This window comes from the organism of the source record quoted next, unplaced genomic scaffold (genome assembly GCF_019419815.1).
Source record: "Pyrus x bretschneideri cultivar Hongxiangsu unplaced genomic scaffold, Pyrus_bretschneideri_v1 Contig93, whole genome shotgun sequence".
Taxonomy (NCBI): domain Eukaryota; kingdom Viridiplantae; phylum Streptophyta; class Magnoliopsida; order Rosales; family Rosaceae; genus Pyrus; species Pyrus x bretschneideri.
Window position 1 is genome coordinate 686,115 of NW_025999835.1, and position 288,358 is coordinate 974,472.

The following is a 288,358-nucleotide window of genomic DNA, read 5'->3' on the forward strand; positions in this document are numbered from 1 at the left end:
ATTAATGACTTTTGTTCATTGAGACATTTTTAATAGAAAGTTCTCTTTCTTTTTTAGTACTGATAATGACAAATTCAATAAAAAATTTATCTTATTTATTAAAACGAAAGGCATTTATCTTATCTTATTTGTATGGCTTAAATGTCAAAACGGTCCCTATTTATAGCCATATAGCCAATTTAATCTTCGTGTTTTCGATGTGGATAATTTAGTCCTCGTGTTTGTTTATGTTAGCCAATTAAGGACATTTCATTCAATATCTTTCAAAAAATTCATAAGAAAAATTATATAAGATATAATTACCCTTTCTCTTTATTGAAAAATGAAAATCAATGAGAAATAACACATATAAGAAATAAAACTTCCAATCTGAAAAATGATTAAGGTTGTGACATAGAAAAGAGAGGGGGTAATGTTAGGGAGGAGGTCGCGGAGTTGGGAGAGAATAATTTTTCTTTTAATTTTTAATTTTATTTCATTTTTAAATATTTTACATCAAATAAATAATTCTATAAATAAGTTAATAGTTATTTATAATTTTTTTTTTACAGAAATTAGATGTAAATGTCCTTAATTGGTTAATAGAGATAAACACAATGACCAAATTGACCAAATTGAAAACACAGGGACTAAATTGATACAATAACTAAAACACAGGGATCATTTTAACATTTAAACATTCTTATACGGTCCCTATGTTATAGCTATATAGCCAATTGAATCCTCATGCTTTTGATTTGGCTAATTTAGTCCTTGTGTTTGTCTACATTTCATTCAATATCTTTTAAAAATTTCATAAGAAAAATTATATAAGCTATAATTACCCTTTCTCTTTATATAAAAATGAAAATCAATAAGAAGTAACACATATAAGAGATAAAACTTTCAATCTAAAAAATGATTAAGGTTATGACATAACAGGAGTAATGTTTGGGAGGAGGTCGGGGAGTTCGGAGAAGAATAAATTTTCTTTTAATTTTTAATTTTATTTCATTTTCAAATATTTTACATCAAATAAATATTTTTATAAATAAGTTAATGGTTATTTATAAATTTTTTTTACAGAAATTAGATGTAAATGTCCTTAATTGGCTAATGAAGATAAACATAAGAACCATTGGCAAAAGTGAAAACACAGAGACTAAATTGACACAATGGCTAAAACACAAGGACCATTTTAACATTTAAACCTTCTTATATCGTAGGCAATTAGTTGCTAAGCTATGCCTCTATATAAATGCATTTCAGTTAATGACATGGAAATTAAAGAAATAGAAAGTTATTGAGGTGACAATTGGTTAAAGCACCTTAATGAAATCTTTAAAAGGGATAAATATCACTCAAAACTACGGTCTGGTGGTACTTATCAGAGCTAGACTCACCGTTGGTTCGGATGTGCCAACGAGGACATTGGTTTCCCTAAGGGGGGTGGATTCTAATATCCCACATTGGCGGGGTGAGGGTTGGTCCCTAGCCTTATATGTACATGCCCCTCTCTTCCTAGCATGACGCGTTTTGGGTAGTGAAGTTCTCTTGCCCAGGAAGAAATCTATGAGGGCGTGGCCCAAAGCGGACAATATCGTGCTACGGCGGAGTTAAGATGTGACAATTGCAAATTCAACGGGCGGTCAACGTTTTATTTTATGAACTTACAAATCCAAGTTAGGAAGATCCGACCATTGGATCGTAATGAAACTTTAGTATGATGTTCTAGAATCATAATGTGGATCTTTGGAAGTTACGGATCAGAAATCCGAGGTACGGATCTTTCGATTGAGTTACGTAGAGTTATGGAGCCTACCATCGACCTTTGACCAACGGTTGACTTTTGGTCAATGGGTTTCAAATCGTTCTAGAACGTCCTCGGGGATGTGTTTTATGTAAGTTACATGTTCTATCGATAAGGATTATGAGACATGATTTGATAATTGTTCTAGGTGCTGATCGTTCGTGACGCCTCGATGTTCGTGCTAGGGAGTAGTAGCGCGGTCCTCAGGTGAGTGGGTTTTTTCCTTTTTATAGTGTGTGTGTGTGTGTGTGTGTGTGTGTGTGTGTGTGTGTGATTGAGAGTTTCCAAGAATGCTTTTAAATTGATTTATGCATATTATGCCGTGATTTGCCTAATTTTAAAAGTGTTGTGGTAGTTGAGATTTATATTTGATAATGGCATTTTCATATGCATTTTATGTGCTCATAAATATTGTATTGTTGTGAAAAGAAAAAGTAATCCTACGGGACATGCAGGTAAGTTTGTGGTATTGGTTGAAATGATCGAATTGTATGACATGCTTATATGCATATAGTTGGCTCATCATTGCTACACCCAGGTGTTAATGCTCAGCCTAGGGCCAGGCTAGTCCTTCACGTGATGTTCACATCAGCACCGCACGCTCACCTTGGATCCAAGTTAGGTGCTAGCCCTATTGTACATATTGCAATAGGCAATTCCAACTCGTATGTGACAGCGAATAGTGCTAGCCTTCACGTGATCGTAGCACTAGAGCATATATTATTACACCTAGCCCTGTCGTACAAGTCACATTAGGTGACTCCGACTTGCGTGGCTAGTATAGATTGTTGAGCACATGCCTATATTTATATTTCTATCAAGTTACAGTGTTGTGGCGTACTTCTTGATTTACTATTGGCATGCATTTGATTTCATACTTATATGTAGTATGATTTTTCTAGAAACTATACTTGTTTTACGGCAAGGGGTTATATCGTTTTCAAAGGTTTTTATTAAAACTTTATTTTCCAGGCCCACTCACCCATGCTTTTTGCCCCTCCAGGTTCTAGTAGCAGAGTTTCATACTGACGAGGATTATCAGAAAATCTTGGTGTAGACGATTACCATCAATGGTCTAATTCTCACCCTATTTACTATACTGTACTTATACTCTGTCATCACGTGTGAAATGGGTTCATTCCCGCTCACCGCACACTCTTGTATTTAGGCACTTTTAGGTTTAAATTTATTCACATTTTTTCCACATCACTACACTTTATGGCTTCGTCGCCTTCCAGGTGTGGATAGCACAGCTTGATTCGGAGTCCTAGTGGACATTCCAGGTCGGGGTGTGTCAGTACTCCTCTTTACTTGTTACTTGTAAGTGAGAGGTCTTAGGTTTGAATTTTGTAGATAGCGAATTCGATACCAATTTAGGTTGCCCATTGTGTGGCTTAGCCGAACACCCTCTCCCCCCCAAAAGTGTAAAATATGTCTTTGTACTAAAAAAAAAAAACTATAGAAAAATTGTAGGCATTCTAATTCTTTAAGTTAGAAAGGTTGAATTTGTAGACTTGCAAATTTCTTACAAGAACCATTAAAATGACACGAAAATATCAGGTCATATTGGAGCTTTCTTACACGGCCCATTAAAAAGACACGAAAATATTAGGCTTCGAGTCAATACGATAACTAATTGGATTGTTATCGAGTCACTCGTTAAGTAACCGTTAATAATGAGTCCTTAACGGGTTTACACGCAGGTAACCCATTTCGACCCATTAAAAAAAAATTATTTTGATGGTTTAAAGTTAAACTACTAAAAAAATTTACTATAAAATACATATCAAAGTAATTTAAAAATACCAAACACATTAAAAAATATATTATAATAATTAATTTACAGGTGTGAAAAATGTGAAAAATATGCAAACGCTCATGATCGCATCCTCTACGCTTTGAGATGGGTACATTGTCGTTTGCCTTTTTAAAACCCTATAAACCCCCTTGTGAATAGTATTTTTAGGGGAGTTCAAAATAAATAAAAAATCATAATTATATATGTACAAGTGTGAGAAATGTCAAAGTATATATAAACGATCATGATTGCAGCATCCATGTGCAGACGATGGTTACATCGTCGTTGAGATTTTTAAAACCATCCAAACCCTCATGAATATTGTTTTTTTTTTATTTGAGTGCAAAATTAATAAAGTTAATAATAATTATTGTAGAAGTGTGAAAATTGTAAAACACACACACACACACACACACACAATCACTTTTAATGACAAGTTTTACAACTTTCGTAAAAGGGTCAACCCCAAAATCCGACACCATAATCCATAAACCTTAGATTTATATTTAACCGTAAATTGTCATTTACTATTTATTCTACTCATTGAATTTCATTTTTTTAGATTTTCATTTTTGAAAACATGTTCTTTTAGCAGATGTAGAAAATGAACGGTTCAGATCGTTCATATCACGTTTGGATATTTACAAATTAACTGAAATAGTAGTTGATAGGTTCAAGAGACTTTATAAATTCCGAACAATATTTTCACTAATGATAAAACTCTGAACGTAATATCAACGGTCAGAAATGTTCAGCTTCCTGCATCCTCTAAACGATCATGTTTTCACAAAAAAAAATAAAAAATAAAAATAAAAAAATAAAAAATAAATAAAAAATCTGAAAAAAAAAAAAAATTTGGTAAGAAGAATGGAGCGTAAATATAAACGACAATCAACGGTTAAATTTCTATCTATAGTTTATGTGATTATAGTGATGAATTTTGAAGTTAAGCTTTTCATGAAAATTGTAAATCTTGTCAGTACGAGCAATTATATATTTTTCAATACTTTCCATACTTCTACACTAAATATTTATGTGACACATGAAAGACAAATGTGTTTTTATGTTTTGAAGTAATATTAATCTGACAATGTGGTGTATATATATATACTAATTTAGTATTATGTTTTTCATTTGATTATTTATTGGTTTAAAATATAATTTCTTTAACGAGTAACGGGTCGGGTCATATTACCTGTTAATATTAACAGGTCGAGTTTGTGTTGGGTCATAATACTTGTTTATTTTAACAGATATTACATGAAACAACCCATTAAGATATCGGGTATGACACAAAAACGACATGAATACGAAAAACACGACACAAATGTTATGTCTACACGATAGTGTATTTAGTGAAAACCTAAAAATTATATATTTTCACAATAAATTTTTCACCGACTTTCAATTTTTTCTATGCCTATTTTACCCTTTACGATTTTATATTTTGTCAACCATTATATACTAATTTAAGGAGAATACTTTAGTGTTGACCAATCAGCACACTAATTTTACTCAACCCTTACGTGGATGAATTGAATACAGACAGACAAATGTCATTTGAAACATCTCCCAACATTTGCTATCGGAATACCCCAAACACGCATCCTTCATCTTATGTTCCTAACCAAACAACATCTTCTTCCTCTCATTTTTTCCGTGGCAAATATTACCCACCAATTCATCTATCCTCCGTTGACCCCACCACCATCCCCCTCCTATCCTCCAAGTTCTCTTCCATCCTCCACAACCACAACAAGTCCGCGACCACGGCTACTTTGCTGACTTTGCCATCATCTACAAAATCCAAGCTCTAGGCTTTAGCAATCGCGGGGCAATACACTCTGGAATGACGACGTCGATTCATCCTAGGTAGCTGTCCTCAGTAATCATTGTTGTCCTCAACGAAGGATGACAAGTCACAGTTAATATAGAAGAGAGGGATTAGAGGTGGGTCATCGGAGAAGAAAAGAATTGGTGATGGGGTTGGCCTGTTAGGGTGACCGGAGAAAGGAAACATGCTGAGGCCCAAAATTTCATACAATTCCCTAGAAGATCCAAGAGGATTGAAGGCCCAAACGTTCTAGGTCCGTCTTACAATTTCATGATAATCATATTTATATTATGCTTATTTATATAAAAGTTAGTAGTTAAGCAAGGTTTTACACAAGTTGATTAATTATCATATCAAGCCAAACAAGGAAATATATCACGTCGTGTCGAACTCATTCGTTTAAACCCAGCACCTACCAAGCTCACATGATCCAAGACATGTGGTTTCACAGGACTTGTTTGACGGGTTGATGTGTGGAAAGCTAGGAAGGTCCACAAGGCCCATGAAACTATTCGATAATGGAGACTTTGGTTTACTTTGGACACCAAAGTCTAAGCTCAACATAGAGTAATCTTGTGCTGGCTAAGTAAATGAGATATTTTCTTACACTTTATTTTACTCGTGCATTGTCATTGGCCCAACTCTACAAGAACTTATCCTCCCAAGAAACCTATTCTTGCACCAAGCTATTTCACCTCATTCCTTCACCAAGTCATATGTTACCCCGAACATATTCCTATTAGACCTGACAATTTCTTACACGACCCTTGACACACGACATGAAAATAACAGATTTCGAGTCAACACGGTAACTAATCGGGTCGTTAATTGTCGAGTCAGACGATAAGAACCTGTTAATAACAGGTCCTTAACAGGTTTACATGAATGTGACACATGGGTAACCTGTTTCGATACGTTGAGAAAAAAGTTATTTTGATGATTTAAATTTTTTAAATTACTATAAAATACAATAGTCATAGTGTATGTATATATTGTATATCAAATATGTATTATTGTATTATTATTCTAAATAATTTTTAAAAATTTAAGTTTTATTTATTTATTTTTATGGTATACTATAGACAAAGAGTGAGATTAAAAAATTATAAAACACATTAAAAATAAGGGTATCAAGTAATTAAAAAGTAACAAACACATTAGAAAAATTATAATAATTAATTTACAAGTACGAAAAATGTGAAAATATGTGCAAAGGCTCGTGGTCGAATCCTCTATGTTTTGAGTGTAGGAGGGAAAAATTTGACAAAATCAACAATCTGAGAGGTCAAAGTCGGCAAATCAAATATGACTGCATGCAAACATGTAGTTCAGAGTCAAATGCAATCAATCGGCATAAATGGCAATGGTTTAAGCAATCAGATCTGAACAACATGAAAGTTACAACTTATTCTAGGTGCAACCAGCATTTGGCTCTAACGGACAACATTGGGTTTGAGATCTGACTCGAGACATTCCTAAACCAGTATTGAGGAAACAGTGGGAACAATTTGTTACAGTATAACAAAATAACAAAATAGCCATAAAACAAGTCCTGGTAATTTCTCATCAATCAGATAGGAGTAAGGACATTCATTAATATCAATCTCTGTTCATTTTCATCTGAGAGTTATATCAAACAGTCAATTTTACTAGTAGGTATGGCTTGTCACTCGATCACTACGTATCAAAAGTCAAGTTCAATCGCATCGCAAACCATTTACTAACAAAGATTCAGTAACAATTTTGTTTGAAAAACCTCCTACAGTAACATGGCAGTGAAGAAAGTTGATGTTCCACCATAAAACCAATTGACAATATGCAGAGTAGTCCAACTTACTTATAAACACATGCAAAGTCTCTCATTTATCAAAGTGAGATTCATTCTCATTTAAGTCCAACATATGGACAACACAACAGGGTGACGTGGTAGTGAAGAAGTTGATGTTTCACCATAAAACCAATTGACAATATGAGGAGTAGCCCAACTTACTTATAAACCCATGCAAGATCCCTCTTTCTACCAATGTGGTATTTATTCTGAACACGCCCCCTCATGTCTGGCGAATTTTCAAGTCTAATACGTGAACAACACACCAAAGTGATGTGGAGTGCATGTGATCATTTGACACGTGCAACAACATGCTCTGATACCATGAAAAAAGTTGAGCTTCCACCATAAACCAATTGCAAATATGGGGAGTAACCCAATTTACTTATAAATCCATGCAAGGTCCCTCCTATCAATGTAGGATTCACTCTCAACGGGTGGCTAAAAGCTTAAGAGTCAAGATGACTTCAATAGAACTTGAAGCATTAGTTAGTGGATTTCCAATACAATCTAAAAGACATAATTAGCAATAAACATTCACAATAGGCAACTCTTAAGCAAACCTTCACTGATGAACTTGCAGATCTGAGGGGTTTCATCCTATCAATTGTCCTTGAGGATGCAATGGAAGGTTCAATCGTCTTCGAACTACGGCTGGATCACCATAAGGAAAAACATTTAGTTCAAAATGGAGAGAGAAATCATTGAGTAAGTTACACAGTCATTAAACTAACTTGAAAGAATGCAGAGTCACAGCCGCTTTGTCTTCCCCTTGCTTTTCTTTCATTCTTTTAACACGCTTCACCCTTGCAATATAATAAGTCTCCTGGAATATGGAAGCAGTTAAGTTGGTACTACGATAACAAATACACACACACACTAGCGGAGCCAATGCGGGAGCATTGGCATCCCTTGACCCCAATGACATTGTATACTTATCCTTACTTCAAAAATTTTTGAACCCTATAGCAGGACTGCATCAGCTTGTAAACTTATCCCCCAATAACAGCACTGTAACACTGCAACACTGCAGCAGTGGCAGCGCGCACGCTGCTTCTGTAAACTTATCCCCAATAACCTTGTTAACTTATCCTTAAGAAAATAAAAAATGATTTTTGATTAACATTTTTTAAATTTAACCAAGCTACATTGTTTTTCCTTTTAACTTTAAAAAGGAAACATGAACTTACACCCTGCTTCTCTACCATAGCATACGCACGTCTTTTGAGTTTCATCTACGCGCGACTCCACCACAGCACAAACGTCATATCCAAAAGGCAGTTCGTCTCAATTTTATCGTAAAGATTTTTCTTATATGGAGCTCACATTTTTGAAAAATAAACTTAAGAATTATATATTTTACATGTGTTTGTATAATGAATTTTCTGTGTTGAAAAGAATTAGTAGCCTAGCAAAAAAGTTGATGGAGACAAAGAGAGATAGATAGTATCCCTTGGTGTACTTGCTAGTGAAATTAGTATTGATTTTACCGGTTGCGATTGCTTCAGTTGAAAGAATTTTTTTGGTGATGAAAATTGTGAAGAATCAACATCATAATAGGATGGGTGATTAATGTTGAAGGATAGTTTGGTACATTGAGAAAGATGTATTTGATTCTATTAATAATGATATTGTGATACGACGTTTCCAAAATATGAGCATACATCATGGACAATTATAAATGAAGACTGTAATGCAACGACTTCTACATTGCAAGATCCTTTCTACCCAACGTCACCAGGGTACTTACAAATAATTTCTCATTTCACACTCATTCTCTTATAAACTTCCCTTTGGCGGCATATTATCCTTAAAACTAGATAGTTCTTTTCGTTCAAATTTTACCATCTCTTACGCCCAATTCTAGTTCCGAAATCTCGAATGCAGAGTGCGTCTCTACATTTCGTTCTCTAAAACCTTGGTTATGTTCTCAATCTCTATTGACCCTATCTTTCCCCTTAGTTTTTTGTTTAGTATCTACTTTATGGTGCTTTTCTTAGTTTTGTTCGACCACAGTAATTTTGAGGGATTTTAGTTAATGAATTTGGTTGAGAATCTCATATAGGTTTGTAGTTTCTTCTGGGTTCCCTGGGTTTGAGGATGATTAATCCACTTTCTAAATTTTATTTACTTTTAACTTTGATTTTTGGGAAACTGCAATCAAAATGCAGTTATGGTTATATAGTTAGAATCGATTATGAGTGCTTGCATCACATCAATCAATACCTCTGTGTAACCAATGCAGTTATGGTTATATAGTTAGAATCGATTATCAGTGTTTGCATCACATCAATCAATACCTCTGTGTAACCAATTGAATTTAGGGTAAGCTTTAACTAAAAGCTTGTTTTATATTCTATACGAGTAATAGTTTTGAGAAGATCAGCTTAAACGCTTCCCCCTATTTATAACAGTAGACCAATTTTTTTAGGCATTACTGCAAGAAGAGTTCATCTTCTCCTGATTTACTTTCGTTTTGAAATGTTACTTTATGGTGCCTATATAACTTATTTTTGGATTGTTGGAATAACATTTGAGCTCGGTAAATGTTGCAATTCTGCATATGTAGCTGCTTTTGCTTCATTAATCGGTACTTGGTAATTATTGCACTTGTGGTTAACTTCTGTAATTTCCATTTTCCAGTAATATGTATGTTAGTTAGTAGGAAAAGTTTTATCCATACTAGGTGTTTTTGAATGGAAACATAAATATATCTGTTATTAGGCCATAACTTGTTGATACTAGCTGGGGTGTTTTGACTGATATGATTTAGAAGTTTTATGCTATTCGATATTATGTTAAATAGTTAAGGTGTACTTTCAGAATTCTGGTTAAAGGTTTTGTACTAGATTGAAGACATCATGCTGGTTTTCAAGTTGTCTTGTATGGCTACTCAGCAATTGACAGGTGAATTTTTCACTCGAGCCACTTGTAGGACTTTAATTAGTGAAATTTAGATGTTGTACTACAGGTGTACTGATTCTAGTGGTAATCATGATTTAAATTATTGGTTGTGAATCATGTGATTCAAGTGAAGTACTCTTGGTTGTTGAATTCTTTCTTATTGGTATGGCTCCAACAAATATCTTTGCATCAATTTCTAGATATACAGGAGATGAGAACTTCTGCATGCCGTTTTTCTGGCCAGGATCTAAGACCGTTTTGGCATGTGTTCGTATGCTATAGTTTTAGGTGCTGTTGGATCATTCAAAGTGTTGTTTGCAAAATCTATGTAAGTTAGTTTTGCAAGATAGTTTTCTTTGTGTAACGCAAGTGGTGCAATCATACAATTCCCTTATTGTGGAGTCTAAAATAATCCCAAAAATTATAGAGGCGATATGTGGACTTTTATTCAAGAAAGACAAGATTACCCTCAATAAATGGGCAAGCTTCTAAGATACTCCTACGAGTAGCTCACATCCCTAAAAGTCTCAGTAGCTGAATACGACTGCCCACAGCTCACCTGCCCATGACAAGAAATTAAAGATAAGGATTAATTACCCAAATCATATCTTTAATACATTCCCAATTGAAGATTGGCTCCAATCAAGTAAGTAATCTCAATTTAAATAAATTAGAGATAATTACTACATTAGCTCAAGATATTATTTCCTATTTAATAGCTTGAGAATATTTCTCCATAAACACATTGGCCAATAGGAGGCCACCATGTGTAGGGTAAAACCCTAACACTATGGCCGACCCTATCCCTATAAACACCCCATATTCTACCAAATTTTTAGAGCTTTTGCTACCCCTAAAAAAGCCCTAAACACTTTACTCTCTCAGAGAAATTGACTTAGGCATCAGAGATCCATTAGCCTAACCCCCCCCCCCCCAACTTCGTGGGCGTATGAGACTTACGTCTTTGATCAAGGGTATTGATTGTTTTGTAGGTGCATTTTTGTCAAGACTGAAGATGGGAAAAATTCACATTGATAAATTGGTGCTTTCATTGAGAGCTGATTCAAATACTCGAAGAAGCCTCTTGCATTTGTTTCTTGAATTTTCTGTTACATTGAATTTTTCACACGACATATCAATTAATTTTTCTTGGAAAAGTTTCTTGATCAATCCTTGGAGAAAATATACGATGGTAAGAAATTCGACAACTATGACGAACGAGGACATAGCCCCACGATGGCGATCCTTAAGGCTCAATGCGTTGGCAAGAGAAGCCCCACTGCTATTGGGTTGTACCACCACGATTGTCGTCACCCAGCAGTCACAGCAAGGCCACCAGGCCATGTCACCACTTCCACCGTCATTGCCCTTATAGTGCCGTACCCAACCAAAACCTAGGCAGGAGGCCCAGGTTTACTTCGAAACCCATGGGCAGGAGGCCTAAAACTTGGCAGCTGCCACAGTAGGCCCAGGGTAGGAGGCCCAGCCTATTGTAACAATAGGCCTCACTGCACAGCAGGCCCAAACTTGAGCTCAGAATACTGCAGCTACTGCCTGCCAGGCAGCTCATTGGGCTTAAGCCCAAGCCATCCAGCCAGTAGGCCACGACGTGGCAGCCCAATGGCTAGGAGGGCCTAAGGCGAGTAGGCGCTGGTCTAACGCGCTTCGTGACCCGCTCCGGTAATCCAGCTCACTACCTAGTCCAATCCAAGGCCACCTCCGATGATCCAGATTCTGACCGTGGGTTTCGCGATCGATTCAGGGTCACCTTCACCCCACTTTTCTACAGGAATGCCCATTTTGGGCTCAAGTTTTGTACCTGCAGTCCACTATACTTCCACCACACAAGGAGACGCTCATTATCCAGACTATTCAAATCCAAATGGTGAGCAGCACTTGCCCCAGCAGGTCGTCAACTTAATAAGCGCCCTCGCGCAGCAGACCACTTTGGTGAACCAGCTCTTCGAGTGCATCGAGATACAGCGTGCCCCATACGAGGTGTCCCAAAACAGGACAAGGGGTGGAAGAACATGACTCATTCCTGCGGCGTCCTGGCAAAAAGTCGATTATCCTGCCACGAACCGTGCGTTCAGGTAGTGTGCCTCTCGCTTGGGCCCTCAAGAAAATGTTTTCTCTCGCCAAGATCCGTAGAGAAGCATTCATTCCCGACTAGGCTCATGAGTCAGTGTGTATTCGAGGTTCGGTCCACACTCCACCGAGCACTTAATATATTCCAAGAGAATCATCCACACGAGGCTAGGCCCACAAGGAGATCCTCCCGCAAAGCACCAGAGTAGGCAGCAGCATGATGGACTGAGGAGAGCACGAGAGCAGTCCAGCTTAAGTTTGATGCGAGAATTATGCGCACACAAATTAAACCCTCTTTTTGTCAATTGTAGTGAAGTGTATAAGTAGGGATCGTTCTGGACCGGGGATTAGGAGGGATTGTTAATCACTTGGATTTGACTTAAAAACGTAAAAACACAATATAAAACACTATTTAATGCTCGAAGAAAGCAAAACTAAAAATAAGAAAGATTAAGACTAAGACTTCAACGAAATAGGGGGGAATTGGATTTGGACGAATTTAAACTAAAATGGATACTTGGAAACAAAACAAATTGTAAATATGGATTTGACAGAAATGAATGGATGGGAAGCTAGCTAAGGGACGCTAGAATATAAGAAATGAATGAATGTGTGTTTGTGTTGTGTGTTGTGTTGTGAATGGAATTAGATGATCTTGAATGATGGGAATGCAAGGGTATTTATAGGAGGAGTGGAGGTGAATGTGGCTGCAATGCATGTGAATTAGCAGCTAGGAAAGTGGGTGGAAAGCTGGAATTGCACAAGGGGAGCAAAGGGAACCCACGGCAAAGGAAAGGATGGTGCATGTGTTGCTGATTTGTTTGTTGGGGAAGCATGTGTTTGGGAAGCTTTCTTGCTCATTTTCTGGATGCAATGATGAAGAGTTTAATAATTAATGCATGTAGGTGGCTGAAATGATGAAGAATGAGTGGTGGAAATGAAAGGGAAAGCTAGAAAGACATGTGAAGATGCTAGAATTGTGAGTAGGCCACGACAATGTGTTTTCAGGATGGTTCTTTGTGGTTGTGATGCATGTGGTTGCATGTGTTGATTGCTAAGGTGTGTGATGATGAGTGTAAGTGGAATAAAGAATGAATGAAGGCATGTGAATTAGGTGGAATGCTGGAAAGGCAATTAGAAATGCACAGGTTAGGCTTGCAGAAATGATTATGTATGCATGTGTTGAATGATTTCTTGTGCATGTTTGAAGGATTAAAGGGATGTGGGGTGTAATGCTAGGTTGGAAGTGCATGTGCAATTGCATGTATGTGTGCTGGAAATGGATGGTAGCCACGGCAATGAGTGAAATGTGTATGAATGGAGTTGAGTTGTGTATGGCAAGGCTTGTGGATTTGTGTTGTTGTGCATGTGAAAGCTGGAAAGCAAAGGTAGGCCACGGCATAGGGTTTTGTAGATGTGAAATGGGAGTGCATGTGTGTTAAAATGCAAAGGGAATGCAAAGTGAATGAATAATGAATGCATGTGCGTGAATGATTTGGAGAAAGGTGGATGAATGTGCATGTGAATTAGGTTGTGAAAGCATGTGGAATGTGGCTAATTTAAAAGGGACATGCAAAAGGGGAAATCTGCAAATGGGAGATGGAATGGGATGTACGTGAATTATGTTGGAAAGGCTATGAATGTGCATGGCACAAAGGTGTGGATGGTTTATGAGTGCATGTGGGTGAATGATTTGTGGTGCAATGATGAAGAGTTGCATGTGGAAAGGTTTAGAAAGAATGGAATGCACGGCATAGAAAGTGTTTGGAGAATGAATGCAATGATGAAGAGTGAATAAAGAATGCATGTAGGGTTAGCTAGGAAAGTGGGAATGTGGTTGAATGATTAAAGGGACATGCATGTGGCTTGTTTGATTGCTTGGTGAGAGGATGCACGGCACAAAGGGGTGAATGGTGTGTGTAATTGCATGTGTGTGCATGTGGGTTAGGTGGAAAGAGGTGGGTGTGCATGTGAGTTGAAATGCATATGTTTAAATGGTTGAAATGTGTAGATGATTATAAGTATGATAAGTGATAAGTGAATGATATGTTAAGTGATAAATGAATGATATGTGGTGAGTGATAAGTGAATGGTTTGATAAGTGATCTTCAATTTCGTCCATCTACTTGGCTCTATGGATAAGCTATCCAATCCATGCACAAAAATGCTCCAAATAGCCTCAAAATGCACTTTCTTGCTTCCTAAGCCCTTAGAACCTGAAAACACACAAAAGAAGCATAAAGGACTAAAATAACGAGAGAAACATAACGTAAATGCACGAGAACAAGCCATTTAAGTCGCATGAATATGCTCCTATCAAAGTTCCACTAGCAGCCCCAACCAAGAATGATGGCGAGCAGTGCAGAACGAGCCATGTGCACCGCAATCACGACACAGATAAGCAGGACATGCCAAAGAGTAACTTAGACTAGCTGGTTAACATTAAGGGCAGCTGGAAGCTCCGCTACCTCTCCAAGCGCAAATCTAGAAGGAAGTACAAAGGCTTATAGCCGAGCAGCTGTGCGGATTCCAACCCATTGACATTACCGACAATGCTCTTCGTAGAGACGTGGCCAACTTGAGTAGGTCATCTTTTACAGACGAGATCGAGCAGACAAAACCACCACGAAAGTTTACATTGCCATATTTCACCTTGTTCAAAGGAGATGAAGATCCAAACTAGCACCTAATACACTACCGAAAAGCCATGACCTCTACACCAACAACGACACTCTTATGTGCAAAATCTTTGCCACGATGCTCCAAGGCGAGACGCAAGATTGGTTCCACACCCTGCTGCCAAGCTCAATCCAAAACTTTAATGAGCTTTCCTTGGTTTTCACTAAGGAATATTCATCCAACAGCTCAATAAAAAAAAAGTCTGACCACCTCTTCAATATGAAGAAGGACCCAAAAGGAGTCATTCTGCACACACGTCAAGAGGTTCAAGGTAGAGAAGGCGAAGATCATCGGATGCGATGACAGCATCGCACACTCAGTTTTCCGAAATGGGCTCCCAGTAAATCACCCTATTTTCGAAGAATTAATCATGGGCAAGAACTTGACCCTGGCGAAGTCTTATGCTTTGGCAGAAAAGAACTCCCTTTGGGAAGAGGAAAATCACTCCAAGAAGCCGCCTTAGGAACCGTGCAAAGACGTAAAGTCGACTCAGAAGAAGGCGAGCGATAAACCGCTCAACTATAAAAACAAGCCAAGGAGCAGACTCAGGGATCGATCCCCGACGAAGGGAGGCATGGTACCTAAGATGTACACCAAGTTCTTAGTTAAGATCAACCAGATCCTTCGCAACCTCAAGGACAAGCCGTGGTTCAAGCTGCCGTCACCCATGAAGGGTGACATCTCCAAGATAGACCAGACATAATATTTTTATAGAGGTCCTAGGCACACAACCAACGACTGCATCATATGGAAAAGGTACCTTGAGCAGCTCGTGAAGGAAAGCAAATGCGATCAGTATGTCGACAAATTAGCTGCCAGGACAAGGCGAGAAGCAGATGCTAAGGTCGAAGCCCCAACTAAGACAATCTGAATAAACGGAATCTTTACCGAATTCGAGCATCTAGGGGCCACCAACAACTCCAAGAAGAGAAAGATCTAGCAAGCGAGATTGGTCTATCAGGTTTAAGCCATAGATGTTGTACTTGGACCAATTGTCGGCTTCATTGAGCAGGACGTTAAGGGAGTAGACTTTCCCCACGATGACACCTTGGTGATTTATGTCTAACTAGCCCACAACATCATTGATAGAATTATGGTGGACAATGGCAGCTCAGTCAACAGCCTACAACTTTCAACCATCCAGAAGATAAGCATGGAAATGACGATCCAACGCATAGCAGAAGTCATGACCAAATTCAACGGACTCACCCCAACTTCCTTTGGCATAATCACACTCGACGTAACCAGCCTACCGATAGTTTCATCGTAGACCGTTATCTTCGCCAGCGACCCATCTCTTTATAATGGGATATTAGGCTGACCTTGGCTAGTGAAGATATGAGCTGTGACCTTGATCGAGTACAAAAAAAATCTGATTTCGCATCTTGGGAGAAGTAGTCAGAAAGATCAAAGGCGACCAAGCTATGTCTCAGAGATGTACTGTACAATTTCTTAAGCAGTCGAAGAAGAAGTCTTTCACCCCAACAGTAGCAGTTGAAGTGTAGAAGGACGACTATACCTCTGCTAAATAACAATTACAGCAGACAGGTCAAGAAGATGACGTCAAGGTCGACAATGCACTGAAAGATGAATTAGGATAGAAACCCGATGAGGACACCAAAGACATCATTCTTGACCCCGACCAGTCATAAAAGACGACTAGAATTATCTCACATCTAAGCCTGATAGAGAAACAGGAACTCATGGTTTTCCTTAGGGAAAATCGTGACGTTTTCGCATGGTCACCCTCTGACATGCCCAGTGTTGATCCAACGATAGCCTGCCACAAGCTGCACGTCGATCCTGCTACCAAACCTGTGATTTAGAAAGGGTGACATTTTGCATCCGAGCGAGTAGCGATTAGTGAGGCAAAGATCAAAAAGTTACTGAAGGCCAAATTTATTGAGGAAGTGGCGAACTTAGCATGGCTGGCCATCTCATGCTAGTGATGAAAAAAGAGAAGAGCAAATAAAGAATGCAGGGATTACACTTACCTCAACAAGGCATGCCCTAAAGACAACTACCTAGTTCCTTGAATCGACTTGCTCGTTGACTCAACATCAGGGAACTAGCTACTCAACTTCTTGGACGCATACTCAGGCTACAATCAGATTACCATGCACAAGCTTAACAATATGAAGACCACATTCATGTTCGAGTGAGGCACATACTGTTACAAGATCAAGCCCTTTGGCCTCAAGAACGTAAAAGCAACCTATCAATGACTCGTAAACACGATGTTCAAGAAGCAGATTAGAGTCAACATGGAAGTTTACGTCGATGACATCATGGTGAAAAGCAAGTACGATCAAACTACATTTGCAACTTGGCAAAGACTTTTGACATCCTCACGAAGCTCAACCCAACCAGGTGCATTTTTGGTGTCTCCTCAGGTCGATTCCTAGGGTACCTTGTAACCTAATGAGGAATCGAGGCTCATTGAAGGCAGATCAAAGCAATCTTTTACATGAAATCGTCCACAACTTTGACGGAGATCCAAAGTCTGACCGGACAAACAGCTGTACTCAATCTTCCACTCTCGCGATCCACCGATTGATGCAAGCCTTTTATTCAAGGCAATAAAAAAGGCGCAGAAGGACAAACGAGACGAAGAATGCGAGAAACCATTTTAGGACCTGAAGCAATACCTGATATCACCTCCACTACTATCCAAGCTAGAAGCACCGGGGAACCTGTACATTTATCTGGCGGTATCAGAAGTAGCAGTAAGCTCTGCCCTCGTACGAGAAAAACTAGGGGCCAAACTACCTGTATTCTATACATCCAAAGCTCTTCTCGATACGAAAACCAGATACCCAAAGATTGAAAAGCTAATTTTGGCGTTAGTTGTTGTAGCTCGGAAACTTAAACTCTGCTTTCAAGGGTATCTGGTCATTGTTATGACTTAGTACCCACTGTGATCAGTTTTGCATTGTCTAGACGCTTCTTAACGAGTGATGAAGTGGGCGACTCGGAGGCAGCTGAGTACGTCGTAGCCGCACTAGCCCCACCTGCAAGAGATTTCTAGCGTTTGCACGTCGATAGATCATCCAACTACCACGGATCGGGGGAAAGCCTAGTTCTAACTAATCCAGATGGGTTGATGCTCGAACAGGCGATCATTGTAGCTTTAAGGCGTCAAACAACGAAGCAGAATATGAAGCCCTCCTAGCAGGCCTTCGATTGGCAAAAGACCTAACGGTTAAGAAGCTTACAATTTATTTCGATTCGTAGCTAATCACTAACCAAACTTCCGGGAAGTACACAGCAAAGCATCCAAGGATGGCCCGATCCCTTGAGAAGGTACTAGAGTAGCTAGTGAAGTTTCAAGCATACACACTCACTCAAGTTCCAGGAGCAGAAAATGCCCATGCAGATGCACTAGTAAGCCTAGGCTCCGCACTAAACCATCAGCTCAGGCGCTCAATCCCAGTCAAGTATTTGGAAAAGTCAAGCATAAATGAGGAACCAGCAGTCGAGGTGGCGTAGATCAGCACAACCCCGAGTTGGCAAGATCTCATCATTGACTGCATAGTCAATAGGACGCTCCTCGCATACAGACTGAAGTTTAGGAAGCTCCAGATGAAGGTAGCATGCTACTACATATGGAACGACATGCTCATTTGAAGATCCTTTCCAGGACCACAAGGCATCTGTGGAAACCACTCAGGAGACCGCTTCTTAGAGCGAAAAACTCTTAACACTGGCTATTACTGGCTAACCATGTATCAAGATGCCAAAGAGTATGTACAAAGGTGCGACAGCTGCCAGCGCTTCAAGCCCGTGCCTGCACTATCTGCTAGTGAACTCCACCAGCAAACAAGCCCTTGGCCATTCATGCAGTAGGAAATTGACTTGGTAGGACCAATACCACTTGTTACTAAAGGGTAGAGGCATGATGATCATGGCGACGGACTACTTCACAAAGTGGCCAGACAAGTTTCCTGGTGTTTTATGGGCATACTACACCACCAAAAGACGAGCAACTGGCGAAAGTCTATTCTCCTTGGCATATGGTTTTAAGGTAATCATTCCTCCTAACGTCGTGGTGTTAAGCATCAACATTGTACTACCAAATTTTGAGCAAACTGAAAAGAAGATGGCCACAAACTTTGACCTGGTAAAGGAAGAGTGCGAGTAGGTTATCACCCGCATTGCAGCTTATCAGCAGCAACTCTTCTCCAACTATAACAAGAGGGTGAAAATCTGACAATTCCAACCAGGAGACTTAGTCCTCAGAAAGGTCTTCATCATCGCCCGACCAGAAGGCTAAAAAAAGATGGCTTCCATCTAGGAAGGTCTGTACAAGATCAGCCAAGTATGCGGAAGTGGCAGCTACACCCTCACCACCATAAGTGACAAAGAAATCGACAAGCAATGGAATGCCTACAACCTAAGAAAATACTACGTATGACCTTCCACCATTCCTTAGACCCCGTTCAAGACGTAAAAAGTTTGAAGACTCAAGCAGCTCAACGAACAAGACCTCGCATCCCGATGATTATCAATTGTTATGATATTACTGCCTATGAGCAATGTTAATAAAAGCCTTCATTCTCAATGAAGATTGAAGGAATTATTCACAAACCCGAGCTAAATGCATAAACAAATCGACCAACCCTGTGACAAGCAGAAGACGCCCTATGCCCGGCAGACATGACGTGAGCTCTCTAACATGAGAGGGTAAACTAATCCGGAATATCTAGACGTGGATAAGTGGTGCGGCTGCTTAGTTCCTGCTGAATGCAGTGACTACCTGAGACGGAAGACTTCTAGAATTGGCCAAGATAGTAATTCCCTTGGAATAGACTTAGCCGACTGAAGGATTCAATCCCGGGGATCCTAGGTCTCTAACCGGAAGAGACGCTAAGTGCAGGACACCTGCCCAAGAAAGAGTTCACGTGACAATATGGTTCATCCTCAACGTGCAAGTCTTCATGAACGTAACTTGGTTTTAAAGTGTTACAATACTAGTTAAGCGACCTGCAAAATCAAGTTCCAACTCAGAAGGATGTGGCTTCTGAGGCGTGATTCCACCTACACTTCACGCTTAAAACACCTCTTAGAGCCAATAATGATGCTTAAAGTGGCCACGCAAATCATCTGCTTTTGTAAGTAAGATGTCCGGTCGACGACCTAATGGCCAGTAACCTATGGTAATCCGTAAGCCTAGACTTACACCTGCTATGACTACGCGGACTCGTCTACTTACTTAAAAGCAACGCTTCCGACCGACAATCTATAATTTAAGTTTTGTTGGGACAAAGTCGAGTGTCATGACTTTAGTAACTATGCGAACCTCTTCTGCTTTCTACGAGAAGCATGAGTCCGACCGATGGCTCCATAAGTTAAAAATCTCGCAACATACCCTAGGAGAGCCAAAACTCAAGAAGCCACTAAAGTCGAATGTCACGACTATAGCAGCTACGTGGACCTCATCTGCTTCTTATGAGAAGCATGAGTCCGGGCGACGGCTCTATAAGTTAAAAATCTCGCAACATGACCTAGTAGGGCTAAAGCTCAAGAAGCCACTAAATTTGAGTATCATAACTATAATAGCTACATGGACCTCCTTTGCTTTCTACGATAAGCATGAGTTCGGCCAACGGCTCTATAAGTTAAAAATCTCGCATTTTTCCTTTTGCAGGTAAAGCTCTAGAAGCCCCGAAGACAAAACTTAAACCTAAGTGGCGACATGGGATCGGCTGCTTCCTTGAGGCAGCTAACCCAATCGACCGTCCAAGAATAAAGTTTTGCAAAAAGCACGGCGAAATAGAAGGATGAACCAAAACAAGAAAAGTTGTTTATTAAATTTCTAGCAAATTGATAAACTGACTCAAAGGCCAACAAAGTTCAAATAAAGCATAACAAAAAAGGAAACGAAGAAAATTCCTAAGTCTAAGCAAAAAGGCAATTCCTTAGTAACCTGTGCAACCACTGGTTCCTTGACTGCCACACCTTCAGCAGCCGTATCGTTCCTAGTAGCTAAAGCTTCCATCAGCTCATCCTCAGCCATCCCTACCTGAACTAGCTGACCCTCAGCTGCTCCACCAAAGGCAGCTTCAAACGAGAAATTAAGCAGATCAACTGGAGAAATGGAGAAAGTCTTGAAGTCTTTCTAGGAAAACTCATAATCCGATGGCTTGCCTTAAAGATGATCTACATAGCCAAGCTTGTAGAAATTGGCCTGACAAGAAACAAGCGCCACTTCGTGACCAACTTTCTCATTCTTCAGCTGCACATTCTCTTCAACAAGCCTAGTGTAAGCACCATGCAGCTCATCCAGTTCTTTTTTCAGGTTCTCGTTAGCAGACAGCACATGTTGCTGATCCACTTCCTTGGACTCAAGCTTACTAGCAACCTCATTGCGACGAGACACTTCAGCATCCATGAAGATAAGCTCTTCGTCCTTGGCAAAACAAGCGGATCGTAGCACCGAATTGACACGCTCAAGGTCCTCGACCACTAGATAAACACGACTGACTTCATTCTCTGCATCCTCCAACAACACTTGAGTTGTACTAAGCCTAGTCTTCAAGTTGATGGCCTCTTGATGAGCGATCTCTAGCTACACAAAAATGGGGGCAAAGACATCAGACTTCTTCAAAGTGGCGAGTTCAGATTCGAGCTTCTCGATCTTTTCAGCAGCCGAGCGAAGTTGAACCACTAACGCCATTTCAGCCTCCTTGGCATACTTGACAACATCATGATCAACGTGCATAGACTCAGCTGCCAAGATCAAAATCTTATGCATTATGGCAATTAGGGAGAACTTCATCGAGTAAGCAAGACGCCTTGCAAAAAAGTCTGAGCGGATAACGACTTTCCCAACGTTGTTAACAAACTTGGCACATGCATCGACGTCCTCAAGCAGTTCAGCTTTCAGCAGCACACAAACCTCGGGAAACTTTCTAGCCTCAAACTCGATGGATTTCTCACAACTACCCGTGTGAACAGATTTCCCTTTCTTTACAAACGGGTCAGTCACGACAGAAGGAGCAACAGGCCCAGGCCCCACCTTAGCTGCCAACCTTTTCGTTCTTCATAGCGGCGAGCATCTCAGGCGTCGAACCATACTTAGCTCCCGACGGACGCTTCGATATAAACCTAAACACCAGGGGCGCTACTGAACCTTTTCGTTGGGCAAGTCTCTTAGCAATGGATATGGTTACCATTAAAATAGCAGGTTTTACAGGCTCAGGCTTAACGGTCTTCTTCACCCCCTTGGGGGAAGTTAGATCAATGACTAGTAAGTCATTGGCTTTTTCTTAGCCAAAGGCTCAAAACCAGGTGATGAAGATCTCTTCTTTCCACCCTCATTGGTAAGAGGCTCTACAATAGTGATTGGACGAGCCAACGTTTCATTTTTTATTTGCTTTATCTCTTCCTTCGAAGGCAAGCCACCTTTCTCCCAACAAAAAGGGCTGAGCAGCCAGTACCATTCCTGATACTCAGCAAGAATGCCCAAGGCGATGTGAACTTTCTTCATATTTGCTGAAGTCCTTGGAGTTGAGCCAATTTCTAAATCTATGCAAAGTAAGAAATACGATTAATAAATTGAAGTCATGGAGCAGCTCAACAAAAATTCAAGCAAGACAAGAATGAAGTAGCTCACTTACCACTGATAAAGGTAGTCGGGACAGCAGCTCAAGTGTCTCTCGCCACTCACCTTCAAGTTGTCTTTCGCCTACTCATGGTCACCTTTGCAAGAAGCATCAAGCAGCCTATGGTGAGGCCTCAACTGCCCCATAGCTTCCTTATGGCCAATCTCAAAAAAGTACCAGAATTCATTTGTGGTCAAGCCAAGATCAAAGAACCTACTCAAGTTTGAGAATTCCACCATCGCACGAACTACGTTTGGGGAACAGTGAGCAGGCACATATTTCATGGAGTGGATCACCTCCTGGAGAAGACGCAGGATGGGAAAAGTAAATCCCAACACGAACTAATACAGATGGAATTTGACGGCTTTTTCCTTAGCAATGGCACCCTTACCGCATGGTTCATAGCCGCTATCATCTTTCACCTGTTTGACGCGAACCCTCGAACGAATCACATGCTTGTATGCCTTAAGAAAATCCCAAAACAGCTCATCGGAATTGATCTTGACATACGCAGCCTTGAAATAGCCAACATTGCCGGAAGAACCTTTTTGATGGTACAAGGATTGAGGATATTCATCACTTTTGCGATCGAATGAAGACATATCAAAATCTTTGCAAAAAGTACGAGGAAAAATATTTAGAAAGCAGCTTGCAAAAACTAAAAATAAAAAAATAATAAAAAAAAAACATAGAAAGACTGCAAGCCTAGCGCCCTTGCGCTAGGCCCCACGACCCTCACCATTTCTCTCGACCAGGCCCGATGGCCCAGGACCTGGTCTCTCACTCTCTCCTTAGCACACTTAACAACATCATGATCAGCGCACTAACGAGAGAGATCTAGCATGTGCCGGTCTCTATCTCCCTCGCCATCTACCTACACAGGCCCTTGCCCAATAGCCCTGAAGGTCAGCCCAAGCCTACCTTACTGCGCCCCAGCATCGCCAGCACCTTGGCCAAGCCAAGCTGACCAGTGCCGCACCACAAAGCAGTTGTAAGACTCCCGAAAAATTCAAGAAGAAGAAATTCAAATTTTCTTACCTTGGTGTGGCAATGGAGAAGAACAACAACGAGGGACAACTATTTGCAAGGACAAGAGAAGGAGAACACTAAGGGAAGGGGAAGAAAAAATTCTTCAGGCTTCTTTTCCTTGTTGGAATAATGATTGCTCTCCAAATTTATTTAATCCCTTGCTTAAGGCAGAATTTAATAGGTATTGGGGCAATTGGTTTCCTTTTCCTAGAAGAAGTCTATCTCCAAATCAAGAACGAAGATTAAGTTCAAATTGGGAAACAATTCTACAAGCCTAAGTAGCTTGGGATTCTTACACCTACTATCATTTTCTACGTGCAGCCCAATAGGTGTGAGGGCATTTGTAGAGCCTAAAACAATCCCAAAAATTCTAGAGGCAACATGTGGACTTTTGTTCAAGAAAGACAAGATTGCCCTCAATAAATAGGCATGCTTCTCAAATACTCCCAACGCAGCTCACACCCCTGAAGGTCTCAACAGCTGAATACAACTTCCCACAGCTCACCTTCCCATAGCAAGGAATTAAAAATAAGAATTAATTACCTAAAACCTATCTTTAATACATTCCCAATTGAAGATTGACTCCAATCAAGTAAGTAATCCTAATTTAAATAAATTAGGGATAATTACTCCTTATCTCAAGATATTATTTCCTATTTAATATCTTGAGAATATTTTGAGAATATTTTTATTTCTCCATAAACACCTTGGCTAATAGGAGGCTTCCATGTGTAGGGTAAAACCTTAACACTATGGTCGGCTTATCCCTATAAATACCCCATATTCTACCCAATTCCAGAGCTTTTGCTACCCCTAAAAAAGCCCTATACACTTTATTCTCTCAAAGAAACTGATTTAGGCATCGGAGATCCATTGGGCTAATCCCTCGCCCCCCCCCCCACCCACCTCGTGGGCGCATGAGGCTTAGGTCTTTGACCAAAGGTGTTGATTGTTTTGTAGGTGCATTTTCGTCAAGATTAAGGATGGCAGAAATTTTGCATCGACACTTATGTTTCTAATTCCTTTGTTTTTCTTGGCAGATCTAACCTGCTATATTTGGCCATGTCTAGCAATTATGAGTAGCTCGTTTACATACTTGATGCTCCTTTTATTTCTATATACAGCTAGATTTTGGGTATCAGTTATTGCCAAATTAAGTTTAGATTGCTTGGTTTACAAATTGCTGCAATTGCATGCTATGGTGCTAGTTTTATTTAGTTTTTATATATTAATACTTTCTACTTCTACTTGTGCAAATGGCTCGATTGAATGAAAGGTTATCCTTTTTCGATGCAATTCTTATTTTTCCTATGTTTCAGATTGCTTGGACATTCTTTTCCATTTGTACAGGATTTGTATAGTTTTAAGAATTCCAGGATTTGTACATATTCACATTCAGCCTCTAGATGTACATTCGGAATTTATCAATCAATAAAGTATTATTTCTTAACAATTTTGTGTATTATATTTTGATATGCATATATAGTAGCTGAGCATTAAAGCATTTATTTTTTATTTTTTTATAAATTAAATGTCTTTCCCGACGAAACAAATTTTGTCGAGAGAGAGAAGATTATGCCGACGAAATATTCACGGTGGCAAACACATTTTGTTGGCTGAATAATATTATTTGTCAGCTTAAAACCCCTGTACCAATGAAAATATTTGTCGAGAACAATGAAAATGCTGACAAAAAAAAGTTTGTTAGGAAAAGTTGAACCTTAGCCGATGATGTATCAAAATTTGTCGGGAAAACTCTTACGCGACATGCTTTGCTCGACAAAATGGCAGACAAATTTTTTCATTAGGAAAGGATCCTTACCAAAAAATAAATTTTGTCAGCAAAGTCAAAATTTCTAGTAGTTATACTCCAATATCGCACACCAAAAATCACCAATATTAGGTAATGGGATGAAATTCTTCGGTGGTTAGAAACGAAAAATCACAATTAGCGGTTATTTTATCTCAGATTTGATTTTATAAAATTATTCTTCGACTTTAGAACAGTGAACAAATCCGATCATCAATTTAAAATATTTACACTAGTGTCTCGATTCAGTAATGTAATGTCATATAATTCTTCATTACAAATGAAGACCACGATGTCACTGACACGGTAACGGTGTTCCATGTAAGTCCTCTAAAGGAGAATAACTAACAATGAATTAATCAAGGTATTGTTTAAACTCAAGTTATTATATATACTTCCAAGGTTTAAGAAAATAACATGGCTAAATTACCATAGTATATCGATTTGGTACACACTTCCAAGCTTTGACATGCTTTATTATAAGCTGGCTGAGGCCACTTATTACTAAATGACGACATGATTAACAACTACTAACTGTGATTTAGGAATATGATATGATGATCATTTATGCAAGACATTGGAATCCAGAGGGAGGAGTCTTCCAACAATTAATGAGCCCCTGAAGAGCAATGGGGATGATGGGGTTAACATTGAGAAGCTTAGCCTTGATATGGTGGGGGTGGTGGGGGTGGTACTACCTTTGGTGGAGATGGTGGTGGTGGAGAAGGCTTCATTGGGACAACTAGGGTTGGAGATGGTGGTGGCGGTAAGCGTGGTACTACCTTTGGTGGATATGGTGGTGGTGGTAGTGGTGGCACTACCTTCGGTGGAGATGGTGGTGGTGGGGGTGGTACTACCTTTGGTGGAGATGATGGTGGTGGTGGTGGTGGAGGAGGCTTCACTGGGCAACTGGGGTTAGAGATGGTGGTAAGGATGGGGGTGGAGGAGGCTTCACTGGTGGTGGTGGTGATGGTGATGGGGATGAGGATGGTGATGGTGATGGAGGAGGTTTCACTGGTGAGGATGGGGATAGGGATGGTGGTGGTGGTGGGGATGGGATGAGGGTGAGGATGGTAATGGTGATGGAGGAAGCTTCACTGGTGGTGGTGGTGATGGGGATGGGGATGGGGATGGTGATGGTGATGAAGAAGGCTTCACTGGTGGAGATAGAGATGGGGATGGTGATGGTGGTAAGGATAGGGATGGGGGTACGGTTGGAGATGGTGGTAGGGATGAGGGTGGGAGTGGTACTACCTTTGGTGAAGATGATGGTGGTGGTGAAGGAGGCTTCACTGGGACAACTGGGGTTGGAGATGGTGGTAGGAATGGGGGTGAAGGAAGCTTCACTGGTGGTGGTGGTGATGGTGATGGGGATGGGGATGGTGATGGTGATAAAGGAGGCTTCACTAGTGGGGATGGGGATGGGGATGATGGTGGTGGTGGGGATGGTGATGGTGATGGAGGAGGCTTCACTGGTGGTGGTGGTGATGGTGATGGGGATGAGGATGGTGATGGTGATAGAGGAGGCTTCACTGGTGGTGATGGTGATGGGGATGAGGATGGTGATGGTGATGGAGAAGGCTTCACTGGTGGGGATGGGGATGGGGATGGAGATGGTGGTGGTGCTGAGGATGAGGATGGGGGTGGGGTTGGAGATAATGGTGGGGATGAGGGTGGGGGTGGTACTACCTTTGGTGAAGATGGTGGTGGTGGTAGAGGAGGCTTCACTGGGACAACTGGGGTTGGAGATGGTGGTAGGGATGGGGGTGGGGGTGGTGCTACCTTTGGTGGAGATGGTTGTGGTGGTAGAGGAGGCTTCACTGGGATAACTGGGGTTGGAGATGGTGGTAGAGATAGTGGTGGTGGTGGAAGAGGCTTCACTGGGACAACTGGGGTTGGAGATGGTGGTGGTGGTGAAGGAGGCTTCATTGGGATAACTGGGGTTGGAGATGGTGGTAGTGGTAGGGGTGGTACTACCTTTGGTGGAGATGGTGGTGGTGGTGGTAGTGGTGGAGGAGGCTTCATTGGGACAACTGGGATTGGAGATGGTGGTGGCAGTGGGGGTGGTACTACCTTTGGTGGACATGGTGGTGGTGGTAGGCGTGGTGGACATGGTGGTGGTGGTGGAGGAGGCTTCATTGGGACAACTGGGGTTGGAGATGGTGGTGGTGGTAGGGGTGGTACTACCTTTGGTGGAGATGGTGGTGGGAGGATGCTTCATTGGGACAACTGGGGTTGGAGATAGTGGTGGCGGTGGGGGTGGTACTACCTTTGATGGACATGGTGGTGGTGGTAGAGGTGGTGAAGATGGTGGTGGTGGTGGAGGAGGCTTCATTGGGACAACTGGGGTTAGAGATGGTGGTGGCGATGGCGGTGGTACTACCTTTGGTGGACATGATGGTGGTGGTAGGGGTGGTACCTCCTTCGGTGGAGATGGTGATGGTGGTAGGGGTGGTACTACCTTTGGTAGAGATGGTGGTGGTGGTGGAGGAGGCTTCATTGGGACAACTGGGGTTAGACTTGGTGGTGGTGGGGGTGGTACTACCTTTGGTGATGGAGTTGGAGGGCATGATGTTTCAGTAGGTGGAAGAGGCTTCACTGGGACAACTGGTTCTGGTGTTGATGGTGGGCTTGGCAATATAACAGGTGGTGTAGGTGGTGGTTTAGGGGTAGATGGTGGAGGCAGTATAATTGGGGGTTTGGGATAAGGAGGTGGTGGTTTGGCAACAGGAGGTTTTGGATAGGGAGGTGGCTTTATAATGGGCGGTTTAACATAAGGTGGTTTTGTGGGTACATGAGGAGGAGGTTGTGCATGAGGTGGCTTTGAGGGCGGTTTGGGAACATGGGGATGATGTTTTGGATGAGGTGGTTTCACATGTGGAGGTGGTTTGACATGCGATGGTGGCTTCTTTGGAGGTTTAGGGTAGGAGGGTGGCATTACGTAGGGACGATGTTTGGGTGGAAAGTAGGGAACTAGAGGGTGTGTTGGTGGTGGGTAATAGGAGTTAGCAAGAGAAGTGAGCAAACTACCCAAGTTGAGAATGAGGACTAAGAGCAAAGCCAGAGCATAATTGATCTCCATGTCAATACTATAACTCCACAACTCTCAAGAGAGTTTGGAACTGGATATTGAATCCCAATACCAAGCCAATGGCTTTATGGAGGCTTTGTGGGTAATGAGACAAACCTAAGTGTTAATCTACGTGCTAGACAATGAGAGAGAGAGAGAGAGACTGTTGCCCCTTTCTTTGGCGCAAGGATCCTTTCTAGATCTTGTTTGTGTATAGCCTCAGGATTAATTGATCATGTCCGTTCACTACAAATCAAATGGTTGCAATTCCACAACCTCTTGTTCACTGCCTTTTAACTTTTCGTCTTTCTCTATCTTCTCTTCTCCAGAATAAAATGAGTTCGCGACAGAAGAGGCATGTTGTCGTAAACAAGATTGGTGCATGGAACAAGTTCATGACAAAATAGAGGTTTCGATCTGCCTTCATCAGTAACATCGCGCTTCGATGCATGATGAGCACATAGGTCAGAGACTACGTTTGGTTAGGCAGAATCGTAGAGGCAAAGGATGGGACATGGCATCCATGGATTTGGAGATCCTTTGGTTACGTTGACACTCTCCGATAACGTGATTTGTTTTTACATCATTAGATATGTGGTGAACAGCCATAATCAATTGATCTAGAGGCTCCGAACAAACAGAATTCGAAGATAATCTTGTTCCCTTTCTTTGTGGTACCAACTGTATATATAAAATTATTAATTTATGTGTATAATTAATTCGTCAAGTTGTCATGATTCATTAACTTGAGGGTCATTCCAAAACCAAGTTAATGAGGATCACATAAAAGATGGAGGAATGAAGTGGCTTCCTTTACATTGAGGGCATGTTTACGTAAGGATAATCGGTATCAAGAAAGGGAATTGAATTTTGATTACGGAATACTCTGGTGTTTACCAAATCTGAGGGAATTAAAATTTAACGGGTCCTACACGAATTTTGGAATCCAATTCCAAAATTTGGAGGAATTGGACTCCTAACAATTGGATGGTATTTGGATTCCGAAGGATTGAGGGAGTGAGGAATCCATTTTTCTTACCCATTGGGCCCCCGCATAAAAGTTGAAATTCCAAAAAAACCCAAGCTCTCGTCCCCAGTGATCCCTCTCCTTCTCCCTCACCACTGTCGCACATCCCTTGCCTTTCCCAGGACACAGACCAGGCCACCATCATCTTCCACAACAATTAAACCACAAAAGTAGATCAAATGACAAACCAAGAAGAACCTTGCTGCAATTTTAGTAGTTATTTTATGAACAAAATGTCAAAAACCAAGCCGCCACACCAAACCAACAAGAAATCACAGCCCTGTAGACTAATCCTTCGACATCACCACCATTACCACTGCCCATCGACCACAAACCCACCTTCAATTTCAAACTATTGAAAGATGAAAGAGACGGAGAAGGAGAGGAACAATTAGGTTGGGGTTTGATAATTGGTTAGTTTGCTTTTTAATTTTATTTTATATCATTTCACTTTCTATTAATCAGCATATAAAAATAATTTAGTATAACAAGGGTATTTAGTTATCACATTAGTTTCTATTCCGATTGATGTGAACTAGTAAACAGTTTATATAGGTTAATGTTATTTTGGTAAACAGCTTTAATAAGAATCTGATTCTGTATTTTTTTTTTTTTTTTTTGGGAATAAGAATCTGATTCTGACTCCACCCATTATAATTCCTCCTCAATTCAATTCCCCTTATTTTGATTACGAATTAATAAACGAGCTATAGATTTCAAGATTCAAATAGGCTACTATAGATTTGAAATCATTATCTTAAGCCATGTTTGGAAGAGAAATTTGTAAGTACCAATAAATCTATGTTAAATTAGTTAGAAATGCATTGTAAAAGATTCGATGAATAAATTTGAAATGATAGATACATGAATTGATAGGGATTTGCAAAATGATTACTTGAAGTTGAATTAGTCAATACTAAATCCATTGGTTCGTATTTTTGTGCTTAAATTCATTTAAAAATTTTCAATCTAATATTTTTGTAAACTTGCAAATTTCTATTCCAATCATATATGAGGTTATGGGTAAAGGTAAGAAATCAAGAAAACTCGGAAGGATTTTGATATAAGCGAAAGTTTGAACATGAAGTTTGCTATTCGACACGTGATTTGGGCTCATGATGCCAGAACCACCACATGTGATGCTTTCACAAACAAAATTTTCTTGTATAAAAAAAAAAAAAAAAAGAAACTATGGGGACAAAAATGGGCCCAAGACCTTTTCAACTTAAAAAGGATATGGTTTTTTGGGTGTGGGGTGTTCATTTCCTTCCTTGGATAGGACTAGTGAACTAGTGTTACCTCTTCCTTAGGTTAAGTTTGGCCATTCCTATCGTATGAATAGACAGATGCAATCGCATTCGCGCGCACTTGGGTGTCGGTCATACACCTCATTATATATATTTGAAATTAAATTCTATTTTTTGAAATTTGGACTTAGGAACTTTCTTTTAGAGTAAATTACATTTTACCACCTCATTTTCGACCACATAACAAACTTATATCTCATCTTCTGATCATTTCAATGTTTACATCAATTAACTTACGACTTCGTTAAATGTCAGACTGAGTGTTAGTGTGGATAAATGGCTCACTTGACAGATTTTTTAACGGAAGTTTGATATGACAACGAATTCATAATTTAATGTATGACATTACAATGTTTAAAATATGATGTATGAGTTTGTTATGTGACATAAAATTGAGGTAGTAAAATGTAATTTACTCTTTATTTTAATTTACATAGGTGCTAACCCTAGCTGCATGAAATCACATTTCAGAAGGTACAGGTGGTCTAAGCCGGGTAAGGCGACGTTGGTCTATGCATTGTGCGTGTATATATAACCATCATGTACATATATAATGGAAAAGGATCCTTGCCGGATCCTTTTCCTAGGGATTCTAGTGATCCCGTGATCATGACCATTCATCATACATTGTGCGGTCAGAAATCATTTCAAAGTTTAAAATTTAAAATTAAATATAAATAGTACCTAACCAAAACAGATCTCATAATGTATGATGAACGGTCACAATCACGGGATCCTTAGGATCCCTAGGAAAAGAATCCGGCGATATCCTTTTCCATATATAATAGGTTGAATTTATTTTTTCGAGTTAAGGATACCTGCGGCCACAAAAAGATCATCGAACGACCTCAGTAAAGTCATTAGGGTTTGTATTTTTTTGTAATGTGAAAAGTCAAGTTCGCCAAAGGATTGAACAAGGATAGTGTTTTTTTTTGTTTTGTTTTGTTTTTTTTTTTTTTTTAATCTTTATCAATTCATTCTTTCCGACGATTGAAAATTGAGATAGTGTGTGAGAAGTAAAAATAGGTTTCTGAATAACACTACCTTGAATTGTATAAATATGGAGGAAATAATGAGCATGCATGTATTGTCATCGTCTTCCTATTGCAAACAAGTTTGTGTACTGGCGTTTAATGGTGAAAGTCCAACCTCTCGGTCACGCCATTTGAAGTATATCTAAAAACTTAAATGCAGCTGGCCTAGTTTGGGTGCAAGGTATCTTTGTTGACAAAAACATTGATCTAGCTAGATATTCTATCTCGACTCTTGAGAGGAAAAAAAAAAAAAAAGAGTATTAATGCTATTAGTTTTTATATTTTGTTTGAGATATGGGCAAAATGTGTTGAGGAGATTAGGGATGAAGAAAGGTCGAGGGAGTGACAGGATGAAACAAAGAAGAAGGAATGAAAGCAAAATCTCGAAAGTGAAAACAATTCAAAATATATAATTTTAAATTTTGGTTTTTAGATTTTGTTTTGTACACCTTTCTTTATACATTTTCTCTACATCTCTCCCAACATCAATGTGTGTGGTGGGTTGGTGCCGCAGTAACTCTATATAGACATGCTCTCTAAGAGGTATCAGACATGAGTGTTCACAATTGGAGCAATCGTCCTCAGTTGTCCACGAGGCATTCGTAGAAACAAATGATGTTCAATAAGAGTTGCCGAAGAAATGACTCGATGTGAACTGGATGTGCTTGAGCAATGTCAATGCAAATGCTGCTAGCACAAACATAACCCTCTCACTAGGCAAACACAAAACAAGGAGATGAAACCATGTCCAGAAAACTAGGATACCCATGATGTTCAATCCTTTCTTTGGGACATTCTGCCTCAAAAACAAGGGCAATATGTCTGGATAAACAAATTAAACCTCCCCACCATCTTAATCAGATAACAAGTTTTGTTTATCACACACAAATCAAACTGAGAAAATCCTTACTGTTTGAGTTTTTTTGGATCTGTATTCAAACACTTTCCTTATCTCTCAATTTCTATTTTAAGGGTATATTAGTATTTTTATATCAATTTTTTGTTATAATTATCATAAACTTAAAATTGTGGCTATAATTCTATAAGGGTTTATTGATCAAACACATCATTTTGGTCCCTCACTTTCAAAATCAATCAATGTCGTCCCTGACATTCCTTATCGCACATCAATTTGGTCATTCCATTAAGATTCCGTCAACTATTTTGTTAGTTTGTATGTGGGACCCACAAATCCAATGAAATGTTGACACGTGGATTCATAAAATAAGGGTTTTATCGCAAATGGTCTCTGACATTGATCCAACTTCTTATTTTGGTCCTTGAGTTTCAAAAATCGAAAAATTTGGTCCCTGACTTTCTATACCGCACATCAATTTAATCCTTCCATAAAAGTCTCGTCAATATTTTTTGTCGCACTAATCCAATCGTATGGTGCCACATGAATTAACTATAAGAACTATTTTTTTAAGATTTAAAACTAAAAGTAAAATAAGAAACTAAAAATCAAAACTAAAAGAAAAAAAAAAAGTCATCGTCAACTTCATCAAGGTATGCTCAAAAACAAAAGGAAGACACCATGACACCACTAAAGTACTTGGCCTCCTAAACTCCCTCCTCATTCTCTCTAGTTGGTCATAATCCTAAATCCTATCTAATTTAAAGTGAATTAGGATTCAATTTTATTGAATTTAGATTGATTTTTTTTTTTTCCAATTGGGGTGGTGGGATGCGAGAAAAATGTCAGTGCGGAATACTCTTCTTTTGGTTCACTCAAAAAAAAAAAAATTATTATAGTTAATCCACGTTGAGCCATATAATTGGACCACTTTAACGGAGAGAATAAATTGATGCATGGTAGTGAAAGTCAGAGACCAAATTGATCGATTTTTGAAACTCAGGGACCAAAATGATGAGTTGGATCAATGTCAGGGACCATTTGCGATAAAAACCCTTATTTTGTGTAATATACGTGTCAGCATGTGATTGGATTTGTGGGTCCCAAGTACAAACTAACAGAATAGTTGACGAAATCTTAACGGAAAGATCAAATTGATGTGAGGTAGTGAATGTCAAGGACTACATTGATTGATTTTGAAAGTAAGGGACCAAAATGATGAGTTTGGTCAATCTCAGGAACCATTTGTGATAAAAACCCTTCTACATGGATCTAAATTTTGGTTATTTTTCCAAATTTCCCTTTCTTATCGGCCACCTACCACCCTTCAATCATCTTCGTCAGAGTGGAGGTAAATAAATTGAGAAAAAAAAAACGAAGTAAATGAGGGAGAGGAGGGAAATTAATACGTAGACAGGAAGGTCATTCTATGAACGCAAGGTATTTTAGGGTTCTTAATTCTAAGAAGACAAAGGATTTAGATCTTTTTTATGTGCATGGGAATGAAATTCATGGTTGTAATCTCAAGCTTTGCCATCCTCTTTTATTCCCTCTGTTTGTATGAAATTCATTTGCTTGATAACAATAACAAGTTAATTAATGGATAGACTTCTTACAAAGTTTCAAAGTAATTCGACAAAAGTGACGAAGTATCCTTAGCCATTACTGAAGTATCTTGAGTTCCTTCTGTTTGCTAGATTCTGCAAGCATCCTGAAGGATCATGCTGACCAGCCTTCGGCATCAAATGTTCTGTCAAGCAGTAGATCATATCCCTCAGTTTGGAAAAGGTTTGTTGTCTAAGGACCAAGAAATCATGGTTCTGCAAACAATTCTACTATATCCTAAGAAAAGAGTGAACGAAAGCCTAACAAAACCTGAGTTTTGGATGCTTGCACTACCTCCCAGTTACCGGCGAAAGCAAAGTCTCTACATACATAGCTAATTGAAGAGACAAGGACTTTTTAGGCGTAATAGCACTCCTATATCTTTGTCCCTTTCCATCATATAATATTAAGTTACCGCTACTTGAGCCTACGTAAACATTATCATCCTCCAACACATATAAAAGATGTGGATTTATATAGGGTATAACGTTCAGCACTATCAGTTTGGTCCAAGATTCCTCGAATCCGTATTCTGCCATCACCCATATTTCCGTACTCCTGTTTCTGCAGCAGAAATGGGTAAGAAAACACAAAAGATGGGAACCTCTATAATCCCCAACGTCCGCCCAAATCATCGATTGTTCTTCAATAACAATGGGTAACCGCACTGGCTCCTGAAAGTTTTCCTCGGCCAAATCGAAAGATATTATTCTTAATTTTGAATCTATTTGGCTACCTTCACCGCGTTTCCTGTCTAGCCAATGTAGGGCCCGGTTCAACAACAAACCCCGTCCAATCAATTCAACATGATTGAGGCCTTCAACAGTCCTCCATGAACCCATCTTCAGTGTAAAAAGAAAAATTTCATATTGACGATTGGAAGTTAGATTTTCGCAAAAGGCCTTGTAATCATCAGTCGTAGAATCCATAAAATGATGGAAGAAGAACTGAAGAAGTAGGTTTTGGTAACTTGTTGGCATTTCCAGTACAAGGGTTCCACAAGACAACGTCCAAGCAGTTTATCTGTAGACATATCAAGCCATTGCTAGAACCCATAATCTGCACGAATCTTCTTTGAGGCTCTACTAGTGGTAATTTGTGCTTTCTGCAGAGTGGAACAACTACACGACTAGCATTTTCGTGCTTGTTCTTCGCTAATAATGTCAATAAAGATTCATAGTCTATGGACTTGAGATGGCTTGTACTTGTAAACGTTAGTAGCCTCAAGTTGTCGTTATTGTTGTTGTTGATGCGTCTAACTGCATGGCTGAGCTGCTTTCTGACAAAATAAGGATCTGAGATTAAGGTACGCCATGACTTGCATACACGCCGAAATCGTAGTATGGATTTCCCTGGAACCCATGACAGTATCTCGATGGTGATATCATTTGTGAAAATACAGGCACCATGATCCGATGGGACCAGTTGCGTCTGTCGCTCCGGCAGGCCACCTTCTGCCATGTTAATTAGATGATCAAATCTTTCTCCTGTAACTGCAAAAGATCCACGAAAAGTATTAGAATAAAAATTGAAAGAAAAGTAGAAAATCCCTAAAGCTTATACATACAATCAGCACGCCGCGAGAACTAGGGCTTCTTATACTACCATGCAAAAATTTCATAAAATCTGACAATCGGGATGAGGAAATAATAATCAGATAAATAATCATCAATCATCAATGATAGTACTCTAGCAACAAAAAAAAAGTGTAGAAACATCACCCCAAAAAAATATATATTGGTATAATTTATCTAAACAATCTAGAAAAGATGAAGAGAAAAATAATGGAATCAACAACATATATGTATAAAACAATCAATCCGTATACTTGTGGTTATCAGCAGGGCAGGCGAAGGGAGGAAAGGAGGAGGATAAAGAGATAATATGGGAGAAAGGAGGAGGCTAGTGCGTTTGCTGGGTTAAATGGGTAGGTATTTTGAGTTGTATCGGGCTAGGTGAGTTTTAATAGGCATCTCGTTTTTTAATTTCTTAAACTACTAATTTATGAAACCTTCTTTATCAATCAAAAAAGGGTGAAAAGATAATTTAGTCTTCTATCACACAAAAAAAAAACGATGGGTAATAATGTAATTCCAAATTTTACTGTTTTTCATTGAAGCCTCACATATAGATGATGTTAAAATAGCTCCAATATTAAAAAATTAAAAATAAAATAAAATAAAAACCAAAAACCAAAAAAGAAAACCTCCCACCCCCACCCCCCCCCCCCAATGTTCTCTCTCTCTCTCCCCTTCTCCTTTTCTAAACAAATGTGTTCATACACACAAGGTGTGTAGGCAAATACTAGGTGCGCACCTCATTTTTTAATTTCTTAAACTAAACATATGCTTCTTTTGAAAATTGGATTAAACATTTTCCTAATTTTTGGTGATTAATTTCCGTTTTTGACATTAGGCCATCTCCAACCGAAGGGTCCAAAGGGTCAGATGGCCGAAAATAACCCGAAAACAGTCTCCAACCAAGGGCTAGGCTAGAGGGCTCGTGGAATCTGAGAAGGCCCCACGGAATCTAAAAGGACCAAAGGACTTGAGGGCTGGCTGCATGCCTGGGGCTGGCCAGAAAAAACATTAATCATGTCGGTTATAACCGACAGAAATGCTTAAAAAGAAATTTGAATCCAACGGCTAGCTGACATCAGCTAGCCATTGCTAGCTGGCACTAGTTACCGTTGGATTCAATTTTTTTATTTTTTTATTTATTTTTTAAATTCTTAAAAATTCTAATTTTTTTCCTATAAACACCTAAACCATTCATTCACCATTCTGTTAGATTTATTCCGATGTAATTCACCCTTAAATGGTCTACAACATATAATAGGAATGTAATATTGGAGATTAATGTAGATATTGTGATTTGATTTCCTAAAGATATCAATCTTATATTAGGTGTCTTGTAATACAAGTAAGATTGATGGAGTCCTTGATTTTATGTGATTATGATAACTAAATGATAGGCTAAAAAAGTGAGACTTGGGATTCCTTTAGGGATGGAACCTTAATGCCTTAGCCAATATAAATACCAAGGTCCCTACAAACCCTAGATACACAACAAACGCTTCCCATAAAGTAGTTGTATCCGGCTAGGTGCTTTGTAGAAGACTTTGGTGTTGCCGCATCCCTCATCTTCTCCGTTTGATCTCCAATGGCTATCCTTTCATGACCAGGTCAGCTAACTCCTTGCTTTGTGTTTTAATTATATAACCACATAAAATTTACATGTGGTATCAGAGCCTCTGGTTATATAAATAAAACCTATTAGGTTTAATATTAGATTACATAATATTCTCATGAACTGCGTGTGTTTAATCCAATTTGTGATTGCATATGCTTGGCAACACCACCACGCCGGACCTCCTTGAAAACGGGATCAGTTTGTTCCGCATATAATTGCATATACTTGGCATATTAATATGATATGCACAGCACATATTTTTCACCAGTTCCTATTTGGTCTTAGAGACCGAAATTATCAGTTAAATAAAACGATTACATAATTGGATAATCTGTTTCTGCGAGTGGTGTCTCTTGAGTTCAAGTTTTGCTTCCACCATCACCATCCTTCAAACCCAAACGTGGGCCTTTATTTTAATTGAAGAGATTAATGATGATATTGAATTAATTATAATAAAGAAAGATTGAAATAGTTAGTTCATTATTTTATTGAATTAGTTTTAATTGGAAGGCCTGGTGCTTTAGGCTTCCTATTTCAATGTTCATGTTAATGTTTTGGTTCAATTGAAATAATCATGTGTTCTAACTTTGCACTGGAGAATTTTTGAGATGATCAGTGAGCCCAATGAGGAGGTTCATATATACATCGGCATATGAGATCCTGTATGATTTTTCCTTTTGATCTTATGATTAGAAAGGATTAGTTAAATATAAAAGAAAACAGAATAAGATGGAGGTCGGTTAAAGAGTGGATAAAGCCAACGAACCGTGTCGAGGCATAAAGACACTGTCGTCCAATGGAAGACAGGTCATGGACGTCACCTCCCAAGGCATGCGCAGCCTTGCGGAGAATCACATCTCCTTGGAATCATATATTCTGCTATCAGGTACATCACTCTTAAATTGGTACACTAATAATTGTTGAATGGCAGGTTTTCAAGAACTTCAAGCTTTCTTTCTCGCATTAAGTTTTCATAAAGAAGGATTGGAACAGTTTGTTCGTCTTTACTAAATTAATCATGACTGAAAGAATATGGCATGCTTTAAGTTTTCTATTTTGACTTTCACGCTAATGGTTTTGGTTGAATAAATTTAACGATCAGATACAACCACTTTCGGCTAATGTCGTTGTCAATTTTATAAGCATATGAAAATATATACTTTTGTTCTGACCTTGCCAAGGAATACTGATGAAGTGTCTCAACTCAGCAAAAGCTCGGTAAAGTACTCTATCAAAGCAAACGGTGTTGATCATTATATATGTCAAGTACGAATTAGTCGATCATACATATGGTTAGTTTTGATTATTAAGTTTTTGAACTTGATAATTATAACAAAGAGAAAATATATGCTTTAAACATGATAAATTCTTATATGCATATGAAAGGCATACCGAGAAGCATATACGTAAATATGCATAAATTATTTTACTTGTTTTGAGACTATTCTGTCAAAATAGTCTGGGTGTTTCGGAACTAGTACATGAGTAAGTCTATTGCTCTGTTTTTTCATGGGTAACTTTATATTCATGGAAATATTTTCAATCAGTTGTGTTACATGATAATGTGTAGGAAATATATATTGACCGAATGTAATAGCCATGTCATTGGTTGTTGGAAATAATCAATATGGATTAAATTTTAAGTTTTGCAAACATGTAGTAAAATGACATATGGCATATTTCCTTTTAAGGGGATTGGATTGTCCTATATTGCTTGAGATGATCCTATGCAAAGACACAAATATATGATAAATCTGGCAGATTAGCACTAATAATGCGGTAAAATTATTGTTATGTCCAGAATATATACACTATGTACTCGTACTTGAGTATGACTGGGGATTAATTCAAGTAATGTTTAAAGTCATATTAACTCCATAAGGAATCTGCATGACTAACCAAAATTAGTTTTGTCTACAATTTTGCTTTCTTATCTCAGTATGGTCATTTAATTGGACATGACTAGTTAAATTGATGCATAACTTGTGGATTGACTGAGAGTGACAGAAAGCATCCGGTGGCAAGAACAAGAACATTATACAAATGAATAAGGAGTCTTGTACTACAGAAAGAAAGGTACAAAAGAAGGAATCCGTTTGACTTAAGAGAGCATTTAGGTGATATCACAATTTGGCTTTTGAATTAAAGCGACTGTATTGTTTAAAGTGTTTCTATTTTGAATCTATTAGCTCCATCATGTTTTCTCATATGTGTTGATATCCTTGTGGTGGAAGATTGATATTATAGTTCTTATACAACTTTATCTATATGTGATTAATCTACTTTCAAGTATGTTGTCAGGTTTTTTTTGAGATTAATTATTGGATATCAAAGGGAGTCATGAAGGAGATTATTAAATTAAGGCCATTTGTTGGCAAAGACTTGAAGCTTGAATCAGGTTATCATAATTTTGTCACTTATAGCTAATTAATCCATGTGACATTTGTATTGTTTCAGGCTGGAGATGATCAATGTCTTGTCAACTAAGCAAGTTGTAGCGGCTTAGTTGATGTTGGGACATTGGTTTTAAGTTACTTCAATCAACATTGCATTTTAATTAGAATAAAAGGGATTATCTTCTTGCCCGTAGGTGTGGATCGTTTCTTTTGTTTTAATTAAGATGGCATAGTATGGGTTTCATTTCATAGGAGTTCGTGAAAGCTTCATCTTGCCCGTAGGTGTTGAAGTTTTTTATGAAGGTAACTCTTGTGACATATAATCCAGTACTAGAAACTAATTAATTTGCTTGCCCATAGGTGTAAATTAATCTAGTTTCATGAAGTTTATTGGGGATAAAATTCCATGCCATCAATTACAAAAGCCCACTATAAGCCCCATAATAGGTTGTGGTTTTAAGGATGGAATCATGACGTATATTGTGTCTCTTCATGAGACTTGTTGATGCAAAGTATTGGACCCATGAAGGTTAATCAATGATTGCTAAGGTACGCATTGTTTAAGTCTTATGCTTGTAAATCTTTTCAATTTGAACTATGATGTCAGTTTAGAGGATGAAATTTGATTAGTAGAGTTTCCTTTGGACATCGAAATTGAAATGATATGAAATTGAATTTGTTATGGATGTATAAATTCATGATAGATGCACATAATTGTTTCTGGCAGATTGCGTGTCTTGATTTAAATCGGGTGATTGACACGTCTAATGGTCGCCAAATGATCTGAATTTTTATATGTTCAACATATATATTTCTACTATGTGTCTGCAAATTTTCATAAATTTTTGCCATGCAGTGTAATTATGGTGAATTTACTAGTAACCCATGCTCGTACAGACAGTTTTGCTGGCAGATTGTTTTTGTTTTTTGAGATGTCACTTTAGACAATTATTGTGACCTAAAACGGCTCTATATTTTTATTTTATGAAGATTAGTATGTCTATTTTGATCTGTAAAATTTTGGTAGCAATTAAGCATGTAAATTAATTATGATAAATTCTAAAGTAAGTGTAACCCATTGCTGAAATTCTGTTTGATAACTTTATGTTGGTTGTGATGTCTATTTAATTATGTCTAAAATATGAAGCAAATTTGTTTAGGTACATCCTTGAAAGAACATATGAATGAATGTTTGCCCAAGTGGGAGAATTAGTGAAAGAAAATTGGGCTTCACACTCATTAACTTAATTACAGTATGTGTATAAACTCTAAAAGTTTAGTGGGAGTTGTTCTAAAGTTTTGAGCATTAAGTGAACTTGCAAAAAAAAAGTGTTATTCTATCTTCCATGAATATATGTTTTGGTTGATGGAATTAGAATTATGCCATGACTCGAATGACAATATAATATGTTTAAGTTGCAGAATGAGTACTTGGTGTATGTGTATATTTTTACTTGCAATCATTTGGATGCCTTGATTGATTATTTGTTAATCTTTGGAAAGAATTTTGAGGCTCATGGGGACTTAGCACAAATATGAAATTATTAATGCAAATAGGATGGTTGTGGGATGCATGGCTTTGTATAAACAGCGGTGAATGTCTTAGTTTTACCTTTCATTGAGATTATGCTATTTAAGGTGTTAAGGAAAGGTTAAAGAAAGTCAATTTTGTAGTGATATGCATTCACTGACTAAGTAAGGGTGTTCCCACAAGCATATTTCAAAAGTATGATTTAAATTGTGATTTGCAAATTAAGTGACGATGTTGCAAATCAGTGGCAGCTTGAGTTTCATGTAATTAATGCCTTACATTTGCAGATGACCTATAAGGCATGTATGGTTGATTGAATCCATTTATTTAGTTTAATCTCCGGTTGGATTCATGTAGTCACATGTTTATGTGTTGATCAATTATCAGATAACGATATATCTTATATCCAGTAAAGCAAATTGCATTTTAAGTCATAAAAGAATGATTAATTCTTTTGGTTCAACTTAAAATGGCATGACATGATTTATATGTTGTATTAGTTGTGAGGGTTTTTTCATCTTGCTCATAAGTGTTGAAAATTTTCTCATGAAAGTAACTGATATGGTATATGAACCAGTGTCAAAAACATATTAATTCATCTTGCTCGTAGGTGTTGAATTAATTATGTTTTATGAAGTTTTGTTTGCAACTGCAGTAGAAGTTTGCATTAAAGAGGACCTGAGATGATAAAAGTTGAGACACATTCAAGTAATTAAAGTTCATCTCTGCAATCATAATTTGACAGTGTTTCATGTGTATGAGGATTTTAGCATGTGTGATCATGAAGGTTTTGGGTTGTGTCAACCTTACAACCTTGTTAGTTCCATGTTGAAAGACTTATTTGACAGAAACTTGTATCAAGTATAGGATGTTATCACAAATACATGGCCACTAAAGTGACATTAATCTCCAATTTCAAGTATAAACATAAATATTATATGTGTAGACCAGTGGGAGAATGTTGAATTTATTTCGATGTAAATCACCCTTAAATGGTCTACAACATATAATAGGAATGTAATATTGGAGATTAATGTAGATATTGTGATTTGATTTCCTAAAGATATCAATCTTATATTAGGTGTCTTGTAATACAAGTAAGATTGATGGAGTCCTTGATTTTATGTGATTATGATAACTAAATGATAGGCTAAAAAAGTGGGATTTGGGATTCCTTTATCGATGGAACCTTAATGCCTTAGCCAATATAAATACTAAGGTCCCTGCAAACCCTAGATACACAACAAACGCTTCCCATAAAGTAGTTGTATCCGGCTAGGTGCTTTGTAGAAGACTTTGGTGTTGCCGCATCCCTCATCTTCTCTGTTTGATCTCCAATGGCTATCCTTTCATGATCAGGTCAGCTACCTCCTTCCTTTGTGTTTTAATTATATAACCACATAAAATTTACACATTCCTCACAAAATTTTCACCATTCCTACACCATTTCAATTCTCATATTTTCTTTCCTCTTTCAAAAATCTATCCTTCAATTTTTTCAATAATTTTCAAATGGCCTCGTCTACAATGAAAGGTATGGCTTGGACCCGAAAAGAAGATGAAGCTCCTTGCAAGGCTTATAGATAGGTGTCGGAAGATAGTGTGAGGGGGAATTGTCAAACAAGTGACGGTGTTTGGACTCGTGTGTCCAAAAAATACTTAGAGTTCTATGAAGGCACCACTCTAGTAAATATTTGAAACCACGAGAGTTGTTCTTCAAGATGGAAGAAACATCTTCAGCCAAGTTTGAACAAATGGCATCAAGCATTGTTAGCAGCCGCAAGTAGACATGAAAGCGGCTCTAATTACTATGACGAAGTAAGTGTTTTTACAATTTATTTTAAATATTTAATTATATTACATTTAATTTCATAAAGTAATTTCCTTTAATCTTTTCTAGGTACGTCAAGCGGAGGAATTGTATATGGAGAACAGCTCGAAACCTTTTCAGTTTCACAGTTGTTGGGAAATTTGTAAAGGGTGGGTGTTATTTGAAGATCCACCACATAAAGCTCCTATGTCGGTGTTCAGAACTGCATCTTCAGCTGCAGATATGGATAAAGATGGATCTCCAACCATTCAACAAAAAGGGGTAGAAAATCCGTCTTCGGGTGAAGGTTCCATACCTAGGGCTATGGGACAAAACAAGGCGTGAAGGTTGAAGGAAAAGGGCAAGGCAAATGATGATTACGCCGCTCAACATGAAGTGACAGCCTCATTGTGATTACTAGCAGAGCAAAATGCCCTTGAGGCAGTAGAAAGGAAAAGTAGGCATGAAGAATGGGCCAAACAAATACAAGAAGAGATGGATGATAAGAATATGGAAAGGAACACCTCGAATTACACTTCAATGAGTAAGGCCTATTTTGATAGGAAAAAAAAAAAAGAAATTATGACCCGGCAGCAGTTGTTTACCTCTGACTATACTCCTACAATGGTGGATGATGAAGATGATGTTGATTATAGATATTAAATTTAAGTTGTTGTAGTTTTTAAATTCAAGTTAATGTTGTTTTTAAATTTAATTTGTAGTTTTTAAATTTAATTCGTCGTTTTTAAATTTAAATTGTAGTTTTTAAATATAAGTTGTAGTTTTTAAATTTAAGTTGTTGTTGAATTTGAATTTGTTTTTAAATATAAGTTGTAGTTTTTAAATTTAAGTTGTTGTTGAATTTGAATTTAAGTTGTTGTAGTTTTTAAATTTAAATAATAAATTATGTTTGGCCCTTTGGCCCTCAGTTGGAGATAGTTTTTTGTGACAGAGCTAAAACGAACCCTATGGCCATTTGGCCCTCGGTTGGACAAGAAGGCAAATATGACCATGTACTGTTCATTAAAATATTAATATCTTAGAGGGCCAGAGGGCTAAAATGAGCCATCTGGCCAGCTCTCAGTTGGAGATGACCTTAGAGTTCAATTTTGTTTAGAAGTTTCGGTTTTCACGACTTCTTCACTGAATCACTGGGCATTTCATTTTTTTTCCCCTATTATCCCTATATCTATCCATTTATTATCCATCTCTTGTTACAGTGCTGGCAAATTCTTTTTGTTGTTTATTATAATTTTTATTTTTGTGATTTGAGTAGAATATGTATAAAAAAGTTGTAGATTTGATTATTTAAATGAAAAAACCCCAAAAAATAATAAAAGTACGTTTGATTAGATAGCTACACCTTGTTCCAAACACATTTCGTTTTATGGTGCATTTGATTTTTTTGTAGATTTGGTTTTTTGGTATGTATCCATAACAAAACAGTTACCTAACAACACACACGTTTGGTTTTAAGGAAAACTAATGAAAGGGCTTGAAAACTTTGAGTTTTAACTATAAGGACAAAATAAAGGGTAAAATGAATAGTACCAAGATTGATTTTTTAGTGTAAAAATGTGGTTTTTCGTTAAAGTGAATAGTACCAGGAGCTTTTCGTTAAAGTTCCCTTGGTTTTGTGATATATTTGGATGTTTTGTACGTTTGATTTCTCGATATATTTAGAATCTGTACATACCCAAGGATACCTAAGAATGGACACATTTGGTTTTATGGTATATTTGGATTTTTGTCGCATTTTGTTACTTGGTACATTTGGAATCCAAACGTACCAAAAAGGTTATCTGACAATAGACACATTTCTTTTTATGGTACATTTAGATTTTTGGCACATTTAATTTCTCAGTACATTTAGAATCTAAACGTACTAAAAATCGATAAAAAAAATTCAAATTTACAATGTACCATAAATTTTGAATATTTTTTATGTATCTATACGTAAAAGTTTACTAAGTTAATGAAGTTTTTTGGGAGAAATATGTATTAATGACTTTTGTTCATTGAGATTTTTAATAGAAAGTTCTCTTTCTTTTTTAGTACTGATAATGGCAAATTCAATAAAAAATTTATCTTATGTATTAAAACGAAAGTCATTTAATGCGTAGAAGAGCATTGACTATGGCTTAAAACGAAAGTCATTTATCTTATCTTATTTATATGGCTTAAATGTCAAAATGGTCCCTGTTTATAGCTATATAGCCAATTTAATCCTTGTGTTTGTCTATGTTAGCCAATTAAGGACATTTCATTCAATATCTTTTAAAAAATTATATAAGATATAATTACCCTTTCTCTTTATTGAAAAATGAAAATCAATGAGAAATAACACATATAAGAAATAAAACTTCCAATCTGAAAAATGATTAAGGTTGTGACATAGAAAAGAAAGGGGGTAATGTTAGGGAGGAGGTCGCGGAGTTGGGAGGAGAATAATTTTTCTTTTAATTTTTAATTTTATTTCATTTTTAAATATTTTACATCAAATAAATAATTCTATAAATAAGTTAATAGTTATTTATAAATAAAAAAGTTTTACAGAAATTAGATGTAAATGTCCTTAATTGGCTAACGAAGATAAACAGAGCGACCAAATTGACCAATTTGAAAACACAGAGACTAAATTGACACAATGATTAAAACACAGGGATCATTTTAACATTTAAACATTCTTATATGGTCCCTGTGTTATAGCTATATAGCCAATTAATTTAGTCCTTGTGTTTGTCTATGTTAGCCAATTAAGGACATTTTATTCAATATCTTTAAAAAAAATTCATAAGAAAAATTACATAAGATATAATTACCCTTTCTCTTTATAGAAAAATGAAAATCAATAAAAAGTAACGCATATAAGAGATAAAACTTCCAATCTGAAAAATGATTAAGGTTATGACATGACAAGGCGTAATGTTAGGGAGGAGGTCGGGGAGTTGGGAGGACAATAAATTTTCTTTTAATTTTTAATTTTATTTCATTTTTAAATATTTTATATCAAATAAATATTTTTATAAATAAGTTAATAGGTATTTATAAAAAAACAAATTTACAGAAATTAGATGTAAATGTCCTTAATTGACTAATGAAGATAAACACAAGAACCAAATTGGCAAAAGTGAAAACACAGAGGCTAAATTGATACAATGGCTAAAACACAGGGACCATTTTAACATTTAAACCTTCTTATATTATGGGCAATTAGTTGCTAAGCTATGCCTCTATATAAATGCATTTGAGTTAATGACATGGAAATTAAAGAAATAGAAAGTTATTGAGGTGACAATTGGTTAAAGCACCTTAATGAAATCTTTAAAAAGGATAAATATCACTCAAAACTACGGTCTGGTGGTAGTTATCAGAGCCAGACTCACCGTCCATTCAGATGTGCCAACGAGGACGTCGGTCTCCCTAAGGGGGTGGATTGTAATATCCCACATTGGCGGGGTGAGGGTTGGTCCCTGGCCTTATATGTACATGCCCTTCTCTTCCTAGCATGACGCATTTTGGGTAGTGAGGTTCTCTTACCCAGGAACAAATCCATGAGGGTGTGGCCTAAAGGGGACAATATCGTGTTACGGCGGAGTCGGGATGTGACAATTGCAAAGTCAACTGGCAGTCAACGTTTTATTTTATGAACTTATGATGCGAAATATATTAAGCACACAAATTAAACCCTCTTCTGACAATTGTAGCAAAGTATGTAAGTAGGGATCGTTCAAAACCAGGGATTAGGAGGGATTGCTAAACTCTTGAAAACTGACCTAAGAACTCCAAAACAAAGTTAAAAACACTAATTTGGACTCAAAGAATGAAAAACCAAAGTTAAAACACTAAAACAAAACAAAAACTCAAAACAGCAACTAGAAGACTCAAAACTGCCTAAAAACCACTTTCTGGGCAGTTTTGAGCACCTACACTAATTTGGACGAAATTGGTTGAAAACTTGACTCAAAACACTTAAAAACATGAACCAAAACAATTTCTAACTAAATTGAGACTTCAAAGTAAAGGGGGATTTGATTTGGACGAAATTAAAGTTGAGAAAACAGATTGCAAAGTAAAACTGATTTTGAAACGTTTTTGGGGTTTTTAATGGATGATGGACTAGTTAGGGGTTCTTTCTCCACACATGACAAGTATGCAAATGACTCGATTTCCAGTTATTCCTTCATAGAATTATGAATGACAATGCCCCAAGTTAACCGTGACATCACTAGTTAATTCTCAAGTTTTCCTTGTGTTATTGAATTGGATGACATCATACGACAACCCAAAGCATTCTTCAAAAGTTCCTTACATGACATCATAATAAAGATACAATCAAAGATCATTACGTTCAATGAAAACTATAAGCATTGACAAAGCACTTGTGACTATGACATCATGACACTTATGCTAGGAATTGAACTTAACGCGATTGTGACTAGCAACCTTCACTACTTGTGAATATAAGTGTGTGACAATTATGTGAAACAAACTTATATTCTAGCATCATATTCATGCAAGCCAATTAAGTGTCGACCCCTAATTAACAAACACAAATACGTTATTACTCGCACAGTTAAGCCAATTGCATTCACGATTCAAGAACTCATAACTGGAATTTATCAAATCAACTTGCACACATAGTTATGGCTTCGAAATCACCCCTAACCAATAGGGGTTTAGCCACTCATGTTCATAGCAAAATGAAAGGAAAATAAATTAAACATTGAAATCATAAAACGAATTACACCTAGAATGCACCAACGACGAAGCTTGAGCATCCAAGAGTCCTTCCTTCTTTCTCCTTGCTACGGCACAAAGGTGGATGGGATGGTTGGGATGTGTTTTAGGATCAGGGATTATGGAATTGGATGGAGGATAGGCACGGCAAGGTGTAGTGTTGGCTGGAATTGTGTTTCTAGGATTTTAGGATGTGTAGAATGGTGTGGCTAGATGAATGGACGAAAATTGAGTGAATGAGTTATCCCTCTTTCAGGATTACAAGGATATATATACATGAAACACTTAAGGGATACAAGTGTGTAGCTTGGACAAGGTAGGAGACAAGGTAGGACGGCTAGGAGACAAGGTAGGACGGCTAGTGACAAGCTAGGACGGCTAGGAGACAAGGTAGGACGGCTAGGAGACAAGGTAGGACGGCTAGTGACAAGGTAGGACGGCTAGGAGACAAGGTAGGACGGCTAGTGACAAGCTAGGACGGCTAGGAGACAAGGTAGGACGGCTAGGAGACAAGCTAGGAAGGCTAGTGACAAGCTAGGACGGCTAGTGACAAGCTAGGACGGCTAGGAGACAAGGTAGGACGGCTAGGAGACAAGGTAGGACGGCTAGTGACAAGCTTATTCCTTCCTCTTCTTATCACATTTCTAGCCTCTTGAAGTCAAAATTCGTCCATCCATGTTAGCCCAAATGTAAGCTATCCACATAGTGTCCAAAATTGCTCCAAAATGCACCAAAATGCCCTTTCTTGATACTTTACCCCATAGGTCCTACAAACACACGAAATTGAGTTGTAATGCGACATTAACTAAGAAATAATAGCATAAATGCACAAGAATAAGCTAGTTAAGTCGCCTAAATATGCTCCTATCAAATTCCCCCACACTTATCTTTTGCTAGTCCTCGAGCAAAACAAACAAACAAAAGAAACAAAACATATAATCTAAACCTTCCAACATTCGTCTCAGGGATTTCCAATGAAACATGACATGTCAAAGATCACCACTCACATAGATTTAAGCCAATTTAACATTTAAGCACATGCTTAATCATAGTCACTACTTACTAGTTCACAATTAACCAATTAAAACAATGTTTTGAATGTAGTAACATGCCTTAGAGAATTCCCTCAATCCTTAATAGATTTGCACTCTATTTTCACTCAGATTTTCTAACTACACACCCTATACTAGTTATATGTGAGAGAATTGATGTAGATATAAAAACGAATGCTCACATATATGTATCACAAAGAACGCAATTTCCGGAGTTAATAGGCATGTTTAGATATGATCTCATGAATGGAATGCTACTACTTAGATGCGAGAACCAGTGACACCATATGCTCATACCAAATTCAAACTCAACAAATTGAAACACATAACACTCAAGATAGAAGTTTAAGGGTTGCAATGGGGCTTGGGGTATTGGTTAACAAAGAAAGGATAGGGAAAACAAACGTTATTCAAGCATTAGTAAGCAAAGTAATGAAATTAAGACTTAGAATTCACTTAGTTTGCAGAAATTAACTTAAAAACACAAGGGGAAGACTTTAAACAACTTCTTGGGACCGAATTCAACTTTTTGGACCCTTTCTTCAACAAACAACACCTTGGAACTCTTTTTCTCATGTTGTTCAACTCTTTTCATACTTTTTTTTTTTTCTTTTTTTTTTTCACGAATTTTTCTTTTCTTTTCTTTCTACCCGTGCTTATGGCACATAATTCTCAAAATAAAAACTTCCCCCACACTTGGTTTCTGCCATAAAGGAATTCCATTTGAATCATGCTTACTATACTTTAAGAACGAGGGTATGGATAGTCCTAATCTAGGCTAGGTGAGGGTAATGTGGGTTAACAAAGAAAAGGCTAAACAAGGCTCAATGGGGTTAACACCTAAACATATAATGGAGTAGGGCACACGGCTTTTTGGCTAAAGTGGTGGTCACTACACAACTTCATCTTGAATATGTGTTATGCTAATCAATATCATGCTTTGAATGAAATGGGCATGACTTCTAGTGTTTGGAACTAAATGATGAAACGTCTTCTAAGTAGCAACCAAGCAAAGAATAATGAGATCATGCAACGATTTTAGAAAACAAAGAATGCACATATTTTAACTCTCCAAATAAACGTTTAGGCTCAAGTCTCACAAGGTTGTAGCGTTAATTTGAGTTCCTTCCTTCAAGCATGTTACAAAAACTGATTTTTTTCTTTTATGATTGCATGTGAATTCATAAGTTATAACCACAACCAAGCATAAACATAGAGTAAATCAAACTTTCATCCATGTTAATCACTCTCTTTAACAGCCATGTATTTAAAAACCAAATCCTCATCATTGTGTTGGAAGGTACCCTAAGACACAAACAAACACACAAAAACAACTCTTTTTTGGGTTTTTTTTTTTTTTTTTTAAACAAATTTTTCAAATTTTTCTTTGATTTTCGGATTTTTACTTCAAAACATACTAAAACACACCAAAACTGCTTAAAAACACTTAAAAACAGCAAGGAACAAGTTTTGAAATAATGGGTGATAAAATCCCACGAATTTGCATGAAAAACACTTAGTTACCCCCCCACACTTAAATCAAACATTGTCCTCAATGTTTTAAGCATAGAATCACACAAAGAAACACACAAACAGCAAGTAAAACAACTAAATAGGCAGATTAGAAAGAATCAACAAAGAGAAGGGTTTAGGAACGCAAATCTGGAATTGGAGTGCTTTCTAGGTCTTCCTTTGTTGAATGGCATGGGTTGCCTCCCAAGTAGCGCTTTCTTTAACGTCTTGCAGCCGGACGAAGAACACGTTCAGGCACCATTGGTGCCCACGGCATGGAGTGAGATCTCCTCCACAACCTGCCCCACGGCATTCTCATAGTATGGCTTCAATCTATGTCCGTTGACCTTGAATTCCACCCCATTCCTTAAGCTTTGGACTTGAACTGCACCATGTGGAAAAACATTAGTAACAACAAAAGGTCCAATCCATTTAGAACGTAACTTTCCAGGAAATAAACGTAAACGAGAATTAAAAAGTAAAACTTTCTGCCCAATTGTGAAGGTTTTGCCCCTAATCATCTTGTCATGAAACGCCTTCGTCTTTTCCTTGTAAATACGGGCATTCTCGTAGGCTTCATTCCTTAGTTCCTCAAGCTCATTCAATTGGAGCTTTCGATGCATTCCAGCAGCATCTAAGTCCAAATTGAACGTTTTGATGGCCCAATGTGCCTTATGCTCTAGCTCCACGGGTAAGTGACAAGGTTTTCCATAAACTAGCCGAAATGGAGACATCCCTAGGGGTGTTTTGTAGGCAGTGCGATATGCCCATAGTGCATCGTCTAAACGCATGCTCCAATCCTTCCGGTTAGGCCCCACGGTCTTCTCCAAGATTTGCTTGACCTCTCTATTTGATACTTCGGCTTGGCCACTTGTTTGTGGATGATAAGGTGTTGAAACCTTATGCTTGACATTGTACTTCTTGAAGAGTGCCTCAATGGTCCTATTGCAGAAATGTGAACCTCCATCACTTATAAATACCCGCGGCATCCCAAATCTAGAGAAAATGTTAGTCTTGATGAAATCTGAAACCACTCTAGAATCGTTAGTACGGGTAGCTTTTGCTTCTACCCATTTAGAAACATAATCAACCGCAAGCAAAATATAAGTGAAACCAAATGAAGAAGGAAAAGGACCCATGAAATCAATACCCCAAACATCAAAGATTTCAACATTGAAGATGGGTGTTTGCGGCATTTGGTCTTTTGCACCAATAGAACCTGTTCTTTGACATCTATCACATGTTAAGCAAAACATTCTAGCATCTTTGAACAATGTAGGCCAATAAAAACCAGATTCTAACACTTTACGAGCTGTCCTTTGGGTACCAAAATGGCCTCCACATGCATAAGAATGACAAAATGCTAGAATTGAGTTAAAATCAGAAGTTGGCACACATCTTCTAATAATCTGATCTGGGCAATATTTCCATAGATATGGATCATCCCACACATAAAATCTTGCATCATGTATCAATTTATCACGTTGGACCTTGCTTAGGGTGTTAGGAACTTGCTTAGTCACCAAGAAATTGACCAAATCGGCATACCAAGGGGTACTTACCTCAATGGACAGAAGTTGTTCATCCGGAAACGTCTCAGAAATGGGGAGGGACTCTTCTTCACGCACCAATCTACTCAAGTGGTCAGCCACCACGTTTTCACAACCTTTCTTGTCCCTAATTTCAATATCGAACTCTTGAAGTAGGAGCATCCAACGAATGAGCCTTGGTTTGGCCTCCTTTTTGGTGAAAAGATACTTCAAGGCTGCATGGTCAGTGAAAACAATTACTTTAGTGCCAATAAGATATGATCTAAACTTATCTAAAGCAAATACAACCGCCAAGAGTTCTTTTTCGGTTGTAGAATAATTCAATTGAGCATCATTTAAAGTGCGAGAAGCATAATAAATAACATGTGACTGTTTATTTTTCCTTTGACCCAAAACAGCCCCAAGTGCATAATCCGAGGCATCACACATCAATTCAAATGGAATGGACCAATCCGGGGGAGTTATGATGGGTGCCGTGGTTAGGAGCTCTTTGAGATGCTTGAATGACTTCTCGCATGCCTCGTTGAACTCAAAAGACACATCTTTTTGGAGGAGGCGGCATAGGGGTTGTGCAATCTTGGAAAAGTCTTTGATAAATCGTCTATAGAATCCTGCATGACCAAGAAAAGAACGAACCTCTCTAACCGAAGTAGGAGAGGGTAAGTAGCGTACAAGATCTACTTTAGACTTATCAACTTCAATTCCTTTTTCAGAGATTATATGACCCAAAACAATACCTTGTTTAACCATAAAATGGCATTTTTCCCAATTTAAAACAAGGTTTGTTTCAACACAACGTTTCAAGATTAAAGTGAGATTATCCAAGCATTTATCAAAAGAATCACCAAAAACACTAAAGTCATCCATGAATATCTCAATAATCCTTTCAACATAATCAGAAAATATGCTTACCATACACCTTTGAAACGTGGCAGGGGCATTGCACAAACCAAATGGCATGTGTCGATATGCAAATGTTCCAAAGGGACAAGTAAAAGTGGTCTTTTCTTGATCATCCGGGGCAATGACAATTTGATTATAACCTGAATATCCATCAAGAAAGCAATAAAAAGAATGACCCGCTAACCTTTCCAACATTTGATCTAGGAACGGCAATGGGAAGTGGTCCTTCCTTGTGGTGGCATTTATCTTCCTATAATCGATGCATACACGCCAACCGGTTTGGATTCTCATGGGTACAAGCTCATTCTCGGCATTCTCCACAACCGTCACTCCGGATTTCTTAGGCACACATTGGATAGGTGAAACCCAACGACTATCGGAGATAGGATAAATGACTCCACAATCAAGAAGTTTGATTATCTCCTTTTTCACAACTTCCATCATTGGAGGGTTAAGACGGCGTTGAGCCTCTCTAGTTGGTTTGGTCCCCTCCTCAAGAAATATGTGATGCATACAAGTTGTGGGGCTTATACCTTTGATATCGGCCAATGTCCATCCTAGGGCAGATTTGTACTCCTTCAACACATGCATGAGTTTTTCCTCCTCTTGTGCCGTGAGGGATGATGATATGATGGCAGGCAGTGTCTCATTTTCTCCCAAGAAAATGTACTTCAAATGGCTTGGCAAAGGTTTGAGTTCAAGGATAGGTGCCTGAATTATGGATGGAAGCAACTTGTTAGTCAAAATGGGAATGGACTCTTTGTTAGGAAACTTACCATCATGTATTGGTGATGACTCAAGGGCAGCAACTACTTCAAGAAAATCCTCACTAGGATGCACGGCATAGGATAGTGTATTTGTGCCGTGGGGTTGCATGGATGTTGCTCCCTTGGTTTTGACTTCTACACCACTTGTAATGACTTTTTCAAGCATATCATCATTCAAATCTTCAAGGTATCCCTGCACCAAAGAGTCAACAGTATCAATAGAGAAACATGAATGATCTTCACTAGGATACTTAATAGAATCGGAAAGATTGAAATTAACAACTTCCCCATTAAATTCCATGGACAAAGTTCCATTAAACACGTCAATCTTAGTCCGGGCCGTTTTCATGAATGGCCTTCCAAGTAGAATGGGCAGCGAGGGTGCATGATCTGATTCATCCATCTCAAGGATATAGAAATCCGCCGGAAAGATCAAATGATTAACCTGCACCAAAACATCTTCCAAAACTCCCTTTGGATAGGCATTAGATCTATCGGCCAATTGTATGATAACACCATCCTTTTTCAATGCTCCTAGGTTCATAGATGCATATATGGAATATGGCATAACATTTATAGAGGCACCTAAGTCAAGCATGGCAGATTCAAATCTAGTGTTACCTATGACACAAGGAATGGTGAAACTACCCGGATCTTTGCATTTGGGAGGTAGTTTGCGTTGCAAGATGGCGGACACATTCTCACCTACTTTTACCACTTCCTTGGTCGACATCCTCTTCCTAGTGGTGCACAACTCCTTCAAAAACTTGGCGTATCTAGGGACTTGCTTGATTGCATCCAACAAGGGTATGTTCACTTGAACTTTCCTAAATGTCTCAAGGATGTCCTTTTCAGCTTCTTCCTTCCTTGTTTGCATAAACCTACTAGGAAAAGGAGCATTCGAAGGAAAAGCATTAGTAGAAACCGAATTTGACACATTCTTACCCTTTTTAGCCGAATTAGACAGTTTTGGGGCACTAGGAACTTGTGGCAAAGACTCTCCCACCTTTGCCGTGGGTTTGCTTGATTCTTCCTCTTCAATTTGCAAGTTTTCATCACCTTTAGGACCTGATTGTGATGGTGTAGGATCTGCCCCAATCTCTTTTCCAATTCTCAAGGTTATGGCCTTTGCACTTTCGAAACCTCCCTTTGGATTTGGAACGGTGGAACTAGGGAGCTTTCCTTGTTCACGAAACTGCCCCATAAACTCGGCAATTTGCCCCATTTGTTTCTCCAATTGATCCACCCTTTTGTCTTGGTTTTGCATAGCCTTAGCTTGATCGTCCTGCCCATTAGACAACTTAGTTAGTATCTTAAGAAGTGCATCATTGTCAAGAGACGTACCTGAGGCACTTGGGCCGGATTGGGCTTGATTTTGGGGTGGGCCGTAGGTTTTGGGAAAGAACCCAGGGGGTTGTTACCTAAAGCCTCCTTGGTTTTGAGATTGTTGGGGCTCCCTCCATTTGAAATTTGGGTGGTCTCTCCAACCGGGATTATATGTGTTGGAATAAGGATCGTTCCTTGGTTGGTTTTGGCCTTGAAACCCAATTGCATTGGCGCTTTCCCATCCACCATTTTCAATCAACTGTGGACATTTTTCAGAGGCATGTCCATGCATAGAACATACGCCACATACAATTGGTCCTTGCATCTTCATGCCCTCGGCCAACTGAGACACAATAGAAGTAAGATTAGCCAATTGTGAATTAATGTCGGAAGTAGAACTTACCTCATGAACATGTTGCCGTGGGGGTCCTCTTTGGCCTACTCCTTCGTATTGTTGAGCGTTCAACGCTCGATTAGAAATCAAGGTCTTGGCAGCCATAGGTGTTTTGTCCACTAATGCTCCACCTGCCGAGGCATCGAGCATTTGACGTTCTAATGGTAGGAGGCCCTCGTAGAAGTATTGCAAAAGTAGCTCCTCCTTCATCTGATGCTGTGGACAAGAAGCAACAAGTGATTTAAAACGTTCATAGTATGCAGGAAAAGACTCACCTTCATCTTGTTGAATTCCACTTATTTTTTTACGAAGAAGAATGATGCGAGAAGTTGGGAAAAACTTCTCCAAAAACGCTCTTTTAATACTCTCCCATGAAGTGACAGTGCCAGGAGCCAACTCGTATAACCAATCCTTAGCTTTATCCATTAAAGAGAACGGAAAAGCTTTCATCTTCAAAATACTTCCGTCAACATTGACGGGAGTCATGCTTGAACAAACTACTTCAAACTCTTTAAGATGCTTGTTTGGATCTTCCATGGAAAGCCCATGGTATTTAGGAATGTGGTGCAACAAGCTTGACTTCAACTCGAATTCATCGGTCTTGCCTTGGGCAGCCGCGGGGTATTGAATACATAATGGTGCGGCATTGGCCAATCCTGAGGCCGAAAGCTCTTTAATGGTCCGATTGTCCGCTGCCATAACTTCTTCTTCCACTTCTTCAAACTCAGATTCGGCCTCTGAACTTGAACTAGGTTCACTACGTTCGGGATGCCTCCTCTTTCTTCTCAAATCACGTTCAAAATCGTCGTTAAAGTCTAAGATATGTGCATGCACAGTTTGAGAACTCCGCGTCATGCACTAGTACCTAAAAAACAAGAAACAAAAATAGGTCAGAAACTAAAACAAAATCAGAAACAAAGTGAAATAAATGAAACAAAAACAATACAAGGGATTAGCAAAGTTGCTAATCCCCGGCAACGGCGCCAAAAATTTGATGCGAAATATATTAAGCACACAAATTAAACCCTCTTCTGACAATTGTAGCAAAGTATGTAAGTAGGGATCGTTCAAAACCGGGGATTAGGAGGGATTGCTAAACTCTTGAAAACTGACCTAAGAACTCCAAAACAAAGTTAAAAACACTAATTTGGACTCAAAGAATGAAAAACCAAAGTTAAAACACTAAAACAAAACAAAAACTCAAAACAGCAACTAGAAGACTCAAAACTGCCTAAAAACCACTTTCTGGGCAGTTTTGAGCACCTACACTAATTTGGACGAAATTGGTTGAAAACTTGACTCAAAACACTTAAAAACATGAACCAAAACAATTTCTAACTAAATTGAGACTTCAAAGTAAAGGGGGATTTGATTTGGACGAAATTAAAGTTGAGAAAACAGATTGCAAAGTAAAACTGATTTTGAAACGTTTTTGGGGTTTTTAATGGATGATGGACTAGTTAGGGGTTCTTTCTCCACACATGACAAGTATGCAAATGACTCGATTTCCAGTTATTCCTTCATAGAATTATGAATGACAATGCCCCAAGTTAACCGTGACATCACTAGTTAATTCTCAAGTTTTCCTTGTGTTATTGAATTGGATGACATCATACGACAACCCAAAGCATTCTTCAAAAGTTCCTTACATGACATCATAATAAAGATACAATCAAAGATCATTACGTTCAATGAAAACTATAAGCATTGACAAAGCACTTGTGACTATGACATCATGACACTTATGCTAGGAATTGAACTTAACGCGATTGTGACTAGCAACCTTCACTACTTGTGAATATAAGTGTGTGACAATTATGTGAAACAAACTTATATTCTAGCATCATATTCATGCAAGCCAATTAAGTGTCGACCCCTAATTAACAAACACAAATACGTTATTACTCGCACAGTTAAGCCAATTGCATTCACGATTCAAGAACTCATAACTGGAATTTATCAAATCAACTTGCACACATAGTTATGGCTTCGAAATCACCCCTAACCAATAGGGGTTTAGCCACTCATGTTCATAGCAAAATGAAAGGAAAATAAATTAAACATTGAAATCATAAAACGAATTACACCTAGAATGCACCAACGACGAAGCTTGAGCATCCAAGAGTCCTTCCTTCTTTCTCCTTGCTACGGCACAAAGGTGGATGGGATGGTTGGGATGTGTTTTAGGATCAGGGATTATGGAATTGGATGGAGGATAGGCACGGCAAGGTGTAGTGTTGGCTGGAATTGTGTTTCTAGGATTTTAGGATGTGTAGAATGGTGTGGCTAGATGAATGGACGAAAATTGAGTGAATGAGTTATCCCTCTTTCAGGATTACAAGGATATATATACATGAAACACTTAAGGGATACAAGTGTGTAGCTTGGACAAGGTAGGAGACAAGGTAGGACGGCTAGGAGACAAGGTAGGACGGCTAGTGACAAGCTAGGACGGCTAGGAGACAAGGTAGGACGGCTAGGAGACAAGGTAGGACGGCTAGTGACAAGGTAGGACGGCTAGGAGACAAGGTAGGACGGCTAGTGACAAGCTAGGACGGCTAGGAGACAAGGTAGGACGGCTAGGAGACAAGCTAGGAAGGCTAGTGACAAGCTAGGACGGCTAGTGACAAGCTAGGACGGCTAGGAGACAAGGTAGGACGGCTAGGAGACAAGGTAGGACGGCTAGTGACAAGCTTATTCCTTCCTCTTCTTATCACATTTCTAGCCTCTTGAAGTCAAAATTCGTCCATCCATGTTAGCCCAAATGTAAGCTATCCACATAGTGTCCAAAATTGCTCCAAAATGCACCAAAATGCCCTTTCTTGATACTTTACCCCATAGGTCCTACAAACACACGAAATTGAGTTGTAATGCGACATTAACTAAGAAATAATAGCATAAATGCACAAGAATAAGCTAGTTAAGTCGCCTAAATATGCTCCTATCAACTTACAAATCCAATTCAGGAAGATCCGACCATTGGATGGTAATGAAACTTTAGTATAATGTTCTAGAAGCATAATGTGGATCTTTGGAAGTTACGGATCAGAAATTCGAGGTGCGGATCTTCCAAATTGAGTTACGTAGAGTTATGGACCCTACCATCGACCTTTGTCCTCGGGGATGTGTTTTATGTAAGTGACATGTTCTATCGATAAGGATTATGAGACATGATTTGATAATTGTTCTAGGTGCCGATCGTTCGTGACGCCTCGATGTTCGTGCTAGGGAGCTGTAGCGCGGCCCTCAGGTGAGTGGGTTTTTTTCTTTTTATAGTGTGTGTGTGTGTGTGTGTGTGTGTGTGTGTGTGTGTGTGTGTGTGTGTGTGTGTGTGTGTGTGTGTGTGTGTGTGTGATTGAGAGTTTCCAAGAATGCTTTTAAATTGATTTATGCATATTATGCCATGATTTCCCTAATTTTAAAAATGTTGTGGTAGTTGAGATTTATATTTGATAATGGCATTTTCATATGCATTTTACTTGCTCATAAATATTGTATTGTTGTGAAAAGAAAAAGTAATTCTACGGGACGTGCAGGTAAGTTTATGGTATTTGTTGAAATGATTGAATTGTATGACATGCTTATATTCATATAGTTGGCTCATCATTGCTACACCCAGGTGTTAGTGCTCAGCCCAGGGCCAGGCTAGTCCTTCACGTGATATTCACATCAGCACCGCACGCTCACCTTGGATCCAAGTCAGGTGCTAGCCCTGTCGTACATATTGCAATAGGCAATTTCAACTTGTATGTGACAGCGAATAGTGCTAGCCTTCATGTGATCGTAGCACTAGAGCGTATATTATTACACCTAGCCCTGTCGTACAAGTCACATTAGGTGACTCTAACTTGCATGCTAGTATAGATTGTTGAGCACATGCCTATATTTATATTTCTATCGAGTTACAGTGTTGTGGCGTACTTCTTGATTTACTATTGGCATGCATTTGATTTCATACTTATAGGTAATATGATTTTTCTAGAAACTATACTTGTTTTACGGCGAGGGGTTATAACGTTTTCAAGGGTTTTTATTAAAACTTTATTTTCCGGCCCACTCACCCATATTTTTTGCCCGTCCAGGTTCTAGTAGCAGAGTTTCGCACCGACGAGGATTATTAGAAAATCTTGATGTAGACGATTACCATCAATGGTCTAATTCTCACCCTATTTTATTGTACTATACTTATGCTCTGTCATCACGTGTGAAATGGGTTCATTCCCGCTCACCGCACACTCTTGTATTTAGGCACTTTTAGGTTTAAATTTATTCACATTTTTCCACATCACTACACTTTATGGCTTCGTCGCCTTCCAGGTGTGGCTAGCACAGCTTGATTTGGAGTCCTAGTGGACATTCCGGGTCGGGGTGTGTCAGTACTCCTCTTTGCTTGTAACTACTAAGTGAGAGGTTTTAGGTTCGAATCTTGTGATAGCGAATTCGATACCAATTTAGGTTGCCCATTGCGTGGCTTAGCCGAACCCCCCTTCCTCCCTAAAAGTGTAAAATATGTCTTTGTACTAAAAAAAAAAACTATAGAAAAATTGTAGGGCATTCTAATTCTTTAAGTTAGAAAGGTTGAATTTGTAAACCTAAAAATTTCTTACACGAACCATTACAATGACACGAAAATATCAAGTTGTATTGGAGCTTTCTTATCCGTCCCATTAAAAAGACACGAAAATATTAGGTTTCGACTCAATACGATAACTAATTGGGTTGTTATCGGGTCACTCGTTAAGTAACCGTTAATAATGAGTCCTTAACGGGTTTACACGCAGGTAACCCGTTTCGACCCATTAAGAAAAAATTATTTTGATGGTTTAAAGTTAAACTTCTAAAAAAATTTACTATAAAATACAGTCGCCATAACCTATATATTGTATATTAAATATGTATCATTATATTATTATTCTATATAAGTTAAAAAAAATTTAAGTTTTATTTATTTATTTATTCTTATTATGAGAGTTTCTTATTATCGTTACTGGGATAAATTTTATTTGACATGTTGTCCAAAATTCAAAACAACTAGTATAGTATTAGTATAGGCAAAAAGACAAATTTTAATTTTAGAGTCAACGACCTTACAAAATGTTTTACACTCTTGTACAGTCATACTCATGAATGTTCTATCCTCTTAAAAGTGAGATTAAAACATTAAAAAATACATTAAACAATTAAAATATCAAAGTAATTTAAAAATACCAAACACATTAAAAAAAATATTATAATAATTAATTTACAAGTGTGAAAAATGTGAAAAATATGCAAACGCTCGTGATCGCATCCTCTACGCTTTGAGATGGGTACATTGCCGTTTGCATTTTTAAAGTCCTATAAACCCCCTTGGGAATAGTATTTTTAGGGGAGTTCAAAATAAATAAAAAATCATAATTATATATGTACAAGTGTGAGAAATGTCAAAGTATATATAAATGATCATGATTGCAAAATCCATGTGCCGACGATGGTTACATCGTCGTTTAGATTTTTAAAACCATCCAAACCCTCATGAATATTGTTTTTTTTATTTGAGTGCAAAATTAATAATAATTATTGTAGAAATGTGAAAATTGTAAAATACACACACACACACACACACACAATCACTTTTAATGACAAGTTGTACAACTTTCGTAAAAAGGTCAACCCCAAAATTCGACACCATAATCCAAAAACCTTAGATTTATATTTAACCATCAATTGTCATTTACTATTTATTCTACTCATCAAATTTCATCTTTTTAGATTTTCATTTTTGAAAACATGTTCTTTTAGCGGATGTAGAAAATGAACGGTTCAGATTGTTCATATCACGTTTGGATATTTACAAATTAACTGAAATAGGAGTTGATGTTATATAGGTTCAAGAGACTTTATAAACTCCGAACAATATTTTCACTGATGATAAAACTCTGAACGTAATATCAACGGTCAGAACTGTTCAGCTTCCTGCATCCCTTAAACGATCATGTTTTCAAAAAAAAAAAATCTAAAAGGAAAAAAAAAAAACAAAATTTGGTAAGAAGAATGGAGCGTAAATGTAAACGACAATCAACGGTTAAATTTCTATCTATAGTTTATGTGATTATAGTGAAGAATTTTGAAGTTGAGCTTTTCACGAAAGTTGTAAATCTTGTCATTACGAGCAATTATATATTTTTCAATACTTTCCATACTTCTACACTAACTAATATTTATGTGACACTTGAAAGACAAATGTGTTTTTATGTTTTGAAGTAATATTAATTTGACAATGTGGTATATATATACTAATTTAGTATTATGTTTTTCATTTGATTATTTATTAGTTTAAAATATAATTTCTTTAACGAGTAACAGGTCAGATCATATTACCTGTTAATATTAACAGGTCGAGTTTGTGTTGGGTCATAATACCTGTTTATTTTAACAGATATTACATGAAACAACCCATTAAGATATCGAGTATGACACAAAAACGACATGAACACGAAAAACACAACACAAATGTTATGTCTACACGATAGTGTATTTAGTGAAAACCTAAAAATTATATATTTTCACAATAAATTTTTCACCGACTTTCAATTTTTTCTATGCCTATTTTACCCTTTACGATTTTATATTTTGTCAACCTTTATATACTAATTTAAGGAGAATACTTGAGTGTTGACCAATCAGCACACTAATTTTACTCAACCCTTACGTGGATGAATTGAATACAAATAGACATATGTCATTTGTAACGTCTCCCAACATTTTCTATCGGAATACCCCAAACACGCATCCTTCATCTTATGTTCCTAACCAAACAACATCTTCTTCCTCTCATTTTTTTTCTGTGGCAGATATTACCCACCAATTCATCTATCCTCCGTTGACCCCACCACCATCCCCCTCCTGTCCTCCAAGTTCTCTTCCATCCTCCACAACCACAACAAGTCTGCGACCACGGCTACTTTGCTGACTTTGCCATCATCTGCAAAATCCAAGCTATAGGCTTCAGCAATCGCTGGGCAATACACTCTGGAACGACAACATTGATTCATCGTGGGTGGCCGTCCTCAGTAATCATTGTTGTCCTCGATGAAGGATGACAAGTCACAGTTAATACAGAAGAGAGCGATTGGAGGTGGGTCGCCGGAGAAGAGAAGAATTGGTGATGGAGTTGGCATGTTAGGGTGACCGGAGAAGGGAAACATGTTGAGGCCCAAAATTTCACACAATTCCCCAGAAGATCCAAGAGGATTGAAGGCCCAAACGTTCGAGGACCGTCTTACAATTTCATGATAATCCTAATTATATTATGCTTATTTATATAAAAGTTAGTGGTTAAGCGAGGTTTTACACAAGTTGATTAATTATCATATCAAGCCAAACAAGGAAATATATCACGTCGTGTCGAACTCATTCGTTTAAACCCAACACCTACCAAACTCACATGATCCAAGACATGTGGTTTCATAGGACTTGCTTGAGGGGTTGATGTGTGGAAAGCTAGGAAGGTCCATAAGGCCCATGAAACTATTCGTTAATGGAGACTTTGGTTTACTTTGGACACCAAAGTCTAAGCTCAACATAGAGTAATCTTGTGCTGGCTAAGTAAATGAGGTATTTTCTTACACTTTATTTTACTCGTGCATTGTCATTGGCCCAACTCTACAAGAACTTATCCTCCTAAGAAACCTATTCTTGTACCAAGCAATTTCACCTCATTCCTTCACCAAGTCATATGTTACCCCGAACATATTTCTACTAAACCTGATAATTTCTTACATGACCCTTTACACACGACATGAAAATAATAGGTTTCGAATCAACACGATAACTAATTGGGTCGTTAATTATCAAGTCACACAATAAGAACCTGTTAATAACAGGTCCTTAACATGTTTACATGAAGGTGACACATGGGTAACCTGTTTCGACTTGTTAAGAAAAAAGTTATTTTGATGATTTAAATTTTTTAAATTACTATAAAATACAATAGTCCTAGTGTATGTATATATTGTATATCAAATATGTATTATTGTATTATTATTCTAAATAATTTTTAAAAATTTAAGTTTTATTTATTTATTTATTTATTTATTTTTATGGTATACTATAGACAAAGAGTGAGATTAAAAAATTATAAAACACATTAAAAATAAGAGTATCAAGTAATTAAAAAGTAACAAACACATTAGAAAAATTATAATAATTAATTTACAAGAGCGAAAAATGTGAAAATATGTGCAAAGTTTCGTGGCCAAATCCTCTACACTTTAAGTATGGGTACATTGTCATTTGAATTTTTAAAACCATACAAACCCTCATGAATAGTATTTTTAAGGGAGTTCAAGATAAATAAAATTCATAATTATTAATGTACAAGTCTAAAAAATGTGAAAGCATATATAAACGTGCAAGGTTTCTCAACCTTGAAACGCAACTCCCTTCATTTTGCGTGTCCTTGAACATTTGGTATTTTATAGTAATGTACTAATGTTTTTTCATTAGGCTCTTATTTTGGAGTATGTAATACTTGAAAGACAAATGTTTTTTTAATTTTTTGTTTTTGTGTTTTGAAGTAATATATATGTGACAATGTGTATACATAAACTAATTTAGTATTATATTTTCTATTTTTTTGTGTCAAATTATGTTTTCTGTTTTCATTCTTTATTGATTTAAAATATATTTAATGGATCGAGTCATATTAAGAATTTTCATTTTAATTATTACGTATTACAATAATTTTTTTATATCTATAAAACAAGGATAAATAATTATACCAAAAATAGTATTTGATATGAATCATAAAGCCTATAACTTGAACTATTTATTGTAATTCGGTTATTTAGAATCATTAACCAATTTGTTTTGTAATATTAGCTGGTTATTTTCGGGTTGGATTATATTACCCGTTTGTTAGTGTCAAGTATTTAGCTAAGTTATGCAGGATAACAATAAGAAAAAGGATTGAGGAATGCGAAAATTCTTCTTCTTTGCAGAAGTTGCAGAGAGAAAAAGTATTTCTTCTTTTTCGAATGAGCATGCACGCATGCACTCTTTTTACAACCGTTTTTCCTTAGCTGGATCCAAAAACAACACATTTGATCTCAGCCACACATCTAGCTAACTTTTAGGATCACTACACATGGCTAATTTAGCCTTACACATTTGAGCCTTACACTTGTCCTTTTTTGAAGACTAAGTGCATACACAATTAACATTAAAAGACTTCTTATTTACTCATCAACTCATTACTTACAATTCTACACTCCCCTTTAAGTTTTGAGCTGATTTCACTCCTAGTTTATCCCTAAGATAGCAGAACTGATCCTTAGCCAATAACTTTGTGAAGATATCTGCTAGTTGCTCATTTGTAGAACAATAGACAAGATCAATGATCCCTTCTTGTAAAGCATCCTTAATGAAGTGATATCTTCGATCAATGTGCTTAGTTTTCTGGTGAAACACAGGATTATTTATGATAACAATTGCAGCAGTATTGTCACACTGAAGTGGAGTAGCCTCATTTTGAAATTCACCAATTGCTTGTGCAGTTGCCTCTAATGCACTAATATACTCTGCTTCAGCAGTAGAGAGTGCTACACAATTCTGTTTGATTGAAGCCCAAGAGAAACTTCCACTACCATAGGAGAAAGCATACCCTGTGGTGCTTTTACAATCATCCACTGAACCACCCTAGTCACTATCACAGTAACCGATTAGAATTGCATTTCTTCCCTTCACATACTCCAAGCCATAGTCAAGTGTTCCTTTGATATACCTGAGAACCCTTTTGGCAGTACCATAGTGTTTGTTGGTAGGGCAGTGCATGAACCTTGCAAGTAAACTAGCTGCATACATCACATCGGGTCTTGTAGCTGTGAGATACAATAGGCTTCCCACAATTTTCCTATGTTGTTCTTCATTTGCTGGACCACTGCCATCATCTTTGCTAAGCTTCTCAGTGGTAACCAAAGGTGTAGCAACAGATTTACACTCACTCAAGCTAAATTTATCTCCCATTCCCAGAAAATGATGCAAGAGCCCCAAATCTGTCATTTCATACTTTGTCATCATATCCCTCTTGAATTCCTCTAACATTTGTTGACTTTTACCCGTGTACACAATATCATCTACATATAGAGACACAATTAAGATTTCTACTTCACCTCTTGTTTTAGTGTATAGAGTGGCCTCACTTTGACTCTTCTCAAATCCACATTGAGTGAAATAAGAGTCAATTTCACTATACCAGGCCCTTGGTGCCTGTTTTAAGCCATACAAAGCTTTATGATGCTTGTTCACCTTGTCTTCACTCCCCTTGACCACAAAACCATCTGGTTGTTCTACATAAACCTCCTCTTCGAGTACTCCATTCAGAAAAGCAGACTTGACATCAAGTTGATATAGTTTCCAACTTTTCTGTGCTGCCAATGCAACCAGTGTTCGAATTGTATCAAGTCTAGCCACAGGTGCAAAGGTCTCGTTATAGTCAACACCTGGTTTCTAAACATATCCCTTGGCTACTAGCCTTGCTTTATTTTTCTGCACTGAACCATCAAGATTGAGCTTGGTTTTGAACACCCACTTAACCCCAATTATAGGTTTATCAGTAGGTCTATCCACTAGCTTCCATGTTGCATTCTTTTCAATCATTTGTAGTTCATCTTTCATAGCTATCATCTATGATTCATCCTTAGTTGCCTCATCAAACTTTTCAGGTTCCACAATGCAGAGATTGCATTGAGCTAAAACATCATCCAGGTTCCTCCACCTTAATGGAGTATGATCAAAAGCTTGAGATTTTCTCATACTGCTACTCACATCACTTACTGATTCATGAGAAGATAATAAGCATGGTGTTTGGACATAGTTCTGACCTTCAGGAGTTGTTTCAAGTGATGTACCCTTAGGCATATCAGGTAGCTCATCATGATTAATCATAGTTACATAATTCTCAGATATCTTCTTCCACTCCTAGGCTGCATTTTCATCAAACACAACATCTCTCGAGAGTATAAGTTTTTTACTAAGAGGATCATACACTCTGTACCCCTTTTCACAAGTGGCATAACCTACAAATATGCCTTTGACACTCTTTGCATCTAGTTTCTGTCTCAACTCACTTGATATGTGTACATAGCATAAACAACCAAAGATTCTAAGATGTGCAATCCCTGGTTTTCGATCACTGAATGCTTCAAATGGAGTTATATCTCCGAGAGCTTTTGTAGGACACCTATTTAGTATGTAGACAGCTGTGTGTACAGATTCTGCCCACAAAGAGTAAGGTAATCATTTATCATGAAGCATGGTTTTTGCCATTTCAACTACAGTTTTGTTCTTTCTCTCTACAACTCCATTCTGTTGTGGAGTATAAGCCATAGAGAGTTGTTTTTGAATACCTTCATCTTCACACAACTTGTTAAACTCACAAGATGTGAATTCACCCCCTCTGTCACTTCTCAAGCATTTTACTTTAAAACCACTATGTAGCTCTACCATAGATTTGAATTTTCTAAAACACTTCAATGCATTTGACTTGTATCTGAGAAAATAAACCCACATCATTCTTGTGCAGTCATCTACAAGAAGCATAAAATACTTGTTTCCGGCTATGGACTCATTTTGCATAGGTCCACATAGATCCACATGAATCAACTCTAGTGGGTTGCTTGCTCTCTATGCCTGATTCTTTGGGAACCACTCTCGATGTTGCTTTCCAAGCTGACAACCTTCACACACTTCATCAACTTCTTCTAAATATGGAAGTTCATGCACCATTTCCTTCTCTTTCAGTTGTTTTAATCCTCTTAGATGCAGATGGCCTAGCCTTTTGTGCCAGGTCCAAGTAGATTGAGACAAGCTTGTTTTCAGAGCTATATGATCATCAGGCAAGAATGCTAAAGGATAGCATCTATTCCTCTTCATTTCTACTTTAATTACAAGGCATTCCAGTGAAGGACCATAAAAAATGCTGCACATTTTTCCTCCAAACAACAAATAATACCATGCTCATCTATCTCACACTCAGTAAGTTCTCCTTCAATCTAGGTAGATACATTACCTGCTTGATGTATTTTCTGCCCTTACTAGTATCAATTACTAGAGTCCCAATTCCAGCTACATTCATAAGCTCACCAGTTGGCATTTGTACTTTGCCTACTACATTTGTCCTTATATCAACCAACAATTTCTCATTTCCAGTCATGTGGTTGCTACAACCACTATCAACATACCATTCACCATTGACAACAGATTCAGAGATAGTGTTATTTGCATAGAACAAGTTTCCTGTCACCTCTATTTGATTAGCATTATTTGCCTTTTGAACTGATTTGCCTGCAGTACACTCTCGAGCCCAATGTCCAAACCTTTCATAGTTATAGCATTTAGGCTTTCCCTTATACCTACAATAACCAAAGTGGAATTTAGAACATACCCTGCACTGTGGTTTTGTGACAGCCTGACCTATTAATTGTGCATTTTGTGCAAGACTAGCATGAAATTTCTGCTAGAACTTGGGTTTTGAATCCCATTTCTTGCCCTTAGAATTCCAATTCTTCTAGAACTGAGATGGACCAGATTGAGCTCCATTTCTATTTTGTCCCCTTGGACTCACTGAGAAAGATGTAAATGTCTTCCCAGTAGTATCAACAATATGCAAATCAAACTGTTGTTCTTGGCTCTTTAAGATTGCAATTACCTCCTGCAATTCTACAGTCTTCAAACATTTTGTATTTTCTATAACCAAACAGATAGGATCACATGATTTACTTAGACTAATCAGAACCTTTTGCACAAGTCTTTCATTAGAAAGAGATTCACCGAATGTTTTCATCTGATTAATCAATTCATTCAGCCTTGTAAGATAACCAGACAGAGATTCATCATCTCGCATCCTAGCATATTCAAATTCTCGTCTAAGATTTTGAAGTTTTACCAATCTAACCTGATCACCACTGTGGTATTCTCCATACAACAGATCCCACGCCATCTTAGCTAAATCAGCATTGGCAATCAGAGGGAAGATCTGATCAGAGACTGCATTTTGTATGATTCCTAGAGCCTTCGCATCCTTCATGAACACAACATTCATTTCTTCATCGACTGCATCTGCCGATGACTCTTTAGTTTCCTTCTTCTTCTTCTTCGAATCGAGGGTTGTAATCCCCTTTTCTACCAGATTCCATAACCCAAGAGATTTGAAAACTGTAGCCAACTTAATTCTCCAGAACTCATAGTACTCACCAGAGAAAATGGGAGTTCTCACCTCCGAGCTTCCAGATCCAGACATCTTTGGCCTGAATGATAATGGAACTTTGGCGACCTTCACCGAGCTTCGAGTGAGCTTCGATTTAGCTCAGTGACCTCACATATTCACACCCAGACTCAGTTGATCCAACCTGGCTCTAATACCATGTTAGTGTCAAGTATTTAGCTAAGTTATGCAGGATAACAATAAGAAAAAGGATTAAGGAATGCGAAAATTCTTCTTCTCTGCAGAAGTTGCAGAGAGAAAAAGTATTTCTTCTTTTTCGAATGAGCACGCACGCATGCACTCTTTTTACAACCGTTTTTCCTTAGCTGGATCCAAAAACAACACATTTGATCTCAGCCACACATCTAACTAACTTTTAGGATCACTACACATGGCTAATTTAGCCTTACACATTTGAGCCTTACACTTGTCATTTTTTGAAGACTAAGTGCATACACAATTAACATTAAAAGACTTCTTATTTACTCATCAGCTCATTACTCACAACACCGTTTACAACGAGTGTTACACGACACGATCCGTTAATATATCAGGTATAACACAAAAACAGAAAACACGACACAAATATCAAGTTTAATTCCTACTGTAAAGTCATCTCACAAACTTTGATCTACAGGTTAATAAATGGATTCCATTCCGCTCTTTTACCCATGCGACATCAGCCGTTTCCAATACTCCTTATATCCGCTGGAAATAAATTATTTCTAGCACACTCTTCTACCCACTAGTAACAAGATAGTTCTCTCACTCTATAATTTGGCCTCATAACTCAGGCAAGGGAGAGGGGATTCTTGCTGCAAGCAACCTCGCAAAGGTCCAGGCCGTTTTCCCTATTTTTCATAAATCTCTCTCTTGCCTACTGCAGGCTTCCTGCATCACCCACTAGCGTAGCCTCAAGTTTCCCATTCTCCTTCCTCCAATTTTTTCCTTCATCTACTTCAAAAATACGAACTCCACAAACGAAGCTTCAAACTCCCCTCCACATGAAATCCAACCATGCATTATGGTCAAACTCATCCAATATCAAATCTCTTAGAAGACCTTATGCCAAACTTAAGCCTTGCCAACTTCAAACGTCATCTTATTTGCTAAACTGGCGGAACTTTAGCTCCCACGCCTTAAGCTCTCATCAAGCACTTAGGAGTTGCTGGATGAACAACAAAGCATACCCTAGGACTCGTTTCTCATTCGGAATGGCTTGCGCCTAGTTTTCGCTAACTCAAAAATGGGGGCCGTAAAGGCTTCGTCTACCTATTTACAACACAAGCCCAACAAAGCCTTCGAATGAAAAAGACGCCAACAAGCCATGCTAGCCATGACATGGAAGATTTTGCAGACATACTGGAGGAGGAAGACGAAGTGGTCTGTTTGTTTAAACGTTTAATAAGTGAAATGGCTGTTTGATTACTTGGTTATAAAAACTTAAAAATCTAACACTTACTGTTTTTATTAGACCACGTAGGTTGATGAGTAAAATGAGCATTCATCTAGCACGTATCTTATTTTTATTGGCCATTTTGGTGAGTAAAGTCAGTACCAAATGGAAAAGGATCGTCGCCGGGATCCTTTTTATGGGGATTCTAGGAATCTCGTGATCTCACCCGTTCATCGTACATTGTAAGATCAGAAATCATTTTAAAATTTAAAATTAAATATGAATAGTACTTAACGAAAACTGACCGCCCGATATACAATAAACTGATGAGATCACAGGATCCTTAAGATCTCCAAGAAAAAAATCCGGCGAGGATCCTTTTCCGTACCAAATATTGTCCCTAATTTATTGTTACTTCTGGAAACAAACTAGTCTTTAGGTCATCATATCTATTGAATGAGGATTCTCTTTCTGAGGATTTCGGAAATCCATAAATCGTTTTCTTTTATCATATATCATGCGTCAATTTTTATGAGGTACTGTTTATGTTCAATTTTAAATAAAAAAATTAAACGAACACGATTTATAAATTTCCGGGATCCTCACAAAGAGAATCCAAAGAGGATCCAAAGAGGATCCTCATTCATACTATTAGATTTAACCTTCTCAATTTTGATACACGGGGCGCCTTTTGTCAAGCCCTCAATTTCTAATTTATTCCTCCTTTTTTTTCAAAACCTCCCCCATCTCCATTTTCTGTTGTCTTTCTTCTTCTTCTTCTTCGTTCTGCTTCTCTTGTTCTTCTTGCTTATTCTTGTAATGTCATATCTTGATTCGAACTAATGGGGCTTATCTTCTACTAACACATATGTAAAGCATTCGTCCTGTGCAGTAGTAGGTACTTAATCCTTCTTCATCTTCTCCACAGTTGTATTTTTGTTACAGGTAACTAGTGTCAATCTTTTTAGGCTTAATTCTGAGAAATTCATATCACAGAGTTACACGTACCGTGAATTTCTAGCATCCTTGTATAAAAGCATTCTCAACCAGCTAGGTTTGAGCATTGATGTCTCGCCTTCTATCTACACTCTCCTTGTATTGGCCACTAGAGGAGCCGCAACCTTGCCGTCGTTTAGATTCAAGATTGATGAACGAAGAAAAGAGAAGAGGGAGAGAGAAGTTTAAAGAACATAAGAGAAGAGGGAGAAGAGATGTAATACAAGAACAGAAAGAATCAAACATGTATAAATTGCATTAGATTCAACAGCAATAGTTGTACAAAACAATTAGTCATGGTGATAATCATACACGGAAAAGTCATCATATAGAAGATGTCCGTCCTTATAGTGAAGGAGGTAATAACAATCGTCGCAGAAGTAACACGGGTTCTCCTGAGCCCACTTGTCATCTACAGTTACCTTTGTTGCTCGAAATATTTTACAAGCGTAACATTTTTGTATAACTGGCTTCACTTGAAATAAGAGTATTGGATAAGCTGCCCTGTTTTGTATATCTTGGGGATGAATCAATCTCATGTCACGAATTACAAATGTATGTCTGCAGTCTCCCTGTTCCAAGTCATTCCCCAAAATCAAGTTATGCAGCCAAATCACAAGAACAGCACAACCATCGACATGTACAGAGACCAAACATGAAAAACTACGACGCTGTCCAACCAAAATCTATGATTTGTTATATTTTTTTTTTTATATAATAAGACAGTTGAAAACAATCATGGTTTGAAGGTACAATTCCCAATATGCGTGTCCATTTTATCTTTTGCTCAAATCAGACAGTTAAAAAGTAAAAATGCTTGTCTCTGCATCGTTGAACCCAAAATTGTCCAGACAGTTAAAGGTGCTGATGAATTTCGTATCTTACCACAAGGATGAGAAAATAGATCCTATAAGATAACTGACTCCAGTTTTAAATAATACTAAACATGCATATGGACTTCATAAAGATTCTCAACATATAAAATATGTAGGTAAACCACAAAACATTTCCCTTATAAAGCACGAACAGATGGTAACAGAGATCTGTACCTGGTGACAATACAGATATCCAGCACCAAGTCGGAACTTCAAGTCAGAGAATTTAGTCTTGTCCATGTCAACAGCTCTGAAACTAGGTAATTGTGACCCCGTTACATCTCCTACGACTGCCTTCTGCTTCTTTTTCAATTCTCCAGCTACAACGCTTTCCCATTTTTTTACAGCATCGCCCTTAGAATCTTTAAGCCAATCGAATATAGGTTTGCTATAATCTACTGCGGAGGGATCCCTCAAATCATTGCAAAATGTATCCTACATAGGATAGCAATATACTAGAGTTTAGAGAAAATACTATCTTCATCATGAAAATAACGAGTTAATACATAGATTTCTTACTTCTACAAGGAAGTATCCTGAAGGATCATGCTGACCAGCCTTTTGCATCACATGGTCTGTCAGGCAGTCGATCTTATCCCTCAGTTCGGTCAAGGTTTGTTGTCCAAGGACCAACAACTCTTGGTTCTGCAAACAATCTTACTATGTCAGAAACAACAGAACTTGAGGCAAGAATCATGAGAATAAGCAAAAAGAGTACTGCATAACAAGAGTACGAAGGAAGGAAACCTAACTATTTTTTCTTCAGCTACAGTCTACCATTTCCCTAAACAATACTAAAAGAAACCAGATGGACATATGTACATAAAAATCACAAGTCTATTGCATAATTTTTGGTCTTGCTCCACTCTCAGTGGACTACCAATTTGTTGAAGGTGACTCGGCCACAAGGGACTAAAAACCCAAGTCTACGAACGTAGCGAACTCAAAGAAATTCTGAAATAAAAGGGGCAGATCCAGTTGTTCTCTAGGCTTAATTCCGAGAACTTCCCATCAGAGTTACACGTACCATGAGTTTCTTACATTTTTGTATAAAGCATACTCAGCCAGCTAGGTTTAAGCATGGATACCTCTGTCTTTGGAGTTTCTGGTCAATGTTTGTATCTTATGTAAGGTGTGCCTTGCAAAAATGAAGAATTGCAATTGCACACATCTCAATCATAAAGACATGTCAGATATTTTAACCCTACAAATCAGAAGCCCAATAAAAATTCTAGCTTTATACCTTGACTGGTAGGAACTATACAATTGAAAAACAACGGAACAAACATCTATTCAATTTGACATCAGCAAGAAAACACATTGAAGATGCTATACCTTCAACCTTTTTTGCACACTTTGGTAAACCTCAATGGAAAGAGCAACGTCTGGATATTGCACAGGTACATATTCCTGAAGGCTGGATGACTTCACCTGATTTGCATAGGAGGGAAAAATTTGACAAAATCAACAATCTGAGAGGTCAAAGTCGGCAAATCAAATATGACTGCATGCAAACATGTATTTCAGAGTCAAATGCAATCAATCGGCTTAAATGGCATTGGTTTCAGCAATCAGATCTGAACAACATGAAAGTTACGACTTATTCTAGGTGCAACCAGCATTTGCCTCTAACGGACAACATTGGGTTTGAGATCTGACTCGAGACATTCCTAAACCAGTATTGAGGAAACAGTGGGAACAATTTGTTCAAAACGCAGTATAACAAAATAACAGAATAGCCATAAAACAAGTCCTGGTAATTTCTCATCAATCAGATAGGAGTGAAGGACATTCATTAATATGAATCTCTGTTCATTTTCATCTGAGAGTTATATCAAACAGTCAATTTTACTAGTAGGTATGGCTTGTCACTCGATCACCACATATCAAAAGTCAAGTTCAATTGCATCACAAACCACTTACTAACAAAGATTCAGTAACAATTTTGTTTGAAAAACCTCCTACAGTAACATGGCAGTGAAGAAAGTTGATGATCCACCATAAAACCAATTGGCAATATGGGGAGTAGCCCAACTTACTTATAAGCCCATGCAAGGTCCCTCATTCTACCAATGTGGTATTCATTCTTAACACACCCCCTCACGTCTGGCGAATTTTCAAGTCTAACCCGTAGACAACACATCGGAGTGACGTGGAGTGCATGTGGTCGTTTGACACGTACAACATGCTCTCATATCATGAAAAAAGTTGAGGTTCCACCATAAACCAACTGCAAATATGGAGAGTAACCCAACTTACTTATAAGCCCATGCAAGGTCCCTCCTATCAATGTGGGATTCACTCCCAACGAGTAGCTAAAAGCTTAAGAGTCAAGATGACTTCGATAGAACTTGAAGCATTAGTTAGTGGATTTCCAATACAATCTAAAAGACATAATTAGCAATAAACATTCACAATAGGCAACTCTTAAGCAAACCTTCACTGATGAACTTGCAGATCTGAGGGGTTTCATCCTATCAATTGTCCTTGAGGATGCAATGGAAGGTTCAGTCATCTTCGAACTACGGCTGGATCACCATAAGAGAAAAACATTTAGTTCAAAATGGAGAGACAAATCATTGAGTAAGTTACACAGTCATTAAACTAACTTGAAAGAATGCAGAGTCACAGCCGCTTTGTCTTCCTCTTGCTTTTCTTTTATTCTTTTAACACGCTCCACCCTTGCAATATAATTCTCCTGGAATATGGAAGCAGTTAAGTTGGTACTACGATAACAAATACATATACATATATACACACACACACACACATAAAGGGCCAGTATATATAAGCAAGGACAATGAAGACTGTAATGCAACTGACTTCTACATTGTAAGATCCTTTATACCCAACGTCACCAGGGTACTTATAAATAATTTCTCATTTCACACTCATTCTCTTATAAACTTCCTTTTGGCAGCATATTATCCTTAAAACTAGATAGTTCTTTCCGTTCAAATTTTACTATCTCTTATGCCCTATTTTCCAACAGCACTGGCCTAGGCTTTCAAAATTACGGAAGATGTAAACTCTAGTATAACTAAATACCATACTACACATTAACAGCACCCAAGAAGAAGTGAAAATATCTTACATTAAGAGCATGCGCATTTGCCTTTGTTCTTTTTCTCTTGCTTAATGTCTTTGTACAAGCTTTATCATTTGATGTCTCAGAATCACTTACTCTCCTGAAATTGGTGCATATAAAAATTCAATAATGAATAAAAAATAATACAGAAATTCCACAAACAAATAAATTACTAGAAAAAACTACAGGATATTTGTCCAAAGTAGATATGAAGAGTATAACAAAACATATCAAGGAATCAGATAATGCCGGGCTTATATCAACAAGTATACTCAGTACCGAGTTCCAATCACCAAAATAGAGGTAATTTGCAGTGCAAGAAAAAGTCCAGGCGGTCAAGACAAAAGAACAAATGCATAGATAAGAAATCAAATACATAAGAATCAAGGAACTACATGATCTTGCTCCATAATGCAATGTGTGTCTCAAATGCTACGATGACAAGGCAATGACAACAAAACCACTCACACAATTCCAAAGTATATTTGTTCACTCATGTATAGATATGACTGACCTGGAAAGCTCTTCTGGAATAGGTGAAAGATTTGAGGTACCTTCATCGTCCTACAAACAAACCCATCATAAAACCGTAACTTGTTAAGACACGCATCATAACTGTTAATGAAATCCATAAAATTATTCTCACCCTAACTTTCTCATTTTACCCTCTTTCTCTTAAAAAATTCCCTTAGGTGGTATATTAGCCTTCAAACTAGATACTTCTTCTCATTCGACTACCTCTTGCACCCAATTTTCAACATTAGTGGCCTAGAATCTCAAAATTAAGGGAGCTATAGACTTTAGTATAATTAGATACTATACCAAGTAAACAACTTGGATGAACACATTGCCAGCATACAATAAGAAGTGAAAGATATCTTACCTCAAGAGCGTGATTATATTCGTTTGTTCGCTTTCTCCTGCTTCGTTTCGTTTTACAATCTTTATCATTTGAAGTCTCAGAATCATTTGCACTCCTAAATTTGGTGTATAAAATTCAAATAAATGAATAACAATGAAATTCACTGAGCGGATCAACTATTACAAGAAAATAGAGGATATTTGTCAAAAGTAGACAATAAGACTATACCAAGACATGTGAAAGAGGGAGATAAATACTGGGCTTAAATAAAAAAGTATTTCCATAATCTGGTTATAATCATCGAGAGAGAAGTAAAACGTTGAAGTGCAAGAAAAATTCAAGACAGTCAAGAAAAAGGGACAAATACATAGATAAGTTAATCAAATACATATGAATCAAGGAACTACATGATCTTGCTACATATGCAAATGGGTATGAGGTACTGCGATGACCGCACAATGACACTAAAACCATCCACACAATTCCAAGGTAAATGTCTTCATGTATAACTATGACTGACCTTTCATTGGAGGGCTCTTCTGAAATAGGCGAGAGAATGGGAGCACCTTCATCATCCTACAATCAAACATATATAAAACCATAATATTAAGATAAACACAATGTACGAGTTATCAAAGCTCCTTCAAATCACAAACAAAGAACTATGTACAAGTTGGAGAGTATAAGTGCACCTTAAATGCTTCCGTGATAGCCATATCGACTAACTCTTCCTCGGTCAAGATTTTAAGCTCATCCACCCTACACCACAAACAATGCCACTCAGAATCCAAACCCACCAAGCTAGAATCCAAATTGAAAAGAAAAACCCAAAACATGGACAGCAAAAGCAAAAATGCTTACGAAATATCTTCGTCACAGACTTGGGATGAATTTGAAGACACTTCTACCTCTAAATCCTGCAAAATGAACAGAACACAACTCTAAGTAAACAAACCCATCAACAAAAAGCAATGTGATACAAATTATAAACAATTCATCCACCAATGGCACCTGAAGTTCTTGAAGAATAGAAGACAGGAACAGAGGGACGCTGGTGAGGGGACCCACAACATTGGGAACGTAGATGGGCCCACCTCTGGGAACCGAGAGCTCCTCCTCCTCCTCCTCTTCCTTATCACCACCATTATTGTTGGCGCCGCCGCTGCCATTATCCGTCATCATCTATCCGCCGCTGGCGTAAAGCTTCAAACTATAATCGCAAGCGGGGTGCAGAAACGATAAATTTTCGGTATTTCGAATAAATTGAATGGAAGGAAATTGGGAGAGCAGCGTATGAAGGAAAAAATGGTTTCAAGTAGAGGAAAAACAGTGTGAAATAGACATAGCTGCGAGGAGAAGGAAGTCTAGGGTTTGTGTGAGAGTAAGAAGGTGTATAGTTGGAGACGGTAGGGCGTGTCTTTGTGCCTGGTTGCCCAAAGGAAGCACTTCGTCAGTTCGTTGGCAATTGATGTTGTGGACTTACTGCTGCAGATGATACCGACGCAGGATGTCGTAGACTCGTAGTCTGTCATTAGCATCTATTTCCTTGGCCCCCCGCCACTCAACAAGGGAAAATAGAGGAAAAACAGGTCAATTTCTTCCTCCTTTTTTTTTTTTTTCTTTTTTAGTCCTTTTATAAAAAATCATTATTATAAAAAAAAGTAACGACAGCAATTTATATTAAATAAAAAATAATGTTAGGTAGATTAAATTTTTAAATCGAAATTTGTAAACCAAATAATGTAGTTGTTTCTAATTGGATTATTACACGTTGATTAACGTGTTTTATTTCCTAATGATCATATATAATTAATGTAAATATACGTATTTAATACAATCAGCATATTGTGAACGCTAGGTCATTTTCGACCCCTATAGGCCCAAAGGAACACACGCCCAAAAGAAGACAAGAAAAGGAAGACCAAAGCCCAACAGAATTAGGAAGGATGATTACAAGCACTATAGACAATCGCTCGACGATCTGGGTTGCCTGCCAGCAATGAAGCCGAGCCTTTTTCCCATAAAGTGATTTATGACCACCAGTAGCAAGTTGGTGTACGAACGACTTTATAGCACGAAATCCCAGGGACACATGGACATCCTACTCGGATGTGGATTCCCACCAACCTAGGGTCGAGGAAGGCGCTTGGGGTGTGTTGTCCTAAGAAAACATGGAAGTGGACCAAAACGCATATCACTTTGATGCCACATGTCGACTAAAAAACAAAAGGGTAGCTAGCAAGTCAAATTTACGTATTCGGTGTATTAAATGCAAAGGCAGTGGAAGACTTGAGCCTGAAGATTTGGGGCTCATGGAATGCCTATATAAGGAGGATGAGCACTTCTTAGAATAGGGTCGAACAAATTGTGAGAGAAAATAAATTGTATTGAGCCGAGCGCTATTTGTAACATTCTATTCAATATATATGAGAGACTCATTAGAAGATGTCTAATTTTGAGAGGTGAACAACGTAAATGTTATTGCTCAATTCTTATCATTCTAACCCCTTACCCACCAAGTGCAGACTACACGACCATACTGGTCTTTGTTAGCCTCATCGGATTAACATATATGAGCATCGAAATGAAGATTGTATAAAATACATATAAGTACTATAGTCAAATCCTTAATTTTATATTCATTATTAAAACTTATTAAATATTAAAAAGGTATAAGTGCTATTTCATACACTCTAGTTGACAGGGAGTGTTCTCTTGGGCTATCTCCAATTTAAAGGGTTAAAGTTAAACGTTAGGGTAATGCTAGGAGACTAAATTTACAAACTAAATGATGTGTTGCCAATAGAAATAAGCATGCTTATCAATGTTTAAGTAATTAACAAATCAACTTCCATGTTCTTTAGTTTTCAAAACTTTGTCTCTAAATTTAGTCTCCCTAGCATTATCTTAAAAGTTATAACTTATAACATCATATTTGACTAAAAATGTGGTGCTGCAAATTATGATATTTATAATATTTACAATGCATCAAGACATCCAATTGTAGTGAAAAATTAAACGAATACAGTTTTGTTTCGAAAAAATACTAATATAACTACCATTTAATCTAGGGAACTTTAACGAAAAGCTTCCAGTATTGTTCACTTCAACTAAAAACCACATTTTTATCCTAAAAAGTCAGTCATGGTACTATTCACTTTACCCTTTATTTTGTCCTTATAGTTAAAACTCAAAGTTTTCAAGTCATTTTCATTAGTTTTCTTTTTAATCTAATGGTCAAATAATTTCAGATTTGAGTGATTCTAGTAGAGATGATATTTGAGAGAAGACATAAAGCTCTGGTTTGGTACTGAGGTGATTGAGAGTTTTTTTGTGTTTGGTAAACATTTAACTTCAGCTTTTTTTTTTCATAGTTTTGGATGAAAAAAAGCCAAAAGCCAGAAGCTGCAAAACCTAGTTTTGAAAAACTCGCTTTTAATCAAGTTCCTCAGTAACTCCGAATCCACCTCATGAAAGAACCAAGCATACAGGTACAAAATCCCAATTTTGTTAATCAAAAGTCCCACATCCAACCCTTCAATAGTCTCTCGAATGTGACTGACGTCGTCGTTAAGGTCGCCGGTGAAGTCGACCATAATGGTCTTGATTTGGGTTTTGTTGTACTTGGCCATGACAGCGTCCGAGACGTCCTTGAGTTTGTTCGGATTCCTACCTACCAAGATCAGATTGAGCCTCTTCCGAGCCAATTGGAAGGCGAAAGCCTTGCCAATGCCATCGATGGGTCCGGTGACGAGTGCCCAAGATCCGTACTTTTTGAGATTCTTGGCAGGTCTGAGGAAATTGACGTAGACCCATTGGAGGAAAGAGAGAGAGAGAGAGAGTTTGAGGAGAGAGAAAGAGCCGAGAGTGAAGAGCACATGAACCTAGAAAGGCTGAACCTTGAGGTGCTCGAGTAAACAGGAACCCATTTTTGGATCTGAATTCTTGAATTATGAGATTTGGGTTTTTGGAATTAGAGTGGGGAAGAGAGGAGGGAGTGGCGTGAGGAAGAAGGGCATAGCAGGGAGTGAATGGTGGGATTAAATTTATAAAAGCTTCTGAAATTGGTAGAGAAGAAATGTTGGATGAAGTAGATGAGCGGATAACCATCCCAATGTATAGTTTACCAAACACTATAATACTTTTTTTTTTCTTTTTTCAAAAGCATTTTATAAAAAAAGTTTACCAAACACTCTGTTACTTTATTTCACAACTGCTTATTCTTACAGCATAGCCGAAATAGTTTTTTTTTCTTCAAAGCACTGCAATACCAAACCAACCCATAAAACATGAAGGGTTAAATCGTTGATATACGATGTGGAGTAAGCCTTCACAAGTCATTTTGCTCTTTTTTTATGCAACCATGAAGCCCAACTTTTTATTTGGTTGTTCATGTTTTTTACCTTCTCAAGTTATTAAATTAAGTCCTCGAAGAAGGATGCTGCTTGAAATAGTTGATGCAACCCAAACAGAATAAAAAAAAACCTTCATCTTAATCCCTCTTCAATTGGTTGTCGGTAAGTAAAAAGGTTAACATAACAGCTTCCCTTAATCAATCAAACTCAGGTTCACCACATTGCGGTATGATAAACAGCAAAATGAAGCTAGTTGGAGTTTGAAGTGGCCAAACGAATACGGAATACGCGATGTTGATTATGTGTAGAGTGTGGGGTGTATGTAGAAAGTGTGAGCATAATATGAGAAAATATTTAGAGTGTATTAAGATAGTTAATTAAAAAACAAATAGACGTGAGGTGTATTCAATGTATAAGTTTGTTCAACAATATGTGGGACCTAAATAAAACAACTCTATACATATGCATGGAGGTTTAAAACTCCCCCATCTTCTAAATTATTGTGATAGTTTCGAACTCTTCCTCTCTCTCCCTAATCATAGAAAAATTAAAACACAAAAACCCTATCTATATATGCTTAACAAGAGAGGAGTAGCATCCGGACTACTTAATTAACAATATAACATGACAGACGGCCACCGGAAGCAAGTGGTTCCTATTAATAACGGGACTCGTATTGACAGCAACGACATCGTCATTGAGATACTGTCAAGGCTACCATGGAACTCTTTACGACGATGTCGTTGTGTATGCAAGTCATGGCGTACTTTAATCTCTGATCCTGATTTTATCAGAATCCATGCAGTCAGAGGACTCAACAACGACTTGAAGCTCCTAAGGTTTGATATGTGGGGTAATCCCATGTCCATAGACTACGAATCATTTTCGTCGTTATTGGCACAGGCATGGAAATATTAGTGGTGAAGTTGTTCCACGCTGCAGACATAACAAATTACGAAGACGATTTTGCAGGTAGGTTATTGGTTCTTGCAAATCCCCATCTGTCTAGAGCGCCTTTGCAGTGTGAGTCTTTCGTTTCCTCTTTGTTTAATTATAAAAGAATGTAATTTTTCTTTTGAAACATCATATTAATTGTTGGGTGTGCAAGGTTGAACGGTTGAAATTACCTAATTAGTGAATGCAGATGTCCCAGAAATATTTTCAAGAGTTTGTATTTGTGAGGTACGCTTAATTTAAGGAGTTTAAGAAACCTAATTAAAATATAAACCTCAGAAAATAATTATCACAAATGAAACTTGCATTTGTGCAACATTTGACCAAGTAAACATTATATGCTGTTGTTATCACTAGCTTCTTGTTGGGATACAGCATCTTCCAATGCATATTATTCGCTTTCTATTTCTGCTTTTTTCTTTCCCTGGAGCGTTATAGACAAACCAAGAACGATCAAGAAAGCTCCTAAACCACTGAAAATGTTCGAAAGTTTTAATTATATTAAATTGATCCTGCAATAAATGAATTCATTGGGAGCTTTAATGAAAAGTTATTAAGATTAAAACAAAAATACTTAATAGAAAATTATTAATATTAAGGGAAACAAAAAGGCGATGACATTCTTATAAGATTAATGCTAAGAAGATTAAATTTTTTAAATCAAATTTGCAAACCAATGATGTGATTGTTGGTGATTGGATTACTACTTAAGTATTGATTAACGTGCTTATTTCCTATTGGTGATGCATCATTTGATTTCCAAATTTGATGTAAACATTTGGTAATTCTAGCATTACACTTCTTGCAAATAAGTTAGTTTAGTGGTATTATAGTAAATAATTATAGTAAATAAGTTGAAGTTCAAAATCAAAAAAAAAAAAGAGGCAGACAGTGGTATTTTCATAAATAAATTGAAGTTTAGAAGGCGGTCACATTTTCTTAAGTTGAACTTTGGTGCCGACTGTTGATATACATTTGTGTCTTTATTTTTAATAAATTTCCATTAAGTGTTTTTTGTCATAAAAAAAGGTTTGTGCGACTCTTTTCATTAGTTTTGTAAAGATTCTAAATGCATGAAGCGAAATGCCAAAAATACACAGATACTAAATGCAGGGGCTGAGTATCCATTAAATTGACCATCATGCCTCAATGTTAGTTTAACAATCTAAACAAGGGAACAAAAAATACCTTCCCAAATATATATCTCTCCTAAAACGAGTAGTCCTATAGAACAGCTGCAACAATTGTAGACAGTAGTCGAAATGCTGTCATGAAAACTGGCCCTCTCGTTCTTACTAGCACAGTTTGCACATAAATTACAAGTCCCAAAGTCACAACTCCCTACAAAACAATTTCACCTCATCAAATTTTCCATGACCTGTGCAAGAAAAACATTACACATTTAAAATTTTTACACTGTACACAGGAGCAAGAAGTGTAATGTTCCATGACAACTTCCAAGAGGATGCTTTGTGATCAAGAATCGCTGCCATGATTCCCGTGAGTAAATTCCCCGATAAGCATGCGAATAATGTAAGAGCGATCGGTGCTGGATACATTTCAACTGTTACGGTCTGCATAAATCATATTGCATAATATGAGTATTAATTGTAATAATTTCCATGCAACAAAACGTTGTTCATATAAGATGCAGGTTTTTCTGGCACCTGTGAGATGTAGAATGTTAACAATGCAAAATTTGATACAAGAAGGACAAGAAAGCCCCTTAACCAGTTTCTGTCCGTGGATGATTTTGAGGTAGCTGCAGTTTGATGGAGCCTTCGGTGTGCATTAAAATCACAGCAATGCGCTTGTATAGGATCATTAGCGTTGCGCTAGGAAACCCGACAAGGGTCCCCCCAGTCTTTTCTTGCATACCAAGCTTCATCATATCGAATTTCCTTAGTACATCATAATGTAAATCCGTAAAACCCCAATGCAGTAGTCAAATATATGACTTCTATATTATTAAATGGATTTCCTTCACCTGCAGAAAACTACTATGATGAAGTAATACATGGAATAAGGTTGGTCATGGCAGTTGCAAAAGCCAGTGAAGTGTATTCAAGTCCCAAGTCATTCAATGTTCTTCCTAACAGTCCTCTAACATGAACACGAAAATTTAGAGGATTAATCGAAATTAGATTACTTGTTCCGAGACTAGCAAGTCTCTCACCCAAGGAAGCTCAAGAAGAAGACATTTCGCAAGACTGGAACACCGATTTTGTTCTCGTTTTTTTTTTCTGCCAAGAGATAGGTTAATTAGAGGACGTATGGTTTTGGCTTTTCAATTTTTCTCTCCCACTTAATGCTTCGATGATCCAAACGAGTCCTAATTTATTAACCAAATAATCACATTAATCAAATGATATTTAAGGTCGTATTCGTTTTAATTTAATATTTGTTCATCAATACATAAAATATTCGAACTTAAGATACCTTTTAATATCGAAAAATAAAATACAATTGATATATTCTTTGTAAAATGTTTCTAGCTCGAATTCGTTGTCCTTAAGGGGACGTTTGTTGTACCGGACTGTCTCAGACTAGATTAGCTACAGGGACTAAGCTGGACTGGCTTAACTAGACTAAGCTAGACTAACTTAGTGAAGCGTTTGATGCAGTGTCGGATTAACAAGTAGGATAATGAAAATAATACTATAGTTTATTGTCGAAATTAATTTATTATTAATTTCTTCACATAATCTCTCTCTCAGCTTCCCTTCTCGATCTCGAGTCCACCAGCAAGCTGCTCCACTACCCTCATTAACTTCACAATTTCACCATCTCTCTACTCATAGCCCTCTCAATCTCAAACTTTATCTCACATCATTTGCTCCATCTGGGTCAGAACAAAAGCACCACAAACACTCTTCTCTAACTCTAACCCAACATTTTCTTTGCTCTACTCACTCAATTCGCTCACAAGTGGCTCAATCTCCACGGCGGAACCGACTCAACTCGGACTCCAAATCTGCCTTGCCCTGCACCAGCGACTCCACCTGCTGCTGGCGGTCCTTGGTTTCCTTGAGCAGCAGAGAATTCAACGACTTGAGGTTTTGGAGCTTCTCAGATGGCTCGTCCATGGCGGTGGTGGCGACAGGAAATATGGGATTGGGGATTTTTTGCGGGTGATGGTTGGTGGTGGGAAATATGAGATGGGGGATTTTTTTGTGGTTGACGTTGGTGGTGGGAAATATGAGATTCGAGATTTTAGAGGATGATGACCATGGCGAAGCGAAGCTGCTTGCTAAGGATAGTCTGCAGATCTTAATTAAATCCCATCGAAATCCAAAATTAAGAAGCCCATAACTCATAGAGGGGCTCGTAGGGAGGAGGAAGAAGCTGGTCTTAGCAAGTCCCATGGTTTGGGGAGGGCCTCACTAAGAACCTTTAAGGAGGCCTCTAGTCCACACGAGTCCCCTTTAGTCCCACTTAACTTAGTCCTAGCACCTATCAAACATGAAACTGTAATCCAGTCTAGTCCCATTTAATGAGGCCAAACAACGCATCCTAAATTAGTTAAAAAACAATAAAAAGAATTTATATTCAGTCCATGGTTGTTAAACCCTTTTCTAAAACCCTCCAATTTTAATTTGGAGAAAAACCTCGAAACTTGACTCTCTCTCTCTCTCCGTTCCTGATTGAAGCAAAGCAGTAAACATGAGCGCCCACCTGTCTCTCCGCCACCGCTCTTTCGCATACCTCACTCGCTACCCCTCCTCCTCACCCTTCTCCACCGCCGCCGCCACCTCCAAAATCCCCACCCTTTACGAACCCACTGCCGCCGCCACCACCCAAGATGACGACGCCCCCACCACAACCCTCCAACTCCTCTCATGGGGCAGAGGCGCCTCCGGCCAGCTCGGCGGCGGCATCGAAGAAATCCGACTCTACCCAACCCCAGTCGCCAAAGTCGTCGTTCCCACCTCATCCTTCACTCTTTCACCATCCCAGGGCCGAATTCAAACCCCCAATTGCTCGAATCAAGAAAGCAATGCCGGCCGCCGCATTGTACAGGTCGGTATTTCTTGTGGATTGTTCCACTCTTCGCTATTGGTGGATGGTAAGCTTTGGATTTGGGGTAAAGGCGACGGCGGTCAACTTGGTTTTGGACATGAGAATTCTCTGTTTCTGCCCACTTTGAACCCGAATTTGGATTCGGTTCGCTTTGTGGCGCTTGGCGGGTTGCATTCGGTGGCGCTCACCACCACTGGCGAACTCTATACTTGGTCAGTACAATAGTAAAGATTAGACATTTCTAGCATTTTATCACAGGATGCATTGCATTGCATTTTGTTGATTGCAATTCAATTCAGTTTTCTTTTGTTGTTTGCAATCTGCCAAAATATTGACTGCTTTGATCTTACTGAAAGAGAAAGTATTGTATCGAATTCACGGTTTACCTGTATAGAACATATTGTGGCAATGAGCAGAGTCAGCCCGTAACTTGTAAAGTTTACATCTTCGCAAGAGTAATCATTTCTAGTCTCAAGACTCTCAACTATTCGCAGTTAAATTTTTTTTTTGTTTTTCAGTGAAATTGCCCAATTACATTTGCCTGTTACGAGTTGAAAGACCGATTTACTATTGAGTTATTCATACATTGATAGAATTATATTGTTTTCGCGTCTACTGCATATCTTTTATGTTCATTGACCATATTGCTATAACAACTCATGCTTCTCGTCGGATAACTTCATGGTTGTCATTAAACATGAAGCGTGCAGGGGTTATGGTGGTTTTGGTGCTCTTGGACATTCTGTTTATACTAGAGAGTTGTTCCCTAGATTGGTAGAAGGATCATGGAGTGGGAAAATATGTCATATTTCAACTAGTGGGACGCATACTGGTGCCATCACGGAATCAGGTTTGTTAACAGTCATTTTTATTGGAGTAAATCTGGTACTGCCTGGATGCAACAAATTGATTGACTCCAACTGATAATCATAGGAAGAATTTAAACTAGTATGTTGCAGATGGCATGCTTTTCAGTTTCTCACTCCTTTCTGGCTTTCTGCATTTGTCTTCCAGTATAAAGATTATGTTTATAGGTTTGATTTGTCGTTGTAGATAATAGGCTACTAATTTGGTGTAGCTTGTAGGAGAACTTTATACTTGGGGTCGAGATGAAGGGGATGGTAGATTGGGACTTGGTCCTAATCGAGGCCCAAATGAGGGTGGTGGACTTAGCATACCGTCCAAAGTAAAAGCATTACCTATGCCAGTGGCTGCCGTTTCTTGCGGAGGGTTTTTCACAATGGCACTGATGGAAGATGGGGAACTTTGGAATTGGGGAGGTAAGATCATCACCCTTATGTGGAAAGTGTTTTGCTTTCTTTTTTTTATACATCTGAATTGATTTTATTTACTATAACCTAACCACATACTGTCCATGATTCCATGCCAAGTAAGTGGTATAAAATTATTATTAGGAAATGGTGTTATTCTTTCAAATGTTTTATAAGACATTGGATTCATTAGTCAACGAATTAGTGGAAATGAATTTCAACCTGCAGATTTGATAAAAATGGAGAAAATATAGCCATAAGGGGATAACAAGAAGTTGGATTTTGTTTATTTTAGCAATCCTGAGGTCATTGGAACTCCTGTCATGGTTACCATTGCTGTTACTCTTCTATAAGGGGATTGGCTAATTGGTTCTTGATATTATTGCCATCTTTGAGACTTTGACTGACTTTTAGCTGCTCCACTAGTATGAAGCTAATATGTTGTGTTTTCTGGGGGTTTCCTCAGCAAACTCTAACTATGAGCTTGGAAGGGGCGATAAGGTTGGTGGTTGGACACCAAAACCAGTTCCTAGTCTTGTAAGCGTTCGTATCATTCAGATAGAAAGTGGTGGATATCATTCTCTTGCGTTAACCGGTAACGTGATTGCATCAGCAACTATTATTGCCTTTATTTCTGGAATGATTAAGTCTTATTAATGACCCTTCTTTCTTGATGTTTAATTTTCAGATGAAGGTAAAGTACTTTCTTGGGGACATGGTGGGCATGGTCAGTTGGGCAACTCTTCTTTACAAAGTCAGAAAACACCCACAGTTGTTAAGGCTTTAACTGATGAGCGTGTTATCTATATTGCTTGCGGGGGTTCATCTTCAGCAGCTATAACAGGTAATGATTCGTGCTTTATTTGGTACTGTAATCAATTAGGTCTTAGAAATATTTTCTTTTGGCACTCAAATGTGTAAATTGCTTGCATCCTCTATTTTTACATTCCACTGGGGCATTTATCATGAGTCATAAATATGCTCTTGTAGCGACACAGGTTTTTCTTTAAAGGTTTGTTCCTACCGTAGATTATTGTTTTTAGGAAACAATTCAAGACTTACAGGTGGTTTGAGGGAGCATTGCAAATTCATAGTTTCATAAATCAGAACATGGATGGGCAGATGTTTTGGTTTTTTGGTTCAAACTAGTAAGCGTGATACTTTCGTACATTCCTACTGAGTGCCCATCCTTTGTTTCGTGCCAGATAAAGGAAAGTTGTATATGTGGGGATATACCAAAGATTCTCAGTTAGGCGTACCTGGGTTGCCAGAGATCCAACCATCCCCCGTTGAAGTCAAGTTTTTAATGGAGGAGGATGGATTGGGAGCCCACAATGTGCTGTCTGTTGCAGTTGGTGCTTCCCATGCCATGTGCTTGGTTTCAAGGTCTGTTTGTAAAATTTCACGGTAATAGTTTCTATTGTTATCCTTCTCTGTAACGTAGATAGATTTTTGTTACAGGGATGAATTGTCCAACTGAGCTCAAATGGGGGAGAAACCGAAAATCTGTGGTTCTGAAGTGAAACTGATTCGAGATTATAAATCGCATGCTAGAGAGATGACGATGTCTTGTGAAGAGATATTGAGAGATACAAGAAACACTATGCATGAGAGATACAAGAAACACTATGCACGAAATAAAATGTGACCACTTGGGTGCAATAAATCGCTGCCCTTCCTTCTTCTGTTGCAAGTACTACGTCGACTGTGTGCTCCAACTCAGCTTGCTAAAAAAACGCATTGAACCCTCCTCCCAAATGCAATTGGTTCAGAGATGTGTAACCGTGTTGCAAGGATACCGACATTGACAGAACTCAGTTATTGAAAACACATGAGATTTTCTCAGGTTCCTTAAATTATTGGCAGAGGTAGTAGATATCTTGTTGTGCATTCTTGTAACGTATGGTTCTTCTTTGTTGTGCCAGTTGCTACTTGCTAGACTGCCCCAGCCCAGCCCAGGGCTGGCACTCTGGCCCAAACTACCCTACAATTTTTCGTCGGCTATTAAGAGATGGTGCGGCAAATTATCTTCATGAATTCCTTTCTAATCTAACTGGAGGTACATTATTTTCATGATTTCTTTACTAATAGCTTTCGAGTTACTCTTGCTTATTTTATTCATCTTCAATGTTCGCTTGAGGAGAGATTTTGCCTTATCACCGCGATATGTCTCCATGTAAGTAGGTCATGATCACATGAAATGCTCACAGCGAGATCAATGGTGTCAATTGGTACCCTTTAAGGCTGGTATGACAAGTATCCTGGTACAAGGAGTCAACTTACATGAAACAAGTTCACTATCATACAATGTCCTAATCTAACAGTGCAATGACATGTGAAAAGAAATGTACACATGACGTTATATTGTTGAATCTAGACGTCACGATAGAGACAAGGATGGAGGCAACTAAATACTGGCTTGGTACGGAGGTGTTTTTATAAAAAATGGGAATAAAAAAAAAGTTGAGCTCAAAAAGGTATTTAGTAAACATTTAAAAATAACTTATTTTCACAATTTTGGGTGAAAAAAGCTGAAAATGTGAAGCAACAAAAATGAGTTTATTCTCACAGCACAGTAGGAGCAGTTTTTTTTTTTTTTTTTTCTTTCTTTTCCAAAGCACAACAATACCAAACCAGCCCTAAGGTCCGCTGGGGGCAGTTACCTCTACTAAATTTTTGTGTATAGAAAAACATCAAGATGCTTACAGAACTTGAATTTATCATATTTAAGTACTTTAATTAATTAGTTGTCAAAGTTGAATTTGAACCATATTATTGCTAGACTAAGCCAACTTCCCTCCCCCTTAATGTAAATAATATCGTTTGTTAAAATATATATATATATATATAATTAGTTGAAAATTTTAAATAATATATACAATGCTATTATTGTGAAAAAATGTCTTCAATTGGCTTAATGAAATTAATTTGAGAAGAAAAGAAAAGCAATGAAGTTATAGAAGAAATTCTACCATCATGAATTTTTTTCCTTCTCAAGTCTGGAGATTAAGGTCGCTTCCGGTAAAGAAAGTTTCTAACTCCGTCCCTAGGTAGAGCTGAACTTGTTCTGTGTAAGGCATCTGTAATTTTCACAGCTTTCATGGTCTTTGCCATGAAAATTTGAAAACAACTACTTGGTGTGTTTTTGGAATATTATTTTCAAGAAACATTATTTGGGTATGAAATGGACCCAATGGCTTCTGAACATCATCGTACACTCACTTGGCTTGCTATCATCTGTTGATGTTGATGAGGCTGCACTTGCCGCGGTTGTTTTGTAACTTTCGCGACGGATAGAGAAGCACGTCATTTTCTTTTTTGGAGTTTTGCCCAGCAGAGAGATATCTCAAGGCCCTGTCACCACCACCACTGTGAAAGCAGAGTACTCCGATTATGACCTATCTTTCTTGTGGCCTTGGACCAATTGAGTAGATTTTTTAACTTGTGGGAAAAGGCTAGCAATACTCGTATTCATCCGTCAACACGTGTGGGCCCCATAGTAGTATTCATGCTCGTCAATGGAAGAAAATGAATAAGTCCCACGCGCGACTATAACATTAGCATCATTGTTAACTTGTAGTACTGGTGAGGAAACACTGTTAACGGGTGGATGATCAGAACTCTTAACAAGAAAATCAATTTCCAATGTACATAGCTCACTTTGGTTAGGTTGTCTTACTGAAAATTTTCTCCTAATACGAGTATAAGATTCTTGACTATATGACTCAAAAGAAGTTGAGGTATAGGGTAAGTAAGTGGCCAAGGGGAATTTGCCAAAGTTGCATGCAAACTTCATCCTTACCGAGGAAAAAAAATCCTGAATCCGTCACTAACCTAACAAATAAGATCGTTGGCGCACGTCATCGAGTAGTGAATATTATATTGGCTTTTGCATTGGACCTCTAGCCTGTAGATGTTTCTTGAGGTAAACTCCATTTCATTTTACGCATTGTTTGCTGTATAACTACTCATCTCCGCAGGGCCACAGTCAAAGGAGACAAAGCATGAAATGAAAACATGCATGCATGCATATGTGGACCACCAACCAAGCTGCTGCATGCCGATCGAGATCCGTTTGGTGCGTGACAAACTTCAATTATGCACTTAGTTTGGCTCCATTTTCTTCACGCCTTTCACGACAAACATTTACGGAAAATATTATTAGCCCCTCGATATTTTTATCTGAGGTATTTGTCGATTCTTCTTTAAAACTTATGAGGAGTTGTTAATTTCTTTTATGAACATTAATTTTAACCGATTATACCTCCTTAAATTTTTATAGTTATTCAATTTTTCTCCTCCGTTAGATGTAAGAATTTTTACCCAATTTTCTATCCATTTTGGTCATATAGCAACTGTTGACGGGAATAAAATAATTTTATTCTAATATTCTTTGTTTGAATTAGCCAAGGGAGGCTAATTAGCAACGATAAAGTATTGGCTTTGCGCACAATTCACCAAAGCACAATTATCTTTTTGCCCTCCTATAATTATCATGTGTTGTTTGCGGGATCAAGATGGATGGAAACTTGGATGAACGCATAAGGAAAATTAGCTATTTATTAACGTTTAGAGAGGTAATTGGCTAAAATTTAAGTTTAGAGAGAGAAATTGATTGCTCTATACTAGTTCCGAAGGCAAATCAACTATTTATATTTTCTCCATGCTTGCATGATTTCAAATTTAAAACGGAAAAGATAATGATTCCTTATGTGTTTAATTTGTCACAATAATCTTGAAAAATACATGGCAGCTAGTAAAAAACATTTGCCAAGTAACGTCTCATCGTGGATCGGTTGTCGGCTCTAGATATATCATATAACAAAAACAAATAAAGTAAAATATAAGTGGGGGCTATATTTGCTTTTATGTTTTGTATTCCATCGATATTGAGTGAGAAATTGTATTTGAAATATTTTTTAATTAACGTTGAGATAATAAATATTAACGTACTAAAATGTGATACTTGATGTGTTAACTAATTACCAATTATAGTAGATGCAAATAATTAGCGAACTTATGAGTATCTTGTAAATTGTTCGCAAAATGTAACTACAGATGCGTTATATTATTCAATCGAAATATTTGGGTTTATATGATAGGCTAATTATACGGTACTCGATATGTATACAAAATAAAAATATATCAATCAATTTTAAATTTAATCTCATGAACGATGATTAATGAGTAAAACCAACATAACATTTTCTTTTTACTATTAACACGTATATATGTCATGGGAAACTTCCTTACACGTTAACACAAACAAATATGAACACAAAATCAAAACAAACGTGGAAAATACAAATATAAACTTCCCTAATTGGCTAATTGTATAGTGGCTTAATCATCATTGTACCCAAGTTAGCCGTAGTTAAACACCGAGCACTGCGACGCCGGCCTCGACAGCTCCGTTCCCGCGCTGGCCGGGCACGCCGCCAACCCCACGGGCGGCACCATGCAGTTGTAGCTCAAGCACAACGACACTGTATCGGGGAACCTCGACCCGGGCTCGACCGGGAACCGGGAAATGTAATTGTGCTGCAGGTACAACGTTCTGGTGGTCCCTACGTACACGCTCTTAACGTACTCCCTCGGCACCGTCCCGATCAGACGGTTGTTATTCAAATACAAGCTCTCCACACCCGCCAAGATCGGCGACAGCTCACCCGTTATGGCATTGTGGCTCAAATCCACGATCGAACCCTCACCGTACGATGGGGGCTGGGACCCTGCCTGCGGGACCCACCCGGAGAAATTGTTCCGTTGCAACAGGAGGGACTGGAGGGTCGTGCGGAACAGAGTTTGCGGGAGGGGCCCACTGAAACTGTTGGACCCGAGATTGAGGTGGACTAAATCGGCGAGCGAGTCGAAGACGGAGCTGATGGGGCCCGACATGTCGTTTTCCGAGAGCGACACGTAACGGAGCGTCGTCGGGAGAGAGGGTGGTAACGGGCCGGTGAGGCCGTTGCGGTTGAAGTCCAAGTGAAGTAGCTGGGACGACACGTTGTAGGGGACCTCGCCGGAGAGGGAATTGGAGGCGAGGATCAGGACCTTGAGGTTGGGTAACTGGGTCAGACCCGGCGGGATAGGGCCCGCGAGGCTGTTGTAGCTGAGGTCGAGGGTGTGGAGATTGGGGAGGAGAGAGAGGGACTGAGGAATCCGGCCAGTGAGACGGTTGTTGGTTAGGGAGATGACACGGAGGCTGGCGAGCCAACCGATCTGAAACGGGATCGGACCGGTGACGATTCCGGGGAAGAGGATGAGCTGAGTTAACTCGGTGAGGTCGGCGATGGAGGTCGGGAGCGACCCGGCAAGACCGGGGGAGTCGGAGAGGCCAGTGCCGAGGGTGAGGGTAGTGACTCGGCCGGAAGAGCAGGTGAGGCCGGAGAAGGTGGAGCAGGGGTCGAGGGCGGAGAAGTCCCAGGTGGAGAAGAATGCGGTGGGGGAGCCACGGCGGGAAGGGACGTCGGTGAGGGAGTTTTTGATTGCGATGAGGGCGCGGAGATCAACGGGGGAGAGTTTCTGGGTTCGTTGGAGGGAGGGAGTGAGGAGGAGTGAGAGGAGGAGGAGGAGGAGTGAGAGTGGGAGTGGGGAATGAGAGTGTGGTTTGGCCATGAGCGACCAGAATAAAACGACGAGGGTCAAAGTTTTTGCAGGTTCATGGAATATATGGTGGGAGTGTGAGGATGATATAATATAGCCGTTAGTTGGAGTTAATGGCGTTATGGCCCAACCCTAAATTTATTTGGGTCACCTTCTTGCCTTATTATTGGAGCGCAAGTTCTTTTTGAAATATGTAAATTACCTTAATTACTCACTACATTGATTGTTGGGTAAATTATACTTTATTACATTAGGTTTGTGGTCTATTATAATCTCATACAATATCTTTAAACATTTTACTTTCTTACCTTAAGTACTATTTGATTTCAATATAATACATCCGTTACATTTTCCATCAATTAATCTGTTAAAAGCTGACGTGGCTGCCAAATTTGTGCCACGTAGTAATTTTTTTTATTCATTTAAAATATTATAATAATTTACCCAATTAGAAGAAAAAAAAAACTTGAAACCCAGAAGCCCCACACCACTAGAACTCGCCGAATCAATCTCCTAAAAGCTCACAATCTACGCCTACTACCTCCGATTCCGAGTTGTGTGTCACAGTTGGTGAGCCTCCGTCCCCAAAACCCCTCACCACCTCCTTCCCCAGCTCCCCTAGCTGATGCTCCCCCAATCCTAGCCCAACCAATCCCATCGCGCCTTCTTCAACCTCTCCAACAGCAAAGTCCACTTCCTCCACCTTCTAGAAGCTTCTCACCGCAAGCGCCATTGCGGCTCCTCCCACGGATGGCTCGTCATCCTTGACAAAACACCTTCCGTCCTCCTCGTTAAACCCCTCACGCACGCCAAGTGCCACCTTCCCCAACGTTGTTCGATTCAATTCGATTACTTCGATTTGGAGCTAGGGATTAAAGAGATAGAGGGAGTGTCTGATTTGGGGGTAGGCTTGGGTGGGGAGAAGGGGTGTCTGATTTTGGTTGGGGGGTGTGCTCGGGTGGGGAAGACGAACTGGATTTTGGGGTTTTTTTTTTTTTTTTTTTACCACGTGACATAAATGTGGCAGCCACGTCAGTACAAATATGGACCCTTTATTTGCCACGTCATCACTTAATGGTTTGCTTAACAAATTTTCTAACGGATGTATAAAATTGAAATAAAATGATAAGTAAATGTATGAAATTGAAATGTTTTAAAGATATCATAAGGAATTGAAATCGACCCCAAACCTTAGGGGGTAAAATGTAATTTACCCTTGATTGTTACTAAATATATTTTTCACATATATATAGGACCTGACTAGTTGGAATAAGATACATCATACATGTAGAATTGTACATTATCTAGCTCCATGACATATTACACGCATAAGAACGTTTTATAGGCAGATGCGAAGATAGTCACATTAGTTAGAGCCGGTAGTTTTAGATATTGAGATAGTTATATTGGTTAGAGTAGATATTCTCTCACTATGCAGAATTCGAGTTCAAATCTCCTTGCGTCAGCTTGTTATTTGTATGCCATACTCTTCGTAAAGAAGAGTCACTCAATCACAAATTATTTAAATATTAGATGAGTGATAGTCCATGAATATTTCCCAAAATACTTATAAAGACATATAAATTATATCGTCCTCCTGTATTATAATTCGTGAAGAAATACCCTATAATGGTGTTCCATTAGTTGGGGGTGGTACCTAATTTTGCAACTCGAAATGCATGAATTATTTCCTCTATAGGATAACTTTTCAGTAGTTAGGGATTGGAGGAGGGTGGTTATTAGTTGAACTAAAGTATTAGTACTTTAAACTGGCCTTCGTCAAACTTCTAATTATCAGTGGTGGCGTGGGTGTCAACCTTTTTGCATCACTTAAACAAATAAAGGTGTATGCAATTAAGACTTCTCCATCTGACTATGATGTTTTAATATATATTTTTTAAGTTTTAGAGCAGATGCATAAGCACACATGCTAGTTTAATTCATCTTGTTTGGAAGAATTAGTTGTTCTTCCAAGATCTTTTCAAACCCAACCATTCATTTCATCTCATGCATATTGCATTGTGATTGAGCCATCAAGAAGAAGGCTGTCATTTGCTCGCGTTTTTGTGCGTAAGTGATTATTCCTGTGTTTTGGTCTCCTTGCTGTTTTTTTTTGGATTAAACTTAGGGAATCTTAATGAAACACTTCAGTACTGTTCACTTTTAACGTTAAGACATTTTTATCTTGAAAAAGTCACTCCTGATACTATTCACTTATACCTCTATTTTGTCATTTTAATTAAAACTAAAGTTTTTGAGGACTTTTCGTTAATTTTCCATTAAACTTAACGCAAATGGTTTGTTTATAGAGTATCCTGATCTTGTTGCTTGTGGCGGAGTTTTCATGGATTATCATGGTCAATTTCTTAATGGTTTCTACCAATGGAATGGTCATCGCAAATCTTCTTTTGCAAAATACCAACAATAATTATTGGTATAGAGTTAACATATTAGCAGGGTTAGAATTGTCTTTGACTAGAAAGTGATGTTGTTTTTGCTCTCCAATGGTCTATTTGTTTGGGCCGTATTTAAAATATGACTTTCTACGACTTGCACATATATTGCGAAGGAAATATTTTTGTGGACAATTTTGCTAACATGGGCATGTCTTCTCCAACTTTGGTATAGCATGATTCCCTTCCGCTAGTAGCTCGTTCTGCTTTGATTTCGGACTATGCAGGCTTGCCTAGCTTTCACTTCTCAAATTAATGTGCACTCCAGCATACAAGTTTGTCTCACTTTCTTGTTTTTTTTCCTAACCTTGTGATGTTGTTCGACTTGTTTTGCAAGTTTAGACCTTTTAGGTTTGGCTTTAGAGGAGTTAAGGAGTAAAATTTTTGTCTCCCTTCTTTTTCATGTACTTTTATCATTTTTTTTCCTTGTATTATGAGCTATAAATTTTATGCCCCTGACTAAGTGTAACGTTTATTTTCATTATCATTAAAAATAATTTCGTACCGCCAATGTTCTTTGAAAAAAAAAAAAAAAAAAAAAGGAGCCATTAAGAAGAAGATTGTCACTACAAATTCAAGAGCAAGAATCGCACTGGAAGATTAATGAGGAAGCTGCATAAGGACAGGTTGTTATGGACTTAGTAGCTTGTAAAACTTGCATCCCCTTGTGATATTGCTTCTAGCATTCATAGTCGATTTTTCATTGGCCATAGAGTACCCCCAGTTTTTACCAATTGGTTTCTGGGTCAAGAAAAACATCTTTGTGTTTGCTGATGGTTTGTTAATGGTTATAATATCATGATACTTGAAGTGCACTCACATAGCATGTTGCTAGAACCACTCCAAGTCCTAGAACGACTGATTGGCTTGAGTTCCTAGGTTGTCATATGCAGGGAACATTTTGAACTTGTTTGCAATTTGTGTTATAGCATTTTTGTGATCAAGGTGTTTATCATAGAGGGTATTTTTAAGTATACCTCTTCACCCCTCATTTAGGTAATTAGACTACTAAACAACGAAATTTCACGTTTAAAATTACAAAAACTTCTTGAGCGTAATATTCACGTCATCACAATGTTCTAATTTAAGATACGGTGTATGATATGACTGATTTTTTATAACTTAGAGTTTAACATAGATAAAAATGTGTTTATGTGGATACGTAACAATAGCATGCTAAATAATAACCGCTAGAATACTAAAATAATAAAATAGTTAATTTTTGTCAGTTATAACCACCATCATTAACTTAAAAACCGCCAAAATATATAAAAAATATTTGGTAAAAAATATTCACAAATACTGGCGGTTAAAAAAAATTTGTGGCGGTTTAAACTGACACTAATTATCCACCAGACAGTAATTAAGTTTTATCCGACACTAATTAAAAAATGTGTTGGATTACTTTTATCCAACATAATGACTTATTAACCGCCACCATCATCCAACACTTAAAACTAATTTTGTAGTAGTGGCACTATGTAGCAATTTGACCGTCACACCTTTGTAATCACGTAAATGAAGATTCAGCAATGTACATATTTTCCATTTCGTTCTATTAGAGCATCCAAATGGATCTCATGAAAAATAATGAAAGAGAAGAGCTGAACTCTTTTTCCCACTTCCCAATCAATTAGTAATATCCTTTAGAACAGACCTAGGACATACAAAATTACAAATATCCTAAACTGCTACACATCGGCCACCAGCAAATATACATTAAGATATCTAGAGATATTAGTTAATTACTGATTAAACCTAGTTAAATCAAGTACTTACGCTGATCCACACACCTGAAAGACTTGTTTACTGCATGTTGATAAAAACTCGAACAAAAAACTAACAGTAGAAAACAAGAGTCTAGCTAAAATTGATCACTGCTGCTCGATCGGGTTATAAAATAATAGGATGTCTTTAGATTCAAAACCTAGTTGGGCACATGGGAAGAGAGTGGGCAAAACATCAATATCCACCCCAACAGGAGTGGTCAGACGATGCATGGATATTCTAATACTAGAACACATGTTACGTGACAAAATATATATAGTAAAAATAATGGAAACTGCCTGACGGTTCCTTTTTTTCTTGCAAATCATAAATCACAGTCTAATACGTATATAAAAATAACATACTAAAATTACAAAGTAGAAAATTTATGCACATACGTATCGAAGTATGATTTTTTACATGCTAGAAGTCATGCTTTTTACTTACTAATCATAATATGATATGTATATAAAAATAATTTATACACGCATATGAAACTGTGATGTCTTTTAATAACAAATAACTCTTTACACATAATTTTGGTACAAATAAACACTAGGCAGAGATATAGATCCACAGACAGAGGTGAGATGGAGACTTCGTGACGCCACTGCTGGAAAGATGCTCCCTCCACTAGTTACTAATTTAATCAGTGCACATTTAAGGGTGAGAATAATAATAGTAAATATAGATATTGAGAAAGTGAAAGGAAAAAAAACTAAAGTAAACGAAAGCAAGTGGTTACAAGTAAGACTCAGAGAACTGTACCGTCTTTTTGCAGTTAAGTTTGAGTCTCTGACTCTGTAGATTAAAGTAAATGGACGACCCATGCTATTGCCAATATGGTCCAAATGCGTTAGGAAATGGCAATGTGGGTGGATGAGCAGTGAGTGTGTGAGTAGATCCAGTGGGTGGATCAAAGGCTGCAAAACTGTTGACTGTAGAGAGCATGCGGAATGCCCCAAAAAATATGAAACATTATGAAGGCTTTGGAAGCTGCTTTGGTCAGCCTTACTAACTTATTCAGTACTGGAATTCAGTGCTCAAGGAATCTAGCTACCAATGCTAGTTGGATTATTGTTAAATTGGTTTTTGACAAGTACTTTTAGGTCAAAAGGGCTTCAGACAAACATGCATGCTATGAGGCTATTGCATCTGTTCTTTTTGGCTTATGGGGTGCGTGTGTTTGTGTATCATTTCAGTGCTTGTCACTTGAAATGGGAAGTGATTTTCATTTTTTTTTTTATAATTTCTCTCACTCCTTTTTATTTCTGATCATTTATTCAAATGAAATAGATGATCATGTTAAACATAAGTGTATAAAAAAAAGTGTGAAAATCATTTTCTTTTGAAATAAAAGAAACCGTCATCCAAAATTACTAATTCACTCATATTATAATATGTATATTTATTTATTAATATTATATCTTATGCCCAATATGTCGTCCGCTCATGTTATCACCCATGGCCATGATTGATTTAGTAACAGCACATGGAGAAGTGGTCGTCATGGTAAAAAATTCCTTTATATCAAGCATGGAGCTGGAGCCACCTGGAAGTAAAAAATGTGAAATTTTCCAAACTTGTGATGGAAAAAGGGTTTTGAGACTTGAAAAAGAGAGAGACTTATATGAAACAAGTTTATAACCGTCACTGTGTCCCAGATTATTAATATGAGGTCATGGGTAGGATAGAGTCTTATATATTACCTTGTATTAGGGATCATGATGAAGTTAAACTCATTTTATGTAAATCATTTTTCACGAAATGGTGCATCTAAGTGAGGGATATACTACGTATGCTTTATCGTCTTGGTCACTTGATATGATTTGGGCCTATATTTTATCATGCTGTATTCTTGAAGCGAGGAAAATCGTGGGCTAGGCCTAACTGTATACATTTCAGCAGCCTTCAAAGGCTTTGATGCAGGTGGGAATGAGGACTACAGAATTTTTTAATTTTTTTTGGTCAATGAGAACTACAAATAGCTAGATGTCGTATGGGAATTTAAATCTTGGAGGTATGTGAGAGATTCTATGTCCGAATTTCATTAATGTAGAGTTCAAACTAATTTACTACCTCACGTATGGGACCATGATTTTTTTTGCCCATGATACGAGGGAAAAAGACCGGAATGCTCAAAGTCTATAAAGCATAGTCCGGCTAACTAGGCATAAGCCTATTAAAGATATTATTTGTTTCCTAAGTAAGGAAACCCTAATTAACGTCAAATTGGGATATATAACGTATTTGGCAACATAATCAAGATTATAGGAAGATTGGGTATCTTATCTTAGATTTCCTCATAGATAACTCTCAATTTGATGAAGATTACTATCCCTACAAGGACTACTTCTATACACACAATCTCTCTATGCAGCCTAACAGAGGTCTTTACGCCGCCATCTACGCGTAGACATGTCCATGCAGAACTCATCTCTCGATGCCTCGCCATAGGCTATTCATGAAAGACAGTTCACTCTGTGCTTCCTAAGAACTATACTCGTAGTTTGATTCTCCTTTCTAGAGATATGTAGACAGTCCTATTTAGATTTAATCACACTCCCCAATCAACCCTATTCTCCCTTCATCGAAGATCACAGGCTAGTCCGACTGGATTTCGCCTCTGTCTATAAATGTGAATGAATTTAGTTTCAACATCACATCTTAGTATAAATATATCAGTTGTATTTAAAAAAAAAAAAACAAAATCTTGGATGGAGGTGAAATGAGAATTATAGAAAGCTAAAAATGCAAAGGGTGGGTCCTTCTTCAAGGAAATCGTCAGAGTTTTTCGAAACCGAGATTATTTGCGGCTATCCCTAATAACCAACATGAGACAGCCAAGGCAATGATTTAACTATCTAAACCATTAACTATCACACACATATGGCCGATAACAACAGTAGAGGAATCCATAACATCTGCTTGTTTTGGAATCCGATCATCTTCATACCGATGATCAAACAAACTGACGTTATCTATGCCACAAATCCTTCCCAATCATAGGTTAGCAGTAGCACAAGCACACTAAACGCTCTTCTCAATTTCCGACATATCTGACTAGGAAACATTCTGCCATAACTTTCTCATATTAGAATCCTCTTAAATGAATGCCAAACATTGTGCTAGGATCCTTGCGGATCATGAAATATTATTAGGGGGTTAGTAAGAATAGCGCGCACTAGTGCGTAATTTTTTTTTAATAGAAATAACATGCATATTGCCATTTTTTCGAGTTTTAGTAAGCCTGAAGTTATTTGCAAATGTATACTGTACACCTGTTAATGTCTCATTTGCATGGGTAAACTAACATATTCCAATGCTGCTCCCATATGAATGCTTAACAAAGAAACACAATAATAATTGATTGATATCATTGTATCTCATTAATATGTTTGTCCAATAATGGTAATGTTTTGTTCATTCTCTGAGATTACCATTTCATTTACTTTGCATTTTTTGATAGTCTTTTACTTGGTTCTTTTTTTTCTTCCTAGAATTGAAATCACAACCAACAAATAAGTCAAAGGTAAATAATATTAGGACTAGATTGTAAAGAGGCAGCACTTCTCTAATGCATTTTCTCAAGCAATTGGAGGATATATATGAAGGGCAACTCCAACCTTCAAAAGAACAGCATCCAAGTCATCCATAGAAATTCACCGAAGTTTGGAAAGTCAGCAGGCCCCCTGCCCCTAAGTCGGTCCTCCCCCTCACACGGTTTCTTTTCAACCCAATCCACTCAGCAACATAAGTTTGCACATCTAGTACTGAAATCAGTCTGCTAAGCGGCTGTAACTACACCATCTAGGCCTACTGTTACTGCAACAATCCACACAAAGAAGGGCGCAAAAATCAGTTGAAGCAAGCAATTTAAACACATGATAATATGATAAAACCAATTTAATAGACAAACCACATCTTGTCAAACAGCACAAAGTTCAAACTTGCTCCAAGATTATAAAGGTCAGAACAAAATGTAGAAAAATCTTAGGAATCCTCGGTCGCTGGTTGGTTCACCCCAACCTTCTCCAACAAGTTACTCAAAGATGCAGATGGACAAACTTAATATTTCACTTTTTCCAGAAGGCGGAGGAATACCTCAACCAACTCAAGCTTCTCCGGAGTGAGACTCGTGCTGTCCATGGTTTTACTGAGCACCTTCAGCGCTAGCTCGACTCTCTCTTCCCTAGTCATATCATCCTTGTAATATGCTGTTTAAGCATCGACTGCGCAGCTTGGTTGTTAGCCCCAATCACCGCAGCTTTCCGGCCAGCATAATTTCCACTAGGGTCACTCATGTAAAGCTGGAAACCATAATTCTTGTCCCAACTAGCAAACAAACATGAAACACCAAAGGGCCAGAGACCACCAAACTGTGTGCACCCCTGCTTGGTATCACAAAGAGATTGAACAAGCTGCTCCACAGGCATGGGTTCCCGGTATGCAAACATCTAGTGCTGTTCTTGGACTCGAGCATCAGAAATTATGTCAGCCACAGAACAAGCAAGATGGTCATCAATCTTGTACATTTTCTCAGTGGAAGTTGAGAAGTGGAGGAGTTTGGATGTAACTTTCTTCCCACTAACCAAGACAACCCCATCTTTCGAAAGTATCCCTATTGCAGTGCCGGCATGGCCTCCATTGCATGCTCAACTTGGTAGAGACGACCCTCAGGGGAGAATATTGTTGTACGGCTATCATATCTAGACATCTTTGATTACAATTGTGAAGTAAATATCCAAACTTACAATAAGAACACCCCAAAATTGAATACGAAAGGGAAAAACAAGGAAAACACAAAAATCAAAATATGATGAACCCAATTTGGGCAAGCTCTTCTTCTTCAATGTAACGTACGAAACTATTAAATAGCATAAATTGGGCAGCATATATATGTGGAATACTGAAAAACATCAGAACCCAGACACAAAAACTACATTAAAATCTCAACAAACAGATAAAAACTACATTAACAATGTGCGAATGAAATTTCATCAGAAACTAATTATAAGACAATCGTTGGAGACTGCGGATCTTACCCATTTCGCTGGCGCTCTATTCATGCAGATTGTCAAAGAAAATTTATGCTTTTTGCCGCCTGTTCTCCAGTTCGTGTCTTCTTCCTCAAGAAAGAGTTTTTATAGATAATAGCTAAAATTTAACATCCGATTTCATAAATGTCACATTTTCTAAAATCTTTAAAAAATAACATAAAAGCCCACTTATATAGACTTAAATATCCTCAAAATTAAAACCAAATAAATATAAGGATGTAATTGCGGCCTCTTCTAACTACATAGTTTTTCAATGAGGAAAACTAGTCATGCAGACAGATTGGGATCTGAGGTTAGCATGCCTTCTTTTATACGCATTTGATAAGGAAGATAACTTTTGGCAGCTGTAGGTGATTTTCTACCCAGTGCAGATGAGTGCCACAGCCTGCTTCTAGCTAGTGAGGTAGATTAATTTACAGAACATAATATTCATTGTTTCAAAACTTTCTCGTAGTTATTTTGGTTAATTTATTCATGCTTTTCTTTGCTTCTGCTCCATATATGTTACAGGAGGAGCTTTCAGAACTGCAAGATCCCAATCTTGCTTCAACTATGAGGGAACAGCAACGCCGAGCCCTGGAATTTTGGGAAAAAAACTGGGTATTAATCAGCCTGTATATCTTGTTATCATTATGCGGAATTTTTTTTTTTTTTTTTTTGATTACCATATGTTTTAACTCATTTGGGCACTGAGTACGGCACAAACACGATGCATTGGCTTGCAAACGAGAATTGGTGCGCTTGTTCAAGATGCAAGTATGCTAAAGGAGCAAACGGAGAAACAACAATTCATTCCAGTCATCAGGAATGCCAGGAAGACACAATGACTGCAATTTTGAATCCCCTACATTCTTGAATTTCTTCTATATATGGATATGGATTTTGGTCATATTTAGGTCTATTCACTTACATGAGTTTTCTATTATATTTGAAAGTTTTTATAAAAAAATAACATTTATAAAATTGGGTGTTAAATTTTGACTATTAATGATAATTACTCCTACCTTGTTTGCTACAGAGTAAGGATTTTGTGAAATTTTGGGTAAACGTGGGGATCGATATGGGCCTATTGTCAAGGATAATGGTATGGGCCTGTTTTAGGTGGGGTAGTTCAAAAGTTTTTGCACATGCATCCCAGTAATATTCAAGGATGTTTTGAAAGTCCGATTTGAGTAGTTAAGTTTACAACTCAATATTGTCACTTAGTACTATGATCTAGTAGTATTCCTTTTTACTGGTAAGTGAGAGGTTTTAGGTTCTATTCTCGCCAAAGGAGAACTTGAATTACATTATTGCTAGCCCATTGTGAAGCTTAGCCTAATCCTCCTCCCCTTTAGTGTAGATATCATTTGTTTGCAAGTGGCCCCTTTACCACAGTGGTGGAAATAAGTTGAGCCCTTGCATGAAGATGTGTGTTCGTGATATGCTCATATATATATTTTACGTCAAATTCGCTTGTCTTTTCTTAGTTGGTTCCTTATATTTTTTTAGCTATTTACTTTGTTTTTGTGTTTTGTAGGATTTGTCAAGCAAAGAAAAGAAAAATAGCACAAGTGAGATTTTAACAAATTCGTCAAAACTGCATGTGCAGATCAGCTGACTTTGGAAGCATGTTTCGAAAATCTCAGAATGAATTAGAGAATGAGCCTTATATGCTTGGAAAGATATGGATGTCTACTTTCTAGAGAATTTCGCGGATTGTTAATATCATTTTTCTAGAAGAAGTTATGGCCGTTTTAACACTGAAAGGTTCACAATAGACTGAGCAGTTTATAACTTCAATGAAAGCAATAAACCCAATAAATCTAGCAGCCAAAACTGATGCAGCCAAGAACAAGTCAGATGAGACCTATTCAAATATCAAAGGAAATAGAATTAAAGATGAAGATTAAGTGGGGGTAATTGGCATAAAGGCTACCCGAATAGTTACAATTGTTTTACCATTTCCTCTCACGTATTGTCATCACTAAATGGCTATTAGTGGGTGGGTTAAGGAGAAGAAAATGGGGCAAGTTAAAAAGGGAAAAGGCTACAGGTTGCAGCGGCCAGGTGGAAGGATAGAAAAAAATAGAACAAAAATAAAAGGGAAAACAAAAGGGGAGCTAATAGAAAGCAATAGAGGAAGGAATGAGGAAATCTTGGCATTCTCTTCTTTCGGTTTTATCTTCTCAAACTCATGTCTTTCTTTTGGTTTTATTTGAGAATTATGTGTAACTAAATTTTTAGTAGTTAGGGGCTGTTTTGAAGTCCCGAATATGATTGCAAGTTTGTTATGACATTTTGTTTGAATTACTTTTATGAATGGATGAAAATTGGTTCATTACTTATGTCAGTGATAAATTCTTTAAGTGTTTTCTAAGGATGCATACTTAGTAAGCATATCTAGGATTCTAATGCTATGAATATGTGTGTGCCTGCCCTTATCAAATGAGGACCTACATATATTCTAGAGTAGTACTAGTTAATTGCGATTAACATGTGAACCAATTTATAGGATAAGTAAGACAACGCTAGTACTCACGATGCTGATGCGTTACAAATGTGACACACAAATTAAACCCTATTTGTGACAATTGTAGTAATGATGTAAGTAGGGATCGTTCTAATCGGGAATTAACTAGGGGTGCTAAACACTTTAAACTGACTCAAATAAATAAAACTAACCTTTAAAACACTTAACTCACTTAACAAAAACTCAAAATAAGTCCACAAGACTCCAAATACTTAAAAACACAAAATAAGATAGATTGTAATGACTAAGACTAAACAAAATATGGGGGGGATTGAGGTTTTGTCGAAATTAAACTAAAATGCACAGATTGCAATTAAGGGCAAAATGTAAATATGAATGTGATGAAAATATGGATGAATGCTAGCTAGAAGGTTCTTATCCACACATGTTACACTTGCATACAAGATGATTTTCGGTTGGTCTTTCGATGAATTAAGAAACTCAACACCCCGGGTTAATTAGGTCCGCTTAAATTAACCGTCAAGTTCTCCTTAAGTTAATGAATTGGATGGGTTAGCGCAACGCAATTCACAACATTCTCCAAAAGTCCTTTACGTGAAAAGCACAATAAAGATACAATCAAAGATCATTAAGCATCATGAAACTATAAGTGTTGACGAGGCATTCGTTACTATGATAAGCATGAAACTAGTGCCAAGATATCATTTAACACGATTGTTATAAGCAACCTCCACTACTCATGAATATAGTTCATAACTATAGGTGAAACTCACTTATATTCTAGCGTTATATTCATGCATGAAAATTAAGCGTGCACTCTCAATAAACATACATAAATAGTTATCAATCAAACAGTTAAACAATTGAATCCACAACTCATGAAATTCCAACCAAAGGTAATCAATTCATATTGCAAGCATAAACATGGTTTCGAATCACCCCCTAGCTAATGGGGGGTTTAGTTCCTCATACGTACAAGACAAAGATAAGTAAATTTAACCATTGAAATCAAGGAGAGAAAACACCTAAAAATTCCAACAACTCAAACTTGAATTGTATGAACGTTTAGGCCCTCTTCTCCTCCTCTTTGTTGTGGCACAAGGTCTAAGGATAGGTTTTGAGGTGGTATTTGTATGGAGGAATGGATGTGTGATGGTAGGATAGTGTTTTGGAGGGATGGGGAGTGGTTGAAATGGAAGGGTAGATGCTGGAAATGAAGGGGAAGCCAGTCAATGGGATTGTTGCTGGAATGGAAGGGGAGATGTTGGAAATGAGTGGTTTTTGCACGGCTCAAGGATGTCCTCCTTTGGTGTGAAGTGTGTATGGTTTTTATAGGGAGAGAATGGATGGGAGAGCATGTGAATGACAGCTAGGAGGGAATGATTAAAGAGGGAATGCATGTGGAAATGTGGCTGATTGTTTTATAAAGGGGGAAAGCTGGAAATGAACATGAAATGCACGACTTTGAAGGGAGAATGTGGCTGATTGTTTTTGGAAGAATGATATTGAAATGGGAAAGCATGTGGCTGCCAACTAGGGTGAATGATTGAAGTGGGAATGGAAGAATGTGGCTGCAATGATGAAGTGGGAAGGCTGGAAAGTGGAATGTTATGCACGGCAATGGATTTGATTTTCTGTGAATGAAGGCAGGTTGTGTGGAAGGGGGATGTTATTTATTTCTGAAATTAGGCAAGAACTTTGGAATATAAAAGGGTATGTGAGTTATGGCTGAGCTTGATATGAAAAAGGAAGGTGTTTAAGTGGTTTAAAACAGGAAACAAGGCCTTTCCTTGCACGGCAAGGAAGGGAAACACCAAGGGACACACGACAAGGGCTTTAATGTTGCAAGGGACATTGTTTTGTGACCTAGAATAGGTAGGAGTCCTTGATATTGCTCAAACATAAGATCTTTAGGTCTTCAATTTCGTCCTTTCCTTTTGCTCCAAGCATATACTATCCATTCCAAGCCTAATTTTGCTCCAAAATGCTCCAAAATGCACCTTTTTGCTTCCTTAGCCATATGAACCTAGAAACACACGAAAATGGCATAAAGGACTAAAATAACTAAAGAAACACAACGTAAATGCATGAGAACAAGCCAATTAAGTCGCATAAATATGCTCCTATCAGATGCCTTGTGATGACTTAAACTCTTTTCGTTCTTAATGATTTCTACTTGTTAAATCTATGAACACGCCATTCTAGATTGCATGCTAGGAACTAAGTTAAGTTGAAAACGTCATTCTCTTAACATACTACATAAGAAAGAGTAACAGGCTGAGTTCTAATATTGAGCCAACTTAAATATCTTCATCTGGAAATAAAAGGAATTTGAATGAAACATAACATGTTTGTATGATTATTTGGTGGTGGATCGCAATTCCCCTAACTCGTTTTTCTTAATTTGTGAACTACTTAAAATCTGTTTCTGTCCTGGTTTTGTTCGATTTAATTTAAATAGCAAATCAACTCCAAAAATCCTAAACTTTTGTGAGTGCAGCTCTGTGTATCTAGTATTTGCATATAAAATTTTGTGAAGACTTTAGATAAGTTTAAGTCGGTCTAATAATTATTTTTCGGTGGCTGGTCAGTAGGGACAACAACCCAATTTTTGTGACATTTTAAGTAGTTAGATAAAACAATCTTCTGTGGGAAAGACCCTTATTTTCATATGCTACAATTGACAAATCTTAGTGTTAATAAGGAACATCAATAGGACATTTGTGTGTTACTTTGTGGTGTGCTTTTAATCTTATCAATTTTTGGTGCCGTGTCGCCGGGGATTGTTATTTCTAATTACTTATTTGTCAATTGTTTTCTTTTCTTGTCTAATTAGTGTTTTTGTTTTTATTTTAGGTACTCTTTGTAGTATATGCACACTCGAAGGTCCAAGAGCATTGATCTAGCTTCCTACGATCCTAAGCTTGAACGAACACTTCGAAAGCTTCAAAGAAAAATCAAGCAGAAGCATGCATCAGTGTCTTTACCACCATCTTCTCCATCACATTTGAGTTCAGAAAAGGAGGAAGAACCATAATAAGGCATGGCTGATAACAGTACTTTGAGGGAGTTGGCAATGCCAAATACGAATCAACAACCATTGTGCATCACATATCCAAATGCAGAAGGAGGATTTGAGCTTAAGTCCGGCATGATTCACTACTTGCCTAAGTCCCATGGCTTCTCAACAGAGGATGCCAACAAGCATCTCATGAAGTTTCATGTGGTATGCTCAAGAATGAGACCAACAAATGTGGATGAAAAGCAAGTCAAGTTAAGGGCATTCCCATTTACATTAGAAGCTAAGGCAAAGGAGTGGCTTTACAATTTACCTCTAGGATCAATGAACACATGGAACCAGGTGAGGCAAACATTCTTAGAGCAATATTTTTCGACCACAAAAGCTGCAAGCATAAGGAAAGACATATGTGCAATCCGACAACAACATAGAGAGCCTTTGGAGATTACTATGAGCGGTTCATGCATTTGGTTGCATCTTGTCCTAATCATTAGATTTCAGAGCATCTTATAATACAGTACTTTTATGAGGAATTGTGTGGTACTGATCGTGTAATGCTCGATGTAGCAAGTGGATAAGCATTCATGGACAAGACACCAACTAATGCTAAGGCATTGCTAAAGAACATTGCTAGCAACACACGACAATTTGGAGGGAGAGATGAGCTACCTCTTAAGAAAGTTAACAAGGTAAGTGCTAATTCTAGTATTGAATTACAATTAGCTAACTTGACTAATCTTGTGCAATAGGTTATGGTGGCTCCAAAACAGGTGTGTGGTGTATGTTCAATGATGGGACATGCCATGGACATGTGCCCTTCATTGATGGATCAAGGTGGTCTTGAGCAAGCTAATGCGTTAGGAGGGTTTCAGGGGCAACAAAGGCAAAAGTATAATCCATACTCCTACAACTATAACGCGGGGTGGTACGATCATCCATATTTAAAGTGAAACAATCAAGACAACATATAAAAATTTGTTCCCAATAACTATAACCGTCCACTTGGCTTTTTTCAAGCAAGACCGTATGCACCATTTCAGCCTCAACAACAACAAGCTCTAAGTAAATCTCTTGAGGATTTAATTGCTTCTTTAGCTAACTCTACTCAATCTCATCAACAAAAAATAAACAAGGCAAGTGAAAACCTTCAGTGCCAAATGAGTCAGTTAGAAAGTTTGATGGGGCAACAAAACCAACCACGAATGTTGCCTAGCCAAACCGTGGTGAATCTAGATGCGGAGCAGATGAATGTTGTGACTTTAAGAGTGGAAAAGAAGTTTTTGAGTAGCCGATGATGCAAAAGAGGACTAGAAAAGATACAAATGAGCAAGAGGAGCTACAAACCAAAAATCTTGAGCAAGATGAGGCTTCAACAGAAACTGAAAAGTCTCATAAGCTACAGAATTGAACAAAAAAGATTCTGATAAGGTAAGTAAAGAAGTTCAAAATTCATTTAACTCATGTGTCCTTATTCCTTTCCCTCGTAGGTTTATGAAGTCTAAGAAAGAGCAAACTGATAAGGAAATCTTGGATGCATTCTGGAAAGTCCTAGTGAACTTACCTTTTTTAGATGCCGTAAAACAAGTGCCCACGCATGCAAAGTTCCTTAAAGAGCTTTGTACAAACAAGAGAGATTCAATGATCAAGAAACTGTGGCATTAAGCGAGGAAGTATTAGCTGTTTTGCAGAGAAAGCTGCCACCAAAGTTGAAGGATGCCAGGTAGCTTTACCATTCCATGTGTAATCAGAGGGAAAGAGTTTGCGAGAGCATTGTGTGATTTGGGGGCATCCATCAGTTTGATGCCATATTCAATGTATGAATCATTAAACCTTGGAGACTTAAAGGAAGCAAAGGTAGTAATCTAATTGGTAGATCGTTCAAATATATATCCTAAAGGCCTATTGGAGGATGTACTTGTGCAAGTGAATGAGCTCATTTTTCTCGCTGACCTTTTTGTTTTTGAGATGGAACATGACCCTATGCCTAATGCACTTCCTCTTATATTGGGAAGACCATTCCTTAGAACAACGCGTACGAAGATTGATGTCTACGATGCTACCTTAACCATGGAAATTAATGGAGAAAGCATCAAGTTCAAAATCTTCAATGCTATGAGGTACCCTAGTGATTTTGAATCTTGTTTTTCTATTGATGCATTTGACTATTTTGTGTAGGATTATTTTAATGAAGGTGTGAGACAAGATAATTTAATGGAAGGCGTTAGTGCATAGCATTACACATGGAAAGCTTAATTATTCTAAGCATACTGAAGAAGAATTAATCCAGACTATGGCAGCCCTTAAGTCTCTTTCACTAATTCATGGTAAGTCTTCTTCTTATTTTATTTATCTTCCTACTTCTAACGAAAAAACTCTTTCTTCTGTGATTCAGGCACCCAAATTGGAGCTTAAACTGATTCTTGAACATTTGAAGTATGCATTTTTGGGAGAGGATGAAACATTACTGGTCATCATATCATCACAAATCACAATAGAAGTGGGGGAGAAACTGATTCGGGTACTGAAGGATCACAAAACTGCCATAGCTTGGAGCATTGCAGAGACCAAAGGTATAAATCCAGCTACATGTCTGCATAGGATTTTGTTGGAGGAATGTGCAAAACCAACAAAGGAAGCTCAATGCCGTTTGAACCCACTGATGATGGAGGTCGTCAAGAAAGAGGTTATCAAACTTCTTGATGTTGGCATCATATATCCTATCTCGGACAGCAAGTGGGTGAGCCTTGTGCAAGTAGTTCCTAAGCGATCCGGAGTCGCATTTGTTAAGAATGAAGCTAATGAGCTAGTGCCTACATGTGTGCAAAATAGTTGAAGAGTCTGTACAGACTATCAAAAGATAAACAGCACCACACGCAAATGTCACTTTCCAGTCCTATTCATTGATCAAATGTTAGAAAGGTTATCTGGTCATTCTCATTATTGCTTTCTTGATGGCTATTTTGGATATAATCAGATTGCAAGTTGCTATGGAGGATCAAGAAAATACGGCTTTCACATGTCCATTTGGCACGTTTGCATACCGGAGGATGCCGTTTCGACTTTGCAATGCCCCCGCCACTTCAAAGGAGTATGGAAAGTTTGATCATGTCCACCATTGGAGTTTATTGTAGAATTGAAGTTTGTGGGTCATTGCTTGATGTTACCGCAAATTGGGGAAGTTTTCAGTCTAAATGCTTTATTTTGTTTCTTGTTATTTATTTTTGTTTTTATTTTAAATTTTATGCATTATTGTGTTTTCTGACATTGGGGACAATGTCCAATTTAAGTTTTGGGGGGGGGGGGGAGGATTGACAAAATGGCCCAATTGAAAATTTTCGTCCCTTCAACTAAGAACTGGTTTGATTTGTTTCCATGTTGTTTCCTTTTGTTTTCTTAATTAGTTTTATTTACTCTATAAAAGAAACCCCAAAAACACAAAAAAATTCAGAAAATGTGCAAATGCAAAAAAAAAAAAAAAAAAAGGTCTTATTTTCTTTGTTGTTTTGAATTAGATTTTTGTTAGTTTCCCGACCCAATGATATAATTGGATTGACTTCAAATAGCGGAGATTCACGAAGAAGTATTGCGCTATTTACCTGTGAGTGGTATTATTGGACTGATCCTTTGGTGGGAAATGTTCTTCATTTTAGATAATGAAACCATTCCATTTGAACCACAGTGATCTAGAACTTAGTAAGCATGTGTTGTGTGAAATTCCTTATTCTCTTGTTAGCTTTGTAAATGTTTAATCATCTTTGAAAAATCAAATGCACATAGTCTTGTTGATGTGAAACTAAAGCATGACTTAAAGCTTCATATGTGAATATAGTGACCATATATAGCCTATGTGAGTTTTTGAGCTTATTGAAAGTGTGCATTTTTCCTACACTCCTATTCTTTCATGTGTGATGAACTTATGTGACTTACATCTCTAGAACTTGCGTAACGATCTTTCAAAATGTTTATCATTGATTGCATGAACTTGAAAAGGATAGAGACATTAGGTTTATCACCATGGCCCAAATAAGCATGTTTCCTAAAGAAAAATGATATCATTAGATTGCTGATTTGAGCTCTATATGTTGAGCCTTTTATTTCTTATCACTAGATATGTCTACCTTTATACCTTAAACATTTTTCCTTACCCTTTCCAAGCTAGCTATTGAGCAATGTGAGATTGTCTTATGAGAAATGTTTATGAAGTATTTGGTAGGAGTTTGGCAAAAGAATAAGTGTGGGGGTATTTCATGTTTGTATTTAGTTATGTGCAAAATGGTTCCAAAAAAAAAAAAAAATTTATATACAAAGCAAATAAAAAGTGTTTGTACCATACATGACCAATCCCGAAACTACTGAGCACCTGATCAACGTTATACCTTTAAGGACCCACTAAGGGGTTCATGTTGAAGCACCCTGCCAAAGCATTAGAGTTTTCCTCCAACAAAAAGGCCAATCATAGCTCGACACATGTCAATGTCAGAATAAAGCTCATAGAGTCCCACATCGACGCAGACAAAAGCTAAAGACTCTCTTCAACTATAAAAGGAAAGCATTCTCCTACAATTAATCCCTAATATCATTATTGTACTTAAACTAGTCATTAGAACCCACTAATGATAATTTAGCTTTAACTTATGTATTTGTGTAAACTTTTCACTATTAATGAGAACTCCTCTACTCCGTGACGTAGCCAGACTCAGGGTGAATCACGTACGCCTTGTGTTTGCTTCCCTACCTCTACCTCTACCTCTACCTCTTTACACATCATCATCACTAGGTGACTAGAGCAACCGAACGAAGGTCATAAACTTGACACTTTCTATTGTACCAAAGTCCTCGCTGATTTTATGTATTAATATTTGGCGCCGTCTATGGGAAGACACACTTATTCCTACTCTCTTAAGCTTTGTCAAGCTATTTTTCATCGTTTGTACACTCTCATTTAACCAGGCATCCCTCTCCAACACTGGGGAGCGAAGGAAGCCACAACAAATAGAATGACACTCCCCTTATGCCTATTGTGAGGCAGCGGAGGAAGGAACGAAAAAAGTTTGCTCTTCAAGCTAAAGTCGAAGAGTTAGAAGCTCAGAATAACAAGATAGCAATGAAGAATGAAATCCTCCAGGCGCAATATGAGAAGCTCTTCGGAATGCTCTATGAGGCTAGGTATACTCAGTCACACGAGCCCATTGCCCCTGTGGACGTCAACCATCACCTAGCTACCCCTCAATGCGAGGGTCACCGGTTTTCAACATGGACATTCCTTGTGAGGAGTAAGCTACTCATCAATATGTTGATCAACGTAAGACTTCTCTCAATCCAACTGCTTCGACCCGAAGCAAGAGAAGTGGAGGAACGTACATCCTTGTAGAGGGAGCAGAAGGATCAAAGGCTATTTATAGCGACTGTTGAGACTTCTTAAGGCAACGTTGAGAGAACTCTATCCACATAAGCTTAAAGATCAACGACCCAAGGGCTACTGAAAGACTCGATCCTCTACCACGGCCCAAGTCAGCTACCAATCCAGGGAAGGAGCGACAAGTCCCAGAGGAATATAAAGGTATAGGGACTCAGAAGTCTTCTGACAGACATGCCTTAGAAGTCAGTACGGTGAGTCTAAGAAAAACCACATGCCTTTGATCAAATTTCCCTACTGCGAACAGGTGATGGAAACTTTCACAGGAAGGCTCCTGTAGTACATGATTCACCTAGGACCCCCTTGTCCTACAACTTCTTGAGGAAGTAAACAACTTGAAGGCCTGAGCACCAGGTTGAGATACCAGACTGGAATCAACTAAGGCCCGGCTCCCTTACAAGGAGGATCCTGACACAGTCTTCTAAGCAAAGACAAAGCAGAAGCTCGGCTTACAACTATATATTGGAAAGGAGGATCCGATTGAACACCTTAACCTCTTTGAGTCCACCATGGCATATCAGATGTATACTGATGAAGAACGATGTCTTCTCTTCTCCTCCACCCTTTCTTGTGGAGCTTTGAACTAGTATTGCGGTCTTCCACTTGAGATGGTAGATTCCTTTGAGGAGCTGAGAAAACTATTTGTTTCTCAACACATCTTCCAGACCGATCGCTTGCACTCTAAAGATGACTTGTAGATTATTCACCAGAAGCCTGACAAATCACTACGTGAGTATGCCGGCCAATTGAGCCATGAATATTCTTGTTGCGCTGAGGCAGATGACAAGACTGCCCTCAAAGCCTTCCTTGCGGGCTTATGTGAATGTTTCTTCAAATACATGATCAATGCCAACACTTGGAAGGCTTACTCTGAGGTGATGGCACAAGCCTACAACCATGCATCTGCTAAAGCAAGGAAATATCAGGGGAAACCCTATATGGTTATCCCCTATCAACAAGTAAGGAATGGAAGCCAGATCCAGCCAAGTGAAAAAACCTCGACCTTCAATACGACTGTTGCATCTCTCCCTACTTTACCTACCACATCACCGGGACAACATACATATCAATCTAAGGGCAAGAGAAAAAACTTTCATCTTCAAAAGCCTCATTTTAATAAGAAGAGTAGGGGACACTATTGCGATAACCAAGGGTATCGCTACGATAATGCCCGCCCTCAGGCAGTCAATGTAGTAGACCAATCGCATGTTAAGATAGGTCCTACCCCAAGGTATGAGACATACACCTTTGAATGCCACCTGTGCAGCAATTTACCCCAGTATAGCTTATTTGATACCGAAGCCAAAACCAAGGCAGCCAGATTATAAGTCCACAAAGAACACATGCGTGTTTTGTTGCTACCATGAGTATAATGGCCATGACAGCGAAAAATGTGTCACCCTCCATGACCATATCAAGGCTTTGGCACGCGAAAGGAAAATTGATCAATTCCTCATTCACCCCCTAGGGACAACCGTAACTAACGCCAGATAAACGTGATATATTCTATTAGTAGTGGCACATCTCTCTCTGAATCTTCCAATAGAGCCATGAAAAACAGTGAACGAACTTTGAGGTCTGGCCATCAAGTATTTCATGTGGAAAACATCAGGGGAGGCAAGTATCAAAATCCTAATTAAGATCCAATATGTTTCTACCCTGAGGAGGAAAGAGGCATCGTCTACCCTCACAACGACCCATTGATTATGGAGGCTCACATAGCCAACTTTGATGTACGACGGATCCTTGTAGACACAGGTGCTTCAGCCAATATCATGTTCATCGAAGCTTTCAGGGCACTTAATGTAGCTGAACACTTGCTCGACCCCTCAGTTACTCTTTTGATAAGTTTTTCTGGTGATATCGTGCAACCTTTGGGGAGCATACACTTACCACTTACCATTGGTACAGGCCTATACACAACTACTATTACCACTAATTTCCTTGTGGTTGATTGCCCGATGGCATACAATGTCATCTTTGGATGCATATGCATCAACGATCTTAAGGCCATGGTATCTACACATATGTTGCTGATGAAGTTTCCAACACCTTTTGATAATGGTTACATCAAAGGAGATCAACTTAGTGCATGATCATGCTACAACACTTGCATGTGCCCAAAGAAACCTTTTATATACATTACCAGGTCATGAAAACAACCCAGATGAAGCCAAATCGGCTCTTCATAATGGCAATGGTCAACCTGACGATCCACGAGATAACTCTTTCACTTAACAAGCATAGTCTCTATCTCATAAAACTATCTAGATCGCATGGTGAAGATTGGCACCACCTTGTCACCTCCTCTTCAGTTGGCATTGATTTCTTTTTTGCAAGAGAACGCTAAGGTCTTTACTTGGTCATAGGAGGACATGCTGGGTAGCTCTCCTTATATCATCTATCATCGCTTAAACATTGATCCCAAGACCAAGCCTGTGAGATAAAAACGAAGATCTTATGATGCTAAACGATACAAGGTAATGAAGGCAGAAGTTGAAAAATTCAAAGACATATGCTTCATCTGTGAAGTCAATTACCCAACGTGGGTAAAAAATGTTGTCTTTGTTAAGAAAAATTTGACCAAGGAAAGCCTCATGCTCTAAAAGACCTTATGGAGAATATGTGTTGACTACACTAACCTCAACAAAGGATGCCCTAAAGATAGTTTTCCCTTCCCACTTATTGATTGACTTATCGACTTAACGATAGGGTGTGAACTCTTGAGCTTCATGGATGCTTACTCAGGGTACAACCAAATCCTCATGTACCCTCCGAACCAAGAACACACAACTTTTACTATTGATAGAGGGCTATATTGCTATAAAGTCATGCCCTTCAACCTCAAGAATGTAGGTGCGACTTATAAGAGATTAGTCAATTCAATGTTCGCTGAACAGATTGGCAAGAGCATGGAAGTTTATGTTGATGATATGATAGTCAAGACTAAGCACGTTGACCAACACATCACTAACCTATCTGAAACCTTCACCATCTTGCGGAGGTACCAAATGAGGTTAAACCTAACAAATGTGCTTTCGGCATGGGCTCTGGCAAATTATTGGGCTTCATGATTAGCCAATGAGGCATTGAAGCTAATCTTGAGAAGATCAAGGCAATCATTGACATGAAGGAACCAATAACTTCAAAAGACATGCAGAGCTTTACTGGCAAAGTGGCAGCCTTGACCAGGTTTATTTTTAAAGGCACAGTTAGATGTGCTCATTTCTTCAAAGCACTTAGGGGAAGTAAGAAGTGCATTACATGGACTGATGAATTTTCGGAGGCATTCAAGAACTTTAAGGAGTACATAAGTAAACCCCCTTACTCTCCAAACCTGAAGTTGGTGACATTTTCATTATCTATTTATCTGTATTGGCTTCAGCATTTAGTTTGGTTCTCATTCGAAGAGATGGTAATGTTGAGCGACTCGTATACTATGTTAACAAAGTCTTACAAGATATAGAGACAAGGTACTCTAACATTGAGAAATTGGCACTAGCATTGATCATGTTTGCTCGAAAACTTTGCCCTTACTTCCAAGCACATTTCATCATTGTGCTTACCAATCACCCTATTCGACAAGTACTCTAGAGTCTTGACACTTTGGGATGAATGATCAAGTGAGCAATAGCATTGGGGGAGTTTGGCATCTCTTACCAAACAAAGCCTGAGGCATTGGCTTCATTACCCTTAAAAGCTCAGAAAGTAAAACCAACCTTTCCAGTATGGACTCTGTATGTTGATGGTTCATCCAACCAACAAGGTTGTGGAGCAGGACTGGTCTTTACTACACCCGATAAAGTTGCAATAGAGTATGCTCTTCGCTTCAAATTCAAGGCCTCAAACAATGAGGCCGAGTATGAAGCCCTCCTAGCAGGCTTATGTTTGGCCAAACACTTTGGAATTAAACAATTTGACATCTTTAGTGACTTTCAGTTGATGGTCAACCAAATCACCAATAAATTTGATGTTAAGGATAACTCCATGACAGCGTATCTTGCACAAGCACAACTTTTGCTCAAGCACTTCTACTACCAGATCACATAAGTCCCTCGAGCAGCAAAGAGTCATGCAGACGCCTTGGCTTACCTCACCTCGCCTTAGCAATGGAAGACGAGATTGGAAGAAACATTCATGTTGAGTTATTAGAAACACCAAGCACCATAGCCATGGAAGTATGCAACTTACAACAAGGGGATAGTTGGATCACCCCAATTTATAAATTCCTTGCTCATGGCACCCTCCCAGATGATAAAATCCAAGCTAAGCAAATTTGATACAAGTCTACCCACAACTTGATCATCAATGACTAACTCTACAAGCGAGGTTTCACCCTGCCATACTTGAGGTGTCTTACACTTGCTGAGGGGGAAATGGTCATTTAAGAGATACATGAGGGAGTCTGCGGAGATTATGCTGGATCTTGGTCTTTAACACACAAGGCTTTTCACCAGGGATATTATTGGCCAACACTTCACCAGGATGCAATCAAAATATCTCGCTTATGTGACAAGTGCCAACGCTACACAATTATTCCTCACTCATTTCCTGAGCCACTCACTCCTATGATCAGCCCTTGGCTCTTCACCCAGTGGGGACTTGATTTGATAGGTCCAATGCTTGTGAGGAAGGGCAAGGTCCATCATGCCATCATTGCAGTTGACTACTTCACAAAGTGGGCCGAAGTAGAACCCTTGGCAACTATTACTGAGGCAAAAATAGAAGACTTCATATGGAAGAACATCATTTGCAGATTCTATTCTAAATTTGACAATGGGCAAAAATTTGATTGTCACAGACATTCCCAATGTGATTGTCACAGATAATGGGCAAAAATTTGACAACAAGAAGTTCAGAAGTTTCTATTCTAAATTCAATATCAACTTATGTTTCGCCTCCCTAGCTCATCCTTAGGTTAATGGACAAGTTGAGGCAATTCACAAGATAATTAAGCGCACCTTGAAGACTAGCTTAGACAAGGCTAAAGGTTTGTGGCCACAACTTTGACCCCAGGTTCTTTGGTTTTACCGAACTTCGTATCAGACTTTAACAGGAGAAACTCCATTCTCACTTACCTTTGGTATAGAGGCGGTTGTCCCAGTTGAGCTCGAGCAAGCAACATACTAAGTTAAGAACTACAGGCAAAGTGAAAATGATAAACAACTTGCCCTCAACTTAAAGCTAGTTGAGGAACATAAGGACCAGGCTTTCTTGAGGAACATCTCTACAAGCATCGCGCCTCTAACTACTATGACTCTAGGGGTCAAACCTCGCTATTTCAAAGTGGGGGATTAGGTATTGAAGAAAAGATTGCTCTGTGACAGAGTCCCGAGCGAAGGCACACTCAGCCCAAACTGGGATGAACCATTTGAAGTTGTCAGCATCAGTCACCCTAGCTCCTACAAACTCAGAAGTTCCAATGGCAAGACCCTTGGCCATCCATGGAACGCTGATCACCTAAAGTACTATTACAGGTAAACTCACATTGTACAAGTGTTGAGCTATAGCCATTCGACATATTTTGTAAGGAATGCCATCTGGCATAAAGTTAATAAAGAAGTGATTCAGAGAACTTCGTCCCAGCTTTTTTACATTCCTTGAACTGAAACACTTGGTCTCACCCTGACCTAATAAAATTCTAACTCAAAACTTCAACTTAAATGACATTACATACTCAAGTTTGAAGCTTCAACACGAATGCTTTTGACATGAAATAAAGTCCAAGTATATGTCAACAAGACTATCATAATAAACAAGTATCTTCAGGGTGTATCCATTTAACTAGACCCAAGTCATGGGTTGTATCTATACAAAGGACCTATTTGAACATAGTCAAGCATTCATAAATTATAGTGCAAATACTTGGCACTTAACATCAAAATAAATGGTGCAATGTTGTAAACATCCGTACACAAAAAGTCCTTAAACACCTAATTAGTGCATGTAGGAAGGGAAGGCACTACGAATCACCCTCATCTGAGGCTGAACTCTCATGCTCTGTCTCACCTTCATTGCCATAATCGCCATCCTCGGCATTTCCGGAACCATCCTTACCCTGCTGAGTCTGCTTATCAACAGTGGTGTCATCCTCAAACTCATCACCGCTATTGGGATCGAGTTTGAGGATGAATTGTTCACCCTTTTGCTGATGCTCCTCAATCTCTGCACAATACTTGTCAATAATACCTCCGCCATCATACCGATCAAGGATGGCCATCCATTTCCTTTTCTCAAGCTGAACCTTTCGGGCACAATTTGGCCTGATGACATGGCAGAAGGTCTGGCAGCATAAGAACTCGCGTACAGTAGCATCTCTCTCGATTGGGAGATTCTTCTTCAGCTCTTCAACCTCCCTTTTGGCCTCGGAAGCCTCGAGGATAGTTGCCTCCAACTGCTTCTTGAGCCGTAGGTTCTCACCATTCCGCTTCTTCAACCACTCCATGGTTGGCTCCTTAAGCTGGACTGCCTCAGTCAAGGCTTTACTTGTCTTCCTAGCGTCATCCACAAGTTGCTTGTTCTCTTGAAGCTCCGCCTTACATCGTTCAACCTCCCGCAGTTTATTGTCATACTCAGTCATGACCTACGTGACAAGATGATCGTCAGTGCCAAGGGAAAACGAAAATAAAGAAGAAGAAAAAAGTAAGGAAATGATAAAGCAACACTTACATAGGCAGATAGCCTCATCATTCGGTCATGATATGATTAGTTCTCAACTAGTGGCTTAACGAGCTCGTCAACAATGGCTCGACGCCCTACAAGGCAATTATTGACGAACCTAAAGCTATTCAGATGCATGGTAACCTTTAAATCCTTCCAGGGGATGCTACCATCTTTTTCCTTGTACTTCCTCTTGCGGCTGGAGTCAAGGTCACCTTCTTGGGCAGTGTACTCCATGACAGGAGGAAAAATAGGATCGATGTTAGAAGAAGGAGGCAACAGTTGCTTCTCATCTCCTGCAATTGTGGCAGCAGCACATCCAATAGCCTCAGCTTCAACTCTCTTAGAGGCGGCAATCTTGAGGACCTCCACTTGAGACTTAGGCTTAAGGACTAGCTTCACCCTATGCTTGCGAGCTCCCTTGTGAAACAAGATGTTGTTTACGGGAACTACAATGGTTTTTTTCCCTTTCTTGGTGCTAGCCTCCCCTTCTTTGCTCACCTTATCCACTGAACAAGGAAAATCAAAGTAAGGAATGCAACTTTATAAAAAAAGGGGGGCAAATGTAGGATATGACTTACTCGCTCGTCTCTGGCACTCGGACAATAAGGGTTGGAAACCGTATTTTTGAAACAAGGGTCGTAGCTTGATCAAGTGTCTATCCTCTTTTGGCACCCTTAACACTTTCTCTACATTGGCAAGCTCTTGTCCAGACAATTTGATAGCTTTCTTTGACACTACATAAGGCAAAATGTTAGAAGCAAATAAAGATCACAACAAATAACAAAGTATGCAAACAATGGATGCATTACAACCTACGGTCTAGAAGTGGGTTAAAATGTGCCAATCAGGCGTGGTACTTCTATCATGCTCCAAACCCTTCTAAAGGAAACACTAACGGTTTCTCCAAGTAGAATATGTTTTCCTTTTACCAAAGACTATTCGCTCATTCTCACTCCGACATGCACACTAAACATAGCCTGTGGATGACTTGGCCGGACGCATCTTATAGTAATACCACCATTGAGCGAATGAAGGCTCACCTAGACCACACTTCATGCAGATGATGTATGTCTCAATCAAAGTCTCCCATAGACTGGCATTGAGTTGTCCAGGCGCGTACCCCCATGAAGGCAATCATCTTTTGCAACCACGGATGCAAAGGCAACTTTACCACCAACTTTTCTAATATTTGGGTATAGAACATGACATGACCTTTAGGCAGATCAATAGGCAATTCTTCGTCGTGCACCAAGCGTATCCCTACGATGTTGAGTATACAACAAGATTTCCTTAAGGCCTCAAGCTGGCATTTACTATCTAGCAAGTTCTTACCTAAATGGTCCGCTGTAAACTCGGAGCGAAATATGGGTATAGCATTAAGGATACCCGCCTCAACTACCAATGCATAGGAAGTAGATGCACCAATATCTAAGGCTATGTCCCTGAACTTATGCTCATCACCCGCCTCTTCATCAGATGGAATGCATGTTTGGTGATCATGAGGGTTACCCAACATTTCCTGTTCATAAGACTCTAACGAAGACCTTGGCAGCTCGAACCTAGAGCCAGAACTAGAGGAACCCTCATCATTAGAACCTTCAGACCTTGACATCTACAACAAACAGAAACACACACCTCTATTACTCATGGATGATTGACGTCTAAAATACTCCTAAGTCATGATGGAAATTCAACTAAGTTCATCATGTTCTTAGCTAAATGCATGGAAATTCAAACAATTTAACAAGAATGGATACATTTGATCCAAAGAAAGGGCTACTAACCGAAGAATGGCGTCAAGCATAGTCGAAACTCCTCTCAACCATAGAGTACTCTATCTTTAAAGATCACTACACAATGAGCAAATGAAAGTAAGGTAACAAGTGGAAACTCATCCTCCTTATATAGTCCAACAAGGGAAAAGAAATTCAAACTTAACCCATAAGAAAGCCCCACATGTCAAGCTTTAGGACTTCCACACAAGCTAGGAAAATACAAAAATAAAAAAAATAAAAAAAAAAAACCGAAATTAAAAAAAAAAACTATTTAGTAATTATTAATTAATTAATTAATTGTTAATTACTAATTAATTAATTAATTAATAGTCAACTAATCAATCACTTAATAATTATTAATTAACTTTAAGCATGGAGGTCAACAAAAGCTTCAACTCATAAGAGATAACTACAACATGTAGATTGTCTTCCACACTCTTCTTCAAGAGTGTGGAAGCAAAAGCTTCCCAAGGAAGAGAGCTTCCCACACCAAAGGAAAAGAGCTTCCGACACCTAAGGGAGATATCTTCCCACACCCAAGGGTATGAGATTCCCACATTAAAGGAAGAAAGCTTCCCAAACCCAAGGAAAAGAGCTTCCCACACCCAAAGGCATAAGCTTCCCACACCCAAGGAAGAGAGCCTCCCACACCTAAGGAATAAAGCTTCCCACACCCAAAGGCATGAGCTTCCCACACCCAAGGAAGAGAGCTTCCCACACCCAAGGAAGAGAGCTTCCCACACCCAAGGGCCCGAGCTTCCCACTCCCAAGGGTATGAGCTTCCCACACCCAAGGAAGAGAGCTTCCCACACCCAAATTCAATAAGCCTTCCACACTCTTCTTCTAGAGTGTGGAAGCAAAATCTTATTATGTACTCTTCAAAAAAGCTTCAACCAAAAGCTTTAACAAAAAAACTCAAAAAGCCTTCCACACTCTTCTTCAAGAGTGTGGAAACAAAGTCTATTTATGTGGTTCAAAAAGCTTCAACCAAAACTTTAACAAAAATTTCAAAAAGGCTTCCACACTCTTCTTCAAGAGCGTGGAAGCAAAATCTATTTATGTGATTCAAAAAAGCTTTAACTGAAGGCTTCAATAAAAAATAAAAAAAATAAAAAAACAAAAAGCCTTCCACACTCTTCTTCAAGAGTGTGGAAGCAAGATCTATTTATATGCTTCAAAAAAGCTTCAACCGAAGGCTTCAATAAAAAAATAATTAAAAAAAAAAGCCTGCCACACTCTTCTTCAAGAGTGTGGAAGCAAAATCTATTTATGTGCTTCAAAAAGCTTGAACCGAAAGCTTTAACAAAAAATTAAAAAAACCTTCCACACTCTTCTTCAAGAGTGTGGAAGCAAAATGTATTTATGTACTCTTCAAAAAAGCTTCAACTGAAAACTTTAACAAAAAAAAAATTCAAAATGCCTTCCACACTATTCTTCAAAAGTGTGGAAGCAAAATCTATTTATGTGCTTCAAAAAAGCTTCATCTACAAAGCTTCAACATACAAGCTTCACCAACAAAGCTTCAGCCTAAAAGCTTCACCTACAAAGTTTCAACCACAAAACTTCACCTACAAGGCTTCAACCTAAAAGCTTCACGTACAAGGCTTCAACCACAGTGCTTCACCTACAACGCTTCAACCTAAAAGCTTCACCTATAAAGTTTCACCTACAACGCTTCAACTTACAAGCTTCACCTACAAAGCTTCACCTACAAAGCCTCACCTACAAAGCTTCACCTACAAAGTTCAACAAAAAAGTTTCACCTACAAAGCTTCAACCACTCAAGCTATGTATCCAAAGGAAAAAGCTTCAACCATTCAAGAATATCAAAGCACTTCCTTCCGCAAAGGCACCTCCTTCAGCAACTCTCCTCGCCCGGAGACTTGGAGGATTCCTACTATGTGCAACTACACTTTAGTACTTAGAAGTTTCGTGATTACTCAATGACTTGGATTCCGCAAGTCCCCAACCGAGAAGCTTTCCTCACTTGGGAACTTAAGGGAGCACTGTTTGTACCATACATGACTAATCCCGAAACTACTGAGCACCGATCAACGTCATACCTCCAAGGACCCACTGAGGGGTTCATGCTGAGGCACCTCTGCCAAAGCATTAGAGGTTCCCTCCAACCAAGAGGCCAATCATAGCGCGATATATGTCAACGTCAAAATAAAACTCATAGAGTACCACATCGACTGTGGACAAAAGCTAAAGACTCTCCTCAACTATAAAAGGAGAGCATTCTCCTACAATCAATCCCTAATGTCATACTTAAACTAGTCATTAGAACCCACTAATGATAATTATGCTTAAACTTATGTATTTGTGTAAACCCTTCACTATTAATGAGAACTCCTTTACTCTGTGGACGTAGCTAGACTTAGGGCGAACCAGGTATATCTTGTGTTTGCTTCCCTACCTCTACCTCTTTACACATCATCATCACTAGGTGACCGGAGCAACCAAGCGAATGTCACAAACTTGACACTTTCTGTTGTGCCAAAATCCTCACTGATTTTGTGCATCAACAAAACGTTTTTTAAGTTTTAGTTTAGGGGTGTGGTTGGACGTGTTAGTAAAGTGGTTGGAGAGCTTGAGTTCTTATAAATCTCAACAAGAGAATTGCTTGCAATGTAGCTTGGAACTTGAGTTTGCCTATCCTTTCATTTCAATAACCCTCTCCCTAAGTCTCATTACATCCAATAAAAGTCCTCTTGATTTAAGTTTTGCAATTATGATTGTGGAGATGAGATCTTTATGCAAGCTTATGGTAGATCTTTCACATTTGATTCTTTGAGCGAAACACGTTAAACTAAACATATGTGTGATTGAGTGTATATCCCGTGAGAAGGTCACTAGTTTGCATGTGGTGTTTTAAAAAAAAACTTGACATTGCATTAGCATTGCTATTACACACACTACACTTCAAGGATGATTAAAAGGTTACTGCTAACATTTGAATAAGGAAGATGAGCTTGGATTAGCTTGTTTGGTGCTAGCGATGGCTCTTGATGATTTGTTTTCTTGAATGAAATTCTATGAGGGTCACATAGGGGGAAGCTAATGTTTTTCATGTTGCCACTTTTTCATTTTTTTTTTTTCTGGTGCTTGAGGACTAGCAAAAGCTAAGTGTGGGGGTATTTGATAAGCTCATATTTATATATATTTTACATCAAATTAACTTGTCTTTTCTTAGTTAGTTCCATATATTTTTTAGCTATTTACTTTATTTTTGTGTTTTGTAGGATTTGTCAAGCAAAGAAAAGAAAAATAGCACAAGTGGGATTTTAAGTAACAAATTCGTTAAAACTGCCTGTGCAGATCAGCTGACTTTGGAAGCAAGTTTTGGAAACCTCAGAACGAATTAAAGAATGAGCCTTATATGCTTGGAAAGATACGGATGTCTATTTTCTGGATCATTTCGCGGATTGTTAATATCATTTTTCTAGAAGAAGTTATGACTATTTTAACACTGAAAGGTTCATAAGAGACTGAGCAGTTTGTAACTTCAATGAAAGCAATAAACCCAATAAATGTAGCAGCCAAAACTGAAGCAGCCAAGAACAAGCTAGCTGAGACCTATTCAAATATCAGAGGAAATGGAAATAAAGATGAGGATTAAGTGGGAGTAATTGGCATAAAGGCTACCCAAAGAGTTACAATTGTTTTACCATTTCCTCCCACTTATTGTCATTGCTAAATGGCTTTTAGTGGGTGAGTTAAGGAGAAGAAAATGGGGCAAGTTAAAAAGGGAAAAAGGCTACAGGTTGCAGCGGCAAGGTGGAAGGATAAAAAAAATAGAACAAAAATAAAAAGGAAAAACAAAAGGGGAGCTGATAGAAAGCAATAGAGGAAGAAAGGAGAAAATCTTGGCATTCTCTTCTTTCGGGTTTATCTTCTCAAACTCATGTCTTTTTTTTGGTTTTATTTGAGAATTATGTGTAACTAAATTTTTAGTAGTTAGGGGCTGTTTTGAAGCCCCAAATATGATTGCAAGTTTGTTATGACATTTTGTTTGAATTACTTTTATGAATGGATGAAAATTGGTACACTACTTATGTCAGTGATGAATTCATTTTGTGTTTTCTACGGATGCATACTTAGTAAGCATATCTAGGATTCTAATGCTATGAATATGTGTGTGTCTACCCTTGTCGAATGAGGACCTACATATGTTCTAGAGTAGTACTTGTTAATTGCGATTAACATGTGAACCAATTTCTAGGATAAGTAAGACAATGCTAGTACTTACGACGCCTTGTGATGACTCAAATTCTTTTCATTCTTAATGATTTCTACTGGTTAAATCTATGAACACGCCATTCTAGATTGCATGCTAGGAACTAAGTTAAGTTGGAAACGTCATTCTCTTAACATACTACATAAGAAAGAGTAATAGGTTGAGTTCTAACATTGAGCCAACTTGAGCATCTTTATCTGGAAATAAAAGGAATTTGAATGAAACATAACATGTTTGTATGATTATTTGGTAGTGGATCACAATTCCCCTAACTCGTTTTTCTTAATTTGTGAACTACTTAAAATTTGTTTCTGTCCTGTTTTTGTTCGACTTAATTTAAATAGCAAATCAACTCCTAAAATCCCAAAAATTTATGTGAGTGTAGCTCTGTGTGTCTAGTGTTTCATTTAAAATTTCATTGACTTTAGATAAGTGTAAGTCGGTCTAATAATTATTTTTTCGGTGGCTGGTCAGTAGGGACAGCAACCCAGTTTTTGTGACATTTTAAGTAGTTAGATAAAGCAATCTTCTGTGGGAAATACCTTTATTTTCATATGCTACAATTGAAAAATCTTAGTGTTAATAAGGAAAATCAATAGGACATTTGTGTGCTACTTTGTGATGTGCTTTTAATCCTACCAATTCGAACCTCGTTGATGGCTAATCTAACATCTAATCTAGCAATATCTATTGTTTGACAAAAAAAGTAAAAAAAAAAATCGTTTGTTAAGAAAAATAATAATAAAAAGAGAAGGGTTTACAACCCGATATCGTCTCTGGACACTCTTTTCCTTGAAAACCCTTATCTAAAGTTTATAATGCTGTGGACGCCCATCTTTATTTGTGAATATTTCAAAACTAACCCTACAAACAATTTTGTTTGTTTTAAACAAAAAATAAAAGATTAATTCCATCAAAATGATCGGATAAAAAATTGGGGTTTACGGTTCATATAAAAAAATTAGGGTTTAGAGTTAATATCAAAATTATATGTTTCCTCTAATTGGAGAGAAAGAATGAGAGATAGACTAGGAAGAAAAATGAATGAGATAAAAAACAAGAAAATATAGGTAGGGACTAGGGAGTTATCAAATGCTGTGCTAATTAAGTGGTGCGCTACAACAACGTGTTTACCAGAAGAAAGCAGAAAAAAAAAACTGAGGCACAAAACTACTAAGGAAACCACATGTTTACATGACACTAATTTAAGTACCGCATGATGCATAATTCATCCGATACATAATTTGTTGGTCGTATTTTCTCCCCCCTTAAAATTTATCCTGCCATTCAACTAAGGTTACTAGAGGAGGATTATAAAAAGACTAGAGAGGTTTTTGTGTAGCTAGGGCATTCGAATTGGAAGTGGTGTGAGAGGAGAGTGAGACTAAAAGTAGGCTAGGTTAACGTGATAAAATCAGTGTGGAAGTCAGACTTATGGTTAGAGGGAGACTGAAATACTTCTGTGTGTCTTCCCGACCTCAAAAAAGATGGATAACCGTGGATTGTCATCAGTTATCCCTATTTTTTGAAAAAAAAAAAATGATAAAATCAGGGTTTGGGTAGGAGAAGAGTTTTTTGTGTCTTGAATTGTTCGGTCGGATCTTAGAATTTCTCGTAGGAGTGACGTTACGTTGCTGACAGGAAAGGCTGATTGAATTGGAACTTGAAATGTTTTAGTGACATTATTGAAAATTTTAGGTTATGACATGTCATTTCTTATTCTTTTTCCCTCGGTATTGTCGATATGGTGGTTGATATCGATCATATGATCGTTAACCTGTTTTTTTCCGATAAATTGATGAAATAATTGAAACATAAAAAAACATGGTGAAATTTGAATAAATATGTTGTGCAAAGAAAACATTGAACGAACAATAATTGAGTGCGATGGGGCAATTATATATTCCCAATCCTCTTTGAATTCGGTGCATGTGATTCAGCAGGACTTGGATGCAGGAGAAGGCTCGTATTTTTGGAAGCCTTGGTATATATATCGACAAACTTCCAAAATCCATAAGAAAGTTGTACGTGTTGCATGTATCCTGCATGTGGTACTTGACGTTGATATTTTGTTCCTACTAATATCTTACAAACGAATGCACTGCAGCCTACCGAATCATGTGAACCTGCAAACACGCTATTATCAACAAATATATGGACATAATAGCCACTGACAAGAGAGAGGAACCTCTATATATATATATATATATATATATATTGCTTGTCCGACGAAATATTGCTCGGCGAACGATGGCAAATAATCTTACCCGACGGAATACAAATGTTTGCAGGGCAAATACAGTCCACGTTTTGGTTTATGCAGAGGCTTTTGATCGGCGAACAAAGTTAGACGAGTACAGCTTCCATCGTCGGGTAAAGTTTTCGCCCCAAGAGAGAACTTGGCATGTAAACCGGCAACCTTTACGCGACAAACCTCCCAACTTTCGTCATGCAAAGGTATATGTTATAATTAGGGTTTAGGGTTTATATTTATAAGGAAAAATATAATATTTCGTCTGGCAAAGGTAAAAGACATGATCGGCATATTTAATTCCTTCAATGACTTTTGCTGTCTACAAAATTAATTTCAGCAGTCTAACCGTTAAACTTGTTTGTTTAACTAAATCATTTGCTGACAAAGCAAAATTTTGTCGGCACAAGAGTTCTTTCCCGATGAAAATTTTAATTTATCGGCTTATAGTTGTTGAACCTGTGCCGACTATAAATCTGTCGGCACAAAATATTTGTATCGACGAATAAACTGGCAGTCACAAAAGCATGCAAGTTTGTTGTCTCTGACACTTAAAAGAAGGGCACAAACTAAATCATTCTCGTGCCTTCTCGTTTTTGGTCTTTTGATTCACCCACTTCTCCTTCTTTTTTTTCGATAAATTCCCCCTTAGTTTTATAACCGCTGTATTTTGTTGGTAAAATAAAAAGAAAAAACATTGTATTTTCATTCAACCCTAATATTTTGGATAGCCCACCCCATCCCTTTCTCTTTGACTTCGTAACGCTCTACTCTCCATCGATCTTACTCCATTTGCTCGCCGTCGCTCCATATGCTCGTCATCGTCGTCGATTTGTCTAATTGCATCACCGTTGATTCATCTGCTCGCATCACCGTCACTCCGTCTGCTCTCCGTCACCGTCGAAGTGCCCGACTATTCTAGTTCCGAAATCTCCAATGCAAAGTGCTTCTCTTCGTTTAGTTCTCTAAAACCTTGGGTATGTTCTCAATCTCTATCTACCCTATCTTTCCCCTTAGTTTTTTGTTTAGTCTCTACTTTATGGTGCTTTTCTTAGTTTTGTTCGACCACTGTAATTTCAAGGGATTTTAGTGAATGAATTTGGTTGAGAATCTCATTTAGGTTTGTAGTTTCTTCTGGGTTCCTTACATTTGAGGATGATTAATCCACCTTCTAAATTTTATGTACTTTTAACTTTGATTTTGGAAAACTGCAATCAAAATGTAGTTTTGGTTACATAGTTATAATCAATTATGAGTGTTTGCATCACATCAATCAATACCTCTGTGTAACCAATTGAATTTAAGGTCAGCTTTTACTAAAAGCTTGTATTATACTATGTACGAGTAACAGTTCTAAGAAGATCAACTTAAATGCTTCCCCCTAATTATAACAGTAGAGCAATTTTTTTAGGCATTATTGCAAGAAGAGTTCATCTTCTCCTGATCTACTTTCGTTTTAAAATGTTACTTTATGGTGCCTATATAACTTATTTTTGGATTGTTGGAATAACATTTGAAATTGGTAAATGTTGGAATTCTGCATATGTAGCTGTTTTTGCTTCATTAATCAATAGTTGGTAATTATTACACTTGTGGTTAACTTCTGTAATTTCCACTTTCTATTAATATGTATGAGTTAGCAGGAAAAGTTTTATCCATACTCGGTGTTTTTTAATGGAAACATAATATTCCTAGGATCATATATCAGTTATTAGGCCATAACTTGTTGATACTAGCTAGGGTGCTTTGACTGATATGATTTTGAAGTTTTGTGCTATTCGATATTATGATAAATAGTTAAGGTGTACTTTCAGAATTCTAGTTAAAGGTTTTGTACTGGATTGAAGACATCATGTTGGTTTTCAAGTTGTCTTGCATGGCTACTCAGCAATTGACAGGTGAATTTTTCACTCGAGGCCACTTGTAGGACTTTAATTAGTGAAATTTACATGTTGTACTACTGATGTACTGATTCTAGTGGTAATCATGATTTAAATTATTTGTTGTGAATCTTGTGATTCAAGTGAAGTACTCTTGGTTGATGAATTCTTCCTTCTTATTGGTATGGCTCCAAAAATTTCTTTGCATCAATTTCTAGATATACAAGAGATGAGAACTTTTGCATGCCGTTTTTCTGGCCAAGATCTGAGACCCTTTTGGCATGTGTTCGTATGCTATAGTTTCGTGCTGTTGGATCATTCAAAGTGTTGTTTGCAAAATCTATGTAAGTTAGTTTTCTTTGTGTAATCCAAGAGGTGCAATCATGCAATTCCCTTATTGTGGAGTCTAAAATAATCCCAAAAATTCTAGAGGCGATATGTGGACTTTTATTCAAGAAATATAAGATTGTCCTCAATAAATGGGCAAGCTTCTCAGATACTCTCATGCACACCTCACACCCCTGAAGGATCTCAGTAGCTAAATACGACTGCTCATAGCTCACCTACCCATGGCAAGGAATTAAGGATAAGGATTAATTACCCAAATCCTATCTTTAATACATTCCCAATTGAAGATTGACTCAATCAATTAAGTAATCCCAATTTAAATAAATTAGGGATAATTACTCCATTATCTGAAGATATTATTTCCTATTTAATATCTTGAGAATATTTTGAGAATATTTCTCCATAAACATCTTGGCCAATAGGAGGCCATCATGTGTAGGGTAAAACACCAACAATATGGTCAACCCAACCCCATATTCTACCAATTTTTCAGAGCTTTTGCTATCCCTAAAAAAGCTCTAACCACTTTACTCTCTTAGATCCATTGGCCTAACCCCCCCCAACACCCACACACACCTCATGGGCGCGTAAAGCTTAGGTATTTGATCAAAGGTGTTGATTTTTTTGCAAGTGCATTTTTGTCAAGACTGAACACATCAGAAAGACTTGGCGAAGTTTTAAAAAAAATATGGCATCAAGTAGCACATGTCCATGCCCCAGTATCCAGATGGCAACGGGCAGGCCAAGACATCTAACAAGACCATCTTCGACTGGCTTAAAAAGACCTTCTCAGACAAGAAGGGCAAATGGCCAGACGAGCTTTCTAGTGTTCTATGGGCATATCGCACCATCAAAAGATGAGCAACCGATGAAACTTTAATCTCCCTAGCGTATGGTTCCAAGGCGATCATTCCTCCCAACGTTGTGGTGCCAAGTATTAGCATTGTACTACCAAATTTTGAGCAGTACAAAAATGAGATGACCACAAACTTAGATCTGGTAGAGGAAGAGCACGACAAGGTTATCACTAGCATTGCGACCTATTAGCAGCAGCTCCTCTCCAGCTACAACAAGAGGGCAAAAATCCGGCAATTCCAGCTATGAGACTTAGTCCTGAGAAAAGCCTTCATCACCGCCTGACAGGAAGGATAAAAAAAAATGGCTTCCATCTGGGAAGGTTTGTACAAGATCAGTTGAATAGGCGGAAGGGGCAGCTACACCCTTATCACCATGAACGACAAAGAAATCGACAAGTAGTAGAATGTCTACAACCTGAGAAAGTACTACGTGTGACCTTTCACCATTCCTTAGGCCCCATTCAAGACATAAAAAGTTCAAAGACTCAAGCAGCTCGATGAACAAAACCTTGCATACCAAGGATTATCAGTTGTTATCATATTACTGCTTATGAGCAAAATTAATAAAAGCCTCTATTCTCAATGCAGATTGAATGAATTATCCACAAGCCTAGGCCAAATGCATAAACAAATAGAACAACCCTGTGACAAACAAAAGACGCCCTCTGCCCTGCAAATATGGCGTGAGCTCTCCAGCACGGAAGGGTAAACTAATTCGGAATATCCAAACATAGATGGCTGGTGCGGCTGCTCAGTTCTCCTTGAATGCAATGACTACCTGAGCCGGACGACTCCCAGAATTAGCCAAGATAGTCCTTACCTTGGAATAGACTTAGCCAACTGAAGGATTCAATTTTGCAGGATCCCAGGTCTCTAACCGGAATAGATGCTAAGTGCATGACACCTGTCCATGAAAAAGTTCATGTGATAAGATGGTTCATCCTCGACATAAAAGTCTTCATGAATGTAGCTTACTTTTAAAGTGTTGCAATACTAGTTAAGCGACCTGCGGAATCAAGTTACAACTCAGAACGACGCCTAAGTTATCACACGGGTCGTCAGCTTCTGTAAGTAAGACGTCCGGCCAATAACCCAATAGCTGGCAGCCCAAGGCAATCCGTAAGCTAAGACTTACATTTGCCACGTGAACTCGTTTGCTTACTTAAAAGTAGCGCTTCCAGTCGATGGTCTACGATTTAAGTTTTGCTAGGATAAAGTCTAGTGTCACGACTATAGTAGCTACGCGAACCTCCTTTGCTTTTTACGAGAAGCGTGAGTCCGACCGACGGCTCTATAAGTTAAAAATCTTGCAACGTGCCAAGGGAGGCCAAGGCTCAAGAAGCCACTAAAGTCGAGTGTCACGACTATAGTAGCTACGCGGATCTCCTCCGCTTCCTACAAGAAGCATGAGTCTAATTGACAGCTCTATAAGTTAAAAATCTCGCAACATGCCCTACGAGGGCCAAACCTCAAGAAGCGACTAAAGTCAAGTATCACGACTATAACAACTACGCAGACCTCCTCTGCTTTCTACGAGAAGCATGAGTCTAGCTGACGACTTTATAAGTTAAAAATCCCAAATTTTTCCTCTAGCAACCAAAGCTTCCATCAGCTTATCCTTAGCCGCCCCTGCTCCACCAAAGGTAACCTCAAACAAGAAATCAAGCAGATCAACTAGAGAAATAGAGAAAGTCTCAAAGTCTTTCTCGAAAAACTTATAATCCGACAGATTGCCTTAAAAATGGTCTACATAGCCAAGCTTGTAGAAATCGACTTGATAAGAAACAAACGCCGCTTCGTGACCAGCTTTCTCATTCTTCAGTTCATTTCTCAAGTTCTCGCTGGCAAACAGCGTATCTTGCAGATCTATTTCCTTGAACTCAAGCTTACTGGCAACCTGCTTAAAACGAGATACTTTAGCATGCATGAAGATAAGTTTCTCGTCCTTGGTAAAACAAGAAGATCGTAGCTTCGAATTGAAATGCTCAAGGTCCTCAACCATTGGAGAAACACGACTGACTTCCTTCTCTGCAGCACCTAACATTGCTTGGGTCGCACTAAGCCTAGTCTTCAAGTTGACGACTTCTTGATGAGCAATCTCCAGCTACATAGAAGTGGAGGTAAGTACATCAAACCCCTTTAAAATGGTGAGTTCACATTCGAGTTTCTCGATCTTTTCAGTGGCTCAGTAAAGCTGAGCCACCAACGTCATTTTGACCTTCTTAGCACACTTGACAACATCCTAATCAACGCACATAGAGTTTGTTGCCAGGATCAAAGTCTTATGTATTGTGGCAATTAGGGATGACTTCCTCGAGTAGGCATGACGCTTCACAAAGGAGTCTGAGCGGATAACAACTTTCCCAACACTGTTAACAAACATGGTGCATTTATCGACGTCTTCAAGTAGGTTAGCCTTTAGCAGCTTACAAACCTTAGGAAACTCTCTACTTCAGACTCAGTGGACCTCTCACAACTGCCCGTGTGACCAGATTTCCCCTTTTCAGCAGACGAGCTAGTCATAGCATAATGAGGAAAAGGCCCAGGTGCCACCTCACCAGCAAAATCCACATTTTCGCTTTTCATAGCGGCGAGTCTATCAGATTCTGAACCAGACTTAGCTCCCGATGAACACTTCGATACAAACCCGAACACCAGGAGTGCCACCAAACCCTTCCATTGGGCAAGTCTCTCAGCAATAGATGTTGTCACCTTCAGAGCAGTAGGTTTTACAAGCTCAGGTTCAATGGTCTTCTTTACCCCTTTAGGGAAAGTTAGATCTATGACTAGTTTCTCGGCAACAGACAAGTTCCCACGAGCAACAGAAAAAGTCTTTACCTTCTTCTCGGCCGAAGGCTCACAAGCAAGTTAGAAAGATCTCTTATTTGTACCCTCATTGGTAGCATGTTTTACAATAGCGATCGGACGAGCCAACGCCTCGTCTTTTATTCGCTTTATCTCTTCCTTCAGAGGCAGGTCACATTTCTCCCGACGAAGAGGGCTGAGAAGCCAGCGTCACTCACGGTATTCAACATGAATGCCTAAGGCGAAGTGAACTTTCTTCATATCTGCCGAAATCATTGGAGTTGAGCCAAACTCTGAATCTATGTAAAGTAAAAATCAATAAATTGAGGTCATGGAGCAGCTCAACAAAAATTCGAGCAGGACAGTAATGAAATAGTTCACTTACCACTCATAAAGGTAGTTGGGACACGCAGCTCGGGAGAAGAGTTAGACTCCCACTCTTCGTTCACTTCCAAGGTGTCTCTCGCCCACTCATGGTCACCTCAAGTAGCCTATGGCGAGACCTCAGCTGCCCCACACTTTCCTTGTGGCCAATCTCGAAAAAGTATCCAAACTCATTTATGGTCAAGCCAAGATCAAAGAACTTGCTTAAGTTCAAGAATCCCAACCATTGCACGAACTACAATTGGGGAACACTGAGCAGAGGTGTATTTCATGGAGTAGATCACCTTCTGGAAAAGCCGTGGCATGTGAAAAGTAAATCACAACACAAGTAATACGGATAGAATTTGATGGCCCTTTTCCTACTCTTGCAATCAGAGGAAGATATCTCAAAATCTCTACAAAAAGTACGAGGAAAAATTTTTAGAAGGCAGCTCCTAAAAAAAAAAAAAAAAAAAAAAAAAAAAAAAAAAAAAAACCAAAAAAAACAAAAAAAATAAAAGGACCGTGAGCTCAATACCTATGCGCCAGGCCCCACGACCCTCACCACTTCTCTCGCCACAAGCCAACAAGCCAGGCCCATGGCCCAGGACCCGGTTTCTTTCTCTCTCTCTCTTGCAAGCAGCTGGGCCCAGTTCGAGGTGACACTTGTCACTTTGGAGGGACTGCCATGCTTGGCACTTGGCACTTGTCACTAACCAAAGAGATTCGGTCCGTGTCAGTCTTTCTCTCCCTCGCCATCCACCTATACAGGCCCTTGCCCAGCAGCCCTGAAGGTCTGGCCCAAGTTGACCTTACTACGCCCCAACAACACCAACACCTTGGCCAAGCCAAGCCAACCCGTGCCACATCACCAAGCAGTCCAAGACTCCTAAAAAATTCAAGAAGAAGAAAATTCAAATTTTTCTTACCTTAGTGATGTATGGAGAAGAACAACAACAACGAGGGACGACTCTTTGCAAAGACAAGAGGATGAGAATGTTAACGGAGGGGGAAGAAAAATTTCCACTAGCTTCTCTTCCTTGTTAGAATAATGATTGCTCTCCAAATTTATTTAATCCCCTGCTTAAGGCATAATTGAATAGGTATTAGAAGCAATTGGTTTCATTTTCTTAGAAGAAGTCTATCTCAAAATCAAGAAAGAAGATCAAGTTCAAATTGGGAAACAATTTTATAAGCCTAAGCAGCTTGGGATTCCTACACCTACTATCCTTTTTCTATGTGCAGCCCAATAGGTGTGGGGGCATTTATGGAGCCTAAAATAATCTCAAAAATTCTAGAGGCGACAAGTGGACTTTTATTCAAGAAAGACAAGATTGCCCTCAATAAATGGGCAGACTTCTTATATGCTCCTATGCGCAACTCACACCCCTGAAGGTCTCAGCAGCTGAATACGACTACCCACAGCTCACCTGCCCATGGCAAGGAATTAAAGATAAGGATTAATTACCCAAATCCTATCTGTAATACATTCCCTATTGAAGATTGACTCCAATCAAGTAAGTAATCCTAATTTAAATAAATTAGGAATAATTACTCTATTATCTCAATATATTATTTTCTATTTAATATCTTGAAACTATTTTGAGAATATTTCTCCATAAACACCTTGGCTAATAGGAGGCCGCCATGTGTAGGGTAAAACCCTAACACTATGGCCGGCCCTATCCCTACAAATACCCCATATACCGAATTTTCAGAAGAAAAAAAAGCCCTAAACACTTTACTCTCTCAGAGAAACTAACTTAGGCAACGGAGATCCATTGGCCTAATGATGAGTCAATTTCATATTATATATTTAACCATATTCTTAGTATATTTTGGTTATTATTTTGGAAGAATTTTTATACTTTGAATTGTATTTTCAAAATAGGACTTTTGACTTCATCTGGAGTAAAACATGGTCAAATGGGCGAATTTTGGTGTAATTCTAGTTGAAGGACGTTCGTGAGTCACTCGGCTTGATTTTATCAAAATATCAAATTTTTCTACCAGGTGGTTATTTCCTGGTAATAAAATAAAGAAGCAGTGTGCAGTGCTGGAATATTGACGTTTTGGGCTTGAATTGCATTTTTGGAGTCCAAGATGATCTCGGATGGGTTCATGGCCTTCTGGAGATGTGTTCAGAACGTCCTAATCTTTAAAACAAACTATTATGGCTGGCTTTGGAGGAGATTTGAGGCTAAAACATGGCTGGACAGTTTTTGTGTAGTTTATCCTATTTAATTAGGACTGTATGTTTTAATATATTTTACTATTATTTAGTTTCCTTGTTGGAATAAGAGACCTATGTTTTAGGGTTTGTGGGATCACTTAGTAAATATAGTGCTTTGCCGTTCTTAGTTTTTCGTACGCTTTCTTTGATGCAACTTTGGAGACAGAGAGAATTGCTAGGGTTCTTGGAGATTTTCTACTTTAAGGTGTTTTCAATCCTTTTCTTAACAATATTTTCTATGATTTTAATTATGAATATGCGTAACTAATTTCTTTTGCTAGGGCGAAGCCTTTAGCCTTAGCATGAATGTGTGATTTTTATTTAATTGCTTATGATTGATTGCATGCACACTTTGGATTACTAATCACCGTGATTAAAACTATCTTATTGTCTTAATGCATGATCACCATTAGGATCTTTAGAAGAGTAATTTGATGCAATTTTAGTAAGAATGTTCCCTGAAATTGACGCTAGTTTCTTATGATTAATAATTGTAATTTCACTTAAGATGAACACCACATCCTAAGGGTTGCATGGTTTTTCAAAGGGTTTTCATAAAGCATAATGAGTCTCTCATGTTCATATTTGATCCGAACGTCTAGACGGGTTGAATGTTAGGTATACGTTCTATGTTGGAGATTCCAAGTAGAATATAAATTAGGAAAACCTAACCTTCAAAGTGGCATGTGTAGATCATAAGTAATTGGTAAAAGTTCATAGGATTGCTAGGTGATGGTGGAACCCTAATGCTTTCTTAATTTAATTTTTCTAAAACAGTTTTCTTTCCCTTTCATCTGTAATACTGTAGATTAGTTTATTTGTATTAATTAAATTCGTTTTAATTTAGGTAGGTCATAAAAATCAATCATCTCAACATTTTGCTTTACAATAATTAATTGGAATTTGGTTTGCTTCGATTTATTTAATAATCCCTATGGACAACGACCTTACAAGATCCGTTTATACTACAATAACCTTATCATTCTTGCAAGTATTATAGGAGTTTTTAGCCCGTTTGTGTGTGTGGTAAATTTCCTATCACCTAACCCCCTACCCCACCTCGTGGGTGTGTGATGCTTAGGTATTTGATCAAAGACGTTGATTTTTTTGCAGGTGCATTTTTGTCAAAACTGAAGACGGTGGAAATTTGCATTGACACTTATGTTTATCTAATTCCTTGTTTTTCTTGGCAGATCTAACCTGCTATGTTTAGCCATGTCTAGCAATTATGAGTAGCTCATTCACATACTCCATGCTCCTTTTATTTCTATGTACAAATGGATTTTGGGTATGAATTATTGCAAAATTAAGTTTAGATTGCTTGGTTTACAAATTGCTGCAATTGCATGCTATGGTGCTAGTTTTATGTAGTTTTTATATATTAATACTTTCTATTTCTACTTGTGCAGATGGCTCGATGAATGAAGGGTTATCCTTTTTCAATGCAATTCTTATTTTTCCTATGTTTCAGATTGCTTGGATATTCTTTTCCATTTGTACAGGATTTGCATAGTTTTAAGAATTCTAGGATTTGTATATATTCACATTCAGCCTCTAGATGTAGATTTGGAATTTATCAATCAATAAAGTATTATTTCTTAACAATTTTGTGTATTGTATTTTGATATACATATATAGTAGCTGAGTATTAATGCATTTATTTATTTATTATTTATTTTATAAATTAAATGTCTTTCCCGACGAAATATTTATGGCAATGAACACATTTTGTTAGCTAAATAATACTATTTGTCAACTTAAATGCCCTGTACTGACGAAAATATTTGTTGGGAACAATGAAAATGCCAACAAAACAGAGTTTGTCAGGAAAAGTTGAACCTTAGCTGATAAAGTATCAAAATATGTCAGGAAAACTCTTACGCAACATTCTTTGCGCGACAAAAATAGCTGACAAATTTTTTCATCAGGAAAGGTTCTTTGCCGACAAATAAATTTTCTCAACAAATCAAAATTTCTCATAGTTATACTCCAATATCGCACTCACCAAAAATCACCAATATTAGGTGTCACATCCCAGCCTGGGGGGGGGACCACTTCCCAGGCCCGCTCCACCACCGTAGCACGATATTGTCCGCTTTGGGCCCCGACCATGCCCTCACGGTTTTGTTTCTGGGAACTCACACATGAACTTCCCGATGGGTCACCCATCTTGGGAATGCTCTCGCGCGCTACTCGCTTAACTTCGGAGTTCCCATGGAACCCGAAGTCAGTGAGCTCCCAAAAGGCCTCGCGCTAGGTAGAGATGGGAATATCCATATAAGGATCACTCCTCTGGGCGATGTGGGATGTCACAATCCACCCCCCTTAGAGGCCCGACGTCCTCGTCGGCACACCACGACCAGGGTTAGGCTCTGATACCAATTGTCACATCCTGGCCCGGGGGGGACCACTTCCCGGGCCCGCTCCACCATCATAGTACGATATTGTCCGCTTTGGGCCCCGACCATGCCCTCACGGTTTTGTTTCTGGGAACTCACACGAGAACTTCTCAATGGGTCACCCATCTTGGGAATGCTCTCGTGCGCTACTCGCTTAACTTCGGAGTTCCCATGGAACCCGAAGCCAGTGAGCTCCCAAAAAGCCTCGCATTAGGTAGAGATGGGAATATCCATATAAGGATCACTCCCCTGGGCGATGTGGGATGTCACATTAGGTAATGGGACGAAATTCTTCAACGCTTAGAAATGAAAGATAACAATTAATGATTATTTTATCTCATATTTGATTATATAAAACTATTCTTCAACTCTAGAAGAATACGGTGAACGAATATGATCATCAATTTAAAATATTTACACTAGTGTCTCGATTCAATAATGTAATGTCATATATTTTTTATTACAAATGAAGACCATGATGTCACCGACACGGTGACGGTGTTCCATGTAAGTCTTCTTGAGGAGAATAACTAATAGTGAATTAATCAAGGTCTTCTTTAAACTCAAGTTATTACATATACTTCCAAGGTTCAAGAAAATAACATGACTAAATTACCATAGTATATCGATATGATACACACTTCACTTAAACAAAACAAAATAAAAACAAATAACAAATTTATCCTCAAGTTGTTTTCACTTCCAAGCTTTGACATGCTTTATTATTAGCTAGTTGGGGCCACATATTACTAAATGATGACATGATTAACAACTACTAACTATGATTTAGGAATATGATATGATGATCATCTATGCAGGACACTGGAATCCAGAAGGAGCAGTCTTCCCACAATCAATAAGCACCTGAAGAGCAATGGGGATGATGAGGTTAACATTGAGAAGTTTAACCTTGATGGTGGTGCAAAGGCAAATAGCAGCGTCCAAGTCTATGAGTCCCTGAAGCACAGGACAACATGCATCTTTGGCACTACTTCCAATTCCAATGTGGATAAGACTGCCCAACACATCTACACAAGCTCCCAATTTTAGGGTGTCGATGGGACAAGTGTCCTTTGGTGGAGATGGTGATGGTGGTGGGGGTGGTACTACCAGTTGATGGAGATGGTGGTGGTGGTGGTGGAGGAGGCTTCATTGGGACAACTGGGGTTAGAGATAGTGGTGGTGGTGGGGGTGGTACTACCTTTGGTGGACATGGTGGTGGTGATGGGGGTGGTACTACCTTTGGTGGACATGATGGTGGTGGTGGTGGTGGAGGCTTTACTAGGGACAACTGGGGTTGGAGGTGGTGGTGGTGGGGGTGATACTACATTTGGTGGTGGAGCTAGAGGGCATAGTGTTTCAATGGGTGGAGGAGGCTTCACTGGGACAACTGGTGTTGGTGTTGGTGGTGGCTTTATAATGGGTGGTTTAACATGAGGTGGTTTTGTGGGCACATGAGGATGAGGCTTTGCATGATGTGGCTTTGAGGGCGGTTTGGGAACATGGGGATGAGGCTTTGCATAAGGTGGTTTCACATGTGGAGGTGGTTTGACATGCAGTGGTGGCTTTTTTGGTGGTTTAGGGTGGGAGGGTGACGTTACGTGAAGATGGTGTTTGGGTAGCAATTGGGGACTGGAGGGTATGTTGATGGTGGACGATAAGAGTTAGCAAGAGAAGTGAGCAAACTACCCAAGTTGAGAATGAGGACTATCAACAAAGCCAGAGCATAATTGATCTCCATGTCAATACTACAACTTCACAACTCTCAAGAGAGTTTGGAACTAGATATTGAATCCCAATACCAAGCAAATGGCTTTATAGAGGCTTTGTGGGTAGTGAGACATACCTAAGTGTTAATGTGTGTGCTTGACAATGAGAGAGAGGGAGAGAGAGAGAGAAAGGAAGAAAGATTGTTGCCCCTTTCTTTTGGGCAAAGATCCTCTTTAGATATTGTCTGTGTGGAGGCTTGGGATTAATTGATCTTGTCCGTTCACCACAAATCAAATGGCTGCAATTCCATAACCTCTTGTTCACTGCCTTTTATCTCTTCTTCTTTCACTGCCTTCTCTTCTCCTAGATAGAACGAGTTCGAGACAGAAGAGACATGTTGTCGTAAACAAGATTGGTGCATGGAACGAGTTCGTGACAGAAGAGAGGTTACAATTTGCCTTTGTCAACAACATCACGCATCGATGCATGATGAGCATAGAGATCAGAGATTGTGTTTGGTTAGGCTAAATCGTAGGAAGGCGAAGGCAAAGGATGAGACATGGCATCCATGGATTTAGAGGTCATTTGGTCACGTTGACGCGCTTCAATAACGTGATATGTTTTTACACCGTTAGATATGTGGTGAATGGCCACAATCAATTAATCCAGAGGCTTCGGACAAATAGAATCCGAAGAGAACTTGTTCCCTTTCTTTGTGGTACCAACTGCATATATAAAATTATTAATTTATGTGTATAATTAATTCGTCAAATTGTCATGATTCATTGACTTAAGGGTCTTTCCAATACCAAGTTGATGAGGATCACATATAAGATGGAGGAATGAAGTGGCTTCCTTTATATTGAGGGCACGTTTACGTAAGGGTAATCGACATCAAGAAACGGAATTGAATTTCGATTACAGAATACTCCATGGTTACCAAATCTGAAGGAATCAAAATTTAACGAGTCCCACACAAATTTTGGAATCGAATTCCTAAATTTGGAGGAAGTGGACTCCTAACAAATGGTTTTGGATTCCGAAGGATTGAGGGGGTGAGGAATCCATTTTTCTTACCCATTGTCGCCTCGCATAAAAGTTGAAATTCCAAAGAAATCCAAGCTCTCGTCCCCAGTGTTATCCCTCTCATTCTCCCTCACCACCATCGCACATCTCTTACCTTTCCCAGGACACAGACCCAGCCACCATCATCTTCCACAACAATTAAACCACAAAAGTAGATCAAATCACAAACCAAGAAGGACCTTGCTGCAATTTTAGTAGGAATTTTATGAACAAAATGTCAAAAACCAAGCCCCAACACCAAACCAACATGAAATCACAGCCCTGTAAAATAATCCTTCCTCATCACCACCACTACCACTGCCCATCGACCACAAACCCACCTTTAATTTCAAACTATTGAAAGATGAGAGAGGCGGAGAAGGAGAGGAACAATTAGGTTGGGGTTTGATAATTGGTTAGTTTGCTTTTTAATTTTATTTTATATCATTTGACTTTCTATTAATCAGCATATAAAAATAATTTAGTAATAACAAGGGTATTTTAGTAATCACATTAGTTTTTATTCTGATTCATGTGAACTAGTAAATAGTTTATATAGGTCAATGTCATTCTTACTCCAATTCCAGAAAGCTTTAGTAAACTGCTTTAATAAGAATCTGATTCTGACTCCACCCATTGTAATTCCTCCTGAATTCAATTTCTCCTCAATTCAATTCCCTTATTTTGATTACGGATTAGTAAATGAGCTATGAGATTTCAAGATCCAAATAGGGTACTGTAGATTTGGAATCAGTGGTCATCATCTTAAGCTATGTTTGGAAGAGAAATTTGTAAGTACCAATAAATCTAAGTTAAATTAGTTAGAAATGCATCGCAAAAGATTTGATGAATAAATTTGAAATGATAGATACATGAATTGATAGGGATTTGCAAAATGATTACTTGAAGTTGAATGAGTCAATACTAAATCCATTTGTTCATATTTTTGTGCTTAAATTCATCTAAAAATTTTCAATCTAATATTTTTGTAAACTTGCAAATTTCTATTCCAATCATATATGAGGTTAAGGACAAAGGTAAGAATCAAGAAAACTCGGAAGGATTTTGATATAGGCGAAGTTTGAACATGAAGTTTGCTATTCGACCCGTGATTTGGGTTCATGATGCCAAAACCACCACACGTGACGCTTTCACAAACAAAATTTTCTTGTATAGAAAAAACTATGTGGACAAAAATAGGCCTAGACCTTTTTAACTTAAAAAGCATTGTTCTAAAAATTCCCACCTAGGCCTCGCCTAGGCGCTAGGCAGTTGGCCACCTCCCGGATTAATGCCTAGCGTTTGAAAATTAAGAAATGACAGTTAGACCTAATGAGGCGCCCGCCTAAACCGCGTAGGCACCCGACTAGCCCGCCCATATCCGCCTAGGTTGCAACTCACCTAGGCAGAAAATAGATAACTTTCATTTTGCTTTTTATTTTCTTTTCAATAAATTGTAAGAGACTTGTTGAATACTTAAATGAGCACACATTATATGCTTGTTCCCCATGTTTTCATTATGTTTCAACACTTCATAACATATGTGTCATTTTATTTTGTAGTTTATGATGAAATTATATATATTTTTAGTATAAACATACACTTATTTTCATGAAATATAATGGATTTAGTTAAATCCGTTTAGTCCGCTTAAGCACCCGCCTAAGTCCTGCCTAGCTGCCTAGGCGCTAGGCTCCAACTTACCATCCAACTAGCGTCTAACGTCTTTTAGAACCTTGTTAAAAAGGATATAGTTTTTTTGGGGGTGGGGGTGTTCATTTCCTTCCTTGGATAGGACTAGTTAACTAGTGTTGCCTCTTTCTTAGTTTAAGTTTAGTCATTCCTATCCTATGAATAGTCGCATTCGTGCGCACATGGTTGTCGGTCATACACCTCATTATATATATTTGAAATTAAATTCTATTTTTTGAAATTTGGCTGTAGGAACTTTCTTTTAGAGTAAATTACATTTTACCATCTTATTTTTGGTCACATAACAAATTTATATCTCATCTTTTGATCATTCTAATGTTTACATCAATTAACTTACGAATTAGTTAAATGTCGAACTGCTGTTAAAAAATCTATTAAGTTAACCGTTAAATGGTAGTGTGGATAAACGGTTAACTTGACAGATTTTTTAACGGAAGTTTGATATGACAACGAATTCGTAATTTAATGTATGACATTGCAATGTTTAAAATATGATGTATGAGTTTGTTATATGACATAAAATTGAGGTAGTAAAATATTTATTCTTTCTTTTAATTTACATAGGTGCTAACCCTAGTTGCATGAAATCGCATTTCAGAAAGTAGAGGTGGTCTAAGCCGGGTAAGACGACCTTGGTCCATGCATGGTTATATAATCATCATGTACATATATAATGGAAAAGAATCCGCACCTAGGGATTCTGGGGATCTTGTGATTGTGATCATTCATTATGCATCATGCGGTCAGAAATTATTTCAAAGTTTAAAATTTAAAATTAAACATAAATAGTACCTAACGAAAACTGAGGACACAATATACGATAAACGGTCATGATCACAGGATCTCTAGGAAAATGATCCCTAGAAAAGCATCCGGTGAGGATCCTTTTCCATATATAATAGGTTGAATTTATTTTTTCGAGTTAAGGATAAGAGTAATGTTTCACCTGCGGCCACAAAACAATCATCGAATGACCTCTGTAAAGTCATTAGGGTTCGTATTATTTTGTAATGTGAAAAGTCATGTTCACCAAAGAATTGAATAAGAATAGTGTCGTTCTTTTTTTTTTTTTTTTTTTTTGAACAAACGATATTATTTACATTAAGGATAGTATTATTAGCATCTACTTTTGCTTTCCACACATTCTTATCAATTTTGACGTTTGATCTTTATCAATTCATTCGTTCCAACAATTGAAAATTGAGATAGTGTGTGAGAAGTAAAAATAGATGTTTGGATAACACTACCTTAATTTCTACAAATAAAGGAGGAAATAATGAGCATCCATGTATTGTCATCGTCTTCCTATTGCAAACAAGTCTGTGTACTGGCGTTTAATGGTGAAGGTCCAACCTCTCGGTCACGCCGGATGTATGGCTAAAAATTGTAATGCAGCTGGCCTAGTTTTGGTGCAAGGTATGTTAATTTGTCGACAAAAACATTGATCTAGCTAGATATTCTATCTCGACTCTTGAGAGGAAAAAAAAATAATAAATAAAGGAGTAATAATGCTAGCTGGTTACGAAACAAGTTTCATTGGGTATTTAACTATTAGTTTTTATATTTTGTTTGAGATATGGGCAAAATATAATGAGGAGATTAGGGATGAAGAAAGGTCAAGGAAGCGACGGGGCGAAATAAAGAAAAATGAATGAAAATAAAATCTCGAAAGTGAAAACAATTCAAAATATATAATTTTAAATTTTAGTTTTTAGATTTTGTTTTGTACACCTTTCTTTATACATTTTCACTACATCTCTCCCATCATCATTTCTCCACTCTTCTATGCCCGCATTTTCTCATGTTTTGTCTTTAACATATAGAATAAAAACTACAAAAAAAAATAAATAATAAATAAATAAAAGTATTATCAAACAGACTCTAGAATGTTATTTGAGACCAGCCTCATCATGATTTAATACTTATTTGTGGAACAAAAGCACCCTACATTTTAATCCTGCTAAATAAAAGAAATACGAGTGTATGCAGTTTTTGGACAACCTGGAAATCTAAATGGGAATATGCAACAGCTAGCCACCAGGTATATTCCATGTACAAGAAATGGACACCGGAAGACAGGAAGATCAATACAACTTCACTTCCACGTGCCACTACTTCTACGGCCAAAATTCCATTGCACTCACAAATATGGAACTCCTCCTAAATAAAATGTGTTGTATACGTAGTGTAGATCTCTTCTGAAAAATAAATAAAATTTTAAGTTAACAGAATTTGATGTTAGAGAGAACAAAATTTTAAACTATCATTTGTTACTTACATGATGTGGCAATTGATGGTTAGACTCTTGCTTTAAATTATTTAAAAAATGAGTCAAGTCATCAACTGTCACACCATGTGTCTACAAAAAATAATCTAACAAATTTGATCTTCTTAGCATTTTTTTTTCTTAATCTCGTAATAGGTCATAACCTGCCATGTCACAATCATGCAAAGGCTGTGTTAGCATCTTGTGTCACTCATCCAAGGCAACACCAATTTAAAGTAAAAGAGATAAAATTAAGCAAATTTAGTGTAGGGTCACCGTATAAGAAAATATAAAGTAATTATGCTAAAGATATTGCTCACCACAATTAAAGTAAGAAAGATAAATATTATTAATTAACTACTTGTTAAACTTTATAAGCAAATATTTCATAGATGTAAGAGTCATAGGAATTTAGCTAGAGACAGGATCTTTGGTAAAGGTCAAAAGATGCACATGATGAGCAATGACACCAATGAATAAATGTAAGTTATGTGTTGGAGAATTGCCAGTAACATTTGTCGCGTAATTATCAAGTGTCGATGAACGTAAATCTCGATTCATCAATAATTTGACAATCACTCAACTATTGAGGAGTACAAATCTCGATCCATCAATAATTTAATAACTGCGTAACTATTAATGAGAATAAATTACGATTCATCAATAATTTTACAACCTCTCATATACGTGCAGAGTTATGCTAGCTAGCTAGTAAAACTTTGAAGAATTAATTATTCCCCATTAGGGGTACACTCAATCAAATTGAAATCGATTGTGGGTCCAAATCAAAATGCAAAGTTCTTCATGGCTTTTCCTTGATAACCTTTTCCAACAACCCTGCTCCCTTACAGAAGAGAGAGACGTTGATTTTCATCCAATATTATCTCTTTGTTTCTGGATGTTACTATTAAATCCTAATATTTAACCAAGACAGGATAATGTTCTACCAAACATTTAGTTTATCGTTTGAGGAAAAAGAGAGGAAAAAAAAAAACACTTAGCTTTTGTCATGGTTCCTCATCCTGTATCGACGTCTGTAGCATGCGTTTCCAATTTTCCAGTCATCGAGTAAAGAAGGAGCTTACAGCTTACTGAATTATTATATGTTTCTCGGGAATCTAAAGTATGTAGATCTGCTCGTAGGTTTACAAATTAAATTTGCACTCAAGGACGTGTACTTCTAATTATCTTCATCAAGGTTCTATAATTTGATTACCATTACAGTTAAGGATAATATAATCGAGTAAACGAAAGTTGTCGTGTTGTCAAGTGATACTCTCATGCTGTCAGCCGCCATTAACAACGATTAGGGTTCTTAACCCAAAAAAACAAAAAACAAAAAAACACATGTTTCGGATTTGTATTAACTTTCTAAAAACAAAGAAAACTGGATTTAGTAAGGAATTTGGACTATGTAAGCACACTTATTTAATTTTCCCATTGCAATTTAGATTAGTCTAAAGTAAAATAGCAATTTTACAAAACTGGCTACTTGTCCTTGAATGAAACAACGTGTCCTTGAAGGAAAGTTCTGCGAAAATATCAATGCAATATGCCAAAATAATATCTTGATATGGGGAAAATTTGGACTTACTTGGATCAACTGTGACAAGCATGGCAATCCCTCCAAAGTGACAAGTGCCTCCAGCGATCTCCGTGTTCTGCCGGTAACTATTGAAGGCATAGGAAGCATGCGACAACAATGTGTCGAGCTGGTAGCAGGACCCATTGGGCCGGATTGACTTGCAGTCTGCCCCGGACCCACACACATAGTCCAGGGCTTCTTGGATTATCGGGTCCGGCACTGTCGGCTTCACCACGCACCACACGGCAAACTGCGGCGGCTTTTTCTGTGGCAGGGGATGGCGGTCCGGACGGTGGAGGGAAAGCTATTGGCGGCGGAAGAACTGGTGGGCTCAGGACTGATTTGGGTGGGGTTGGGATTTTGGTTGGTGGGTGTGGGCTAGGCCCATTTTATGGTGGGTTTGGGATGGGTGAGGAAGTGGGCCCAGATGGAAGAGGATTTGCAAGAGGTGGGTTTGGAGGAATTGGTGGGGATACGAAGTTTGGCGCTGGAAGAGGGAGATGTCCCGGTGCTGGTGAATCCAACGCTGGTGATGAGAAGGGAGAGCTGGCATCGAACGGTTGGAATTCAATATTTGGGGAAGCCAATATCAAATGTAAGTCCAAGTGATTTAATGCATTCAGCTTGTTCTTCTCTAATTCATGGATTGATTATCTTTTGTGTAGTTTTGTGTCTTGGGGTTTAAAGAATTGCGCAAAACTTCTTGCATCTGCACTAAAACAAACCACAGAATTAGTTGTAAAAGTTGTTCAAGTTACTTAAGTTGTAGGAAGGGAAGTACGCATGCAATTAACACGTCGCACTAATACTATCTCAAGTCAATCACATGCTGCAACATGTTCCTATTCGTTGCCTACATTCCCAATGGCCTCCATTGCATACTCAACTTGGTAGTGACGGCCCTCAGGGGAGAAGATTGTTGTACGGCTATCATATCTCCTAGACATCTTTGATTACAACTGTCAAGTAAATATCCAAACTTACAGTACGAACACCTGAAAATCGAATATGAAAGGGAAAAAAAGCTCTTCTTCAATCTAACGTACGAAGTTATTACATATGTGAAAAACTGAAAACATCAAAACCCAGATACAAAATCTACATTAAAATCTCATCAAGCAGATAAAACCACAACATGCGAATGAAATTTCATCAGAAACTAATAAATAAGACAAACGTTGAAAAATGCAGATCTTGCCCAGTTTCTATGGCGCTCTGTTCAGTGCAGATGGTCAAAGAAAATTTATGCTCTCAGCGCCCTATTTTTCTCCAATTCGTCGTCGTCTTCTTCCTCAAGAACCAAGGTGATAGTTCAAATGTTTTCGTGCATGTAACCCAATAATATTAAAGGATGTATTCGTGAGTTTGATATGAGTAGTTCTGTTTACACCCAAACATTGCCTCTGGACACCTATTACCTTGACAACCCTTGCCAAAGTTTACAATTATGTGGACGCCCATCTTCATTTGTGAATTTTTCAAAACTCGCCCTACAAACAATTTTGTTCGTTTTAAACAAAAAAATAGAAGATTATTTCCACCAGAATGATCAGATAAAAAATTGGGGTTTATGGTTCATATATAAAATTACGGTTTAGGGTTAATATCAAAATTATATCTCTTAGCATTGTTTCCTCTAATTGGAAAAGGAAAAAAAAAAAAAAAAATAGAAGAGAGACTAGGAAGAAAAATAAATGAGATAAAAAAAATAACGTATATACTAGCTAGGGAGTTATCAAATGGTGTGCTGATTAAGTGGTGCGCTATAATAATGTGTTTACCAAAAGAAAGCAGAAAAACTGAGGCATAAAACTACTAACGAAACCACATTTTACACCACGTTAATTTGAGTACTGCATGATGCACAAGTGATCCAATACATAATTTGACGGTTTTATTTTCTCCCCCCCATTCAAATTTATCCTGCCATTCAACTGAGGTTACTAGAGCAGGATTATAAAAAGACTGGAGAGAGTTTTTGTATAGCTAGGACATTCGACTTGGAGGTGGTGTGAGAGGAGAGTGAGACTAAAAGTAGGCCAGGTTAACATGTTAAAATCGGGGTGGGATAGGGGAAGGGTTTTTTGTGTCTTGGCTTGTTCGGTCGGATCTTAGAATTTCTCGTAGGAGTGACATAAGTGCTTTGCTGTTGAGAGGTTGCTAGGTGCATTATTTGTCATATTTTCATAATAATTATCCTATGTTTTGTTAAGGAATTGATTATAAAAGAGCCTTATTATTTTCTTTTTCTCAGTTTCAGCCATTCTGCACATTTAGGACGTTTTTGGTGATAACTCGACTTTCCAAAGGAGTTTTGATGCAAGGCCAATTGGAGAAGGAAGCTAAGAGGCTGAAGATCGTTGTGTTCGAATTTCATAATTTTCTATGGAGCCATCCATTCCAGTTTCACAAATCAATCCCGCAGAAGTTGTTTTCCCGTCAGAATTCCACAGCTGTGAGAGAATCAAGATTTGGAGGCTTTCCTGATTTTTCCTAGTGACATGCAATATATGCAAGGAAAGATAAGAGATAAAGCTATGTTTCCCATATTTTTATAGAATTTTCCAGAAGATAAATCAACCCCAAAACTGGCGTGCAAGACAGATGACGTGTTTCCCAAGCCAAGAGTAAGGATTATTTCCTAGTTTGTGTCATTAATTGTTTAGGAGTTTGTTTTATTTTAGGAGAGTTTCTCCCAAACCTTTTAGGGTTTTTCTAGTATAAATAAGTGTCCTAACCTCTCTTTAAGATATCCATCCACCCCCGCATACCCATATCACCCACACCGTACTACCATTCACCATCTTTCTTTTATTTTTATTTCTATATGTAACTAAGTTATTTTCTAAGATTTATGATGAAGCCATGACATGAATATATGCGAAGTACTTTGTTAATTATTATCCGATTATATGCCTGTAGACATCGAATTTTCGATGAAACAAATGTTCACCAACGTCTTAAAGTTTTGACGTGTTAGGGCATACATGGCATACGCCACGTGTCGTACAAATTGTACACATGGCATGTGACTCAACAAAATAGGAAGAAATACCCTTGGATGATTAAACAAGTTTTTCTTCTCAACTTGGGCAATGACAAGGTAAGCACATTTCAATCCATTACGGATCAAAGCAAGTTTTTCTCATTTGGGCAATGACAAAGCAAGCACATTTCAAGTTTAAAATTGTATTATGTGAGAAATTAGGCCATAAATAAGACCACTTCAATTTCAATATTGCATTAAGTGGAAAATTAGGTCATTTGTTAGACCACTTCAATTTCAATATTGTATTAAGTGGGAAATTAGGCCATAAAGAAAACCACTTCAATTTCAATATTGCATTAAGTGGAAAATTAGGCCATTTGTTAGACCACTTCAATTTCAATATTGCATTAAGTGGGAAAATTAGGTAATAGTGCTTGGGTGGGAAAATTTTGTGGTGGTGATTCACTCTCAAAGCCTATAAATAGGCTTCTCCATCAAGAGGAAAAAATACCAATTCACAAATACATTTCTCTACAAGCACACCAAAACCTTGAAGCCTTAAGTTCTAAAGCTCTCAAGAAATTCCCGAAGGATCAAGAAAGCACTCTTCGTTCTTCGTCAAATCCTCCTTCAAGATCAAGCCCCAACGGCCCTTGAAGAACTTCCACCAACTCAAGATCAAGCCCCGACGGCCCTTGAAGAAAGTGTTCATCATTCATCATCCGTTCATCCTAAGATCAAGCCCCAACGGCCCTTTGGATCAACAACATCAACAAACCCATACACCCATTCTTCAAGATCAAGCCCAACGCCCCTTGAAGAAATCCACACAACCATTCTTCAAGATCAAGCCCCGACGGCCCCTTGAAGAAAGTGTTCATCATTCATCATCCGTTCATCCTAAAATCAAGCCCCAACGGCCCCTTGGATCAACATCATCTTATATTCTTAATCTTTGTGGGTATTTTATTCTAGGTTCGACTTTCTAATGACTGATCACCTTTAGGAATTTTGCATCTAGATATTTAGATAAATTTATGAGGATGACCAATCAATTAGGTTTACTGGAACTAAGATTAAGAAGAGTAGACAAACTAATGAGGATGACCAATATCAAACTATAGTCCTACTTGGTTGACATGATTCTTCTACGCTTAATGAGTTTTTATGTGTTTAATTGTATGCCTAACCAATAGGATATAATTATCATGTAGAGATACAAGAGTTGATGCCTGACCACAGATTAATTCATACCTTAGAAAGAACAACCTTTAACATTGGCATGGTAATTGGATAGTAGTTGGCTCTAGGAAAAGTAAATAGGATTGCTATTGGTGGATTCATAACCTTAGGTTGTCTTGTGTCGTGTGTGTTTTAATTAATTGTCTTTTATTTTTCTTGTTAATTTTAGTCTTAATCAATTACTCAATTATTCAACTCAATCTATCCTTAATTTGTTTGTTTAACTAAGTCTAGCATGATTAATCGGTTAAATTGGTGTTAAAGCAATCATTGTAAGATTGACCTCGTATTTACATATATTACTACAATTGATTCGTGTGTTTGCAAGGTTAATTTGGTTTAAATTAATCTATTATTTAGATTAGTTTAAATATGGTTGGTATTGCATGTCAGCATGCGAGACATACGTTGCTGACAGGAAGGGTTGATTGAATTGGAACTTGAAATGTTTTAGTGACATTATTGAAAATGTTAGGTGATGACATGTCATTTCTTTATTTTTTTTTTTCCCTCTGTATTGTCGATATGGTGGTCAATATCGATCGTATGATCGCTAACCTGATTTTTTTATTTTTTTGTTCTCCAATAAATTGATCAAATAATTGAAACATAAAAAAACATGGTGAAATTTGAATTAAAAAGCTGTGCAAAGAAAACATTACACGAAAAATAATTGAGTGTGATGGGGCAATTATATTCCCAATCCCCTTTGGATTTGGTGGATGTGATTCAGCAGGACTTGGATAGTTGGATGCAGGAGAAGGCTCGTATTTTTGGAAGCCTTGGTATAAATATAGACAAACTTCCAAAATCCGTAAGAAAGTTGTACGTGTTGCATGTATCTTACATGTGGTACCTGACGTTGATATTTTTTTGAAAGCCTTGACGTTGATATTTTATTCCTACTGATGTCTTACAAACGAATGCAGTTAAAATAATTCAATGCACTACAGTCTACACATTCATGTGAACCTGCAAACACGCTATTATCAACAGATACAGACATAATAGCCACACACAAGGGAGAGAAACCTACACATATATATATATATATTACACAACCAGAAATTACCATTTATTCGACAAAGTTTTGCTAGACGAACGGTATTTCGTCGGCCAAATAGTCTTTACCCGACAAAATAAACGTTTGTCGAGCCAAACGGACAAACGTTTTGGTTTCTGCAAATGCTTTTGCCTGGCGAACAGAGTTCGACGAGCAAAGCTTATGTCGTGGGTTAAAGTTTTCGCACCAAGATAAAAGTTAGGCACATAAAATGGCAACCTTTACACGACGAACCTCCCAGCTTTCGTCGCGCAAAGGTATATATGTTGTAATTAGGGTTTACATTTCATAAGGCAAAACATAATATTTCGTCAAGCAAAGGTAACAGACATGATTGGCGTATTTAGTTCCTTAGATGATTTTCGATGTCTACAAAATTAATATCAGCAATCAAACTGTCAAACTTGTTTGAATATACTCTAAGATTGCACACACCAAAAATCACCAGTATTAGGTAACAGGACGAAATTCTTCAACGGTTAGAAATGAAAATTCATAATTTAATGGTTATTTTAGCTCTAATTTTGATGATTTTATAACACTATTACTCGACTCTATAAGAATACAGTGAAGAATCCTATCATCAATTTAAAATATTTACACTAGTGTCTCGGTTCAATAATATAATGTCGTATGTGAGTTTTTTTAATTACAAATGAAGTTGTATTATTAGACCATGATGTCATGGGCACGGTGGTGGTGTTCCATGCATGTAAGTCCTCTACCGGAGATTAACGAACGGTGAATTAATCAAGGTTTCTTTAAACTCAGGTTATTATATATACTTCCAAGGTTCAAGAAAATAACATAACTAAATTACCACAGTATATCGATCTGATACACTCTTCAAGTAAACAAAACAAAACAAAAACGAATAATAGATTTATCCTCAAGTAGTTTTTACTTTCAAGCTTTGACATGCTTTATTATCAGCTAGCTGGCGCCACATATCCCTAATGATGACATGATTAACAACTACTAAGTGAGATTTAGGAATAAGATATGATGATCATCTATGCAGGACACTGGAATCCGGAGGGAGGAGTCTTCCCACAAGCAATGAGCACCTGAAGAGCAATGGGGATGATGAGGTTGACATTAAGAAGCTTAGCCTTGATGGTGGTGCAAAGGCAAATAGCAGCGTCCAAGTCCACCAGTCCCTGAAGCACCGGACAACATGCATCTTTGGCACTGCTTCCAATTCCAACGTGGATAAGACCACCCAACACATCTACACAAGCTCCCAATTTTAGGGTGTCAATGGGACACGTGTCCTTTGGTGGAGATGGTGGTGGTGGTTTTACAGTTGGGGGCTTGGGGGTAGATGGTGGAGGCAGTACAACTGGGGGTTTCGTGGGTACATGAGGAGGAGGCTTTGCATGAGGTGGTGGCTTCTTTGGTGGCTTAGGGTGGGAGGGTGGCTTTACATGGGGAGGATGTTTGGGTGGCAAGTGGGGAGCTGGAGGGTATGTTGGTGGTGAGCAATTGCAGTTAGCAAGAGAAGTGAGCAAACTACCCAAGTTGAGAATGAGGACTAAGAGCAAAGCCAGAGCATAATTGATCTCCATGTCAATACTACAACTCCACAACTTTCCAGAGAGTTGGGTACAAAACTGGATATTGAAACCTAATACCAAGCAAATGGCTTTATAGAGGCTTGATGGGTAGTGAGACGGGCCTAAGTGTAGGTGTGTGTGCTTGACAGAGAGAGATGTTGGCAATTTTGAGTAGAAAGTTCATTGTCTCATATTAATCATTACAAAAAAATTCCCTTACTTTATAAGACTTTGTCCTTATAAAAAGTAATTGAAGTAATAAACCATGAAGAATAAAAATTAAGTTCAATTTTGAAATTGAGCTTTGGGGTGTACTAATTGATAATTAATATGTAAAAGATGGGCCATGGGACAAAAATAGGCCCCAGACTTTATCAACTTTAAAAGGATATGGATTTGTCTTTTTTTGGGATGGGGGTGTTCATTTCCTTCCTTGGATAGGACTAGTCGACTAGTGTTATCTCTTTCTTAGTTTAAGTTTAGCCATTCCTATCCTATGAATGAGAAGCAATCGCATTGGTGTCGGCCATACACATTATTATATTTTTTTGAAATTAAATTTTGTTTTTTGAAATTTGGATGTAGGAATTTTTTTTAAGGTATGTTACATTTTACCATCTTATTTGGGTCACGTAACAAACTTATATCTCATCTTTTGATCATTACAATGTTTACATCAATTAACTTACGAATTCGTTAAATGTCAGACCGCTATTAAAAAATTTGTTAAGTTAACCGTTAAGTGGTTGTGTGGATAAACGGCTAACTTGACAGATTTTCTAATAGAAGTTTGATATGACAACAAATTCGTAATTTAATGTATGACATTGCAATGTTTAAAATATGATGTGTGAGTTTGTTGTGCAACATAAAATTAAGATGGTAAAATGTAATTTATTCTTTCTTTTAATTTACATAGGTGCTAACCCTAGCTGCATGAAATTGCATTTCAGAAAGTACAGGTGGTGTAAGCCGAGTGAGACGACATTGGTCCATGCATGCGCGTACATATATATATAACCATCATGTACATATATAATAGGTTGAATTTTTTTTTTTTCGAGTTAAGGATAAGAGTAATGCTTCACCTGCCACCACAAAAAGGTCATCGAACGACCTCTGAAACGTCATTAGGGTTTGTATTATTTTGTAATGTGAAAAGTCATGTTCAATATTATCTATATTAAAGATAGTATTATTAGCATCTAGTTTTGTTTTCTACACACCTTTATCAATTTTGGCGTTTGATCTTTATCAATTCATTTGTTCCGACGATAAAAAATTAAGATAGTGTGTGAGAAGTAAAAATAAGTGTCTAGATAGCATTACCTTTGTATAAATATGGAGGAAATAATGAGCACATGCATGTATTGTCATCGTCTTCCCATTGCAAACAAGTTTGTGTATTGGCGTTTAATGGTGAAAGTCCAACCTCTCGGTCACTAGACGCCATTTGAAGTATGTCTAAAAATGGTAAAGCAGCTGGCCTACTTTTGGTGCAAGGTATCTTTGTCGACAAAAACATTGATCTAGCTAGATATTCTATCTCGACTCTTGAGAGGAAACAAAAAAGTAGTAATGCTAGCTGGTTAGATATGGGCAAAATATATTGGGGAGATTAGGGATGAAGAAAGGTCAAGGGAGCGACGGGACAAAACAAAGAAGAAGGAATGAAAACAATTCAAAGTATATAATTTTAAATTTTAGTTTTTAGATTTCGTTTCGTACACCTTTCTTTACACATCTTCTCTACATCTTTCCCAACATCACTTCTCCACTCTTCTATGCCCACATTTTCTCATGTTCTATCTTTAACATATAGAATAAAAACTAAAAAAATAATAATTATCAAATAAACTCTAGAATGTTATACGAGACCATCCTCATTATGAGTTATTACTTATTGGTGAAATAAAAGCACCCTTCTTTTTAATCCTCCTAAATCAAAGAAATATGTGTGTATGCAGTTTTTGGACAATCTGGAAATCTCAAAGGGAATATACAACAGCTAGCCAACAGGTATATTCCATGTACATAAAATGGACACTGGAAGACAATAAGATAAATACAACTTCATATTAAGAGAAATAGTGAAGGGTATGTCCTTACACAGTCCCATTATGCAGAAAAAATATTACGAAGGTTTGGTCAATTTGACTGCAAACCTGCTGCAACTCCTTTTGATGATGGATGCAAGTTGGAGAAAAATAAAGGTAATGCCATATCTTAACTTGAATATTCTCAAGTACTTGGAAGTCTAATGTACTTGATGAATTCGACTAGGCCTAACTTAGCTTACGCAATAAGTAGGCTTAGTAGATATACAAGTAATCTGGCACAAGAGCATTGGATGCTTTTGGAAGACAGATTTGTATGTACCATTAAATTTAAATTAGTTAGAAATGCATTGTAAAAGATTAGATGAATGGATTTGAAATGATAGATACAGTGAATTGAGAGGGATTTGCAAAATGATTACTTGAAGTTGAATGAATCAATACTAAATCCATTTGTTCGTGTTTGTGTGCTTAAATTCATTTAAAAATTTTCAATCTAATATTTTTGTAAACTTGCAAATTTCTATTCATATATGTGGTTAAGGATAAAGGTAAGAAATCAAGAAAACTCGGAAGGATTTTGATATAGGCAAAGTTTGAACATGAAGTTTGCTAGTCGACCCGTGATTTGGATTCATGATGCCAAAACCACCACATGCGATGCTTTCACAAACAAAATTTTCTTGTATAAAAAAAACCATGGGGACAAAAATAGGCCCTATACTTTTTCAACTTAAAAAGGGTATGGTTTTTTTTTGTGTTGGGGGGGGGGGGGGGGGTTGGTGGGGTGGATGGGGGTGTTCATTTCCTTCTTTGGATAGGACTAGTCAACTAGTGTTACCTCTTTCTTAGTTTAAGTTTAGCCATTCCTATCCTAAGCAATCGCATTCGCATTTTGGGTGTCGGCCATACACCTTACTATATATTTTTGAAATTAAATTCTGTTTTTTGAAATTTGGATGTAGGAAATTTTTTTAGGGTAAATTATATTTTACCATCTCACTTTGGGTCACATAACAAACTTACATCTCATCTTCTGATCATTCCAATGTTTACATCAATTAATTTACGAATTTGTTAAATGTTGGACCGCTGTTAAAAAATCTGTTACGTTAACCGTTGAGCGGTTGTGTAGATAAACGGCTAACTTAACAGATTTTTTAACGGAAGTTTGATATGACAACGAATTCGTAATTTAATGTATGACATTGCAATGTTTAAAATATGATGTATGAGTTTGTTATGCGACATAAAATTGAAGTAGTAAAATGTAATTTATTCTTTCTTTTAATTTACATGGGTGCTAACCCTAGCTGCATGTGGTGTAAGCTCGGGTGAGATGACGTTGGTCCATGCATGGCGCGTATATATATATAATCATCATGTACATATATAATAGGTTGAATTTATTTTTTCGAGTTAAGGACAAGAGTAATGCTTCACTTGCCGCCACAAAAGGATCATCGAACAACCTCTGAAAAGTCATTAGGGTTTGTATTATTTTGTAATGTGAAAAGTCATGTTCGCCAAAGAATTGACTAAGGATAGTGTTTTTTTTTTTTTTTAACCAACGATATTACTTACATTAAGGATATTATTATTAGCATTTAGCTTTGCTTTCCACACACCCTTATCAATTTTGACGTTTGATCTTTATCAATTCATTTGTTCCGACAATCGAAAATTAAGATAGTGTGTGAAAAGTAAAAATAGATGTCTGGATAGCATTACCTTTATATAAATACGGAGGAAATAATGAGCACTTGCATGTATTGTCATCGTCTTCCTGTTGCAAACAGGTCTGTGTATTGGCGTTTAATGGTAAAAGTCCAACCTCTCGGTCACTAGACGCCATTTGATGTCTAAACATGGTAAAGCAGCTGGCCTACTTTTGGTGCAAGGTATCTTTGTCGACAAAAACATTGATCTAGCTAGATATTCTCTCTCACGACTCTTGAAAGGAAAAAAAAGTAGTAATGCTAGCTGGTTACGAAACAAGTTTCATTGGGTATGTACTATTAGTTTTCATATTTTGTTTGAGATATGGGCAAAATATATTGAGGAGATTGGGGATGAAGAAAGGTCAAGGGAGTGACGGCACATAACAAAGAAGGAATGAAAACAAAATCTCGGTGAAAATTCTGAAAACAATTCAAAGTACATAATTTTAAATTTTAGATTTTAGATTTCGTTTCGTACACCTTTCTTTACACATCTTCTCTACATCTCTCCCAACATCACTTCTCCACTCTTCTATGCCCGCATTTTCTCATGTTCTATCTTTAACATATAGAATAAAAACTAAAACAGGAATGATTGTCAAACATACTCTACAATGTTATATGAGATCATCCTCATTATGAGTTATTTCTTATTGGTGAAATAAAAGCACCCTTCTTTTTAATCCTGCTAAATCAAAGAAATATGTGTGTATGCAGTTTTTGGACAATCTGAAATCTCAAAGGGAATATGGAACAGCTAGCCGACAGGTATATTCCATGTACATAAAATGGACACTGGAAGACAAGAAGATCAATACAACTTCACTTTCAAGTGCCACTACTTCTACAGCCAAAGTTCCATTTGCACTCACAAATATGGAACTCCTCCTAAATGAAATGTGATGTACACATAGTGTGTAGATCTCTTCTGAAAAATAAATAAAATTTTAAGTTAACAGAACTTGGTGCTAGAGAGACCATAATTTTAAACTATCATTTTGTAACTTACATGATGTAGCGATTGATGGTTAGACTCTTTATTTAAATTATTATATGTTTCAAGATCATCCGTTGAAGAAGAAATTGCATTCATCATAACCTGCCATGTGACAATCATGCAAAGGATGTGTTAGCATCTTGTGTCATTCATCCAAAGCAACACCAATTTGAAGCAAAAGAGATAAAATTAAGCAAATTTAGTGCTGGGTCACCCTATAAGATAGTATAAAGTAATACTAAAGATATTGCTCACCACAATTAAAGTAAGAAAGATAAATATTATTAATTAACTACTTGTTAAACTTTTTTTTTTTTTTTTTTTTGGACTTAAGCAATATTGTCGTTAGGTTAGAAATTAAATTTACCACTAACAAAGTTTGAACCCACTCTGTCATACAAGGACATCACTCATTTCTTCCACTGTGATAGAAGGCCACTTGCAACTACTTGTTAAACTTTAGAACCATATATTTCATAGATGTAGACAGGATCTTTTGTAAAGGTCAAAAGATGCACATGATGAGCAATGACACCAATGAATACGATGTAAGATATTTTTTAGAGAATTTCTAATAACATTTGTTGTGTGACTGTCAAGTGTTGATAAATGTAAATCTCGATCCTATCACTAATTTAACAATCACTTAACCTATTAAAAGCATAACTCTCGATTCATTAATAATTTCACAACTGCCTAACTATTAATGAAAATAAACTGCGATTCATCAGAGTCACCCATATACGTGCAGGTGATGCTAGCTAGCTAGCGAAACTTTGAAAAATTAATCATTCCCCATTAGGGGTACACTCAATCAAATTGAAATCGATTGTGGGTCCAAGTCAAAATGCAAAGTTCTGCATGGCTTTTCCTTGATTACCTTTTCCAACAACCCTGTTCCCTTACAGAGAGACGTGATTTTCATCCAATATTATCTCTTTGTTTCTTGATGTTACTATTTAAATCCTAATATATTAACCAAGACAGGATAATGTTCTACCAAACATTTAGTTTATCGTTTGTGGAAAAAGAGAGGGAAAAAAACACATAGTTTTTGTTAGGGTTCCTTATCCTGTATCGACGTCTGTAGCATGCGTTTTCTGCATCCAATTTTCCAGTCATCGAGTAAAGAAAAAGCTTACAGCTTGCAGCTTACTGAATTATTATATGTTTCTTGGGAATCTAAAATATGTAGATCTGCTTGTAGGTTTACAAACTAAATTTGCACTCAAGGACGTGTACTTCTAATTATCTTCATCAAAGTTCTATAATTTGATTACCATTACAGTTAAGGACAATATAATCAAGTAAACGAAAGTTGTTTTGTCAAGTGATACTCTCATGCTGTCACCCGCCATTAACAACGATTAGGGTTCTTAACCCAAAAAAACAAAAAGGATTCGGATTTGTATTAACTTTTTGAAAACAAAGAAAACTGGATTTAGTAAAGAATTTGGACTAGGTAGGCATACTTATTTAATTTTTTTGTTGCAATTTAGATTAGTTTAAAGTAAAATAGCGTTCGAAATTTTAAGGAACTAACTACTTTACCTCGAATGAAACAACGTGTCCTTGAAGGAAAGTTCTGCGAAAATATCAAATGCAATATGCCAAAATAATATCTTGATATGGGGAAAATTTGGACTTACTTGGATCAACTGTGACAAGCATGGCAGTCCCTCCAAAGTCACAAGTGCCTCCAGCGATCTTCGTGTTCTGCCAGTAACTATTGAAGGCATACGAAGCATGCGACAACAATGTGTTGGGCTGGTAGCAGGACCCATTGGGACGGATTGACTTGCAGTCTGCCCCGGACCCACACGCATAGTCCAGGGCTTCTTGGATTATCGGGTCCGGCACTGTCGGCTTCACCACGCACCACACGGCAAACTGCGGTGGCTTTTTCTGCGGAGGAGATGGCGGTCCGGACGGTGGAGGGAAAGCTATTGGCGGCGGAAGGACTGGTGGGCTCAGGACTGATTTGGGTGGGATTGGGATTGTGGTTGGTGGGTGTGGGCTAGGCCCATTTTGTGGTGGGTTTGGGATGGGTGAGGAAATGGGCCCAGATGGAGGAGGATTTGCAAGAGATGGGTTTGGAGGAATTGGTGGGGATACGGAGTTTGGAGCCGGAAGAGGGAGATGTCCTGGTGCTGGTGAATCCAACGGTGGCGATGAGAAGGGAGAGCTGGCATCGAACGGTTGGAATTCAATATTTGGGGAAGCCAACGCAAAATGTAAGTCCAAGTGATTTATTGCTTTCAGCTTGTTCTTCTCTAATTCATGGATTGATTTGCTTTTGTGTAGTTTTGTGTCTTGGGGTTTAAAGAATTGCGCAAAACTTCTTGCATCTGCACTAAAACAAACCACAGAATTAGTTGTAAAGGTTGTTCAAGTTACTTAACTTGTAGGAAGGAAAGTACGCATGCAATTAACACGTCACACTAACAGTATTTCAAGTCAATCACATGCTGCAACGTGGAAATTAAAACACATTGCTTGCATGATAGGCTTAGGATACTATCACATTGACATATTGCCACAATGGCAATATCCCAAGTCAATCACGCAGTACAACTTGAGAAGTTAAAACACATTGCTTGCGTGATAGTCTTGAAATACTACCATAGTAACACTCCAGATGCATATAAGTTTCACCCGCTCACAAGTAGGGCAACATTAATGATTCTGGACACAAAGAAAATGGCTTGCTTACCACATAGAATGGAGAAAGTAGTGATTGTAATGGAGATGTAGAAAATTGGTATGATGCTCAATCTCAAGCGATACATCTTGAAATCCAAAACACTCAAAAAAACCGAACTGAAATTTCTGCTTAATTTAATCATCTCCCAAGAACACACTTGGAATATATACATATAGGCAGGAAATAAAGGGAAACTAATTAAAGGAGATTCCTCTTCACTAGTTTGTATTACTAAAGAGTGTGTCAGTTTTTGGAGAGGTGTACAAGTAAATTTTCTCACTTTTTGTAGCTTCCTTTGAATATATGCTTGCTTGGCATTGGAGAAATATGAACATTGGAGATTTTTCTGAACTTTATTTTGCTTGTTTCTCACTCAAAAGAGCCGCACACTTCATTCCCTCTCACTCTCTGTATTAGGTCCTGCATTTCTCCGCAAGTTATGGGTCCTTCGATATGTAGTTTTCGAACTTTTAATCTTGTTTCGGTTAGCTCATCTCTTACTATCCCAAGATGTTTAGCATTTTTTTCTTTTGCATCGTCATGGAACGCCTTAAGAACCCTTAACTTGAAAAACATGAATCTTGCTCTAAGCATTCTCAGCTAGAAGAGATATTAGTTAAACTTCATAACTGCTGAACTCTTGGTTCGTGCTCGTCACTGAACCTGATACCTAGGAGTTTTTGTTTGCCAATGTAACCACGAAGGCACAGAGGCTGAAAGGCCACAAACACACACCATACTGAAGTTGGGAACAAAAGAACTGCATACAATTTTCACTTGTCGTCAAGGACAAGATGCCCATCTTATTTTCTGGCATGTCTTACTCTCGTATATTTCATTGCAGACACATAGTAGGTACTGACTTTCGGTTCTAGCTAAGAACACTAGAAGGCCATATGAATATCAAGAACACATAAAATTAAGTTCCACATAAACCCCCATAACTTGATTTGCTAAAGAAGAAGTTATTTCCTTTACTAATCACACTTAGTTGGCTGTGAGTCCGTAGCTCTTGAAATTATTCTTGTTGATAGCTTTTGAATTAAGCATTCGATGTCAACCTGTTATAATTTGGCAGTCCTGTTACCATTTGGCAACAATATTCTGCTATTTGTAACCTAACCCTTCCTCCTTACGGCAATTTGGGAAGAAGTTACCTACTTGGTTTGTTCAATTATGTTTTAGAGTTCAAATTTAAACACAGCCACTAAACTTGGACAATAAGTTATATGAGCGTTGCCAACATCCCCTTGCCATCTACGACAAGTGAGTTTTGAATTGTTCTCAAGTTTTAAAAGAAAATCTAGTCATGTTCATTATTCAGAATGTCAATTATTTTTTCGCTCTAAATGTTATAAAATTATGACACCATTGGCAACGGACTCTTGCCGTTTCTAGCATATCTAGACTTGGTAGATTTCTCGCATTTGGAAAGCAATTGACCATACTCAACGGCCCCTTTCCATAGTATGATTTTTACCTTTCTTATAACATATAACCTGAAATGGCATGTAACCTGTTTTGGATGAGGAGATTAGGTAAACTCATGGTATAAATTCGGGTCTCTGTGTTCGAGTTAGGAACCATTGTGTGTTAGTTGCTAAGCTGTAGCCTCATTCGGTAAAAAAACAAATATGGCTGCAAGCCCTCTCCTAGATATGCTATTTGCTAATCAGATAGTGATTGCCCAGCACATTTCATGGACTCCACCCCCCCCCAATAATGCATGGAAGATCAGCTTCGCTGGTCACCATGAGCCAGAATCAGGGACCGGTTCTTTTGCTTGCATTGTGAATTTGTGAGAGATCACAATGCTGTGTTCAAAGCTGCCATTGCTGGACTTTCTGGCAAGGTCAGCGACGGTGTAGTGGCACATTTAACTGCTTTCTCCCGGGCAGTTGACTTTGCGATAACTGAAGGAATTGATTACCTACAGATAGAAGGTAATCATCCATTTGTGTTTGAGATGATCACAGGCGAGACCAAGATACCCGACTCCTTGACCAGGGGGCTTGTTTTTCGTTGCATTCATGACTTGCAAAAGTTGAGGAGTGTGACATTCTGCTCGGTCACCATGGGTGACAAATTTTCTGCTAACTTGCTACCCAGGATTGCTACAGAGCGTCAGCGACTTGAGTTTTGGCCTGACATCCCTCCAAAGGAAGTAGCTGAAGGCCTAGTACTGAATGTCATCGGCCGTTGGATGCCTCCTTATCTTCTGAGGGAGGCATCATCTTTTGCACCCAAACGTCCCCAAAGCAGGCTTCCTAGGAAAAAACAGAGGAGAAACTACTACATATCATTTGTGTGAACATGTTTAGGGAGAAAGATTAAGGTAAAACACATTGAGGTTTAACTCTTGTGGTTGTACTACTCATCATGTAATAACCAAGTTAAACTTTTCTTAGCTTTTTACAGTTCGAATTGTTTACAATAGTAAAAAAAAAAATTTATTATCCCCCTTTCAAGTGTTGGGTTTTTATTTATATCTGTTTCGGTAGTGATTATAACAGTTATTTTTAATTAATGTGAAGTGCAGAGGTTAAATGAGAAGTGTTAAAATCATTCGCCTGTTCATTTTTTGATATTTGACACTTGACATGTTGACACAAGTGACTAGACACCACTCTTTTTTATATAAATTTATTTTGGAATAGTAATTTTGACCCTTATTTTCTCCTTCTACACATCTTCCTTTGATTTATTCAATTCAAGAGTCAGGGAAAAAAAAGTGAGTTTAGAAATTACATCCCTTATTTTGAAGGTTCATACTTGTAATCTTGGAAAAAAAATTATAATTAGGAACACAAATCACGTAATGTACTATTTAACGTGTTATAATAAGAGTTATAATTTGAGTGAAAAGTCACGCTACAAATTACTCGCAATCTTAATTTCTTTAAGAGCAACTAGAAATGTAAAATCACAAATGAGAGTAAAAAAAAAAGGTGTGACACACCTTTTTTTACTTCTCCCACACATTTTAAGTTTCCGGCCGTTAGATTCAATGAATTGAAGAAGATCAACGGACAAAAATTAATAAAGATGTGTGAGAAGTAAAAAGGCATGTGTAGATAGCACATCCCAAAAAACAAAATTGTTTTGGGTTTTTCATATAAGAAAACCCAATAAAAACTGGGCTTAAATATACAATATCAGATGTTTGGGCCTAGATTCGACATTCCAGAATGATATTTTTTGGTCAGACACGACATTGTATTTTGGCCGTTCGACATTTTTAATATAGTCAATGTAACGGTAACTTTCCTGTCTTGTCTTCTTCTTCTTCCCCTTCTATCTGCTCAGATCAAGCACCAAAACCAAACTTCACCAACACAAAAGTTCTCATCTTTTGCGACCAAAAAGCACCAACTTAGCTTTACCCTACAACAATGGCAGTAGAAGATGAAGCATTTTCTCTCACTTCACTCAAACAAGAAGAAGAAGAAGAGAGAGAGAGTTTTTTAGCTTTGAGCAGCACTTGCAAAGTGGTGGAGTATCTGCAGCCAGTGATGTCCAAAGAGCTCCTCTGCAAGTTCCCGGACAACTCCGCTTTTGATTTCGACTACACGCAGAGCTCCATATGGTCCCCGTTGGTCCCCCGGGCTTACGCTCCCATGGATTTGGATATGGACTTGGATTTGGATTTCTGGAGACCGAGAAAGCTCAATTTGGAGATGGGGTTGGAGGTGAAGAATCAGAACAGCAGCCTGGTTGACACCGGAGCCGGTTCGGGCATTAAGAAGAAGAAGATCTCCACAACCGCAACTTGTTTCAATCTGAATCGAAGTGCTCTGAAGAACAAGGTGATGAAGAGGAAGAAAAGCAAGATGGTTTTGGCCTCTGATTTCTCTCCAACTCCTGTGAAGATTAACTGTAACCCCATTGCATCAAAGGTACTGCCTTTTTTTTATCTGTGTTCTTAGATTTTTCGTTTTTCATATTTTATTGAGAATCTGAGAATTTCTTGTGGGGGGAAGGAAATTAAGATTCAGGGAAATTTTAAAAGATGGGTTACATTTTACAAGTTCTTTCTGTTAAATTTTGGGGAAAGACTGAGAATTTAATCGTTGATTTTGTAATTTCTTCTGTAATTTTGGTTTCTCTGTTTGTTTATTTCTAAATTCTTATATAGAGCCAAGCACATTGACATTTTAGGATTCATACAACCGATTCCACTTAGTGGAATGCAACTTAGTTGTTGTAGTTGTAAATTGTAACATATGAAGTTTGTGTTATTGGTCAGGTGTGGAATAAGGTGCTTAAAGCTGCCTCAAAGCATTTCAAGAAAAAGAAGAGAGATCCCATGGATCATGCGAGGCTCTCCAATTATTTGAGATCAGATGGAAGTATTTGAAGGCTTAATTTGTTTCTCACTTGCAATTCTTTATTGTTTCATTCAATTTGTTAATTTCATTTAATTGTCTCTGTCAATAAGAGCAAGCATTGCTTTGTAGAAGAAACTAGATAATAATGACGGCGCGTTGCTGTAGAATTACAAATTGACTTTCTAGCAATGTATAAACTTGAGTTAGTATCGGTGTAACATTGACTGATCTAACAAAATTATCATAACAAAGAAAAGAATTTTATTTGTTGTAAAAAAATTATTGTTTTGATACCTTACAAAGGTAATTTGTTCAAAAAGTTGAAAGCAAGCGATTTTCAATCTTGAAATTCCACAGCATCCTTTGAAAAATAGCGACCATCATCGGATGGAACTATTGTACCATCTAGAGGAGAGAAAAAACGATTAGTTACTGAGATATTCTCATACAAAAAAGAAACACACTTGAAATTGAATGAACAAAATAATTCAAACATGGTAAGTAGATCATAGGAGATAATCTATCATTTTTGGTCAAGTGAGAAGACGGGAAACCAAATGTTGAGAAAAGGAATGCAAATGGAAACTGAGGGAGATTTTTGGAAACTGAAAGAGATTTGGAGAGATGCAATTGAAGAGAACCTATCCACGATGATCGACGCGCAGCGAAACAGTGGAAAACGCGTGGGAAGGCTGTGCAAAAGAAGAAAAGCAACTGTCAAGCTGGCACCCATGCATCCAATTTCTTTATCCAATTTTTTTTATAATTATTTATTGTTTAGTGTGCCATGGCCTGGTTTAACTCCCATTTAAAAAAAAAAATCTGTCCTACCACCAGTTTTTTAATTATTATTTTATATTTTCTGTCTCCCAAATGATGTACATGGGTTGAAAAAAGCAACAACAGACAAATGAAGACCGGGTGGATAGACGCGGGGCCACGAAGGACAAAACGGACATTTTTACTGTAGCAATGCAAACAGTAATGAACAGTGACGTCTGATGAACTTTAGTAGGTGTAAATAAATATGGATGATTTTCGGCTCAACTTTGCATTTCAATAAAATACTTCTTCCACTCTAAATCGAAATGAAGAAGCCAGCAGAGCTAGTGTTCGTCCCAGCCCCAGGCATTGGCCATATCATATCAACGGTTGAGATCGCAAAGCAACTCGTCGCTCGAGATGATCAACTCTTCATCACAATCCTCATCATGAAGCTCCCCTTCGACAAACTCTTCACCAACACAGACTCTTCAATCTCACACCGCATCAACTTCATCAACCTCCCCGAAACCCTAGTCGACATACCACTCGTCTTCCTCTCTTTCGTCAACTCATTCGTTGAGAGTCACAAAATCCACGTCAAAGAGGCTGTCACGAAACTACTCACTGATCAGTCAGCTCAGTCCGAGTTCAAAAACCCTAGGGTTCTTGCCGGGTTCGTCATTGACACGTTCTGCACCTCTATGATTGACGTGGCAAACGAGTTTGGAGTTCCTTCTTTCCTCTTCTTCACATCCACGCGGGCCATGCTAGGGCTCTGGTTGCATCTCGCGTCGCTTCGCAACGAACACGACAAGGATATCTATGAATTGATTAACTCGAGTACTGAGTTGGTCATCCCGAGTTTTGTCAACCCTGTGCCCACTAAACTGTTCCCTAGTGAGCTTTCGGACAAGGAAGTAGTCGCCATCTTCCTCGACTTTGGAACTAGGTTTAGAGAAACCAAGGGTATTTTGGTGAACACGTTCTCGGAGCTGGAAGCCCATGCGATTCACTCCCTGTCGGACGGTAAGACCCCTCCGGTGTACCCTGTGGGGCCCCTGTTGAATCTGAAGAGTGATGATACTCGTGTGGCTCCAGATAAGGCCAGAGAAAAGTCTGCTATCCTGGATTGGCTTGACGATCAGCCCCCGTTGTCGGTGTTGTTCCTGTGCTTCGGGAGCATGGGTAGCTTCTGTGAGGCCCAAGTGAAAGAGATAGCCCGTGCGCTGGAGCAAAGCGGGCTTCGGTTCTTGTGGTCCCTACGCCAGCCCCCGCCCAAGGGGACCTTGACCTTGCCAAGCGACTATGCGGATCCCAAGGCAGTCTTGCCCGAAGGGTTCCTTGATCGGACAGCCACGACCGGGAAGGTCCTAGGATGGGCGCCGCAAGTGGCGATATTATCTCACCCGGCGGTCGGAGGTTTCGTGTCGCATTGCGGGTGGAATTCCGCTCTGGAGAGTATATGGCACGGCGTGCCGATTGCGACGTGGCCAATGTACGCAGAGCAACAATGGAATGCATTTAAGCTGTTGGAGTTGGGATTGGCAGTGGAGATTAAGATGGATTATAAGACGGAGAGTGAAGTAGTGGTGAGTGCAGAAGAAATAGAGAGAGGGATTAAGGAGGTGATGGAACTTGATAGTGATACAAGGAAGAGAGTGAAGGAGACGAGTGAAAAAGGTAAAAAAGCCTTGGAGTTTGGTGGTTCCTCTTACACTTCGTTGGGTCGTTTTGTTGATCAAATTTAACTTTTTATTCAACAAAGTTCAAGATCATTTTATGACTGGTTGCAGTAACTATTTTTCATATTTTTCTTTCGTTGTAGCAAGTTTGGCATTGTTAGTATGGTGTACAACGGGGAAAGATGAATAAAGTTTTCATGTTTGGTTTAATATGTATAGAGGAATTTCATCTACGCTGCAACACTTGTCTTTGAATACTTATCAAAATGTCGAGAATGTTATGTATGGTACATTGAAAATAAAAATGTCCCATTGGCAATTCGATTGTAGAATTGAACACATAATATAAGGTATTTAACCGCTATAGTTTCACCTAAAAAATATAGGTGTTGTATAATTAGTACTTTCAATTTCAAGGTCCTTGACCTTCACACCTATTACTGCCGCCCAATGTGTTTTGGGTTATATGCTATTCACAGTCGAATTATTGCCGCCAATGTGTATTGGGTCATATATGTAGGGGATGAAATTTTTTGCCAAATTATCATACCAACCGAATTATCAACTGTACCATATTAAAGTTGTGCCAAAAAATTTGTACCATTGGTAATGATACGGCATGTGTACCGTACCATACATTTTTTGTACGGTAATGGTATTCAAAACTATTACCAGTGCTACACCGTACCGTACCACTACTATTAATATTACATCATTTATATATAACTAGGTATTATTATCATTATATACGCACTTTATATTATTTTTCCTAGTCATTTATCCAATCACCTCACCCTCTAACCTCTACTTTCTCAATATAAAAACCTAAGCCTTCTTGCGTTGCGACTCTTCATCTTTTCACTCATCTAGCCACCGACTTCATCTATGTTGCTCCAATTTTGGTGACTCTCTCTCTCTCTCTCTCTCTCTCTCTCTCTCCTCCCCCTCTCTCTGGAGTCCATCTCATCTTTTCTTCATGAAATTGGGATGTCTTTCTCCTTGTCTTCGTCTATCAAGTTAATTTTTGTATAATTTTAAAGAATGTAGAGATGGAATTTAGGAATCTTTGTATTATTTTTTTAGGGATATTGGGTTCTTCAACAATTCTTCCATCTATTTACTTCTTGTTAAATGAATCTCTATAAAATTCTCATAATTAAATAAAAAAGTTTTAGAAACCCAAATGGAGTGACTAAAACACATTTGGGCCGTGAATTGGGTTGCAAAGTAAATCAAAATTTGGCCCAAAAGAATGACCCAAAACAAAGTGGTAATTACCATTACCATATCATGTCAACTGAACTATTTAGCATACCGAAATTCGGTATACCGAAAGTTTGACAGGGTAATAATAATAGATTTTATCATACCAAAAGTTTTGTATGGTAATTGGTAAATGGGTTTTGGTACAGTGATCGTATCAATACCGTACCAATACCATCCCTAAATATATGTGCTCCACTTCACCTTGTCAACATTGATCACTTAGGTACCGTTTGGTACGTGGAACAGGACGGAACGCAGTGGGACGAGGCATTCCGTCCCGTGTTTGGTACACCAAAATGATTGGGATGCGCTATCTCGTGGAACGAGTTTTAGCCATTTCTTTGTTCCACCTTCCCCCTGGAACAACTTGTTCTAACCCATGGAAAACAAAATTATATTTTTTTTGGGACAACAATACCCCTCCTCTTTTTTATTAATTCCACTCTCTACCCTCGTTCTTTCTCCCGTAGCCTCCCTCTCTTTGAACCCAATCCCAACAAATACATCCGAACCCAATCTTAGTTTCCTTCCGCCGCCTCCCACCTCCCTGGTTAATGCCACGGTCTCTAGAACTGCCATGGAAGGTTGCTTGATGAGATGCTCTCACGGTGGCACTCTCCTGAAAGCCCTCAAACCTCTCGTTGCGTCGTGCGTCCTTCCCTGCTTTCTTCTCCGCATCGTGGCTTTTGCCTGTTGATTACTCCATTTTACAGGCTCTATTTTTCTGGGTTCTGATCAGAATTTTGTGCCATTGTGTTTTGATCCAATCCGAGATTTCAATCTCATTTGTTCAAATTCTTTTTTTTGGGTTTTTATTTTGTATTTTGTCAAGTTCTGAATTTTTGTGTTTTGTTTTGTGGTGAGTTAGTTGTCCGCAGAATGAGGCTCAGTGGGGAGCAATGGCTAACAGGAATCTGGAGAAGTTGGAGTCCATTAACGCACAACTTCGGCTCCTGGTTTCGACTGTAAAATTTGGTTTCGATCGGTTTGAGACATTCATCTTGATTTCGATTGGTACCCATGATGCAAAAACACTTGAATTTGTGATTGGAATATGTTGCACTTTCATTCTACTGCTAAAAGTATGGAACTTTGTGTGTGAATTGAAACTCCTTATCAATTTTGTTTGAACCCTTTTGATATTGGTGGATTCATGGACCCTTTTGATTTTTTTTGGATTTGATTTTCCTTACGAAGGTTTATAACTTTGGAGGGTTTCCAGAAGTTGATTGGGTTCTGGGTTGGGTGTTTTGCGTTCTTCCTCTCTGTGAAAGGAGGTTGGATTTGTGTGTTTTCTGGGATGCCAAAGTTATGATCAAATTGAATAATTTATGGATTATGTTAATAGAGTGGTTGATCAAATTTTGGGTTGAGCATTTGTTATTGCAATGTTGTTGACATCAATCCTTTTGTTTACTAGGAGCAATCTGGGCATGTGAAGAACAAGGAACATATGGAAGAAGAGAAAGTAGAGAGACGGGAGAGACAGAGTCAAATAAAAAGGGTAAGTCAATCATTTAGTCCCATTCCATCTTGCGCATACCAAACATGACACAAAATCTTTGTTCCGTTCTGTTTCGTTCCGTCCTGTCTCGTCTGCGTACTAAACGGTACCTTAGTCCAATGTACATAAATTATTGCCTTGAGCTTGGCAATGGATGCTAGCATTGAGTTCTATGGTAAGAGAAAAGGTTGTGAAGGGACTACAGGACATAGTGATGGGGACAAGGCAAGTGATTAATCATTTCTCTCTTATCAAAACTTGATAAGTAAATGTGATATAGTACAACCTTTATATAATCATGTTGGAGTAAAATAATTGTATAACTATGGGAGCTAGAGGTTATAACTAAATACATGTATGGTTAAAAAAAATCAAAAAAAGAAAAGAAAAGGAAAACCTGATATAAGTTCCTTTATTTTTTTTTTTTTGAACCAATAGTAGAAATAGTTCAGTTTATTAAAATAAGTCTAATTCTTTAAATATAATTATTTTATTATTAATAATTATCTCTTTAATGATAAGATTTATTATAAAAATTAAATTTCTTCCTAATTATCTCTTTGATTATTTATGTTTTTTTAATGTCTTGTTTCTTCCTCCTGCTTTAAACCCCATTTATTGATTTTATTTTTACTTTTTATAATCAACGTATATCACAGGTTAATTATATTTACCTACCTATATGACATATTCTTTTTTATAATCAACCCATCATAGATTAATATGATTTACTTATAGGTATATTATGTTTTTTCTACCTTTTAGCTAGGTTTCATATCACGCTTATATAATATACATTCATATATTTGTTATTTGAGTTAGAATAAAATGTTTTCAATATAGATTTATGTTAGTATATTAGTTTTTTTGTTATAGGATATTAATTAGATTCTTTGGAGTTGGAAAATGCATGATATTAGAAGATTTTAATTGATTTTTAATATTTTTTAGAATATAAAATGAGTGAAAGAAATAAAAACATGTAATTAAAAGCTGGACTCACTTCTAAAATCTATCTATATTTTTGGATTGGATCTAAAAGCCCCTTAAGAAAAAATATTTTTTTTTCACGGTTATCCTTAATGAAAGTTGTATGAATACAAAATGGCATTTTAGCCAAAATTGTTCTTAAGATTGGCATAACTCCTCACTTGGGTCCCTGAGATTTGAAATCGATAAAAGTGGTTCATGAGGTTGTCCGCAATCAATCATTTTGATCATTCTGTGAAAAATCTTTTTTAATAAGAACCAAAATGACAAAAATACCCTCAATTTAATAAACAATAGGCCAAAATGATTTGACAAAAATTGAGAATATTTTTGTTATTTTGGTCCTTATTTAACAAAGATTTTTCACGGAATGAACAAAATGATTGATGGTGAACAAACTCAAGGACCACTTCTTTCAATTTCAAATCTTAGGAACCAAAGTGAAGTGTTATGCCAATCTCAAAGACCATTTTAGCTCAAAAGCCTTAAACACATTCGTGCGATTTCCTATTATTTATTAATGAAATTTCATTATCGTCTCCGAAATGGATAGGCTTAAGACAAACCAATAAAATCTTTATGTTATATTTCAATTTCTTGGTTTGTCATGTTTTGTCTTGCTAGATTATCAATCCCATTTGTACCATTTAATGGGATTGGCGGGGACAAGCTCTTTCACGACTAATTCATCTTCTGTCTTTAAGGTGGACAAATGCAGAAGAGAAGCCAAACCTAACTTGGACAAGGGTAGACGTTGATATCCATTTTTTCAATCAACATTCACCAAAACTAATTATCCAATCCAATCCTAAACACCGAACGAGTTCTTCAGACTAAAAATGATACTCATAGGGATAACCATAGTAAGCTAGTGTTTATTTATTAAGTGGTTTTAGTCTCATATCAATGACTAGATACATCGTAGTGCATGTCAGACACTTTGTTTCTTGGTTAAGAGGGGAAAAAGGTTAGAAAATGGAAGTTAAACGTTCAGTTAAAGCGCACAAACAGCCTTCTCTGCTCTTCGTATACCTCTCTCCACACCCACACCTACCCCCACCCCCACCTTTCAAACCACCACACCGACCACCCCAGACCACCTCTCCTCCCCAATCATCTACCTCCCAAAGTTCAAAACCCCCACCGTCCGCTCCCGTATCAGCAAACTCTGCCAGGAAGGCCAACTCCACCTTGCCCGCCAACTGTTCGACACTTTGCCTCGCCCCTCCACTATGCTTTGGAACACCATCATCATTGGATTCATCTGCAACAACATGCCCAATGAATCCCTCTTGTTCTACTCCCAGATGAAATCCTCCTTTCCCGGCACCAAGGCCGACCCTTACACTTACTCTTCCACCCTCATAGCTTGCGCCGACACCCGCAATTTTAAGATGGGTAAAGCCATGCATTGCCATGTTCTTCGGTGCCTTCCCAACCCCAGTAGGACTGTGTGCAATTCGCTTTGAATATGTACTCTGCTTGTTATAATGACTTTGATTATTGCGACTATGATTTAGTGCGTAGGGTGTTTGATACAATGCGTAAGAGGAATGTGGTTGCGTGGAATACGCTGGTTTCGTGGTATGTTAAGACGGAGAGATATGCAGAAGCTGTAAAGCAATTTAGGATGATGATTGGAATGAGAATAACGTCGAGTGCTATCAGTTTTGTCAATGTTTTCAGCTTCATCAAATCTTCGGAATCCGGATATTGGAAAGCAGATCCATGATCATCTTATTAGGCATGACATATAATTTGAGGGGATGAACAGTTATCTCATTGACATGTATACTAAATCTGGTTCCGTAAGGATCGCAAAATGGGTTTTAAAAAAAGACTAAAGCTGTGATAGAGATCTGGCTACTTGGAATTCTATGATTGCTGGGTACACACAGAATGGGCCAACTGAAAAAGCTTTCATTGTCTTTAGGCATATGCTTGAGCAAACCCTCATACCAAATGCCGTGACCTTAGCATCAATTCTCCCAGTTTGTAATCCAGTGGGAAACATAGATATGGGTAAACAACTCCATGGGTTCTCTATCCGCCGTTACCTTGACCAAAAAGTCTGTGGGATATGCTCAAATTGACATGTATTCCAAATGTGGTGCAGTTACTTATGCTGAAAATGTATTCTCCGGATCCCACGAGAAGAACTCTGTCACTTAAACCACAATGATACTGGGCTATGGTCAACATGGAATGGGTGAGAGAGCTCTCTCTTTGTTTCACTCAATGCAGAAATCGGCATTGCACCTGATGCCATAACCTTTGTTGCAGTCTTGTCTGCATGCATTTATGTTGGTTTGGTTGATGAAGGTCTTTCGATACATGATTCAATGAAAGGGGAATGCAGTATTAAACCACTAACGGCACACTATTGCTGTATAGCAGACATGTTAGGGAGGGTTGGAAGGTTGGTTGAAGCTTCCGAGTTTGTCAAGGGTTGGGCGAAGAGGGTGATGTCATGGAAATTTGGGGTTCACTTCTTGGGGCGTGCAGAATTCATAAACCTTTTGATTTGGGAAAAGATTGTTGCTGGGAAATTGCTTGAACTAGAGGCAGCAAATAGCAAAACGAGCTACCATGTTTTGCTCTCAAATATTTATGCCGAGGAAAGCAAGTGGGAAAATGTTGATAACGTGAGGAAACAAATGAGGCAAAAAGGTTTGAGGAAGGGGACTGGATGTAGTTGGATTGATATTAACGGTTTTTTGAACTGTTTTGCGTCTAGGGATGAAAACCATCCTCAGGGTGATGAGATATATGATGTGTTGGAGGAATTGACTGTGAAGATCAAATATACTGTTTATAGGCCTTCTCTCAATTCTTCCTTAGATGCATCGGAACTTAATGAGTGATGAAGAATACTTGAAAAAGATTCTTTTCCTGCTTATGCTGTCATTCAATGTGGTAAACTTCGACAAGTCTGCATGCAAAATATCCACCATTCGATGCTCGTATTGCAGCATTCAATGTGGTTAACTTCGACAAGTCTGCATGCAAATATCCACCATTCGATGCTTGTATTGTAGCACAACTCCTTTGCAGGATCATAACAAGAAGTATATGTCCGTGGAAGACTGTCCTTCATGTAAGTTTCTTAGTTTCAATCCTTTGTCATTGCGGATCCGACATTAATCCTCCATGGCGTGCATTTTCTCTAGCTTCTTAAAATTACATGCTTAATGACAGGATTAAAAGCGTGAATTTTCCTACAACTAGATTGCCTGGTTTCTAGCAAGCAAGTCAGTGGGCACGTCTTCTTATTGAGTTTATCTTCATCTTACATTTATGTCGTGTATCATGATGTTTGTATCTGCAGCTAGAATATACTTTCTTGCTAATTTGGAACTTGGCGCAGGTCAGCAGTTGTGTATCGTAGATGCTTCTCCAACGTTGCTCAAGTCTTTCCACATGGTCTTTGGTAGTGAACTCAGGACAGTGGTGGTTAAGCCAGATCAAGTTAATAAGATTCCATCTCAAAAAAGCCTTTTACATATTATTCAGGTTGGATATAAAGCACGATTTCTGCCTGTTCTCGTTTTGCACATGGCCATGACTTAGTCTTGGGTTATTTCTTTTCTTCCATTTGCCTTAATCTTGGGTGCCTCGTATTATATTGGTCGCTCTACTTAGCACTCTTGAAAATGTTTATGTTTTGTGCTCTCTAGCACACTTGTTTGTATGCATTTAGTTTTGCGCCGAGAGCAATTAAGTAGTTGAGTAAGAGTCTCTGTATTGGTACCACACCCAAAGTTCCTTGTCTTGTTCTATGTGTATTGAAGCTTTGTATTGGCTTGTCTCCCATCTGATTTCTTTTATCTTCTTGATTGTGTAAGCTTGGATGTATGCGGGATTCGGTTTATGAGAGTTAAATCACTTTTGTAATCTCCTTTGTTAATACTGGAATTTCATTGCCGTCTCCAAACTAAACGGAGGTTTATTCTCAACGAGTATAAATCGTTGTGTTATTTGGATTTCAGTATTTATCATACTTTGCCTTGCTTATGTATTGATCTCATGTCTGTCATTTCTCACAACCAGCCAAATATGGAAAATGCCATCTGGATTCGATATGGAAGCTGTGAAGCAAGACAGTTATATCATATGTTACCTTGCATTCTTATGCTTTCCTGTTACGTATATTGTTAAAGTGAAGTATGTATATTTGCTCTCATGTTACCGAGTCACAGCCGGTCATGAACGAGGAAAATTGGTTATAATCCTGTGACAGAAATTCTGTAATTTGGTCATGGTTACAGGGCAAATGAGGAAACCCAATATGGCCGCGGAAATCTCCGTCAAAAAACTTAAACGGACGTGCACTGCCCGTTGAAGGGGAGTTCTAGTGCTGCAGCTGCAGGCGGACGTTTTCCTCTGTGCAGAAGTGGGGGGAAGTCCTTTCACTAGGTATTCTTTGTTGCCAAGACTTGCTTAATTTCAACTTTGTTGCGTCGTATGGAGATTTTCTTCTATAACTTTCTACCTAATCCTAAAGTGACTTTGGCGCTTTTTCCTTTTTCTTTTTATGGAAGAAATCGAGTTCCTTACTTACGTTAAATACATGTAAACGTCGTTTTGTTCGTGGCAATGCAGGATTCATCATCTCGAACGTCACCGGCATCGTCTTTGTCAGCCGGTAGTGCTGCCGGAACAGTGGTCGGAGGCCCCCAAATTTTCTCCTTAGCTTGGTGTCGTTGATGTATTTCAGCGATCCAAACCGCTTATATTCTAATACATTATGCAGATCATCTCTGCAAAAAAATAAGACAAATTTAAAGCCACTAAAACATTCATTTGGAGTGAAGAAAATAGACGAATACAATTATATAAAGAAACACTGAATTTAATCCAACGGTCATATAGTTTCAGATTTTGATAGTTTTTTTGTAGACATGACCTGTAAAGTAAGACAAAAGATAAGTGGTTGGGTATTCGAAATACGTTGTTGAGTGGACCTCATAAAAACATGTGTCTCCGAAAGACTAACCCCATGTATATGTATAGCTTTGATTCCATCCTCATTAACCAAGCACCTATAATTCTGTATTTTGTCTCTATCTTACGACTTTTTTCGTCTCCAAAATGGAGTAAAGCTGCAGGGCTGGTGTTCGTTCCTGCCCTAGGTATTGGCCATATTGCGTCCTCGTTAGAGATCGCAAAGCTCTTCGTTGCTCAATACGAATCCGGATCCTCTTGTGAAGATCTCGAGAATCTGTAAATCATGTTCGTTTATCCTATATTGTGTGGTCAGAAATTATTTTACATATTTTTATTTAAAATTAAATACAGACAATACTTGACAAAATTTGATCGCACGATGTACAATGAACGAACACGATTCTTGGATATCCAGTTGGGCTTGATACAACCGTCTTTTATCATCGTGATTAGTTGTGGTTCACTTATCTGACTTTTGGTATCAAAGCGGGAACTCGACTTTACGACCGTTTTAATTGTCAACAAACCCTGACCCCACCATTTCAATTATGAACAAGATTCTGATTCGGTGATGAACCCTTCGTTTCGTTGCTTTTAGAAAGAAAAAGAAAGGGTTATCAAGATTCAATTGATTTTTGGCCTACTAAAGAATTTTTTTGCATATGTAATCTGAAAATTTGTTCATTGTTGTAAAATCAACGGTGTGCAATGAAATAAATAAAACAATACATAACATTTATGAGGTTCTTTTACAGTCAGTATGATTGGAGTACATCATTGGGATAGCAATAGTACTTTCATTATAATTTAGAATAATAGGAGTACAAAGATAACTCTCACTATTTTCTCATCTCCTCTTCCTCTCTTTTGTCTCTCTCTCTTTCATCTTCCTTCCTCTCTCTTTCTTTCACAATCTCTTCCGTGAATTTATCACTTTGATGTTGTGTGGGGTTTGTATTTATATGGAAAATAGGAGTAGTGTGCAGACAATGGAAGGGCAACATGCCCATTATTTAATTCTTTGAGTGGACATCCATTGTTTTACAACATTCATCATTACGTTTGGAATATTTGAATTTTTATTTAAGTGAAAATTGAAAACGAAATGATTATCAGACAACTTCGTAACAAAGGTAGAAAAATATGTTTTAATAGGTATATCAACAATTCAATTTATTAATAAATATTAACAAATATTTCGATAGTTAACGCAGACTGTTGATTGAAATGATATAAACTTGTAACATTTGATTAAAACTTTAGGACATTTTTATGGAGGAGGATTATCTCCCCTCGTAATCTCTCTCTCATTCCCTCTCCTTCTATTTGAACGGTTACGATTTAATCACGTCAACATCTTATATTAATTCTTTTTATAGAGACAATAAGACAAAAAATAATATGTGAGATGAGGGGAGGGAAGGGAATGAGAATATGAGGGGAGAGAATCTTACTCCCATTTTTATTTCCTAATAATGCATGTATAACACAGACAAGGATTGTCTGCCCTCCTACTTCCGGTGCCCTCCTGTTTTGTGTGGTGACGGTTAAGCCACATCAACATTATATATATTTATTTTTTAATAGAGATAATAAGATAAAAATGAATAGTAATATAAAATGTTGATGTGGCTTAACCGTGACCATACAAACAGAAGGGCACGAGAGGGCACCGGAAGTGGGAGTATAGAAAATCCTTGTCTGTATAACACATCCTAAAACATGATAGGTTCTAGTTGTACTCATTGGCTGAGGCACCAAGGACTATGGTGGTTCTGAGCACTGCCAACTACTTAGATAGGAGAGATGATCCTCGCCGGATTCTTTTTGTGAGGATTCTGGAGATCCTTAAATCACATCCATTCATCGTACATCGTGCAGTCAGAAATCATTGTAAATTTTTTATTTAAAATTGAATATATATATATATATATATATATATATAAACAGTACATGACGAAAACTGATCGCACAATATATGATAAAACGGATATGATTAAAAGATTCTTGAGATCCTCACAAAAATCATTCGGCGATAATCCTCTTTCCTTAAATAGACATGTATTAACACTTTAAAATTATGACATGCATCATTTACGTTTTAAAATTGCATTCTTCAGATCTACATGCATGGTATATTATACACGCGCGCGCGCACCCACACACGCACACACACACACATATATATATAGTTGTGTAGTTATGCGGTAATCAAGGAATCACCAGGATATTCTGTTCACTGATATGAACTGCAGTCCCATCAGCAGGTATACCTAACAATGGATTTGAATCCTCGCCGGATCCCCTCCCTCGGATCCTAAAAATCAACGAACATAGATCGTTGATAAAAAATCGTACGATTCCAATTAAATTTTTTTTATATTTTTAAAAGTAAAGCACAATCATTTTGCATGAAAAAAAATATATATATTATGGCCGTACGATTTTTTATCAATAGTTTGTGTTCGTTAATCCTTAGGATCCCCAAGAAAAGAATCCGGTAAGGATCCAAATCCCCTAACAAACATATGGTCACAGCCATTTCTCATAACTTTCTTCTTTCTGCTCTTTTTTTTTTTTTTTTTTTCCCCTTAAAAAAAGGACAATAAGATTGCAAGCTATGATTATTCATCATTTTCAGGTGCAGAGTCACCACTTCTTCTCTTCTTAATTTCTAAGGAAAACTAATGAAAATGACTTAAAAATTTTAAATTTTAATGATAAGGACAAAATAAAGGGTAAAGTGAATAGTACTATGATTGACTTTTTAGTATAAATATATGATTTTTCCTCAAATGCGTCGTTACAAATTCACACAATTTTATACTTATGATTAGAATTTTTCATATTATATATTATTATGTAAAGATCACTTCTACAAACAATAAAAAAGAGTGAGATCGTTGTATTATTACGAATTGTTTTATACAGAAACTGATTAACTAAACAACCTTTGTTTTAATTTTATGTTTTCTTAGTAAAGATGATATTTACATAATGATTTACATCATTAACGATTTCGATCATTATAACACGAAGTTCTGTGAATTGTTTTCTTAGTAAAGATGATATTTACATAATGATTTACATCATTAACGATTTCAATCATTATAACATGAAGTTCTGTGAATCGTCCACGAAACATTTTGAGAAGGAATTCCTCCTCATCTTTGAGTGGCCAAGAATTATCGTATGATTTATATACCCTACTGCACTAGTACTAGAGAACTCACTGATAAAAAAAAATAGGTCCCACTGTTACTTAAAATACTGTGCCCTAAAATGCTGTTTGCTTAAGCATTATACTAAAAATATTGCCCACGCGTTGATGCGCGTTAGAAACCGTATGAAAAAATGTTTCAAAGCTATAATATATTGTTACAGAATGCTAAGGTTATCTACACCAAAAGATGTTTGAACTTATTGAAAGAATTTTTACATAAAGAGCATAAATCGGATGAATGAAGCTCTTGAAATTCTTTGAACCACTCTGAATAGCATTACCAATGAATGATTGATTTTGTAACAAAAATTAGTAAAAGAGTATAATATATGAAACTTTCATATGCATAATTCAAACTTCTACACATTTATCCGTACTTTACAAATTGTTAGAAATTGCTAAGATAACAATTGGCATCACATAATTGGTATGCTATTAAACATAATGAATTCCGTGAAGCAAAAAAATGATATGCAATTTTAACTTACAATGCTAAAGAAGCTCATATAAGAGTAGCTGGGTCCTCTGTGTTTTATCCATCAAAGGCATTGCAACTGTTGTCACATCCCAGCCCGGGTGGGACCACTTCCCGGGTCCGCTCCACCACTGTAGCACGATATTGTCCGCTTTGGGCCCCAACCACGCCCTCACGGTTTTGTTTCTGGGAACTCACACGAGAACTTCCCGATGGGTCAAATTGTGACATCCCACATCGCCCAGGGGTGTGAAGGAATATTTGTGAAAAACATGTTCATTTAAGCAACATCAATAGCATGCAATTAACAATTAAAGGCGGAATCATGCTTGTATGCACTTAAAACAAAACATTTACCCATGAAATTCAAAGCCTAGTAGATAGGTGAACCAAGACTCAACTCAAAACAAAGTGAGTTGAGAAATCAATACCTTTATAGATTCCTCTTTGCATAAGCAAAGGCTAATCACCCAAAGAGAGGGCCTTCATTCCTTGCATCTTAGATCCATGGATTTGGATGGATGAAAAGGTTTCTCCAAGTTCCCAAAATTGAGAACCTCTAATGATTCATCACCAAGGCATAATGAAGAAGAAATGAGTGACCTTGGAGGAGTTTGATTGCTAGATGATCCCTCCAAGGTGGCCTAAATTTTAGAGAGAAATGAGAGCTTGTGTTCTCATCCTTTCCCCAAAAATTACCATATGTAAATTTTAGGTTATAAAGTCCTTTATATAGTCCCTTCAAATAAGTGACCTAATGGACCAAAAGCCCTATTCTTCTAACATGGCAAGCCTATAGGGTTTATTGGGCTTTCAAGCCCTTTGTTTATTCAAGTTGTCATACAACTTGAGTTAATGGGCTTGACATTCAAATCCCATTGGGCCTTGCGGCCCAAAACTAACCCGAGGTCTTTAACGAACTTATTCGTTTGATTAATTAACATATTAATTAATCCTAGCCTTAGATAAATAATTAAACCATTTAATTATTCTTACTCATCTCCGTTGTTTCTTCAAACTCTACCTTACTCGGTGAACGATCCATTAGGTTCCTTTTAGCGAGGCAGTGGGCGATTAAAACTCTTTCTAATCGATTGTGAATTGAAACTTACTTTCAATTCTCCCGTTAGTGATAATACACTTTTAGGGCTTCCACAAACCATGGTTGACGCCTAGCAGCATGTCATGGTTACCCAAGCTAATCAGAAGAGGTGGAGAACCTATTCAGTTTTAGGATTACAAATGCAATACGGTCTTTCTCTAATACAATACTCTTGACCACATTGTTTGGTTTGATAGTGTATTCATGTCTACTATCCAATGTGAGTCTTGTGCTTATATGATTACCTTGAATGTGATTTGGAACACATTCCTAAATCTCATTCATACTTTGGCCAAAGATTCTTAATCATATCATAGAGTATTCTCCCTCAAACAGTTTGAAGGTTAGAGATCCCTTGTTGCGCATTCACTTGCCTCCATGGCTAAGTGGCTTAACCCCAACGATGCCATGGACACCCTCCTGATGGAGTGACTTTGACATAATCAAAGATTAAGGACCTAACCACAAGACAACTGTGATGCCTCAGGTCAAAAGACTAATTTGCATTATCCCAACCATGAGTTCTCATGTGACATGAATATGAGAACTCTTCGTTGATCGTGTTCAGTGAACTCATTCTCTATTGAGCACCTACGTACTTGTCTTGATGTCACACACACCAATGACTCGAGACTAGTCACTCTCCCTGAGAGAAGACATAGCACGTACTGATCTTAACGGACTGTCAATGCCCAATTGACAATCCTATGATCAGGAACGTTTAGGATGTGTCAACGAAAGAATGGTCTCATGAATCTAACTTCTTTAGATCGCATTCTTCCAATCACATATTCCTTGGACTTATCGTTTAAGCATATAACATTTATATGAGACGGCTCAAACAATAATGTTTGCCCTTAATATTAAACTAGATTAGTTCAACATGTGAAATGTCCATAAAGTATCATCATATGATTGGTTTTAGGGCACATTTCCAACAGGGTGATCCTTAAATGTATTTCCCATCCCTACCTGGCACGAGACCTTTTGGGAGCTCACTGGCTTCGGGTTCCATGGGAACTCCGAAGTTAAGCGAGTAGCGCGCGAGAGCACTCCCAGGATGGGTGACCCATCGGGAAGTTCTCGTGTGAGTTCCCATAAACAAAACCGTGAGGGCGTGGTCGGGGCCCAAAGCGGACAATATCGTGCTACGGTGGTGGAGCGGGCCCGGAAAGTGGTGCCACCCTGGCCGTGGTGTGTTGACGAGGACGTCGGGCCCCCAAAGGGGGTGGATTGTGACATCCCACATCGCCCAGGGGTGATCCTTAAATGTATTTCCCATTCCTACCTAGCACGAGGCCTTTTGGGAGCTCACTGGCTTCGGGTTCCATGGGAACTCCGAAGTTAAGCGAGTAGCGCGCGAGAGCACTCCCAGGATGGGTGACCCATCGGGAAGTTCTCGTGTGAGTTCCCAGAAACAAAACCGTGAAGGCGTGGTCGGGGCCCAAAGCGGACAATATCATGTTACGGTGGTGGAGCGGGCCCAGGAAGTGGTGCCACTCGGGCCGGGATGTGACAACTGTAGATCGTGGAAACTATAAAAATCCATCTAGTCAAGAGACAAAATTCAATAGGTATGGGTAAAGTGAATATGGAACCACGAATGTAAAGATATACTTGACAAATTTGCAAATTCATTACAATTTCAATTGAATTTCCAACTTGATTTTCTCGCTTAAAAATCTTAATCTACAAAACCAAATTAGTTTTATCAAACAACATTCAAAAATAAAATCCAGTAAAGGAAAACAAGTATTCATACCTCAATTTAATTGCCAGCTTAATTTTGTTGATTAAAAATTATGGTCTGCAAAACCAAATTAGTTTTATTAAAAATAAAGTGTCAATTTATGAAAGCAAAGACAACACATAAAAAGAACATTAAAACTGGAAACCAAGTTATGATACTTCACCATTTGACATAGAAATTTTATCTTGCCTACATACACTGAAATCATTTTTTGTATCTATACACTGATAATTTGACATTCAATACGGAAAAATTAATCATAACCATTCCTTTCTTTTTAAATTTTCAGGGAAACAAACAATCAAAAAACCCAAATAAAAAATTAATTTAACAGCAAAGAGATAAAGTATATACCTGACCCAAAAATGGCTTGCAAGCTCCAGAATAAAACCCTAAAAGACACCAAAATCTAAAATATATACATATAATTCCCATATATTCGACTTTCACACTATAGAAAACACAGCTTCACAATATTAAAATAAAATAAAATAAAATTTGTTGCAGAAAATGCTAAAAGGAAAAAACTGAAATTATTTACCTTGAGCATAAAAGGCTTCGAAGCTACACATAGAAGCCCTAAAAAACGAAGAGCAAAGTGTCTTGAAACAAAAAAAAGAAAAAGATGCGAACCATACAACCAAATGGCAGTTCCATTGATATAAATAAAACACCAAAAATTACAAAAACTAAATTCCAAAAAACATAGAGCAATGTGTTCTGAAACGAAAAACACAAACAAATCATACACCCAGACATCGGATCTAACGATATAAAGAAAACACCCAGAATTAGAAGAAAAAAAATTCATACAAAAATCTCACATGGACATGGAAAACTACAAATAATAATAATAATAATAATAATAAAATAAAATAATAATAAAACAGCAATATTATAAAGGTTAAAAAAAGGGTGCTTTAGATTTTGGCCCATACTGTCACATCCCAGCCCGGGCCCCCACCACATCCCAGGCCCAACTCCACTATAGCACGATATTGTTCGCTTTAGGCCCCAACCACTCCCTCACAGTTTTGTTTTTGGGAATTCATACAAGAACTTCACAGTGGGTCACCCATTTTGGGAATGCTCTCGCCTGAACTCGCTTAACTTCGGAGTTCCGATGGAACTTGAAGCCAGTGAGCTCCCAAAAAGCCTCATGCTAGGTAGAGATGAGAATATACATATAAGGCTTACAGGATCCACTCCTCTGGGCGATGTGGGATGTTACAATCCACCCCCCTTAGGGGTCTGACACCGTCGTCGGCACACTTCCGGCCAGGGATTGGCTCTGATACCAAATTGTCACATCCCGACCCGGGCCTCCACTACATCTCGGGCCCAATTCCACCGTAGCATGATATTGTCCGCTTTGGGACCCGACCACACCCTCACGGTTTTGTTTCTGGGAACTCACATGAGAACTTCCCAGTGGGTCACCCATCTTGGGAATGCTCCCGCCCGAACTTGCTTTACTTCGGAGTTCCAATGGAAGCCGAAGCCAGTGAGCTCCCAAAAGGTCTCGTGCTAGGTAGAGATGAGAATATACATATAAGGCTTACAGGATCCACTCCCCTGGGAGGTATGAGATGTTACACATACAACTCATGATTTCTAGATAAAACCCCATTTATCTTTAAACCTCCAATAAAAACCCAAATTTAAAATTTGTAGCCACATCAAAGTACTATTGACCTACTAGTATAATGTATTTACACCCATGCCACTCGTTCTTTCTCTTCCATTTTCCAAATCTCTAAATTTATGCCAAATTAAAAGTAACAGAAAAAGTAAAATAACATAAACTGTTGTATTGCATTAATTGTATTCATATCATACCAAAAATTTACCATTGTTTGTGGTATAGTTTGCATTAATTATATCCATAGTAATTGAGACAACCCGTTCCAAATTTTATTATTTTGTAAATTTTAAAAGAATGAATTTACGAAAATGCCCTTGAGGCGAGAGTATTGACTTTCGTTGACCAACGTATAGTAAGACATACGAGATATTCCTTTTGAGTATTCCTTTAGTACTCGACGATACAGATGTGTAGGCATAAGCAGAAGTGATTTTGGAGTTACGGTTAAAGTTTTACGGAACTGTGAACTCGAGAAGTACTTTTGTTTTAGTTACTATTTATATTTTTATAATCTTTTTATTAATGATTTTTTTTAGTTATTTTAAGAGGGAAGAAGAAGAAAAAGAAAAAAGAAAAAAAGAAAAGAAAAAAAAAAGGGTGTGGCTGCCTGATGACAGCAAATGAGAAGAGAGGAAAAGAGCAAGAGGAACCGGAAGAGAGTGGCCGAATGGGGAGATGAGAGAGGAAGGTGAGTGAGCAACCAGAAGAGGGAAACAGGAAGGGAAAGAAGGGAGAGGGATACACCAGATCCCTTTACCCAGCTTTCCATTTCAGGTCGACTCGGTGACACCATTAATTCCGGTGCATTTTCCGATGGTTCTCCGGCAAATTAGAACCCCTCATCACTTGGAATCATCCTAGAATTCTTCCCTCTACCTACTCCACCCCAAATTGGAGAGAATTTGGCCTTGAAACTGGAAAATTTGCACTGTGGGTGCCATAAGAATCCTTGCTCGTGATCTACCAATTGTGAAACTACCTCCTTCAATTACCACTACCAAAACACTCCCCTAGAACCTAGAAACAAAGCCCAAGTAGTGGTGGAGGTGTCGGAGCAAGTTTGGAGGTCGAATTGAAAACACCCAAGTATAGGGTTTTCGATAGGTTTTAACAAAATTGGAGCTTTTCCCGGCCTAATTGGCCTTGGTCATAGGTATGAAAGTTACTCTACTCATTGAGATCTTCATTCCTGTAAATTTTGGTAATTTTTGGAAATAGTGGAATTTTCCGACGAACCGTGGCAGTTAGCCACCACGCGCATGGGCCGAGATTCCACCTGACCTTCCTAAGCTAATTTTGAAGCCCCGATTCCATAATTGTCATCCGTTTAGTAAAATTATGATGTTTAATATAGTTTCATAGTTGACCACCTAATTGGCCATTAAGAGGTCCTTGCATGAATTGATGATCCGACCTTTGGATCATCACCAAACTTGGATACATTATAATACGTAATATTTAAGGACCATAGGAATTTATGGATTGGGAATCCGACGCACAGATCTTCTCGAATTGGATTTGTAAGTTTGTAAAATAAATATTAATCGCCACTTGGTTTTGGGCAATTGGCAGAGATCCGACCGTTGGATCGTAATGAAATTTTAGTATGTTATTCTAGAAGCTTAATGTGAATTTTTGGAAGTTACGGAATTGAAATCTGATATGTAAATCTTTTGTATCGAGTTATACAGGGTTGTAGACCCTATTGTCGATCTTTGATCGACGGCTGACTTGTGATCAATGGGTCTCAAACTATTTTAGAATGTCCTTGAAGATGTGTTTTATGTGAATTACGTATCCTATTGATATGATTTCTGAGATGCGATTTGATAATTGTTATAGGCGTCAACCGTTCGGGACGCTTTGATGTGCGTGTTAGTGAATCATAGCGTGGACTCCAGGTGAGTGGATCTTTTCCTTCTTATCATATATATATAATTGATAGTTTCGCAAACGTTTCTAAATTGATTTATGCATGTCGCATGCAAATAATTGATGTGAACTACGAATGGCTTGATTCCTGTTTAGGGTACGTAGGTAGTCTAACGAGACGTTGGATGCAGCCATATAATAAATGAGACTAAATAATTGGGACAATAGCCTTGTTGGGGAATTGAGTAATGTGAGGGAGATTGGTGAAAAATGTGTGATTTAACCTTATGTTTTGGTGGTGAAATGTTGGTTATAAATCAATGTATGAAGAATCGAGAAATTGAAGTAAGGAAACGTAAGTAATGATAGTTAATTAAACTAGTGTCTAGTTAAGCTTATCATCGATAATTATTCCCAAAACTAAGTAGTTTAGAAGTGGGGCTGTTATAGATTAAGCATTTCACGCTATGTTATGTTATATATATTTGGAAGCACTATGAAATGTTTAGGTTTAGATTGTATCATGGCATATTCATACGTATATTACCTGAATCTAATTATTGTGAATGCTTTGAAGTGCAAAATGACGATGTGGACGCTCAGGTAAGATTCAGGTAAGTACACTTTGATGATAATGATGGTAGTGAGTACGACTGTGTTTAGAAATGTTAGAGCTTATAAACCTGCACCCCGGTGTTAATGCTCCCGCCCGTGGCTAGGGCCTAGCCTTCACGTGATCGTTCACCTCCCGCACCACCACCTTACTATACTATACTTATGCTCTGTATCACGTGTGAAATGGGTCCAGACCCGCTCATCACGCACTTGTGTACTTTAGCACTTTTAGGTTTTAATTTATTAACATTTTATACACTATCACACTTAACGGCTTCGTCACCTTCCAGGTATCGGCCAGCACAGCTCGATTCGGCGTCCTGGTGGACATTCTGAGTCGGGATGTGTCATTAATTGCGTGGTAAATTAATTTATTCTAATTATTAAAAAAAAAATTATATAATATATTTTGAATCGTCTAAAATTTCTCTAACTTGCAGGCAAATTATTTTTTATGTATTGTTGTATATGTTAGGTGCATTTTGATTGTTGTATAAACCTAGGTGAGACATAATTTTTTTTAATATTATACGTCAAACTACATTTCTTCTTGTTCCAGGTAGGTAAATTAATTTGTTCCAATTATAAAACAATAGGTAAGTTACATTGTAGATACATTATTTTGGTAAAAGAAACAATAGGTAAATTAAAATGCATAAACAAAAAGTAGTAGATACATTATTTTGAATCAAACAATAGGTAAATTATAGATACAGTATTTTGGTTTAAAAAAAGAAGAAGCAATAGGTAAATTAAAATTCATAAACAAAAAGTAGTTGATACATTATATTTTGATAAAAAAAAAAAAGGTTAATTAATTTTCAATAAACAAAAAGTAGTGGATACATTACTTTTAATCAAATTACATTCCTTTATTTTGTGGATGACACATTTTATTTGTCACATCCCTGCCCGGAGCAGATCATTTGCCAAACGTAAGCCTGTCAAAAGGGCTTCATACTCGGCCTCATTGTTTGACGCCTCGAATTTGAAGCGAAGAGCATACTCCATTGAAACTTTGTTAGGTGTAGTAAAGACCAGTCCTGCTCCACAACCTTGTTGGTTGGATGAACCATCAACATACATAGTTTATGCTGGAAATGATGGTTCTACTTTCTCAGCTTCTGAGGGTAATGAAGCCAATGCCTCAGGTGTAGGTGAAATATCAATCGGACATGTGAATTCGGAGATGAAATCTGCAACTGCTTGAGCCTTTTCAACTGGTTTTGTTTGGTAAGAGATGTCAAACTCCCCCAATGCTATCGCCTACTTGATCATTCGTCCCGAAGTGTCAGGACTCTGAAGTACTTGTCGAAAGGGGTGATTGGTAAGCACAATGATGGAATGTGCTTGGAAGTAAAGGTGGAGTTTTCAAACAGACATGATCAATGCTAGTGCCAATTTCTCAATGTTAGAGTACCTTGTCTATGTATCTTGTAAGGCTTTGCTAACGTAGTATACAGTCGCTCAACATACCATCTCTTCGAATGAGAACCGAACTGACTGTTGAAGCCAATGCAGATAAATAGATAATGAAAATGTTACCAACTTCAGGTTTGGAGAGTAATGGGGGTGTACTTATGTACTCCTTGAGGTTCCTGAATGCCTTGACACATTCATCAGTTTATGTAATGCACTTCTTACTTCCCCTAAGTACTTTGAAGAATGGAGCACATCCACCTGTGGCTTTAGAAATGAGCCTGGGCAAGGCTGCTACCTTGCCAGTAAGGCTCTGGATGTCTTTTGAAGTTACTAGTTCCTTCATGCTAAGGATTGCCTTGATCTTCTTAGGGTTAGCTTCAATGCCTCGTTGGCTAATCATGAAGCCCAAGAATTTGCCAGAGCCCAAGCCAAAAACACATTTGTTGGGGTTTAACCTCATTTGGTACCTCCTTAGGATGGTGAAGGTTTCAGACAGGTTAATGATGTGTTGGTCAGTGTGCTTACTCTTAACTAACATGTCATCAACATAAACTTCCATGCTCTTGCCAATTTGTTCGGCAAACATTGAATTGACAAATCTCTAAAAAGTCGCACTTGCATTCTTGAGGTCGAAAGGCATGACTTTATAGCAATATAGTCCCCTGTCAGTAGTAAAGGTCGTGTGTTCTTGGTCTGGATGATACATGAGGATTTGGTTGTACCCTAAGTAAGCATCCATGAAGCTCAAGAGTTCATACCCTGCCGTTAAGTCGATAAGTCTATCAATGAGTGGAAGGGGAAAACTATCCTTAGGGTATCCTTTGAGGTCAGTGTAGTCAATACATATTCTCCACAAGGTCTTTTGGAGCAGGAGGTTTTCCTTGGTCGAATTTATCTTAACAAGGACGACATTTGCTACCCACGTTGGGTAATTGACTTCACGGATGAAGCCCATGTCTTTGAGTTTTTCTGCTTCTGCCTTCATTGCCTCATATCATTTAGCATCATAAGATCTTCGTTTCTGTCTCACTGGCTTGGTCTTGGGATCAATGCTTAAGCGATGACAGATAATATCAGGAGAGATACCCGGCATGTCATCGTATGACCAAGCAAAGACCCAGCGTTCTCTTGCAAAAAGGAGATCAATGCCAACCAAAGATGTGGTGACAAGGTGGTGCCAATCTTCACCATGCGATCTGGATAGTCTTTTGAGATAGAGACCTTCTCCAATTCTTCAACAGGCTGTGTTTGTTGGGTGAAATAGTTATCTCGTGGATCATCAGGTTGACCATTACCATTGCGAAGAGTCGAGTTGGCTTCATCCAGGTTAGTTTTCATGACCTGGTAATGTATATAGAAGGTTTCTTTGGGCACATACAAGTGTTATTGCTTGACTGAGGTGTTGTAGCATGATCGTGCACTACGTTGATCTCCTCTGATGTAACCATTGCCATAAGGTGTTGGAAACTTCATCAGCAACATATATATGGATACCATGGCCTTAAGATCGTTGATGCATGTGCGTCCAAAGATGACATTGTATGCCATCAGGTAGTCGACCACAAGGAAATTAGTGGTAATAGTAGTTGTGTAAGGGCCTGTACCAATGGTAAGTGGTAAGTGTATGTTTCCCAAAGGTTGCACGATATCACCAGAAAAGCTTATCAAGGGAGTAACTGAGGGGTCGAGTAAGTGTTCAGCTACATTAAGAGCCCTGAAAGCTTCGGCGAACATGATATTGACCGAAGCACCTGTGTTTACAAGGATCCGTCATCTATCAAAGCTGGCTATGTGAGCCTCCATAATCAATGGGCCGTTGTGAGGGTAGTCGATGCCTCTTTCCTCCTCAGGGTAGAAACATATTGGATCTCAATTAGGCTTTTAATACTTGCCTCCCCTAATGTCTTCCAAATGAAATCCTTGGTGACCAGACCTCAAAGTTTGTTCACTGTTTTTCATGGCCCTGTTGGAAGATTCAGAGAGGGGTGTGCCACTGCTGATAGAATATATCACGTTCATCTAGCATTGGTTATGGTTGTCCCTAGGGGGTGTAGGAGGAATTGATCAATTTTTCCTTCGCGTGCCAAAGCCTCGATATGGTCATGGAGGGTGACACATTTTTCGCTGTCATGGCCATTATACTCATGGTAGCAACATAATACATCTTTGTTCTTCGTGGACTTATAATCTGGCTGCCTTGGTTTTGGGTTCTGTATCAAATAAGCTATACTGGGGTAAATTGCTGCGCATGTGGCATTTAAAGGTGCGTATGTCTCATACCTTGGGGTAGGGTCTGTCTTGACATGCAATTGGTCCACTTCATTGACTGCCTGATGGCGGGCATTATCATAGCGATACCCTTGGTTATCGCGATAGTGTCCCCTACTCTTCTTATTAAAACGAGACTTTTAAGGATGAAAGTCATTTCTCTTGCCTTGAGATTATATGTCTGTTGTCCCGGTGATGCGCTAGGTAAAGTAGGGGGAGATGCAACAGTCGTCTGGAAGGTCGAGGTTTTTTCACTTGGCTAGATCTGGCTTCTATTCCTTACTTGTTGATAAAGGATAGTCATATGGGGTTTCCCCTGATATGTCATTGCTTCAGCAGATGCATGGTTGTAGGCTTGTGCCATCACCTCAAAGTAAGTCTTCCAAGTGTTGGCATTGATCATGTACTTGAAGAAACACTCACGTAAGCCCGTCGTGAAGGCCTTAAATGCAGTATTGTCATCTGCCTCAGCGTAACGAGAATATTCATGGCTGAAACAGCCAGCATACTCACGTAGTGACTCGTCTGGCTTCTGGCGAATAATATACAAGTCATCTGCACAGTACAAGCGATCGGTCTGGAATATGTGCTGAGAAACAAACAATTTTCTCAAGTTCTCAAAGGAATCTACCGTCTCAGGTGGAAGACGGTAATACTAGTTCAGAGCTCCACTAGAGAGGGTGGAGGGGAAAAGAAGACATCGTTCTTCATCAGTGTGCATCCGATATGCTATGATAGACTCAAAGAGGTTAAGGTGTTCAATTGGATCCTCTTTTCTAGTATATAGTTGTAAGTCGAGTTTCTGCTTTGTCTTTACTTGGATGGATGTGTCAAGGATTCTCCTTGTAAGGGGGCTGGGCCTTGGTTGATTCCAGTTAGGTATCTCGGCCTGGCGTTCGACCTTCAACTTGTTTACTTCCTTAAGGAGTTGTTGGACAAGGGGTCCTGGGTGGAGTCATGTACTACAGGAGCCTTCCTGTGTAAGTTTCCATCACCTCTTAGCAGTAGGGAAGTTTGATCAAAGGCATGTGGTTTTTTCTTAAACTCACCGTACTAACTTCTAGGGCATGTCTGTCGGAAGACTTCTGAGTCCCCTATACCTTCATATTCCTCTGGGACTTATTGCTCATTCCTTGGATTGGTAGCTGACCTAGGTCGCGATAGAGGACTGAGTCTTTCAGTAACCCTTGGGTCATTGATCTTTGAGCTTATGTGGATATGGTTCTCTCGACGTTGCCTCAAAAAGTCTCAACAATCGCGATAAATATCCTTTGATCCTTCTCCTCCCTCTGCAATGAAGTGTCTTCCTCCACTTCTCTTGCTTTGAGTTAAAGCAGTTGAATTGAGAGAAGTCTCACGTTAATCAACATATTGATGAGTAGCTCGCTCCTTATGAGGAATATCCATGTTGAAAACCAGTGACCTCCACGTTGGTGGGTAGCTAGGTGATGGTTGACTTCCACATGGGTAATAGGCTCATGTGACTGAGTATACCTAGCCTTATAGAGCATTTCGAAGAGCTTCTCATATTGCACCTAGAGGATTTCATTCTTCATTGCTATCTTGTTGTTCTGAGCCTCCAACTCTTCGACTTTAGCTTGAAGAGCAAACTTTTTTCGTTCCTTCCTCTGCTGCCTCACAATAGGCATAAAGGAAGTGTCATTCTGTACGTTGTGGCTTCCTTCGTTCCCCATGTTTGAGAGGGATGCCTGGTCAAATGAAAGTGTACAAACGATGGAATATAGCTTGACAAAGCTTAAGAGAGTAGGAATAAGTGTGTCTTCCCACAGACGACGCCAAATGTTGATGTACAAAATCAGTGAAGACTTTGGAACAACATAAAGTGTCAACTTAGTGACCTTCGCTCGGTTGATCAGATCACCTAGTGATGATGATGTGTAAAGAGGTAGAGATATGGAAGCAAACACAAGATGTACGTGGTTCGTCCTAAGTCTGGCTACGTCCACGGAGTATAGGAGTTCTCATTAATAGTGAAGGGTTTACACAAATACATAAGTTTAAGCATAATTATCATTAGTGGGTTCTAATGACTAATTTAAGTATAATAATGACATTAGGGATTAATTGTAGGAGAATGCTCTCCTTTTATAGTTAAGGAGAGTTTTTAGCTTTTGTCCGCGGTCGATGTGGGGCTCGATGAGTTTTATTCTGACGTTGACATGTGTCGTGCTGTGATTGGCCTCTTGGTTGGGGGGCAAACTCTAATGCTTTGGCAGGGGTGCCTCAACATGAACCCTCAGTGGGTCCTTGAAGGTATGACGTTAATCGGTGTTTGGTAGTTTCAGGATTGGTCATGTATGGTACAAACACCAATATTGAGTATGGCAAAAATTTTCTGATGTTGGTATCACTCGTGAGTATGACTAGAAATTATGAGGAAGAATTGTTGTAACAGCGGGGTATAACCAGTGTTGGTAAATGGTTTACCAATGACTTTGATTATTATGTTAGTATTTACCTAACCAATGGTAGATGTGGTTTGGTAATCTAGTATTTATTTTAGGCCATGAGGATTGTGGGTTGATGTGGATATTCATTCTGCCAATAAATGTGGATGGGAATATGAGAATGGGGGTAAGAATCCTGATTATTATTCGTTGGTTTGCTTATTTTTGGAGCCTGAATAAAATCATAGACTGAGATTATGATTTTATTCACCATTAAAGGAATGGTGGGAATACTTCTAATTCCTTTTTGTAATTCGATGGTTGAAATCTCGGGGAATTTTTACGGGGAGTGATTGTAATACCCTGAAAATTTAAATATATGAATTAGATATTCATAATTATGAATATGTGGAGAAAATCGAATTATGGCTATGAAAATTTAATTGAGGAATTTTAAATTTTGTTTTCGAAAATTATTATAATTTACATATTTGTATTATTGAGATTTTATATTATTTCTTAAGAATTTATATTAATTTATTTGAATTTAGATTTTAATTAAACTAGTTACCAAGAGTGAAGTTTGGAAATTAATTAATTAAAATCCGTAGACCATTCGAGGTCACCATTTATATTTTCAAATAAAGCTCGATCTCACGAGCGCGTAGGGGCAAACTGTTCGTGAAACGGAATTATAACGAAAAAGTTATTAACAATTAGAGTTGAGGACAAAATTAGTCATTTTGCCATTTATTTTAGAATGCTCTAGAAAATCTGGAGCAATGGGAGTGCCACGTGGGTGGCTGAGATGAAAGGGGAAGGAGAGAAATGAGAGAGGGGAGGGATTAGGACTGCGCAATTAGAAAACAAGGAAAGCAGGGGAAATGAGGAAGAAGAAAAAGAGAGAACCGGATCCCCTATGACCTGCCGACCCAACCCGATCGGATTTTCTGATTCCAGCCACCGTTGACGACTAGACCGATGCCAAAATAATCCATACTTTGAACCTAGTCGTTCCCTCTATCCATTCCATCCCAAAATTTATGAAATTGGTCTGAATTTGGTGAAACCCGCACTAGTGGGTGCGAAGGTCCTATATCTTCAATCCGCCATTTTTGAAATGGATTCCTTCAATCTCCCCCACCATTGAACTTCCCTTAAGCCCAAGAACAAAGCTCAAACCACCTTGGTGGAGCACCGGAAGTGATGGAATGAAACAACCCATTTTTAGGGTTTTTCGGCTGTTCGAGGATGATTTGGGATGTTTCCCTGCCAAATTGGACTTGGCCACAGGTATGAAAATTTCTCCCCTCACTGAGATCTACTTGCTTGTAAAATTTGGTAATTTTTAATGTTGGTCGGAATTTGGGGTTTTCGCTCACCGAAAACCGCCACCCACGACAACCCGTGGCCAGTGGGCCGATGCTATCATTTTGTACAAATTTGGTATCCATTGGAGGTGATTCAATCATTAGAACTAATGTTGGATATTTCATTTATTTGGAATATAATCGGAAATAGATTACGATTGAATGGTGAACTCCGAAAGACTTAATCTTGTTCAAGGGTATGTAGGTTGTTTCACGGGAGTTAGATGTAGCCTTAAAACTAACTGAGATCAACCTTTATCGAAAATTTGAAAGAAGAAAAGGAATTGGGTGTTTAGTATAAATTTAACCTCTGTTTGGTCAAATAAATTTAGCTATAGGTTTTGTGAGAAATTAAGAATTTCTTAAATAATTTGAGATAAATTTTTGTTGGGAATTTGAATTGTGAAAAGAAATTTGGTGAATAAGATGAAGGTTCATCTTATGTTTTTGGTAAGTGAACTTTGGTTATAGATTTGGTGTGTGATTAATAAATGTACATAAAGAATTGTGTTTAATGGTAGTTAACTAAACAAGAGTTTAGTTTGGGCCTATCACCGATATTATTTTCCGAAATAATTATTTCGGAATGAGGCGTTATAGTAGGCGTTTAAGTTTTATGTTGTTAAATGTTTTTGTTAATGTTGTTTAAGTTTCATATTATTAAATGTTTTTTTAATGTTGTTTAAGTTTTATGTTGTTAAATGTTTTTTTTTTTAATGTTGTTTAATGTTACTTAATGTTATGCTGAACCGGCCGGGGCTAGCTGGCTGGCTAGATTGGGCCAGCCGGTTGGCCTGATTCTCCTTTTGTGGCCCAGTGTGCCCCACGAGCTATTTGGCCTAACCTTCGGTTAAAGACGTATTCATGTCATTTAAGACTATTTTCGACTCTATGATCCTCTGGCTGAATCTGTTGAAGATGGCCTAAATAGACATGTATTAACACTCTGAAATTATCACATGCATCATTTACGTTTTAAAATTGCATTCTTCAGGTCTACATGCATGGTGTTTGTTGTAACCTTGTAATCCATGGATCCTAAGCGAGAATATACGCTTCCTCATTTCTGACCTCATATATATATTACGCACACACACGCACGCACGCATATATGTATGTATTGTTATGTAGTAGTGTGGTAATCAAGGAACCACCAGGATATTCAATTCTTGTGTGGTAATCAAGGAACCACGTGGTAATCAAGGAACCACGAGGATATTCAGTTCTTGTGTGGTAATCAAGGAACCACGAGGATTTTCAGTTCACTGATATGAACTGCAGTCCCTTCCACCAGCTGGCATACCTAACAAATATATGGTCACAGCTAATTCTCATAACTTTCTTCTTCTCTTCTTAAATTTTTTCCTTCTGAATAGGTTACAACTCATGGTCGTTCATTATTTTCAAACGCAAAGAGACTAAGAAAAATTTCACTGTCTATTATCCCAGTCATCCAGACTCACCAATTCTTTTCTTCTTAATTTCTATTGATTTTCAACTGGAAATCTCAACCGCACACAACTGCATGTTCTAGCTAAGGAATTAATAACTAGCAAATGATAGCAAAGGCATGACATCATCACCTCCATCTGAAAATTTCCACGAATTAAAACACCAGCGCCATACCACGGGTCATGCATGCACATGATAGATAGGACATAGAATAATACTTCCCTATTCAAATGTTAAGGAGATATCTTTCTCAAATGCGTTGTTACATATTCACACAATTTTGTACTTACGAATATAATTTTTCATATTATATATCACTGTATAAAGATCATCTTTACAAACAATAAAAAAAAGTGAGATCGATGTGTTATTCAACTGTATAAAGAAAATCAATCGAAATTAGTAAAAGTATTACGAAGTGTTTTATTCATTTGCTGCAATTGATTGACTAAACAACCTTTGTTTTAATTTTTTTTTTTTTTTTTTAGTAAAGATGATCTTTACATAATAATTTCCATCATTAACTATTTCGATTATTATAACACGAAGTTTTGTGAATCGTCCACGAAACATTTTAAAGAGGAATTCCTCCTTATCTTTGATTGTTCAAGAATTATTCTATGATTTATATACCCCCAATGTACTAGTATTAGAGAACTCGCTAATAGAAGTATAGGTCCCACTGTTATTTAAAATACTGTGCACTAAAATGCAGTCTACGTAGTATTATATATATATAGATGATTTTCAGCTGAACTTTGCATTTCAATCAAGTACTTCTTCCACGCTAAATCGAAATGAAGAAGCCGGCAGTGCTAGTGTTCGTCCCAGGCTTAGGCATTGGCCACATCAGATCAACGGTTGAGATCGCAAAGCAACTCGTCGCTCGAGATGATCAACTCTTCATCACAATCCTCATCATGAAGCTCCCCTTCGACAAACTCTTCACCAACACAGACTCTTCAATCTCACACCGCATCAACTTCGTCAACCTCCCCGAAACCCTAGTCGACATACCACTTGTCTTCCCCTCTTTCGTCAACCCATTCATTGAGAGTCATAAAATCCACGTCAAAGAAGCTGTCACGAAACTACTCACTGATCATGTCAGTTCAGTCCGAGTCCAAAAACCCTAGGGTTCTTGGCGGGTTCGTCATTGACATGTTCTGCACCTCTATGATTGACGTGGCAAACGAGTTTGGAGTTCCTTCTTTCCTCTTCTACACATCCAGCGCCGCCATGCTAGGGTTCTGGTTGCATCTCGCGTCGCTTCGCAACGAACACGACAAGGATATCTATGAATTGATTAACTCGAGTACAGAGTTGGTCATCCCGAGTTTTATCAACCCTGTGCCCACTAAAGTGTTCCCTGGTGAACTTTCGGACAAGGAAGCCGTCGCCATCTTCCTCGACTTTGGAACTAGGTTTAGAGAAACCAAGGGTATTTTGGTGAACACGTTCTCGGAGCTGGAAGCCCATGCGATTCACTCCCTGTCGGACGGTAAGACCCCTCCGGTGTACCCTGTGGGGCCCCTGTTGAATCTGAAGAGTGATGACACTCGTGTGGCTCCGGATAAGGCCAGAGAAAAGTCTGATATCCTGGATTGGCTTGACGATCAGCCCCCGTTGTCGGTGTTGTTCCTGTGCTTCGGGAGCATGGGTAGCTTCTGTGAGGCCCAAGTGAAAGAGATAGCCCGCGCGCTGGAGCACAGCGGGCTTCGGTTCTTGTGGTCCCTACGCCAGCCCCCGCCCAAGGGGACCTTGACCTTGCCAAGCGACTATGCGGATCCCAAGGCAGTCTTGCCCGAAGGGTTCCTTGATCGGACAGCCACGACCGGGAAGGTCCTAGGATGGGCTCCGCAAGTGGCGATATTATCTCACCCGGCGGTCGGAGGTTTCGTGTCGCATTGCGGGTGGAATTCCGCTCTGGAGAGTATATGGCACGGCGTGCCGATTGCGACGTGGCCAATGTACGCAGAGCAACAATCGAATGCATTTGAGCTGTTGGAGTTGGGATTGGCAGTGGAGATTAAGATGGATTATAAGACGGAGAGTGAAGTAGTGGTGAGTGCAGAAGAAATAGAGAGAGGGATTAAGGAAGTGATGGAACTTGATAGTGATACAAGGAAGAGAGTGAAAGAGACGAGTGAAAAAGGTAAAAAAGCCTTGGAGTTTGGTGGTTCCTCTTACTCTTCATTGGGTCGTTTTATTGATCAAATTTAACTTTTTATTCAACAAAGTTCAAGATCATTTTATGACTGGTTGCAGTAACTATTTTTCATATTTTTCTTTCGTTGTAGCAAGTTTGGCATTGTTATTATGGTGTTGAACGGGGAAAGATGAATAAAGTTTTCAAGTTTGGTTTTATATGTATAGAGGAATTTCATCTACGCTGCAACATTTGTCTTTGAATACTTATCAAAATGTCGAGAATGTTATGTCTGGTACATTGAAAATAAAAATGTCCCATTGGCAATTCGATTGTAGAATTGAACACATAATATAAGGTATTTAACCGCTATAGTTTCACCTAAAAAATATAGGTCTTGCATAATTAGTACTTCCAATTTCAAAGGTCCTTGACCTTTACACCTGCCGCTGCCGCCCAATGTGTTTTGGGTTATGCTATTCACAGTCGAATTATTGCCGCCAATGTGCATTGGGTCATGAATTTATGTTAGGTATATTAGTTATTTTGTTATAGGATATTAATTAGATCATTTGGAGTTGGAAAATGCATGATATTAGAAGATTTTAATTGACTTTTAATATTTTTAAAAATATAAAATGAGTAAAAGAAATAAAAACATGTAATTAAATAATTAGACTCACTTCTAAAATCTATCTATGTTTTTGGACTTGGATCTAAAAGCTCCTTAAGAAAAAGAAAAAAAAAATTTCACAGGTTGTCCTTAATGAAAGTTGTATGAATACAAAAAGGCATTTTAGCCAAAAGTGTTCTTGAGATTGACATAACTCCTCACTTAGGTTCCTAATATTTGAAATCGATAAAAGTCGTTTCTAAGGTTGTCCACCATCAATCATTTTAGTCATTCCGTGAAAAATCTTTCTTAATAAGAACCAAAATGGCAAAAATACCCTCAATTTAATAAACAATAGGCCAAAATGATTTGACAAAAATTAAGAGTATTTTTGTTATTTTGGTCCTTATTTAACAAAAAGTTTTCACGGAATGAACAAAATGATTATGGTAAACAAACTCAATGACCACTTCTTTTGATTTCAAATATTATGAACCAAAGTGAAGAGTTACGTCAATCTCAATGACCATTTTAGCTCAAAAGCATTAAATACATTCCTATTATTTATTAATGAAATTTCATTGTCGTCTCCAAACTGGATAGGCTTAAGACAAACCAATAAAAATCTTTATGTTATATTTCAATTTCTTGGTTTGTCATGTTTTGTCTTGCTAGATTATCAATCCCATTTTATGGGATTGGCAGGGACAAGCTCTTTCATGACTAATTAATCTTCTGTTTTTAAGGTGGACAAATGCAAAAGAGAAGCCAAACCTAACTTGGACAAGGGTAGACGTTGATATCCATTTTTTCAATCAACATTCACCAAAACTAGTTATCCAATCCAACCCTAAACACCGAGTCTCGGACTAAAAATGATACACTCATAGGGATAACCATAGTAAGCTAGTGTTTAATTATTAAGTGGTTTTAGTCTCATATCGATTACTAGATACATCATAGCGCATGACCATTAACCAAACAAAACTGAACAAGCAAAAAGAACACAAGGTACAAGTTGAAGTTGGCCAAATGGAAGCAGAAACGCAAAGGCAAATAGCACTATCATGTATAACTACGTCTCATGTAATGGAGTTCTAAGCACACTGGCGATGAACCAAAAAAACAGGCGAAATTACACTAAACATATTTTTCGGACTCCCTTCTCAACCACAGAATTCATATATATCATCATCAAACGCAACCTTATACCATTGTACAGAACTCCATAACAACCTACTACTCTACTTTCACATTTTGTTCTTTCTCATCCTTTTCTTTCTCCTCCTTTTCGTTCTCACTGTTCCCTTCTTTTCCATATACCTCTTGATAATATTCTTCATCGTCATATGATTCTTCATCGTCATAGTACTCTTCGTCATCATCCTCGTCATAATATTCTTGTCCATCATCGCTGTCCACCTTACCATTTTCCAGCAGATATTTTTCTCCCGACTGCTGCCCTCGTAAGCTCTCTTGAATTCGATCTCTGATAGCTGTGCCCTGAAACAATCCCACACCGCAGGGTAAGGACACCAAAATGATTAAGACATGATTAAGACAGTTATACTTGTATAAATATCAGTCTATATGTAAGTGGTAATGCATATGTTGTCTTTACCATTTTATGGCAACCTTCTTCAAACATCTCAAGAAATCCAGCAACCCAGCGATCAGCATTTTCAACCCATTCATTACGATGCATAGCAACAGTTTGAATCTAGAATACCGAGTCAGAAATCCACCAGTAAGAAACATAAACAATTATTGGATTGTGTGAAATCAATTTACAATCTAGTAATTAGCAAACAGATGGTTACGGCTTAATGCAAGAACCAAAGTAATTTCTCTCATATCAGGAGGGAGGAATCTGTTACTTCAAGACAAAAAACTTTTGTTCTCAGTAAATGTATGCGTGTATGTGGGTGCATGCATAAAGATTGAACATCATAAGACTTATTAATTATACTTCATCAAATCAAGCACTCAAACAAATGTTTGCAGTAGCTAGCAAGTTTGTTCTAACAATTCTACTAGCTAATTAATAAACTTTAGTCCAGTCAATTTGACAATATTGCTTCATTCGTTAAGTAAAACGCTTTGACATTGTTTTTTTTATTTGGTGAGATGGCTATCTTTCCCAATAATGGGTGATGGCTTGTGGGTACCTTGTGCATTACATCATGCTATGCATATAGAAGCAGTGTTTAACATGTCTAAAAACTCAAGACATGCTGTGTAAGCAGGCGCAACACAAATAATATGGAACTGGAAGCTAAGAACATTATCAGTAAATCGGTTCCCTCTTAATGCCAAATTTCTAAACTTTTGCAATCAGTAGATTATGATAAGGCGGCCAATTAGGTCCATGCAAATTCTCCCATTACATCCTGCAATTACAGCACAACAATATATAGTAAAAGAGATACATACCTTCTCTCCTACTTTCTCTTGATGTTCCTTCACTTTCTCTTGAAACTTCTTCAATCTCATGTTCACCCTTAATCGCTTTTCCTATTTATACCAAACAAAATCAGAAAGATTGAGTTTTTTCGCCATGGAAAGCTTACCGTCTCAACAGCTAGGTCAATTTGGGACGAGAACCCACAAAGCCATATTACATAGTAGGAAAACTGAATAAATAAAAAACAAAAAGAATCTTGCCTTCACAAAACTAACACCAAGCTCTTTTCTTGTATATCCACGATCCAAGTTACGCAACACATACTGGTTATAATCTTTTACAATCCTCATTATAATGTCCGAAGTTGAAATCCCATCAGTTCTCTTTGTTTCCTTAAACCTCCCCACGGCTTTGACCTATAAGAAAAGAACCGCTTAACAAATTATATGTTAAAGATAAAAGGAAAATAGAAACAAAAGAAAAGCACTTGTCTCGAGCTTACAAATTCGTACACGTCTTGCCCAGCTCCACTTGTATCAGCATAACTGTACAAAAAATGCAAAGTACAAAAGAATACATAACCAATGTCACTATTAAATTTACAATAGAAAAAAATGTAACAAATATGCACTTACTTTTTAAATTTATTAATATCTAAGATATACCATGTATTTCAAAAGAACGGAATGCTGAGAGAAATATACTGGAGAAAACGAAAAAAAAAAAAAAGCATACAAACAAAACTGAAGAATTTCATAAATGTTCCAAAAGTACATAAAGTCACCAAACAGCATAACAGTAAAGCTCAAGGTGAGAACTTGGATAAAGTATCCTTACGGTAGAGAGTCATGGGCTACAAAGTCAATCTCATGCTTGTCAAGAAATTCTTGATTAATCACCCAAGGTGCATCAGGAATGACTTCATCTACCCACCTGCAAACAAAACACATATTTCATGCCCTTGATCACATAACTCTCATAAATTCCATCGTGAAAATGTGTCATTAATACACATTACACACATGCAAAACCAAGATTGTAAGGAAGAATTACAAGGTGGAGAGGGAGAAGAAGTAAGAGAGGGCACTCATACTTGCAATGGCGAAGAGATTCATAACGTTCAGACTCTGTCATAACAGTTTTCCCTTAAACTTGTGAGTTGTTTCATCATTACAACAACCGACGAGCAGATAGGTGTTAGGGAACCTGAAATGGCAATTCGAATTCATAAGAAAAATGTGCAAAAGCAGACCACATATCCATTTCACAAGTTAACAGCAACAAAGATATCAAATTACAGAAAAAGTAACATGAAAACAATCAAATAAAAAGCTAAGCCCCTCAATTTTTAACCTAGGGAACATCTTTGTAACTATTCACATACTTCAAGATTGCAATTCCATAAGCTTTTATCTCATAGGAGTCCAATAGGCTTAAGCAAAACGATGTATACGACAAAGAAAAGGATTAACCAATCAACATATTCAATCAATAGACAAACAGAAATCATCGAAGAAGAATATTTCACACCATAAGCAAAAAAGATCACAGCAAAATAAAAGATACCCAGGTAATAAATAACACAAAAGCTACGAATTTTATGAAACAAACGAAATACTGGTCGGAAATAGGAGCAACCCAGATTTCAAAAACGAAGAAAAACACAGAACCAAAGCAGCAAATGGCAATTGTAAACAGAGAGAGATAGAGAGAGGTAGAGGGGTAAAGAGAGAGACTGACGATTTCTTGGCCTGCTCGAGCGAGCGAGCGTGGCCGAAGTGGAAGAGATCGTAGATCCCATCGGCGTAGACACGAACAAGGCGGTCCGGCTGATCGGCGGGGTTCGAATTCGAATTGGCACTGCCGTTGCTAGTGCCGTTAGTATCTTTGGGCTCGACCTCTGCCATCCGAATCCAACAAGAAACTGGAGTTTGGCCTTCTTGTTTACCAATACGCCGCCTCCGCCACCCACCACCACAACCTTTGCTGCTTCTCTCTCGCCGCGTTCGTTCTCTCTCTCTATATTTGTTGTGTCCCCTGCTAAAGTGTACAACCTCAGAATACGCGGTAATTCCGCGTGCCCTTTCCTATTTGGTTTTATTTCCATTTTTTTCTTGTTCCGTTTTCTCGTAGCGGCACGGCAAATGTCACAAAGGTAGTAGGTCGGTATGTGCCTTGATCCATGATGTAAAAAGGGTAAAATTTACTATGTATATGCATTCCATATAAAGTTAGGAAGAGGATCCATGATCTTATGTGATCATATAAAACTTTACTATTATTCGGTATGTAGTTCCTTTAGGAGATGATTTGGTATAAAGTTGAATTGTATAGCATCTTTCAAAAATGGATACATGTTTATTACGTGATTGAAGCATATTACGTACGATTAAGGCTGGAAAAAGTTAACAACGCTATAACAGTTATTTAGAGGCGGCGCTGAGAATTGAAGTAAGAAAAACACTGGTTAAAATTCAAGATCTTTGTGTCACAAATTAGACAAATATTTCAGAAGGCTCTCATTTTGTCTATTTTTACGCTTACTTACTAACCAAGGATGTAAAACTTGGGCTGGAAAAAAAAATCGAAAATTCTTAAATCGACTCGAATTATCTTGAATTTTTTATTGGTTTGATTTTGAATTTTGTATAGGAAGTGAAGTTTTGTTTCAACCTAAACCGGACTGATATTAATTACCTAAAAAACAAGACTGGAAAGACTCAACCACATGAGATCTCCCTTAGGAGATCAAAGTTCCTAACCACTAAGCCAAATTTTAACATGTGATATTAAACTGCAACTAATATAATTATATGTTATCTAATAACTATTAATTATTCAATTTAACATCCCCTCAGAACCCTATCTGCCATCGTTTTGACTCTCCCTCGTCGACTTCACTTCAGTTGCACCACGATGACCATTCATTTCGTCTCCCTCTCTCTATCGTTCCACCATGACAACTATCAATGTCACCAATATTTTTCCTCTCATCCCATATCTCACCACGTTCACCACAAATCAGATGCCACCGCTACGATTCTAGGTTTCGCCACCCTCTTCTTAGTTCTGCAATTCTTCCTTCTCTCAGTCGCTCCACTGAACAACCATCACCGTCACAAACATTTCTCCTCTTATCCCCCTTCTCTCCACCACGACCATGAATTAGCCATCAGCGTCATTGAACTTCAGCCATCGCCACCATCGTACTTTATTGAACCAATCCAAAATAAAAATAAGTTTTGGTATTCCCAATTTTATGGATTCTGAAAATTTTGGTTCGGGATCGGGCCAAAATAATATATCTGACTATTTTGAATTCAATTTCCAGAAATGGTAGCGTTATACACACACCTATTTTTATTTCTCAAATACCCTCTCAATTTTCGCCATCGAATCAAATGAACTAAAGAAGATCAATTGTTGTTTGAATTTCGGTTCGGGTTCCAACCCGAAACCATGTAAAACTCACAAGGAATTTAGACATTAGAGTGAAAGAGAAGAGAATGGAAGAGAGAGGCCATGATACAAGAAGAACATGATACCTTTGTAATAAGTTTGTAACTTATATAATTAATAACATTAACCTCACATCATAACAATGGTACGTTAAAAGTTTTCTCTCAATCTCTCTCTCTCTCCCAAACTCTCTATGTGTTGCTGCAAAAATCCAAGCTAGATCAAAGTTTCAGTTACCGGCCTTGCTTTTGCTTGGGGTAGGCAACATCCCTTTATTTCATCTTTTTTTTCATCCACCTTCCCTCTTCTCTCTTTTGCCATTTCCCTCTTTTCCTCCTCTCTTATCTCTTTTGTCACTTCCCCTCACAGCATCCCACCCCCTCTTCCTTCCCCCCTTTCCAATCTTCTTCCTTCTTTTTTTGGTTATCCTCTGAGTTTTATCTTAGTTTTCCTCGAGTTTGGTCTCAATTACCCCCTAAGCTTGTCTTAGATTTGGTCTTAATTACCCCTTAGCCTCACTTTCTATCCAGAAGGTACTTTGTATATATTTGCAGGGCTTCATGAAGGGGGACTTGAATCCGGTGTCTACTTTCTCAGTTCAGAGTTTGGCTTCCTCTGAGGATGTGACAGTGGTGGCAGTTTGGTTTATGCTGCTTGAGATTAGGATTTTTTTATTGTTTGGTTTTGCTACCTTCAGGCTTAAGCTTGTGTGGGCCTCCTGTTGTATCTTAGGTTGCTACTCTCCTTTTGCTTGGGCATTTTACTTATCTGTTGTTATTTAACTGGCTCTTTCTGGGCCTTGTACTAATTTTTTACGAAAGTAATCTTGTTTGAACCAAACAAAAAAAAAAAAAAAAAACACACCTCACATGATAGGTGTATATTCGATTTCCCCTCCTCCTACAGTCTACCTGATGCCCTGAATGGCTCTATACTTGAGATGATTAATTAGATGGTGACATTGAAGTGAGGATTTTTTTTTTTTTTTTTGAACAAAATATGTCATTGATGAAAAGCAATAGATACATAAGATAAGGGACCCTAATAAAATTGGGGAACCCAATAGCAAGTAAAGACCCCCAAGGAGGCAATGGACCTAAAGGTAGATAAAGTGGACCAAAAGCACAGTTTGGGTCACCACCCAAAGGCTAGAAACAAAGAGGGCGTTAGTGAGGGCAAGGAAGGCCATCAATGGACAAGATATAGACTAGACCATATGAGGCTTCGTAACCCAGACTTTCGAACATATCTCTCTTTTACACTGCGAGGCAACATAAACAGTTGTAGAATTCGCTTGTCGAGGAACCCAACACCACTTAAAGGAGGAAAAATGGTGACGAAAATTCCAAATTTGGTGAAGAAGGGGAAAAATAGACCAATTGGCTTTCCTTCTATCCTCATTAATGCTAGCTACTAGAGTGGTAAAATTAGATTCAAAAATAACATTAGTGATATTATTATGGATAGTCGTCTGAATAGCCATAACCCCAGCTTTAGCCTCAGCTTAAAGAGCAGAAGAAGATGTCCCACAATTCCTAGCCATCACAGAACCAGAAGTATCCTTAATAACAACTCCAAAACCTGTCGAACCTGATTGCTTGGTCCAGGAGGCATCACAGTTGATTTTCAGCACTGAAATAGAAGGAAAGATCTAAGTTGAAAGAGCGACCGTGCCTTGAGAGACCCGAGAATGTGCTACAGGGTTGGCAGTCCAAAATTCCTCCATTACCGAATAGGCCTTGTGGATAGTAGTAGCAGAAGATGGATGATTCCATTAAAGCTAGCTTGACATGACACGCCTCGACCCCAATATCTCTAAATACCAAGATAGGCATGTGATGGCCAAGTGACGAAGCCATTTTAAACATGCATACAAATAAAATATGTAATTAGAACGAAATATGCTAATGCGAAAACGTGTTCAGAGTATATAAGTAATCAAGAATAATGTGAAAGAATTACTATAAAAAGGTACGAACAAAGGAATTGGTCATACACTCAGAATACTCGAAGTTACCTATGCAGAAATACCCTGACGCGAGAATCGTATGCCTCGATTCTAAATCTTGAAAGGGGCACAAAACAAAGGATGAGTAGACTAAGGTTTATAATACTAATACTAATAATAAGAAAACCATTTTCTTTTTTAACATACTAACCCCCTGTTTTGAAAACGTATATAATACTACATAATAGGTTTTTTGAAAACCCTAACGTGCCATGAAAACATTCGTAGATAATAAAACCATATCTAAAAGTGGTATTGAAGTCGCCGAAAGGCAAATCCGGGAAAGCTCATAAACCCAAAGTAATAAAGTACTCAACTAGGGGTATCATAGTCGCCGGAAGGCATAACCATCACTCAAAGGTGAAGTTGTACGACACTAAGTTACACTAATGAAGAAATATGGTAGGTCCTATCACTCGAAGGTGAAGCTGTACGATGCTGAGTTACGCTAGAGAAGGAACATATACATAACACACCGACACTAGCCATGGCTAGTGAAGCTGTCTGACAGTGGTTTCACCAATGTAGCTGGGAGTATGTCATAAATATCCTTAACTGTGTCCTATGGCCATAGATGTCTACATACTCGAGTTGTGTGTATGTGTTGTATGATAACCCACCAGATAAGCACATAAAAAGTATCTCAAAAACTCATACCAAGCTTAGCATTTAAAATCTCGTCAACTGAAATCATAAACAAGCCATAAATATTTCGTAAAAACAATTTAAATAATCATAAGTTTTCCATAACCATAATTATAGAAATCCGTAAAACATATTATAAAACATAATCAATTCATAAAATATAAATGCATGTAAGCTTAATATTTTATATAAAAACATGCAATTTAAAAAAGAGTCCACTCACAAATATTCCACTCCTTGGGAGCCACTCGAACTAGGGAGGATAGGGTCACGACCAACCAACGCACCTAAACACAAGTAGAGACCATTTAATAAAACCTTACTTAAACGATTGAATTTGGGAAAACGAACAGTGGATTCGGATTCGGCACTTCGAAAAACCTAAGGAAGGACCTTGGGTTCCTTCACACCCCGAGATAGGTCGTCGGGGAATCGTTAGCGCCACGGCGATGAAGTACAGTGCCTCCGACGGAGGCGCGTGTAATCCATGACGGAAATTGTGAAAAACTCATTTAAGTACACCGCAAGATAGGCGGATCATCTGTATGCCTTAAACAAACATTTCCCATGAATCTATATAGCCCCAATCACTCAAAAAAGTGAGTTGAGTAAACAATACTTGTAGATCCTCTTTCATAGACCAGAAGAGGGCCTCTTCCTTGCATCTTGATCCTGGATTTGGATGGATGAAAAGGTTTCTCCAAGTTCCCAAAATTGAGAACCTCTAATTATTCATCACCAAGGCATAATGAAGAAGAAATGAGTGACCTTGGAGGAGTTTGATTGCTAGATGATCCCTCCAAGGTTGGCCGAAATTTTTAGAGAGAAATGAGAGCTTGTGTTCTCATCCTTTCCCCCAAAAATAACCCTTAGTAAATTTTAGGCTATAAAGTCCTTTATATAGTCCCTTCAAATAAGTGACCTAATGGACCAAAAGCCCTATTCTTTTACACATGGCCGGCCTATAGGTTTATTGGGCTTTCAAGCCCTTTGTTTTATTCAAGTTGTCATACAACTTGAGTTAATGGGCTTGACATTCAAATCCCATTGGGCCTTGCGGCCCAAAACTAACCCGAGATCTTTAACGAACTTATTCGTTTGATTAATTAACATATTAATTAATCCTAGCCTTAGATAAATAATTAAACCATTTAATTATTCTTACTCATCTCCGTTGTTTCTTCAAACTCTACCTTACTCGGTGAACGATCCATTAGGTTCCTTTTAGTGAGGCAGTGGGCGATTAAAACTCTTTCTAATCGATTGTGAATTGAAACTTACTTTCAATTCTCCCGTTAGTGATAATACACTTTTAGGGCTTCCACAAACCATGGTTGACGCCTAGCAGCATGTCATGGTTACCCAAGCTAATCAGAAGAGGTGGAGAACCTATTCAGTTTAGGATTACAAATGCAATACGGTCTTTCTCTAATATAATACTCTTGACCACATTTTTTGGTTTGATAGTTTATTCATGTCTACTATCCAATGTGAATCTTGTACTTATATGATTACCTTCAATGTGATCTGGAACGCATTCCAACATCTCATTCATACTCTGGCCAGAGATTCTAAATCATATCATAGAGTATTCTCCCTCAAACAGTTTGAAGGTTAGAGATCCCTTGTTGCGCATTCACTTGCCTCCATGGCTAAGTGGCTTAACCCCAACGATGCCATGGACACCCTCATGATGGAGTGACTTTGACATAATCAAAGATTAAGGACCTAACCACAAGACAACTGTGATGCCTCAGGTCAAAAGACTAATTTGCATTATCCCAACCATGAGTTCTCATGTGACATGAATATGAAAACTCTTTGTTGATCGTGTTCAGTGAACTCATTCTCTATTGAGCACCTACGTACTTGTCTTGATGTCACACACACCAATGACTCGAGACTAGTCACTCTCCCTGAGAGAAGACATAGCACGTACTGATCTTAACGGACTGTTAATGCCCAATTGACAATCCTATGATCAGGAACGTTTAGGATGTGTCAACGAAAGAATGGTCTCATGAATCTAACTTCTTTAGATCACATTCTTCCAATCACATATTCCTTGGACTTATCGTTTAAGCATATAACATTTATATGAGACGGCTCAAACAATAATGTTTGCCCTTAATATTAAACTAGATTAGTTTAACATGTGAAATGTCCATAAAGTATCATCATTAACACGTTGGGCACTGTAGCACCACGCGCAGCCTCACGCACCCTCGAGTACGCTGTACTTGCCTTATCCACGAAACTTGCAGACTTACAGGTGGAAGGGCCAGCTTCTAGAGCTTATTTCAAGCTCGATTCTCAACCAATTTCAGTGATTTAAGAACCTAAATGAAGTTTAAAATGTAAGGAATCGATACATACCCATTAGAGGCCGTGACATGGTCGGAGTTGGTCGAAAAAAGGTGTTTGAAAGTGGTCAAACGGCCCTGGTTTCAAAATCCATAAATCTAGGAAATTTTACCAACTACTCTAATCTAAACTAAAACACGATCTAGAAGATTTTAGGAGCTTACCTACGTTGGGGACGATGATGACTCGCTGTGGTTTGTCGGAGAAAATGATGAACAATAATTGTCAAGAGAGAGGCGAGAAGGGGAGGAAGGAGGGTCCACAGATGGTGATGGTGCTCGATGGAATGGCGAGGCTAATGGTGGTGGAGGTAGTACTGTCGTTGTTGGTTGTGCAATCTCGGAGAGAGAGTTGCAAAGATGAGAGAAAAAGACAAAGAAAGTGGGAGAGTTTACCAAGGAGTGAAAGCAGAGAAAAGACAAGGAAGAAAAAGAGAGAGTCGGGAGACACCAAAAGAGGGTGGGCCCCACTGGCACACCAAACAAAGCAAGAAAAGACAAAACGGAAAAAATATCTCTCATGACGTAAAATTACCATAATGTCCTTATCGTTCCAAGTCCCATAAAACCTTTGTTTTAGCTCTAAATCCAAATTTGCTTACGCCCACACATTCTTAGCAACGAGTACTACAAGAAAATGCTAATAGAATAGGACATACGTTGCACGGTACAAAGTTCAACAAAAGCCAATGATTTAAAATTATAAAAACAGTAAAATCTGGGATGGGTTGTTACATGTCGTCTAACCTTCCAAATTTCCCAACAAAAGAATGAAATCGATCATGGGAGATATTGTCTTCAGGGAGAAGAGAGGATAATTTCAAGAACCAGCGATCAAAAGAGGAAGTAGCTTGGGCATTGACCTTAAAACCAAGGGGGGACCCAAACCAGACCACCTTGGTCCAAGGGTTTATATATGCATGACATTTATCTTTTAGCTTGTCAGCGTCAGTTGCATTATTGAGACCTAAAGATGATGATGTGTCTTATTGTCATGTACATTGACGAGAACAAACAATTTAATCACGATATTACATTGGACGAGATGAGAAAAAAGGCCCAAGAGAGAGTCTAATTAATTAATAACGGATTGCAACCAATCTCCCCCATCAATGAAAGACACATTAAGGAAAAGAGAAGCTTGTGTGTCATTCAGCTTCTGTACGTAAGGCGCACGCAAGCTCATATTTGCTCCTGCACCTGAGTTATTGTATTCTCCATAGAATATAGTCCTGCATGCATTTAAACAAATGATTAATACTTCGACTAGATTAATTTTGTGATTAATCCAATAATCAAACTTTAAATGAATATTGATTAATTGAGGGGTCCTTTGAAAACCACTAGGTCTTCAACTTTTATTTTTTTTTAAAAAAAATTAAAAACTTAAAAACAGTTACTAAACAAGTTTTCAGTTTTGAGTTTTTGTCTAAACGGCTATCAAAAAAGAGCTGTAACCCTTGCATTAATCTTTACATACTGGTCTCTTGTTGGATCATTGAAGTCATTCCACCCTTCAGGAGCTATAATATCAGTCATTGTTGTGCTGGCAAAAACCACTCGAGAGAAAGGCCTCCATGCTCGACCCAGCCATACTCTTCCAGTCCCTCCAATAAAGCAGTTGACAAATGCAGTTGACAATGCATAGCCATGTTTTCATCCTTGGAAGCTCTGCCGTGCGCTGTAACCGCGCCATTTATACTCTTTCTTCCTAGGGGTACTGGGTTTGACATCGAAATCAACTGACAATTCTGTGTCAAGCAGTCCAAGAAGCACACTGGTTTTTGTAGTTTTTTTATATATCAATTTGTCATAAACATTTTACTTATATTCTGTATGAAAAATGATTACTTAGTATTGGGTACTAATCTAGACTACATGGTTCCTTGCCTGCATGCATGAAGCAGCTATTCCTCTGTAAATGAAAAATCACAGTTTGGTCGTGCAAAAAACCTTTTTGTTTTGTAATTTTAGTGAATTATTTTTGTATATGTATGTCAAACTGTGATTTGCAAGGTAAAGAGTAACCCCAAAACGTATTTTCTCAAGCAATCACAGGAAAAGAAATTTGCATATCAGAAATGAAACGGGTTACCTCATACAATGATCTTCCATTGCCAAAGATGAAATCAACGGAGCCCTGGATGTAGCAATCCTTGAAGTAATGGCGGCCCCTATCATCGTGAAGGGTGTCTTGAGCTCCAAAAAAACCCACAACCCAAAAATGCAGCTTGGTCTCCTGATATTCTATTCGCTACAGCTTGAGCTCCAACTTCTCCAGGCTTCGGAAGTGGAGCAACATTCTTGTTTCATAATTTCCATTTGGACATGTGAATATGTATAAATTATAAAATTAATACATTGATGCAATTTTCAAAGTGTGTAGCTCACCATGAAGCTTATGTTCTTGGCAACAAAGTTGTCAGCAAAAACTTGAACTGAGCCACTGTAAAATGTGCCATGCGCTGAATTGGCTGTGTCGTTTCATGATATTGCAGTCATTTCATACCTTGTCCTTGAAATGTTATATTTGGTTTGGTGTTTGGAACCGTGACTTTCTCACTAGTTACATTATGAACAAAAATAAACAATTAATGTATTTAATGAAAGGTTTTTCATAAAATGGAAGTCCTTAAAACACTTAAAAACATTGTTTCAACAAGAAAAAAACTTTATGGACACAACTGTTATTGCCCTCAATGGTTATTACATTATAGGCGAGGGTTCTTTCCATGGTAATTTTCTTTTAAGTTTTTCTCACGAACATCAATTACTAGGAGACGAAACAAATTGAAAAAAAAAAATGAAAAAAGAGAGTTGGAAATGAAGGAATTGCAAAGCTAATTAACTTACTAGTAAATGCCATTATTAATCCAAATTATTGTTCTTTTCGAGCTAGGAGTCGGAACTGCATCAACAGCTGCTTGAACCAATGTGAATTTGCAACAACCATTTGGATCAACACAAAGATAGGAGGTTGTGTTGGTGTCTGGAGGAGGAAATCCGGGTGGAAAATCATCACAAATGGATCCTATTTTTCCCTATCCGCATGCTTTTTGCGATGCCTAGCAAATATGTTTTGTGGGATGAGAAAAGAAATAATATTGAGCACTGAGGATGAGGTGTTGAGATCACTTAGATTGACAAAGTATTTGAGGGATGATGAGTTTGGAATATCAATGAGATTTCGAGATGCCAATAAAATCGCAACAGTGGCAACAAAATATGTTAGGATAGTGGTTTTGGGACTCATTTTTTTCTGATGGAATATGGAGAGGATTTGAATTTAATGGATGGATATATAACTAGACATGTATGCACTTGAAGTGAAAGTATTGATGAAATGTCTTGCAAATCAACCTGTCCCTGTATATCTTAGGGGAGTACATTTCGAACCTTAAGCTACCAAACTTTTATTCTCCAACAAAAACAATTAGTCTATATACAATTCAGAATGTCATGAGACATATATAATTAATTCAATCATTGAAAATGGACATTACAAATACATATTATGAAGAGTTCAGTTTTAAAAAGGTTACTAGATTTAAAATATTACAATAAAATATCACCGATCACAAAGCAATTGGTAGACTTCAAACACTAGTTGAAAGCTGAGCTCATTAGGAACTGCAAGAGTACACAAATCAATAAATCATTAAACCTCGTGTTACACGGAGATCATGTGATAAAAAAAAATTTCAAATTATATTGGGACATGCAGTACGAAGTAAATCTAACAAATCAAACAGCTCCACTCTTCACACATAGATACAAAGTAGATGTATAGCACACGAAAACAAAAATTGAAAGGAAGCAGTTGTCCTACATATAGAAATCCTAATTTCCAAATTCTCCTAAAGAGAGAAATCAAACAAACTCTAAGACAATTCCTCGAAATTATTAAACATAAAAACACTATAAAAGGTGAAATCATGTCACCACTAGCGTTGGACATCCCAAAGAGAGTCGTAACACCATACCAACTAAACTCATAGTGTCGTACTGGCTAAACTCAATCCCATTTCCGACATCTTCGATGACTTCTAGCTTCGACCGCATATCAAAGGTGTACTAGATGCAAAACCTTGTATTTACTGTGTAGTGTGTACATTGGCTAAAACACGACCACTATCACAACGACTACAGCGTTTCTCGACACAATCATACACCAAAACAAAGTAAACGAAATACATTTCTCTTAATAATAAAATAAATAGATTGCACCATATCTCTGTCTCTCATGTATGTCCATCTTCACAGTATCATTCTCTTCTCCATATTGTTATTATTATTTTTTAATCTTCATCCCCATATTTAAAGGTTTTTTTTTTTTTTTTTTCCAATTCAACTTAATTAAAAACAAGTTTGTGTGTGTATGAACTGCATTTATTAAAGAAGTCATGCGAGTGGTAAATCACCTTAGTGATTAGGATTTTCTGCTTCATCTCACTACCTTCCGAGTGAACTTTCTCATTTTTTTTAGTGTAAATTATTGCTTTTAATTAAAAAAGGAAAAAGTCATTAATACTTAATTTTGTTGTAATTAGGAAAATTAATAAATTAGGAATGTATTATTATGTGGCCTGTGGGTTGGTTTCTATTTAAAAATGATAGCAACAATTATCTTATAACAAAACGTCAGAAAATACACATTATTCGGCTCAAGAGCTGGAGAAGAAAAAAAAAAAAAAAAAAAGGAAAGCGACACTCATCGATATTTCTATTCTAATTTTTACATACTTTCTATTGGATATCAATTGTTCTTCTTCCAAACTGTAACTTCCTCTTTCATGGTTTGGTTGTAAGCAAGGCAAACACATACCCTATAAACGGCAAACCTTCCATTTTAAGTAACATATAATTACAGAGGGTTTTTATGCTCAATATAAACATATATACAGAAGCGCTCAAACGCTAACCAGTTAGTAACTTAATACAACGCTAACCACACATTTGAATCAACTCTACATATTGTCTCATGATCAACCGTTCACTTTTTAGATCTTCATTCAACGATCATCCACATTGTTAGGGATTTACAAAGGTTAGACTAGCAACTAGCAGATGTTTTTACCAAGAGATTGTCTATAGACCGTCTTGTGCATCTTATTTCCAAACTTTTCTTCTCGTCAATGTCATGTTTGCGGGGGACATTAAGGAGTTACCATAGTTAAAGGACACTAATTCTAGAATAATGATCAATTATCAGTTATGTCGTAACTCCATATTTATATTTATGTTAATGACCTTTAAGATGTAATCGTAGATTATTAGCTACCCACTTATATGTATATGTGTGTGTGTGTGTGTGTGTGTGTGTGTGTATTGATTGTATGTTGATCTTGTGATTATCAAGGAAAGTCCGTTTCTACACACATAATTAAATAGTACTGAAACCAAAATAGTGTGTGTGTGTGTACATACATACATACATACATATATATATATATATATGAGTCTTAGAAAAAGATAGAAAATACACTTATTGAAGATGTGATCTCAATATAATATAACCAAGTTTTAATGTCTGTGACAATGTTGGGTGGAGTGGATATCGATGTTATACAAATCCACGTGTTTGAGATAGCTCAAGAACAAGTATAACATGTTTGAAGATTAGGTTGTGCTACTGCTAATGATGCTCCCCGGACGAATGAAACTCAAACAAACCAATATCAAAGATTAATGTAATCTTTGGTGAATCAAAAGGCACCCATTCAAATTCAAATTAGCAAAGATTAGGGGTATATATTTGACTTCGTTAAAGTGTACAATTTCTTGCCTTTTACGCCACTTGGGTCCCATGATGACCTAGCATACATCCCCTCTTCCCTCTCCATTTCTCACTCAAAAACAGCAATCGCTCTCAACTCGAGAACCGCCGGACGCGCCGCTTCCGTTCCCGCTTTTTGAAAGAAGAAAATATTTTGAAGATCGCAGTACTGCTTTTTTCTTTCGTTTAAGTACATTCATACTTCTCTGAATAATGGATGGCTATTTAAAGATAAATAGAAATTTCTATTCAAAATTTTTCGTATTCGAACTACAAAGCTTTGTATCTATGATCAAAATTGTTTATATTATGAATCACTCAACAAAGATCATATCTCTGCAAAAAAAAAATAAATAAATAATAAAAAATTCAAATTAAGATCATTTAGTCAATCTATTGTAGCAAATGCGTAAACGGTTCATAATACTTCACGTATTCCATTCTTCTAGCTTTATACAATTTGATAACTAAACAACCTTAGTTTTAATTGATTTTTTACAGAGGCAATCTTTATTGAGTGATTCATAATATGAATGGTTCCGATCATAAACATAAAGTTCTATAAATCGTCGACAAACTGTTTTGAGTAGGATTTCGTACTCATTCTTTGAGTAAACCAAATATTATTCTACTTTTGTTACAAGAGATAATTCTAATCTAAACTACGTTAAAGTGGTGAGGAGAGTTTGATACTAAATGCAACGAAATTAATATTAAAGCCCAACTACTGAGATAATCAATTGACCACATCCTTCTTAAACACATTCTTCATTTCGTATTCACCATATTAATTTTTATTTCTCGAGCACCCATTTAGTTATATTTTAAAGTTCATAAACACATTCCTTGTTTCTCGATCAACATACGCAAATTCTTTGACCTTTAATTTTTGGAAACGTGAAGACAAGAAAGTTAAGAATATTTGTTTTGGTCATACTTTTGGGCTATATATATGGATATATTAAATATGCATGGAAGGCATGGGATTTTTGGGGCAGCTGCCCCATCGTCGCCTTTGTTTTTAATTGAATGTGTGAACAAATTAAAAATGCTAGCGGTTTAGATGAGTTAATTACTGGCGAGCTAGCTAGCGTGTTAGGCGAGTATTCAGTGTTAGGTTAAGTTGCAAAACCTGATGATCTATCTTAATTGAATTTATTTGGCAACGTACTATATAAAAATTACAAATTAAATTAATAGCCAAACAAACATGTTAAATTTTGGAGGTATTTTGTTAATTTTCTCTCGAATCTTGTAAAGCACTGCTAATTCTTCACATGAACTTTAATTTTAACCAATTACCCTTTTAAACTTTTATAATTGATCGATTCCCCCATGAACTTTAATTTTAGCCAATGATTCTTTGAACTTTTATGATTGGCCAACTTCCCTTGAACTTTAGTTTCTCCCTAAACTCTAAAATTCAAACAAAAAGTGTACGGAATGAACTAGCAAAAGAGAAGAAGAAGAAAAAGAAGAAGAAACAATATGGTATCCACATTAGGGATAAAATTATCTTTTTGCAATTATAAAATTAAAGTTCAAGAGTGAAATTTGCCAATTATAAAAATTTTGGAAGTAAACGACTAAATTAAAGTTCAAGAGAGAAATTGACCAGTTATAAAAGTTGAGGGGTGTAATAATTGGCTAAAATTAAAGATCATGGGAGAAATTAGCAGCTTCTTGCAAGTTCAGGGAGAGATCGGCCAATACCTCTAAATTGAGTAGCTAAATGAATCCTCTCTCTTAATTATATTCAACTCCTCATATGATATTTACATGACTATTTTATGAAGAATACAAGATTTTTTTTAGGAGAGGAAAAAGAGAATTTTGTTCACTCCCATACAATCCCACGACTTTGTAATAACAAGATTAAACAACTGCAATTTGTAGACAAAATTTTGTTAACTAAATGACATAGAAGTTGATAATTGAATTATTACTTAAGCGTTGATAAACATGTTCATTCTTATTGGTAGCATATCATTTAGTTTACAAATTTCATCTACAAATTTAGTCTCCCTAGCATTATCCCTTAAATTATGTTGAAAGGTTTCAACCCTGAATATTAATTGAAACAAGCAATCACTCGCAGGCGCCTTTGCATTTTCTGTCACCAACTTGACACAAGAAAACTAACAAGCTAAAACTAATTAGAGCATCCTCGATCAAATTACAAAATGAAAAATGATATTAAGAATTGAACAATTAACCACATTGCATAAGAAAGGAAGACATTTGGTTTCAAGTCCGTTGAAAAAGAGAAAATATATAATATATTCTTTTTCATGTGCATATACATTGGTCAAGAATTTTGTCCTAAGATAAGTCAGTCTACCTAACTTTTCTGCTTTATGTCCCTTACAATTTTCTCAAAACATGTAACTCCTGTTCTCATTGGCAGAACTATTAGAGCTGGGCGGCCTAACAGAGGAAGGCAATTGGGATGCAATACCCTCCCTCAGAAACTCATGTTGATCATGATCGGACGACAGTCCCATCACCATGCTTGTGGGTCCCACTCTTGATGACAATCTCTCAAGAAACCCATGATCTCCACCGTTAACGTTGTCGTTGTTGTTCCTCAGCGAAAACAAGTATTGCTGGTTATGGCGTTGTTGGTATTGTTGCTGTTGTTGTTGTTGTAAGAGTTGTTGCTGCTGAGGCTGTAGAGGATGGCACCCGGCCGCCCCGGGAGGCACCACGAAGCTCTGTGGCCTGGTGGGGCCGAGACCAAAGCTAAAATTCGAAGCACCAGTGGGAAACGACACCGTACTAGGACCCCCAGTGAATTGCTGCACCATGGCACGAAAATTGGTGGTGTCAGTGTTGAGCAGCGTCGTGGGTGTTCTTCTTGAGGCTCTAGACCTTTTCCGGGCCGGCTTCGAAACGCGGCCTTGATCCGGGCTCAAACTGTTGTTGGTGCTGGAGCTCGGGTGGCCTGAACCGGCATGACCTGGTAAAGATGAAGCTGTAGTGGTGGTGGTGACGACGGTGGCATCAGAGACTTGGTCATGGCCAAACAGTGAAGAAGGGGTAGAAGAATTCGGGTTTTGGTTGTAGAATGGGAACCAATGATCATTAGGGTTGCTGGACATGGTTCCAGTACTACTCATTGTTGAGAGAGAGAAACAGAGAGAGAGAGAGAGAGCACAAATTTGAGTTTGGGGTTAGAGGGAAGAAATATGATGGAAGGTAAGCTATATTTATGGAAGGTGGAAATGGGGGTCAAAGGAAGATTTTATGGGATGATCTTGACCGTTGATTTTGGGAGAGATAGGAGATAGGTGTATGTCACGTGGTATGGCACGTGGGGGTGGTGGCTGTGGGCAGGAAAATTCAAAATGTTGGCAAATGAAAAATAGCTTTAGCTTTCAGGGTTTCTGGAAGGTATTGTATAAAGTATATATGGTTTCCTGGAAGCAACATATAGGAAGACGCCAGCTTGATCATGATTGCGTCATCGCGGTGGTGTCCACGTCAGAAAGAGAATGGCAGTGATGGTGGTGGTGGAGGAGAAATTTTTTATTTTGACTGGAATACGGGTAATACACCATTTGTTTTTATATAAGTGATGAAAAATTTTATTTTTAAATTATAATTTTTTAACATATATATTCTACCATTTAAATAGTGGCATGTAGTGTACCTCTTTGTTTACCAGTAACATTGAAAAATCTCTTGTGGTGGAGGCTGTAGGTGACTTCACTCGTGACACATGGAAGACGTCTTTGGGGCCGCAATGAAACAACCAAGCACCTTCCAGCTTCCAAGTCCTCGTCTTTATTTGATTCTTTGCCCCAACTCGCCCGTTTTCATATAAAATTATAAATAGCTACTTTTACAAATTTAATAATTATATCCTTTTAATCATTCATGCATGAAGCTTTTCAACGCTTTTTTTTATTTTATAATAAATGATATTATTTATATTAAATAAAAAAGAGAGTAGGCTAAACTTCTAACTAGGGATTAGTAATAATATTGTGATTCAAATTTATTTTTGATAAAAATTAAACATACTTACAAATGAAAATAAATACTATTAAATTATAATACTAAATGACATATTTTCTAATGCTTTATAGTTTCTAGTTGATAATTCCTAGTAAGCACTTGTTTTATTTATTGTGCTAAAAAATCAGATATATTTTCCTGGATAAAAAAGCACTAGAAACACTTTTGTCCTATTATTTGACACCTTTTATTTTTTTTTTTGCCTAAAAGTCAAGCTGTTGAGCAGAAACCAACGAAACTATGAGGTCGTTATAATTCACTATTTATTGAGATTAAAAGATTATTACTGCTTTTCTTTTTTCTTACCTACACCCCAAATCCTTTTTATTAATGTTGTTGAGATAAATCCACATCATAAACCTAATTAGTAAAAGTGGTGGAGTAAAAATTCAGATCTTGTTTATTTAGAAGAAATAAATTTTTAAAGAATGGGTATTATTGTTTTCATTTTTGTTACTAACAATCATAGATTTGAAAGGAATTAGTCTGATTCTCATTTATGTTTAATTATTAATAATCATGAGTGGAAAACATGATGCATTTGGGTATCCATACCTTTTTATGCCTTAAAAGCTGAGGTATGAGATTACCAAATTACCATAATAAGTGACCTAGTAGAAAAGTGCGAACAACAATTCTCTAAAGAAAGAAAAAAAGGGATGTACAGAATTTGACACTTTGTAAGCTGTGAATTTGCTTGATCGTGATCATGTGTAAGCTGCAATTCCCAACTAATCTCATTTGAACCTAAAAGAGTGGATTATTGTAGTCCGCCACTAGTTGTTTTCCCCTTAAAAATAAAAAAATAAAAAGGTTTGAGATTACCATGGGAGGTTGTTATTATTCCTTACCCAAACAATTCATATCCCATTATTCATGCTCATGGTAAATAAACATTCCTTCAATAACAAAGCATAAATAATGTTTGATTCGTTACTCTTGTTGTCAAGATTTTTTTTTATTTTTTATTACGAGCTATATTACTACACAAATATTTTCAACAAAGAAAATAATAATAATTGTAATAAGCTCTTTAATGGAAAAGGTAATTCAGTTAATCTACCAAACATAGAAAATAATTCAGAAGTAGCAGTAACTCCAACCATTACGAAAAACAGTATTAATTTCCTCTTTCTCTTGTCATTTGATAAATTTTCTTACTTTTTTTTTGTGCCGGTTGGAGCCATCTGATTCAGCCATGGCTAGCTCTAGATTTTCCATTTTAAAAGGCGATATAAAATTCTGAATTTTCCGGAAGATTAAGACCAAACTATAAAGTGCTATATCTGCATTGCCTTTGTGTCTCATGTCCTGAAACAAGCATTTTTAAACTCAGAATATGAACCAGAAAGATATAAACAAATAAGTCAATTAAAATCATTGTTGATTGGTTTTCCAATTCCCTCTTATGTTGATGGATGTAGACTTTTCTACTTTGAATGTTCTTTAGTTTATGTCAGGTTTTCTTCTTCTCGGTATTCCAACGACCATGTTATTCATATCCAGCAATCATGTGTTGGATGAAATTGAGAGATTTTTCCTCTATTTTTAGTATAATGGTGGAAATCGTCAACGCCCTTGTTCTAGAACTCTTTAGAGAACCAACAAAATTGGGGAAGATTTGAAAATTTTCTATCATTTTTGCCGACAAAACGGTGTATCAGTTGGTATCAAAGCATCAGTTTGATCCTCGAGAATTTCATGAATCATGTTTTGGCTCCTATTAATGTAACATAAGAATTGTATCAAATGAGAGGTTTAAGAAGACTGACCACTTCCACGCACGATTACTATGACACGTCGAAAGTATGTATAAAGTGGTAAATAATCTCTTTTCTTCATATATATTCCTTTTAAACAAAATTCCAAATCTTTCTTTATCAATCTGCCTCAGTGCCTCACAAGCAGATAAAAATGTAGTCTCAACCCTCAACCACCAGAATGAGAGATAGAGAGGAGAGTCAAAGAAGAACACGTTAGGCGGGAGATATATGATTAATTAAGATTTAAGAATATAAATCCATTATGTATAGTAATATGAAATTTCAAACAGATGACGTCCTATTTCCCCACGTTCCTTTGACTATTACTCACTTCTTCAAATGTCTATATATGCATATGTGTGTGTATATATTTATATGGATATTCGATGTTCCTAATTGCTCAATCTGCGGCAACATTATTCACTGGCTTCTCCTATCTGTATGTGAACATAGGTTATGAGAGTCCTGCTCTCCCAAGGACTTACTGGAGGTTATGATCCTTGAGATAATTCAGTAATTTACTAAGTAATCTTTACCATGTCTCCACACTTGCTCGTGTGTGTGCACGCGCGCACGCCCTTCATCTAAAGGGATCCACATTTTTGGGTAAAAATGAGAATTAGTTGTAGGGTTTACCCTACATCGAATTTCAACAATCCGAACCATCTATTTTGTAACTCTCAATTCATTGATCATCCTTGCAAAGATTCAATAATTTAATCTGAAACCATTTGCCTACTTAATTACCACGATGAACTTTCATTGTTTCTTATAGACCAAAGTGTTTGTCAATTTTTTTGAACTCGATTAGATGTCTCAAATATTTCCGATTTGACTAATATTTCGTAAGGATAATCTATGAGATCCAATTTGAAAAATAGACAGTTCAGATCGTCGAAATTCAACGTGGTGTGGGCCCCACAACTGATCCTCATTTAGTAAAAACAAAATTTTTGTTGGGAATTGTGTATGATAAATTTTTTTTGCTTATTTCTATTCTTTATTCTACCGGATTTCGGGAATTACTTAATACCGCATTCCTGGTCATAGTATATTGTGAAGGCGACTGTTTTACTTAACTCTTCTTTATTTATTTGTTTTTTCAATCCAAATTGAAACGGTATGATATAGAATGAATCAATAGTTCTATATTTGACTAGAATCAAAACAAAAGATAAATAAGCGGAGAATAGAAACCAAAGTATAAATGAGAGGAACAAAGGATTTTAGGGGAGATTGTTCGTCTCCTAGTCCTTGACACAAGAAACGGAATTTTACCCAACCCTTTCTTGTGTCGAATTAATAAAGATTCTCGATCCCGTTCGTAAAAAAATTGATATTTGTAGTTTTTTTTTTCCTTTTTTTTTTTCTAGGGGGAATTATGCTTACTTGTTTTTTAGTACAAGCAGCTATCTTGTTTGCTATGACTTTTTATTATCATCCGACTGTTACGGAGGCCCTTGTTTCTGTTCAACATAAAATGACTGAAGCAATTTTGGTTGGTTAATCCGATCAATTCATCAATAGTCAGCAAGTATGTTTAATTTATTTGATCATTCACCAACTCGAGTCTGATAGACCCTATATTTAATTTAAGGTCATTTTAGTTCCAGTCCCTAATCAACCTAGTTGTTAGAATGAAACCTTATTTGTTTAAATAGTTTGATCAAGGTTCTTAGCATCATTTAAGGGATTTAACTCATACATTTATGCATTCAATATCCCACAAATTATGAAATTTAAACAAATCCAAATAATATTGTTACAAATATAACAATTACTTAAAAATCAATAATAGAGTAATTTGTTCTTCTCATAGTTCTAGCAAAAACAAAAAAACAAAAAAAATGTACCCACAAATTATGAAATTTAAACAAATCCAAATAATATTGTTACAAATATACCAATTACTTAAAAATCAATAATAGAGTAATTATTAATATAGTGCAAGTAATAACTATTGATATATTTTAAAGCATAAAATTGTCACACCCCAATAATGACTATTCACGAGCTAGGATATAAGTCATATCTTAGCTATAGAAATAAATTCTACAACCAAGATATGGTGGAAAATTTAAAATAAAATTATTAAAATTTATTGAATACGCAGTGGAATAACTATAGTGCACAAATTAATTCACAAAAAAAAAAAGCACCAACAAAATAATAATTAAAATGGTAACAATTCTTTCGAATGCATGAAATATATGCAAATGAGATGGATGAATGTACTCACTCCCTTCTAATCCCGCTAACAGATACCTAAGGCACCCAAGCTTGCACATCTCATACCATGCTTATACCACTTGGCTCCGAATACCTTAGAATATGAGTTAACTCCCGTTCATCCCTTAAACCCAATTTTTGTAATTAAACTCTCAGTTTCCACTTTATTAAACAGGCACTTCCCTCAACGCCTAATTGTATATTTAAGCCCTTCCCCCGACGTCTGACGTATACAAGATTTCATTATTTTATAATCAACCAATTTGTATACTCAAGCCTGGCACCCTACGCCTGACATATACAAGATTCATTATTTTATATTCAAGGCAAACTTCAGCCCTTGAATATCCTCACAACTCAAATACAACTGAACTCTCTTTCTTGCCTTGCAATGCATATGTATATGTCATGTTCACATAGATATCGATAATCACGTTCTATCATATAATATGCAAAACTAGTCAAAATAGTTAGTAGTCAAATTGTAGTATATTACCGATAATATAGTATTGATAACACACAATAATCTAATTGAGAAATATTACTTTACCATTTTACTCCATCTCTTTCTAGGTGATATTAATGCACAAACCCATTTGAGTTCCATAGAGCAATTTTGTTGGGTAAATGGATATTTTTTCCATGGTTTGGTGGGGGTGTTTCTTATGGCAATGATCTCCAAAATATAAATGCATAAACAACACAAGATTTAAGTGGTTCGCCAAATAGACTACATCCATTGGGGTTTGCTTTCATTGTATTTCACTATATATATGAGAAACTTACAAATACAATGAAAGATGGCTTAAAGCCTTAACAATGTAAAAGAAAGATAAAGTGGTAATATGAAAGGGATGATGGCTTTTTGTTGGAGTTGTTCTTTTTCTTTTTCTTCTTCTTCCTCTCTCTTTTTCCATGTCCTCCGTTGGTTCTTGATCCTTCCTTTATAAAGATTGCATGACATCTTCCTCTCCAAAAACTTCCACAAGTGTGCCAATAGAAAGAAACCAAGTGTTGTGCCAATCATTAGACATAACATGTGTTCCAATCAATGTTCTAAAAAACGCCCTAGGGGCTGCCTAGGAGCTAGGCACCTTGGAACCGAGGCGATTTTGTGCAAAACGGTTGGAAAAATCGGGGTGGCTCTAGGCGGTGCTAGGCAGCTGGGTGGTTTTTTTTTTTTTTTTTTTTTTTTGTGAAATTTGTTTAAAGTCTAAGTTCTAATTATACCTTGAAATTTTGTTAATTTTATAGAATAGGTGTGTTGTGTATCAACTTAAATTCTGGGATCGTAAAGATAAGTATCTTACATTACTAAATTTCCTTATTTTCCTCCTATTTTTCATTTTATGTTGTTTTAAATTGTGAACTTATTGTACATATGTCATCCTACAATACTCCTCACTATGGTTATATGGCATGTATGCTTAATTTGTTTTTAAATTTTGGACTTGTTGGATACTCTTTTTGCATTTTATCATTCTTTTATTATCTTATCCATGGATTTCATACAAGTATAATTTTTTGTAAGTGTCAATATGCACTTATTTACAAGATATACAAGAAATTTACCTAAATCCGCCTAGGCGCTAGCTTGTTGCCCGACTAGCGCCTAGCGTTTTTTAGAACCTTGGTTTCAATAACAAAACAACAATTGTTGTCCAAATCATTAAGAATGAAATGTGGTCCAATGGAAAAACAACAAGGGTTAGATTAATCATGAACTAATGAATATCATGCAAGATGTTCCTTGCATCAAAGGCCATGTCCAAACTCTAATTAAGGGATATAGAATCCCACTTCTCCAAATTTTGGGGATGAATCTCACCAATTATTAACCATGATATGTGGTCCAATAGAAAGAAAACAAATGTTAAGCGAATCATTAGCCCTATTATGTGTTCCAACAAAAACACACCAAATGTGTAGTTAATCATTGACAATAGGATGTGTTCATATGACAAAGCAACATGTTTTAAGCAAGTCATAAACAAAAACTATAATACAAAGTGAACAAATACCCAAGGGTCACATCCATACTCTATAAGATATAGAATCCCACCCTCAACCTATTTAGAGTAGTGACTAACCCCTCCTCTTTATTCTCTAATGGTTAGCAAAATGCTACTTCGCCCTTGTGAAAGCCAAACTCATCATAATCCCCTTCTCCAATTCAAACTAAAAATATCTCTAATTACATATGAACATGAAATACTACTAGCTAGTTTTTGAAATTATTTGTAGCAAATAGGATTTTACATTGAAACTATTTTACATATCAAAAGTAGGCTCTTGCATAAAATAAATCTAATAAAATCATTACGTAAAAATAATTACCCACACACACACACACACACACACACACACACACATATATATAACCATTTTTTTTTAAATATGGGGTATTACAAAAATAAACACATATAATTAGCATTGGTACGTTCATAAATATTGGTACAAATTAAATTAAAAATATGGGTACATATTAAAATTCAAAACTATGGGAAATTAGCGTGGGTACGTTCATAAATATTGGTACAAATTAAATTAAAAATATGGGTACATATTAAAATTCAAAACTATGGGAAATTAGCGTGGGTACGTTCATAAATATTGGTACAAATTAAATTAAAAATATGGGTACATATTAAAATTCAAATCTATGGGAAATTAGCATGGGTATGTTCATAAATATTGATACAAATTAAATTAAAAATATGGGTACATTTGAAAGTGATTAATAATTTTTCATTTTTAAATTGACATATAATGACTTGTAAATAATTTAATATTCAAATAATGACATGAAGAAAAGTCAAGGACCTTGATCAAAAATGAAAAATGAATAAGGTTTCAATTAATGAGAAGGAGAAATGAGGGATGAGAAATAAGGTTTCCACTATAAAGCCGTATGCAATGCATGTGAAAAGATGCATGTAAGGTTGTTCAACCTCCTTTACCGGCTAGGATTGGAAATCTTGTATTTTACATATCCATACAATTGAGTCCTTGGGTTTCTGAAATAGTGTATAAAATAAAGAAGTGTTTTGAATAATTGCTATTTGACTCGGACTTGTTCTAAAAAAGTGTTGACAAGGACAGAGTTAAGGAAAAACTTTGAAATTATTTCAATATTGGACCTTAGACATATAATAATTCTGGAATAGAATCTCTTTAGAAAGAAGATCTTTTGTCAGCGTACTCCGGTTCCCTTACGAAACTTTCATTATTGGGTTAGCCATATACTTTACATATTTCTAATGATTCACAAGGCATCATCAAATGATACAAGTCTTGGATAAGAATCTACAATGCACTAGAATGCCATTGTTGACAATCATTTACTCCGACAACATCTAGGGTGCCTCGAACAGTGTAATATCTCACACCGGATAAATCTTTAACCCTTCCTCCTCTTACTAAGACTACAAAATTTTCTTCCCTTAAAGACTCCCTATAATATAAGTATATATATATATCTGCATTTAACAAGAGGGATTCCCATTTTTCAAAAAAAAATGGGGACACCCTCTTAACTGTTGGATTGGTTTTAATGAAATTGTGTAGTTGAGATTAAATCACAGGCCACACAATTTCATTAAAGCCAAATCTAACGGTCAAGAGGGTGTCCCCATTTTTGTTGAAAAATGAGGATCCCTCTTATTAAAGGATTCCTATATATATATATCTGCACTCTATAGTAGGTAAAAATAGTCAATGTTTGTCTAAACCCAACCAATAATTAGGATTACCCTGCTTTCAAAACCTTCAACTTTAGCAGGTAGGAATGGTCAAATAAACATGTATAAGCATAAACATCCTCATATGTTCTTGCGTCAGTCGCGCACACAGCAGGTACATTCATCATTTCTGTTCTTGAATGAAGAATACTAGGGTTTATTTTTTGTAAATATATAACTAACACATAATTGTTGCGCATATGAGTCTTATTGTAGGATTCACATGTATCGATAGTCAGGAATTAATCAAACTTGCACAATTTTTCAGAAAGACCTCCTCTGGGAATAAATTGATGCTTGCAATTAAAAGCCTCCTAGGCCAAGGCTCCAAAACCCTTGGGCTTCTGAGTTATGTTTAGGCCCATACATTCTATAAGATGTTACTCAAAAGGTTTAAGAATATGTGCAGAGTGCTTAATGTCCGATCACGTTATCTGTATAATAATTGTCATTGTGAGATATAAATTTTTTTATTTTGGATCCCATCCGATCTCTAAGAGTTGATGCAATTAGACAGTTTTATCAAAATTTATCTCCACCTAAGCATGGAGAAAGTGGACAACAAGCAGACAACCATTTATTTGTTGACTCATGAATTTTGTACACTTTGTTTGGTCAGGTTCTGGATAGAAGTCCTTACTTCCCTGATTTTAGTGGGCAGGCAAGAGAAGGTGACAAAAACCAACCACCCAAAGCACCCACAACTTCCATTTTTTACTAAATCTTTACACCTCCACTTATCAAATCATGTCATGCTTCCTACATTTTAGTGTTGTGTATGTACAAAAATATCCCAAGTACTAAGACCATTTCTAACTGAAGGAGGGCACTCTAAGAAATTAATATTTTAATGAACAGTGTAAGACCATATTTCTTACCATCTCCAACCGGGAGCCAAAGGGCCATAGAGCTCGTTTTAGCTCTAACACAATAAACCGTCTCCAACCAAGACCAAAGGGCCATAGGGCCAAATATAATTTATTATTTAAATTTAAAAATTACAACAACTTAAATTTAAAAATTACAACAACTTATATTTAAAAACTACAACTAAAATTTAAAAACTACAACAACTTAAATTTAATATCTAAAATCATCATTATCTTCATCATCCATCAGTGTAGGAGTATAGTCGGAGGTAAACAACTGTTGTCGAGTCATAATTTCTTTTTTTTTTTTCTATCAAAATAGACCTTACTCATTAGAGTGTAATTCAAAGTGTTCTTTCCATATCGTTATTATTCATCTCTTCTTGTATTTGTTTGGCCCATTCTTCATGCCTACGGTTCCTTTCTTCCACGACAAAAGCATTTTGCTCCGCCATTAATCGCAATGAGGCCGCCACTTTTTGTTGAGCAGCGTAATCATCATTTGCCTTGTCCTTTTCCTTCAACCTTCGGGCCTTATTATGTCCCATAACCATAGGTATGGAACCTTCACCCGAAAGCGGATTTTCTACCCTTGTTTGTTAAATTGTAGGAGATTCATCTTCATCCATATACAGCTAAGGATGCAGTTTTGAACACCGGTGTAGGACCTACTATATGTTGAGGTGGATCTTCAAATGGCACCCACCCTTTACAAATTTTCCAACAACCGTGAAACTAAAAGGGTTTCAAGCTGCCCTCCATATACAATTCCTCCACTTGGCGTACCTAGAAAATATAATTACACAAATTAAAGGAAATTAATTTATGAAATTAAATGTAATATAATTACAAAACTTAAAGGAATTTAATTTATGAAATTAAATGTAATATAATTAAATATGTAAAATAAATTGTGAAAACACTTACTTCTTCATAGTAATTGGCTCCGCTTTCATGTCTACTTGTTGCTGCTAACAGTGCTTGATGTCATTTGTTTAAACTTGGATGAAGATGTTTATTCCATCTTGAAGAACAACTCTTGTGGTTTCGGGCATTCGATTGAGTGGTGCCTTCATAGAACTATAAGTATTTTTTGGACACACGAGTCCAAACACCTTCACTTGTTTGAGAACTCCCCCTCATACTATCTTCCGACACCCATCTATAAGCCTTGCAAAGAGCTTCATCTTTGTTTCGGTTCCAAGCCCTACCTTTCATTGCAGATGAGGCCATTTGAAAATTATTGAAAAAATTGAAGGAAAAATTATTAGAAGAGGTAAGAAAACATGAGAATTGAAATGATGTAGGAATAACTTAGGTATTTATAGGAAAAAATGAGATTTTTTTTTAAAAAATTGGCGCATAAAAATTCAAAAACCAACTGTAATTGACATCAGCTAGCTGTTGGGGTTTGAATGGGAGCCCCGTCCAAGGCCGGCTAGCTGGCTGCTTTAGGCCAACCGGTTGGCCCTTTGACCTTTTTTTGTCCAATAAGGCCCACGAGCCATTTGGCCTGTCCTTCGGTTGGAAACGATTTTCTTGCCATTTTCGGTCCTCTGATCCTCTGAACTCTTCGGTTAGAGAATCATCTCCAACCAACCCGGTCAAATGACTATAGGACTAAAAATAGCCCGTTTTGACATGAAAACCGTCTCCAAAGGATAAGCCAAAAGGCAGTTGGACCTCACCCAGCCAAAAATCTCAAAACAGGCCAACGGCCAGCCAGCTAGCATCCTCCTGGACAACCGCGTCACCATCTTCCGGGAAAAGTGAGAGACTGATTGTGGGTAGCTTTTTCCCCGAAAGGTTCTCCATCTTCCGGGAAAATCTGCAACTGCGTTCTGTTCAGATTCCCTTATTTTTGCTAAATTGAATGATTTGTGATTTGTTTTAGCTGAATTAAAGGTGGATTGTCAAAGCAGAGGAAGACAGAGTGCAGAGAAAAGGGTTTTTCTTGACTCTTTAGGAAACCAGGAAAGATTGGAGATCTTAACAGAGAGAGAGGGTTTTCTGCAAAACTTAGAGGGAGTGAAGTAGAAGCAATGGATTATGCAGCAAGTAGGAAAGGGATTATTGTTTATTGAGTGTTTCTAGAGAGAGAAAGAGAAGATGCAGAGGAAAGATCACCTTTCAGGTCTCTCCTCTCTGGTCTTCTCTAATGCCTCTGGTTTCAGAGGAAAGGGCAAATATAAACACTGGGCATTCTAATTTTCTCTTCTTTTTTTGTTAAATTGCCCCCTTCATGTTTTGGTCAATGAATTATGGCCATTGGGTTGTTACATGCTTTTGAAACTTTTTCATTTGCGTCCACACAGAAATGAAATTTAAAATGACTACTTGTATATTGTTGTCTACCAAACAGACCATAATATTTGTGCGTGAGTTACTTCAAAAATGAGTTTCGTCCCGAATATTGTTTTACTAAGTTAAGCGATAACATTACTCGAAATTCTATTAAAAAAATTATTGATATTACATATCGACAAGAAATTTAGTAGAGTTATTCAAAGATCGACAAGTGACACTCAAAATCCGAGACGTAAAATTATTGAGATTCCTTATCGACAAGAAATCTGCAAAGTTGCACACAGATCGACATGTGTCACCCAATCTCTAAGACGTAACATTATTGAGATTCCTTATTAACAAGAAATTATTGACATTCTATCTCAATAAATGATAGAGATAGTTTAATTTAAATAACCATATTAATTCAATTAAAATAATAAATTATGTTTGGCCCTGGCCTTTTGGCCCGTTCAGTTGAAGATGGTTTTTTGTCACAGGATTATGTTTGACCTATGAGTCCTCTAATTTTTCGGTTAGAGATGATAAGAAATATAAAATGACATTATTCATTAAAATATTAATTTATTAGAGAGCTATAGAGTTAAAATAAGTCTTCTGACCCACCACCATCGGTTGGTTGGAGATGGCCTAATATACCCACTTGAATCCCACTTCTCCAACTGAAGAACTGCTACCTCACTATTTGCCTAACGGGCATGGCTGGTTCTTCTCCGTTGCATCCTTCTCCTCCAACTCTCATTAATCTCAACTTCCGGAGAAGTGAATTGGGTTACTTTCATTCTTCAACTACCACCCATGTTCTCAATTCCAAGCTCAGGCACTGTCCTCTCAGGTATCTCTCTTTCTTTTACTGTTTTACCGAGTATTTTTTTTCTTTTCTTTTTCCTTTTGATTTTTTGCACTTTTGGTCAATTGGGTGACGAAAACTTGCTGGAGAATGGAGAAAGCAGCAATTACAAGATACCCATGTAATCATTTGATCAGATAAACATTTTTTAGCTTCTGGGTTTCTTAGATAAGATGATGTTTCTTTTAAAGTTGAATGCTTTAGTTTCTTGAGAGAGGATATGATGTGGATTTGAACTTTCAATTCACTCTAAAATTAGATAATATGATGTGAATTTGGTAAATGTAGGAGCCAATCGACCAGTACTGAGGAACCAAAAACAAAGAGAAATTTACTGGACAATGCAAGCAACCTCCTTACCAATTTTTTAAGTGGTGGGAAAATTGGGTCTATGCCCACAGCTGAAGGTGCCGTCACCGATTTGTTTGATCGGCCTCTCTTCTTTTCACTGTATGATTGGTTTATAGAGGTATGCATCTGCTTTATTTGAATTGTTTACCCTGTCATCAATTGTTCATTTGCTTGTTTAGATTTAAAATTTGATGGCATATACAGATAGAAATCGCAGTTTCGCAGCTGTGGGGACTGGGGACTTTGTTACAGTGGCTTTCTGAGTTCCATTTTTCATTGAATGTTTTTCCGTCTTACAAATTTTGTCTGTCTTGGCAGCATGGCTCTGTGTACAAGCTTGCATTTGGACCAAAAGCTTTTGTTGTTGTATCAGATCCAATTGTTGCGAGGCATATTCTTCGAGAAAATGCATTTAGCTATGACAAGGTACTACCTAATAATGTGCTCTGGAGTCTGGACTCCCCTTGTATTGCAAGAATTTGAATTGTTGGTTCTCTCTTCATTTTCCATGTTTGTAATGCCCCGCGTAATTTGCTAACAATGTTAACCTTTTTGCCGTTTGGTATATAATCTTGAGTTATTTTCGAATTCCCTTTTTGTCATCTCAATCATTTATATAATATGTGCAAATGCATATATTTCATTTATAAGCTGTTTTGAGTCAAATAATTTTTACTTATTCTAATCTGTTCTTTCCAATTGCTTGCACACTTGCACATAGGGAGTTCTCGCTGATATTCTAGAGCCAATTATGGGGAAAGGACTTATACCCGCTGACCTTGACACTTGGAAGCAGAGGAGAAGAGGTGAGCAGTAACAGTTAATATTAAGAGTTTTCACCTCAGGTTGGGGAAAAGAATATGGGGTTTATATTGTAAGTTTGTAACTGACATAATCTGTTTTTGCAGTTATTGCTCCGGGATTCCATTCTTTATACTTGGAAGCTATGGTCAAGACATTCAGAAATTGTTCAGAAAGAACAATAGTAAAATTTGAGAAGCTACTTGAAAGAGAGAGCTTGCGTGGTGGCAAGGCAATAGAGTTGGATCTTGAAGCAGAGTTTTCGAGTTTGGCTCTTGATATTATCGGGCTTGGTGTCTTCAACTACGACTTTGGTTCTGTTACCAAAGAATCTCCTGTAATTAAGGTTTGGCAAAATGAGCTTACATTCTAAAGATTCCGTAATGTTGTATCGGGCATTCAATGCATCTCATCTTGATCTCCTTTTTCAGAAGAACATTGGGTTTTCATATCAGTTTTACATGCATTTTTTGTATTCTGTTTAACATACAACTTACAGAGGTTCTTATAATTTCTGGAGTGAACATAATCTTACAATTTGCTCGGTGAATACTAATATACTTGTTTCTTTCTTTTCTTAATAATTCACTAATCATTGCGAACTGTTACTTTTGTTTAGTATACGATATGACCTTGTTCCCCTTCAACTATTATTGATATTGATTTAGAATTCATGTTAATGTACTTACTGCTGAGAATTCATGTTCAGATTTTTTGCAAAAATATTACAGGCAGTTTATGGCACTCTTTTTGAAGCTGAACATCGGTCCACCTTTTATATCCCGTATTGGAAATTTCCACTGGCAAAGTGGATAGTCCCCAGGCAACGGAAGTTCTACGGTGATCTGAAGGTTATAAATGACTGTCTTGATGTACTCATCAGAAATGCGAAGGAGACCAGAGAGGTTAGATGAAACTTGAGCTGAATGAAATAATTGATGTTTGTAGCATTATTGGAAACAGATGTTAAACAAAAAATTCCACTATTAAGAACCGTATTTTGATTATATTCTGTGACAGGAAACAGACGTTGAAAAACTGCAACAAAGGGATTACTTAAATCTGAAGGTGGGGAAAACTCCAACTCAAAAATAATCCAATTCACATTTGCTTGTGAACTCTAAAGATAAATGATTGCAATTATGAGCTTTGCTGAAGCGTCAAAATTCTGGCATTGTAACTATAAAGTTTGCAGGATGCAAGCCTATTGCGTTTCTTAGTTGATATGCGTGGAACAGATGTTGATGATCGTCAGGTATGTACTTGAAAAACTTCAATGCTTTTAGGTACAGGAAATCTGACCAAAATAATTTACTTTGAGCATTTACGATTTATGTTTGAGAATTTTAACAATTCAACAATGTTTAGTGTATTTGCACATAATTCTAATAAAGGTTACCTGTGGATTTCGACAGTTGAGGGATGATTTGATGACAATGCTTATTGCTGGCCATGAAACGACAGCTGCTGTCCTTACGTGGGCTGTTTTCTTCCTTGCACAAGTATTCATTTCTAGTTTGAATGTTGCAGCCTTGTTAGGTTTCAGAATAAAGTTATACAGAACCGGTGTTAATTTGCTTTCTTGCAGAACCCGTCCAAGATGAAGAAAGCGCAAGAAGAGATTGATTCAGTGCTTGGACAGGACGGACCAACTTATGAATCAATCAAAAAATTGGAGTTCGTTCCTCCCAAGACATTACGATGATTACTTGAACTTGGCTCTTTTTCACCCGAATGATTGATTCAGTATATGGTTTTTCTTCTTTTAGGTACACCAGACTTATTGCCGTAGAGTCTCTTCGTTTGTTTCCCCAACCCCCCTTGCTTATTAGACGTTCTCTCAAACCAGATAAACTACCAGGTATTAGGACAGAAGAAAGACCCTGAAGGGCAAGAACATTTTTTTCTTTTTATCAAAGTCATATCTAGGTTAAGACGGACTTATGTCCATCGTGCAGGAGGATACAACGGTGCAAAAGATGGTTATGCGGTTCCTGCTGGGACTGATCTCTTCATTTCTGTGAGTATAAGAACTTAAGTTTCCTTGTTTCTTGATGAAGTTCTTTAAAAAGGTTTGTTAAGGTAACACTAAGCCAGGACCTCAGCTGTATCTATTGTTGGCGTAATTCCATGTACTTAATCTGCGCTTCTAAGCTCTTTGCTTTAAACTTCCAAAACCATTGTCCATTCAGGTATATAATCTCCATCGATCTCCATACTTTTGGGACAATCCTAATGAGTTTGAACCGGAGAGGTTTTTAGTCGAAAAGAAGAGTCACGTTGAAGGATGGGCTGGTTTTGACCCTTCTCGAAGCCCTGGAGCGTTGTACCCGAATGAGGTTATTATTACTAGTCACTGCCACTTTTGAACCTACATTCATGTTCTCACATTGATGATATCTATCATGTAATGATTTTATGATTGCAACTATCAGATTATAGCAGATTTCGCCTTCTTACCTTTCGGTGGAGGGCCAAGAAAATGTGTCGGAGACCAGTTTGCTCTAATGGAGTCAACTGTGGCACTGGCTATGCTGCTGCAGAAGTTCACCGTCGAGCTAAAAGGATCCCCAGATTCAGTGGAACAAGTTACAGGGGCAACACTGCCATACAAAGAACGGATTGTGGTGCAAGTTACAGAAGAGGTCGATATAAACTGACATACCGAACAACAATACACAAAAGGATCACTGATGATAATTGTGCAGTGCATTCTTCTTTGTAACACAGCTACAAGCTCGGCATATATTTGACGGAAAAGCATTCGTCTTCTATTGTCATATACAATAATTTTGTTAGCAATGAAAAAGGAAGATTGTTGCATAATGTTTCATAACTTAAAACAAAATTTGCAGGAGAAATGATATAGCATATTTTACTTATATGAATGTATACTCTTCCTATGGTCAGCCGTCCGTGTGCTGAGCAATCCTCGATCGCCATTGATGCATCGTGGGTTCCACATACTTCAACGGTCAGACTTCACTTGAGCGCGTGGGCGACTAACCATAGGACTGATAGCCAATCACCCTTTGTCTAGACCACTGCAACGCGGTGAAATGAAAGGGTTAACCATGAAGAGATGGCGTAGCCTCGTCTAAAAGATTCATCATACCTATCGAGTCTTAAAATAGAACTTGTTGAGAAGAGAAACGCAGTTGAAGAGTGCACGACATAAAATTCAACATATATTGTTTCTTCCGACATCGTTTTGTACAATTGTTCAGTAAAAGAACAAAACGAAAACATCTATGTACCGAAAAACGTGGATATATGAGTTCATCTTTTTCAATCCTCGTTTACAAGCATGAGGCTGAATTTACAACTGGACGATAGTCTCTTCATCTCAATGGATGGCCATCTCTCTAAGCTATTTTGGTGGGTGCTTGTCACGTCGATGCTTGCGCGAGGAGCCTACAGACTGTTCCTGCAGCCAAAGAGCATTAAGTTCGTGCAAAGAAAATCCAATGTCAAATAGGAAACAGAAGTCCAAATAGGCTATTCAAGTGCCCACCATATCTTCGGGATTGCCCCGAATCTCAAAACAGCCATGCACAATCGGTGCTCCGGGACTAGGTTGTAGCTGCAACCAAAAAAAGCCAAAAATAACACACTGCTATTTTAGTATTTGGATTTGATGAATCGTACTGCTTGATAGAATGCCATGTACGAAAAATCCAGTACCATTCCTTGCAGGCTCTGTTGGGTCCCTAAGTGACGAGTTCGTGTTTGTAATGAATGAACCTGTCCCTGAATGAAATCGAAAGAAAATGTTTGCATTCTGATTCCTGAATCGATATTAAAAATCAAGGTCAGAATGAATAAAGGTTTGGGTCGTACCTGGGTGGCCCGTTGGTTGTCGTAACAACCCTCATGGATAGGAGAAATTGAGTTCAACTGTCCCTGATATAAGTATAAAACAACCCTCGATATAACTTACCACTGGATGAAAATACTGTAAGGTTACATACCAACAAACTCTTATTGCATTATTCTGGGATAACATAGCTGTTTCATATTACCCGTTCAGATTCTTGCTGAGGGACGTAACAATTATCAAGCTTATGTGCTCTGGACTTCATCAGTTCCTACATTTAAAAACCATAGTGAGGTGAATCATAATATATTAAAGTCGAAAACAAAGAATCGATGAGTGAGAGTTTCGGAACAAAAATGACCATGAGACAAACCATCTGCTGGCAGCTGTCTTGCAACCTGATAGCGGTGCCATCCAGTTCAGTTTGCACCTACAGTACATGTAAAATCGACTTTAGGCACACATCAATTAGGATGACCCAAAACAAGTTGTGGCAAGATCTACATGCCAAAGATCAAGCCTTAACTAACCTTTCTTTTTTTGTATGTTTTCTTTTTCTTCGACGACTTGGCCACACTGCAGCTGGGATTCACTACTTCAACGTCAATAAAACCATGATTAGCTGGCATGGGTTCCAAAACACTTCTTACAGAATTATTGACATCGACACAATGTTTCATAACTGTTTCTAATGCCTGAAATGCAATGTGGTAAGCGTCCAGAGATAAAGACCCCTCTTCACCCAACTTAACAGCTAATTTACATAGATCATTGAAATGTTGCACCCTGCAGTTAAGCCTCTTCGATCCATCGCTAACAGTATGCCTAACTTTTGCATCTTTAGTCCAACGCTTCAAAATATAATGGGATGGGATTGTGTAAACGCCAGACACCTGGAGGACCAGAATTGCATGCCTACAGAGAAAACCTCTGCATTCAAATGAATGACATAAACAACATACTTTTTGGTCTGCTTCATTCCAAGACACAATGAAATTCTGGCGTTCTTCCAAATCTGTGACCCGGAAGATATAGATGCTTCATTTTCATCTTCTTTCTTCAAATGACAAGAAGCTAGTCCAAAAACCTCGTCCTCAAATTTTTTAAATACAGCATTGGTATAGATAGTTGACATTTGTTTCTCAAAAGGCGAGAAGGATCTTAATCCAGGTTGTTTATCTTGTGTTTTGAGAGAAGCGCGGGCTTCCATGTCATAACTATCTTTACAGAATGCTTTGTACTGCTCAATAAAATCCTTAAATGTAGCTTCTTGAGTAATGTACCTATCAAAGAATGAAGTTATACTTCCAGATCGCTCCTTTGTTGACATTCCAGCTAAAAATGAATCCTGCATATAAGTTGGGGCCCACTTTTTACGATCTTCATACAATGAATGAACCCACTCATTGTCTCTTAGTTCAAATCTATCAACCAGTTTCGACCATTCCTTTTCAAATTGTTCAACTGTCCAAGACCAGTAAATGCATTTGCTGAATTTTTCGATAAATGTTTCTTTCTCATTTATGGAACCCAAATTTCCAGGAATCCTGGTCAATACATGCCATAAGCAAAAACAATGGCGTGCATCAGTAAACACATCTTCTACAGCTTCTTTCAGGTATTTGTCTTGATCGGTGATAACCACTCCTGGAGCTTGGCCACCCACTGCTTTACACCACGTCCGCATTAACCAAACGAAAGCCAATGTAGTCTCTTCTCCAATCAATGCACATCCAAGCAAAATGTACTGAAAGTGATGATTAACTCCAACAATAGGAACAAAAGGAATTTTATAATTGTTTCTAACATAGTAAGTGTCAAAGAAGACTACGTCACAGAAACTGCTATAATCACGCTTACATTTTGAATCAACCCAAAACACACTTCTCAATCGTTTCTCATGGTCAAAATCTATTGCGTAGAAGAAGTTGGGATCCTCATCCTGCATAGACATGAAATGTTCAAACATTACTCTTACATCTTCCTCATCTAAAGCCAACTGCAGACCCGTCTTCTGAGGAACAACGATAGCAGGTTTCTTGTTCCTTCCACTGATAGCATAAATGAAATCATCTGGGCAAATCTCATGGTTGTGCTCCTTTACAAAACTATGTACTACCCATTTTTCACTCTCTTTCCTCTTTATATGCAAGCTAGCTTTGCAGTCTGTCTTTGTGATACATGTTCTTGGATTGACAGTTGTTCCCAACTCACGCTTGCTTCCAAATCTAGAGCATGCAATTTTTATGTCAATGAACTTTCCAGATTTTTTTGAGCGCCGACTGGCTTTAATTGTGATGCCAAATCCCACAGACCGGGCATACTCCCTGTAGTAAGAGTAAGCTTCTTCCTTGGACTCAAACTCCAAACCATTTTCGGGCTCCTCAACTAGCCCCTTCCCCTTATCAAGGGAATCCACCCCGACATTGTTCAGATCATTTTGATCATTCAAACTAAAAACACTTTGTTCTGCATTCAACCCATCAACTTCCATAACATGATCACTCGTTATCGGAGAAGTAACATGCTCCTCCTCAACATTTACCTCATCTGTGATATCTACAATGTCAACATCTTTATCTGACCCAACACTTTGGTCTGCATTGAATCCATCCTCTTCCTTAACACAGTCACTCATCGGAGAACTAACATGCTCCTCATCAACATTTATCTCATCATTGACATCTACAATGTCAACATCTCTATCTGACCCAACACGTTGTTCTGCATTCAACCCATAAACTTCCTTAACATGATCAGTCGTTGTCGGAGAACTAACATTCGCCTCAACATTTATCTCATATGGGACATCTACACCGTTAACATGTTTACCTGACCTAACACTTTCTTCTGCACTCAACCCATCAGCTCCCCTAACATGTTCACTCGTTGTCGGAGCACTAACATGCTCCTCCGCAACATTTATCTCATCCGCGACATTTAAAATGTCAACATCTTTATCCAACCCTACACTTTGTTCTGCATTCAACCCATCAACTTCCTTAACATTTACCTCATCAGAAATATCTACAATGTCGACTTCTTTATCCGACCCAATACTTTGTTCTGCATTCAATCCATCAACTTCCTTAACACGATCACTCATTACCGGGTAACTAACACGCTCCTCCACAACATTTATCTCATCAGTGACATCTACAATGTTAACATCTTTATCTGCCCTAACGTCTAACTTGTCCTGCTCACATGAGGACAGTTCAAGATCTATCTCCATAGAATCAAACAAAGCTTACACAACACAAAAGCTCATTTCACTGAATTACCTGATACAAAAAATCAATAATAAAAGCTTCAAAATTAAGAAATAAATATGAAAAATTGTAAAAAAACAAAATTATACAAATTTCAAATTTTCAAAGTGAAATGTTCTCTTTGCTAACTAATTTTGTAGGATGCAAGAAGAAAAATAAGCTGAAAAAAGAAAAGTGAAAAAAAGGAAGGAAATTGGTGATTACCCATTTGTTTGGGAGCTCAGCAGCTAGCAACTAAAACATCTCCACTCAATTATGAGAAATTGCAAGACTTGAGCTTTTTCTTTCTGTTTTACTCAATTTTCCCAGGAACCAAACAGGTCGTGAGTCCAAGCAGAATGACGAGAAATCAAGGTCACGTAAACGAAGAGGGAAGTGCTTGCTCCTGCGCAAGTCAGTTTTCACGCTACCACGACGCTCGGACTCGGAACTTTCAAGTTTGGTAGTAGGCCGGGTTCAAGTGCACGGGTAATCGGGTATAATTTAGACCCCAAAATTTTCGATGGATAATCTCTACCGAGGTATGCACATGACGTGGTATAAAGTAGGGATAGTGTTATTGACCTGTTCATTTTTATTTCTCATATATTTTTGTTAAATTTTTACTATTGATCTTTTTAATTAATTTGATTTAACAGTCAAAAATTTAAGAAGGGTGATGTGAGAAGTAAAAGTTGGTGGGCGAATAGCATTATAATTACACAAAACTATCTCAACTATGAGTCGAACGACACTATCATACCTTATCTTTTAAAAATAATAATGTCATACATCATCTTACGAATTTGTTCCAATGTCAAATCATCTGTCAGTTTTTTTGTTAATTTCTCTCTTAAATGCTGACATAGGCTAGAGGCGATGCTCACTCACTAATCCAACTGGATTAAAAAATAATTAAATATATTTTTAATAATTAAATATTAAAAAATAAAAAATAAAATTATTTTTTATATATAATTGTGGGATCCACCTTTACAAACCCTTTTCCTACCCATCCCCCCAACCTTCCTCCGCCACCCTCTCTCTCCTCTCTCTCCTCCTCTTTCTTCTCCTCTCTCTCTGGGCAACCTGCAATCTACAATTTCTTTCCCCATCCCCCACTCTCTCTCTAAAATCCCTACAAGCATAACCCATGCACATATATCTCCTCCGACCACAATTTCTTCCCCCATCCCCTTCTCTCTATCTAAAACCCCCCTCTCTCCTAAAATCCCTCTCTGCAACCTGCAACCCACAACCTACAAACTTCCTAGAATCCTACTCCTCCATCGATGAAGACCATTATGATCGCCTCCCCAACTCCTTCCTTTTTCATCTTCAACAAGATCGGCGATGTCTTGACCATCCTGGCGTCACCCACCACTCATCGAATCGAGCTTCCCAGCGACGAGCTTGGCATCGATGAAGGAATTCTGCTCAGGTCGAGGGCCGATTTCGGCTCCACCTTAGACAACTATGTCATCCTCGACGCTTCCTCTGTCATCCACCAGGAACCTACCAAAGATCGCTCTTTCCGGAAATCGAGTCCAATGGGTTGTGCGACACTAATAACGCCGCCATGGCGGACTACGCTGCACATAAACAAGGACCAACTTGGTTCTGAAGGATGCGGACGAGTAGGGTATTGTACATGAATAGGGCCAGCTCAAGAAGCTTCGGGTAAAGCCATCGTCAGCCTTTTGGCATCGAAGAGGGTGATTGGCAGGTGAGGGCGGCGGTGGAGAAGTGGGTTTTGGTTTTGGTGGTGAAGGAAGGTTAGGGGAGACAAATTGTAGGTTGTCCATAGAGAGATAAGAGGAAAGAGAGGGTGATGGAGGAAGGTTGGGACTTGGGGGGACGGGTGAGGAAGAGTTTGTAAAGGTGAATACCACAATTTTATATAAAAAATATAATTTTATTTTTAATTTTTAATATTTAATTATTTTTTTAATTCAGTTGGATTAATGAGTGGGCCTCGCCTTTAACCACGTCAGCATTTAACAGAGAAATTAACAGAAAAACTGACAAAGGTCTGACATTGGAACAAATTTGTAAGATGAGATATGACATTGTCATTTTTAAAAGATAAGGTATGATAGTGTCGTTCGACCCATAGTTGAGGTAGTTTTGTGTAATTTACCCTATAAATTATATAATCAAAACCGTTCAATTTTTTAATTTTCATTTGAAGATTATATCTATAAAAAAATCATTCAAATCCAAAATCGTTTAGTCATCCAAATATATGGAATAAATAGACGATTTATCATAAGTATGTTACTTGGTACTCACGTAGTTTAAATTCTACCAAATTATTGTAATGCTTCAGTTAAACATAAACTCATCAGACAACTCCAATAGTTGGGTTAAAGATAAACCTCTCCCCAAACCTTCTCAAACAATTGGACCTAAAATAAGTTTTGAGTGAAATAGTTTTTTGGGCAAATACGGGCCGGCCAAGATTTCGGCCTAGGTTGAAGTGCACGTGGATGCGCCCAGAAAATTGGAGAACTCATAGGACAGACGCACCCAACATGCAGAAACACTAACAATGGGTGGGGCTCATGCTGACATCGTTGTCGGGCACCTTTATGAAAAGTTATTCCCATCCTGATAATCCAATTTCTACATTTATGAAAAGTTTGGGTGGGGCTCACGCTGACATCGTTGTCGGGCACCTTTATGAAAAGTTATTCCCATCCTGATAATCCAATTTCTACATTTATGAAAAGTTATTCTCATCCCGATAATCCAATTTCTTCTTTCCACTATTTGGATGAGAATAACTTTTCAAAAATATAGACCACCAAGGGTAAATACCATCAGTTAAGTAGTAACTTAGCTCATGTTTATTACTATTTATCTTGTACCTCCATTCAAGTGGCCATCCATTGATGATGTCATCGAATGAGAAGAAGACCAAAAACTTTGACATCGTTGTTTGATCTAATAACGCCGAAGAATGCATGCCAATACAAGTGTTGTAAGACACTACAGCCTCGAGAACGATGGATGACTTGTTATGATGGATTTTAATTTAATTATACAGATTAACAAGAGTAGGAGAATTGTTCTGCATTGCATTCATACATATCATTTTATATGTGTATTTAATTACTCATTGATAATTGAATTTTGTTAATTATCTGTGTTGCAACAATATAATTTTTTAAGAAGCTTTTATAATAGCTTTCTGGCTTTTGTAGCTAAAAATTAACTAAAAGTGTGGTTCAAAAGCTCTTAAACAAGTCAAAATGGTGTTACTCCCCTATTTGGTTTAATATTGACCTTCCAAGTGTTTCTCCAAGATATAAAGTTTTACGGACTCGTGAGAGTCTGAGTCCAAATCTCATGAACGATACTAATAAACCTCTCATTTCCCAACTGTCTTTGATTTTTGGAGTAAAAAGAAATGCTTATGGAACGGGCTCACAAGCCGAGAGAGAATCTGCTTTAGGCTTTTTTGGAAAGAAGCAAGCTTCAAAATAAGACACCAACACACCCAATTCATCCAAAACAAAAAATACAAAGTGAAAAATATGAAAATTTCACTTGGCAATTTTGCTTGCATCCTCACTATGTTAGCTTGTGCGCAGCAGAAGCAGGGCAATCAGTCAATAGAATTTTGACTAGAGATAAGTTAGCTCTGATCTCAACTGACCCTGTTGAGGCTAAGCAATCAGAGGTACAATAATACAACATCCTTTACAGAGGATATGAACCCTGCTCAAATTTCCATCCTGCTTCCGAAAAGACCGCATACGAAATAGTTAACAACAGCCTACTCTCTCTTATCTTATTTTACAGGTACCAAATTAGGAAGTTGTCCATCGTGATCCCTCTGTCCGCAAGGTATGATACATTTCACTTTTCTTTACATAGAGATTATCTTCAAAGGATCTCCTTTACCTACGGAATAATTATTTATTCAGTTCCACTGTTTCAAGTAAAACTTTGGCTGACATCCAAGGAAAATTACCTTTTCACATGCAAGATACCAACACTGAGCAATGTGTTCCTTAAGCATGTCTGGATGCATCCTCCTGCAATGGAGTGGTTCTTACATTGGGGTCATCCTGACACGAGGAGAAAACAAATGTAAGCTAAGCTAAGCAAAATGCATAATTTAGGAAAGTATTAGTACCATGTCTAGCAAACTAACCCGAATTCCATAAGCAAAACCAGCTGGAGTTCTGAAAAAATCCATCTGTCCCTGCAAGCACAACGCCACAAATTATAAAATGCAACCATTTGAACATGGTCATAGGCTGGATATTTTCGTTATCATGATAGGGTACTGTACCAGCCCATGCATGCTTTGCTGAGCACTGTAATAACCATCATGACTTGGGGCTATAGAGTTCAGTTGTCCCTGCAAGTATTAAAACCAGGTCCAAGTTATATTCATGTAGTTTGCGATATTGCTAGTGTTTTTCTACTCATTTTAATAGTTATGACTTACAAGCCCCTGAATGGTCTGTTGATTCCCATAGTAGTTATCCCGTGTAGGCGCCATTAGATTCAATTGTACCTGACAAAAAGGAGGCAAAGGATGAAAATACGAAAAACAATAAAATAAATAAAAAGAATCATAGACAATTTGTTATTAGTACAAGATATGGTCTCATACCATTCCTTGCACATTCGGTTGGGCACCATAATAGCCATCAAGGGTTACTGTTCTTGAGGTCAATTTCTCCTACAAAATAAGATTCTAATTACAAAATATTGCCATGGTCAAATAAGTGTAAGAAAATTTTACTTGAGGTTCACTAATTTACTACACAATTTTCCCACATGCGATGCCAGATTTACCTAGGCACACCAATCTTGAGTGACCAGATTCATAATATTGTTTCAAAATGAACATGCGTATCCCAGATTAGGATACCAATTGATGCAAGTGATATAAAACAAATATTTATTTTTCAAAAAAGCTAAAAATAATAATAGAAGAAGACGAACCATTTGTTGCAAGCTGTCTTGTGCACCAACAGCCATAACCTCCGGCTCAGAGTTCACCTGCTATTTGATTAGAATGTTACCTTTAAATAAAAGTTACAAAACTATAATGAGCATTACAATTTAGTCACTATCAAGAACATACCTTTCTTTTCTTCGTCGGATTCTTTTTCTTGTTTGTCTTGCTGCTCATACTTCTATTTTGGTTATCATCTTCAATGCAAAGCAGGCCATGAGTGACTGATGTGCCAGCTTCTAACAGACTCTTACTAGAATTATTTACACTCACACAATTTCCAAAAGCTTCTTCTAGTGCACGGCATGCAACACTGTAACTCTCCTGAGATAGAGTTCCTTCCTCAATCACTTTCATTGCCCGTTGACATAAATCATTAAACTTTTGCACCCTGGATAGTACAATGTCGGATTCTTCTCCCACAAAATGCTGGCTCTTTGCATCTTTTGTCCAACGTTTTAATACATATTGTGATGGGATTGCAGATAGGCCACATATTTGGAGAACAATCAATGCATGCCTACAAAGATAACCTTTATATTCAAATAAGCAGCATACACAAGAAACCTCCGTCTTCATTTCATTCCATGTTACGATGAAATCTTGATTCTTTTCAAAATCTACCACGTTGAAAATAGTGCTTGTCTCATCTTGTCTTTCCCGTTTAGGGTGACAAGCAACTGCACCTAAAACCTCACCTTGAATTTTCTTGAATACTGCATGTGTGTACAGACCTGAGACGCTCTTCTCCAAAGGTGAAGGAGATCTCAATGTTGGAGGTTTGTTCCATGTATCATAATCTGCTTTGGCTTCCTCATCATACCTATCTTGTAGAATTGCTTCGTACTGTTTCAGGAATTCTTGAACAGTGGTCTTCTTATGCACATACTTGTCAAAAAAGGAGTTCACACTCTCAGATCGCTGAACTGCAGACATCCCAGCCAAACAAAGATCCCTCATGTACGTTGGTACCCACTGTTTTCGATCTTCATACAACAACTGAATCCATTCATCCTCTTTCAGTTCAAATTTCTCAAGAATTTTCCACCATCTTTTTTCAAACTCTTCATTTGTAGATGACCTGTGGATGCACTTTTCAAATTTTGCCATAAAATTTTCATGCTGTTTAATCACATGGCCAAGATTTTCAGAAACCTTCCCCAAAATATGCCACAAACAAAAACAATGATAAGCACTTGGAAAGACCTCTGCAATAACTGGTTTTATCGACTTGTCATGGTCAGTGATTATTACTTTTGGAGCTTGTCCACCCATAGCTTTCAACCACGTCTGCATTAGCCAAGAAAAAGTTGCTGTACTTTCATCTGATACCAAAGCACATCCTAGCAGCACAAACTGATAGTGTTGATTCACTCCAACAAATAAAGCAAGAGGCATTTTATATTTGTTCCTAATGTAGGTAGTATCAAAAGACACTATATCACTGAAATTGATGTAGTCATGCCTACTTTTGGCATCAACCCAAAACAAACTCTTCAGCCGTTGGTCTTCTCCCAGATCTATAGAATAGAAGAAGTTGGAATTCATATTCTGCATCTGCGTGAAAAACTCGAGCAAAATCTTCAAATCTCCTGCCTCTAATGCCAAATTCCTACCTTTATCAAAAGGATTTTTGGAATCACTTTTTAGACCAACCACATTTTTGTATTCAGCAAACTGTCTAGCCATTGCAGCGTACATTTTTCTTGTCTGTTCACTGACTGCTTGGGCTGGTAAAAGCTCGTGGTTATGCTCCTTCACAAAATTATGTATAACCCATTTACCATCTGGTCGTCTCTTCACATGCATCGAAGCTTTGCAGTCTGTCTTTGAACATGAACGCCGACCAGTCGGATTTTCTGGGTCTTGCTTGTTCTGTCTGGCACGTGGTCTATTATACAATTTGTCATACTCGCGCTTGGTCCCATATCTAGAACAAGCAAATTTTGCATCAATAAATTCTCTCGATGTCTTTGAACGGCGGCTGTTTTGGATTGCAGTGTTGAACCCCATAGACCGAGCATACTCCTGATAAAAAGAGTATGCTTCCCCATGTGATTCAAACTCCATACCAAAAAGCGGCTCAAGATTTGTATCCTCTTTAAACACTACAATATCTGGTGTAGGAGAATTCAAATCCCCACCATCTTCAGCAAGTACTTCATCTCCAACATCCTCAATGTTTCCACTCTCTATATGTCCGTTGTGCACTTTTTCTTCATGTTCCAACATGTTATCAATTTCATGAGGCTCTTCATCTTCTTTGTCATGCTCACCAGAAGGTAGCCGTAGATCAATGTCCATGGTGAGGTTATTTAATTTTAACTGGTTGCTATCGGAAAACATCTGAAACAAAGAAAAGACAACAGTTGGCAGTAAATCAAATAATGATTAAACTTACAAACTCTGAAGAATAATAACGAACAAAAATTCACTTCCTAATTAAAGTAAGAAAAGAGTTACAAACCATTTTGGAAGTTCAAAGCACTATTAAGTTATTAACAAACAGCTCCAACTAGATTGTATTGCCTTGTCAATGTGAATACTACGACGACATCCTCCTCTTCCAACATAAGGGAGCAGTATCACCTCCCATGATATCTTATATGCTGTTACAAAGCTTTGGCTGGAAAAAAAAAAAGGAAAAGAAAAAACTAACACGCATTAATCATACTTGATTGGAAATTTCAAAGAAAGAGCCAATTGAACCACTATCACACGTTAAAATCATGATGCTTCAAAAGGTTTAGGTGATTATCAAAGATAGAGCAATTGTGCCGAGGAAAATGTTTTTAACTATTAGTTCCAACAAATAATATTAAGAATTGTGTATGATTCACGTAGTCAGTTACATGTGTGAGAATTTTCTGTTCAACACAGGTATTTACGTATTTCGAGAATCCAGCTGCCATATCCTTATTGATACCATATCCTATTCACAGAGGTATTCAAGACCGCCAAGGTAAGGTATTGAACCTACCATACCAGAACAGGGTGGTAAGGCACCTTCTTTGAGGCATAAGGTGTTGTTCTGAACTCGTCAGAATGCCACAAAACAAAACTTGAAAATGAGAAGAAGTGGGACTATCATTTATCTATCACGTAAAAATTCATCTAGGACCACAAACATGTATATCAACATAAAAAACTGGCAAACATGTATATCAACTTCACAATCTAATACCAATTCCGATGTTAATTATCTATTTAAAACTAACTCAAACGAAAACAAAAATCCACCATCTAAACGTCAAGAAACATTCTACAATGGTCTAAATAAGAGCAATACAGTGTTCATTTCTAGCCACATATGTGATAGTGTGTTGACACAAATAAAAGAGTTTCAGCTACACTTGGCAGCAGATAAGAGAGGCTTTTCTATATTTTGAAGTGCAAGATACACACACAATCCAAACGAAACCCGATCAAACTCACATGCCCGTTCCACATCCCGGTTCATCGTACAATTTCTAAACTTGCAATTAAACTCCCAAAAGTATAGACCATCAAGTCATGAGCTTTAAAACCGAAATAACTCGGAATTGGGAAATACTTTACATGCTAATAATACTACTCAAGCTCCAAAATGCGCAACAGTGCACGTCCACTTAGGATTGCAACCAAACTAAACCAAGCCTCTTCAACAAATAAAGAATTCCCAACTACTCAAACGTACAATTTTTTTAGCTGAATTCAACACGCTGGAAAATTACTCAGAGAAATGAGCCAACTTTTGCATACAATTTTGTACTAAAAATTAACTACTTGATACCAACTCCTCAGCTTTCAATCCCATTTCATTAATTTAATGTCAAATGCAAGAAAAATCCCAAATTGAAATCCCAAATTGCACACCAACAAATCCAACAGAAAACAAACTCAAAAGAAGAATTTAGAACATTGAATTGATTCAGTAACAAGAAGAGAGATGGATGTAGATTGTAGAGAAAGAGAAAGAGAGAGGGGGGGAGAGAGAGAGAGAGAGAGAGAGAGAGAGAGAGAGATTACAAAACCTCTTCCCGTATTACATATGGAGGAAGCAGGAGGAGGAAGCTTTGATCTGCAACTGCGAAGGAAGATGATCGCACACGCGAGGGGGAGGAGCGAGTGGCCAATTACGAAGCTCCTTTAATTTTGGCCCCAATTTGTCTCTGTTTTAGGGTTTCAAAATCGACCCCAGTTCAATCTGACTCTCACTTCGTCCCACTCGCTGCCTCTCTTCCCCCTTTTATTTATGTCCCGGACCGTCGTAGCCACACGTGTCGCGCGTGCCGGCCCCTCGTGCTGTTGATGTCATTGTGCGACTACCGACCGAGCTAATCTCCGGATGTGGGTCCCGCTTTTACGCATACGTTATGAGCTGAGTGTGCGCGTATCACGCGTGGCTGCCCGCCCGACAAAGTCACTCGTCAGCTGCTCTCTCAGCTGTCTTGCTCTCTCTTTCTCTATTTTCTTCTACGTTCTTTGACTATTTATCACAAATTTATTTCATTTTGTTGATTTAAAGTAATTTTTTCATTGTTACGTAACTACATTCTAATACTAATGAAAATGACTTGAAAATGTTAAGGCATGTTTACGTATCCATAATCAGAATGAGAATGTAGAATTGAATTCCGATTATGGAGTACTCCAGGGTTTACTAAATATAGAGGAATCAAAAAAGCAATGGAGCCCACACAAATTTTGGAATTCAATTCCTTGTATTGATGGAATTGGATTAGGTGGTAATCCAATTCCTGATTGTTTGGGCAATTGAAATGACACTTTTGTTCCTTTTGTACCCTCACTTACTTTTTTTATTTCCAAGACTATCATTTATAAACCCATTAAAGTATATAAAATATTTGATTTGGGACAAAGGCATTTCAGTAATCATACTACTTTATATTCCAATTATGCTAAATTAGCAAACAACTTTATGTAATTCTATTCTGATTCCAGAACATTTAAGTAAACAACTTCAACAGGAATCATATTCTAACTTCTCCTTATTCCAACTCCTCCTCAATTCAATTCCTCATATTTTTATTACTGTTACGTAAACGCGCTATTTGAGTTTTAACGATAAGGATAAAATAAAGGGTAAAGCGAATAGTATCAAGATTGACTTTTTAGTGTAAAAATGTGACTTTTCGTTAAAGTGAATAGTATCGCGGATTTTTCGTTAAAACTCTCATGATTTTTCTCTTCACATCTCCCTCTAACGTTCCCTCCTCCTAGCCTCTCCTCGCTCCTTAACCCTTTAACCCTTCTCCTGTCCATTCTCTCGCAACCTTCATTTTCCCTCACTATTCTTCTGCAACCCCTCCCCCTTATCACTTTCTCTCTGGTATTTGGTGCTGCCCATCACCTTCTTCCCCTAATCTTCTGTGGGCAACCAAATTTTTCCGACATTGTTGAAGTCCTCCGACCAATTCTCGAGATTTATTGTCGTACAAGGATTCCTCTCGTGTCTGGGGATAGATCTACGAACTTGGGTTGGTGTTTGTTTGGTTGATTGGTGGGTTAGACCCTCCCTCTATGGCGCACTCTTTCAATTTTGTGGCTCTCTTCGTCTATGTTGTGGTAGCACCTCCTCTGCGATTAAGTTGCTGATGGCGAGGGGTTTATGCAATGGTGTCATGCCCTTCAAAGGTTTTTTCCTTTTTTCAGATTTGTGATGTTTCTGTATCCTGGGTGGAGTTAGATGTTGGGTGTTCTTGGCAACGACTTCCTGGGTGCCCACATTTGGCATGCAGATCTATTGTTGGAATTTCTCTCGATGATTTCGGCTATCCTGAGGGCTTTGCCCTTGGAACTATCGTTTCAGCCCTATTTGGGTTCGTCATGGTGGTGGGATTTGGTGGTGCAGCATTGTCAGTGGTTTTGGCCTAGCAACCCCTCTGCCATCCATGTTGTTTATCACTAATCTTACTACCATTGCGACCCACACTGGTCGGTGGAAATTCTAGGTGGGTTTTGGTGTTAACATGTCTTATGCAGGTTTATGGGTTGTGGTGGCATTTCAACGACGATGGCGGTTTTGACTCCAACCTTATGGGTGTCGTCTCGGCTACAGCTGGCGTCCTGCAGCTCCTGCCAACTCTGCACGTGCCTCTGCAAGCCATGCCTCCTGCTAATTCTACACTTGTTTCTCCACTGTGGACATGTCAATTATCTTGTTTTTTACTCTAGGTCCTTTTGTTCTTTTGTCTGTTTTGCTTTGTCAAGATGATTGTGCCGCTATGATATTTTTGTAGCCTTGCTAATTGCAATGGCTTTTGTGAGGGTTTAGGTGTTTGGTATGTCACGTCTCATCTATGTGACATATCTACCTTGTGACTCCTCGTTCTATTGGTATGGTTTATGGGGTGACCGTATAGGGGTTTTAAATTATTTGTGTTTTGTGCTAATTACCTCCAGATCAAGAAATTGATCACTAGAGCATTTATACCCATTTGGCACCCTTGTAATTGGTCTGTAATTGGTTGTTTGTGGTAGCGAAACTTTATCACTTCTATCAAAAAAAAAAAGTGAGAGGTCTTAGGTTCGATTCTCGCCAAAGTTGAATTTTCCATTGTGAGGTTTAATCCCACCCCCTTAGTGTAGAAAATATTGTTAAAAAAAATTGAATTTACTACATATATGGATATGATATGTCCATGTCATGTTAATTAATGACTTTTTCTTATTTTGAGTACATCGATATTTTTACACTAAGGGGAGAGGAGTTTGGCAAAGCCACACAATGAGCAGCTTAATTTGGTATTGAATTCGTCATTCATGAAATTCGAACCTAAGACCTCTTACTTTCAAGTGACAAGAAATACCACCAGACTGTAGTACTGAGCGACATGATTTTTTCTTTTTGAATGTTTATTTTGTACATCCTTTGAATTGTCAACGAGCTCCATGTCACCTTACAGTTTAACGTTAATTCTCGTGCCAATATTATAAATATCGTGTTAAAAACATGAGGTGTTAAGAGAGTCTACGAGGAGTAACTCTTTTGATGGAGTTTCCTTAACATTTCTCTTACCACATAAGATGGTATAAAAGTGTGGTATAATATGTGGTTTCTCTCGCATTACTCATTAATAAATAATACTTTAAAAATGTGCGACAGTACATCATGTGGCTCGTGTTTCTGGTATCCTTCTATTATTTGATGCATGTTGATGGATTTAGTATAATAATATAGTTGGACAATGAATATTAAGGTGGGAGTCGGATTGAGTTACACAATGGACGAACAATAACTTATTATCAAAGTCATCATTTATGATTTATGATTTATGATTAGGTGTATGAAGTGCAGTAGAGAAAAATGATCGTAACTTTATCATAATACTTAACTTATCAACTCCTCTTCCTCGCCAATTGAGCTAACCGTAAAACTTATCACGATTTTTGTTTTTGCAATAGATTTTTTTGTTTTGTTTCCTTTAGGTAAAAATAAAAAGAAGAGTGTACATTTTTGTGTTTTTGTAAGTATACATGCATACGAGTTGGGCTTCTCCGTCTTCATGAATTTTTTTAGGGTTCCCAAAACTCAATTTTACCTGAAAATCCATTGGGAATTAAGTTCTTGTCTTTCAACATACTTCTAGTAGTTCTTGCCATACATGTCCATGAATGCTGCATTTCACTTTCCAGCCACTCTTTTTCGTTGAAGATTTATGGGGTTGCCAATGAATGTCAAAGTCCTATTCTCTCGATCTAGAATTCTTCAAATTCTAGTGTGAGTGAATTAAATTTTGAAAGTCTAGAGCTTTTGAACATTCCTAAATCCTAACCACTTATCTTTTCCACCCATAATTCAAAGCCAATAAATTTGACAAAATTGTCTCAGTAATTGCAGATATAGAAATGCCTGAGCAAAAGGGCTCACCCTTCATAAATTAGAATCTCCACCGTCCAATTTTATGGAGATTTCTTCAAACTATACTACTATATATATTCACATTAGGAAAAGCTTCACAGTTCCTTCTTTGATTCCCAAGGACCACTAAGCATTTATTTAATTGGCCAAATTTTTTTGTGGTCCTTGTGGTGATACGGCATTTTCAATGTGATCCTTGTGGTGAAAAAACTTATAATTAAACTCTCGTGGTGAGCCTTTTAGCACTTGAGGTCCAAATCCAAACTTCCATTAGTCTCCATTAAATAAACTCACGTGACTATCACGTAGAGAGTCAAGTTCATCATTTTAATTCAAATTACATCCTATTCCATGGACATCTAGTATGAGTTAGTGTTTAACGGAAATAAGATTTCACATAAAATAAGCTTGAATGCAAAGAGTGAAACAAAACCCGTAAAACCATGTCAATGGCTAGGAGAAGAGGTGAAAGTGAAGTCGCGCCTAATTTCTCAGGTATGATTTAATTTCGTTTGGAAATCATAATACTTCTAATAGACTATTGTTTTTTTCAATGCCAACACATCTTTTATCATGAGTTAGAGTCTTAGTCTGTCTTAAATTTCGTTCTTGTATCAATTTGTACCAATCCGAATGCATATATGCCTTTCAATTTTGCCTTTAATTGGTAGTGTGGTTTGATGCACGCCGTAGTCAGCCAATACACAACCTTTCAATTTTTTTCTTGATCTTCTTTGAATTTTAGTTATTTAAAGCCTTGTTTGGTAGATCGGATAAATGATCGGATATGATTAGTTATACGGACTCGGGTGTTTGGCATTCACTCGTACTAAATAAACGCCGGATTAATTTAACCAGTCGGCTTATTTAACATGGTATACGCCCGCTTAATAAAACCAACAAAAACGCCTGGATTATTTAGTCGGTTTCACTCTCCTCTCTCGCGAACTCGGCCCTCTTTCTCGCTTCTCGCAGCATCGTCGTCCTCCCCCTCACCTTCTCTCGCCATCGTCGTCCTCCCCGTCGCCTTCTCTCACCATTACCGTCCTCCCTGTCGCCTTCTGTTGCGCTGCTTTCTCTCGCCATCTCTGCTCTCCTAGTGCTCATCGCCTTCCTCGTCGTCCTCTCCTTGTGGCCTTCCTCATCACCTACTCGCCATCCTTCCCTGCAATTGGGTCTTGCAAAGAAACATGGTGCGGCGGAGAGATGATTTCAATTTGGGATTTTTTTGCAACTGGTTATTTGAATTTATTTGGGATTTTTCTGCAGTTGGGGAAGACGAATATGGGAGAGAAAGGGAAGAAGTTTAGGGGGTGTGGCGGCGAAAGCTGGGGAACAATTATTTGGGATTCTTCTGTAGTCGGGGAAGAAGAAGGGAAAAAGAGGGAGGGTGTTTGGGGATGCGGAGATATTTGGGAACAAAAAAATGATTTCACTTTTTTTTTTAAATTTTATTTTAAGTTTGATTCCTCCTATCTAGTATAATATCAAACACAGTATAAATAATACAGTCATTAGTCCGATACTGCACCAAACGCCTGACTAATTTAGTCAGTACTATCCGGTGGCTATTTATCTTATCCGACAGAAATAGTCAGTACAGTCCGAGCTGTCAAACGAGGCTTAAGTTTCTTACACTCTTAAAATTCATATGCGGAGGGCAGACGTGAAAATTGAATTTTCTACAATACCTTTCACCCATTGTCTTTAATTCTTCAATTATGCAATGCCTGTCACTTGTCTAAATGTATAAATACTTCAATGCCTTTCCCCCGTTGTCTTTAATTCTTTAAGTTATTCTTGTAAATTATCCCTCCTTTTCACTTGTTTCAATTTCTTTTGTGCACTAGAATCATATGCCAACTTTTTAACTCAATAAAAAAAACAAGTGTATATCATAACCCACCCAAAAATAACAAGTGTATACCTAAGTCATACTAAATATTCATGGAATAAGATGTAATTTGGATTGAAATGACGTATTTGACCGATCCATGTGATAGTCGCATGAGTTTATTTAACAAAAGACTAATGGAAGTTTGGATTTGGACTTCAATTGCTAACAAGGCTCACCACGAGGGTTTAATTAACAATTTTTTCACTGCAAGAGTCACATTGAAAGTGGCGTGTCACCACAGAGACCACAAAAATATTTTGGCCTATTTAATTTATTTATTTTATTAAGGTAAACCAGCATAAATTTGAATCCGACAAGATGAAGTTTTTGCTGAATTATCAAAAGCTACAGTTGCAAGTTTACCAACCTGATCAAGTCCATTATACACACACTACATGCTTCTTTTAACTGATAAGCAAGCAAATGCAGCACAAGCAAGCTTTATATCAACTAAATTTTTCATTCCTGTTATCGCGAGCAACACCTTAAACTCATACTTGGCATATGCTTTGATGTTCCATGATTCGCAGAAGCAATGATGATCGTAAATTTCTTTCAGGCTTTGTATCACAATGAAAAATACATGCATGCTATGTAAGCTACTCAGAAGATAGGTACTGTAGAAGATGTTAAAAGCTCCATAGAGTTAAGTTCACCGCGCATGCCGTTGGCTACTTTTTGCATTGATTCCCAAATTTTTGGATGAAGAAGGAAACTTGTTTAGAGAGAGATGAAATTTTCTCGAAACTTGTAATAAGAGTTTGTCTTCGGTGGAGACCGAGGAGGGAGACAAGTTGGTTTATATTTCTGGGATTTGGGAACGAGATGCATGTACAGAGTTTACCCTATTTGGACGAAGGAAATAAAATTGAAATTTGGATAAAAGTCAGAATTTCTAAAATAACATACACGAATTTTCTTGTTTGGATTCATAAACATAGAAATTTAGAATTTTAGCGTGGGAAAAGAACTTGGAATTTAGGACCTCTAATTCTCAAGTTTAAATTTCATGTAAACAAATGTCATGCATTTCCCAATTTCTAAGATTGAGAGTTTAAAAATAGCAATTTGTTGTGGCCTATTCTATCTGACAAAGGGAAGGGGGCCGACATCAAAGAGAGAAGAGAGAGAGAGATGTGTTTGTAGAATTGTGTAGAGGATATGTGTGTTTTCTCCCTATGTAGTGCCTTTATTTATAGTAATAAGAGGGAGAAGAAATCCTTCATCCCCAAGGAATACAAGTTCATATAGGAAATAATAACTAGAATAAAATCTAATCTAGGATTTACACCATCACACTTAAACTAGGATACGGCACATCGCTATTCGTCCAGGGTGTCCCAAACGATCATGCCAAAGTGTAATTTCGTGTGCGGTCCCAGAGGTAGGGTCGCGTGACATAGTGGCTCTCTATAGGGCGTATAAACGTAGTATTTAGACCACTCGGGATACGCTTCATCTTCTCTAAAATATGCTTCTGGCTATATTCGTAGGAAGTTATGCACATAAATTCAACTCTGTTTTCTACATAGGTTTCAGCGTAATAATTATTATCTCTAATGTCCTTAAAACTCAACAATGTTCTTCCAGAATGCGGAGAATAAAGTGCCTTATCAATGATCAAAATTGTACCATTGGACAACATTATACTTACCTTACTGTATCATTCGATTAGGTTGGATGGGCCTGAGAGGGTTGTCAGAGGTGCATTCTCAGGTATGAAGTTAGTGAAAGAGATGCGTTCACGAAAAACGGTGTGCGTGGTTGCACTATCTGCCAGACAACTAACTTTCCAACTAGTCATACCTAAAATAAAAATTAATTTGAATTGGTCACATGCATAAAAGTTCTTAAAACAAATATCTGTTCAAAATAATTTTAAGTATTCAAGGATGAAAACTAATTAAACTTAATATCCAAAAAACAAATCACCAATGTCTAAATTTCAACAAGAAGAATAGTTTATGCCTAAGATTCTAATCTTCCCTAGGTATGGTATCCTCTTGAAAGTTAGAAACCTCCATCTTGGTACTCTCTGGTTCGTCGACTTGCACAAAGTTTGATTCAAACTTCTTACGACGAGAATGATATTCAGCTACAACCTTCTGAGGAGCTCGGCAAACACGGGACCAATGGTCATTTGAACCACAGTGATAACACATATCCGCATCCATGGTTTCAAGTGCTTTGCCCTTATTCTTGAAGTTTGGGGCCTTAGGAGCGAGGTTAGGGCGTTTCGGGGCTTTGTTTCCTCCCTTAGATGAACCTTGGCTCTGTTGACATCGACAGGGTGGCTTTGGGCCACCCTTGCCACGCCTCTTTTGGCGTTTTGGGCGTTGGTTCGTGTTATAAGTATAATAGAGATCAAATTTGAGAACTTAGTGAACTTCTGAGTTCCATATTGTTGCTGCAAGACAATATTAATAGCAAAGAATGTCGAATAGCTCTTCTCCAAGAGATCATTTTCGGTCAAAGTTTCGTTACAAAACTTGAGAATTGATCGGATTCGACAAACTTCAGAATTATATTCATTCACAGACTTAAAAGTCTTGGAAGTGCAAATGTTGCCAGTCATGTGTTGCTTCAGGCAAGAAGATGTCCTTTTGGTGATCAAAACGATTAGCCAAAGCGACCCATAATGCTCGTGGATCCTCCTCAACAAGGTACTTGGTTTACAGTGCTTCATGAATATGTCTTCGGATGAAGATCATGGCAATGACTTTCTCAACTTGGCCAACCGGATTGTCCATCTCATCTTCAATGGTGGAACACAAATTCTTTTTAGTGAGGTGAAGCTTCACATCTTGGACCCACTTGAGGTAGTTCCTTCCAAAGACCTCCAAAACGGTGAAGTTGAGTTTGTTCAAATTCGACATGTTCCTATCACAAAATAAAGGACAAGATGTGATTAGTGTAATAGAGAAAAAATTAATTCATTCACATAGGAGTAGAACATTCAGTTTTCTAATAGACAACCATTGGTTAAAATTCGCATGAAAAAGCTTCGGGTTTTCATAGGTGATATTTTTAAGGAAAACTTCAGGTTTTCAAACATGGCATGTTTCTAGAAACTTCAGGTTTTGAAATAATTTTGAACTTCAAGTTCATAAGTTCCTGCAAACAAATGCAAATATATACACACAAATATGCAACAAGAAAATATGCAAATATAATTTCTGGTCTATAATTATAATTGCATTAATTATTTGGACTTCGGGACAAATTTAAAGTGTGGGTGAAAAAATATAAAACCTAAATTGTCTAAAAAATATAAACAATTTGAGCTCGGGGTCCAAAAGCATGGGCCAAAGCCCTCGGGTAGGCTGAGCAAATCTCAGCCATGAGGTCCATGCCCAGATTGGGTTGGAATTGTCTTGGGTGGGTTGCAGGACCAAGGTGAGGGAGAAAAAAAGACAGGCCGGATCCAAGGGACAGCCCATGAAAGGGCACATAGCTGGTGCATCGGGGACACCATAAAACCTGGGCTAGTGTCATATTTTGGACCGGGCCACTTCAGGCGAGAGCAGTTAAGAAAATCCTTTTTTTTCATCATTTGGACCAAACTAATAGTTTGGGCCCTTGCAGGCAAGCCCAAGGAAGAAAAAGAAATAGGCCTAGGAAACAAAGCCTAATTGGGGTTGATACCAAAGACACCCTAGTCGTAGCTGGGTGCACTCGTCGGGGAAGAAAACTGGCACCGCTGCTTCAAGCGGATGTGTTTTGGGACAACAATGCTCGAGGCAAGTTTGTGGGTCAGTGGGGACCACAAATATGAACGGAGATAGAGAAATCTTAACATTCTAACAACCAAACCCTAGAAAAAAATTTTGAATTGAATTTTCAAAAATTCCGATGAGGTTCGAGGGAATCTCGGTCAATCATCATCGGGGATGAACAGCAGGTCGTAAAAAACGTTGACCCATAGGCGAGGATTGGTTGCAGGCCAATTTGTAACGGTGGAGACGCCATGGAAGGCGTCGAGGTTTTTGGGTTTTCAAACTTGGAGCCCTCAGCTCCGACTTGGGGTCTTGCGACTTGGCACGGCTTAGCCACACAGGCTGCAGGCCTGGGCGAGCAGCTCGAGGTCATGGGTTCGGAGAACCCTAGCGTTTTCTGATTTATATATTTTTTTCTTTTTTCTTTTATTTTCAACTCAATTCAATGCATATTGAAACAAATAAATTAATGCATGGACATATATTTGATGCAATTCATAGTAATATCAAATTCACATAATTCAACAATTATGGATATAATACATACACAATTTATGTAGAATCTAAAATTTGAAAAACGTAAAGTTGGGTCATGCATTATGGTGAATGTTCAGGCTATCAGGGCTGCAAAAATATCAAGATAAAAACCGTTGTTTTGGAATAACTTGATTGCGTGATGATATGGATGAACTGGTTTGATGCAGAAAAATCTTCCACGTTAGATTCCTAAGCGCAGTGGTAGGAGCGTGCTAAACGTGTTGTGGCCTATTTTATTTGACAAAGGGAAGGGGATTGGCAACAAAGAAAAAGATGTGTTTGTAGAATTATGTGGAGGAATGTGCGTGTTTTTCCCCTACTTAGTGTCTTTATTTATAGTAATAAGAGGGAGAAGAAATCCTTCATCCCCAAGGAATACAAGTTCATATATGAAAGAATAACTAGAATCAAATCAAATCTAGGATTTACACAATCACGCTTAAATTAGGAAAGTTTATAACACAATTCTGTATTCCATTTCATTGTTCTTTTAGGTTGACCAAACAAAAAAATTCATAAATTCTAAAAAATAAAATCCGTCATTTCAATTTTTATCATTTTAAAATTTCTTAATGATTTAAAATATTTTCATCCAAACATAATGTTAAGATTTTGCTTAATAAATCCTGATAAAATAAGAAGACTGGCATCGTAATCTAAGGGCTCTCAATATTTTGTCTCAAACGACTCAAATGTAATTTGCAGGGAAAGTAATCATTAGGAAATTGCATAAATTTGGGATATAGGACAAAGCAAAAGCTAAACAAAGAAACATATTAATTAGCCTAACGCGCTTAAATAAACAAACCGTCCTTGGCCTACAAATCCAAGAATATAATTGAGTGGAGTAGGATTCTCTCATTTTTATTGTTCTTTTGTTTTTTATTTTTTTATTTGAATGATTACGATTAAATTATATTAATATTTTATATTAATTTTTTACTTTTTAAAAAGAGAGAGACAAAATAGTAAGTATGAGAGAAGGAAGAAAAGAAGATAAAAGAATAGAATGCGAGAGAATCCTACTACAAAAGTTTGAAAAGCACTCAATTTTAAGATATTTTTATGAGAAATGTCGCTTCCTCAAAACTAAACTCTTTATGATTATCACCTTCCGGTTTAATGTTAATTTTAATGTACCAATATTTACAAAAAATATGAGATGTCAATAAATTCCATGTATTATTTTTAGCATTGTTTTATTTATTCAATCTATCGCTTATGAAGAATTTAAAAAAATGTGTATAAAAAAATGACGTCTGATTATTATTTTTAAATTTACGCCTTCTGATTTTACATTTGTGAAAAGTTATTCGCGTGCAAGGTGTCATTATAAGCCAAGCCTAATCAAAGAAGTTCCTTATAATATTGAGAAATATTTTATTAATGCTTTATTGAAGTGATGGAAAGATAATTAAAAAAATAAAATCACTAGTAAAAGATGGCAACAAGATACTAACAAAACATGAAATAAGAGAGTAAAGTTGAGGAGAGAGACAAAAAGATGAGAGAGAATAATGTTTTTGGTGGGGTCCACACATAAAAAAAGGCACAAAAACACCATATTTTTGATACCGAAGGCATACCTACCAATACAAATATTACACCTTTCACAATCTGGTTGAGTATTTCAGTCTGTCAACGCCCCACTTTTTTCTGTATTTTTGTTTTTGGCTTTTTTTCTCTGCTAATTCCTCAGCAGCAAATTCCAATTTCTACTCCCTTTCTCACTCATCCTTTGACCCAGTTTTCAACAGAAACTCCTCCTCCTTCTCCTTCCATCTCCACAACTGGGTTTTCTTTTTCCATTTCTGTTTATATAATTTCTACTTTTTTTCTTTTGTTTTTTGGTAAACATTTGCATTATCTGTGGCCTGTGGCTGTTTGAGAGGAGTCCAAGTTTTCTTTTTTTTCCTTTTGGGGTTCCCCAAAATTGCATTTTAATTTTGGGTTTTGGGTTGTAGAGAGGAAACTCTCTCTCTCTCTCTCTCTCTCTCTCATTTTTCTTGTGTTTCTAGTCCTCCTCCACTCTCTGGTTTGCGAGTGGCAGCTAGGGTTTTGGTGGGTTTGCTCTGATATAGGCAGTTATGGTGAGAAAACATGGATGGCAACTGCCTGCTCACACCTTCCAGGTATTCACATCTCTGCTTAAACCACTTGCTGATGTGGGGTTTGCCCAGAAAGGCTGAACTTTATCTGATCCCGGTTCTCCATACGAGTTAGTTCGGTTGGCCGGGGCACTGTGTCCGCCCTCCCTGTGAATTAGAGTAGTTCAGAATATCGCCTTGTCGTGAAATAGAAATCTGATCTCTGTTCTGAATGTGGGTTTTGATTTGTCAATTCGTGTAAAAGGTCAAATCTTTTTTGGTTGACATTATTGCTTTAACTGTTAGTTAGGTCCCAGAGGTACGGTTTTCACTTTGTGGTTAGGACTATTGGGATGAAATTTCACTGTTAGGTTCCCAACTTAGTGAAAACTTAAGAAAAGCTCAAATTCTCAAGTTTATGTTTGTTTAGAGTTGAACCTGGATAGGTGGAATTTGTTAATTTTTCCTTTTTGTCGATTTATCTACTCATTTTCTGGACACTGGATTACATTTCTGTTGTTTGATTTCTCTTGCTTTCTGATCGATTTGTTTATCGAATCAGAAACTAAAGTGTGTTGTTTACGTGGCAGGTTGTCGCTATTACTGTATTCTGCTTGTTAGTGGTTGCCTTCTATGCTTTCTTTGCTCCTTTCGTTGGAGGCCGCATCTGGGAATATGTTTTGATCGGCGGTTACTCTCCAGTGGTATATGAAATGATTTTTATTTATCCACATTAAGCATTTTCATTTTATTAATAGTTTCATTAGCATATCTGGAATTCTATTGAGGAAAAACTGCTGTTAGTCTTTGGTTTTGAATATATTCCATGATCTGATCCACTTTATGATGTACTAATCAAAAGCTGGCCTTCAGTCCCGGCTCTGAGTATTATGGGATTGAATCCTATCAGCTTCTGAGAAGTTTCATCATTCTTATTGTAGATGTTGGAATTTGAGACGAGAGCTCATTCTTTATAAGGTTTTCGAATATGTGGCGCAAATTTGATTACTTTCAAAGATAATTAATCTGGTGGGCCAAACTAGATAGAGTTTGTAGAGTTTGGAGTTACTTCGAAATTGATTCTCTAGGCCAGTCAGGCACCCAATTCGTAAACCATTCATTCAGAATCACAACTCATTTAATTTCTTCTATATAGAAATGGCCTTTTATGCCTGATGTTATTCCCATAATCTTTCTATGGCATTGCAGGCACTGCTCGTCTTCATTCTTTATGTTCGATGTACTGCAATAAACCCTGCAGATCCTGGAATTATGTCCAAGTTTGGAAATGGAGGAACAAATGGTATCAATCCAAATCATAGGTTATCAGCAAAAGACTTGCCTAGAAAGTTTGATGAAGCCACCACAGGCCATTCTTCTCCGTCATCAGTTTCCAGAAGTTCTTTGGCAGGTGCTAACTCTAGTAGGAAAGGGTCAGTAGGAGAACTTGGGGGTATAAATATTCCGGAAGAACCCACAACTGGGAGTTGCATTGGAGGAATTTGCTGTGCATTGTTTGTACACGAAGATTGCCGCAAACCACAGGAAGGGGCAGCTGAGAATCAGGGTGGTGAAGATGCTTTGTTCTGCACATTGTGCAATGCTGAGGTATTGCATTATTACAAACGTTGTATCATAATTCCTCAATTTAAAGATACATCAGTTCTAGTCTTTTTAGTTTCTCATGTGTTTCTTTATAAAGCTACATACTCCTAAAATATTGTATGGGAAGTTGTGAATCTTCTTCGTTTTCGAAGAAAAAGCTGTAGAAGGGTTTAAAATTATGATCTCATCATACTCCCTCTCAACAGATTATTGCGAGTTGACTTGTTTAATTTTTTTTTTTATTACCTATGAATACTTTTCATGTTGCAGGTCCGCAAGTTCAGCAAACACTGTAGAAGTTGTGATAAATGCGTGGATGGATTTGATCACCACTGTCGGGTATTTTTCTTGTTGCTTCAAGTGCTCCATAAGGGCAGATCTTCTGCAACTTGTTTTTAGTTGACATTTTTAATATTCCTCTCTTAAGTAACCTCAATATATTACATGTCTGCAGTGGCTTAATAATTGTGTTGGACACAAAAATTACGTGAGTTTTATATGTTTGATGGCCACCAGTCTTCTTTGGGTAGGTATTGCAGTCTGATAATTATTATCTGCATTTTTAAATTTTTGGTACTAAGATGCTCTCTGTCTCCCCCCGTTTCGGTTCAGCTTGTTATTGAAGCTGGAGTTGGTATTACTGTCATGGTGCGCTGCTTTGTTAATAAGACAAGCATGGAGGCAGAAATTATTGATAGACTTGGAAATGGTTTCACTCGTCCCCCATTTGCAACAGTTGTGGTACATATTGTATTTTTAAATGCTTTAACTAAAGTTAACATCCTAATCTCTCTCGGATATCAATTGCAGAAGAAAGCCTCTGTTAACATTGGTTCTCATCTGTGTAGGCTTTATGTACTGCAGTTTCTATGCTGGCATGTGTTCCACTTTGTGAACTCTTCTTCTTCCACATGATACTTATTAGGAAGGTCGGTGCTTTAGTCATTGAATTCATTTTTTGTGATGCTAAAGTGAGCTATAGCGGGTCTTAAGGGATAGATGTTTTTACTTTTTACTTTAGAACTATGTAGCTAAATATTAGGCTGTAATGCTTGGATTACCAGGCCACTTATAGGCAGAAAATGAGAGAAGACAATTATCTGATAAGAGAGGCAATTTTTGTTGCAATTCAAGTGAAATAATCTTATTTTGAAATTTTGAAATTTGAATTAGGGTATTACAACCTATGAATATGTCGTGGCAATGAGAGCAATGAGTGAGGCACCTGGAGGAGCATCTGTCGATGAGGGTTTCCAAAATTACATGCACTCCCCAACAGGATCAGCTACAACTGGCTTGAGTGGAGGAAGTTCTTTAGGTCTGCAATACAAGGGTGCATGGTGTACCCCTCCCAGAGTATTTGTGGATTATCAGGTACATTAGTATTCACTTTATGTCTTGATTTTACATTTTTTGGAAGAAATCGATTTGAACCGATGTTCAATTGAACTCATTTTAGGCTTCAAACTCTTAGGCCTGCATTTTAATGTGTACTACCTTTACTCTGGAGCTTTGTCGATTGGTTAAATTTTTCTCGTTCTCATTTTGAAGTGAAATTATATTGGCAACACCTTTATTCTCACCTTTGCCAAGAAAATTTGGGCTGTAACTTAAATCCATGATGCCTTTCGTAACTTGCCTAGGTCATTACAGTTTGAGGTTTGAGCGTGCTGTGTTCTCGTCAACATTGTTTTTTTATAAGGTTCTTCACATGGATTTTTGTAATTCTGACACTTTGGTCTTTTCCCCTTTGTAACCTTCCTTCTATTTCTCTATATTAATGTAGTCGCGATCTAACAAGGGCCCTTGTGAACTTATGCGAGTGCAATATAAAACAAGTTCATATTCATGTCGATATTTCAAGTATAAGGATTTATTATCTGGATCCAAATGATGGCTTAAATAGTACAATTAACGATTTTCATTTATCTTGTAAGGAACAATTCTTTTTCAAAAATGTCTTACCGTTGTGACGTTATCTAGCCCTTCAAATCTTCCTCCTTTCTCCATAATTTGTTAGTCCTCCTTGATTGGCTTGTAAGAATGGCTTCACAGGATTGACCCACAACTACATTTCCAGTCTTCAGCTTGATATTTTTATTTTTAAATTTTCAAGTTTACTATGCAAGAAGAAAAACTTTATATATGTTTTACACTTGACACAAGCTTTGCTACATTAGGAGGAAGTTGTACCGCATTTGGACCCCGGAATGGTGCCATCAACTATTGATCCGGACGCAGCTGGAGCTACAGAAAGAGAGCAAAAAGGTCCTAAAAGGCCTGTGCGCATTAGTGCTTGGAAGCTTGCAAAGTTGGATTCCAGTGAGGCCATGAGAGCAGCAGCCAAGGCCAGGGCATCATCCTCCGTTCTACGACCAGTGGATAAACCTGACCTTGAACTTAGCTCAAGCGGCAATATGAGTGTGCGGAGTAGTGTAAGCACTGATACGGGGGCACATAAAGAGATGAAGAATGATCTGAGGTTGTCAAGAAATTCCTATGCTCCAAGTCAAGGTAGCCGAGATGAGTATGAAACTGGGACTCAAAGCGTAAGTAGCTTCAGTAGTCCGAGCCATGCTCATGAAGTGGTCACACTTAGCCCTCTGCCACAGGCTCCGGGTGTGGGACGTTTTAGCTCTGCCACTTCAGTCCCCAGCTTAGTTCCTGACCGTCCATTAACTGCCAAGGCAACATTGCCTAATGTCAGCATGGGATTTGATGAAAGGATCATGCAGAGGGGAAGTACTGCTGATCCATTACAACTTTCCGCTCCAATTATGCAGAGGGGAAGTACTACTGATTCGATGCTGCTTTCAGCTCCACCTACTTCTCTTTTCAGGGATGTCCGAAGAACATCTGTTGTTTGGGACCAAGAAGCAGGGCGATATGTCTCAGTTCCTGTATCGGCTTCTGAAGCTCGAAACAGGTCATCCATACAAACAGGATTTCCAAATCCTAATGCAGAAGCAAGCTATAGTAGAAGACCAGTTATTCCGCCACAGGAGGCTTCATCTTCTGCAGCGAAGCCTCCAGCACAAGAAGCGGAGAAACTGCTGTACACAGGGGATTCTATATTCTTTGGTGGCCCGCTTTTGAGTGCACCAGTTAGGGATAACTTAAGAAATGAAAGGGATTCGGGTTGTAGAGAGGGCCAAGAGAGGGCAGGGCTGAACCTGCCTAGGGAATCCAGGTTCAAACGTGATTCTACCTCAAACCAGCTTCCTGTGTTTGTCCCAGGGGGCTCTGAGAACAACTCTTCTTTTGGGCCCAGTTCCAAATAGTGTTAAGTGACTGAAACAAGTGCATGTAAATCTCTTCCTCCTTGCCCGGATGGTGTAGTGGAGCAGCATGAAAGTCGAGCCAACTTTGATCCTTGTGACCTGGCTGCTTGAGATTGTCGCTAACAGAGTTTATCGCATGGGGTTCAAGCAGTTTCTTCGATGAAATTCTGATTCAACACACCAGTTTAGCTGAGGTTTGTAAATGGGGCGATCGTAGAAGTGTCTTGTGCTTTCTTGACATTGTAGCCAAAGAATTTGTGTTGCAGAGCTCCATTTATGCTCTGAATTTTTATTATTATCGAAGTATCTTTTCCCACTATTTGAATAGATGTATGTTTTCTTGACCCACCCCCCTATTTTACTTCCCCATCTGCTTTACTTACCTATACTCTGCATTTCTTTCCGATTTGCTCGACATAATTTCTGGTATTCTCCATTGCTCGGGTTGCGATTTCAATTTAACGATAGTATACAGTCTAGAGTTTCGCTCTGATCGAATAAGTGACATTCGATCTTCTATGATGAAACGCGTCTTGTTCTTGAGAAATTCTGTGAGCGGCCGCTGCATCAGCCTCTCACTGATAAGAGCGTTTGCATGGGACTCGCATGCAGAGAAAGGCTGATGCAGTGCAGCGACCGCAGTCAAGATTATCTCTATGTTCTCAGATACTTTGAGGGAATTTTATCCGCAAAACATGAAGGGATCAGTCTGCGGTTTATGCACAAATTCTACTGCGGGAACCCTTATATGCAAGAGCTTTTATCCCCAAATCCTGCTCACTTTCAAACAGGTCTTCGCGGTTCCAGCAGATCAAACTCGTTCAACGCTGGATTATAAATACATGCGATCTTACACAAATGATGCGGAAACGAAGATAAGGAAAGCAGCTTGTTTATCATTCATTAGCATTGAGAAGCATATCCTGATGTGCAAAAGTTCAAATATATGTACACTGTGGATACTGTTCGAACTAGCATATGACCTACAGCACAAAGCCGACTGACTTCCAGTTAAGTAAGAGGCTGCTGTCAGCCACAAACACTGCAAAAAACACTGATCTTCCTTGTATATTGCCTCCCCATCCCGTCCAACGCTGCACCAAGCTTTCTGGCATACGTTTGCAGAACTCTTACCTGCATAAAAATTCATCATGTGATGAAGTGATTATAAACTAACCAGATATTCACGAAGTAAATATTAATTATGAGCCTCCTCAAAATCTTGTTACAGAACTCGAGCATGAAAATAAAGTCATGACGTTACATCGACATCAACCACGATCTATAAAACTAAGCTTTTATCATTACTCAGTGCAGTTTCTTGCTTACTAACACTAATTTTCTGCCAATGTATTGGCCGAAATTCCATTACGACAAATAATGCCACCTTTTGTTATGGAGACAATTATATAAGAAACTTCAATGCCAAAAAGGGATCATCAGCATCAATGGTCAAGGGCCAGGGCTACCACCACTGCTAGACCTATAATTTCCACTTGGATGATTAAAATACTTGATGCCTGCCAAAGCAATATGAGAACATAAGAATTGAAAATTCATCAATGAATCTTTTCTGTCTGAAACTAAGAACCATTTTCAATCTCCAAGCACATGAAGAAAAAGCCACAACCAATTTCAATCTTTAAGCTGACCATTGCGACAAAATATATCTCCAATACTGCCTACCTTTTCAACAGTCACTTAAATCTTCCTCTCATTTATCAACTTCGTTACAGTCTACAGACATGTTCAACAATAGAAACTATCCAGATAAAAAGAGCTACCCAAAGAGGAGCTTTGCAATACCATATCTCTCCACGTAAAGAAATTTTCCATTCCACAACATCTTGTCCCAACCCCCGAACCTTCACCGACTAATCTGATCTTAAATAAGTTCCTTATCCAGCATAAAATAGTTAGGCGAGGCATTAAAGGTTATCAGTGTTTATCCCCATTAGGGATTGTGTTCATGTACAAGGAATGGTAAAGTTTGAGTTGTGCCATGTTTCAATATAATATTTTTACTTTAAGTAATAGAGTCAAAATACAAAAAAGGTCATAGATAGCGTCACAGAGAGACGGATGGGAACTATGGAAAGTGTAATCATTTATGAACATATAATTCCCAATACAGCCACCATGATGAATTGATAATCAAGTAAAAATTGACAATAAACAAGAATACTACGACCTGAGATTTACTTTTACGGTATTGACTCTTTTAATCAGATTATACGAAGTGAGACTGCATCAAAACACGACAACTAGTTGCATCAAACAACTTATTAAGACAACATACAATCAGATGACTCACCAAGCATCATTCATTTTCATTTGGAGCAGACTCTGGTATTTCTGGAATCCTCCGTTTTGCAAGCCGTTCAATAAGAAGTTTCACTTCCAACTCTGCATCTTGCAACCTGTTACTCAGTAATTCAGCAATCTTGGGGTGTGCTTCAAATTTGCTAATCCACCCAGCTTCAAAGTCCTTAATCTGTTTTTCAAGCAGCAGACGGGTCATCCTTTCCTCTTCTTCTTTCTTTAGGCGTTGCTTTTCCAGTTCCATGGCGCTCAAAACAAGACCACCTGACCCAGGAACATCCCTGTAGAGTGGCTCATCAGCTTGCGGACAACGTGCTCTATATTCAGCAAATGCTTTTTGTGTTTCCTTTAAAGCCTTCCTGTAGCCATCCAAGAGATTTCCCATTACATAGAGTTCATGCTCAAGCCGATACATCTCCATTTTGCTTTTCTGCTGCTCTTCAGCCTTGGCCTTCTGCAAGTGACCAATCACCTCCTCCCTTTGGTGCAACTCGTCCAGTAACATCTGCTGGCCAACCATTGATTGCTCGCAAACTTGTTCTTTCTCCGCATACACCATCTTAGCCTTTTCCATCCAGTGCTGCACTTGCTCCAAACATGTATCAAATTCACCACCTGAGACCTTACCATCCCAAGGGCCACCCATCCTCAACCGCTTATTACCATTGAGAGGATGATGAGAAGAGTTAGCATTTTCATGGACAAACTCTCTCTTAAGACCACCACTTCCAAAGAATGAGCAACTACCAGGAAGCATTCGACTATCGTCCCTTGAAGAAAGAAACTCCCCAGCAAATTGATCACGCATTGACATATCTGAACTATGAGGGTTATGTGCTGCTTCCATTGCATGAAAGCCCTCTAAAGGCATATCCTTAAGTGAAAGGTGAAAACCTCCCTCCTCCTGCTCTTCCTCCTCCTCGTCCTCTTCTTCTTCCTCTTCGTTTCCTTCATCTATTCCTTCAACAAACTCCATATCTTTTTTCCCTTCCTCCTCACAACCCAAATTAACTACACCAAGATTACACCGCTGCAAAAAAGGTTCATCTGCACTGCTCTTCCCATCCAAAAGCCAATGGCCAGGCTCTTCCACCTTACATTCTTCAAAACCCATTACATCCTCAACCCCAACTTGCTCCTTCTCAACACCAGCTTTCTCGACGTTTTCTTGCCCAACATCAGTTCTATCCACACTGTCCTGCCCAACATCAGCTATATCCACAATGTCTAGCTCTTGCCTAACATCAGTTTTCTCCACATTGTCTTGCTCTTGCTTAAGATCATCTGTATCCACATTATCTTGGCCAAGACATAATTCAATGTTATGTTCTTCCAATCCGCTGGGTCCCTGTAAATCATCCTCCCCGCCCATTATCACATCCCCGCCACCATCCTCTTCCTCTTCCTCTTCTTCCTCTTTTGCATCGACATCAACTGCATCGACATCAACAGCATCAACATCAACAGCATCAGCATCAACATCAACCAGGGGAGTCTCTTGTTCTTTCACCATAAAGAAATCCTCACGCTGCGATTTTATCAAACACTGCAAATGCGATGCATAGTAGCAATCCCCCAATTTGGGCGCCTGAACCAACTCCTTCTCCACCATGAACCAAATCAAACCAGCCCAATCCACCTTCACAAACTGCCCCTCTTTGATTGCCTTAGTCCAATTCAACACCTCGCTTGGCATCATCCACGTATCCTCGTGCAAAAGCACCCAATTTGATACCAATTCTTCTATAAAAGCTATGGACTCCTCCGAAGCAGCCTCCGCCGGAGGCTCCTCAGCACCATCCGGTAGTGCCACAGCACCACCCTTCTTCACCTGTTTTGAAGGAAGCTTCAAGGCCCGTGCCAAGTCGGCCCGGTTGACCATAACCTTGGACCCATTGACGTAGCTGCCCCTCAGGTTAGGGTTGAAATTGGAAATCAACTGGGCGAGAAGATCAACCCGAAGATTCCGATCGAACTCGATGTGGACGAAGTCCCACAAGTTGAGCCACTTCAGGAGTTTCTCGTGCTTCTCAAAGTCGAGATTTTTTGAGGGCACGAATGGAATTGGATTTAGGGTTTCTCTCTGGGTCTGAAGTTTCTGCTGGGCCTTCTGCTGGGCCTTTCTGTTCCCCGAACTGGCGGCTTTTCGCTTTGAACCGGACTTGTTTCGCTTCGTTCCGCGGCGGTAGAAGGTAATGGTGGTGGTAGTGGTGCCACGAGGAGATCGGGCGGGAATGTCATCGGATTTGGGTTTAGGGTTTGGCTCCGATTGAAGAGGCGGGTTTAGTTGAATTTCTTGGTCTTGATGGGGTTCTAGGGTTACGGTTTTGGATTGGGAATGTGGTGGTTCGGAATTAGGGTTATCTTGTTGAGGGGCTTCTTCTTCTTCGATTTGGGTCATGGTCACATCAGAAATTACGGCGGGAGGAGTGGCCATAGTGATGATCTGGTTCTGGGTTTTGAATTTCGGTGGCGGAAGCAGGTGGAGAAGACGACGACTGGTGAGAAATGGTGAAGTGAGATTTGAACCAAGCCAGACGAGGTGACTCTTTTACCCTTCCATTTTCTCGGGAAACGTTGTTAACACTCTACAAATCACATTAAAAAAGTTTTTTTTTTTTTTCTTTTTAATTATAAAATGTTTGAAGTGTAAAATGAGATTTTTAGAGTATTAATAATAATTTTATTTTCTCGGACAAATTTAATTATAGAATGTTTGGAATACAACTTTACCCTTCCGACGAAAATTTTCGCTCTTTTTCAATCTCTTATTTGCTATTTAATTTGGTCGTTGATTTTATTTATTTTATTTTATTTAATAATCATAAATAATAGAGTAAATTGTCGATATACCCCTTAAATTATCATCTAACTTTCGATTTCCTTCCTGAACCTTTTAATTAAAAAATTAAGGACTTAAACTAATTTTTTTGGCTGATTTACCCTTTGTTGTTAATTTTTCATTCATTCCATCCAAATTTCTGGTAAATGAAAGCATATGCATAACAAGTGTGGGTAGTTCGATCGCTTCATTCTTTAAAATAATTGAAAACCTTACATTTCTAAAATTTAAACCTATGCAAATATGTGTGATTTTTTAGCTTTTGTGTCCAAAGGTCTAGTGCAGTGACGTTTTTTTGTTCACAAAGGAAAGTTACGTGGTGTGCACATGATAAGAGTTTTAACGTTAATTTGGATTAAATCTATGAAACACTAATGGTAGGGGGAAATCGGCCAAAAAAATTAGTTTAAGTCCTTAATTTTCCAGCTAAAAAGTTGAGGGGGAAATTGAAAGTTGAGTGATAGTTCAGGGGGCAAATTGGTAGTTTAGCCTAAATAATAAAAAAGATGTGTGAAGTTAAAAATGATGTGTGTTGTCACTTATGATTATGGTATAGTAATTTTTCTTTCATTTGTAAGTAAGGATGGCAAATAGTAAATATCCATCGGTTATGGGTAACCACGGTTATCTACCTATTTAAATTTCACTGTTACGGTTATGGATACTCGTGAATTTTAAATGAGTGAATATGGGTATTAACCGAGGTAGAACGAGCTCTTTGTTATATCCAATTGTTTTAAAGATATATATGTATAATTTAAAAATAAAAAAACTAAGCAAATCCATATGGTCCATTGTTATAACATGCAGTGTTGGTGCTTAAACATCCAGTGTTGGTGCTTATGATTTAATATCCTCACCTAAGATATGATACCGTGAATTTTAGAGCTTACTTTGTATATTTTATAATTGAAGTAGCTTGGGTGCTTAGTGAATAATATCCTCAACTACGTAAGACTACCTTAATTTTAGAACTTACTTTGTATATTTTATAATTGAGACTAGCTGGTATGAAGAAAATAGTCGAAATACATGAAATGATTTCGTTTCCAATATTTATCTCAAGTAATGGAGGTTTTTGTGTAACAAATCAATTCTAGCAAATATATTATATACCTGATTGATAACGTTAAAAATATCCTTCGTAAATTATATTTCAATTATTGAGTTGTATATGGTACGGTTCAAAAAAAAAGTAATGGAAAAAAGGGTAAATGGGTTAAAAAATGGATAAACGGGTATACGGTTACGGTTAAATGGGTACGCGGTTATGAGTATGGTTAACCGTTTATGAACGGTTATGGCTGTGGGTATAACCGTTTATAAACGGTTATGGGTATGAGTATAACCGTTTAGACAATTACCCGACGAATAAATGATAATGTGAGTATGAGCATAAACGGTTATGGGTAGATAACCGTGGTTAACCACCCACCATAACCATTGTCCATCACTACTTGTAAGTGAGAGGTCTTCAGCTTGATTCTCACCAAAAATGAATTTAAACCAAATTATTATGGCTAGTCGATTTTGAGGCTTAGTCCACTCTCTCATTCTCCAAAACAACACTCCACATCCTTTCTACACCCTTTTTGATATCTTGTGAAGTATTTTTCCTTTTCACTTTGCGGACGTGACACTATTTTAACAAATCATGTTCACATTGAGTAAATGTCGTCTGCTAGATAGTACACTCTTGAGCAAGGTTCTAAAAATCGCTAGGCTCTAGTCCGACGGCGGGCAGGGGCCTAATGCTTAGGAAGCTAGGCGGGTGCCTAGGCGGATTTATGTAAATTTATTATATATCTTGTAAATAAGTGCATATTAGATAATAAAAGAATGATAAAATACAAAAATAGAAGTAGAAGAATACACAAATTATATACATCCAAAAAGTTCAATATTTAAAAAACAGTAAGCATATAATCATAATGAGGATGATTTGGATGATAGACTAAATTCTTCCTGTTCATGAATCATGATCCTTGCGGATTGGACATAGACTAAATTATTTAATCTTGTTATATCTAGTTTATTTCTTTTCTTTGTATGTATCCCCTCAAAAGTGCTCCAATTCTTTTCACTATTGGATGAACTTGTAGTAAATCCATCATTTGCAAATAAGGTGCACCATTTCCATAAGTATACCGTCATGAAACCAAAAAATAAAAAAGCACACAATCAATAAAAAAAAAAAAATATATATATATATATATAAACCGCCTAGGACCACCTAGGGCCGCCTAGGACTGCCTAGGTGCTGCCTAGCTCTTCGCCTAGGAGCCGCCTAACTACAGACCGATTTTTCGAAATGATTTGCCCAAAATTAGGGTGGGCCTTCACCACCTAGGCCGATTTTTAGAACACTGCTCTTGAGTACACAATTCCATTGATTCCATATGTGACTTGAGGAGCACTTCCTCGCAGCACGTCATTAAACAATGGGATTGACCAAGGACATTGAGGTTCTTTTGAGCTCCTGAAACACCAAAAAAAAAAATGTCAAATCCATTTATCAAATGATGTCACCGCTTCCAATTTGATACTTTTGGCTCATTTTCTATTTCATAATCTCCTTGCCACCAAGTCCTGTGCGGATGCTTCCAATTATGCTAGGAAAACCTTGCATCTTACCCTTCTTCAGAAACCTTTACAGGTCCATTTTCATGGGTTACCCAAGATACTCATTGGTGTAGATAGCTTCAATTGCAGAGCAAAACATCATCAGGGACTCTAGACCGGTTAATTTCGCCATCTTTGCTATCTTATCCACTTGGTCTGTAGATGTCCCTATATGCAAGCATCCGCAAGGCAACAATAATTTTTTGCTTAGGTTGGAGACCCATAACATGAAAGTCCTCGTTCTTTTGCACACAATATGAATCGTGGTTGCAAATAGCAATCATGATTTTATTGAACAAATGTGGTTGCATTCTAAAATGACGTCTAAAATATGCATTGAGGTATACACTATTTGGGACAAAGTAATCTTCCAAGATATTCTTACCATCGTTGCTCCTTCTTTCTATTGAGGTTCGTGGAATGACTGAGCCTAGAGATTACCTTCACATCTTGCATGACATGACAAGTCTATGTGGCTTTCTCAGTTCTTGCTTCATCATCTCTCCTTTTACTTTCTTGATCCTTTTGCTCCTCTATTTCGAACAACTCATTTTCTCGCTCTCAAGATTGAACAATTCTTTCTCTTACTCTTTAATTTCTAACTACCTCATTGAAGAAAACATTGTACGGACTCAAGATTTATAAACTATAAAGAAGGATTCAGAGAGATTTTGATTTTGGCATGCTAGAAGAGGATGTTGGGTATTTATAAGAAAAATTATAAATTTTTTTTTATATTGTTATGAATTTTTTTTATAATTTCTAACAATTTTTATCAAACTTAATTAATATGGACTATTGGAAATCCAATGGCTCAGAACAAACCACGTTGCCCCCACATCTGAGGGGTGTGAGTGTGCTGATATGTTGGCCCCGTGCCTGCTTTTAATTGGCTCACTTGCCATAAATGCGCATGTGAAAGCCACATGCCTGATGCACAAAAAAAAAAGAATATAATAATAATAATAATAAAATAAAATTTAATAACGTAGGTGATGTTATATCGCCTCCAGCAGGCCCTCAGGCCATTGTCGCCTGATTGCTCAGTCCGTGGGAGTTGGGCCTACCAGTAGGTGGGCAATTGGCATGGGCTGGAGCAATTTTCATTTTTGGTGTTGAGGGATTCTGTAACATTCCACATCGCCCAGGGGAGTGGATTATGTAAACCTTATATGTATATTCTCATCTCTACTTAGCACGATGCCTTTTGGGAACTCACACGAGAACTTCGCAGTGGGTTACCCCTCATTGGATTGCTCTCGCACGAGCTCACTGGCTTTGGGTTCACATCCCGGCCCGTGCCCCCACTACATCCCGGGCTCAACTTCACCATAGCACGATATTGTCCGCTTTGGGCCGTGACCACGCCCTCATAGTTTTGTTTCTGGGAACTCACACGAGAACTTCCCAGTGGGTCACCCATCATGGGATTGCTCTCGCGTGAACTCACTTAACTTCTGAGTTCCAACGGAACCCGATGCCAGTGAGCTCCCAAAAGGCCTCGTGCTAGGTAGAGATGAGTATATACCTATAAGGCTTACAAGATCCACTCTCATGGGCGATGTGGGATGTTACAATCCACCCTTTAGGGGCCCGACGTACTCGTCAGCACACTTCCGGGCGGGTAATGACTCTTATACCAAATTGTCACATCCCGACCCGGGCCCCAGCCACATCTTGGGCTCAAGTCCGCCATAGCATGATATTGTCCGCTTTGAGCCCTAACCATGCCCTCACGATTTTGTTTCTTGGAACTCATACGAGAACTTCTTAGTGGGTCACCCATCATGAGATTGCTCTCACGCGAACTCGCTTAACTTCGGAGTTCCTACGGAACCCAAAGCCAGTTAGCTCCCAAAAGGCCTCGTGCTAGGTAGAGATGGAAATATACATATAAGGCTTACATGATCCACTCTCCTGGACGATGTGGGATGTTACCATTCAATCACCTAATTGCAAGAGGAATTTCATGGGGTGGAGTTACTCTTAAGGGAATATGGATAAGCAAATTAAGTGAGAATTTTTGTGGTTTGAATCAGGATATAATGAGTTTTTATTGGGGTAGTTTTGATATAGGCGCTTATTTTTTTAATTTCTTGGATTAAACATCTGCTCCTTTTAAGAATTTGATTAAACATTCTTCCTACAATTAAGGTGCCACTTATTTTATAAGTAACATCTTTTTAATGCCATATTACACGATTTGGCATTATGATGTACCTTTAATTAATTAATATCCCAAATCTCCTAAAATGTAGTAGATTAGTTTTAAAAATCTTAACACATCAAACCTAATCTAATTATGTTTCTAACATGCATTTTATTCCTAACTCCACACCATACAAGTAACTAACATGCTATCTTCTTCTACAACCATTAGCAATTTTTTCATGTCATTGCTTTCCTCGATCAGCCAATCAAACCTTCTTTCGTTCTCCCTTGTTGGTCATATTCATTTCCTTCATATTTCATTTTATGCACACCTCATGAGTATCCATATCAAATGGTATGCTTTTTGTTTTAGCACACTTTTTACCCCTCTTTCCATCTTTTTCACGTACCATGGTACATTTGGGAAATAGAATTTAATGGTACATTTTCTTTTAAAGGATAATTTGGTACGTTTCAAACCGATATATTGGTACGTTTTAAGTTAGAATGGGTATGTTTCAATTTAGTATTGGTACGTTTCAAGTTGTTATTGAACGTTTCAAGGTGAAATCGGTACGTTTCTGATAGGAGCATATTTAGGCGACTTACTTAGCTTGTTTTCGTGCATCTATGTTGTTAATTCATAGTTGTTTTAGTAGTTTAAGCCATTTTCGTGTGTTTTTAGGTTCATATGGCTAAGGAAGCAAAAAGATGCATTTTGGAGCATTTTGGAGCAAAATTGGGCTTGGAATGGATAGCATATGATTGGAGCCAAAGTGTTGGACGAATTTGAAGGCCTTGTATTCATTTTGGACATAAAACAAAGGGCCTAGCCCATTCTCTCTTAAACCAACCCCAAGGCCATGCATTTCCTTCCAATTCCAAAGCCCACAATCACTTCAAAAGCCATGCAAAGAACCATCCATTCCATAAAAAACAATCCATCAATTCACATGCAAAACCACCATTAACACACATGCACCCAAACAAAGCCAACCTAGCTAACCCTACATGCATTCTTTATGCAACTCTTTATCATTCCACCATTCATTCTTTATTCCACAAACAAGTCACATGCATTTCCACCTTCCTACTTCATCATTTCACCACATTCTCCCTCTTTAACTCATTTCATTATTCATTCACTTTGCATTCATTCAATTCCACCCCACATGCACCCTTTATTCTTCATCATTGCAACCATGGCACATTTACACCAACAAAACAACTCCCATGCCATGACCTACTCATATTCCCATTTCCTTTCCAACATCTCACATGCATTTCCACCTTTCTACTTCATCATTTCACCACATTTTCCCTTTTATTTCCACATGCAATTCTTCATCATTGCAGCCACAAACACCTTAAACAAATAGTCATATACATCTCCACTCCTCCTATAAATACCCTTGCATTCATTCATTCAAATCTCATCTCATTCACAACACAACACACCACAAACACTTCTATTTTCTTCTTTAGCCGTGAGTTTCTCTCCATTTTCTGCACCATTTTCTCCACCACTCCTCATCCATTTCCATAATCCCCCAATCCATTCAACACACCAACAACATCCCTTAGTCCTTGTGCCACAATAAAGAGGAAGATAAGAGGGCCTAAACGTTCATACAATTCACGCTTGAGTTGTTGGAATGTTTACGCGTTTCTTTGATTTCAATGTTTAAATTCAATTCTCTTTGTTTTGTAATATGAGGAATGGAAGAGAAGAGTGCCTAAACGTTCATACAATTCAAGTTTGAGTTGTTGGAATGTTTAGGTGTTTCTTTGATTTCAAAGTTATGAGGAACTAAACCCTTTTTGGCTAGGGGTGATTTCAATACCATGATTATTTATGTAATATGAATTGATGAATTCCGGTTATGAACTCTTGATTCGTGAATGCAATTGGCTTAACTATTTGATTATTAACTTATTTGTGTTTGTTGATTGAGGGTCGACACTTAATTAGCATGCATGAATATGTGGCTAAAATTTAAGAAGGTTTCACATAATCGTTACTAACTTATACTTGAAAGTAGTGAAGGTCGCTTGTCACGATCGCGTTAAGTTTAATTCTTAGCATGAGTAACATGATGTCATAGTTGCAAATGCTTTGTCAATGCTTATGGTTTTCATTATTCTTAATGATCTTCGATTGTATCTCTATTATGATGACATGTAGGGAACTTTTGAGAATGTTTTGGGTTGTCGAATGATGCCATCCAATCCAATAATATAAGGAAAATCTGAGGGTTAACTAGTGATGTCACGGTTAATTTGGGGCATTGTCATTCATAATTCAATGAAGGAATAACTGGAAATTGATTCATATGCATAAATATCATGTGTGGAGAAAGAACCTCTAGCTAATTCACCAACCATCTTATTTCACAACACTTGTTTACAATCTGTCCATTTTTGCATTTTGTTTGTTCATTTCAACTTCGTCAAAACTAAAACCCCCTTTTTTATTTCCTTGTTCCCAAGTGTCTTAAATCTGTTTTAATTTAGTTTTTATGTTTTTAAGTCAATTTAGAAGGTTTTAGCAAGCCCTCCTAATCCCCGGTCTAGAACGATCCCTCACTTATCCATTCTACTACAATTGTCAAACGAGGGTTTAATTTAAGTGTCAAGTAATTCTCGCATCAAATTTTGGCGCCGTTGCCGGGGATTAGCAACTTTGCTAATCCCTTGTCTTTATTTTTTTTTTTTGTTTTTCGTGCATTCTTATTTCAGATTCTTAGTTTGTTTGTTTTCTTGTTTTTCAGGTACTGTGTATGACTCGTAGCTCTCGGCCTATTATAGAGAACATCTCCGACTTTGACGGTGATTTTGAACGCACCTTGAGGAGAACGAGGAGTCAACAAGAGCCACCACAACCTGGGCTTGAAAAAGACGAAGTAGGTGTAGAAGAAAAGCCCACGGATCAGATTTTTGAAGAAGAACAAGCCATGGCAGCAGATAATAGAACCATCAAGGAGCTTTCGGCCTCGGGTTTGGATAATGCATTGTCTCTTTGTATCCAATACCCCACGGCTGCAGAGGGGAAGACTGAGGTGTTTGAACTCAAATCCAGTTTGTTACACCATATTCCGAAGTTCCATGGCTTGTCTATGGAAGACCCCAACAAACACTTGAAGGAGTTCGAGGTGGTTTGTTCGAGCATGACCCCCGTCACTGTGGATGGGAGTATATTGAAGATGAAGGCCTTTCCATTTTCACTTATGGACAAGGCCAAAGATTGGCTCTACGAACTAGCCCCGGGAACTGTGACTTCGTGGGAGTGTATGAAGCGTGCTTTCTTGGAGAAATTCTTCCCTACTTCAAGAGTGATTCTCCTACGGAAGAAAATTAGTGGTATTCAACAGAATCATGGTGAGACATTCCCGGCTTATTATGAGCGCTTCAAGGGCCTTGTAGCTTCATGTCCTCAACATCAAATGAAGGAGGAACTTCTCCTTCAATATTTCTATGAGGGTCTCCTTCCTATCGAACGTCAAATGCTTGATGCATCAGCGGGAAGAGCATTGGTGGACAAAACACCAAGGGATGCAAAGATTCTCATAGCCAACCGAGCGCTCAACGCTCAACAATATGAAGGAGTGGGCCAAAGGGAAGCCCCACGGCAACAAAGTGTAAATGAGGTGAGTACTATTTCTGAAATTCAATCACAACTTGCTAATCTTACTTCTCTTGTTTCTCAGGTTGTGATTGGTCCAAAAGCACAAGAACACCAAGTTTGTGGCGTGTGCTCAATTCAAGGGCATCCATCCGACAAGTGCCCTCAACTAATCGAGAATGGTGGGTGGGAATCTGCCAATGCAATTGGTTTCCAAGGACAAAATCAAAACAACCCATACTTGAACACTTACAATGCCGGATGGAGGGACCATCCAAACTTCAAATGGAGGGAGCCACAACAAGCTGCCCAACAAGGAGGATTTAGGCCAAACCCCCATAGTTTTTATTCCAAGCCGTATGCACCCCAACAACCCCAACAACCTTTGGCATCATCTCATTCAGGTACGTTCTTGGAAAGTGATCAAGCTATGCAATTACTAACCTCTATTTCGCAGGGGTTGCAAAATCAAAACAACCGGATAGCAAATAACGAGAAGGAGATGATGGATATGAAGAAACAAATAGGGCAGATTTCTGAGTTCCTTGGACAAATTAGAGAGCAAGGAAAGCTTCCTAGCTCAACCACAGTCAATCCAAAGGGAGGATTCGAATCCGCCAAGGCCATCACCCTAAGGTGTGGAAAAGAAGTTGGGACCGAGCCAAACAATCCCAAATCTGCCCAGAAAGTAGATGAAGAGACGACACAACCTGAGGAAGTGTCTAGCTCACCCACGGCAAGGGTGAAAAACCCAATGCCGCAGGCCCCCAATCACCCTAACTTGGCCAAATCAGGTAATTTAAGTTCAAATTCATGTACTTCACGTCCTAATCTGCCCAATGTACCTTTTCCTCGCAGGTTCATGCAAGAAAAAAAGGAAGAAAGCGAGAAGGACATTCTTGAAACGTTTCGGAAGGTGCAAGTGAACATACCGCTTCTCGATGCAATCAAACAGGTTCCAAAGTATGCTAAATTCCTCAAGGACCTATGCAATACAAAGAGAAGAAGGGCAAACAAAGAGGTAGTGAAGGTAAGCGAGAATGTGTCCGCTGTTTTGCAACGTAAACTGCCTACCAAGTGCAAAGACCCCGGTAGTTTCACGATTCCTTGTGTGATTGGACATAATCGTTTTGAACATGCCATGCTTGATTTAGGTGCATCCATAAATGTCATGCCTTATTCTATTTATGCATCTATGAATTTGGGTGAATTAAAACAAGATGGTGTAATTATACAATTGGCCGATCGTTCTAACGCGTATCCAAAAGGAGTTTTGGAAGATGTGCTTGTGCAGGTGAACCATTTAATTTTTCCGGCTGATTTCTACGTCCTAGACATGGACGATTCGGTACACTCTCCATCATCACCACTCTTACTTGGACGACCTTTCATGAAAACAGCTCAAACCAAGATTGATGTGGCCAAGGGAGCAGTCACTATGACCTTTGGTGATGATATGATTAACTTTAAGATTCCTGAATCGATTGAGAATACTAATGATGTTCGTTCTTGTTGTGCCATTAATGTAATTGAACACATAGGGACGGAGTATTCAACAAAGATCAAGAAGGATGTTTCTCGAACTACCACCGAGAAGGAACTTGGAGTAGAGCACAAGGAATGCATGGCTCCAACCTTGAAAGCACCACGATTGGCCATGAACAACCCTTGTGCATCCGTCCATTGTGCTACCACTTCTTTGCCGTACAAAGGTAAGCCACCTATTCCAAATTCGATTCCCATTTCAACTAATAGGTTGTTACCTCGTGTGGTGCAGGTACCTAATCGAATTCAACGTCGTGGGAGAATTCGTGTTGATGTAGAAAAGCAAAACACGACAATAAGAAAGGATCATTATCCCACTCCATTCAAGGACCCAAAGCATGAAGTGGTTCGTCAGACAGATTGTATTTGCACCCCTCCATGCCGTGGGGTTCCATAAACCTTCAAGGGAGCATCGTCCGGCTGTACGACGTTAAAGCAAGCGCTACTTGGGAGGCAACCCAATACAGTAAATAAAACTTTTGCTTGTTCATTGATTTTTTCGATAAATTACAATTGTATCTAAACATGGCAGAAAGATGGAGCCTTTACAAAGGTTGTGTACTTGAGGCCCCACTACGTGGCAACACTCTCGGAGCAAGAGGCATCGGAGCAGGAGGCATCGGAGCAAGAGGCATCGGAGCGGAAGGCATAGGAGCGGGAGGCACCGAAGATAGATCATTCAAGGCCCCAAACCTTGGTGGAACGCTGGATGACCCAGGAAAGAGGTGCCTCTGGAAGAAAGCTGCAAACCGTTGACGGTCATCAAGCTCATCAAGCTTCCTCTTCATGCCTGTCGAATAATTGTTGGCAAGCACGTGCAAACTTTGGTTCTCGTACTTAAGCTGTTTGATCTCCTGCTTAAGACTCTCCACCTCCGCCATCAAGGATTCAACCTGACGGGAGCGAGCAAGAAGGCGTTGGCCCATGTTGGACACAGAGCCAGCGCACTGAACACTCAGAGCCAGGGATTCTTGAACGGCCAACTCATCGGACCGTCCTGAAAGCAGCTGACTGTCTTTGGGAGTGAGGAGGTTCCGAGCCACTATCGTAGCCGTTGTGGGATCCGTCATCACAGAGTCCTCATCTGTAAGAGGGTCATGGGAAGATAAGAAAGACGGGCACCATACCTTACCCTTACGAGGCGCGACCGGGTCACTGCTTAGACTCAAATCTAAGCAAATGTTCGATGGGTTGGATGAGCTAGCCATTGTTCAAGAAGTAAAAGAAAAGGGTTGGATGGAGGAAAATCTCGACGGGCCGAAGATGATTTTTGGGAAGTCTTCAAAGTGTGCAGATAGAGGTGATCGATCACCTCTATTAAAGGAGATGCGTTCACCGATTCAGAAATGAAGAGACACCACTCTTCAAAACCGGATTTCCCGGCGTAAAGATCGCCAGCTCTTCAGACGCAATCCAGGCTTTTCAGAAAGCGTGTGCAAATTTGTCAAAAGCTCCCAGCTTTTCAGAAGACGCGTGGAAGGCGAGAAATCAGCTGCACACTTTAGCCGACAAACGTGGGTGACAAAGCCGAAAGCTCCCGGCTTTCCAGAAAGCGAGTGCAATTTTGTCAAAAGCTCCCGGCTTTTCAGAAGACGCGTGCCACTTTATCAAAAGCTCCCAGCTTTTCAGAAGACGCGTGGAGGACATTGCCGCATCCGCACTGCCATTTGCCATTACAATTCCTATATACATCAACCTTCATGGCAAGGCATACACCCACAAATGCATAATTTTCCTTCTCGGCCGAAAATGTAAGCTGCAACCAACCCTCTCAAACATGCTCAGATTTCTCCTTCTCTTGAGAACACACTTTCAAACATGGATGTATCCCCCAAAGAAGATACCAAATGCCTGCAGTACGAATGAGGAAAAGGAAACGGTGGATCGAAGCATGTGGATTCATTTGCTGCCTCTTCGAAAGCAAAGGTATCTCATATCATCAAGGGCAAAAGCAAAGGTATCTCATATCATGCTATTTCCCTGTCTTTTCCTTTGTCATTGATATTACTTGCATGGCAAAGTTAAAGAAGCAATCAGCCGGCACTTAGAGTCTATCTGGACTTTATTCCCTGGTTGCTTACCTAGCTTTGCTGAGCTATCCTCTAAGCCTCTTCAATACGAATTGGAGAGATTGAACAAAGAAACAGATAAGAGGAGGAAGCTCAGACCTTCGGGGGAGACCAAAGGAAACCTGCTGCCCAGTTCAAGAGTAGCACAAAGGAAAATCAACGATGGGAGCATCGCAGTTCAAGAGTAAGCCTGTGGAATCACAAAGATCCAAGCCTCACTGCAATCACCAAGGAGAAGATGGAACGAAAACTCCATAACCAGATTTGCATCTCTAAACTCTTCTCTTTGTTAGATACATTCTGCCATGTTTAGTATGTTTAATTGCTGTTTATATGTTTGTTTGTGTTTAGTGTGGTTTTTAACATTGAGGACAATGTTTGTTTTAAGTGTGGGGGAGTTACTAAAGTGTTTTGATGCAAATTCGTAGGGTTTTATCCACCATAACTTCAAATGTTGTTTCTTGCTGTTTTTAAGTGTGTTTAGTGTGTTTTGACTTAAAAATTCGAAAATCACATAAAAATTTGAAAAACATGTTTTGAAAAGCCTAAAAAGAGTGTTTTGAGTCGTTTTTGTGTCGTAGGTCACCTTCCAACACAATGATAAGGATTTGGTTTCTAATTGCATGACTGTTGAAAAGAGTTATAAACATGGAGAAAAGTTTGATTTACTCTTGGTATATGCTTGGTTATGGTTATAATGTATGACTTCACATGCAATCATAAAAGAAAAAAAATTAGTTATGTAACATGCTTGAAGGAAGGAACTCAAACAAACACTACAACCCTGAGAGACTTGAGCCTATAACGTTCTTTGGAGAGTATAATCTGTGATTTCTTGTTTTCTAAAGTTGTTGCATGATCTCATTATTCTTTGCTTGGTTACTACTTAGAAGGCGTTTCATCATATAGTTCCAAATGCTAGAACTCATGCCCATTTCATTCAAAGCATGTTATTGATTTACATAACATATTCAAGATGAAGTTGTGTAATTGCCACCATAGTCAAATAACCTCACTTCTCATATTTCGTATATGTTGTAAGTTTTACCCCCGTTGAGCTTTGTTTAGCCTTTATTCTTTGTCAACCCACATTATCCTCACCTAGCCTAGTTTAGGACAATCCACACCTTTGTTCTTAGAAGATAGTGAGCATGACTTAAATGAATTCCTTTTGAGTTACATTATACAAGAAAATGAGTGTGGGAGAAGGAATGCTTGTTCTTAAGTATGTTTTGAGTTTCAAAAGAAAAGAAAAACAGAAAAGAAAAGAAAGAAAGAAAAAAGAGCTTGAAAAAAATGAAAGAATGAGTGATTGAAGTAAGGGCTCAAAACACCAATTCTGGCCCTAAATTGTCTCCCTTTTTGTTCCAAAGTTGAGTTTTCATTCAAAAGTGAATTCTAAGTTGATTCAATTGCCTTGCTCATTATTTCTTTAAGAACCTTTGTTTTCCATATCCCTTCTTTATTATCCACACGCCCCAAGCCCCATTACAACCCGTGACTTCAATCTTGAGTGTTATGTGTTTCAATTTGTGGAGTTTGAACTTGGTATGAGCATATGGTGTCACTGGTTCTCGCATCTAAGTAGTAGCATTCCATTCATGAGATCATAATCTAAACATGCTTATTAACTCCAAAAATTGCGTTCTTTGTGATACATATATGTGAGTGTTCGTTTTCATGTTTACATCAATATTCTCACATATGACTAGATTAGGGTGTGTAGTTAGAAAATCTGAGTGAAAATTGAGTGCATATCTTGTAAGGAATTGAGCAAATTCTCTAAGGCATGTTACTACATTCAAAACATGGTTTTAAATGCTTAATTGTGAACTAGTATGTGGTGACTATGATTAAGAATGTAGTTAAGGGTAAAGATGGCTAAATTCTGTGGGAATAATAATTTTTAAATTGTCATGTGCATTGGAAATCCCTGAAACGATTGTTGGAAGGTGTAGGTTGTGTTTTACGTGTTTAGTGTCGTTTTGTTTATTTGTTTTTATTCTGTTTTGCTCGAGGACTAGCAAAAGATAAGTGTGGGGGAGTTTGATAGGAGCATATTTAGGTGACTTACTTAGCTTGTTTTCGTGCATCTATGTTGTTAATTCATAGTTGTTTTAGTAGTTTAAGCCATTTTCGTGTGTTTTTAGGTTCATATGGCTAAGGAAGCAAAAGATGCATTTTGGAGCATTTTGGAGCAAAATTGGGCTTGGAATGGATAGCATATGATTGGAGCCAAAGTGTTGGACGAATTTGAAGGCCTTGTATTCATTTTGGACATAAAACAAAGGGCCTAGCCCATTCTCTCTTAAACCAACCCCAAGGCCATGCATTTCCTTCCAATTCCAAAGCCCACAATCACTTCAAAAGCCATGCAAAGAACCATCAATTCCATAAAAAACAATCCATCAATTCACATGCAAAACCACCATTAACACACATGCACCCAAACAAAGCCAACCTAGCTAACCCTACATGCATTCTTTATGCAACTCTTTATCATTCCACCATTCATTCTTTATTCCACAAACAAGTCACATGCATTTCCACCTTCCTACTTCATCATTTCACCACATTCTCCCTCTTTAACTCATTTCATTATTCATTCACTTTGCATTCATTCAATTCCACCCCACATGCACCCTTTATTCTTCATCATTGCAACCATGACACATTTACACCAACAAAACAACTCCCATGCCATGGCCTACTCATATTCCCATTTCCTTTCCAACATCTCACATGCATTTCCACCTTCCTACTTCATCATTTCACCACATTTTCCCTTTTATTTCCACATGCAATTCTTCATCATTGCAGCCACAAACACCTTAAACAAATAGCCATATACATCTCCACTCCTCCTATAAATACCCTTGCATTCATTCATTCAAATCTCATCTCATTCACAACACAACACACCACAAACACTTCTATTTTCTTCCTTAGCCGTGAGTTTCTCTCCATTTTCTGCACCATTTTCTCCACCACTCCTCATCCATTTCCATAATCCCCCAATCCATTCAACACACCAACAACATCCCTTAGTCCTTGTGCCACAATAAAGAGGAAGATAAGAGGGCCTAAACGTTCATACAATTCACGTTTGAGTTGTTGGAATGTTTACGCGTTTCTTTGATTTCAATGTTTAAATTCAATTCTCTTTGTTTTGTAATATGAGGAATGGAAGAGAAGAGTGCCTAAACGTTCATACAATTCAAGTTTGAGTTGTTGGAATGTTTAGGTGTTTCTTTGATTTCAAAGTTATGAGGAACTAAACCCTTTTTGGCTAGGGGTGATTTCAATACCATGATTATTTATGTAATATGAATTGATGAATTCCGGTTATGAACTCTTGATTCGTGAATGCAATTGGCTTAACTATTTGATTATTAACTTATTTGTGTTTGTTGATTGAGGGTCGACACTTAATTAGCATGCATGAATATGTGGCTAAAATTTAAGAAGGTTTCACATAATCGTTACTAACTTATACTTGAAAGTAGTGAAGGTCGCTTGTCACGATCGCGTTAAGTTTAATTCTTAGCATGAGTAACATGATGTCATAGTTGCAAATGTTTTGTCAATGCTTATGGTTTTCATTATTCTTAATGATCTTCGATTGTATCTCTATTATGATGACATGTAGGGAACTTTTGAGAATGTTTTGGGTTGTCGAATGATGCCATCTAATCCAATAATATAAGGAAAATCTGAGGGTTAACTAGTGATGTCACGGTTAATTTGGGGCATTGTCATTCATAATTCAATGAAGGAATAACTGGAAATTGATTCATATGCATAAATATCATGTGTGGAGAAAGAACCTCTAGCTAATTCACCAACCATCTTGTTTCACAACACTTGTTTACAATCTGTCCATTTTTGCATTTTGTTTGTTCATTTCAACTTCGTCAAAACTAAAACCCCCTTTTTTATTTCCTTGTTCCCAAGTGTCTTAAATCTGTTTTAATTTAGTTTTTATGTTTTTAAGTCAATTTAGAAGGTTTTAGCAAGCCCTCCTAATCTCCGGTCTAAAACGATCCCTCACTTATCCATTCTACTACAATTGTCAAACGAGGGTTTAATTTGAGTGTCAAGTAATTCTCGCATCAGTTTCAATTTAGCATCGGTACATTTCAAGTTGTTATTGGTACATTTCAAATTGACCTGAATATGTTTCAAATTGATTTCAATTTAAAATTCACATTTATATATGGGTACGTTTCAATTTAGCATTGGTATTTTTCAAGTTGTTATTGAACATTTCAAGGTGAAATGGGTACGTTTCAATTTAGCATCGGTACGTTTCAAATTATTATTGGTATGTTTCAAATTGACCTGAATACTTTTCAAATTGATTTCAATTTAAAATTCACATTATATATATCATGCCGAATAACACTAATCTCAGTCCAAAGACTCCAAACTCATCCTTTTTATCAACAATTTTTATATTTCAATAATAATTTTATGATGCGAACGAACCAACAAAAGGGGTATAAACCCTGATGCCAAAAAAAAAAATTCAAAATTCAAAGTTTAGAGATAATATTGGTGATTTAGTTAATAGCCATTAATAATATCCCTAAAAAGAAGGTATAAATCTTGACAAGCCAAAAAAATTCTCCTTATCAACTAAAAGGATAAAGTGGGAAATCAACATATAGCATTTTTATTTTAAAAAAAAAATAATGACATGTAAATAAAATAAATTTAAAAATGATTAGGTGGACACTAGTTAAAGCGTCTTAATCAAATTTTAAAAAGAAACAAATGTTTGATAAAAATTATGTAAAAAAAGAGTGGGGGATTCTAATTTTCTCTTTTTATTGCAAGCAATTCTACACTTTATTTATACTAAGGAAGGAGGGGGTTAGAAACCGGAATGTCGGAGGTCTAAGATAATCTACTACCCACAAAGACGGTTAATGTTATTTTAGAAAATGT

The 288,358-nt window shown here is 37.8% G+C and overlaps 17 protein-coding genes, 1 long non-coding RNA gene and 6 pseudogenes across 32 annotated transcripts; 9 read left to right on the forward strand and 15 right to left on the reverse strand.

Annotated features, from left to right (window-relative positions):
• The first annotated feature begins 25,655 nt into the window (after positions 1–25,655).
• Positions 25,656–28,071, forward strand: LOC125473703 (glycine-rich cell wall structural protein-like). Its single transcript, XM_048576902.1, has 4 exons — positions 25,656–25,669; positions 26,110–26,290; positions 26,397–27,597; positions 27,671–28,071. The coding sequence occupies exons 1-4, from the start codon at positions 25,656–25,658 to the stop codon at positions 28,069–28,071; spliced, it is 1,797 nt and encodes a 598-aa protein (XP_048432859.1).
• A 6,246-nt stretch (positions 28,072–34,317) lies between these two features.
• Positions 34,318–36,466, reverse strand: LOC125473676 (annotated as a pseudogene).
• A 34,835-nt stretch (positions 36,467–71,301) lies between these two features.
• Positions 71,302–77,469, reverse strand: LOC103955513 (snRNA-activating protein complex subunit). The gene is made up of 13 exons (XM_009367406.3): positions 76,907–77,469; positions 76,757–76,812; positions 76,588–76,654; positions 76,416–76,471; positions 75,917–76,010; positions 75,548–75,597; positions 75,040–75,133; positions 74,555–74,643; positions 74,383–74,473; positions 73,281–73,376; positions 72,465–72,590; positions 72,120–72,380; positions 71,302–71,642 (listed from the first exon to the last, which is right to left on the reverse strand). Exons 1-13 carry the CDS (start codon positions 77,075–77,077, stop codon positions 71,361–71,363), a joined length of 1,533 nt encoding a protein of 510 aa, XP_009365681.1. The 5' UTR covers positions 77,078–77,469; the 3' UTR covers positions 71,302–71,360.
• Positions 77,078–79,824, reverse strand: LOC103963032 (annotated as a pseudogene).
• A 4,961-nt stretch (positions 79,825–84,785) lies between these two features.
• LOC103955511 (RCC1 domain-containing protein RUG3, mitochondrial) lies at positions 84,786–90,768 on the forward strand. Of its 6 annotated transcripts, none has more exons than XR_007255501.1 (9): positions 84,787–85,436; positions 85,935–86,074; positions 86,310–86,504; positions 86,962–87,090; positions 87,184–87,339; positions 87,701–87,881; positions 87,957–88,341; positions 88,421–88,554; positions 90,476–90,768. XR_007255501.1 is itself a non-coding variant. In XM_009367404.3 (7 exons), the coding sequence occupies exons 1-7, from the start codon at positions 84,868–84,870 to the stop codon at positions 87,973–87,975; spliced, it is 1,389 nt and encodes a 462-aa protein (XP_009365679.2). In that variant the 5' UTR covers positions 84,787–84,867; the 3' UTR covers positions 87,976–88,634. The 6 variants fall into 6 exon arrangements, 1 of the variants encoding a protein (XP_009365679.2); XR_007255502.1 differs by having other exon boundaries at positions 87,957–88,312; XR_007255499.1 differs by having other exon boundaries at positions 87,957–88,554.
• A 907-nt stretch (positions 90,769–91,675) lies between these two features.
• LOC125473712 (leucine-rich repeat receptor-like serine/threonine-protein kinase RGI4) lies at positions 91,676–93,142 on the reverse strand. Its single transcript, XM_048576916.1, has one exon. It carries the CDS (start codon positions 93,111–93,113, stop codon positions 91,860–91,862), a length of 1,254 nt encoding a protein of 417 aa, XP_048432873.1. The 5' UTR covers positions 93,114–93,142; the 3' UTR covers positions 91,676–91,859.
• Positions 93,143–101,001: 7,859 nt separating this feature from the next.
• LOC125473711 lies at positions 101,002–149,326 on the reverse strand (annotated as a pseudogene).
• Positions 139,531–141,979, reverse strand: LOC125473678 (annotated as a pseudogene).
• Positions 149,327–153,492: 4,166 nt separating the features above from the next.
• LOC103955508 (36.4 kDa proline-rich protein) lies at positions 153,493–154,335 on the reverse strand. Its single transcript, XM_009367401.3, has one exon. The coding sequence runs from the start codon at positions 154,302–154,304 to the stop codon at positions 153,750–153,752; it is 555 nt and encodes a 184-aa protein (XP_009365676.2). The 5' UTR covers positions 154,305–154,335; the 3' UTR covers positions 153,493–153,749.
• A 4,392-nt stretch (positions 154,336–158,727) lies between these two features.
• On the reverse strand, positions 158,728–164,212 carry LOC125473686 (protein TRACHEARY ELEMENT DIFFERENTIATION-RELATED 7A-like). 3 transcript variants are annotated; one of them, XR_007255509.1, is made up of 4 exons: positions 161,781–164,209; positions 160,717–161,415; positions 159,080–159,169; positions 158,728–158,998 (listed from the first exon to the last, which is right to left on the reverse strand). XR_007255509.1 is itself a non-coding variant. In XM_048576876.1 (3 exons), exons 1-3 carry the CDS (start codon positions 161,783–161,785, stop codon positions 159,135–159,137), a joined length of 744 nt encoding a protein of 247 aa, XP_048432833.1. In that variant the 5' UTR covers positions 161,786–164,212; the 3' UTR covers positions 158,728–159,134. The 3 variants fall into 3 exon arrangements, 2 of the variants coding, with proteins under 2 accessions (XP_048432833.1, XP_048432832.1); XM_048576876.1 differs by having other exon boundaries at positions 158,728–159,169; positions 160,717–161,420; positions 161,781–164,212; XM_048576875.1 differs by having other exon boundaries at positions 158,728–159,169.
• Positions 164,213–165,046: 834 nt separating this feature from the next.
• LOC103955507 lies at positions 165,047–166,305 on the forward strand. The gene is made up of 2 exons (XM_009367400.3): positions 165,047–165,667; positions 166,018–166,305. Exons 1-2 carry the CDS (start codon positions 165,164–165,166, stop codon positions 166,126–166,128), a joined length of 615 nt encoding a protein of 204 aa, XP_009365675.2. The 5' UTR covers positions 165,047–165,163; the 3' UTR covers positions 166,129–166,305.
• An 824-nt stretch (positions 166,306–167,129) lies between these two features.
• On the forward strand, positions 167,130–168,754 carry LOC103955505 (UDP-glycosyltransferase 71A16-like). Its single transcript, XM_009367399.3, has one exon. It carries the CDS (start codon positions 167,188–167,190, stop codon positions 168,610–168,612), a length of 1,425 nt encoding a protein of 474 aa, XP_009365674.2. The 5' UTR covers positions 167,130–167,187; the 3' UTR covers positions 168,613–168,754.
• A 1,535-nt stretch (positions 168,755–170,289) lies between these two features.
• On the forward strand, positions 170,290–171,785 carry LOC125473713. Of its 2 annotated transcripts, XM_048576920.1 has the most exons (4): positions 170,290–170,460; positions 170,681–170,826; positions 171,233–171,316; positions 171,460–171,785. In XM_048576920.1, exons 1-4 carry the CDS (start codon positions 170,390–170,392, stop codon positions 171,576–171,578), a joined length of 420 nt encoding a protein of 139 aa, XP_048432877.1. In that variant the 5' UTR covers positions 170,290–170,389; the 3' UTR covers positions 171,579–171,785. The 2 variants fall into 2 exon arrangements, 1 of the variants encoding a protein (XP_048432877.1); XR_007255516.1 differs by lacking the exon at positions 170,681–170,826 and having other exon boundaries at positions 171,233–171,785.
• A 719-nt stretch (positions 171,786–172,504) lies between these two features.
• On the forward strand, positions 172,505–177,398 carry LOC108867816 (annotated as a pseudogene).
• A 20,127-nt stretch (positions 177,399–197,525) lies between these two features.
• Positions 197,526–199,222, forward strand: LOC103939512 (UDP-glycosyltransferase 71A16). Its single transcript, XM_009349608.3, is given in 2 exon segments — positions 197,526–197,958; positions 197,960–199,222. Coding segments are annotated over 2 exon segments (1,425 nt in total). The 5' UTR covers positions 197,526–197,652; the 3' UTR covers positions 199,079–199,222.
• A 1,430-nt stretch (positions 199,223–200,652) lies between these two features.
• Positions 200,653–204,101, reverse strand: LOC103939511 (choline-phosphate cytidylyltransferase 2). The gene is given in 9 exon segments (XM_009349607.2): positions 200,653–201,120; positions 201,239–201,337; positions 202,051–202,131; positions 202,282–202,437; positions 202,524–202,566; positions 202,859–202,954; positions 203,115–203,163; positions 203,166–203,227; positions 203,762–204,101. Coding segments are annotated over 9 exon segments (1,017 nt in total). The 5' UTR covers positions 203,929–204,101; the 3' UTR covers positions 200,653–200,856.
• Positions 204,102–206,912: 2,811 nt separating this feature from the next.
• On the reverse strand, positions 206,913–211,084 carry LOC125473690. Its single transcript, XR_007255510.1, has 3 exons — positions 210,510–211,084; positions 208,357–208,420; positions 206,913–207,295 (listed from the first exon to the last, which is right to left on the reverse strand). It is a non-coding gene; the product is annotated as an uncharacterized LOC125473690 (long non-coding RNA).
• A 479-nt stretch (positions 211,085–211,563) lies between these two features.
• Positions 211,564–213,749, reverse strand: LOC103939510 (annotated as a pseudogene).
• Positions 213,750–218,528: 4,779 nt separating this feature from the next.
• On the reverse strand, positions 218,529–219,461 carry LOC103939513 (VQ motif-containing protein 22). The gene has a single exon (XM_009349609.3). It carries the CDS (start codon positions 219,389–219,391, stop codon positions 218,648–218,650), a length of 744 nt encoding a protein of 247 aa, XP_009347884.1. The 5' UTR covers positions 219,392–219,461; the 3' UTR covers positions 218,529–218,647.
• Positions 219,462–231,873: 12,412 nt separating this feature from the next.
• On the forward strand, positions 231,874–236,028 carry LOC103939505 (cytochrome P450 97B2, chloroplastic). The gene is given in 15 exon segments (XM_009349596.3): positions 231,874–232,035; positions 232,339–232,519; positions 232,720–232,827; positions 233,123–233,207; positions 233,310–233,548; positions 233,934–234,107; positions 234,223–234,270; positions 234,398–234,457; positions 234,618–234,704; positions 234,791–234,879; positions 234,972–235,063; positions 235,161–235,222; positions 235,395–235,541; positions 235,638–235,808; positions 235,810–236,028. Coding segments are annotated over 15 exon segments (1,728 nt in total). The 5' UTR covers positions 231,874–231,898; the 3' UTR covers positions 235,858–236,028.
• Positions 236,029–236,368: 340 nt separating this feature from the next.
• LOC103939506 (protein FAR1-RELATED SEQUENCE 2) lies at positions 236,369–240,802 on the reverse strand. The gene is given in 9 exon segments (XM_048576877.1): positions 236,369–236,629; positions 236,717–236,785; positions 236,887–236,952; positions 237,043–237,105; positions 237,225–237,290; positions 237,381–237,449; positions 237,550–238,052; positions 238,055–240,303; positions 240,496–240,802. Coding segments are annotated over 8 exon segments (3,093 nt in total). The 5' UTR covers positions 240,255–240,303; positions 240,496–240,802; the 3' UTR covers positions 236,369–236,572.
• Positions 240,803–243,756: 2,954 nt separating this feature from the next.
• LOC103939508 (protein FAR-RED ELONGATED HYPOCOTYL 3) lies at positions 243,757–249,441 on the reverse strand. Of its 4 annotated transcripts, none has more exons than XM_048576880.1 (10): positions 249,277–249,441; positions 247,716–247,874; positions 245,378–247,594; positions 245,236–245,295; positions 244,901–244,969; positions 244,733–244,801; positions 244,574–244,642; positions 244,433–244,483; positions 244,250–244,346; positions 243,757–244,179 (listed from the first exon to the last, which is right to left on the reverse strand). In XM_048576880.1, exons 2-9 carry the CDS (start codon positions 247,716–247,718, stop codon positions 244,290–244,292), a joined length of 2,595 nt encoding a protein of 864 aa, XP_048432837.1. In that variant the 5' UTR covers positions 247,719–247,874; positions 249,277–249,441; the 3' UTR covers positions 243,757–244,179; positions 244,250–244,289. The 4 variants fall into 4 exon arrangements, with proteins under 4 accessions (XP_048432837.1, XP_009347877.2, XP_048432838.1 ...); XM_009349602.3 differs by having other exon boundaries at positions 245,236–245,292; positions 249,262–249,441; XM_048576881.1 differs by having other exon boundaries at positions 244,433–244,477; positions 249,262–249,441.
• An 11,458-nt stretch (positions 249,442–260,899) lies between these two features.
• Positions 260,900–266,576, forward strand: LOC103939509 (probable protein S-acyltransferase 19). 3 transcript variants are annotated; one of them, XM_009349606.3, is made up of 9 exons: positions 260,900–261,394; positions 261,940–262,053; positions 262,559–262,957; positions 263,225–263,293; positions 263,409–263,480; positions 263,567–263,695; positions 263,803–263,883; positions 264,128–264,328; positions 265,135–266,576. In XM_009349606.3, exons 1-9 carry the CDS (start codon positions 261,350–261,352, stop codon positions 266,233–266,235), a joined length of 2,211 nt encoding a protein of 736 aa, XP_009347881.2. In that variant the 5' UTR covers positions 260,900–261,349; the 3' UTR covers positions 266,236–266,576. The 3 variants fall into 3 exon arrangements, with proteins under 3 accessions (XP_009347881.2, XP_048432865.1, XP_048432866.1); XM_048576909.1 differs by lacking the exon at positions 260,900–261,394 and adding an exon at positions 261,777–261,795; XM_048576908.1 differs by lacking the exon at positions 263,409–263,480.
• Positions 266,577–267,111: 535 nt separating this feature from the next.
• On the reverse strand, positions 267,112–271,106 carry LOC103939503. Of its 2 annotated transcripts, XR_666143.3 has the most exons (3): positions 268,550–271,106; positions 267,623–267,755; positions 267,112–267,369 (listed from the first exon to the last, which is right to left on the reverse strand). XR_666143.3 is itself a non-coding variant. In XM_009349595.3 (2 exons), exon 1 carries the CDS (start codon positions 270,992–270,994, stop codon positions 268,556–268,558), a length of 2,439 nt encoding a protein of 812 aa, XP_009347870.2. In that variant the 5' UTR covers positions 270,995–271,105; the 3' UTR covers positions 267,112–267,369; positions 268,550–268,555. The 2 variants fall into 2 exon arrangements, 1 of the variants encoding a protein (XP_009347870.2); XM_009349595.3 differs by lacking the exon at positions 267,623–267,755 and having other exon boundaries at positions 268,550–271,105.
• Positions 271,107–288,358: the final 17,252 nt, after the last annotated feature.

Bases quoted from the DNA above. Each gene is read 5' to 3' on its own strand.
- LOC125473703 (XM_048576902.1), top strand. The intron at 26,291-26,396 runs GTAAGGATGGGG...GGATGGGGATAG, and splicing joins AACTGGGGTTAGAGATGGTG to GGATGGTGGTGGTGGTGGGG. The intron at 27,598-27,670 runs GTTGGAGATAGT...GAGGTGGTGAAG, and splicing joins GCTTCATTGGGACAACTGGG to ATGGTGGTGGTGGTGGAGGA.
- LOC103955513 (XM_009367406.3), bottom strand. From the start codon at position 77,077: ATGATGACGGATAATGGCAGCGGCGGCGCCAACAATAATGGTGGTGAT. The intron at 76,813-76,906 runs GTGCCATTGGTG...TTCATTTTGCAG, and splicing joins CTATTCTTCAAGAACTTCAG to GATTTAGAGGTAGAAGTGTC. The intron at 76,655-76,756 runs GTAAGCATTTTT...TTTGTGGTGTAG, and splicing joins GTCTGTGACGAAGATATTTC to GGTGGATGAGCTTAAAATCT.
- LOC103955511 (XM_009367404.3), top strand. From the start codon at position 84,868: ATGAGCGCCCACCTGTCTCTCCGCCACCGCTCTTTCGCATACCTCACT. The intron at 85,437-85,934 runs GTCAGTACAATA...TGAAGCGTGCAG, and splicing joins ACTGGCGAACTCTATACTTG to GGGTTATGGTGGTTTTGGTG. The intron at 87,091-87,183 runs GTAACGTGATTG...TTTAATTTTCAG, and splicing joins TCATTCTCTTGCGTTAACCG to ATGAAGGTAAAGTACTTTCT.
- LOC125473712 (XM_048576916.1), bottom strand. From the start codon at position 93,113: ATGGCCAAACCACACTCTCATTCCCCACTCCCACTCTCACTCCTCCTC.
- LOC103955508 (XM_009367401.3), bottom strand. From the start codon at position 154,304: ATGGAGATCAATTATGCTCTGGCTTTGCTCTTAGTCCTCATTCTCAAC.
- LOC125473686 (XM_048576875.1), bottom strand. From the start codon at position 161,943: ATGTATATATTCCAAGTGTGTTCTTGGGAGATGATTAAATTAAGCAGA. The intron at 161,416-161,780 runs GTAAGCAAGCCA...GTTTTAGTGCAG, and splicing joins TACTTTCTCCATTCTATGTG to ATGCAAGAAGTTTTGCGCAA. The intron at 159,170-160,716 runs GTAAGTCCAAAT...GTCACATGGCAG, and splicing joins GCTTGTCACAGTTGATCCAA to GTTATGATGAATGCAATTTC.
- LOC103955507 (XM_009367400.3), top strand. From the start codon at position 165,164: ATGGCAGTAGAAGATGAAGCATTTTCTCTCACTTCACTCAAACAAGAA. The intron at 165,668-166,017 runs GTACTGCCTTTT...GTTATTGGTCAG, and splicing joins GTAACCCCATTGCATCAAAG to GTGTGGAATAAGGTGCTTAA.
- LOC103955505 (XM_009367399.3), top strand. From the start codon at position 167,188: ATGAAGAAGCCAGCAGAGCTAGTGTTCGTCCCAGCCCCAGGCATTGGC.
- LOC125473713 (XM_048576920.1), top strand. From the start codon at position 170,390: ATGGAAGGTTGCTTGATGAGATGCTCTCACGGTGGCACTCTCCTGAAA. The intron at 170,461-170,680 runs GTGCGTCCTTCC...GTGGTGAGTTAG, and splicing joins CTCAAACCTCTCGTTGCGTC to TTGTCCGCAGAATGAGGCTC. The intron at 171,317-171,459 runs GTAAGTCAATCA...TATTGCCTTGAG, and splicing joins GACAGAGTCAAATAAAAAGG to CTTGGCAATGGATGCTAGCA.
- LOC103939513 (XM_009349609.3), bottom strand. From the start codon at position 219,391: ATGAGTAGTACTGGAACCATGTCCAGCAACCCTAATGATCATTGGTTC.
- LOC103939508 (XM_048576880.1), bottom strand. The intron at 245,296-245,377 runs GTATGTTCTTGA...CTAATCAAATAG, and splicing joins ATCCGACGAAGAAAAGAAAG to CAGGTGAACTCTGAGCCGGA. The intron at 244,970-245,235 runs GTTCGTCTTCTT...CTTATTTTGTAG, and splicing joins AAGACAGCTTGCAACAAATG to GAGAAATTGACCTCAAGAAC.
- LOC103939509 (XM_009349606.3), top strand. From the start codon at position 261,350: ATGGTGAGAAAACATGGATGGCAACTGCCTGCTCACACCTTCCAG. The intron at 262,958-263,224 runs GTATTGCATTAT...TTCATGTTGCAG, and splicing joins GCACATTGTGCAATGCTGAG to GTCCGCAAGTTCAGCAAACA. The intron at 263,294-263,408 runs GTATTTTTCTTG...ACATGTCTGCAG, and splicing joins GATTTGATCACCACTGTCGG to TGGCTTAATAATTGTGTTGG.
- LOC103939503 (XM_009349595.3), bottom strand. From the start codon at position 270,994: ATGGCCACTCCTCCCGCCGTAATTTCTGATGTGACCATGACCCAAATC.